The following is a 268968-nucleotide window of genomic DNA, read 5'->3' on the forward strand; positions in this document are numbered from 1 at the left end:
TCATTCGTAAGGACCATTCGCAGCCGGTCTGTGTGCGGGATGGATGGCTTCAGCCAGCGTTCGTTTAAATAGGGCAAAGCTGGGCTCCACCCGGCCTCACTCCTGAGACTTGGCTGCCCACCTCTGACCACTGCCGCTCACTCATTAAAGCGGTCAGAGTCCTCGATGTATGGCTGTTTTGTTCCTGCCTCATCCCATTTTTCACACCACGCCGGGCGTTGTTCCTCTTCCCAAAAGGGAACCACCCCCCTGAGCTCCGGATTCGCTCTGAATCCCCATCGGACGCACAGCAGGAGCGAACCAGTCCTGGGGCTCACCCGGCGTCACGTTGTTCCACCCTTTCCAGGGGCACATGGGGGCTGGAGGCCGTGATGCCGTGCCGCGAACATGGTTATTGGTGTGAAATCTCCCCCCGGCCCGTCAGAAATGGACACGTACCTGCGTCGCTCCCCAGCTCCCGTCGCAGCGTCTCTAGGGGAAGGAGAGGACGGGAGAGGTGAGGATTCAGTCCCTCGCGTTCATAGAGAAATCCCCTTTGGTTATTAATGGAACCGCTTTAAACTACGGGACGGGGACACAGACCGAGGCCCACAACGCAGCCGCTGCGGACAGAGCCAGCCCCACAGGGCGACTCCCATGGGGAAGGGCGACTCGCGGAGCTGGGGCTGCGAGATGGAGCCCGGGGTCAGTGACATCCCGAGAGTCCCCGACTCCTCCCCAGGGCCGGGGTCGCTCTAACCAGAGGAGACGCCACCCCCAGACTCCCACTCACCTTTGAATCCCCGCAGGACCTGCTGCAGGACGGCACTTGTCAGAGAGAAATCGCTGAGCCTCCTCTCCAGCTCCCCAAACCCCGGCTCCGGCTCCCGAAACGCCCCGTCCTCCCTGCCGGGGAAAGAGGGAGGGGTGAGAAACGGGCCCGGATCCCCAAACCCGGAGCCCAGCAACCCCCAAACTCCAGCAAACCTGGATCTGAGCTTCGTAGCCCGAGATGGGCACTGTTCTAGCGAGTCACCAGCCCTCAGCCCTGGGCCGTCCGTGGGCCCAGAGAGATGGGATGTGGGGAAACTTTGGGGCACGGAACGGAGACAGGTTCAGGGGCTTTCTCCAGGGCGCTCTGGTTCGGTGGGGAGCCGACCCGCCTCCCACCCTGGGATATTCCAGCACCGAGGGGCTCCAGCATCGGGATTACGTGCAAAGGGAGGAGCCGGACCAAAGAGTGGGTGCATCCCACATGCTCAGGGTGGAGACGGAAAGGCCCGAATGAACGTGGGGCCTTCAACACCCGGAGCCCCTCAGTGAAAGCCGTAACCCTGGGCTGTCCGACCCACTGTCTGTTACGATCAGCGGGCCAGGACTCTGCGCCCCACCTCCCTTCACAGCAGGGCACCCACCGCTCTCCGCGGGACACCCAGGCACAAAGAACAAGGGGAGACGCTGCCCTTTGGAGAGGAAATGACATTTTAGTGATTTACTATCATAATCAATATCACGCTGCGGGAAGATCGCCTCTTCCCGTGCCCCCCAGCTCTTGCTACCCTTTGTTTCCGTTCCTTTCCCACCCTCCTTTCTCCATTTATCTCTTGCTGCCTTGTCCTTGTGTCTCTCCTCTGCTCTTGCCCCCCCCCGCCCCGCCACGGCAATCCCCTATTCCCACCCCGCAAGGGCTTCCCTCCCGCCCCCTCCCTGATCCGTCTGCTCAGCTCAGCAGCCAGGGACGAGGGCGAGTCCTCACTGGGGCTGGCAGCCCGACGGGCTGAGCAGAGGGCAGGGGCATTCATGCCTCCCTGAGCCGCTGTTTCAGGCCGTTGGCCGACCCCGAAAGGGAGGGCTTCCCATTTGGGAGGGTTTCTTTGTAACCAGGAGGGCTAGAAACTTACCTGTAAAACAATGCAAGCGGAGACCCTGCGCAATGTGACTACGGGATGGGGCCACAGAAAGACACCGGCCAGGCCGGGTCCGGCCCCGGGCCCGTACGGCTGACGGCCCTGGGGGGACCGTCTCCGCCGTCGGAGGGTACTGGGCAGCCGCGAGGGGACACAGAATCGCAGGCTCGAAGCCGGCGTGTCACGCTGCCGGGGTCGCCCTGTATTCAGTGCCACGGCGGGAGGGAGACCGAGCCCAGGACTTACCTGCCCCCAGAGCTCCCAGCACCCTGGAGAGGAGAGAAAGGAGAGGCCGTCAGAGGGGGCGTCCCAGGCTGGGGAAGCCTCCTGCTCGGCAGGGAATCACCAGGGGAGCCTCTGGTATTTAGGGGAATTTCAGACCCGCGGGGTCCGGTTCAGAGACCAGCTGCCGTCTCCCCCCCGTCCCCACCGGCAGGGCCAGTTGCTCTCCCCAGCAATCCCTGGCCACAGGGGGAAAGTTTCTCCCCGGCCACTTTACAGGAAGAAAACGTTTCTCTGCCTTGAGAGCCCCCCGCAAGCCCCCCAGCCCCAGTAACCCATTAACCTGGGGGCCTTAGGCCTGGCGCGGGGCCTCTGCAGGGGGGAGAGGATTTCGCCCTCCAAGTGCAATGCAGAGAGGCGTTGACAGGGCAGGAGAGAAGGTTTCGGGGTTGCAGCATCCGGGACCAAAGTTCCCTGCGAGCTGCACGGCCGTGCATCAGCCTATTTAGTGCCGCGGGACCCCCCCTCCCCGCCCCCCCCCCGAAACCTGCCCCTCCCCCGGCCTTGTCCCAGCCCTGAGCCCCACATCCCCGGCCCCACCCCCAGAGCCCGTGCCCCCAGCCGGAGCCCTCACCCCCTGCACCCCCACCCTGTCCCAGCCCTGAGCCCCACATCCCCGGCCCCACCCCCAGAGCCCGAACCCCCAGCCGGAGCCCTCACCCCCTGCACCCCAACCCTGTCCCAGCCCAGAGCCCCACATCCCTGGCCCCCCCCAGAGCCCGCACCCCCTGCACCCCCACCCTGTCCCAGCCCTGCCTTGGGGCACATGACAAGAGCCATTCTGCGCCTGGGGGGGAGGAGTGAGAGGGACCCACAGACGCGCTGTGGGGCCCGGGCTGAGATGCGACTCTAGACCTGCGGGGACCGGCTTTGGGGGCTCCTCTCTCGCCCCCGGGGGAGGTGGGGTTACAAAGGGCTGCAAAGCACCTCCCAGCTGGCAGGTGCCCCCCTTCCCCCCGCCAACCACCCCCCTGCCCTCACCCCCTAACAATTCAGATCCAGCACTGAAATTAACACAGCTACCTAGCCCCAAACTCCCAGCTCTGCCCCCCACCGACGCCCCCAGACTCTCAGCTCTGCCCCCTCACACAGACGCCCCCAAACTCTCAGCTCTGCCCCCTCACACAGACGCCCCCAAACTCTCAGCTCTGCCCCTCACCGACACCCCCAGACTCCCACCTCTGCCCCCCCTCACCGACGCCCCCCCAAACTCCCAGCTCTGCCCCCTCACTGATGCCCCCCCAAACTCCCACCTCTGCCCCCCCACCAACACCCCCAGACTCCCAGCTTTGCCCCCCCACGCCAACACCGCCAAACTCCCACCTCTGCCCCCTCACACCGATGCCCCCCAGACTCCCACCTCTGCCCCCTTACACTGCTGCCTCCCAAACTCCCACCTCTGCCCCCTCACACCGACACCCCCAAACTCCCACCTCTGCCCCCTCACACCGACGCCCCCCCAGACTCCCACCTCTGCCTCCCCTCACCGATGCACCCCCAAACTCCCACCTCTGCCCCCTCACACTGACACCCCCAGACTCCCACGTCTGCCCCCTCACACCGACGCCCCCCCAAACTCCCACCTCTGTCCCCCCACCGACACCCCCAGACTCCCACCTCTGCCCCCTCACACTGACGCCCCCCCAGACTCCCACATCTGCCCCCCCACCAACACCCCCAGACTCCCACCTCTGCCCCCTCACACCGACACCCCCAGACTCCCACCTCTGCCCCCTCACACCGATGCCCCCCCAGACTCCCACCTCTGCCCCCTCACACCGACACCCCCAAACTCCCAGCTCGAAGCAGCCCCACGACCCCCACCCCACAGCCCGGCTCTGACCCCCAGTCACACCTCCCGGCGGCCCCCGGCTCCGAGCTCTGCAGCCGAGCCGGGCTCCAGGCCCAGGATCTGCTCGGGGTCCCAGGTTCCCCGAAAGAGGACACGGGGGGAGGGGGCAGAGTTGGGGGAGCTGGAGGAGGTATCGGTGGCCTGGGTGCTCACTGGAGGTGGCCGGACTGGGGGGTCCCACGCCCTCCCCAGGGCCGGGAGCAGGGCATCTCTCTGGGGGCTGGGGCTGCAGGGGAACCGGACCAATCAAGTGCAGATGCCAGGGAGGGAGCCGTCGGGACGGGGACCAATCGGGGCCCTTGCTGAGCGGCCCAAAAACTAGACCCTGAAAACCCCCCCGGACAGGGGCTCAAGAGAGAGGCAATGTCCAGAAAACCCTGAGGTGTGATCACCCTACCCAGGGGACCCCAGCATGCCGCTCACGGCAGCCCCAGGCCTTTTCTCCCTTCCTGGGAATCAAGGTCACTTTGCTGCAGAGAGAGAAAGAAGCCGGACCCCCCGCACCCCCAGGTCTGACGTAATATCGTGATTTCCCAAGTTTCAGAGCGGCAGCCGTGTTAGTCTGTACCCGCAACAACAACGAGGCGGCCTTGTGGCACCTTAGAGACGAACAAACTTATTCGGGCATCAGCTCTCGTGGGCTAAAACCCCAGTGTCTCCTTGGAAGGACCCAGTGTCTCTTTAGTCCCAGGTGAATGGAGTAATTCAGTTCTCCCAGGGAGCCGTTCTGAGGCCTTTACGCTCGTTCCTTAATTTATGGTGCCACCGTGTGGCTCTTTCATTTCCCTCCTCCGCAGTTGCAGACAGAAACAATTTTCTTTGCATGGCTGCTTGGACACCCGAAGTTCTCTGTCTCTTCTGTCACCCAGGGCAGGGCTGTCCCAAGACCAAATGATGCCCCACGTGAGAACCATCTTTGGCTACCTCCCTCCATGTGTTAAACTTTTGAATGCCTTATTATTTATTGGGTTCAGAATAGCAGCCGTGCTAGTCTGTATCCGCAAAAAGAAAAGGCACCTTAGAGACGAACCCATTTATTTGAGCATGAGCTTTCGTGAGCTACAGCTCACTTCATCGGATGTGTGCCGTGGACAGTACAGCGCTGAGATTTATATACACAGAGAACATGAAACAATGGGGGTTACCATACACACTGTAATGAGAGTGATCAGGTAAGGTGAGCTATTACCAGCGGGAGAGAAAAAAACCCTTTTGTAGTGATAATCAAGGTGGGCCGTTCCCAGCAGTTGACAAGGACGTCTGAGGAACAGCTGGGGGGCTGGGGAGGGGGGAATAAACATGGGGAATCATAGAGTCATAGAAGATCAGGGCTGGAAGGGACCTCAGGAGGCCATCTAGTCCAACCCCCTGCTCAAAGCAGGACCAGTCCCCAGCTAAATCATCCCAGCTGGGGCTTTGTCAAGCCGGGCCTTAAAAATAGTTTTACTTTGTGTAATGACCCATCCACTCCCAGTCCTTATTCAAGCCTAAGTTAATGGTGTCCAGTTTGCAAATTAATTCCAATTCAGCAGTCTCTCCTTGGAGTCTGTTTCTGAAGGTTTTTTTGTTGAAGAATTGCCACTTTTGGGTCTGTAATCGAGTGATTACAGAGAGGCTGAAGTGTTCTCCGACTGGTTTTTGAATGTTATAATTCTTAGCCCACGTCACAACGTTGAGGCACAATTTGCATGCGTGGTTTATCCCTGTCATATAAGGTGATACGTTTGCACGCCAGGATCTGTAACTCTGTATTTATTCATGCCATAGATAAGCAAATAAAAAAAATGTCTTCTAAGTCCTATGTCTTCTAAGTGTCTAGAAACTTTTAAATTATAAGAATAACTGGAATGTGCTAACATCCAGACATGGAAAGGGGCATCAACACTGGGGTGGACCAGTATTAAATAACGTTCGAGTAGGTGGCAGGGTTAGACTGTTAACCCGAGTCCAGTGATTCTCAAACTGTGGGTCGGGACTCCATTTTAATGGAGTCGCCAGGGCTGTCGTTAAACTCGCTGGGGCCCAGGGCTCAAGTCAAAGTCCAAGCCCCACCGCCCGGCGATGAAGCCCTCAAGCTTCGGCACCCCTACTCCCCAGGGTGAGGGGGCTCAGGCTTCGGTTCCCTTTCTGGGGTCTTGTAGTAATTTTTGTAGTCAGAAGGAGGTCTCGGGGCAATGAAGTCTGAGAAACCCTGCCCTAGTCCTTTCGTTCAAAAGGCCGCTTTTCTCGCCTTTGCCCTTGCGACCTGAAACACGGTGTCGGAGAGCTCCAAAGACTGGCCAATGGCATTTCCAAGCAGTAAAATAGCAAGCGATGTCAGTCTCTCGTCAGCCATCGTCGATCAAAGATATGTTTTAAGGAGCCTGAGCTTTAAAAAGCGGCACTCACCACTCGCGACTGCGACCGGCGGTGTGAGCAGAAGCCTCAGAGCTCTCCACCCATTAGGAAAAGTGTCCTTCAGCTCCGCGCCGTGAGCGAAGTGGAGAACCTGGAGTGGAGAGAGCTCCCCGTGCTTCAAAATGTGACGGACGTTGTCCAGTTCGACATAGGGGTCTTTATCGTTGACGTCCGAGCGTTCCCCATGTGTCAGCGTCCAGTGAAGGCCTGTACAATTATTGAAGAATGTTTTCCTGTCCGCCGGCAGGTTATTAAGGTCAGACAAAACCTCCCAGGCCCTTTTGGGGTGCCTCATTTGTCCGAACCTTTCTTCGATGGACACTTGAGCCGGTTCAACAAGAGAACAACAAAAAAAAACCCTCTTGAATTTTTCTTCTGAGCTTCCCATCACCTCATCTCTACCCATCATAACCAAACGGTCTCTTCTTCCAATGAATACGAGTTTCCCTGAAGACTGGCTCAACTCCTAAGTTTTCCACCGTTTCTTTGGCAGCAGGGGTCTTCAAATCCGTGGTCTCTGTAGGCCACAGCGAAATCAAGGCAGCTTCTCCTCAAAGTAGTAGGGGTCGTGAAGTCCGTCGACTGAGTCTGTAATGCCTTGCTTACAACATTTACTTGGAACAGTCTATCATGCCAAACCATGACGGAGACCAGACCGTTTGAAGTCAGTGACCTGCTTTGCCAGGTTTTGGATTCTGGCCTCGGCTTTACTCGACTGCATCAGTTCCATCAGGTCGTCGTAAACCTCAGTCACTTGACACCCACTGGCCTTTTGCTGTCAATGCGGCTTTCCCAGCGAGCGTGGCTTGGCAGCTTCACAGTCAGATTTGTAACATTGTCCATGAGGATCTGCTGGTGCTGAGAACAGGACGGGAAGGGCAGCCACAAGGCATGAAGAAAGCTCTTGTATTCAGATCCTCGCCTGGATGCCACTGTTTCTTCCCTTCACGTGCGCACGGTTGTCATAGCCTTGGCCACGGCAGTCCTGGAGCTTTATTTTATTCTCCTTCAAAACATTCATAAACAGTTTTGTTAGGCCTTTCCAAGGATTTCCGTGGGAACTTCCTCTTCTGAGGACCATATAATGGCAGCTTGCATGAGTTCATGGAACTTCTTAATGGGCTTTTCTTTCAACCTCCTCTTCACTTCATGGCAGAGGGAGTCATCCCGGAGCCCCAACACTGACTGGTCTTTCAGGCCCATATCTGCATTGTGAGTCCTGGCTCAATCTCTCCTGGAGGATGCATGCAGCGATCCAAATGGCCCCAGCTGGATTCTGTGTCCACTCACTGAATTCCTTGAGTCTGGTTCCCAGGGACACTTTGTCTCCATCCACTTCTAATCCATTCCTCTCTCGTGATGTCCCCTGGCTTTGCTGGGAAGCCGCTGAGCTCAGATATCTTCGTCTCCTGGAGCATAAATTGTAAGAGGCTTCTTAGCTGCAGCAGCTGGTCTGTCACCACCTTGGCCAAAGATAAAACTTTTCCCTGCTCAGGTCTAGCTTGTCATAATGCCTCAGCATTGTCCAATAATTTGAACTGAAGTTCAGCAAACTGGGCCCGTAGTTCTTCAATTCCAGCCATTGTAGGGTTCTCAACCAGACAGTGCTACCAGAATGCAATCCTTCGGTTAGGATCCTGTTCGTGACGCCAATTATGGAAGGGGGGCCAATCGTCCCGCTATTGTGGGGAACTTTCCTGGCTTTTGCACTGCCCTGATGGAACTGGACAGCAAAAGGATCTGAGTCCTCGCTCCAGTTCCCTTTACCTGGAGTTGTAAGAGACAACCATCTGTAACCCGCTAACTCACCATCGATGAGAGGGGTGCTCGCCGGCCGCATAACATGGAATATTAACTACTTTTGATGACCAGATCTATTCCACTTGTATTTAGTCGAGGTCTCTGACTGACCGGTGACAAGCTCGAATTGGTTGTCGCTGTGTCTCCCAGCAGTCTGTTCTGCACAGAATCATCATCTCTCCCACATCTATTCTCGCGGCTCTCAAAATATTGCAGGATCGTGCGCCCTGGGCTCGCAACGCTCGTAACACTAAGGCAGAGCTGTATGGGCTCCATGCTGCTCTTAGAGATGGCAGCCAGCGAGGAGGGTCACGCAGGTCTGTGGGACTTAGGAAAAAAGGTGTGAAAATTATGGGAGATGTAGAAAATGGTGGGACGGTGAACATTGCATTATGGGAAGTTGATCCCATGCTCCCAGTCGCTCCTGTGCAACCTGGTTGGGCCCTGGCGTGCGTCGCTAAAATTTTCCAAAATACAGTGCAGTGGACAGTGGCGAGTTGCACGGTGGGATACCTACCCACAATGCACCACATTCTGCATCAGTACAAATGCTCCTGGCGAGTACAGTCCCCCAAGGAGTCAAGTAGGCATATGCACGTAACCTGAGTTAACGTAAGTCTGTCATGTAGATATGGCCTGAGGGGTACGAATTCTTTAGGAGAGGTAACGGGGAAAGTACGAGGCTAGGCCAAGACTCCCTCAGGTATTAGGCTCCTACGTTTGTGGATCTGGGCAAAGAGCCGCATAAAAAGAAACGGATATCATTTATTTCTCTTTTTTTTTTTTTTTTTATAAGTTCATGACTTGAGGGTGTACAAATCATGACATTTTGACCGCTTGTGGTTATCGAGCAATCTTGGGGTTGTAGTAGGATGACCAGACAGCAAGTGTGAAAAATCGGGACGGGGGTAATAAAAGCCTATATAAGAAAAAGATCCAAAAATCGGGACTGTCCTATAAAATCGGGACATCTGGTCACCCTAGGTTGTAGATGTGTGTTCATTAGGTTGTGAAGGCCAAAACTATAACTGGGTTCAAAAAAGAATGAGAAGTTACTGGAGGGTAGACCCCATCAATAGCTATTAGCCAGGATGGCCAGGGATGTATCCTCATTCTCTGGACGTCCCTAAGCCTCTGACTGCCAGAAGCTGAGAGTGGACGATGGGGTGGATCACTTGATAATTGCCTTGGTCTGTTCATTCCCTCTGGGGCACTTGGCATGGGCCACTCTTGGAAGCCAGGACGCTGGGTTAGCTGGACCCTTGGTCTGACGCAGTACGGCCGATCTTCTGCTCAGTAGAAATCACAGTGTATTTTTGTCTTTGAGAAGGATTTAATAGGAGATCGTACACGGGCCTTAGTGAATATTTGGGAACCAAGTCCCACACACAAGCAGTGACGTGGAAAAGCACGAAGGGCTGGATTGAAAGGCAAAGTAACAGCCGGGAGAGGCAACCCGCATTGGTGCATCAAATGCAAATGAAATTTTGACACCAGGCCAGGAAATGAGTCAGAGGGGAAGTGACATGATCCAACAGACTCAACGTGTGCCATAAAAGTAAGAATTAAAATGTAGAATGAAAAATTCCGAATTCAAAAATCACAATGAGAACGCAGGACGTGCTATATTAGAAAAACAGAGGTCACGGCCAAAACGTCGAGCCGCTATTTTCTTACGCGTCTTTGCTAGTCCAATACAAGTGTAGACAGCCCAGCGACACCCCGCGGCAGGGCGCTGGCCAAGGCTCATGGATGAGGTGCCGAGAGTCCTGCAAACAACATTTGACAAAGTGAACAGAAGGAGTCAAAGTATCTTAGTGCCCGGGGAGGGGGTCAGGGAACCCCAGCAGCAGGCTGGGGGGGGGCAGGTGTGTGACCGGCTGGGAGACTTCATGCAGACACCTCACCCCACAAAAGGGGCCACCCCGGTGTGTGACCCGGGGGTTTGGGGTGATCCGGCGGACAGGGAGGGGCAGCCAGTGTCCGGGCATTGGGGTGCCCTGCGGCCTTTCAGGACCCAGCCCTGGGAAGCGGGTGCTAAGATGCCCCGTCCTCTGAGAGGGGAAATAACCCCACCCCCCCACCCCACTGGCTGTTTGCAAACGCGGCCGCCCGGGCTGGTGTTTGCAGGAGACCCGGGAAGGGGCTGGAGCAGCTGGGGGCAGAGGCAGGAAAATCCTGCGGCAGCTCCGGGCTGGGCAATGCAAGGCGCTGCTCCCCCCATGGGGTTTGTGCTGGGGGGTCATTAACCCCCCCCGCCCGGCCGGGGGGGACGTTCCCCAGCTGGGACCAGCCCCCTGGGCAGCCCCGGGCTGGAGCCTGCAGGTAATTAACCAAGGGCCGGGGGGGGAGACGCCTCTGCACAAGGGGGCCCCGGTCCCCCCGCCCCTGGGAACCGGCCCCCGGGTTGTTCCCGCACCTGGGGCGGGCCCCGAGCTGCGTTCACACCAGTGACCCTGCTGCCCCCCCCTGCCCCTGGCTCCAGCCAGGGGCTGCCCCAGGGGAGAGGGGGTCAGATGGGGCAAGAGACCGGGCCCCAGTGGGGTTCCCCTTCGTGTGTCTGGGGGTGCAGGGGCCGGGAAGGGAGGGATGAGAAATGAGCCAGAGATGGAGGGAGGGGACAGACCGTGTGAACTGGGGTGGGGAGGTTGGACCTGGCTCTGGACAGGCCGGAGATGGGGGGGCAGGGGGGTTTCTCTCTGGGTTTGTCACTTCAGTCTCAAAGACTGATTCATTTCCCCTGAATTCTTCCCCTTTCCCCTCCAATTATAAAATATGGGGATAAAATCCATGTCGATCCCGCCCCCCCCTTTTCTCTCCAATGATTGTCCCTGTCTCAGTCGTCCTCCGATTTTGCCCCATTTTCTAATTCCCAAAGGTCACAGTTTGAAGTCTCAGTTGTGAGCTATTTCCCCACCCATTTTATCTGCAGCCAATTGTCCTTGTTCAGGTGGGAAATCGTCGCCCCGAGTCATTCCCCCGAACCGGAAGGGGGTTAGTGGGAGCAGCTTAGGGGAGCCTGGAGACGCGGCTGGCTCTGGGGTGGGACGGGGCGGCCGGTCTCTGCCAGCAACAGGGCATGGGAGGGACACGGGGGGAAGGGAGAAGCGATTTTTCTCAGTGGCGTAACCAGGCCCTGCTGCCGCCCCCCCAACCCCCCCATCTGCCCAGTGCAGCTCCCCACAGCCACCAGCTGCCTGTCCCCTGCCCCTCCCATCCTGCTGCCCCCTCCCCACTGCCAGGGGGCCTTCCTGCTCCAGACCCCCCCTCCCCACCCCCGGCCTTCTTAAAACACCTTCACAAAGGGCTCCCTGCTTCCCCTGGGAACGGCGGGGTGGAGGGGAACTGTTCCTTTCCGTTTGTTTATTGTACAGTCAGGTAACTTTCAAACTTTCCCACTTTTCCCTCTAATTATTATTATCCCTCTGATCTTGGTGTTTTTATCTTATGATTTCAGACTTTTAGGTTTTGACCTGTTTTCTCTCCTGTTCTCAAGGATTGCGATAAAGTACCCTGAGAGGCTAGGTGGGTGAGGTGATCTCTTTCATTGGACTAATTTCCATTGGTGAAAGAAACAAGCTTTTGATTTCCACAGAGCTCTTCTTCAGGTCTGGGGAAGATACTCGGAGTGAAACAGATGGTTAAGCATAAGACATTAACCCATGTTGCCAGAAACTGTTCAGACTGAAGAGGACAGTTAATACCACTGCACTCATGGGAGAATTCGTGGATTACAGGTGGTTCTCATGAGACCTATAACCAGCATCTTCTTTCTCTTTTTTTTTTTTTTTGAGACTGTGATTTTTTAATGTCTAGCAAAATTATGACTTTAAGCTCCCAGGCTTGTCTTTTGAAGGTGTTTTGCAGGTTTCTTTTGAGGATCAGGACTGAGAGGCAAGATATTGAGGGAGCATTTTGTGAGAAGTTTTTGCTCCACAGAGGATAGGGTGTTTTTGTCTTTCATTATTTTTCTGTGTGAGTTCATTCAAGAGCATGACTGTGGGTGAAGCCAGACGTAATTTCTGTTGGGGCGTTTAGTGCACTGGATGGAGTCCACCGCATGTTGTGATAGGCCTGTGTAGGACCCATGGTTCTTGGTGTGGGGAATATTGATCGTCTCTGCAGTGCGGATACGTCTTCAGGGTTTGCGTCAGTTGTCCTGGCAGGGTGAGTTGGTGGGTGCTGGTCTGTGGGAATCTTGATCTGAGGATGGGCTTGACAAGACTGGGGAGGTTGTTTGAGGGCCAACAGAGGGGGCTGGGGAAAGATTTCTTTCAGGCTGTGCGTGCTCCCCATCGAGTCTGCATTGCAACTGTCTGCTGATCCCCCACCTGGGTCCTAGTGTGGAGGGTGCTGTCAGTGTGTTTTTCTGTTTTGAGGCGGGCTCTCTCGGGGTAGGAGGGTGGCTCATTCCTTCATGCCACGGTGATGTTGTGTCTCCACTCCCTGACACACCCACTACTTTGCCTTGCCAGCCAACTTTTCAGGTCTCTGCCAGTCCAAACCTTGCCTTAAGTGATATTAGGCAAGAAAAGAAGACCCGTAGGGTGACAGACAAAACAAGTTTTCTAGAGACTAAAACTGAATTTCAGCAAGTTACAAGTGTTGTCTAAGCAGGTTTCTCACCCCCAGTCAGTTTCCAACTACTCTGGCCTTCCAGGCCAAGACGATACATTTTTCATAGTCTCAAACGGTGCTGTATTGTATTGTCCCCTGCCTGACAGATAACTCAGATGTCCTTTCATCCCCTTTCTATTACCCAAAGTTCCTTGTCTGTGTTTCAAGAGCCTAGAAAGCTTCTGAGGGGTGCAAATTCTATCTCCCATCGGGACTGTAAATTGCTTCTCTCCCCTGCTTGCTCGCTTTGTTTATCATCTATGTCAATGTACTTTCATTGTCCTCTGCCTGTGACCAAGCTGGTCAGTCAAGTAAATGCATGTTCCCTTGTGTAGGGTAGGCCGGGTATTTGCCAAACACATTTCAAGAACCTAATTCCGGCGAATCTCTATAATTCCTTGCACACAACCCATGCAAAGAGCACACACTGATTTGGGACCAGTGTGTCGTCAGTTTACAGATGATGCCTTACGGGGCACCTTTTAGATACCGATCATGACAATGGTGTGTTGGAGCAAAGAGTGTGTCAGGCCTGTGTGGTGGGCCCTCAGCCAGCGGTGGCTGGGGGTTTCCCAGCATCACAGAGATCTACCCTACAATTCCCCCCTACCCTCTTCTCTCCGGTTTTATGTTACTATTTGAATAGGCCCTGAGATTTTTCCATTTCTCTAATTACAAAATGTTAACATTAAATCTCCTCAGATTTTGCCCTTTTTTCACATTCTTAAATACTGATATAAAATCCTTCCAAATGTTGCACTTTTTCTCTCTGTTTTATAAAATATTGATAAGAAATTTACTCAAATTTTGCCTCTTTACCTATTATCAACCAATAATCTAAAGTCCCTCCCCCGTTTTCCCACTTTGCTCTTAAATTTGTGGCAATTCATTCCAAATTCCTCAGATTGCCAGCCTTCTCTCTTTCTGTACTGAACATGGATACCTTGCTTTTTTCTATGTAATTATGAAATATGAATTAAAAGTCCCCTTCAAGTCTGGGCGTGTGTCCCCCGGTTTAATTGCCATAACTTCTCCTTTGATTGGGGGGAACCTGTTGCCCTGAGTCATTCTCTATATTGGAAATTGCCAGGGGGATAAATTCCCCCATAATCACCTTTCCCCTCATATGAGAATCATTTGTTTCCCCTCTGTCTCAGCTAAAATGTTTACTGATGAAAGTGGCTGGCCCCATATTTGCTACACACCAAAGCTAGGGGCTGCCCCGTGTTAAGGGGAACGGTGTCTCCTAGCGGCTAACGGGAAGTCGGCTGGACCCTTTCCCCCAGATGCCGTGGGATGAGGGTTCACTCCCCTCCGTGGGCAAACAACTCGGTTTGTTTTAAGAGAGAGCTGGACACATTTCCGAGGGTGACGCATGATTGGAATTGCTTGTGACCGTGGGGGCAGGGCTCGGCAGCCCCCCGGCTCCCTTCCAGTTCATGTCTGGTGTCCCTAAAAGCTCCCGCTTTCAGAGCTTTATCGGCCAGCTGCGGGGTCAGGAACACGCACACTGTAGTTTGTGGGCGGTTTGTTTTTCATCTCTTTCCACTGAAGCGTCCGATTCGGCCATGGCTGGAGACGGGACACTGGACAGGGAGGGCCAGTGCCCTGACGTGGCTCCGAGCTTTCTCTCTCTCAGGCTGGCTGGTTCTTGCTCACATGCTCTGGGTGTAAAGGGTTTGCCATCTGTGGGGTCGGGAAGACATTTCCCCCCGGGTGAGATTGGCACCTTGGTGGAGGGGGGAGGTCACCTGGGTCTGCAGCATGGGGTCTGGGTCACTTGCCAGGATTGTCTGTCTGCATCTCTCTCACTTAACCCTTTCCCTGCCCCTGCAGGTGCCCCAGCATCGTCTCGTCTCCCTCGGGCTGTTGCCCTTGGGTCTAATGTTTGGCTGTTGGGTTTAATGTGCGGGTGCTGGGCGGTGTTGGTTGTGTAGCCTCGTGTGATTGACGGGAATAACGAACTGGCATTTCAAACAGCAGTGATTTGCGCTAAGGATTTGGCCTCCCCATTGGGGCAGGGTGAAAACCACTGCTGGGCACATCACTAGCTGGAGGGACACGAGGAACCACTCTTAGAGGGGATACAATCACAGGTCATCCCGCGTCTGTTTGCTCGTCATTTCCCCGAGCAGATAAAGAAAGGCCAAAGCGTAGGAACGTAACAGAAGATGGAGGGAAAGTACGTAACGTCCAGCATCGATAGGTTCCCACTCACATCCCCTTGGGGAACGCTGGAATAGGAAGGGGATCGTCAGGTGGTCGTCTGTTGGACGTTCCCCGACGTGTCATCCTCCACCCCCCCCGCCATGCACAAGCTGGGTGTTTACGCCCACTAAGGCTGATAGATGTGTGTACGGGCATCACCCCCTTTTCCTTATCTGTATTTCCACACCCCACTGAATGTGGGGTGCCCGTTTTCCATAGGCAAATTCTTTCGTTCCTCTTACCCTCGTTAACATTGACATCAATCAGTTACTAAGGGAACTTGTGGCTATTTTAGGATTCCCCAAAATATTCGTGACTGTGATTGCGGTGTTAACGGGGGGGCTGCGGCAGACTTTCCTAAGCGTCAGCAATTAACACATTTTTGCTGTAACACTGCAATGTGCGGGGGGCAGGGTCATTCCTTGGGTAATGGATCATGTCAACCTATCTTGGGCCTAAGGCCTTGTCTGGCTAAGCTCCGGATCTTACAGGCCTTAAGCCGGCAGGCCTCTCTTTACAGCCTTATCTTACCCGTACTCCAAATTCACACTCATCTGTGATACGGACCTGTCCGTCCACACCCCTGGAGTGCCTCCCTGCTTACCTTTTACCAAGTCACATCTACATAGTCAAGCTATTAGCTACAGTCCTGTGAGATACAGGAAACCAGACCAGATGATCTGGTCCTTTCTGGCCTTGGTCTCGGTGATTATGACCAGAACTATCCCCAAACCCTGCGACGAATGGCCTCCATGAGCAGTTCCTTCCCCCCAGCGCTGAGATGCAGCCACCTCTGGGGTGGATCAGTGGCCATTGCCTGCCAGTGACAGGGGCTGGAAATTTCTTAACTATTTGGTTGTCTTTGTGCCCTGCATTCAACTGTTCAAGAAGCATCCCCCAGGGCTCCCTCTGCCGGTGTGGGTGGCCGGCAGGGGCTGGCGGTAACTTTCTATCTGTCTGTCAAACAGTGATAGGAAATCCCCCCAGGTTTTGCTTCTCTCCCCCCTTCCCGGCTGCAGGAAGCTTGGGCTGTGGGGGGGAAACTGTTTCCCTGAGTTCTCATCCCAGATGCAGGGAGGTGGGAAGAGGATTCAACCCCCCCCCCGCCCCGACACACACACCCCTCTGCAATCAGCTGTTGAAAAGGATTCTGGCCTCATCCCTCCCGAGCCACCACGTTTCTTGTCTCATTGAGACCCGTGTTAATCCAGAGTCACCGCGAGGAAGGACAAGGAGTGACTCCGGATTAACATGGGAGTGAATGAGATCAGCAGCTGCCCCTGGAGGCGGCGGGGTGGGGGGGTGTCATTACCTCTGGTTGTTGCTAAAGCAGGGAGAGCTTCTCTCTCTCTCCGCTCAGGATATTGGGGTTCAGCTTCCCGGTTCAGCCGCAGCTGATCGGGGAGCCGGCGCTGAGCAGGGTCTGTGCTGGGGAGTGACCTTAACTAAAGCTTCCTCCGCGCTCGCCAAGGTGCGGGCCTTCTCCAGCTGACTGGAAGGGCACTGGGGTGGCTGGGGGGGGGGGTAGCCCCTCCCCAAAATTTGCCTCAGCCTCCCCCCGCCCCCCATAGCCACCACTCCCAATGCAAAGGTCAGACATGACGCAGAAGTGAGGGTGGCCTGGTACGGGGTTGGCACCCTTCATTGTCTGCTGCTGCCGGCAGCGATAGGGGCTGGTACGTGCAACCTACTGGGCCCCCCCCGACCCCCCACCCCCCACCCGCGCTCTGGGGGGGACCCAGAGATATGGCAAAGGATCCAGGACTTTCATGCACATGGCGCAGACGAACAAAGGCCGGAGAGCATCTGGTCCGGCCTCCAGTCGCAGCCCCGGTTGCTTTTGAGACGGGCCCGTTCCAACGCCCTCCCCGGCCGAAACGTCTCCGACTTGAACGGCTCAAGAGCAACGGGGGGAGGCGGAGAATGGGGAGGTGTGATCATGTGTAAATGACTAATTTTAAAATAGCATCCGGGGGCATTCTCTGATTTTAAGTAACTAGCTATTACTAGGGTTTAACCAGTAGGTTTTCCCCTAAGTTCGTATTTGTTTGTTCATTTATTTATTGCCTTAGGTTTTTTCCTGTTGATTTTCTGGGAATCAGGGTCACAACAGTGAGGTGCCTGAGCTGAAGCTGGGGAGGGAGAGCTCAGTGGTTTGAGCATTGGCCTGCTTAAACCCAGGGTTGTGAGTTCAATCCTGGAGGGGGCCATTTGGGGATCGGGGGAGCTGGGGATTAGCCCTGCTTTGAGCAGGGGGTTGGACTAGATACCTCCTGCCAACCCTGCTAGTCTAAGTTTAAAACCCATCTGTCTGTGTATCTTTTTATTCACCTTTGGAGCAGAACATCGATAAAACACACGTTTAAGTGCTTATGGTTAAGAAAATAAAGGCGGGCCCACAAGATGTATAGTGCAGGACCCCCCACCCCCAATTTTCTGTCTCGCTCACCTTAGCACCCCATTTCCCCCCACCGGGAAGAATCTGCTGCCACCCCTGCCCCTGGTACTAGACCCCTAGGGCCGCCCCAGGCTCTGCCAACATCAATTCCTGAGCCAGACTCCAGATAATTCAGAGAGGCCTCAGGGAAAGGGCTGGGGACAGGCAAAGTCACATGCAGCCCCTCCGGCCCCCCATTTCCCCTCCTGTTAACGATGGCAGGAGCTGGTCCAGCCCGGAGGGAGCCAACGGATCAGACTCTCCCAGCCAGAGCGGGAGGGAGAAGGGCCAGAGGGAAGGGGAGAGATGGGGAAAGAGGGAGAGAGACTCCCAGGACTCGAACCCGCCCAGACACATTGGTTGCAGCATCTCTGGGCAGATTCCCTTCCCGGTGAACAAGGTGAGGGGCAGAAAGAGGAGAAGCCAGTTCCCTCCTCTCCCTATTGCCCCCGCTGGGGTGTGGGCGGCCCTGGGGAAATCCCCCCAAATGACTCCTGCGGTTCTGCTCTCTTCTGCCCTTTGGGTCAGAGTCTGTGTCACTGGGAGAGTTTCAAAATCTCCCTCAGTTTCGTGCTGCTGGGAGGGGGCTGGGGCCGGGTAATAGAAACGGGACCAAGCGTTTTCTCAGCCTGGCCCCAGCTACAAGGTTTGTCTGCAGGGAAAAGCCCCTGGGGGGGAACTGTGCTGTGAGGTGAACTCAGCCCTGCTCTGACTGCCTCCCCTTTCCCCCTCCCAGGCTGCCGAGCCCTGGCCAGGGCTTGCTCCGGCTGGTCCCAGCCTCCCCGGGGACAGGGAGCGGAAACAGGGGCCATGGAGCCCGCTCAGGTAGGGATCCTGGTCGAGGGAGAGGAGCAGAAACTCCCCAGGAGGGAGGAACTTGTGGGGAGTTTGGTCTGGAGGTGGGAGAGGGCAGGAAACAGCCAGGGGGGATAAAAGGAGGGGGCCAGGGTTGTCCCCGTGGCTGCTAGGGGACCCCACTTGTCCTGCTGGTCTGGCTTCTAGCCCGGGGCCCTCTGACCAGCAATCCCGGTCTGCTCAGCGTCGGACCCTGGTGCTGTGTCCCAGGCTCCTTCCTACCCTACCTCTCTGTCTCCTTGTCTCGCCCTGGTTTCCCTCCAGAGCTTCCTCTCTTCCCCCCCAGCTCCTTCACCCTTCGCAGGCTCCTGTTGGACTCCCCAGTGCAGGGCAGGACCCCAGGCTTCACCCTTCCCCGGCTCTCTTACTTGTCCCTGGCCAACTCCCTCTCCCTCCAGGGAGGGACTGCGGAGCTCGTCCTGGTTTCGACTCCTTGCCAGCCCCTCTCCCAGCTGCGGTTAGGCTTTATAATCCCTGGCTCGCCTCCAGGGGCAGCCCATATGGTGAATTGGCCCCTTCTGGCCCACGGTAACCCCCACAGGGCGTGTGTGGGGTGGACACCCCATCCCAGAGAGACTGCTACGAAGGGGGCACCCACCAGTGAGGATAAGGGGAGCTGCCCCCTTCCCTCCCTTCCAGCTGCTGGCCACGGGGATTCCTACGGGGAGAGCGTTGCTGGGGGCTCCACGTCCTGTAGTGGCCTCTGGCTAGCAGGAGTGTGGCAAATGTGAAGACCCCTCTTTCCCTTTCTCTTCTTGGAGGGGTGAGGGTCTCTCTCTTTCTCCCCTCACCCCGATGCCTCCTGGCTGCTCTGAGCAGGCTGGGGGTGGGACTCTGCTGACTGTGAGCCTCCCAGAGTTTGCACTGAGTTGGCCCTGCTCCCCGGTGACTAGTGGGGCTGTGAGTGGGGCAGCAGGTCCTGAGCGGGGGGCTCTTGCTCTTTCAGGGGCCGGTGACCTTCGAGGAGGTGGCCGTGTATTTCACCAAGGGGGAGTGGGCTCTGCTGGACCCCGCTCAGAGAGCCCTCTACAGAGACGTCATGCAGGAGACCTACGAGACGGTGACCTCGCTGGGTAAGGGTTCCCGTCCCCGCGGTTCTTAGAAGGGGAAATGAGGAGTTCAGGTTCACGTCACCCCCACAATGCCACCTTAACTCTGCCCTGTCTCAGCAACGCCCCGACACGCCAGGGACACACGCCCCAGCCCTGTGCCCTGCCCTGCCCCACAGCACTGGGAACAGAGCCCAGGAGCGGAATAGCACAAAGTCTCACGCCCGGGCTCGCGTCTGGCGTGGGGAACGGAAGCTGCCTTCGCTCTGACACGGAGCCTGTTCCACACGAACCACCACAGACGTGCAAAATATCCCTGTATTCGAGAGAGCTTGGAGCCCTGGGCCTGGTGCAAGACCGGAGGCCTGAATCAAAGTGAGCAAAAGCCCGTGCTATGAACCAAAGTCAGGCCCCGTCACAAAGCAGGTGCTTGCTTATGAGTTCACCGTCTGATGCAGGAACTTGGCCAAGGCATAAAACACAGGCCCTGCTAGGTACTAGATATTCATGTGAACACGTTCCTGGGGGATGGGTCAGGAACACACCGACCCCGAGTAAGACAAGGGTGTGGGGACAGATGGCAGTAAACCTCTCCGAGCGCCTTCGTCACTGAACGGAGCCTGTGGTCTTTCTGGGTAGTGCTCCTGGGCTCTGCTGGGCCAGCGATCTGTGCGGGGCTGGTGTAGCATATGGAGAGAGAGACACGCACACGCCAGCCGACAACGGTTACCAGCCCTTCACCCGCTCCCTAAGGATTCCTTCTGAGTCATTCTTTCACTCCCCCTTGCTGAGCCTGGAGACGCCGAGCATGTCTGCCACCCGACGGCTGACCGTCCCCCTGGTGAGACCACATCCTTGTGCTCCTTCCTGGGCACAACCTGCAACGCTCAGCAGTGACACGAGGCAGACGGGGGCCAGCAAGCGTCCAGGCACCTCTCTGCATCTCCTGGCCCCGTGGTTCTCAACCTGTTAATCATTATGGGCCGCACATGGCCTGATGCTTCTTTCTCCTTTCCCAAAGGAATTAAAGGCGTCAATGATAGAATCTAATTCACTGGAGCTGTCCACACGCTGAGGGATATTCATACTCCCTTCCATTACCCCTGGCTCACTAGAGTCCCTATTTCCTCAAAGTGTGCTTTCCTGACATACAATATCTCTGACATACGGCATTCTGGGGCCTCTGCGCTCCCTCTTACTCCTTACTGTGTTGAACCCCACCAGCGAATACTCCCCTGTTCCAGCTCTCCTATGGCTCATAGTCTCTGGTCCTTTCTCTGCCAGAAAGAAGCATCTCTAGGGGGACTTACCCGCTGTCTGGAGTCTTCACTGTCTGGGACATGGAATTACTGTTGCTGTATTTTAGGAGGCCGTTTGATGAGTGTCTGGCTCTGTGTGCTCACAGGAGGGATGGGGACTGTTAAATACCCCAAAAGCAGAGAGTCCAGCACCTTTGAGCAACTTGGGAGCTGGCCCTGGTGTTTTACTGCCTTAAAATGGCCTGGGGTTAAAATAATAGAACATTGTTTTCTGACACGTGTCCCATGAATTCTCAAGATGTCCCTTGTTTTCTTTCCCCCGAGCAGGGTTTCCAGTTTCCAAACCTGATGTGATCTCCCAGCTGGAGAAAGGGGAAGAGCCGTGGGTCTCAGGAATCCAGGACTCAGAAGAACCAGGGATCCTGAGAGGTGCCTGCCCAGGTGAGGAACAATTAAATCAACTCAAAAGCTGTCAGTGCCTGAAGGAAGGAGCTGGGATTCCCTGGAAAGACCTTGTGAACTCTCTCACTTCAGGATTGTCCCCAGCTTGTGTGATACCCTCAGGGCAGAGATCATGACTTCCTGCCCATCCTGACTGATACCTGGCAGTAACTCCCTCCTGTCATCCCGAGTGTTTGGATAGAACATGGGAGCAGAATTGATCTGTTTTCTCTTCCCTATGGGGAAAAGTTTGGGAAAAAAATAGGAACTAAATTTCCCAGTCTCCCCAGCACTTACTCTGTTTTCCTCTCCCCTTTTCCATTCCTGTTCCTGAGGTTTCTCTCTCTATCCCAGCAGGTGGTGGGATGGTGAGTGAGAACGGGGAGCAGACTCTTCAGCAGATGGACGCGGAGCAAGGGGAACCGCACAGGATGTTATTGCGAAGATCCGAAGGGAATGTGTCCATAAGTCTTGAGCAAGGAAAATCTTGTGAGAGTCAGCACAGGCCAGAGAGGCAGCAGCCAGAGCAGCCAGCGGAGAAGGTGGATAAATCCATTAATTGTCAGGCAACTCACAAAGACCTCAAAGGAACCACAGGCCAGCGCAGAATCCTCACCGGAGAGAGAAAAAACACCTGCACTGAGTGTGGGAAAAACTTCCGTAGACGTTCAACCCTTATTAGACATCAGAAAATCCATAGGCCAAAGAGATCATATGAATGCAGTGAGTGTGGGAAAAGGTTTACGTATCACTCAGAACTTGTCACTCATCAGCGAATCCACACAGGAGAGAGGCCCTATAAATGCTCCGAGCGCGGGAAAACCTGTCGCTGGCGGGAAAATCTTACTAGACATCAGAGAATCCATACTGGGGAGAGGCCCCACGAATGCCGTGAGTGCGGGAAAACCTTCATTTCTCACTCACGCCTTACTCAACACCAGAAAATCCACAGCGGGGAGAGGCCTTATCAATGCAGCGAGTGTGGGAAAAATTTCAGTCAGATCTCAAACCTTATTAGACACCAGAAAATCCACACAGGAGAGTGACCCTGGACATGCTGTGAGTGCGGGAAAACGTTTTCCCGGCAATCACACCTTATTATTCATCAGAGAACCCATGTGGGAGAGAAGCCCCATGAATGCCGTGTGTGCGGGAAAACCTTTGCAAGGCACCCACACCTTATCAGACATCAGAGAATTCATACAGGGGAAAAACCCTACACATGCAGTGAGTGTGGGAAATCCTTCACTCAGAACTCAAACCTTAGTGTCCATCAGAGAATTCACACCGGGGAGAGGCCCTATGAATGCGGTGAGTGCGGGAAAAGCTTCAATCACAGCTCAAACCTTAATACGCATCAGAAAATCCACAAGGGAAACGATCAACCATAAAATCCTTAGCTCGGGCTGACAACATGTTTTTTTTTTTTCTTTAATACTTTTCCTAATTCCACCATCACGCCCTTAAGGCTGTTGCAGCATTTGCTTCGCCGTGAGCCCTCCGCTCACGTAGCTGCCCATTTCTGTCTTTTGCAGCTCGCCCTTCTTTGGGGTGAATCCCATGGTCCTTTCGGTAAACTCCCTACGAGTCATGGGAATGTGTGTCCCTCCTACCAGGAATGTCCGTCTATAGCTAGTTGAAGTCACCCCTATCAACGTAAAATCTTCCTGGGCCTTAAAAAGCTAACTTTCTATAGCCAATAAACATATTTTAATGTTTTATCTTTACCAGTGAATTTGTCTAAAGTGTGGGGGAATCTGCTCACATTACAGAGGCTGTGTGTGCCCATTACCCTCTGATGGAGTGGTGAACTGATTACTGAGTTTACACCTAGTACATTTCTAGGGAGCAAGGCTGGGGCTGGGGGGATTTGCTGGTGTCATAGAATCATAGAATATCAGGGTTGGAAGGGACCTCAGGAGGCCATCTAGTCCCACGCCCGCTCAAAGCAGGACCAATCCCCAACTAAATCATCCCAGCCAGGGCTTTGTCACACCTGACCTTAAAAACTTTGAAGGGAGGAGATTCCACCACCTCCCTAGGTAACGCATTCCAGTGTTTCACCACCCTCCTAGTGAAAAAGTTTTTCCTAATATCCAACCTAAACCTCCCCCACTGCAACTTGAGACCATTACTCCTTGTTCTGTCGTCAGCTACCACTGAGAACAGCCTAGATCCATCCTCTTTGGAACCCCCTTTTAGGTAGTTGAAAGCAGCTATCAAATCCCCCCTCATTCTTCTCTTCTGGAAACTAAACAATCCCAGTTCCCTCAGCCTCTCCTCATAAGTCATGTGCTCCAGTCCCCTGATCATTTTTGTTGCCCTCCGCTGGATGTTTTCCAATTTTTCCACATCCTTCTTGTAGTGTGGGGCCCAAAACTGGACACAGTACTCCAGATGAGGCCTCACCAGTGTCGCATAGAGGGGGACGATCACGTCCCTCGATCTGCTGGCTATGCCCCTACTTATACAGCCCAAAATGCCACTGGCCTTCTTGGCAACAAGGGCACACTGCTGACTCATATCCAGCTTCTCATCCACTGTCACCCCTAGGTCCTTTTCCGCAGAACTGCTGCCGAGCCATTCGGTCCCTAATCTCTAGCGGTGCCTGGGATCACCCTGTATATCATTCATGAGTGGCTGTGACCACGTGGGATACGGGGGTCCCACGGTCCATGTTATACACTGGGGGATGTCACAGCCAGTTTATATCCATTTGCTCTTGTTCCCACACTGGGCCCTAACTTAAATAATTCCCTCCTTGGTGTTTATGCCTCTGATGTATTTACAGAGAGCAATATATCTCCCCTCAGCCTTTGTTTTGTTAGGCTGAACAAGCCAAGCTCCTTCAGTTTCCTGTCATCAGGTAGGGTCTCCATTCCTCTGATCATCCTAGTAGCCCTTGTGTTTTGATTTCTTTGTCCTAAATCAGACTCCTTAGGGCTAAAGATGAAATGACACAGAGCTGGAAGGGGAATTTGAATGGATCCCAAACACAGTGTGATCATTCAGAGTTTAAATCCCAGTTTCCATCTTTTGACAAACATGTTTCTGAGCTTTTCCCCTGCAGAGGTGGGACTGTTTGTTAGGGGGCTTATTCCTTCACCCACTTACTTCCCTGGTCCTTCTCGCATGAACAGAGAGCAACAATACCCGAAGTCCGAAGGTGCAAACAATTCGATGTTTATTGGGGTGAACTTCCAGCAAGCATGATTCCAGTTTCCTTCCTTACTGTCCCCCTTCCCAGCTCTGACACCACAGAGCCTTAAACTTGTGTCCCTGTTCCCATTCCTGCCCTTAGCCAAACACGATTCCAATTTCCCCACCCCCATTCCCTGTTCCCATTCCCCCCCACACCCACCCACTTCCTGATTAACTGCAGACTATATAGTAAAACTTGAGTTCTGCTTAGCTATTCCTTAATCAGTCATTTTACTGACATTTAACCAACCAATCCTAACAGATCATAACATGATTATTTAACCAATTATATCCCACCACCTTAATTAGTTTACACCCAGCAAAATTAATTATACAGCAGACAGGAACAATCACAGAACCAGACAGAGATTATACAGACAAACAACAGCGAAGTGGGAACTATAATGACAAAACAATACAGAAGTGAGGATTTCACATCCCAGCTATGGATAAGTGAGTTCTTGCCAGACAGGATGCTATCAGACTAAGTTTCCTTTTACGTCTTCTAGGCACTTCCCTTTCTCTGGAGGTGACAGGCATTATCAGGACAGGATTGTATTTCTAACAGCCCAATAGCACCTTCTTTCAATGTGACTGGGTTCACATTAACAAGGCTTCACTGCATGAAGCAGATTTGAACAGAGTAGAGGAGAATGCAATGGGAGACTCTCTTGCCCTGATTCTGAGTCATCAGATATAACCTGAGGAGAGATTAATAAGACTAGGAGGACTTGTGGCACCTTAGAGACTAACCAATTTATTTGAGCATGAGCTTTCGTGAGCTACAGCTCACTTCATCGGATGCATATCGTGGAAACTGCAGCAGACTTTATATATACACAGAGAATATGAACCAATACCTCCTCCCACCCCACTGTCCTGCTGGTAATAGCTTATCTAAAGTGATCATCAAGTTGGGCCATTTCCAGCACAAATCCAGGTTTTCTCGCCCTCCACCCCCCCACACAAATTCACTCTCCTGCTGGTGAATTAATTAATAATTAATTAATCACATTAATAAGACTGTGACTTTTCAGCTTGGAAAAGAGATGACTAAGGGGGGGATATGATAGAGGTCTATAAAATCATGGCTGGTGTAGAGAAAGTAGATAAGGAAGTGTTGTTTACTACTTCTCATAACAAAAGACCTAGGGGTCACCCAATGAAATTAATAGGCAGCTGGTTTAAAACAAATGTAAATAAGTATTTTTTCACACAATGCACAGTCAACCTGTGGAACTCCTCGCCAGAGGATGTTGTGAAGGCTAAGGCTATAACAGAGTTCAAGAAAGAGCTAGATAAGTTCATGGAGGATAGGTCCATCAATGGCTATTAGCCAGGATGGGCAGGGACGGTGTCCCTCACCTCTGTTTGCCAGAAGCTGGGAATGAGCGACAGGGAACAGATCACTTGATGATTGCCCTGTTCTGTTCATTCCCTCTGAAGCACCTGGCATTGGCCACTGTCAGAAGACAGGACACTGGGCTAGATGGACCTTTGGTCTGACCCAGTCTGGCCATTCTTATGAAGTGCGCACAGTCTGAAAATTCAAACCATTTTTAAGCTGCTGAGCACTCTGGCACTGATCCAGGAAAGTGGCTAAAATTATGCTTGACTTTAAGAACAAGTCGTCCCGCTGAATGTGCTTAAAGATACGCTGTGAGCTAATAAAACTGGCACAAACTGGGACAGGTACTAGCTACTCCCCCACTTTGAGAACATTGCATATGCTGAAATCAACTCTTCTCTCCGACTTGAGCAACGCCATTAACTTTAATTATTTCATGGTTGTAACTGATGGTATAATTTGGCCTTCCAGCGTACAGAATATACAATTAAAGATCCACAGGGTAGATCGGACAGAAGAATTTTTTCCCTTCAGTTTAAGTTGTCAAAGAAATTATAGGCCGTTTCATTTATTCTCTCAAGCCTTAGAAAGCCTGACTAGGGCAGTAGCTGGATTAGAGTCTGGTAGTGACGGTCCTGTGTGTGCCCCATCGCTTTCTACACTGCACATGAAATTAACATGGGCAATGGGAGGCTTTATATTGAAGTCAATTGGCTTTGGATCAGATATAGATTTTAATACAGCTTTAATACAGCTTTAATACAGATTTAATACAGAACAAACTATGGCTAATGGGTCAATTAGGCACTAGGGTCATCTGAAAATCTATTTGATTTAAACAGTATTTGCCCCAGTCCTCTTGCTCAACTTTATTGCAATGACCAGTTCTGCTGCCATGAGGAAAGGGGGCTAATGTCTATCACATCTCCGTTATTTACTCCGTTGTCTACACCATAGCTGGATCGGTGCTGAAGCGATGAATGCACGGGGGGGGGGTGCATTTAGCGGGTCTAGTGAGGACCCACCAAATCGACCACAGATCAACCTCTGCTTGACCCCGGTACTGCACCCCGAACAAGGAGAGTAAGGTAAGGCGATGAGAGAGGGTAGACACCGCAGTAAGGCGACCTAAGCTACGTCGACTCCGGCTGCATTATTCACGTGTCTGGAGCGGCGTAACTTAGGTCAGCTTCATCCTGTAGTGTAGACCTAGCCTAAATAAAAGGAACCTTTGGCGATTCCTCAGAAATAGTCACCGGTTAGGGTTAGTCACCAAGGTAGAAGCTGGTTTTTTCCTGGCAAAACCTGGCTTTCAGAGAGACACCTGGCAGAAGTCATGGGGGGAGGGGAGTTTACAATTTCCGGACCAAGTATTCGGGAAAGGGAGACCAGAAGGGACTTGAGAGAACTGGGGCCGATGCTGGCCCCAAGGACCCCCCAGAGGCAGAGGAACCCGTGATCACTGCCGCTCCTGGGGCTTGTCTACACTAGAAGTGCTCTGGCGGGGGGCGTTATGTCCCCCACTGGCATGGCGGGGTTTACGCCGGTGCTGAGGTCGTTGTAACTTACGTCGCTCAGGGGGGCGGCTTATTCGGGTCCAGGGATCACGCTTGGAAGGATGGCTACAGGGGGTCTCAGGCAAATTTGGGGGTGACTCTAGCCCCGCAAGCCCCTCCCCACAGTGCCACCCCTGCATTGGAGAAGAGGAGGATTGACCCCCTGGGCTTTATCGTCAAAGTGCACATCTATCCCTGAGGTACAGGCCCATCCAGGCACCCCCACCCTGTGTTACACCCAGAGCCCTGCTTTGGCCAGAGCATCCTGTGGCCTCCAAGCCCCCTGGGCCAGACTCTCCTCCCTGTGGGGCCCGCATTCCCTCCGGAGGTTTCCTCCCATGCAGAAGAGGGGCAGCTTGTGCCCTGGACTTGAGGCCCAATCGACCCCACCCTTCATGGTGGGCGGCCCCCTGCCAGGGGGAGTTCATGGGTGGGGGGAGGTGTGAGGAGCCCCAGGCCTGATCCTGGAGGCAAAAGTCGTGTTTGGAAGCGAAACAAAGAAAATTTCCTGCGGCCAGCAGGGACTGAATCTGCACCTCAGCCAGGCACAGGGCACCAGCTGCTTCCCTGTACACAGCTGCTCCGGCTTTATAATCCGTGCCTATTTCTTCAACTCCTCGCCCCCCCGGATCCCCAAACCAGCACGCTTGTCAGCCCCAGTCCAGCGCCCCCCTATTCCCAGTGCCCCTCAATCCCAACCCACAGCCCCCACCTTCCCCCCAGCAGCAGGTGCGTCTGACTCCTTCGGGGAGCTTTTCTTGCAAGGTTTTTGTGTGTCAATCGCCTTGTGGATTTTACAGCACGTTGGAAATTTCCATATTAAATAGGAAGCTCTGCTCACCTTCCCCCTCCCCTTCTGTTTTCTCTTCATAACCAGAGCGGGGAGCATTTCATTTTTTAATTCCCCGGGGACTTGCGTAGTTCAACAGAATTTTTTCACTGTGTGCTTAGAAATTGAAAACTGATTATTTTTTTTGGCCAACCAAAACCCGAACTGATTCAGAAACCAGAAGAGAAGAACAACGATACGTTCAAATCAAAGGGCCAGAACAGAGCAGGACTGGGTTTTCAGCAGAGAACATTTTCCATTTGGGGGACTTTCTTTTCCCAGGCTCACAAACCTCTCCCAGGGGAAGTGCAGAGACAAACGTTTCACTTGTCCGCTTCAGATTAGCTTGGCCGAGACACTCTGGCTGTGTTTCCACTGTCAGGGGCTTGCTGAGAACTGGGGCATTTTAACAATTGGATGTTTGGGGGAGGTTCTGAGTATGTTACGTTTTGAGATAAAAAATGACCGAAGTAGAGAATTCTTTTAGAAATCTCAGATTTTGATAGGTTTTATTTCAAGCAGGTGAGTCTGACACCTTGGGACGGGTTTGGTGTGCAGGGAGCAACATGGGTCGGTCTGTCACCCCGCTAAAGGGGGAGATAGATGGGTGCTTGGAAGGGAAGAGAGAAGGTGAAATGCGTCCGATTAGGGTGGGATTCGAACCCACGCGCGCAGAGCGCAATGGATTAGCAGTCCATCGCCTTAACCACTCAGCCACCTCATCTGAGCCACTTGGTAGCAGGCAGAAGCTCCAGGGGAGGTCGGGACAATAAGGAGTTTTTAAATCTGTTAGTGGAAGCAGGGTCTGAATGAGCGAGGAGCTGGGGGGAAAGACGTCAGGAACAGACCGTGTTTGCACAGACCCACCCTCTCCGCCCAGGTACCCCCCTCGCTCCCCCGTAATGTTTCTGGCTTGCTCACCCCTGTCCCAGGCAGCTGCAGGGTGACCGGATGTCCCGATTTTACAGGGGCCGTCCCGATATTTGGGGCTTTTTCTTATATAGGCACTGATTACCCCCCACCCCCCGTCCCGATTTTTCACACTTGCCGTCTGGTCACCCAAGACCCCCAGTGCAGCAAGCTAAGCCACGAGCTCAAGTAGTCGTGGCCGAGGGGTTAAGGCGATGGACTAGAAATCCATTGGGGTCTCCCCGCGCAGGTTCGAATCCTGCCGACTACGGGAAGGCTAGCGTTCGGGCTGCGGTGGCTTTTACTGCCTGAGCATCCCTGGTGCCAACCAGAGCCAGGGCCGGTGTCACTTGTCTACACTTAACACGCTACAGTGTCCTCGCACTTGAGGGTAGACACTGACCGCAGCAAGAGGAGGGGTGAGCCTGTCACTGTAGCTAGCCCACCTCCCCCCCGATGGGGTAGTGAGGTTAACGGAGGAGCTCTTCCGTCCACCTGGCGCTGTCTACACCAGGGCGTAGGTCAGTTTAACTACGTTGCCCACACCCCGCGAGACAGCGCTCTGCCACGGTAAGTTCCCGGTGTGGACCAGCCCTTAGCGCCCGCCTAGTATTTCAACGTGCGCCCGGAACTGGGAGGGTAAAACATGGACTCCCACATACAGAGACCGAATTCCCCCAATTTAATTCTCGCTGCCCTTTCCCGAAAGCCTCAAAATTCCTTGCATTTTTGTGATGGGCGGGAGACGAAAGGCAGGGCGATTTTGCCTCTTGGCAGGAGGTTCGACAAGAAGGTCCCTTTTTAACGCTATGATTCCAAATAAAGTTTAGAGATTAGTTATTTACATTAAAATCAGTTACTGGTGCCTCTAAACAGCACCATACCATGAAATAAGAACAGAGACAAACCTTGTCCCAAAAGGCCAATTTCCCAAATGATCCGCAAACTATTATTAATTTCCAAGTCTGTCCCCCGCAGGGCGGCTGGGCATCTGCCGTTTAACGACTCTGCAGCCACCTTCCCAGGAGAAATACCCTTTTTGGCGATTCCCGATCCTGGACATCTGTGAAATTCAGACTATGAGCAGCCAACCTGGCTCCCCGCGCAAGGGGGTGGCCTCCCAGCCCCGGTGCCCTGACTACACAAGCCACGTTAAAGCACTTTAACACAGCTAGGAAAGGTGTGCCCTCTGTCTCTCTCACGCTCCCCCCCCCCCGGCCCCTCCGTTGAAAAGCAGCTGGAAATCTGGAAGGATGCCCATGGAATGAAGGGATGGAGAAACCTTCCTCGGCGTTGAAACTTGCTGGACTCAGGGGGCTGTTTTTCGCGGCTCTGTAAAGTGCCCTGAATTAGTATCTCCGACCCGAAGACGCGCGCCGTGTAAGCTTGAAAGAGTGACTCACTCACCAACAGAAGTTGGTTACCTCACCCACCTTGTGTCTCTGCTTTCTAAGCCTAAACTAGAAAACCAAGCCTGTCCTAAGAAGACTAGTTTCTGGCCTCATCCATATGCGTGCTTTTCAATACCTTTCCCCGTAACAGACTACGTGAGCATTTTCCATGTGAAACGTAATTTCCAAAGTCAGTTTTGCTCAGTACTGAAACAGATGAAAGACTGCCAGTATCTTCGGGCAGGTCAGGGCTCCCTGACATTTATGTCAAGACATGGCGTGTCTAAAGATCAAAGGCGTTTATAGCCCAATCCGTGCTGTGGGAACTGGAGATTCATTTTCAGAGACACGGGATAACAAGATAAGGGGGCGTGTGATTCATTATTTTTTAAGCCCTTTTTTGCCCAATATTCCCACAGCATCTTCCGTAAATTAATCTTGAAAATGGTCAGTAATGCGGGGTCTCCAAAGTGAGCTGAAAAGCTGGTGTCTGCGATTTGAAAATCGCCACAGACCGTCAATGCGTCAGTGGTGTCGGAAATCCCCCACCAGGCTCTCTGTGGGGGAGAACATGCTTTGTATGTAAGCGGCTGTGGGTTCAATCCGTTTCATCGCCAGGGGATTCTTCTGGATCATTTCCCAGGACCGGGATGGGGGTCACCCCAGGGTAAGGTGGAAACTCTTGGAGCGCCAGACCACTGTTGCCACCAGCATCGGGCATGGAGACTCTTCAGGACCTGGCGCTTCTCCAAAGTGTCCCTTACAAACCAGAAAGCTCCCGGATAGAATGACTGGCTTCAGGGAAGGGGAGGGGAAATCTGCTTTCAGGTGACAGGGTGCTCTGGGCATGGGAGGGGCTGTGGGTGTAACGCACGGCAACTGCTCTATCTGTGGGGACACAGCTCAGGGTCCATCGTGCTCACAGGGACAGGCAAGCACCAGTCCCACGGAAGGAAGAATCCCATGCACCGCTACAGACGAGGGACCGAATGGCTCGGCAGCAGTTCTGCAGAAAAGGACCTAGGGGTGACAGTGGACGAGAAGCTGGATATGAGTCAGCAGTGTGCCCTTGTTGCCAAGAAGGCCAATGGCATTTTGGGACGTATAAGTAGGGGCATAGCGAGCAGATCGAGGGACGTGATCGTTCCCCTCTATTCGACATTGGTGAGGCCTCATCTGGAGTACTGTGTCCAGTTTTGGGCCCCACACTACAAGAAGGATGTGGATAAATTGTAGAGAGAGTCCAGCGAAGGGCAACAAAAATGATTAGGGGACTGGAACACATGAGTTATGAGGAGAGGCTGAGGGAGCTGGGATTGTTTAGTCTACGGAAGAGAAGAATGAGGGGGGATTTGATAGCTGCTTTCAACTACCTGAAAGGGGGTTCCAAAGAGGATGGCTCTAGACTGTTCTCAATGGTAGCAGATGACAGAACGAGGAGTAATGGTCTCAAGTTGCAGTGGGGGAGGTTTAGGTTGGATATTAGGAAAAACTTTTTCACTAGGAGGGTGGTGAAGCACTGGAATGGGTTCCCTAGGGAGGTGGTAGAATCTCCATCCTGAGAGGTTTTTAAGGCCCGGCTTGACAAAGCCCTGGCTGGGATGATTGAGTTGGGGTTGGTCCTGCTTTGAGCAGGGGGTTGGACTAGATGCCCTCCTGAGGTCCCGTCCGACCCTGATCTTCTATGACTCTATGAACTCTGGATGTTCTTGTACCACACGGTCTAGTCAGGAACGTGCTGACTTGGTTAGCCGACGCCGAATGAGTTACGTTGCCAAGGCCAGGCCTAACCCTTTCACAGCCTTTGGTTCACACTCGTTGTTATGCCTAGGCCTCCAGCAAGGCCTACGCTTTCGTGAATCCGTGCCGCTGTGCTTCCGTCTCGGGGTGATGGCTGATGATGAATGAGAAGGGGACATCCTTGAGTAGAGGCGGGAAAGGTCCCATCAGCACAGACTGGATGTCGAGGAAACGGAGGGACCACCCGTGCTTAGCGAACAGAGTCGTCCGTCACTAACACACCACCGGGACCCTGTCTCCTGGAGGGAACCGGAGGCAAGTGCAGCGTGTTTGGGATGATGTTGATGATGGACAGAAAAAAAGGCTCGGGGTCAGTAAAAGATGAGCCCAAATGTGGAGAAGGGGAATTTAAGTTTGCTCCACACAGGGCCATGGTCTCAGACACCCTGGAGTGTCCTATATATAGAGAGAAAGAAAAGGCAAACAGGGACCCAGCCCCCTGCAATGTTGCTGTCCTGGAAAAGACGCCCAGGGACAAGTAGGAACTGGGCTGGGAGTGGGGTGGAGGGTCCCACAGGACGGAGGGGTGCTGACGTTCCTCAGAGCTGTGGAAACTAGGCAGTGCAGAGAGAAGTGGCTTCACCCCCTGAGGGCCATCAGCAGCGATCTCATTTCTATGGCCAATAAAATACAAAGCAATTCCAATGATTTTGACACTGGGTTTGAAGTCACTTGAACCGCATCTCCAAAGGAATAATGATTTTATCCCTGAATGGTTAAAGGCAGCTTCCTAAAGGTAATTCCAATCTGTTCTTCCCTGCAATTGGTGATATTGGGCAACTGGGAATCTCCATAATTGGTGGGGAATCTCTCTGGGCACACACACGCACCCTCTCTCTCGGTTACAGATGCTCTGCGAGTCAGAGTGGGGTTCGTCTCTGCATCTGCCCAGCTGGGAAGGGGAGAGGCTGAAGGCTCAAAGGAGATACACGGAGCTAGCCAGGAATGGACGAGACTTTCCTCTTTTTCTTAAACTTCACCTTAATCTCCTCCATGGACAGCTCCCCCCCTGTGTGGATTTGAACCACCAACCAACCCACCCACCGTCCCATAACCAGCTAACTGCCCTATGCAAGGGTATCACAGAGACAGAGGGCCACCCAACACCAACGCCTTTGCCCCGGGGACTTGAACATTTATTTATTTTGGCTCATGCACAGCCCAGAGCCATCCACGGGGATTGGAGGGGGAACGCAGCCGTGTTTGTTCCAGTGGCCCCATGAGTTGACCCCACTCTGAATCAAGCTTCATCCAGAGCGCCGGTGACCAAGCCGCTTCCCCCACTCACTTTGCCCTGCAGAACACAGAATTACATACCCAGGAGACCCCGAGGAGTCAAGACCTGCGTCCCTCCCGCGTTACCTCCCCTACAGCGGGAAGGTCAGAATCCACAGGTCTACAATCCTAGCTGCCCTGATTCCTCAGACAGAGCCCGTGAGCCTTGACACCTCTGGCTTCCCCTCCGTTGGAGCTTCCCCAAACCACCCTCTTGCACTCCCCATGGCTGATGCCCCCAAACACTGCCCTGGTTTCTGTATGCTGACGTGTGGTTGTGTCTTGCTTGAGGTGCATATGGGTCCTGTGTGACTCTGCTGGATGCAGTGTATGGTTTTTGCAGGTGCATTATTTTTGCATGGCGTGGCTTTGTTATTTTCTTTTGTGGTTTTTTTGTTGCATGCTTTTGTGTGTGTCTCTGTGTGTGTGTGTGTTACCCCAAGCACAGACTCAGGGATCCCAGAGTAACCTCCTATTGCTGACTTCTGGCTTCCCAAGCTGGGGACCCACTAATCTGTTCCTGCCGGGTGAAAGGAAGGGGCCCACCTTAGGATGGCCGGGCTTACCAAAGATTCCCCTGTGGCCTTCAGGAAACTTCTCCGAACAGGTCCAAGGACTGACACCCTGGCAGCACTTTCCATCACAAAGTATTTTCTTTATTTAGTGTCATCAGCCTGTTCTAATACAATTAATCTAAACTTAAAATAAAACATAAACAGAACTCCCTTGGCGCAAGTAGGCGAGTGAAAGTACCCAAGACTGGGTACTTTGTCATACAGTGTAACTCTCAGTTTTCTGAGGTAACTTGTGTTTTAACCTCAGACTTTTGTTCTTCAACGAATCATTAATTTCCTGTTTACTTTCATTCGCACTGGTAACAGTCACATATTCAAAATCTTATCGTACATGTTCACTTTCTGTTCATCTCCAATTCCACTTAGGGAATACTTCTATAGGGTTGTGGTTTAGATGCTTTCCACTTCAGTGAGTTCATGTATATCTATATCTATCTATCTGTCTGTCTGTCTGTCTTCTCCCACAAGTGTTGGTGGAAGGGGGTCTCACACTCGGTGGGAAGGCCTGTACCATGAGAAAAAGCACCTCTCTTCGATTTTCACCTTTTTAAAATCTTTCAGAGAAGCCGGAGGTGGAGGGAAAATGATGTAACTACACAATACACAAGAGCAAACCTACGAGAAAAAAGCATGGAATCAGGACTCAACATCTGAGTATCCTGCAGTCTGAATCTGGAACGTGTCAAGCAGGCAGCCAGACTGGGATCCACGGGGAAGGGCTGTCCTCTAAAGGCATCAGCTGTTTCTTTCTTTGCTTCATGAAACTCTGGATCCAAATGGTAAAGGACAATTGTTCCCAACCTAACTATGGGATTGTAATCGGGGCCACTGAACTAGAGAATGTTGTTCTAAAAACAGTTTGACTTGGACATAGTTCTTCACAGCTTCCTTGGCCGGGGTGAGAGCCAGCCAGTGGGTGCCTGCTACTTCTACCTGAACTCTTCCCAAATCTTTGACCTTTGTCAGGGTAAATTCACACTTCTCTGGAGTAGAACTGTCCACCAAGCCACCCAGAATCTCAGCCGCGCTAGTGAGGAACGGCTTCCCCAAACATGCCCAGTTCATTTCTTTAGTCTGGTGGCACAGGTCTAAGTTAGAAAACTCGATACAGGCCTGGGATTAGAATCTCGGTCAGCTATCGTTCAACTGTGACTTCACTTTATACACATTTTCAGCAACTACAGAGCGTGCGTTCATTGAAAATACCACTTCTTTTGCCTCCTTATCTGCATAGTTAAGGAGAGCATTTTCCAAATCATAGGATTAGATCAGAGGTATCTTCAGGAATAATTTCCTGTAGGGTCCGGATCACAACTATCTGGGAAATACAGGTTCATATTGCCTAGTTCTAGGTCACTTACTATGGAATTCTCTCTCCAGATCATCTGAGAAAATACTGCCCTAAACAACTGAACAAAGCATGATCGTGTCTGTTTACTTCAGTTACTTACACAATCTGGGTTCTGCCGCTGCTCACCATTTGAAAGTAGAGATGTAAAAATATTACTGTTTCCTTGGTAGCATGTCCAATAGCTTAGAGTATCCTCTCCTCTTGATGGAACTTTCTCCAGGTGATCATGAAGGGGAGTGGAAAAAGCAACAAATTAAGTAAGAAATGACTTTTAGCAAATGGTCATATGTCTCTAAGCCCCAAGAATTCTGAGCTATACTCTGCCAAACAAAATTAATACCAATAGCCTTTGGTAAAGAGAAGAAAAACCCACATCACAGAGAGGAATACAACATTTTCAGTTTCATATTAATAGGGTGACCAGATGTCCTGTTTTGAAAGGGACAGTCCCGTATTTTGGGACTTTTTCTTATATAGGCACCTGTTTCCCCCACCCCCTGTCCTGTTTTTTCAGAGTTGCTATCTGGTCACCCTACATATTAAGTAAAATTCCAGAGCAGGTTACATCTGATGACTCAGAATCAGGACAACAGATTCTCTCATCACATTCTCCTCTGGTCCGTTCAAACTTACTTCACTCAATGCTGTCTCATTATTATTGAGTCAAGTTCTTTACAAGAGTTTCAGTATCATCATACAAATGTTCCCACCTGCAAACAGTCCCAATTCAGGAGGGGAAAAGCCCAGAAGTGGAAAACTGGGATATAAACTTTGCATGATCACACTTCATTTGAGGTCAATTCAAATGGCCCTTTAAAGTCTGTGACACTTTCATCTCCAGGCCTAAGAGTCGGATTTGGGATCAAAGAAATCAAAGCACAGAGGCCTGGGAACACAGCATCACCTCACACGTTGGGAGGTGGGCAAGCAGCATGTGAAGAAGATACCTTCTGTATGAGCCGGGCAGAGTTTAACACTGCTGGGATGGTAGGGAAGGGGGGAATTCCTTTGATTCATCCCATTTCCCTCTGGTGTTAGAGGGGCAGAAATGACTTTTTTACATGCCTCTGCCCCTGCTTAAATCTATTTTAAATGAGAAAAACGGTACTATAAATATCTGCTGTCCAGTAACCAACAGGGCAACATGAGAACAACGGGGAATGAGACAATTTTTCCCTAAAGGGGGAACTTGGGGACTCTAGTGACTTCTTCGCAGCGGGAGGAAGAGTAGAAATACGTGCTCCAGGTCTGTTCAGTTAGACTAGTCGAAGTGAGAGAGGTTAGGTCAAGTCATGAGGAAACGTGCTACACAACCCTGGCCAGTACACATGGGCTGTGTCTTCACTGCAAGAATAGTTGTGTTTTCACATCAGGACAGCTAACTCGAGCGAGCTAACTCTGTGGAAAAGCGGAGCGGAGATGAGGCCCAGAGAGATTTTAACTCGATGTAGCTAGTCAAGATTACCCCTCTCTCCCCCACCTGGGATTGATGGTAGCAGGGACACACACTCCCATGACGCATAGGTAGGGCCCTTTGTTTTCGGTTAGTCTCTAAGGTGCCACAAGTCCTCCTTTTCTTTTTGCGAATACAGACTAACACGGCTGCTCCTCTGAAACTTGTTTTCGGTTGTTATTTTATTTAATTTTTCCCGGGAATTTATCGGAGTTTATTTCTACAACAACAAAAACAGGTGAAAAATCAGTGGAAAAAACGATTAATTTTTCTGGGTAAATACTGGGGTTTATTTTGGTGGACAGAAGGACGGGGAGGGGGGAAGCATTCAGCAGATGAATGCTTTGATGAATGGAATTCAAGGTGGTTTGTGCCCCAACTGAATCAGAGCTCAAAACATAACGCCACCTCTGAGTGTAAGACAATAATGTCTCTAGTCCCCAAATAAAACTTGTCATTTGAATAAACAGCTTATTGTTGTAGACGAAGAACCATCAGCCGATAAATATTTCCACGTAATAATTGGGCCCCACCATTTGGAGCACATACGCTCAACGTCATCCTTTCCTCCCTGTTTCTGTTTCTTTAAAACATTTGAATACGTACTTGGGTCCTGAAACATATTCTGATGCAGATTTTCATTTTCTTCCAATCTTAGCGTGTCAGATCTTTACGCCGTCATCTGCTAACAGCTTGAAATGTGTACGTGATGGGCGTGAGATTCATCCGTATGTTCAGATGCGCCCGCGCTTCAGAGTTTGTGTGCGCACACCTGTTTGTTTGTTGTGTGTATCTTCTAGACGAATACAGAGCCTTACTTCACCAGGCAGCTTTGCATAGACACACAGGCTCATGTATTATCGGAATACATCTAGCTCACACCATGCCTTGTATTTCCCTAATAAAACAAGTTATTTTTTATACATTTGAATGATACAAAAGTAGGGTGAAAATCGGAAGAAAAAACCCGAATAATTCTTTTGGTCGAACCCAAGATTTTTTCGGTAAAAATTGGTTTAAACTGAAAACGAAGGGGCTTACTCTTCGGAAAAAGGGGCTGAAAGAAAGGACCAGGGGATTAACCCCAAAGGTTGAGCGGCAAAAGGCAAAAGCAGGTAAATCGTCTGGGATAGCTCAGGAAACACAAGTGAATCAAATGGTGCCAATGGCCACTAAATGGGAATTAGGCAAAAAATATATTTTGTCAGCCCTAGAGAAGATTTTCAGGGTGTTTATAGCCCTTGCAGATTCTGTGATGGCTAGTTAGAGTTGAGCTCTGATGGAAGCCTTTCCCACAGTCAGTGCATCTATAGGGTCTCTCTTCTGTGTGGATCCTCTGATGTCTAATGAGGGCAGAGCTGTCAGCAAAGGCTTTCCCGCACTCACAGCATTTATAGGGCCTCTCACCCGTGTGGATTCTCTGATGCGTAATAAGGACTGAACTGTCAGCAAAGGCTTTCCCGCACTCACAGCATTTATAGGGCCTCTCTCCTGTGTGGATTTTCTGATGTCGAATGCGGTGTGAGCTCTGCCTGAAGCCTTTCCCGCACTCGCTGCATTTATAGGGCCGCTCTCCGGTGTGGGTTCGCTGATGCGTAGTAAGGTCTGATCGGTAACTGAAGCTTTTCCCACACTCACGGCACTCATAGGGTCTCTCTCCCACATGAATTCTCTGATGATTAATAAGGGCTGATCTATCAGCGAAGCTTTTCCTACACTCACAGCACTCGTAAGGTCTCTCTCCTGCGTGGGCTTTCTGATGTCTAATAAGATCGGAGTGGTAACCGAAGGTTTTCCCGCACTCACTGCATTCATAAGGTCTTTCCCCCGTGTGGATTCGCTGGTGTTCAATCAGGGCTAAGCGGTAACTGAAGGTTTTCCGACACTCACGGCATTCATAGGGCCGCTCACCAGTGTGAGTTCTCTGATGTCGAATAAGGTCTGAGTGGTTACTGAAGGTTTTCCCGCACTCACTGCATTCATAGGGGCGCTCGCCTGTGTGCATTCGCTGATGTATTATAAGGTGTGAGCTCCGAGGGAAGTTTTTCCCGCACTCACTGCATTCATACGGTCTCTCCCCTGTGTGGATTCTCTCATGGTTAATAAGGCCCGAGCGGTTACTGAAGTTTTTCCCACACTCAGTACATGTGTTTTTTCTCTCTTCCGTGAGGATTCTCTGCTGGGCTTCCACTTGCTCAGCATCTTCCTCCTGAGGATTCTGCTTCTCGTTCTCATTCTCCATCCCAACACCTAGTGGGGGAAAGAGACGGAAACCTCAGAAACAGGAATGGAAAAGGGGGGAACAAACCCAAGTAATATCTGGAGACATGGGAAGGAAATCAGGAACTGAATTCCCCCAACACTTCCTCGTAGGGGGGAGAGGAGGGATCAGTTCTGCCTCCTAAACCCATCAAAATACTCAATGGGAAGAGAGGGCAGGAGGGAGCCATTGCCAGGTGTCAGTCAGGGTGAGTAGGAGCAACATCTGCCCTGAGGATCCATCACCTGCTGGGAACAATCCTGAATGTTGAGAGCTCACAAGGTCTTTCTAGGGAATCCCTACAGTTTCCTTCAGACCCTGACAGTTTCTGACTTGGATGAACAATCGATTCCTTACCCACGCAGTCAACTTTCATGATCTCTCTTTCTTCTGGATTCGGATACGTGGGACCCACGGCTCCTCCTCTCATTCTAGCTGGGGTGATCACATCGGTTTTGGAAACCGGAAACCCTGGGGTTCAAAAGGGAGCTAGATAAATTCATGGAGGATAGGTCCATCAATGGCTATTAGCCAGGATGGGCAGGGATGGTGTCCCTAGCCTCAGTTTGCCAGAAGCTGGGATTGGGTGACAGGGGATGGCTCACTTGATGATTCCCTGTTCTGTTCGTTCCCTCTGGGGCACCTGCCAATGGCCACTGTCGGAAGACAGGACACTGAGCTTGATGGACCTTTGGTCTGGCCCAGTCTGGCCGTTCTTATGTTCTTATGCTCAAGGGAAAGAAAACAGGTGAATTCATAATACGTCCTGCAAATTTTTAGTGTGTGTAGTGGACACCTTTCTGATTCAGAAAGTTGAGGCCACAACTAGTGGATTAACCACTTTGGATCTGGTTTTGACCCACAGGGATGAATTAGTTACAAGTGTGAAGGTGGTTGGGAACTTGGGAGGAAGGGGTCATGATCTGATCGAATTCAAGATCCTATCGAATTCAAGATCCTATGGACAGGAGGACACAAGACCAGCAAAACAAGGACACTGGACTTCAGAAAGGCAGATTTCAACTGGCTCAGAGAAATGGCAGGCCAGGTCCCATGGAAAGACCAGTTAGGAGGAAAAGGAGTTGAAGGACGCTGACGGTTCCTAAAAGATGTAATATTAGAGGCTCAACATCAAGCTATTCCGACGCAGAGGAAAGACAAGAAAAGCCACAGGAGGTCAAAATGGCTGCACAAGGAGATTTTTAGCTCTCTAAAAACCAAAAGGGACACATCCAGGACAGGGAAGGAGGGACATGTCACCAGGGAAGTCTACATGGGAATAGCACGAGCGTGTAGAGACAGAAATCAGGAAAGCCAAGCCAAAGAATGCGTTACGGCTGGCAAGCCACGTTAGAGACAACGGCTTCTTCAAAAATATCAGACAAAAAAGATCGATCAGGGATGGGGTGGGTGCGCTGCTCAACGGAGAGGGTGAGCTGGTAACGGAAGATGAGAGGAAGGCAGAGCTGCTCAGTGCCGACTTGGCTTCAGTCTTCTCACAAAAAATTACCTGTGACCGGTCGACTGGCGAAGTTACCATAGACAATAAAGGGGAAGGGATAAGCAAAGAACATGTCAGAGATTTTCTGACCAGTTTGAAAGAATTCATACTAGGGGGGGCTGAAGGAATTAGCTGAAGAAATCTCGGAGCCACTGGCAATAATATTTGCAAACTTGCGGGTGACGGGAGAGGGGAAGACTGGAGAAGGGCTCACGTGGTGCCCATCTTAAAAAAGGGGGAAAGGAGGAGCTGGGGAATTAGAAACCAGCCAGCCGCCCTTCGACAGCTGGAAAGCTACGAGAACCATGTATAAAACATTCAATTTGCGAATACCTGGAGGACGAAGGGGTGATGGCTAGCAGCCAGCATGGATTTACTAAGAACAAATCATGCCAAACCAGCTTGATTTCCTTCTTTGACACGGTAACTGGTTTGGTGCACAGGGGGAATGCGGTGGATATAATATACCTGGACTTCAGCAAGGCTTTTGACACATCCCACATGACATTCTGATAAGTAAGCTGGCGAAATGCGGGTTCGGTGGAACTACCATTAAGTGGATACAGAATTGGTTAAACAACCACAAACAAAGGGTAGCTATTAATGGAATGATGTCAGATTGGAGGGAGGTCTCAAGTGGGGTTCCACAGGGATCTGTTCTGGGTTCAGTGTAGTTTAACATCTTTATCAATGACCTGGATGTCGGAATAGAGAGCGTACTGATCAAATTTTCAGACGACACAAAGCTAGAGGGGGGTTGCCAACACTTTGGAGGATGGAGCTAAAATTCAGTTGGATCTTGGTAAACTGGAGACCTGGGCTACAGATGACAAAATAAAATTCAGCAAAGACAAATGTAAAGGGCTACACTTAGGGAAGAAAACGCACAGACGCAGAATGGGGGGATAACTGGCTTGGAAGCACCACGGCTGCGAAGGATCTGGGCGTTGTGGTGGATCACAACCTCCACAGGAGCCAGCAATGAGATGCTGTTGCAAAAAAAGCAAATGCAATTTTAGGTTGCACTAACAGAGGCATAGCCTGCAAGTCACGGGAGGTGATCGTACCTCTGGTTAGACACATCACTCCAGCTGAGGTCTAATTTTGGTCACCAGTGTAGAAAAAGGATGAAAAGACACTGGAAAGGATCCAGAGGCGAGCGACAAAGATGATCAGAGGGATGGAACGCAAGCCAGGTGAGCAGCGGCTGAAGGAACTGGGTATGTTTAGTTTGGAAAAGAGGAGATTAAAGGGGGACGTGATAGCGGTCTTCAGATACTTGAAAGGCTACCATAACAAAGATGGAGAAAAGTTCCCTCTGGCCCCAGAGGGCAGGACCAGAGGCAACGGGTTCAAACGGCAGCCTAGCAGATTTTAGGTTAAATCTCAGGACAGGCTTCCTAACTGTGAGAACAGCAGGACCATGGAACAGACGCCTCGGGAGGTCGTGGAAGTTCTTCCACGGGAGCTTTTCAAAAGGAGGCTGGCGAGCCTCTGTCTTGGGTGGTTTAGACACAACACATCCTGCCTCGTGGCAGGGGGTCAGACTAGGGGACCCTGGTGGTCCCTTCTAACCCTGTGGTCCTATGACATTTCTCACAAGGAACGTTCCAGTATTTTAACCCGAGCCCATTTTAAAGCAGTCACCTCCTGAGGCCAGCTCTGCGGGTGCCCAGATGTGGAGAAGCCTGGGGATTTAGATGCTGTAATTCACGAGCAAAAAGGCAAGCTCCTCTGGAACAGGAGAATGTGAAAAACACACCTTCTGCCATGCGATCTTGGTGGGGGGCTGACTCAAAGATCCCAGGAGCCTGCCGGGAAGAGAGATTGTGGCTGCTGCAGAAGGGGATGGGGAAGCAAGACCCTACGAATCAACAGACATTTCACTACCCGCCCTACGACATCTCCAAGAAAGTGCACATTTCTGTCAGGGAAGGGATCGCTTTGTGACTGGGAAGAATGTAAGGACTTAGGAATGATAAACTGGGATCCATATGGATAGGGAAGATGTGTGTGTATGGGGTGGGGAGTGGGAGGGGAGGGGACGGAGGTACTGAGCAGTGCCGGAAAGGGAGGAGTGAGAATACGAATATTATATATAGTATATTAATATACGGCTAAGGTTAACACGGGCATTTTACAGTGACATTAATAACCAGCGTGTAGTTAGCTTCCACATGATACCTCACGGGCATATTTTGTACAAACATGACCGCAGTAGTGTGTACGTGAATACAAGGGGGCTAGGATCACACCCGAGCCTTGTGTTTTCTCCCCCTCCCTCCCACTGCCTGCAGCTGGTCCTGCTACCCCTTGCCCCAGATTTCCGGTTCCCCAATCATGTTCAACCCCCCACTCCCACTGTCCCTTGTTCCTGACTCCCAGCAGCTCCAGCCAAAAAGTGTCCCCTTCCCTCCGGCCCATGGCTAGTACCCCCACTTCCTGGAGCACCCGCTACCCACCACCCACCTCCCTTTACTCCCACCACCAAGCTGGCCTGACCCAGGCCCTCCCATTGCTCTCAGCCCTGCACAGCAAACCACCGTCCTAGAGCCCCTGCTCCAGGGAATCCCTCTCCCCCCAGCCCCACTCAGTACCTGCTGCCCCACTCTTCCTGGGGGAAAGAAGCCAATCACATGGAAACTCTGGGAGGCTCCCATCTACACCCTGCTCAGAGCAGCCAGAAGGCCTCAGGTGAGGGGAGAGACAGAGAGACAGAGGACAGGGTCTTCACATTCATCACATACCTAGTAGCCAAAAGGTGACGCAGGAGATGGAGCCTCCGGCATGGTCCACGAGAATCGCCCCCGGTAGGAATCTCAACAACTTTCCCTTTGCTAGCAGCTTCCTGTGACGGGATGGGGCATCTCCCCTAAGCCTCATTGCTGGGTTCCCCCTTCGTATCTCACACCAGCCGCTGGTTAGTGAGGTCAGGTCCAGCACTGGGAGTCTGGGGCGTGTTCCCAGCCCCCTGTCCAAGGACTTGGTTTCCTTTCCACAAATTAGGGAATTTACACACACACCCCCAGGCCGCATGGGTCCGTTCTTAGACTCTAGCCCCAGGGTAAACCAGTCCCAGCAGCTTAGTAACCCCGTGGCCCCCTCGCTTTCTCCAGCCTGTGTATTTCCCGCCACCTGCCCATCTCCCGACCAAACCCTCAAATGCTCCCAACTCCAGGGTGTTTACCGCTCCCCTCCCTCCAGCAACTCCCTCGACTGGCTTCACGGCAGCCCCTTGCCTTCCCTGTCCCCTGGGAGGGCGAAGGGCATTTGGGGAGATTTCAGAACAAGCTTCGGTTTATGTCACATCCGAATTCCCCACCCCCAGGCTCTTCCCCTGCTGACAGATGTTCCAGACTTTGCTCCGCACATCACCGAAATATCCAGAACACAAGACCGGGCAGCCAGGGAGGGACGTTAGCGACCCAGCACGGGGCCAAACGCACAATGTCCTATAAGCCTTTGGAATCTACTGGGCACAACTTTGGATTTCAGAAAATGGGAAAAGTAACCATTTTCGACTTAGGGGGCTCAGGGCAGGGGGTCGGGGTGCAGGAGGAGTGTGGGGTGCAGCAGGGGGTCGGGGTGCAGGAGGGGTGTGGGGTGCAGGAGGGGGTCGGGGTGCAGGAGGGGTGTGGGGTGCAGGAGGGGGTCGGGGTGCAGGAGGAGTGTGGGGTGCAGCAGGGGGTCGGGGTGCAGGAGGAGTGTGGGGTGCAGCAGGGGGTCGGGGTGCAGCAGGGGGTCAGGGTGCAGGAGGGGTGTGGGGTGCGGGAGGGGGCTCAGGGCAGGGGGTTCGGCTGCACGAGGGGTTTGGGGGGGCGGGTCCGGCCCAGTGCGCACCGGGGGCAGGTGCCTCCAGGTACCTTCCCCGAAGCTCCCATTGGCCATGGTTCCCCGTTCCCGGCCAATGGGAGCTTCGGGGGAGGTACCTGGAGGAGTGGCCAGGGCAACACACAGACCCCTGTGCCCCTCCCGCCCCTCCCGCCCTGCCCCCGGTGCGCACCGGGCCGGAGCCGCTCTAGGTAAATGCTGGGGGGGGGGGGCGTGGGGAGCTGGCGGGCCACAGAAAATAACCCCGCGGGCCGCGTGTTTGAGACCCCCTGCTATAAAGGATGAGACAAACGATTCTCAAATCAGAGGGGAAAGTTGATCACTGGGGAATCTAGCCCCCCTGCAACTTCCAATCTGGAGAATGACTTGGGGCAACAGGTTCCCTCCAGACAGGGGAAGCTGCTGGGATTGCAACACATGGGGAACACCTCCACGGGGAGGATTGTCAGCCGATATTTGGTAACTGCATAGAAAATGGCAAAACCTGAGATTTGATACCAGTGTTCACAAATTAACGAGAGAAGGGGGAAATTTTAGGATTTTGCCACCCATTTGCACAAAGCAGAGAAGAAAACGTGAGGGATTTTAGATCACTAACTGATAATAGGCAGGGGTAAAATGTGAGCAAAATTCTTATGAATACTTTATATTTCGAAAAAAGGGGCAACACGTGGAAGGATTTTAGATCAACCGTCGAGAAGCTGAGACAAACAAATTTGGAGGATATTCTATGTTAACAATTTATAATTAGAGAGAAAGGGAAGAATCTCTGGGCCTATTCAATCAGTCATCGATAACTAGAGAGAAAACGGGGCAAATTTTTTTTGGGGGGGGCGATATCAATCTTTAAGAACTGGAAAGAAAATGGGTCAAAGCCGAAGTATTTGAAAAGACGAGAGAAAAGCACCGAGAGCAGAGGGAGATTCAACAGGGGGAGGGGGAAAGGGAGACAGCCTGCATGTGAACGTTCAATGAACACACAGCCGAGGAAGTGAGCGGTAGCCCACGAAAGCTCGCGCTCAAACGAAGTGGCTCGTCTCTGAGGCGCCACAAGTCCTCCTGTCCCTTTTGCGGACACCGACGAACACGGCTGCCGCTCTGAAACCAGCAGCCACCCAGACAGGGATGGTTCTCCCCCTCCACCATCACCATGCGGGCAGCAGGGAGCCCTTTGGGAGGCCGCTTTCAGAGAGCAGGGGTGCCCTACGGCTCGGGAAGGCTGCCGGGGAGGGGGCATTGGCAGCTGGCGGCTTGTGGGTCTTGCACTGGGAAGGCAAGAGCTGGGACTGGTCACTCCCCCGGTGACACTTGCTCCTGCCTTTCACTGCTCTGCCCCTGCCAGGCCCTGTTGCTGGCAGAGAGCGGCCGCCCCGTCCCCACCCCAGAGCCAGCCGCCTCTCAGGGCTCTCCCAGGCTGTGCCCCTACAGCCGCCTACCCTCTAGGGGGGCACACAACTTTACAAAAGGACAACTGGCTGCAGGTAACACGGGGGGGGGGGGGGGGATATCCCGAAGCTTTAAGGAGATTTTAAACTGACCTTCGAGAACCGAGAGAGAAAATGGGGTAAAATCTGAAGCCGACAGAGACAGAGAGAAAAAGGTGGGGGGGGGGGCGGGATCTACATGGATTTTATCCCCGTATTTGATAATTGGAGACCAAGGGGAAGAATGCGGGGGAAATTATTGAGACTAAAGTGACAAAAGCAGAGAGGAAACCCCCCTCTCCCCCCCCCCCCATCTCCAGCCTGCCCCGAGCCAGGTCCATCCCCCCCCGTTCACACGGTCTGTCCCCTGCACCCCCGGACAGGCCGAGCGTCACTTTCCCACGGTCTCTGCCCGTTACCTGCGGCCAGGCGCTGGTCCCAGCTGGAGAGAGCCCCCCCCGGCCGGGCCGGGAGGGGTTAATGAGGGGTCCCCCCCCAGCACAGACCCCGGGGAGCAGCAGCAGGCTCTGGCCCGGGCTCTGGGCTTTGTTCTCCCGGCTGCTTCCTCCAGCCCCCAGCGGCTCCAGCCCCTTCCTGTGTCTGCAAAAAGCATCCCGGGCGGCAGCGCCGTGCTCCGGCGGCTCCCCGGGTCTCCGCCAGCCCCGGGGCCGCTGCACGGGCCCCCCGGGCCCCCCTCCTGGGCGGGGAGGAGGCAAGCGACCCCAGGTCTCCGGGCCGTGGAGAGGGGGAGGTTGAAAGGGGCAGAAGGAGGCATTAGGGGGGCAAAGAATTTCCCAATTCCCCCTGCCTCACTCCTGGGTAGATCCGCTGGAGGGGGGGTACAGAAGGGCCCTAGACGAGCTGGAGGGTTGGGCCAAAAGAAATCGGATGCGGTTCAAGGAGGACAAGCGCAGAGTCCTGCATTGGGGAGGGAAGAGCCCCATGCACCGCTGCGGGCTGGTAGGGTGACCCCACCTCCCGATTTTAGGGGACTTGCCCCGCGTCCCGGCCTTACATGGGTCAGGCTGCCCCTTGTCCCGGTATCGGGACCACCCGCCTCTCACCGCTTCCCCATCTCCCCTGACAGGTTAAGCTTTCGGGAGCGACAGCTCACTCCATCGGATGCATGCCGTGGAAAAGACAGGGGGGAGATTTAGATACACAGAGAACATGAAATCTCCCCCCTGTGTTTTCCACGGCATGCGCCCGATGAAGTGGGTTTTAGCTCGCGAAAGCTTATGCTCGAATAAATTGGTTAGTCTCTACGGTTTACATGAAATCTCCCCCCGGTATTTTCCACTGAATGCATCTGATGAAGTGGATTTTAGCTCGCGAAAGCTTATGCTCGAATAAATTGGTTAGTCTCTACGGTTTACATGAAATCTCCCCCCGGTATTTTCCACTGAATGCGCCCGATGAAGTGGGTTTTAGCTCGCGAAAGCTTATGCTCGAATAAATTTGTTAGTCTCTACAGTTTACATGAAATCTCCCCCCCGGTATTTTCCACTGAATGCGTCCGATGAAGTGGGTTTTAGCTCGCGAAAGCTTATGCTCGAATAAATTGGTGAGTCTCTAAGGTGCCACAAGGACTCCTGTTCTTTTCACCTTACCTGATCACTCTGGTTACAGTGGGCATGGTAACCCCCATTGTTTCATGTTCTCTGTGTATATAAATCTCCCCCCTCTATTTTCCACTGAATGCATCCGGTGAAGTGGGCTGTAGCCCGCGAAAGCTTATGCTTGAATAAATTTGTTAGTCTCTAAGGTTTACATGAAATCTCCCCCCTCTATTTTCCACGCCATGCATCCGGTGAAGTGAGCTGCAGCTCACGAAAGCTCATGCTCAGATAAATGGGTTCGTCTCTCAGGTGCCACAAGTCCCCCTGTCCTTTTTGCGAGTACCGACTAACACGGCTGCTCCTCTGAAACCTCCCCTGTGGAAAGACCCTCGTGCACAAGTCTGAGCCAGGTTAGGAGAGGGGTGGAGGGGCCCTTGGGACAGAGGAGCGTGGAGGCCCCTCAGAGTTAAGAAAACCAAGTGATGCAGAGTGAGTGGCCTTCGTGATCATCACTGCAAAAGTTGTTTTCTCCTGCTGATAATAGCTCACCCTAACTAATTAAGGTATGGCTACTTCCACCGTTTCATGTTCTCTGCACATATATATCTCTTCTTTCTCCATGTTCCATGCTGTGCATCCGATGAAGCGAGCTGTAGCCCACGAAAGCTCATGCTCAGATAAATGGGTTCGTCTCTAAGGTGCCACAAATCCTCCTGTTCTCCTTGCGGATACCGACTCACACGGCTGCTGCGCTGACACCCTTCACAAAAGAGTTAGTAGCAGAATTTTTGCCCCAGTTTTTTAAGAATTAATTTGCTGGTAATACCAAACTCCATTTTTTGAAAGCACAAACTTCAACAACCACTCTGCCCCCTTAGCATAACGTGAAAGAAAAAAGTATTAAATTGAAGCAAAATGAATTTTAAATACGGGTCTAGGCAAACCCTTTGACCGTATTAAACTTTCATGACACTGGGTTGTGTTTGAGAGGCAAAGGAGGAAACCTGCTGCAATTGTTTGGTTAGCATTGATACTTGGCCACATAACCAGGCATCGTGTATATTGTGATGTGTTTTAACAAGCGTTTTTATAACTGTATGTTAATATTTAACAAAGGAGCAATCACATTTATAAAGAAACTGACATTTTACTAATACTAAGAAAGGAGCCACGTGACACACACAGCCGACAACACAAGATGACGTACGAAGCAAACGTACAGTTATATAAAGGACGCCATTCGATGGAAGTAAGGAAAACCCAATTTTCAAACACTAGTCAGCGGTTAGGATTAGAAGCAAAGTTGATGTTTCTTTCGCTTGGCAACCATGTCTTCAAGAAAGCCCAGGAACGCCTCACTTAACGTTCTCGTTCTGTCCCTGAAAAATGCGACTTTAAGCGAAACCGATGTTAAGCGAGTCCAATTTCTCCATAAGAATGAATGTAAATAGGGGAGATTAGGTGCCAGGGAAATTTTTTTGGCCAGACAGAAGACTATATTTCATATACACACATCCACGCAGTAAAAGTTTTAAACAATTTAATCCTCTTTAATGCATCTGAAGAAGTGGGGTTTTTACCCACAAAAGCTTATGCCCAAATAAATGTGTTCATCTTTAAGGTGCCCCCGGACTCCTCGTTGTTTCAATGTAATACTGTACACGGCAATGCTGACTGTGAAGCTTGGTGGAGGTGGAGGAGTCCGAGGGTGGGACATTTCCCAGGGGATGCCTTGCTGCGAAATGATGAATTCGCACTCGGCTGAGCCCTCAGGGGTTAACATGTTTGTTATTAATGTAGCATCACACTCCACAAGGCAGCCCGAATTGGGGCGCGGGGGGGGGGGGGGGGGAGACAGCATGGCGGGGAGAGACAGAGACACACACCCTGTGTGTGAGAGAGACGCGCATTGCCCCTTTAAGTATGATGAGCCGCCCACTCCAAGTACATTGCCTTTTTAAGGAGATCAGCAAGTGGAGACTGCAGCTGCTGCCAGCAAGCTCCCCCCCCCTGTCCTGAGCCCCCAGGGGAGGGGGACACCCTGACCCCTCTCCCCCTGCCCCCCGCCTCTGCCCAGCAAGCAGGAGGCTCCGGGGAGCAGCTCCCGGGCAGGAGCAGCATGCAGGCCGTGGGGGGGGGGGGACAGCTGAACTGCTGGCAATTGGTAGCCTAATTAATTTTGCGCCGGGAGCTTAGGGGGGCTGCCGGCCCAGCCTGGTGCCAAGCCCCCCCCAGCTCGCTGCGGCGGGCTGCTCTTCCTGCAAGCCGGGGACGACGACATTAGAAGGGGGCCTTGCACAACGTTAAACGAGCCTGTTCCCTAATTGATCAGCAGGGAAACAAGGGAGGCCGTTCAGTGAGGAGTCCCTGTGAGTATCCTGAAGCAGGGGGTCACATAATCGATTCACTGGGGACTTATCTACCCTTGCGGGGTCCCCTTGTTTTCGCTTTGTTTTGTTTTCAGTGGCTTCCTCTTTTTCAGCAGTGAAGGTCTCTGTCATCGCTACAACTCTTAAAACAAAGAGAAAGCAGAAGGGGGGGGGGGGACAACCCAGGACGGGAGGGAGACCTGAGCCAAGAGAAATGAACGAACTTTGTCAAGTTATCTTAAAAGTACAGGCAACGGCTGGGAACTTAGCAACTCAAAGAAGATGTACAGGAAAACTTAACCTGTATTTAAAAATATTTGAGACGGGAGGTTATCTTATTCGCTCTGAGTGAGTCCCTGGGATAAAGCCGTTGGGAACCTGTATCCCCGGTTTTTGTCCTGGCTCTGAGAGGAGTGTTCTGGCTAACCCTGAATTTGTTCCCCCAGCGTCTGTTGCTTTTGTGTTGCCTCGATTCTTATTTTCTAACTTTTTCTTTGTGTCTGTTACGCGCCCTGGCAAATGCCCGTCCGTGTTTCCCCACTGCCGTTTCTTACCACTCCTATGGGGCACTTTTACTTGTTACCCAAACTCTGTGGGGGTTGGAAGGGAGGGGGAAAAGGGGGTTCCCTAGCTCAGCGTTTTCTGTCATGTTAGATCGCGACTCCCACACAGGACAGCTCGCCACTTACCGGACCCGTGGTCGGGGAATCGCTGGGGTCAGTTGGCGTGTGTGTGTTTTTAGCGCGTGCCGTTCAGCAGACCTCGAGAGTGCGACCCAGTGGGGCTAAGGGCTGGAGTGTCGGGAGCGCCTCTCGGCGCTTCTGTCCTCGGAGCGCCGATGTTCTCAGCCAATCACGCAGCAGGTTCACTCCGCAGACCTCCGTGTTACGCGCGGCCAGGCTGATTGTCCGTGAAGTACCGTGCTAGCCCCCCGCATCAATGTCTGCCGTGACGCTAACCCGTGCATGCTCGTGGCAATGGCCTCGGCTCGGTCAGCGGTGGGATTTTCCGCGGTCCCGTAGGCTGGAGAAAGGGCAGAGGCGAGGTACCCAGACATTTAAAGGCCGAAACAAGTAACTGGAACATACGACTTACGTTCCTCCTTACCCGTTTCATGACATCCATTCGTCACCTCGCTGGGTTCCTAATATCTGTGACAAAACATCCCGAGGCACTGTTTGGTCAAACCATCTTATGTTCTCGTCAACTGGGATGTATCTCTCCCAGCTGGAATATATTCACATACGTCCCTAGGACTCTAGCCAGAACTTTGCCAAGTTCACGTACTGGATGGTGAACCTGTAAACGTGGCCTGATTTTGGCTCACAGCCTCTGGCTTCAGGCCTCAGACCTTGCCCCAGACTCACGGCTCCAGGCTCCTTCTACCACACCAGAACCTAAGGGCTGACCGAGACCATGATTCTTCGGGGCATGCGTCCTCTGAAAAGTGATTTATGGTCTCTTCGACGCCCATTTCCCCCTGTTCTGACTCCGCATCCCTCCCGCAGCCAGGGACAGAACCCAGGAGTCCTGACCCCCAGGCCCTCGGATCCACCCCACTTCCTGGTGTAGAACAGCAGCTCAGACCCCCCTACCCCCCCATGCAGTCCCCCTGCCTTTCTAGAGTGGGGGGTGGGGGCTGGCTGGGCTTTGTCAGACCCCAGCCAAACCATGGGGCCTGGCAAGGCTCCCACCTTCTTCTGTTTCTCTTTCGCAACGTCCCGAGGGTGGAGAAGGGAACTCAGCTCGGCCTCCAGACCCTGTGAGCAGCTCAGCCCTGCTCCCCAGGGGATGTGATATGGGGCCTTAGGGAACCGTGGTGTCCATCTGATTCCCAGTGCGAACCTCCTGTAACCCCCTAGACCCCACTTCCCTCCCGGAGCCAGGAGAGACCCAGGAGTCCTGGCTCCCAGCCCTTCCCCCGCCCCGCCATCTTCTAGCCACTACCTGCCACTTTCCTCCCACAAGGCAAGACACAACCCCGGAGTCCCAATTTCCATCCCGCCCCCCCCCAGCTCCAACCACTAGACCCCACTCCCCTCGCAGAACCGGGGCGCTTATCCCCATTGCTGGGAGAGGTTCACGGCCAGGCTCACCAGAAGCGGACCCTGGTCCCTGGGCAGCTCCCGGGAGGCTTCTCCTCGTAACCCGGCATCGCCCCTCTTCTCCTTTCAGGAAACGCCTCCGAAATGCGTCTCCCGCAAATCCAGCCTCGACCCCCCGCCCCCCGCCCCCCAGCCCCAGCCCCGGCCCCGGCCCCTTCACCCAGGGGAGAGCGAGGAGCGGCAGAGGGGCCCTGGGAAAAGGCTCGGACACCGCTCGCCACCTTCTGCAATTTCTCTGTCCCCCGCTGCTCCGCTCTGGGCAGGTCAGTGCGGGGGTGCAGGGGACCCACGGCACCCGCTCCCCACACGCAAGGGGCCCCGGGATGCGCGGCGAGGCAGGGACGGGGGGGAGACTGATACCCCCCCCCCGCAGAGAACAGGGCACCACGGGGGTTACCGCACGCGGGACCCGGAGCGCGCAGGCGAGGGGGGCGGTCGCCAGGATCAGCAGGGCCTAACCCTAACCCTAACCCTAACCCTAACCCTAACCCTAACCCTAACCCTAACCCTTAACCCTAACCAACCCTAACCCTAACCCTAACCCTAAACCCTAACCCTAACCCAAACCCAAACCCTAACCCTAACCCTAACCCTAACCCTAAACCCTAACCCTAACCCTAACCCAAACCCAAACCCTAACCCTAACCCTAACCCTAAACCCTAACCCTAACCCTAACCCAACCCTTGACACGAAGGTGTGAGGAACGGGGGGGGGGGCCTGAGCCACCCCCTCCCTGCCCCCTGAGCCACCCCCCTCCCTGCCCCCTGAGCCACCCCCCACCCGCACCCAGCCCCCTGAGCCACCCCCTCCCTGCCCCCTGAGCCACCCCCCTCCCTGCCCCCTGAGCCACCCCCCACCCGCACCCAGCCCCCTGAGCCACCCCCTCCCTGCCCCCTGAGCCACCCCCCCACCCGCACCCAGCCCCCTGACCTACCCCCCTCCCTGCCCCCTGAGCCACCCCCCACCCGCACCCAGCCCCCTGAGCCACCCCCCTCCCTGCCCCCTGAGCCACCCCCCACCCGCACCCAGCCCCCTGAGCCACCCCCCTCCCTGCCCCCTGAGCCACCCCCCACCCGCACCCAGCCCCCTGACCTACCCCCCTCCCTGCCCCCTGAGCCACCCCCTCCCTGCCCCCTGAGCCACCCCCCACCCGCACCCAGCCCCTGAGCCACCCCCCTCCCTGCCCCCTGAGCCACCCCCTCCCTGCCCCCTAAGCCACCCCCCCACCCGCACCCAGCCCCCTGACCTACCCCCCTCCCTCCCCCTGAGCCACCCCCCCACCCGCACCCAGCCCCCTGACCTACCCCCTCCCTGCCCCCTGAGCCACCCCCCCACCCGCACCCAGCCCCCCTCAGCTACCCCCCTCCCTGCCCCCTGAGCCACCCCCCCACCCGCACCCAGCCCCCTGACCTACCCCCCTCCCTGCCCCCTGAGCCACCCCCCTCCTTGCACCCTGAGCCACCCCCCCGCACCCAGCCCCCTGAGCCACCCCCCTTCCAGCCCCCTGAGCCACCCCCCCACCCGCACCCAGCCCCCTGAGCCACCCCCCTCCCTGAGCCCTGAGCCACCCCCCACCCGCACCCAACCCCCTGAGCCACCCCCCTCCTTGCCCCCTGAGCCACCCCCCCACCCGCACCCAGCCCCCTGAGCCACCCCCCTCCCTGAGCCCTGAGCCACCCCCCACCCGCACCCAACCCCCTGAGCCACCCCCCTCCCTGCTCCCTGAGCCACCCCCCTCCCTGCCCCCTGAGCCACCCCCCCGCCCGCACCCAGCCCCCTGAGCCACCCCCCTCCCTGCCCCCTGAGCCACCCCCCCACCCGCACCCAGCCCCAGCTACCCCCCTCCTTGCACCCTGAGTGGTTTTGCACATTTTTGAGCTGAGCCCCCTCCTTTGAGTTATAATTTTTGGTTGACCCCCTCCCCTGTTATCTGGAAGAACGACCCCCCTGGAATCACCATTAAAGTTAACCCCCCTCCCGAATCTGAAATCTGATGGGGGGGCGGGGGCCTGAGACGGGGTGTGTGACTATGGGGGGGCTGGGGGGAGAGGGGGGATCTTGCGCTCTCTGGGCAAGGGGGGAGTCAGCAACCGGGACAGGAGCTTGTGCGAGGAAGTGACTCATTTCCCCCCCCCCCCCCGGGGAGCTCACCCTTCGCAGAGACCTGGCCTGGGCCCCACAAGGTGAGAGCGGGGGGCTGCGGGGAGGGGGAGGCAGGGGTCCGGAGAACAGAGATCGGACCCTGGGCACGTCCTGGAGTAATGTCCAAGCCCTTGCTGCTTCCCCGCCCCGTCCGGCTTCCCCTGGGCCCAGCCGGGGTGGGGGATTTCTCTGGCTAGGACGAGCCCCCCCCAGCGGACGGAGAGACCTCGGGGAAAGCGCGGGAATTGGTGGCTCTCATCGACGCCTAGAAGATGAGGGTTGGAAGGGAGGCATCTAGTCCAAGACCCCTGCTCAAAGCAGGACCAATCCCCAGCTAAATCATCCCATAGGGCCTGTGTGTGTGTGTGGGTGGGGGGCGTTTGTGGGGCTGGTGGGCAGACCCGTCCCTGCTGGGGTTTCCCCCCTGGGGGTCTGAAGGTGTCCGGGAGGGAAGGGGGGTTGCAAGGAGAAAGGGAGGGAAGAGACAGAGTGAAATGCGGTAGATTGAAACCGTCTCCACCGAGTCAGGAAATTGCAAGGAGAGGAGAAGAGAAGGGTTCCCAAAGCAGCAGGAAGGGGGCGGGGGGGGGTGATGAAATCAGCTCTGAGTTTGACAAGGAGGGGAATGGTTTTGCTGTTTCTCTCTCCAATATTGATAAAATTCTCCCCACGTCTTCCCCCATTTCTCCCTGTCACATAGGGCTATAAAATACACGTGGATCTCCCCCCCCCCCCGCCCCTCCCCGGTTTTCTTTCTAATTGTAAAACGTTAATATGAAACCTTTTGCATTTGGCCCCTTTCCTCAGATTACTGACTATTGACACAGAGTCCTTGGTAGCGCTCCCCTCTCTTTCTCTTTGTAGAAGATTGATAATCCATTAGCTCACGTTTTACCTCCACTGATGGTCAATTATTGATATAAAATCCCAGTTCGATGCAAAATTCCTTAGTTTCCACCTTTTCCTTTCATTAGTGACCACTGATCCCAAAGCGCAGGTTTTGCTATTTCCGGTGTAATGATCAAAGGTCAGATAAAATCCGCCCAGGTTTGGAGTTGTTCCCCCCCCCCCTTGTTCTTTAATGACCGCACTTTCCCCTTTCGGGAGGAAATCTGCCCCCCTGAGTCGTCCTCCACAGGGGAGGTGGCAGGGGGCTGGATTCCCTAGTGATCGGCTTTGCCCTCTCGTTTATGTCCCCTTTTATCTCCATTTAAATGGTGGCTGATTAGAGTGACTTGTCCTATATTTAGTAGACCTCAAAACCAGAGGCCTCACCATATTTGGGGGATCAGTGTCTCCCAGCTGCTAACCGGACAGCTGGCTGGACCCTTTCCTTTCCCCCCCGATGGGGCAGGCTGAGGGGGTCACTCCCCTTGGGGCAGGGCGGCAGACCAAGTAACTACTTCTAAGTGGGAGCTGGACAGATTTCGGAGTTGCATTGTGTGACGGGGGTGTTACGTTCCCCAAAACTCCAACTTCAGGGCTTCAGCCGGGCCCTGCAGGTGTGAAGAAGGGATTGCCTCCCTGCCCAGATAGATCTGGGCTTTTTGTCTCCTTCCTCCGAAGTGTGGGAGACGGCCATGGCTGGAGACGGGACATGGGGTGGGGTGGGGTCGGGGCTCTGGGGTGGCACCAAACATTCCCTCTCGCGGGTGCTTGGCTGGCCGGTTCTTGCTCACGTGCCCAGGGTCCAACCGATCGCGGTGTGTGGGGTCTGGAGGGAATTTCCCCCCACATCAGACTGGCAGTGACCATGGGGGGGGGGTTTGCCCTTGCTCTGCCGCGTGTGGGTCACTCACCACGGTTAACGGGGTGTATCTCACTCACTCATTTCCCTGCCGTGCCAGGGGCCGTCAGCACCCCGCAGTCCCCCCTCACCTCTCCCTGCAGCGCAGGATAGCTTATGCTCCCGTGGGCTGAGAGACTCTGGTCTCGGGTCAGTTGTTGGGTTTAGTGTGCGGTGCTGGGTGATGCTGGTGGCCTCTGATATACAGGAACCAAGGCCAGAAGACCAGGGGGTCCCTGCTGGCTTGAAACCCTATGACCAGAGGATCCCCAAACCCCGTGACCAATGGTCCCCCCAGGAGAGGTTCCTTCGGTGGCTGATTTTAGAGGTTAGTATATTGTGCCCATTGACCTGACCCAAAGATAATAAGGGTCTTGTCCCTGAGTCAGGGCACACAGAATTAAATACAGAGAGTTCAACGTTTTGCAAGGGCCCTCGGGGTGTGTGGCAAGGACACTCAGGCTGAGGGTAAAACACAGCCTTCGAGATTCTTATTAAAATTAATAGAAAAGCCACCAAAGCGCCAAGCCACAAAGCCCAAAAGAAATAACAAGAGTTCTGGGGCTACCGGCGAGATCATCCTTCGCAGACGCGTCCCAGATTAGCCCACACCCCACAGCCCCCGCTTCCTGAGGGGCCTGGTGGTAAGAGACCGAGAACCAGCCTCGGCTCTGGCATGCCGGAGGAGTCCGGCTTCCCCAACGCTCTCGAGGCTGATGGGGAATAACAGAGCGGGTAGGAAAGGCTTAGCCCCAAACCGGGCAAGAACGCACCCCCCCCTTTGGAGCACGACTGCTCTCCGCCCCGAGGCCTCACCCTCATTCCACCTCTTCCCTCCGAGGCCCCCCACCACCCACTGCTTGCTCCTCTTCACCCCTTCTCCGCCCGCGGCTCGCCCTCAAGGCAGGAGGGGGCAGAGAGGAGCGTGCGGCGGGGGCCTCTGGGGAAGGAGGCCAAGCCGGGGTGGGAAAAGCTGCTTCCCCACGGTGGTTTGCCCCCTGACAGGGTCTCTGCCCAATCCTGGATAGTCACGTCAGTGCCCAGCCTTCCTTGGACAAATCCAGTCGCCTCACCCCCACAATGCCGGGGTGCCCCCGCTCTTCCGGCGAGCACGGTCAGACCTGTTAATACCCAGGAGCTCGTTCTCGAAACCTGCTCCTTCTTGTCTGGTCTGCTTTCTGGGGGTGACTTCCATGCACCTGCCGTGTACTCTGGGGTCACTGGGAAGTCCCAACTTTTCTTTTCTTTTCTTTTCTTTTCTTTTCTTTTCTTTTCTTTTCTTTTCTTTTCTTTCGGTAAACGTACCTAGTTCTGCAAAATCAGAAAGCGTATCCATGAGGCCATCTCTCTACGCTGAAGGCCACAAGCCGACTTTACCGCAGTTCCGCTAACTGGCTGAAGCTGGTCACGCAGGGTGCAGGCCTGTGGGTTCCTTGCTGTACCGCCAAACATCATAGAGTGAGCCAAAGAAAAACAGAAGCCAAATATAACAAAACAAACAGCAAGCCTGTAAATAAAGGCAGGCTATAATAAAGCCAGCCAGCCAGTTATGCCTTCCCCCAGCCCTGAGATGCAGCCACCTCTGGGGTGGGTCAGTGGCCATTATTGGTCAGGGACAGGGCTGGAAGTTTCTTAACTGTTGTGGCTCCTCCGTGCCCTCCATCCTCCGGTGAAAGCATCGCCCGGGCTCCCTCTGCCTGTGTGAATGGCTGGCAGGGGGTGCAGGTACTAATATCGAATCTGTGTCACAGCTCAGGGAACTGCACCTGTGTTCCCCCTCCTGGCCCATGCTTAGGCTTCTGGCTCCTCGCAGTCACCTCGCTTGGGCAGAGACCCGCTGCTTTCTCCCTCCGGACGGGGTGTTTCCTGGCCGCACAGCTCCCTGCTTATACAGTGATATTCCCAGCAAGCCAGACTACCCGAACAGGCCAGCCTGTGTACCCGGCTTTTTCTCCAGCTGCTGTGAACAGCACCACGGCCTGCAGTTATATGATGCCACACAAAGCTTTCTGAGCAAACACTTATTCTTAAGGGGAAAACATTACAGAGAGAACATATTTAAACAATAAAAGAACCTACAGGCCTGCTAAAAAGCTTCCCAGAGCTCCTCTCCCCGCCAACACACCCAATGCTCCCCCAGGGCCCGGCAGGAGTCAGCCCTTCAAACCCCACCAAGGTTTGTGGTTACCAGCTGAGAACAGCCTTAGCTCATAACCAGAGCGGCCGCAAACAGGTCAGTCTTTTCTAGACTCAGCTGGGGCCTTTGAGCTCGGCCGTATGGAACAGGTGATAAGCAGGCAAAGGCCCGCTCCTCTGGGCATAGCTCCAAAACGGGGGTGGATTAGCACACGTGCCCATGGGGCCCATGCCCAGTGGCCCTGGCATGCTTCCCCTCCCCCTCCGTGCGGAACTGGCCCGAGCCCCCCTGAACCCCCCGCTGCTCACCCTTCCCCCAAGGCTCTTTTGGGCAAAAGTTGGCATCTGTCCTGTTTGCCCAAATGCCTACTTTTGCCAAAAAAAAAAAAAAAAAAAAAGTCGAGACATCCGGGGCCAAAATGGGGCATCTGGTCACCCTCCAGGGATTCGCACCACAAATGTTTTGGTGGCCACAGAATGCGGCCACCAATTCTTGCCTGGCAATTTTTCCTGAAAATCCTTAATTAACTTTAGGGGGGGGCGGGAAAGAACCAAATAAATACGCACGTGCCCCTGTCCAAATCATAGCAATTTATTTGGGCTGGGTCTTTTTTGTAGACTCAATAATAAATAATAACATATAGTGGTCTCTATTCTTTAGTGGACCTAAGCAGACGAGAAATGCCGATAAGGGGCTCTGTATGTTCTTGTCTTTTTTTGTTGTTTCTTTTGATTTTTTGGTTAAATTTTTTTTTTTTACTCTGGCTAGCTAGTCAGCCTGCATCTGTGAAAAGTGAGATTCGTCCGTCGGTTAATGTCACTTCTCACAGCAGCCCACTTGTTAGCTGGCTGGGAGGCGGTGAAAAGTGATATTAACCAACATACAAGGATCACTTTTCACAGCAGACTCACTCGGCCCTGGCAACCCCGGGGGCAAATTAAGCCTCGGATGGGGTGGTCGGTAGGGCGGGGCCAGGTCTGGGGAAATCCCCCCAAATGACTCCTGCGGTTCTGCTCTCTTCTGCCCTTTGGGTCAGAGTCTGTGTCACTGGGAGAGTTTCAAAATCTCCCTCAGTTTCGTGCTGCTGGGAGGGGGCTGGGGCCGGGTAATAGAAACGGGACCAAGCGTTTTCTCAGCCTGGCCCCAGCTACAAGGTTTGTCTGCAGGGAAAAGCCCCTGGGGGGGAACTGTGCTGTGAGGTGAACTCAGCCCTGCTCTGACTGCCTCCCCTTTCCCCCTCCCAGGCTGCCGAGCCCTGGCCAGGGCTTGCTCCGGCTGGTCCCAGCCTCCCCGGGGACAGGGAGCGGAAACAGGGGCCATGGAGCCCGCTCAGGTAGGGATCTTGGTCGCGAGAGAGGAGCAGAAACTCCCCAGGAGGGAGGAACTTGTGGGGAGTTTGGTCTGGAGGTGGGAGAGGGCAGGAAACCGCCAGGGGGGATAAAAGGAGGGGGCCAGGGTGTGACCCACCTGCAAGGGCTTGTTTCACCCGGGCCCGTGATTCCAGGAACAGACCCATGAGGTTTGGGGGTGGAAGTTCCCAAATTTGTGCGACAGGAAACAACACAAACACGCACCCCCCCCCCCCCCGCCGCAGAGAAGGTTGGGAAAAATTACCAGCTCCCCAATGCTGGAGCCGCCAGCCAGAGTGTAGAGGAGTCCCTGTGTATTTAACGCAGTTTTATTAACCAGGAGGTAAATAGCACGTAACCGGGTAAAACCCTATAGTCAGGGTCACTGCTGCCCACGCCCGATAATACCCACGAACGTCTCCAGCCATGTGTCCTGACGCAGCAAATGCAAAATGCAAGAGTCCCGTGGGCCGGCGGACTCCCGAGGAGCCTTGACGGCCAGTGACTACGGTTAGCAACTTGGCTGACAGCTCGAGCGACTCACGCAGGGGAGCACGTGGCAAGTCTGTCCACAGATTTAATAGGCGGCAGGTATAAAACCCCCAAACCCTGACCCCCTGGCTTGAAGACACAGCTCAGGGAGCTGGAGGGCTAACTCAGGCTGGCTGGGAGGAAGCGGGGGGTTTCCCCAGAAAAGCTGTACAACCCGGTAGGGTTGCCAGGTGTCCTGTTTTCGACCCGAACGTCTGGTCGAAAAGAGACCCAGGCGGCTCTGACTGGGCCGTTAGTCGGGTTGGCGGGGCTGGTAGGCTCCCTACCTGGCTCCGCGCAGCTCCCCGGAAGCGGTGACATGTCCCTGTGGCTCTGAGGGGCAGAGGTGGCCAGGGAGGCTTCACGCGCTGACCCCGCCCCGTGCGCCGGCTCCGCAGTTCCCATTGGCCGGGAACCGCCTGTGGGTGGAGGCAGTGCGCACTGTGCAGAGCCACCTGGCTGCGCCTCCGCCTAGGAACCGAGGGAGCCCCCTGAGGTGAGTGCCACCCAGAGCCCGCTCCCCTGCGCCCCAGCCTGGAGCCCCCTCCCACACCCTAACTCCTTCTTGGAGCCCGCATCCCCCTCCTGCACCCCAACCCCCTGCCCGAGCTCAGAACCTCCTCCCACACCCAAACTTCCTCCTGGAGCCTGCACCCCATACCCCCTCCGACACCCCAACCCCAACGCCAGCCCTGAGCTCCTCCCGCACCCAAACACCCTCCCGGAGCCTGCCAGGACTCTGGGGGAGCCTCCTCTCTGGGAGCAGCCTGTCTGCAGGGCAAGAAGCTCACCCGGCTTCCACCTTCCTGGGTCTGACCTCGGAGCATTCAGCCTCCCCTGCCCCTCCGTGCGCTTCCCGCAGCGCGTCCGCCCAGGCGGGGTCCTGGGGAAGCCAGAGGGTCCTGCCCCCCAACTCCGCAGTCAGACGGGACTCTCAGCCAGCCGGGAAAACAGAGGTTTATTAGACGACAGGAACACAGCGTAGAACAGAGCTTGTTAGCACAGAAATCAGTGACTTTCAGCCAAGTCCATCTTGGGAGTCCTGGGCCAGATGCCCTGGACTCCCCCTCTTCCAGTCCCCCCACGCAGATTGCCCGCTTCAGACACCCCCCTCATGCCCCCCTCCTTCTCTTTGTCTCACCTCCCAGGGCAAAAGGTGTCACCTGGTCACATCCCTGTCCTGGGGCTCAGGTTACGAAGGGCACCGGCCATCACCTACATGCAGACAGCTGGGCAAACTCACCACCGGCCCCGAGGGCCTCAGCAAAAACCACACACCCGATTCCCACCACCGACGTGTTGGTGCAGTACACAAGGGAAACTGAGGAACGCAGAGCGTTAGTGTGACGAAGTGGGACTGTTCTTACTGTTTCCTCTGAATAGTGTGGGGGTGCCTCAGTTTCCCCTAGGCAGTTCTTAAGTATCTAGGGGGTGGGATAAGGGTGTATGATCATTGCAGAGCCCTAGAGGGCAGGTGTGTGCAGGGGTCTGGACACAGAGAATGGCCGACACCCTGTTTCCTGGCCACTGATGGCCTGGGCCCTTCCCCCCTGCAAGGTGAGAGCTGAAGGGTTGGAGAACAAAGGAATCAGGTGACCTCCTGGCCCGGGAAAGGGACAAAGCCCAGAGGAGGAGGGGCTGGAGGGAGTTTCAGTTTGGGGCTGGCTGGAGCCATGGAGTGAAGGGCAGACGTGGTTGTCTGGCTCACTGCCCCCCAAAATGGACCCAGCTGAGGGGTCCCGTTCTCTGCACCTACAAGCTCTGTGTTAGACCATGTTCCTGTCGTCTAATAAACCTTCTGTTTTACTGGCTGGCTGAGAGTCCCGTCTGACTGCGGAGTTGGGGGGCAGGACCCTCTGGCTTCCCCAGGAGCCCCACCTGAGCGGACTCGCTGGGGGGAAGCGCACGGAGGGGCAGAGGATGCTGAATGCTCCGAGGTCAGACCCAGGAAGGTGGAAGCCGGGTGAGCTGTGTGTCCTGCAGACAGGCTGCTCACAGAAAGGCGACTGCCCCAGAGTCCTGCCTGGCTTCATGGGGAGCAGTTCCAGAGCATCGCCCAGGGACTCCGTGACAGTTAGTATAGGACAGTAAGACTCTCATGCAACATAACCAGGTGAATAAACCCCCACTTTGTCACAGCCTGTTTCCCTCCCTCTGCTGGGGGGGGTGAGGGTCTCTCTCTTTCTCCCCTCACCTCGATGCCTCCTGGCTGCTCTGAGCAGGCTGGGGGTGGGACTCTGCTGACTGTGAGCCTCCCAGAGTTTGCACTGAGTTGGCCCTGCTCCCCGCTGACTAGTGGGGCTGCGAGTGGGGCAGCAGGTCCTGAGCGGGGGGCTCTTGCTCTTTCAGGGGCCGGTGACCTTCGAGGAGGTGGCTGTGTATTTCACCAAGGGGGAGTGGGCTCTGCTGGACCCCGCTCAGAGAGCTCTGTACAGAGACGTCATGCAGGAGACCTATGAGACGGTGGCCTCGCTGGGTAAGGATTCCCGTCCCCGCGGTTCTTAGAAAGGGAAATGAGGAGTTCAGGTTCACGTCACCCCCACAATGCCACCTTAACTCTGCCCTGTCTCAGCAACGCCCCGACACGCCAGGGACACACGCCCCAGCCCTGTGCCCTGCCCTGCCCCACAGCACTGGGAACAGAGCCCAGGCGCCGAGCAGCACAAAGTCTCACGCCCGGGCTCGCGTCTGGCGTGGGGAACGGAAGCTGCCTTCGCTCTGACGCGGAGCCTGAGACGTGCAAAATGTTCCCCTCCCTTCCCCTTCCCTCTGAGCCATTCCTTCACCAGCCCTCCCTGAGCCCTGGAGACCCCTCGCCCGTGTCCCACCAGACGGCCGAGCGGGCCCCAGGTGGGACCGCCACGGGCAGCCGTGACCGGAGGCAGGGTGGCTCTGTAGCTATCAATGGTCCGTGTCTGGGCGGATGCCTTACTCCCTAATACCAGGTACCCAGCTGTTTACTGAACCCTTACCTACCCCGACGGGGGCAGTCCGAAGAGAAACGCTCGATCGGTCCAGCACAGAGCCCTCTCTTTGAATCCCTCCACTGGCTCTCTGAGGGTCTGGCACAGCAAAGAAGCTGCTCGTCTCACAGCCGGTCCCCACCTGACCTGTCCTCTCTTGTTCTGACTCCCACCTCCGAACAGCCCGTGACGCCAGCCTCCATCACCCCCTCGTTCCCTTTTCGAACAGTTCCCTTCGTGCCTTCTCCCATGTCGCTCCTTGTGCTTTGGGGGGAGCTGCCCATGCACATCCCACAGACGACCTCGGTCTCCTCCTTCCCATCCCTCCTTGACGCTCTTCTTCTCCATGATGCCCACAAAAACATAACAATGGCTAGACTATTGGCGTGCCAAGACCACTGCCCGTCATGGTGACCAACGAGGATGGATATTAGGAAAAACTTTTTCACTCGGAGGGTGGTGAAACACTGGAATGCGTTACCTAGGGAGGTGGTGGAATCTCCTTCCTTAGAGGTTTTTAAGGCCCGGCTTGACAAAGCCCTGGCTGGGATGATTTAGTTGGGGATTGGTCCTGCTTTGAGCAGGGGGTTGGACTAGATGACCTCCTGAGGTCCCTTCCAACCCTGATATTCTATGATTCTATGAATCGTCCCGGTGTTTCCTTGCACTCCCTCGTCTGTCCGTACCCACCTATCCCTCGTCTCGTTCTCAGATTGTCAGCCTTTGCGGGCAGGGATCTGTGTTTGTAAAATGTCCGGCACCCTGGGGCCCTGATCCACAGCTGGGACTACAAGGAGCTACCGTCAGAGAAGTTGATAGTAATAATGGGAAGAGTCTGGGCACTGGGCCTGGGCGGCCTGGCAGAGGGAGGTTTGGGTCATGAGTTGGCAGGGCTGTGGGTAACGGGAAGGAAGGAAGGAACACAAGGAGTCTCAGGAGGTGGGAGGGCGGAGATTGGTAGGCAGAAGGGGACCTGGTATCATAGCTACACGTCTGTCTCCTTCCAGGTCTTTCCGGGCACTGTCGCTTAACAAGGGACCACCCCGGTGTGTCTCAACGTGAGCCATTCGCCTTCCCTTTCTGCTAGTTTTCCTAAACCGAATTATTCACACCACTAATATGCTACTATCCAGGTCAACACACAGCGTTCACCAACATTACGGCGCAGCTCCAACTCTGTCTCGGTGGGGGGTTGGGGAAATTGGACGAAGGGAGACCTGGGAAGTGTGTGGCGGGGGTCAGTGGGGTTTGGGGGATGTGGAGCTATGGGGGATCCCAGACCATAAACACAGAATCCCTGCCCGGGCCATATTGATAGAGAGCCTGCAGCCCCTTCTTACGACAGTCCAGGTTCACTCTGGTGTACGTACCTTTTTCAAATGTTATATTCTCTTCTCCTCGCTCTACGGCTCGGGGCCACATCTCTTCCCTGCACCCTGTGGCCCAGGCACCTTTGCTGAAAGCTCGTGTTCCTCGCAAAGACCAGATGCTCCATCCCTGCCACACACGTGTGCTTTCTAGTGATGTCCTCGGTTGGTAGGGAAACTTCTGGGGACCGAAAGGGTCTCACTTCACCCCCTCTCCATCTGCAGCAGCCACAGTCTGTCTTCCCGGCAGGTTCCTGGCATCTCTGAGTCGGTCCCTCCTGAAGCCGCAGGGCCTGATTCTTCTTTCTCGCTTTCTCCTTTCCAGAGGAATCCGGGTCTGTTGCTCCTAAAATATAGAATCTAATTCACTGGAGTTATCCACACACTGAGGGATATTCATATACTCCCTTCCATTACCCCTGACTTACTAGAGCCCCTATTTCCTCAAAATGAGCTTTCCTGACAAACAATATCTCTGAGATACGGCATTCTGGGGCCTCTGCGCTCCCTCTTCTTCCTCACTGTGCTGAACCCCACCAGCCAATGCTCACCTCTGCCAGCTCTCCTAGTCTCTGGTCCTCTCTATGTCAGAAAAAAGCATTTCTAGGGGGGACCTACCCACAATCTGGAGTCATCACTGCCTGGGACATGGAATTAGCTTTGCTGTGTTTTAGGAGTTGGATGAGTGTCTGGCCCTGTGTGGTCACAGGAGAGATGGGGATGCTTAAATCCCCCAAAGGCAGAGTGTCCAGCACCTTTGTGTAACTTGGGAGCTGGGCCTGATTTTTTACTGCCTTAAAATGGCCTGGGGTTAAAACAATATTTTTTCTCGCAAGTGTCCCATGAATTCACCTGATGTCCCTTGTTTTCTTTCCCCCGAGCAGGGTTTCCAGTTTCCAAACCTGATGTGATCTCCCAGCTGGAGAAAGGGGAAGAGCCCTGGGTCCTAGATATACAGGACTCAGAAAACCAAAGGATCCTGAGAGGTGCCTGCCCAGGTAAGGAACAATTAAACCAACTCAAAAGCTGTCAGTGCCTGAAGGAAGGAGCTGGGATTCCCTGAAAAGACCTTGTGAACTCTCTCACTTCAGGATTGTCCCCAGCTTGTGTGATACCCTCAGGACAGATGTTGTTCATGGCTTCTTACCCATCCTGACTGACACCTGGCAGTAGCTCCTTCCCTGACCTCTTGTCATCCTGAGTGTTTGGATTGGATTTGGAAGGAGAATTGATCCCCTTTTCTCTCCCCTATGGGGAGAACGTTGGGGAATTCAGTTCCTGATTGTTTCCATCTCCCCAGGACTTACGTGGGTTGTCCGTTCCTGTTCCTGAGGTTTCTCTCTCTATCCCAGCAGGTGGTGGGATGGTGAGTGAGAACGGGGAGCAGACTCTTCAGCAGACGGACGCGGAGCAAGGGGACCCGCACAGGACGGTATTGCAACGAGCCAAAGGGCGTGTGTCCAGACGTCTTGAGCAAGGAAAATCTCGTGAGAGTCAGCACCGGCCAGCGAGGCAGCAGCCAGGGGAGAAGGCGGGTAAATCCGTTAATTGTCGGGCAACTCACAAAGACCTCAAGGGAACCACAGGCCAGCCCAGAATCCTCACCGGAGAGAGAAAAAACACCGGCGCTGAGGGTGGGAAAAACGTCCGTAGCCGTTCGACCTTCATTAGACATCAGAAAATCTGCACCAGAGAGCGACCCTATCAGTGCCGTGCGTGCGGGAAAACCTTCACGCGGCGCCCACACCTCGTTAGACATAAAATAATCCACACGCGGAAGAGGCCCTCCGACTGCTGTGAGTGCAAGAGAAGCTTCAGCCAGAACTCCAACGTTATTAGTCACATACTGGTCCCAGTATATACCCCAGTGCTGGTCCCCGTGCTGGTCCCCGTCCTGGTCCCAGTCAGACCCCTCTACTGGTCCTGGTAAGGCCCCCATACTGGTAACAGTTAGACCCCAATACTGGTCCCAGTGCTTCCCCCAGTACGTACTGTGACTCAGTGGGAAAGTTCTTAATGTTTTCTCAGACTACTGTGCGCGTGCCTCAGTTTCCCCTCTGCGTCACTCAAGTGTTTGGGTGGCGGGGTAAGAGTGTATGATCATGGCAGCGACCCCAAGAGGGCAGGAGTGACTGGCGGCCTGGGACAGAGACCGGCCAACGCTCTGTAGCCTGGCAGCTGATGGCCAGGCCACCTCCTCTGCAAGACGCAGGAGATCCGGGTGGGTGGGGATGGGGCAGGGCAAGCCCCTGGGCCCCAACTCCATTTCCCTGGCAGGAGCACTGGGGGATGGAAAGAGGGGGGACTGCAGCCAGAAGGGGTGGGGAAAGGCCCCCACTTGCTCTGGCCCAGGGCCCCACAAACCCCTAATTCTCCTCTGGGAAGAATAAGCTACAAGCGGCCTGGGATGGGCCCTTTAAGGTCGTCAAACAGTTAAATGAGGAGAACGAGGTAGTAAACCGGTCCAGCCGGACTCACAGCCTCTGCGTGTACCACGTCACCATGGGGGAGCCGTACTGAGACAGAGAGAAGGACTGTCTGGCCATGGGGTGGGCTCTTTAACAAGTGCAGCCAGATCTATTTGGGCGGCTCTTTACTGTGTACGTGGACCACTTGCCCCTGATGTGGTTGCACCAAATGAAAGGGGCCAGTGCCAAGCTGCTGAGATGGAGTCCGGTCCTCCGGGATTACGAGAGGGAGGTGGTCCATGTTAAGGGGAGGGCCAATGTTCTAGCTGATGCTTTGTCAGAGAGACGGTGGGGTCCTGACCTTCCCCAGGTCACCGGCTCGTGACCCCACTCAGTTTGGTCGGGGAGAGATATGACAAAGTGGGAATGTTCTGAATGTTTTCTCTGACTACTGTGTATATGTGCCTCAGTTTCCCCTATGTATTTGGGTGGCGGGGTAAGAGTGTGTGATCATTGCAGCGACCCCTAGAGGGCAGGGTGTGACTAGCTGCCTGGGACAGAGACCGGCCAACGCTCTGTAGCCTGGCAACTGGTGGCCAGGCCTCAACCTCTGCAAGAATCAGCCAGTGGTGTTAATTATGCAGTCGAGTTTCCTGCATTTGGGGAAATCGCAGGGGTCAGCACAGCTGCTGTGCAATGGATGAACCTCACCCTGGGAAAACCACCTTGATGATCCTAGGTTTCAGAGTAGCAGCCGTGTTAGTCTGTATCAGTAAAAAGAACAGGAGGACTTGTGGCACCTTAGAGACTAACCAATTTATTTGAGCATAAGCTTTTGAGGGCTAAAATCCACTTCATCAGATGCATGCAGTGGAAAATACAGTCGGAAGATTTGATATACACAGAGAACATGAAACAATGGGTGTTGCCATACCCACTCTAATGGGAGTGATCAGTTAAGGTGAGCTATTACAGACCTAAAAGTGGCAATTCTTCAACAAAAAAACTTCAAAACCAGACTCCAACAAGAAACTGCTGAACTGGAATTAATTTGCAAACTGGACACCATCAAATTAGGCTTGAATAAAGCCTGGGAGTGGATGGGTCATTACACAAAGTAAAACTATTTCCCCCTGTTTATTTTCCCCCCTACTGTTACTCACACCTTCTTGTCAACTGTTGGAAATGGGCCCTCCTGATTATCACTATAAAAGGTTTTTTTTCTCCTGCTGATAATAGCCCACCTTAACTGATCACTCTCGTTAAGAGACCCCCCATTGTTAAGAGACCCCCATTGTTTCATGTTCTCTGTGTGTATATATATAATCTTCCTACTTGTATTTTCCACTGCATGCATCTGATGAAGTGGGTTTTATCCCACGAAAGCTTATGCTCAAATACATGTATTAGTCTCTCAGGTGCCACAAGTCCTCCCCGTTCTTTTTTCTTCATGATCATAGTATCTCCCCTGCCAGGTGTTAATGCAGAGCAGGTGACCTGCCGACCTGGGAAACAGACAAAGGAAGGAGGAGGGGCAACAGCGTGGCTGAGGCCAGGCAGCTGGAACTGGTTCAGTCTGGGGTTTGGGGACTCAGGGGGCAGGGCTGGGGCTCTGCACCCCCTGCCCGCCAAGATGGACTTTGCTGAAAGTTCCTGATTTCCGTGCTGGCAAGATCTGTCCTATGCTGTGTTCCCGTCGACGAATACACCTTCTGTTTTGCAATGCTGGCTGAGAGTCAGGTCTGACTGTGAAGTGGGGTGCAGGGCCTCCCCGGCTGTCCCTTCCTGGTGGACTCACAGTGTGGAGCTTACGGGGTGAACAGGGGTGGGCTGATGATTGCTCCAAGGTCAAACCCAGGAGAAGCCAAGGCCGAGCAGGCTCCTTGCCCCGGGGACAGCGTGGCCAGAGGGGAAGTCACGGTGCACCTGAGTCCTGGCAAAGCCTCAGACAGAGCAGTTCCCGAGCTCGTAAACCTGTAACTCCGTGACACAGGCCCCAGGACTGCTCCCACTAAGATGCACATACTAGCCCCAGGGCCGGTCCCAGAACATACCCCGGAAAAGGTCCCAATAACCATGGTCCCAATAACATGCATGGTCCCAATAACATGCATGGTCCCAATAAGACATGCATGCTGGTTCCAGGACAGGGACCAGCTCTGCCGTATGCACTGCGACCAGTGCCGGACCGGTATGGGGGGGTCCTGCTGGGACTGTATGGGGGGGGGGGTCATACTGGGACCAGTACGGGTGTCTCGCTGACCTAAAGGCACTGAAGGGAACCGACTGCTTCAACTCCTTACTCCCCACAACCTGGACCCCCAAACCAGGATGCTTTTCAGCCTCAACCCAGGGCCTTCCTATTCCCAGTGCCCCTCAGTCCCAACCCACAGCCCCCCTCCTCTGCAAACCGCCCCTCAGTCCCAACCCACAGGCCTGGGGCATTTTAATAATTGGGGGAGGTCCCAGGTGTTGGGGGGAGATTATGAGGATGTTACCTTTTGAGATAAAAACTAAGAAATACAGAAGTCTTTTATAAATCTCATATTTTGGTGGGTTTTACTTAAAGCAGGGATCCAGCAGGCCAGTCTGACACCTTGGGAAGGTTTTCATGTGCGGGAAGAAACATGGGTTGGTCTGTAACTGCACCAAAGGGGGAAGAGCGTTGCTTGTAAAGGAAGAGAGAAGGCGAAATGCATCCGATGAGGATGGGATTCGAACCCACGTAATGGATTAGCAGTCCATCGCCTTAACCACTGGGCCACCTCATCTGAGCAGCTCAGTGATGGACAGAAGGAGAAATCTCGGTCCGGCTGCGGTAGGGCCAATGAGGAGTTTTAAACTATGTTAGTGGAAGCAGGGTCTGAATGAGCTCCCCCTCTCCCACCTAGTGAGGAGCTGGGGGAAAGACGTCAGGAACAGACCGAGTTTGCAGAGACCCGCAGCTACGCAGCACGGTGGAGCTGCTTTGCCAAAAGGACCAGTTTTGTCTGGTGCTGGGTTACAAATCACTGAGATGTTGTTATCCTTATTGCATGAGTAAAGGGCGGCAGAGATTACTTACCCTGCCCTGATGCAGGGGCTAGGGGGGTGAGGTTCTGTCTTTTACTGGAGTGCAGACAGCTGATTGAGGGGGTCGCCCTAAACTGAGCCTGACTCGCTGAACAGGGGGAGAGGGATGCTAAATGCCAGGGAAAAGGTGGGGGGATGACAGGTGTTTCTGTTTGCTGAGGTGGCTTGTGCCTGAAGATATGCTCTGACCTTTCCCTGTTCAGTGTTTGAAGGCAAAGCTAATTACCCTCCAGGGAGAGTTTGTTTCTGTTCAGTGATTAGCAGAGCGGAATTCCTGGCACGCGCCTCTCGGGGTTCTGTCCCAGACCTGGCGTCAGGACAGGGGTGCGAGGAAACCCAAGGCGGCGGATGTACTGGCAGTGAGGTTCCCGGCTGCCCAGGGCAATCGCGAAGAGCTGAAATCACTGAACACCTGGGTTAAGCAGGGGCTCCTCAGAGCACGGCAGGCCTGCACAGCAACCCCAGAGACTCCTGAGGTGGGAGGTGAAGCCCTGCGAACACACCTCTGAACGCTGGGTCTGCACGGACCAAGTACAGCCAATTGCGAGTGGGGTGCCATGGAGGGACAGGGGTGAGGTGTGTTAAATGGGCGTTTGTGTGTCAGACTTTCCCACTGCCAGGTGGGAAACTGAGGCAAAGGGCACTGCCCAATGCCCTGTGGGGTGGGGTTTTTGCCTACGGTTGCAAGCTTTTGAATGTGACTGTCGCATTTTCCCAAACTAATGCGTCGTTCCCTTTCCCGTTTATGAAAAGGTCTCTTTTGTTATACACTGACCAAGACCTTGTCAACGCTCCCGGGCACGTCAGCATAACGGACTTCGCTCTGGGGTGGGAATGAGCCACACCCCAAGTAACGGAAGTTACAATTTAGGAATTAGTGAATAGGAGCCCTATATCTAATTCCAAGATAAAGAAAGAAAAAGATATATATACAAACTCCAGTTAAAGCCACATTTTAAACTTCTATGTAAATTTAGAGCAGTGGTTCTCAAACTTTTGTACTGGTGACCCCTTTCACATAGCAAGCCTCTGAGTGCGACCCACCCCTTATAAATTAAAAACACTTTTTAATATATTTAACACCATTGCGAATGCTGGAGGCAAAGCCGGGTTTGGGGTGGAGGCGGACAGCTCACGACCCCCCATGTAATAACCTCGCGACCCCCTGAGGGGTCCCGACCCCCAATTTGAGAAGCCCTGATTTAGAGCAATCAGGAGCTTATACAGCAAGATATTCCCAATCCCAAACCTTGAAGTATCAGGTCTGGAGCTTTAACGCAGATCTCAGAAACACAGGTTTGCTACGTCGTACGCTGTCTTTAGCAGAGTTAGATAAAATCTTCTTAAATTGTTTTTCACTCCACTAAAAATCACATTTATTTTACTGAATTCTAATAATATGCGGCTAAGGTTTTTTCTCTTTTATTGAGAAAGGGAATTTAGTTTTCTAATTATTTTGGCACTTAGGTTTACCGATCACAATCCTGTACGTGACTCACTCCCCGTTCACTCCAACATTGGTATTAATATTCCACTGCATTTACTTTCGTTAGAAGAAGAGCAGGGGGACCAGAGGCGGATTGAGTAAACTGGCTTCTTTATTGCGGTTCTTGTTCCCCTCGACCCAGTAAGCCCTGAGTTAATTACATGACACTTTTTTAGTTAACTTAATATGTAAATATTTATATTCACTACAACACTCCCCAAACCCTTCTTGAGTGATATGAATGCCCATATAATGAATATTCATAGCTATAAGCCGAATAGGATTCTATGAGCCCCTATTAGGGGGAGGGATAGCTCGGTGGTTTGAGCTAAACCCAGGGTTGTGAGTTCAATCCTTGAGGGGGCCATTTAGGGATCTGGGGCAAAAATTGGGGATTGGGCTTTGAGCAGGGGGTTGGACTAGATAACCTCCTGAGGTCCCTTCTAACCCTGGTCTTCTATGTTTACGCCATTAAGCATATCGTACAGACATTTTTGAAGACACATGTCTTTGCAGTAACTGCAGCCACAGATTCCCTTGATCAGCCCTTCACAGGGATGGGGCCATGACCCCGAGCTGGTTTATGTAGCTGGGAAAGGAAGGGAGGGGGAGATAACTCTTCTTCACAGGAAGGGTTTCCTTTAGACCACCCCATTGCTTTTGCAGCTGCATCGCTTAGCTATCCTCAACAAGCTGCAGGGGCGGGCAAGGGGTGACACCCTACCTGCCCTCCTCGGTTAACCCGTACGTGGCCCAACAGCTCTCACACCAATTTTTAAGTTAAGCTACTTTACAGCTGTCCCTAAAAATACAATTTGAAAATATGCGACCTTCATCTGCAGAGAGTCTAACCGTTTTGTAAAAAGAAGAGGAGGACGCGTGGCCCCTTAGAGACGAACCAATTTAGGAGGGGAGGGGATAGCTCAGTGGTTTGAGCACTGGCCTGCTAAACCCACGGCTGTGAGTTCAATCTGAGCGTAAAGCTTTCGGGAGCTACAGATCACTTCACCGGATGCAACAAGTTTTGTGTTTAGGTCATTTTCCTTAACTGGCCCTGCTAAGGTGAGGACAGGCTAGAAGGATACGATTATTGGTACCGTTTTAAATAATGAATGACAAAGCACAACACGGTAATCACAGTAATGACGGTAATTACTCCAGCCAGGACAGGCTGGGCATTTTAGCCCCCACCCCTCAAAGAATTAAACTGAAGCATAAGAGAGAAATAAAACGATGAAACGCACAGACCGGGCGAAAACCGAAAATAACGGCCCTGCCATCCTTCGCCAACTTCGAAAGACTAAAATTACAGAGAATGTAGGTGCCCGGAGCGACCCCCCCCAACACTAATACACCTGTGTGTCGGGGGAGAGTGTGAGAGACTGTGTGTGTGTGAGAGAGAGAGAGAGACAGAGTGTGTGCTGGGGGAGTGTGCGACTGTGTGTGTGTGAGAGAGACAGTGGGTGTGTTGGGGAAGTGTGAGAGACAGTGTGTGTGTGGAGCGGTGTGTGGGGGGGTGTATGTGTGTGTGGGGGGGGTGTCTGTGTGTGGGGGGGTGGGGGGTGGGGCTGTGTGTGTGTCTGTGGGGGGGGGTGTGGGGGGTGGGGCTGTGTGTGTCTGTGTCTGTGTGTGTGGGGGGGGTGTGGGGGGGTGGGGGGGCTGTGTCTGTGGGGGGGGTGTGGGGGGTGGGGCTGTGTGTGTATGGGTGTGTGTGTGGGGGGTGTGTGGGGGGTGTGTGGGGGGATAGGGCTGTGTGTGGGGGGGGCTGTGTGGGGGGGGAGGGGTGTGGGGGGGTGTCTGTGTGTGTGTGGGGTGTGGGGGGGGCTGTGTGTATGTGTGGGTGTGTGTGGGGGGGTGGGGGGGTGTGGGGGGTAGGGCTGTGTGGGGGGGAGGGGTGTGGGGGGGGGCTGTGTGTATGTGTGGGGGGGTGGGTGTGTGTGTGGGGGGGTGGGGGGGGCTGTGTGTGTATGTCTGTGTGTTTGTGTGTGTGGGGTGGGGGGTGGGGGGGGGGCTGTGTGTCTGTGTGTGTGTGTGGGGTGGGGGTGTGTGGGGGGTGTGGGGGGATAGGGCTGTGTGGGGGGGAGGGGTGTGGGGGGGTGTCTGTGTGTGTGAGGGGTGTGGGGGGGGGCTGTGTGGGGGGGAGGGGTGTGGGGGGGTGTCTGTGTGTGTGAGGGGTGTGGGGGGGGGCTGTGTGTATGTGTGGGTGTGTGGGTGGGTGTGTGGGGGGGTGGGGGGGGCTGTGTGTCTGTGTGTGTGTGTGTGGGGGTGTGTGTGGGGGGTGTGGGGGGATAGGGCTGTGTGTGGGGGGGGCTGTGTGGGGGGGAGGGGTGTGTGGGGGGGCTGTGTGTCTGTGTGTGTGTGGGGGGGGTGTGGGGGGATAGGGCTGTGTGTGGGGGGGAGGGGTGTGGGGGGGTGTCTGTGTGTGTGAGGGGTGTGGGGGGGGGCTGTGTGTATGTGTGGGTGTGTGGGTGTGTGTGTGGGGGGGGTGGGGGGGGCTGTGTGTATGTGTGGGGGGGTGGGTGTGTGTGTGGGGGGGTGGGGGGGGCTGTGTGTGTATGTCTGTGTGTTTGTGTGTGTGGGGTGGGGGGTGGGGTGTGTGGGGGGATAGGGCTGTGTGTGGGGGGGAGGGGTGTGGGGGGGTGTCTGTGTGTGTGAGGGGTGTGGGGGGGGGCTGTGTGTATGTGTGGGTGTGTGGGTGTGTGTGGGGGGGGGGGGTGGGGGGGGCTGTGTGTGTATGTCTGTGTGTTTGTGTGTGGGGGGTGCGCGCTGGGGGAGGGTCGCACAAGGGGCGCAGTCCCTTGACGCTCTGCTCTCACCTGCCCGAGTTTGGCCCCGTCCAGCCCCCGCAGCCCCCCCCCCATTCCCGACCCCCACGGAGCAGCGCAGGCTCCTGCCCCCCCGACCCCCGGCTCAGCGGAAACCCGGGGGGACCCCCCGACCCACGCGCTGCAGCCAGGAGGCTCCTGGGCTCAGCTTGGCCCGGGCCAGGCCTGGGGGGGCAGCTGCGGGGGGGAGGGGGCAGGCGCGGGGCAGCTGCGGGGGGGAGGGGGGCAGAAGCAGGGGCAGCTGCAGCTATCTTCCCCCCCCCGCCCCAGCTCTGACCCCACGGCCACCCCGCCTCCTGGCGTGGCCCTGCTCCCTGCCGCAACCCCCCCACAGAGCCCAGGCCACCCCCACGCCCCAGCTGGGTCCCGGCAGCTCCCCTCCGGGCCTGTGCGAAAGCAGCCCCTAATTTCTCCCGCGCCTGGCCCCCCCCGAGCCAGGTCTCCGCGCGTCCGGGAGGGAAACCTCCGGCTCTGGCCGTCTTTGCTCTCCCTGGGACGTCTGTCCCTGCTCGGGGCGAGCCAGCGTCGGGCTGTGGGGAGTTTCCCCCCTTACGAGCGGGGAAGGGCAGAGAGAAGAGGGCTTTTCGCTCTCTTTCTGTCCTCTCCGTTCTCTGCCCCTTCCTTTCCTTTCCTTCCAGGGTCCCCCCCGGGCATGGCAGGTCGGGCAGTGACCCCCTCCCTGCACCCAGGACCCTGGAGCCTTTGCAGCAAAAGGATCCCATGGGATCAGCAGCGAACAAGGGACTTTGCCACCGCCCAGGAGAGCCCAGCCGGGGACTAAAGGCAGCTCTGGGCTTTGCCTCTCGCCCTTCCTGGGAATCAAGGTCCCGTCTTTACAGAGAGCTAAAGAAGCCTCGGCCCTGCCCTCCCCCGGTCTGAATTAATGTCCCATTTCCAACTATGTGCTCAGAATAAACGAATGGTTTGAGCATGGGCCTGCTCAACCCGGGGTTGTGAGTTCAATCCCTGAGGGGGCCATTTAGGGGTGTGGGGCAAAAATTGGGGCTTGGTCCTGCTTTGAGCAGGGGGTTGGACTAGACACCTCCTGAGGTCCCTTCCCACCCTGCTATTCTATGATATCTATGATAAATGTTCCTAACCCAGGTGAGTGGAGTTAATTCAGTTCTCAGCCTGAGTCCTTCACCTTCTTTCCTTAGGGCACTGCGCCACCATGGGGGTGTTTCATTTCCCTCCCCAGTTTCACACAGAGACACAATTTCCCTTGCACAGATCCCTGAACAGCAAAACCTCCCCGTGTCTCTTGTCCGAGCCCGGGCATTGAACTCCGTTGAACCCTTCCGTCCTGCAATGGCACTGGGCAGGCAGAGGGGACGCGGCCACCTGCATCCCTGGCGGCGAGACCTTCGCTCCCCTCTTTCTTCATGCTGCTGCTGTTATTCCGTGATATGTCAAGGATGGAACAAAAGGCCTCCAACCCCCTGAAAAAGCTCAGTGCCCAGGAGAAACCCTGACCCCTGCCGTTGGAATCACTGGCGTGCCGGCGAGATATGATGGGGAAAGGGGCTGTCTGAATGGCCAAGGGGGGGGATGAATCTACAGCCATGGCATGAACCATAGACACATGCTCCAGCCAGGAGGGAGACCGGCAGGAATGCCTGCTGCTCAGCCCTGGACCCACTCGCACACCCGCCCAGCTGTGAGGGTGCCGGGGAAGCTGGTCTGAGCAAAGAACGGGCCAGGAGCGTGCGGTGAGAACAGAGCCACGGCACAGAGAGACCAGCCCGGGAGCCCGGGAGCTGTGGCCGAGTGGTTAAGGTGCTCGAGTGTCCATCCCTCGGGGTCTCCCCGCGCGGGTTTGAATCCCGCCAGCCGTGGGAGGGCTCGAGTCGGGCGGCCTGCAGTTTTACTGCCTGAGCATCCCTCAGGCCAACCCGCGCCAGGCTGGGCCTGACTCTTGGGCTGTCTACACTTAAAACATCACAGCACTTCCCCGTCGCCGCTCACTGCGGGGATGGGAGGAGTGGTCCTGTCCCTCTAGTTAATTCACTTCCCCGTGGGGTTAACAGAGGAATTCTTCCATCCACCTAGCGCTGTCTACACCAGGGCTTAGGTCAGCTTAACTACGTTGCTCAGGGGTGTGGATTTTTCACACCCCGCAAGAGACACAGCTTTGCCAGTGTGAGTTCCCGGTGGAGACCAGCCCTTAGATCTGTCTCTTTCAGTGTGTGCAGGGAACTGCGAGAGTAAAACATCGACACACACATACAGAGCCCGAATTCCCCAGGTTTAATCTTCCAGAAAGTCACAAAATTCAGTTCATTCTTGCATAGGGAGGGAAAATAAAGGTAATGCTATTTTTCTGATTGATTAAATGAAGTTTAGAGATTAGTTATTTCCATTAAAATTAATTACTGATTCCTCGAAACAACACCCTAGCATTAAATAAGAACAGAGACAAACCTTGTCACGAAAGGCGAATTTCTCAAACGATCTGCAAAATATTATTAATTTCTAATCCGCCCCTTAGGAGATCTGGGCATCTCCAGTTTAACCGCTCTGCCTCCACCTTCCCAGGAGAAATGCCGTTCTTGGACATTCCCAGGCTCGGAAATCTGTGAAATTCAGACTATGAGCAGCAAACCTGGCTCCCCGCACCAGGAGGGATTTGGGAGTTTTGTTCCTTTCGCTTCATCCTTTCCAATAACACAGATAAATGTTTATGAACTGTAGGGCTGTCAAAGGATTACAAAAACTAATTGTGATTAATCTCAAGATTAAAAAAATCATCACGATTACATTTTAAATCGCACCGTTAGGCAATGTCACCAGAAAGTGAGACCAGGGGTTCGCATGGCAGTGTTGTAGCCGGCATTGCAAGGTATTTACGTGCCAGATACGCTAAACATTCGTAGGCCCCTTCGTGCTTCGGCCACCATTCCACTGTATGCTTTGGATTTTGTGCTGCAGTTGAAATCAATATATTTGAAAATGTAGAAAAACATCCAAAAATATTTATAACAAAGTTACCTTGCTATTCGGTTATTGTTTAAAAGTGTGATTAAAACTCTGATTCATCGTGATTCATTTTTTAATTGAGTGAATTTGTTTGTTCTGAGTTAATCGCTTGAGTTAACTGAGATTAATTGACAGCCCTAATAAAAAGCCAAGCCCTCCCCTCCTCAGCCAGCCAACAAACAGGGGCGGGGGGCGGGGGAATGTGCCAGGCAGCAGAGACGGCGGAAAAAAATGAAACGACAGAAAGGCTTCACTGCACATTCATAGCCCCTTAGCCCACGCCTGGTGAGCCACAGTCAGGTGAAACATGCCAGATGTGGTGACGTTTTATTGCAGTGTAGACGTATCCTAGCATCTTGTCTACACTGCGATGAGAACACCCAGGGCACCTGTCTCAAAGCCCGGGGCAGCTGGCTCAGGCTTCTGGGGCTGCAGGGCTATAAATTTACAGTGGAGACACACGGGCTTGAACCCAGCCTCTGAGCCCCCACGAGGGGTGAGGGTCTCCGAGCCCAGGCTCTAGCCTGAGCCCAAATATCTACCCTGCCGTTTTTAGCCCCACAGCCTGAGCCCCAGGAGCCCAAGCCAGATGAGCCAGGCCGCAGGGCTCTTCTCATAGTACAGAGGCACTCTCGGGGTGTGTCTCCAATGCAGTGTCAGCCCAGGGTGAGCAGAACGCGAGTTAGCAGCCCCTAGATTTGCTAATTTCCACCTTGTGTATCTGCAATACCTTGCTTCACAATTGTTGAAACTGGGTCCCAAACCGGGGGATCCCCTGTCTGCGCTGCACGAGGTCCCATTATTTCACCAGACGGCGAAATCAGAACAGAGACCAATTTCGTCAGTAAAAGCTAATCTCTGAAACGACCCTCCAAATGGTGGGCATTCCCACCCCCACCGGGGCTCTGTGTGTACTCCACGGGCATCTTTCCACTAGGAATCATGCTCTGGGACATCCTCAGACGTGGCCATTTCTGAAACAGAGACTTTGAACAGCAACCCGCCCAGCCTCTTACCGCCGGGGTGAGCTCCGGGGTGACCTGGTGGCCGGACGGGAATTAAGCCCGGGGCTAGGAGACGGGCAGGGCGACCCTCGGCGGAGGAGGGTCCGCCCAGCCCCTTACTGCTCGGGTGAGCTCCGGGGTGACCTGGAACCCCTCTCTGCTCACCCAGCGGGTCTTTTGGGCTTTGTTCATCCCATTTAGTCTTGTACAATGGCACAGAGAACTTCTTTTTAACAGCCAAACTTTCCTGTCCTGTCCCTCCCCGGCTAGCCAGTGAGCTGGCAAAAAGTTTCCCAGCAGCACTGACTTTGGGAAGTGTTAAATCTAAACAAGCAGCTCAGATGGGGTGGCCGAGTGGTTAAGGCGATGGACTGCTAATCCATTGTGCTCTGCACGCGTGGGTTCGAATCCCATCCCCATCGGATGGTTTTAGTCTCCTTCCCACACACCCATCTCCACGCAACACCAAACTTCACCAGCGAGCCTGCTGCATCTCGACTCCAAACACAGGAGTCGGAGAGCACCGTCGGAGCAGGGGGGTGCCGAGCCGCTCCGGGGGATCAGCCTGGCTGAGCCCCAGCAGGTCTTTGCGTGCTGTTCCCTTTGCAATGGAGAAAGAGCTGGCTCATGTCCTGTTCCTGGGTCGGTACAAAGAAAATCGCCGTTCTCTCTCCAACAGTGGCCCCCGTGGGGCAGAGTCCTGGTAACCCCAAGTCGGCTGGGCCCAGGATTCCTGGGTGGGGGGCTCGACCCCCCCCATCTTGACATAGCACAGAGGCTAGGGTGTGCCCACCCCGGGATGCGCTCTCCACTCTGGGCGCTTCCCGGACCCACTGATCATTGCATAAAGCTCGAAGCAAATGCAATTTATTCAACAGCGACCAATTAAAAAATAAGGGGGAAATTGCAAAGGTCTCTGGTTAGCCTGCCCGCCCCATCAATCACGCTGACTGGAAGTGTTGGCCTCTCCACCAGGACTGTCAGTCAATCATGGGGTCCTGATTCCCCATCCGCCTGTCCCTGTTCCTTTGGGACTGGGAGCTAGCCAAGTGTAAGCAGAGACAGGGTGGGCTCCACCCTGACATCTGGTGGTGAGGTGTGGCAAGTTGTGGAAAAGAACTTCAGGGGCTGATCTCATTTGCATAGGCACACCCACCCTGCCTAGAATGAGGCCATAACTGCCCAAATCGTCACTTTGGCTGCTGTGGGATCCCCAGTGTCTCTGTTATTGGGGCGGGAAGAATAAATTGTTAGTACCCTGATTATGGGAACTGTGCTTGGAACTGTACTTGGCCTTTTTGTTATGATGGAGGACTCACCATCAACTGAGTAGCACTCACTAGGCAAGGGACATGGGTTCCAAAACTTTGTGAATTGAGAGAGACTTGAGACAGGTATTAGTGCCTGGTGGTGTAGGCCCCTTTTGTGAGGGCCTGAAGCACCAATTGCACCTCTGTCTCTCTCCACTGTGGAATGTCAGAGCTAATTTTGGGTCTATTAAGAGTTTTGTTACAGGTATTGTGCTGAATTCACTTCAGCCTTATAGTGCACCAGCACTAAGGCTCCCACTACTATGAGCTGAAATCACTGAGAGCTGAAATCACTGAGCACTGTGTCAAGTAGGGGGGAGCCGGAAGTTCTAGTGTGCAGTGGAGCCGGTCGTGAGACAGCAGTGTGTTTGTGAGACGGCGAGCTGAGCGGAGCCGGTCGTGAGACAGCAGTGTGTTTGTGAGACGGCGAGCTGAGCGGAGCCGGTCGTGAGACAGCGGTGTGTTCGTGAGACGGCGAGCTGAGCGGAGCCGGTCGTGAGACAGCGGTGTGTTCGTGAGACGGCGAGCTGTCTGGAGCCGGTCGTGAGACAGCGGTGTGTTCGTGAGACGGCGAGCTGAGCGGAGCCGGTCGTGAGACGGTGAGCTGTGCAGAGCGGAGCCGGTCGTGGTGGAGCGGAGCAGAGCCCTGTGGGGCAGTCAGCTTCAGGACACGTAAGGTGCCCCTTACCTCTTTCCCCCACACACAGGCACATTTTAGCCAGATTGGGGAGTAACACTCTGCAGGTGAACTTTTGAACTCCGGGGCTGGACTTTTTTTGGACTTTGGGCGATTAGTGGATTGCTGGACTCAAGAGACGTTTGGGTTCTGGGACTCAAGAGCCTGAGGGAAAGGATGTGGCCCAAATTTGCTGGGGTGGGTCTTTGCTCATGGTTTGGTTAATGAACACTAGTTGTGGTGTTTCCCCAATTTAATGCTGATGTTGTTTGCCTCATGTTATTAAAGATTCTCTACTACACCAAGACTCTGTGCTTGCGAGAGGGGAAGTATTGCCTCCTTGAGGCGCCCAGGGGGTGTGTAAGATTTTCCCAGGTCACTGGGTGGGGGCTCGAGCCAGTTTTGCATTTGCTTTAATGAGAGGGAACCCCTGTGTATTGAACCCGGCCCTTGCTGCTATCAACTTGGCCTGGCAGAAGGGTTACACAAGCAAAACCCCCGCACTGAGTTTTAGTAAAGGGCCAACAGTCCCCTTAGACTATCAGAAAGTGTGACATTAATTCCCACTGGGCACGTTTCTGCCCCGTTCCCAGGTGCGAGGCACGGCTGGCCCCGGTGTCAGGTTGGGGCCTGTCAGTGCAAATTAAACCAGCCCGCAGCTGGGCCTGCCAAGGCCGAGTCAGAGGAGCAGGGATCCCACAGCTTCGCTGGGGAGGTTTGTGGTTTTGTGAAGGTTTCTGTGCATGCGGGGGCCTGTCACTGAACTGAAGAGTGAAGACAGGGCTGGGGGAGCAGGGGGCTGCGGGTCGGGAGTGAGGGGCTCCAGCTGGGCTATCAGGGGCTGCGGGTCGGGAGTGAGGGGCACCGGCAGAGCTGGGGGGGCCAGGGCTGGGGGAGCAGGGGACTGCGGGTCGGGAGTGAGGGGCACTGGCTGGGCTGGTAGGGGCTGTGGGTCGGGAGTGAGGGGCACCAGCTGGGCTATCAGGGGCTGCGGGTCGGGAGTGAGGGGCACCGGAAGAGCTGGGGGGGGCAGGGCTGGGGGAGCAGAGGCTGCGGATCAGAGGTGAGGGGCATGGGCAGAGCTGGGGGGGCTGGGCTGGGCTAGCAGGGGGCTGCGGGTCGGGAGTGAGGGGCACCGGCAGAGCTGTGGGGGGCAAGGCTGGGGGAGCAGGGGGCTGCGGGTCGGGAGTGAGGGGCACGGGCAGGGCTGGGGGGGCAGGGCTGGGCTGGCAGGGGGCTGCGGGTCGGGAGTGAGGGGCACCGGCAGAGCTGTCGGGGGCAGGGCTGGGGGGGCAGGGGGCTGCGGATCAGGAGTGAGGGGCACCGGCAGAGCTGGGGGGGGGCAGGGCTGGGGGAGCAGGGGGCTGCGGATCAGGAGTGAGGGGCACCGGCAGAGCTGGGGAGGGCAGGGCTGGGGGAGCAGGGGGCTGCGGGTCGGGAGTGAGGGGCACCGGCAGAGCTGGGGGGGGCAGGGCTGGGGGAGCAGGGGGCTGCGGGTCGGGAGTGAGGGGCACCGGCAGAGCTGGGGAGGGCAGGGCTGGGGGAGCAGGGGGCTGCGGGTCGGGAGTGAGGGGCACCGGCAGAGCTGGGGGGGGGCAGGACTGGCCTAGCAGGGGGCTGCGGGTCGGGAGCGAGGGGCACGGGCAGGGCTGGGGGGGCAGGACTGGCCTAGCAGGGGGCTGCGGGTCGGGAGTGAGGGGCATGGGCAGGGCTGGGGGGGCAGGGCTGGGGGAGCAGGGGCTGCGGATCAGGAGTGAGGGGCACCGGCAGGGCTGGGGGGGGGGCAGGGCTGGGGGAGCAGGGGCTGCGGGTCGGGAGTGAGGGGCACGGGCAGGGCTGGGGGAGCAGGGGGCTGTGGGTCGGGAGTGAGGGGCACCGGCAGAGCTGGGGAGGGCAGGACTGGGGGAGCAGGGGCTGCGGGTCGGGAGTGAGGGGCACGGGCAGGGCTGGGGGAGCAGGGGGCTGTGGGTCGGGAGTGAGGGGCACCGGAAGAGCTGGGGGGGGCAGGGCTAGGGGAGCAGGGGGCTGCAGATCAGGAGTGAGGGGCACGGGCAGGGCTGGGGGGGGGGCAGGGCTGGGGGAGCAGGGGCTGCGGGTCGGGAGTGAGGGGCACGGGCAGGGCTGGGGGAGCAGGGGGCTGCGGGTCGGGAGTGAGGGGCACCGGCAGAGCTGGGGGGGGCAGGGCTGGGCTAGCAGGGGGCTGCGGGTCGGGAGTGAGGGGCACCGGCAGAGCTGGGGGGGGCAGGGCTGGGGGAGCAGGGGGCTGCGGGTCGGGAGTGAGGGGCACCGGCAGAGCTGGGGAGGGCAGGGCTGGGGGAGCAGGGGGCTGCGGGTCGGGAGTGAGGGGCACTGGCTGGGCTAGCAGGGGGCTGCGGATCAGGAGTGAGGGGCACGGGTAGAGCTGGGGGGGGCAGGGCTGGCCTAGCAGGGGGCTGCAGGTCGGGAGTGAGGGGCACCGGCAGAGCTGGGGAGGGCAGGACTGGGGGAGCAGGGGGCTGCGGGTCGGAAGTGAGGGGCACGGGCAGAGCTGGGGGGGGCAGGGCTGGGGGAGCAGGGGGCTGCGGGTCGGGAGTGAGGGGCACGGGCAGAGCTGGGGGGGGCAGGGGCTGCGGATCAGGAGCGAGGGGCACGGGCAGGGCTGGGGGGGCAGGGCTGGCCTAGCAGGGGGCTGCGGATCAGGAGTGAGGGGCATGGGCAGGGCTGGGGGGGCAGGGCTGGCCTAGCAGGGGGCTGCGGATCAGGAGTGAGGGGCACTGGCCGAGCTGGCAGGGGGCATGAGGCGTCTGCCTTGGGGGTGCGTCACACTGAAATTGACCCCCAAGAAAGAGACAGGAACGGGGAGTCTCACCCGTTCTGACATGGTTTCTTCGTACTCCACCCCGTTCAGCTGGAGAGAACGGGTGGGGGCCGCATGAGAACTGGGCCCCTGTGCGGCCGAACGAAGGGCAAAGAACGAAAGAAGCAACGAAAAGCCACAAGATCTATTTGCCAACATCATGCAAGAACTGCCCCCCCAGATTCACCCTCCCCCAATTCTCCAGGGGGGGTCTTCCACCCCACCCCACGGACCGCCCCCCCCCACCTGGGAAACGGGGTGAGAACTACAAGCAGGATTCTCTATTGAACAGAAGCAGAAGTGGGGGCCAGAGGTGAGTTTGGGGGGAAAGGTTCAGGGGCTGGGGGTGTTGGGGGGGAGGGGAAGATTTGGAGGGGAGTTTGGGGGAGGTCAGGGTGGGTTGGTGGAGATTTGGGGGGTCAGAGATGAGTTTGGGGGGTCAGATCAGGGGTGAGTTTGGGGGGAAGGCTGGGGGCTGGGGAGAGTTTGGGGAGAGGGTTCGGGGGCTGTGGGGAGTGGAAGGTTCAGAGGGGAGTTTGGGGGAGGTCAGGGTGGTTTGGGGGAGATTTGTGAGGAAGGTTTGGGGAGTAAGATCAAGGGGTGAGTTTGGGGGGAAGGTTGGGTCAGGGGTAGTTTGGGGGGTCAGATCAGGGGTGAGTTTGGGGGGAAGGCTTGGGGGCAGGGGAGAGTTTGGGGAGAGGGTTCGGGGGCTGTGGGGAGTGGAAGGTTCAGAGGGGAGTTTGGGGGAGGTCAGGGTGGTTTGGGGGAGATTTGTGAGGAAGGTTTGGGGAGTAAGATCAAGGGGTGAGTTTGGGGGGAAGGTTGGGTCAGGGGTAGTTTGGGGGGTCAGATCAGGGGTGAGTTTGTGGGGAAGGCTTGGGGGCAGGGGAGAGTTTTGGGGGAAGGTTTGGGGAGTCAGATCAAAGGGTGAGCTTGGGGGTAAGGTTGGGGGCAGGGGGAGGTTAGGGGGAAGGTTGGGTGGCTGGGGGGAGTTTGGGGGAGGGAAAGGTTGGGGGGGGAGTGTGGGTGGTGGGAACGGTTCCCAGAGATCAACATGCATCTAGGAGGACGCTGTACCGGTCCAAGCCTCTCCCCGCCTTCGCTACTCACATAGGCTAGTGCCTCCAGGTGTCCGTATCCGCCAGGACCGGAGGAGAATTCGCCTGCAGGAGAGACACCCCCAGACCGGAGCCACGTCTCCCACCAGCGCTCCCCGCACAGGCCTGCCACCCCAAGGAGCATCTGGCTAGAGAATACCCCGCTCCCACTGGGCAAAGCCAACGCCGTAATGGAGACACGGGATTGGGGGTGACCCACCGAGCGGGCTCCGGGCCAAGGAGCGGCCTGCGCTAACTTGGGGGTGAAATCATTGTCATGAGGGTGAAGAACCCACAAACCCAGCGTCACAACCAGTGACGGCGGGTCGTCCTCGTTTTGCACCAGCCCTCGCGAGAACTCACTTTGTCAACGCCCGTGGAAGAACTGGGTTGTTTCTTTCCTTTGGGGCTGGCGCCGTCATGGGCCCATTTCATTTTACTCATTTCTATTCAAATTGCCCAGAAATGCTAATTCCTTGGGCGAGGCCCAGGAGCCGAGGCTGAGCCAGTAAATAGACCATGGCTGAACTATTTCCCTGGCCCCAGCACATTTTTACAGCTGGAAAACATTCACTAGCCACTCGCTTCGCGTCCCGACAGAGCGGGCAAAGCCCCCGGCTCTTTCGCTTTTCACTGGTTCTTTTCACTTTTCCACGTCTGGCGGCGTCCCTGGCTGGGCAGTTCACGGGAGACGCCCTCCAATGTTGCTTTGTTCACGCAGCTCCAGGTGTCTCTACAGGACTGACATGAAGGGGAAAGGAGTCCAGCAGAGCTGGCTGTATTTCAAGGAATCCCTGTTGAGGTTACAGGGACAAACCATCCCGATGTGTCGAAAGAATAGTAAATATGGCAGGCGACCAGCTTGGCTTAATGGTGAAATCCTAGCGGATCTTAAACATAAAAAAGAAGCTCACAAGAAGTGGAAGGTTGAACATATGACCAGGGAAGAGTATAAAAATATTGCTCGGGCATGTAGGAATGAAATCAGGAGGGCCAAATCGCACCTGGAGCTGCAGCTAGCGAGAGATGTCAAGAGTAACAAGAAGGGTTTCTTCAGGTATGTTGGCAACAAGAAGAAAGCCAAGGAAAGTGTGGGCCCCTTAATGAATGAGGGAGGCAACCTAGTGACAGAGGATGTGGAAAAAGCTAATGTACTCAATGCTTTTTTTGCCTCTGTTTTCACTAACAAGGTCAGCTCCCAGACTGCTGCGCTGGGCATCACAAAATGGGGAAGAGATGGCCAGCCCTCTGTGGAGATAGAGGTGGTTAGGGACTATTTAGAAAAGCTGGACGTGCACAAGTCCATGGGGCCGGACGAGTTGCATCCGAGAGTGCTGAAGGAATTGGCAGCTGTGATGGCAGAGCCACTGGCCATTATCTTTGAAAACTCGTGGCGAACGGGGGAAGTCCCGGACGACTGGAAAAAGGCTAATGTAGTGCCAATCTTTAAAAAAGGGAAGAAGGAAGATCCTGGGAACTACAGGCCAGTCAGCCTCACCTCAGTCCCTGGAAAAATCATGGAGCAGGTCCTCAAAGAATCAATCCTGAAGCACTTGCATGAGAGGAAAGTGATCAGGAACAGCCAGCATGGATTCACCAAGGGAAGGTCATGCCTGACTAATCTAATCGCCTTTTATGATGAGATTACTGGTTCTGTGGATGAAGGGAAAGCAGTGGACGTGTTGTTTCTTGACTTTAGCAAAGCTTTTGACACGGTCTCCCACAGTATTCTTGTCAGCAAGTTAAGGAAGTATGGGCTGGATGAATGCACTATAAGGTGGGTAGAAAGCTGGCTAGATTGTCGGGCTCAACGGGTAGTGATCAATGGCTCCATGTCTAGTTGGCAGCCAGTATCAAGTGGAGTGCCCCAGGGGTCGGTCCTGGGGCCAGTTTTGTTCAATATCTTCATAAATGATCTGGAGGATGGTGTGGATTGCACTCTCAGCAAATTTGTGGATGATACTAAACTGGGAGGAGAGGTAAATATGCTGGAGGGCAGGGATAGGATACAGAGGGACCTAGACAAATTGGAGGATTGGGCCAAAAGAAATCTGATGAGGTTCAATAAGGATAAGCGCAGGGTCCTGCATTTAGGACGGAAGAACCCAATGCACCGCTACAGACTAGGGACCGAATGGCTCGGCAGCAGTTCTGCGGAAAAGGACCTAGGGGTGACAGTGGACGAGAAGCTGGATATGAGTCAGCAGTGTGCCCTTGTTGCCAAGAAGGCCAATGGCATTTTGGGATGTATAAGTAGGGGCATAGTGAGCAGATCGAGGGACGTGATCGTCCCCCTCTATTCGACATTGGTGAGGCCTCATCTGGAGTACTGTGTCCAGTTTTGGGCCCCACACTACAAGAAGGATGTGGATAAATTGGAGAGAGTCCAGCGAAGGGCAACAAAAATGATTAGGGGTCTGGAACACATGACTTATGAGGAGAAGCTGAGGGAGCTGGGATTGTTTAGCCTGCAGAAGAGAAGAATGAGGGGGGATTTGATAGCTGCTTTCAACTACCTGAAAGGGGGTTCCAAAGAGGATGGCTCTAAACTGTTCTCAATGGTAGCAGATGACAGAACGAGGAGTAATGGTCTCAAGTTGCAGTGGGGGAGATTTAGGTTGGATATTAGGAAAAACTTTTTCACTCGGAGGGTGGTGAAACACTGGAATGCGTTACCTAGGGAGGTGGTGGAATCTCCTTCCTTAGAAGTTTTTAAGGTCAGGCTTGACAAAGCCCTGGCTGGGATGATTTAGTTGGGGATTGGTCCTGCTTTGAGCAGGGGGTTGGACTAGATGACCTCCTGAGGTCCCTTCCAACCCTGATATTCTATGATTCTGTGAAACATGACACAAAGACAGCACCTCGTGGACCTGGCTACCCCGAGACGGGGGCCGTGCTGCAGCTGAAAAATCTGGAGCTCGGCGCACCACCTGAGTGGCTGCGGTAATGGGGAGCTGCCCTGAGGGTGAGTCCCAGTTCTGCGCCCGGGGACTGGTGGATCAACTGTTGAGTGAGGAAACTAGAGGCGGGGGGGCAGTCCATTGGGGCTCCTCTCACCCACCCGCACGCTGGAAATTGCTCCTGGAGTTTTGCAGTCCCAGATCCATCTCAGTGGTTCTGCTGCCAAGCCAGTTGTCCCCCAGTCTGTATTTGTGCATTTGGTTTTTCTTCCCTAAGTGTTGGCACTGGACATTTGTCCTTGTTGAATTTTATTGGGTGGCCTATAGCCTTGTCCTCCAATTTATCAAGATCCCTCTGAATTTTAGCTCTGTCCTCCAAAGTGTTGGCAACCCCCCCGTTAGCTTTTGACAGTTTGGAAATAATGAGAAGGCCGTGGAGCCCGTGGGGTATGGAGTTAAAATCCCTGCGAGATTTCAGCAATGGGCAGAGTGCATGAGAGACAGGCTATGTGGTGTATTGCTAAAGAATCCCAAGAACAACCCAGAGCTCCCTGCTTCAGACAGAAGAAGGCTTCTTGTGCACTTTTTCATATCCCCTTCCCTTGCTTTTGGGACTTGACTGGCTTAAAGGAGTCCTGGCTGATGTGTGTTTCCATTGTTTTCTTTCTAAGAGTTTTACCCAGGAGTCACACTAGCAAGATGGTTAATAACTAGTGGGCAGCCAGGGCCTCCACTCCTTATGTTAATGAAAGGGCAAAACACTTCATTAATGCAGAATTAAGGTTGCCTGGTGGGATATCATCCCCTTGCAGAACCTCAGCTTCAGCAAAACTCCAACATCTGCAAACCAGGAAATGCACTGTTAAGGTTGCCCCCACAACCTTAACTCTGCCTCTTAGAGCCATGTCCCAATATGGCCTGTTAACACATGTACATTTACTCTGCCAGCACCAAAGTGACTGAAAAGGACAAATGCTTCACCTGCCTTTACCACCCTTCAAACCAGAGCCCACCATCTGAGCTGGGCCTGACCAGGCACAAGCCCAGGGCAAGCCAGATAGCGTCACAGGTTGGTCCTGGCTATGACAGCGATTGCAGAGTGAGGCATCCCCACATACACACACCTACTCAGAGAGATGCCCCCACCTCTCTGCCTCCGCTTCACCCTGCCACACTGCCCCCCTTTTCCTCTTCCCAAAAGCCTGTCTGGGGGGGGGCTCATTTTCCCTTGTGGTGCCCCCCCCCTCAGCTGTTCTCATCTGAGAACCAAAGGGTTGATTCAGAGGGAGATGATTAGGCCCTAAGTTGGACCAGCTGATCTCCCCCCAGGATTTTCTACGGTTCTGGTCCATTTTGCTGATTGAAAGATGAGTTGACCTCCCTTGTACACATTTTATTAAAACGAGCAAACAAATAAAAGCAAGAACACACAACACTAATGCCAAAGTACTATCAACGTGACTAAACTAACTATGGGTTGAACACAGAGCTATCAAGCTAAGGTCAGATCAGTAAGTCAGTGCGTTAACAATGATATTGCATTGGAATCAAGTCATCAGTGTAGTCAAATCATCAGATTAATACAACAGATAATGAACTGTTATACTTTGCAAGTTGCAGTGGGGGAGGTTTAGGTTGGATATTAGGAAAAACTTTTTCACGAGGAGGATGGTGAAGCACTGGAATGCGTTACCTAGGGAGGTGGTGGAATCTCCTTCCTTAGAAGTTTTTAAGGTCAGTCTTGACAAAGCCCTGGCTGGGATGATTTAGTTGGGGCTTGGTCCTGCTTTGAGCAGGGGGTTGGACGAGATGACCTCCTGAGGTCCCTTCCAACCCGGATATTCTATGATTCTATGATAAATCTCCAAATAGTAACCCAGCGACATGACCGTCCATTTAGAATCCACACTGAACCAGCGAATATGTCAATCCTGAAACCAAATGACTGTTCTGGTTTAAGATACAACCTTAAAACCAATTAAAATCTACCCCCTTAGATGTTACCACTGTGTGGCTAATCCTTCTGCTTCCCTCTCCAGCTTCCATACAGATGTTATTGAGGCATTAATCAACAGACTTTTAACACATTCAGTGATTTCAGAGGGCAGATTTTTAAGGCTATTTAGATTTGGGGAACTATTCTACCTCGCACCTTCCCTATGTGGATTTTACTTCTGATCTAGACATGCACTGAATGTAATAAAAAGGGCAAGACATCCCCAGTTAAAAAATGAAAGACAAAAAACAGATGCACATTGGAAAACAGAATCCCAACTCTCGATATAAAATGATGGGGTCTGCATTAGCTGTTACCACTCAAAAGAGAGATCTGAGACACTGTGGATAGTTCTCTGCAAACATCCACTCAATGGGCAGCAGCCATCAAAAAAGCGAACAGAATGTTGGGAATCATTAAGAAAGGGGTAGAAAATAAGACAGAAAATATCAAATTGCCTCTATATAAATCCATGGTACGCCCGCATCTCAAATACTGTGTGCCGATGTGGTCACCCTATCTCAAAAAAAGATATATTAGAATTGGAAAAGGTTCAGAAAAGGGCAACAAAACTGATTATGGGTCTGGAACGGCTTCCGTATGAGGAGAGATTAACAAGACGGGGACTTTTCAGCTTGGAAAAGAGATGACTAAGGGGGGGGATATGATAGAGGTCTATAAAACCATGATGGGTGTAGAGAAAGTAAATAAGGAAATTTTATTTACTCCTTCTCATAACACAAGAATCATAGAATCATAGAATCATAGAATCATAGAAGATCAGGGTTGGAAGGGACCTCAGGAGGTATCTAGTCCAACCCCCTGCTCAAAGCAGGACCAATCCCCAATTAAATCATCCCAGCCAGGGCTTTGTCAAGCCTGACCTTAAAAACTTCTAAGGAAGGAGATTCTACCACCTCCCTAGGTAACCCATTCCAGTGTTTCACCACCCTCTTAGTGAAAAAGTTTTTCCTAATATCCAACTAAACCTCCCCCACTGCAACTTGACACCATTACTCCTCGTTCTGTCCTCTTCCACTACTGAGAATAGTCTAGAGCCATCCTCTCTGGAACCACCTCTCAGGTAGTTGAAAGCAGCTATCAAATCCCCCCTCATTCTTCTCTTCTGCAGACTAAACAATCCCAGTTCCCTCAGCCTCTCCTCATAAGTCATGTGTTCCAGACTCCTAATCATTTTTGTTGCCCTTCGCTGGACTCTCTCCAATTTATCCACATCCTTCTTGTAGTGTGGGGCCCAAAACTGGACACAGTACTCCAGATGAGGCCTCACCAATGTCAGATAGAGGGGTTACCCAGGTTTAAAACAAACACAGGGAAGTATTTCTTCACACAATGCACAGTCAACCTGTGGAACTCCTTGCCAGAGGATGTTGTGAAGGCCAAGAGTATAACAGGGTTCAAAAAAGAACTAGATAAGTTTAGGGGGAATAGGTCCCTCAATGGCTATTAGCCAGGATGGGCAGGGATGGTGTCTCTAGCCTCTGTTTGCCAGAAGCTGGGAATGGGCGACAGGGATGGATCACTTGATGATTCCCTGTTCGGTCATTCCCTCTGGGGCACCTGATAAGGAGTTGATAGACAGGACCATCGGATTCACCCCGGAGAAGAGCAAGCTGCAAAAGGCATGAGTGCGCAACTCACCTGGCGGACCAGAGAAAAAACACTGATGCAAATGGTAGAAATAGCCTCAAAATTTACTATGGGGGCATTAGCAAAAGTATTAAAGAAAATCAAATCTTGTTGTCAACCCTAGACAAGGTTTTATGGTGTTTATCTCCCTTGTGGATTCTCAGAGATAAATAAGGGCTAAGCTCTGATGGAATGTTTTCCCAGACTCAGAGCATCTGTAGGGTTTCTATCCCTCGTGGGTCCTCTGATGACTCGTAAGGGTTGAGCTCTGAATGAAGCTTTTCCCGCACTCACAGCATTCATAAGGTCTCTCTCCCGTGTGAATTCTCTGATGTTTCATAAGGGATGAGCTGTCAATGAAGTTTTTCCCGCACTCACAGCATTCATAGGGCCTCTCTCCTGTGTGGATCCTCTGATGCGTAATAAGGTCTGAGCGGTAACTGAAGGTTTTCCTGCACTCACAGCATTCGTACGGTCTCTCCCCTGCGTGGATCCTCTGATGTCTAATGAGGTGTGAGCTGTGGCTAAAGCTTTTTCCGCACTCACAGCATTTATAGGGTCTCTCACCCGTGTGGGTTCTCTGGTGTTTAATAAGGTTTGAGCTCAAAGCAAAGGTTTTTCCGCACTCACCACATTTGAAGGGCTTCTCTCCTGTGTGGATCCTCTGATGACGAATAAGGTGTGACTGTTTACTGAAGTTTTTCCCACACTCAGGGCAAATGTTGTTTCTTTCTCTCATGGGGATTCTCTCCTGGGCTCTGGTTTCCTTGAGGTGCTTGTGAGTTCCCTGACAATCAATAGTTTTACCCACTTCCTCCCCTTGCTGGTTTTCCTGCTGATTCTCCGGCCTGTGCTGACTCTGACAGGCTTTTCCCTGCTCCCGACTCATGGACAAATTCCCTTGAGATCTTTGTAATAATGCCCCAGGCGGTTCCATTTCCTCGATACCTTCCTGCTCAGGATTCTGCTCTTTGTTCCCACGCGCCATCCCACCACCTGCTGGGACAGGAAGAGCAAAGCCTCAGGCATAGGAACAGTTGCTATATTCAGACTCTGTGCTTGCGAGAGGGGAAGTATGCCTCTTAGAGGCACCCAGGATGTGTGTGTGTAATTATCCCAGGTCGCTGGATGGGGGCTCAAGACGGTTTTCTGTTTTGTTGTTGAAAAGGGACCCCTAGATACTGAACCTGCCCCTTGTTGCTGCCAACTCTGACTGGCAGAAGGGTTGCAATTGTAAAAGCTTCTCAGAAGAACCAGTCTTCAGGGTGTGATCAGATCTCACTGGTTTTGTTGAGATAGTTACACTTCAAGTCACTGTTTCAGGTTATCAAGTTGCACAGCTCATTCTGGCTATAAAATAACAGCCGCATTTTCTCGTCGCTTTTCCTTACACTTTTTAAAGGAAATCTGGTTTCGTACCGAACGGCTTGGTGTGCTCTCCTCGTGCAGCATGTGCCGAGTTAGGCAGTGAAGGTAACAACAGTAGCTGGAAACGGGCAGCAATTTCTACGTCTGTCATGAGGGGAAGTGAGTCCTCTCTTAAAGAAACAGCCACGGGGTAGCTGGAAGTGTCCGTACCAGCAGACTCAAGCTTTCAGGTGTCCCAAGTTATCTGAATCCAGCAATGATTTCGAAAAGCCACTTCTTCCTGGGTTTTTTTTTTTTTGCAGGCTATAATAAATTGAATGGTGACAACACCAACCAGCCAACCCATCCACTCCCCCACCCAACCTATCCACCCCCAACCCACAACTCACTCAACCAACCAACCAATCCACCAACCAAATCCCAACTCACTAACCAACCCAACCAGTCCACCCACCCACCAACCAACCCATCCACCCAATCAACCAATCCACCCACCCAACCCAACCAACCAACCAATCCACCCACCAACAACCCATCCATCCACCCATTCACCAACCGACCCAACCAATCCACCCTCCAACCCAACAACCAACCCATCCAGTCACCCACTCACCAACCAACCCATCAATCCACCCAAACAATCCACCACCAACCAACCCATCGACCCAATCAACCAATCCACCCACAACCCACCAACCAACCCACCCACCCACCCACCAACCAACCCATCCACCCACCCATTCTCCAACCGACCTAACCAATCCACCCAACAACCAACCCATCCACCCACCCACTCACCAACCCACCCACCCACCCACCAAACAACCCATCAATCCACCCAAACAATCCATCCACCAACCAACCCACTGAACTCAACCAGATTGTTGAATGCAATCTGGTGAGTAAGGGTGAAAGGATTGTAACAGGGCAGGGAGGGTTATAAAATTCGACAGGCTTGGGCTCGTTTCTGGGGAGCAGACTCATGTGACAGTTGTCGTGTGCCCTATTCCCTGTGTGCCAGGCACTGTCTCCAGAGGCAGAGGGCGAGTGCTGTGGGGGTCTTGGGGCACCTCTCAAAGAGGCCGCTGTGTTGCCATGTACATTAACTCTATGTTTCCTGGTGTTCCAAAATTTTAGTTTTGATGAACTCGACATTCTGGAGCTGTCACTGGGGAACCTGAACGCTCCTTTAACAACGTTGTGGGGTTTCTTTGTTCTCTGGGGTTTTGCTTGGTTGGTTTTGGTTGGTTGGTTTGGTTGGGTTTTTTTATTTGTTTGTTTGTTTTGCTATTTAATTTCCTAGTATTTTGAATGGAAAGAGGCTTGTTGTAAGAGTTAACGATCATTTAGGCAGTTGTATTTATCACCTACATGTTGCAGCTGATACAAGACTGAGATAAGGAAATAACAAAAAGACCTAGGGAGAATTTGGGGTTGACAGCCCCCTCACTCCTCTGTCTCCAGCCTCCCAGCTTCCTCTGCCATCCACCCCATATCACCCCTCACATTTCTCCAAACGAAAATAAATAATTATAAAGAAACACTGCCAGAGGTGGATGTCACCCACTTGTTTGCAGTTCATTCTCCGATTTGTGTCCAAGGTGGGTTTCAAACTTCATTGTTGGTAGAATCTATGAATTTTATGAAATGCTGTTGTCTCTGTTTCGGTTTGTTGTCGTTCTGTTTTGTGTTTTGGAGCCAGCTGTATCTTGGGAACATGAAGATCGAATGACCCTACGTTTGAATCACTCACCCTACCCTGCACTCCCACAAGGCACAGTAAATGTCAAGACAATCCAGCTAAGCTTGGAGGAGTCATCCTTTTAACAGGAGGGAAAGGGCTTCTCTACACAGCTGCTGTATCAGAGATCAGAGATGCTGTATCATAACATCAGAGAGACGTGAAGTGGCTCAGTCACCTCATGGAGATGAATACAGCCCGAAACATCAGCTCTACTGTGTGTGAAGGAGCCAGGTTTGTTGGTTGGTTGCTTAGGGTTGTTTTTTCAAAGTAAATTAAGAACATCCTGGCAGGTATCCGTTCTAGGACCAATATTCATCAGCATTTTCATCCATGCCCTGGCAGGAACCATACAACCATTGCTCATACACAGCTTGGTGGGGTGGTAAATAATGCTGGGGCCAGGCCAGTCCCACACAGGGACCCGATCACTGGGTAAGCTGGGCCCATTCAGACAGAAGGTGCGTTCACACAGCCAAATGCAAAGTTAGATCTCTGGGAACAAGGAATGTAGGCCAGACCTACAGACCGCAGGGCGCTCCGGGTCTCCCTTGCATTCCTCGGGCGATGCTCGGGCTCTTCCCTGAAGCAGCCTTTTCCAGCTCCGAGGTGGGTGCTGAGAGTCTGGGAAGTGGCCACGTGAAGCCACAGTAAGAAATCTGACTACGGCGGAAGAGGGGGGTAACTGTTGTGGCTACAGCTAATTAAAATGAACTAGGCACAGGCTACACTTTAGCTTCTTCCCCCCTGCCTTTTCTGGACAGCTGGATGCTGTTAGCAGAGAGGGGATGTTAAGGGGAAGGACCTCATTGCTGCAGGGTTGGGTTTTTTTCTGCTGAATGTGTCCCTTGTGATCTGTAGCCCTCACTCAACCCCGTTTGTCTGGCTGCTGTTTCCTGGACCTCGGCACAACACCCTGGGTGCTGCCTCTTCCCTCTCTGAGCTGCCCCCGATGGACAGACCCCTGGACCCACGGGGTGGCCCCTGCAGGTTTGGGGCCGTGGTCCCTGGATCCTGTACAGCAACCAGCGCTCTCAGCTCCCGCTGGCTGTATCTGTTCCCATCCAACCTTTTACAAGATTGAAGCATTGTGGCCACTCGCTGGGGGCAGATTTACCAGAATGCATGTGGCAGCTTTCAATACATGGACGGAAAGGAGCTCTGACGAGAAACGGTTTTTAATCCGTGGAGCTGCATACAAATAACCGGACGCACCAGTTCAACTAAATCCAGTTTTGACCCCTATTTACTTAAACCTATTTACTTAACTTACCCCCCAACACACACAAATCCTTCCCAGAATCATAGAATCATAGACTAGCAGGGTGGGAAAGGACCTCAGGAGGTCATCTAGTCCAACCCCCTGCTCAAAGCAGGACCAACCCCAACTAAATCATCCCAGCCAGGGCTTTGTCAAGCCGGGCCTTAAAAACCACTAAGGAAGGAGATTCCACCACCTCCCTAGGTAACGCATTCCAGTGCTTCACCACCCTCCTAGTGAAATAGTGTTTGCTAATATCCAACCTAGACCTCTCCCACTGCAACTTGAGACCATTACTCCTTGTTCTGTCATCTCCTACCACCAAGAACAGCATCCCTTCCCTGGTAAGCTGGAGGTCACCCCCCCCACCCCCTCGGTCTCCCTCTCCCAAGCAGCCTGCTGGTGCAGGACTCCAGCTTCTCCCCACCGCAAATCCCAAATAATCAGTTCTGTGTCCCTGCCGGCTGCCACCCCCACACCCCATCTCAGGGATGCAGTCTGACCCCACTGCTCGATCTTACTAAGAGCCAGGGGCGGATTCTCTCCCCGGCGACAGAGGCCAGCGGGAAAGTGAAGATCGGGGCCTCGGTACCAGAATCGAAAAATGTCACCTGCCCCCATTCACAGTCCAGACAAACCCGGATCCTGCTGGGGACCCGGCTCAGGGGGGTCACAGGGGAGGTGAGAGCCCGGAACTGATGCCCCCACAGCTCCACCGCCCAGATCCCCTCCTTGGGGTTAAGGTTGATCCGTTCCTTCCTCCTCACAGACTCTCTGGCCACCCCCACCGCCCAGCGTCCCTCATCCTCCACTTCCATCTCCACCTCCCAGCAATGTCTCCCGCAGGTGAACCCCTCACAGCCCAGCACGCAGTGACGTCGGTCGAATCTCTCAGGGTTGCCGGGCAGAGCCTGCTGCCTATGTTCCCATGTCACGCTTTTCCGATCCCCAGAGAGGACGAGTTCGGGATGGGCCGTGTCCGGATCCAGAGTCACGTGCACTGCGGGGGAGAGAAAAGCCGAGCGTTAGGGGCAGAGCTCAGCTCTGGGGGAGGCTGGGACCGTTCCTCACACTCCCCGGCTGCCCCATTCTGGCTGGGACAGTCCTGGATCCCGGGTGGCTGCCTCTGCTCAGTCTCAGGTGCCCCGGACAGAGACGTCCGGACAGCATTTTGGGCTGGATAAGTAGGGGCATTGCCAGCAGATCCAGGGACGTGATCGTTCCCCTCTATTCGACATTGGTGAGGCCTCATCTGGAGTACTGTGTCCAGTTTTGGGCCCCACACTACAAGAAGGATGTGGATAAATTGGAGAGAGTCCAGCGAAGGGCAACAAAAATGATGAGGGGTCTGGAACACATGACTTATGAGGAGAGGCCGAGGGAACTGGGATTGTTTAGTCTGCAGAAGAGAAGAATGAGGGGGGATTGGATAGCTGCTTTCAACTCCCTGAGAGGTGGATCCAAAGAGGATGGATCTAGACTGTTCTCAGTGGTGGAAGAGGACAGGACAAGGAGTAATGGTCTCAAGTTGCAGTGGGGGAGGTTTAGGTTGGATATTAGGAAAAACTTTTTCACTAGGAGGGTGGTGAAACACTGGAATGGGTTACCTAGGGAGATGGTTGAATCGCCTTCCTTAGAAGTTTTTAAGGCCCGGCTTGAGAAAGCCCTGGCTGGGATGATTTAGTTGGGGATGGGTCCTGCTCTGGGCAGGGGGTTGGACTAGATACCTCCTGAGGTCCCTTCCAACCCTGATATTCTCTGATTCTATGTCACTGCAGTTTCTCAACCTGGGTAATGGGACCCACTTCTCTGCCTTCTACTGTCGCTATAGAGGTTGCAAACAGCTCCCTGTTTCCCTTCAGGAGCTGCTCCATTCCCAAGGAAGGCATCAAAAACGTTTAATTAGGAGGGTCCAGAGGAGGCAGGTACCAACTTTGGACCCCAAAAGGGAATCTTTCTTGCCCAAATGCATCCAACGCTCCCAGGCCAGGGATCAGAAATGAAGATGCAGCCCTGGGGAAGAGCCAATGATTTAAGGCCAGTGAGTACACCGTAGGAGAGGACATTGGGTGGGTGTGATGGAGTGGGAATTTTCTGTAATATTTCGTATGAATGTGGCGTGGGCCTCAGTTTCCCCCATATGCTGCATGGTTAATGAAGAGGTGGGAAAAGGTTGTTTACCCTCTGCAAAGAGTCAGAAATCCAGGTGAGACCGATGCCTGACTGCCTGGAGCCTGGGCCCATGTCCCTGGCGAGTCCCACAAGACAATGGCCACTCCAATTACACAGTCATTTGGCGCCTAGCAACCAACGACCATGGATGGCTCAAACTCTGCAGGAAGCCAGCTGTGTTTGACCCGCTGGAGAAGAGGAGGTTACTGACCTGTAACTGGAGGGTTTTTGAGATGTGTGGTCCCTACCTGTATTCCACTGAGGGTTTACGCATGTGCCATGCGTCTGGAGCTGGAGAATTCAAAAGTAGCATCCGTTGGGCCGTGCACGCGCCCTTGCTTCACCTCATGTGAGGTGATAAAGGGTGGGGCGGACTGACCATGCCTTCAGTTCCTTCTCCACCACAAATTGGACCGATCCGCAGTGGAGGGGCAAGAGCAGGGGGAGTGGAATACAGGTAGGGACCACACCTCCGGTTAGAGAGAAGTAACCTCCTCTTCTTCGAGTGACGGTCCCTACTGTAGTCCACTGAGGGTGACTAACAAGCAGCTCCTAATTTGGAGGCGGGTGGGAGGAAGAGGTTGGCTGGGTGGAATGGTCGGAGGCCGGCTGCGCCAAACGAGACGTCCACCGCAGAGTCTTGCACCGAGGAGCAATCCACAGCAAAAGTATGTACAGAACTTCATGTGGCTGCCCTACCCAGCTCTGGAAGTGGTTCGAGTGAGAAACGGTCCAGGGGACTTCCTGAATAGTCTTGCCCTCTGCAGGTTGACGGCCAAGGTCCTGCAGACATCAAGGGAGTGAAGGAGTCTCTCCTCCACTGAGGCATAAGGCTTTGGAAGGAAGAAAGCAAGTGAGTACTGTATATGAGTTGGTTAAGATGAAAACAGGAGACAACCTTTGGCAGAAACTTGGGGTGTGGGCACAGGGAAACTTTATCCTTACAGAATGTGGTGAAAGGGGGACCCACCATCATGGCCCCCAGTTCACCTACCCTTCATGCGGAAGTAAGAGCTACCAGGGAAATGACCTTCATGGAAAGAAGGGACAGGGACCATCAACTCAATAGTTCAAAGGGAGATTTCATTCATGTTGAGAGAACAAGGTTGAAGTCCCATTGCAGAGTGATAGGTTGAATGGGAGGACAGGTTCTGAGAAGACCCAAGACTGGGTTTGGGTCCCTGGCACCCGAACAGTTTGCCCTCCTTCTAGATAGCTTGGAAATGGGTTCGATCTTGCTAGGGAAGCTTGTCTGTAAAGTCCTCCGATTTACCGTAATTGAGAAAGTGGCATTTGGCCAATAAGGCCTGGTAGTTGGAAATCCAAAATTGGAGGCTGGCTGACGAGCACCCCAGAAGGTCCAGCGGCTTACCCTCCTTTTCTACCAGGACATCCTCCATCCCCTTACTGCTTGTATCATGAGGGAAGGGGGTGGAGGATGAGAGAACAGAAATTCAGACCCCTTAGCCAGTACATGGTACCCCCTTTTCTGCCCGCCAAACAGTGAATCCAGTCTTGCTGAATGTGGAGGCTCTGAAGGTAGATATTGTGGCCAGGACCCCCCGTGTGGCCAACAAGATGGATCCACTGGATGCTGTGGAGGGCCCCAGGCAATGGGATGACAGTGGTTTCTCTGTTGGAGAAAAATAAGGGACTCTCAGAAACTTGGCGGTCCCTTAGGATATTCATAGCAGCGGTAGAGGATCGGCAGCCCCTGCGCGCCATCCGAATCCTCCAACGAGAACTCAGAGCCTGGCTCAAGAGGCGGTACCGTCGGAACCGGGGGGGGGGATCTGTCTGAACCATAGGGGAGTGGGTAGAAGTGTGACTCGACTGAGGGAAGTCCAGAGTTGGAGATCACATCCCCGCCTGGCGCTGACTGTGCAGGAAGACATGGAGACTTCGCTTCCCCCAGAGCAAAGAGGTAAACAGGTCCGGCTGCCGCCTCCAACCTCCCCAGTCAGTGGCACACGCTCCAGAGCCGGAACCAGAGCCGGAGTGGGGGACTCTTCCGAAACCGATGGTTCCCTTGACTTAGGGGCTGCCAACTTGGAAGGCGTGCGTGGCTCGATGGTTGGTACCAGTGGATCTGGCGGTCTGTGCGACTTCTTGTGCTTGTGAGCCTTGGAAAGCGCCACTTCTCGGTGGCTGGAACTGGTGGAGGACCCATGGTCCTTCTTGGGCCTGGAGGAAGACTCACTGCCATCCTTAAGCGCATGCATCCTTGGCTCCCGACTAGGCCCCAGCACGGGATCCATAGTACCGGTACCGGTGGAACCGGACATGATCTCCACCGTTGGAGGTGCGCTTTGGGTTTCTCAGGCTGATGTATGTGGGGGTGGGTGTTCCCCAGCCTGGATGCAACTTGGCTTCATGGCGACCTCCATGAGGTGCTTTTCGAGGTATGGTTTGGGAAGGACGGGCAGATGCTGCACCTGGATGAAATGTGAGCTTCTCCCAAGCAGGAGAGGCAGCGTTGGTGCTCATCACTGACTGAGAACGAACACGGGCAGGAGGTGCAGATCTGGAACCCCAGCGTCTCCGGCGTAAACCAGTAACCAGGCGTGGGTGCTGGATTGGGATCGGGGGGACCAATGAAAACGGAACCCTGCAGTCTCTTATCTCCTAAAACTACTGCTAAACACTAAAACTAGAGTAAAACCAGCACAAACCTGAATAAAACAAATGATGTACACTTCTAAAGTGTGTGTGTGTGTGTGGGGGGGTTTAAGTGCGTCAGAGACAAGAGGACACTAGCAGTTCCGACTCGGACCATGTAGCGGTGAGAAGGAACTGAAGGCGCGGTCGGTCCACCCTGCCGGTTATTGCCTCGGACAAAACCATGACACAAAGCAAGGGTGCATGCACGGACCAGCGAAGACTCCTACTTTCAAATTCTCCAGCTCCAGGCACATGGCGTAAACCCTCGATGGAATACAACCGGGACCATCCCTTGAAGAAGAACAAAGGGCTAAGGAGGGGTGTCAAGGTTCCTTCCCCACTCTGAACTCTAGGGTACAGATGTGGGGACCTGCATGAAAGACCCCCCTAAGCTTATTCTTACCAGCTTAGGTTAAAACTTCCTTGAAGTACAAACTTTTACCTTTTGTCCTTGAACCTTTATGCTGCCACCACCAAAGTGTCTAACAAAAATAACAGGGGAAGTGCCCACTTGGAAATGTCTCCCCCCCACAAAATATCCCCCCAAGCACTACACCCCCTTTCCTGAGGAAGGCTTAATAAAAACCCTCACCAGTTTGCATAGGTGAACACAGACCCAAACCCTTGGATCTTAAGGACAATGAAAAAACAATCAGGTTCTTAAAAGAAGAATTTTAATTAAAGAAAAAGTAAAAGAATCACCTCTATAAAATCAGGATGGTAAATACCTTACAGGGTAATCAGATTCAAAACATAGAGAATCCCTCTAGGCAAAACCTTAAGTTACCAAAAGACACAAAAATAGGAATATCCATTCCATTCAGCACAACTTATTTTATCAGCCATTTAAACAAAACAGAATCTAACGCATATCTAACTAGATTGCTTATTAGCCCTTTACAGGAGTTCTGGCCTGCATTCCTGCTCTGGTCCCAGCAAAAGCATCCCACAGACAGAGAGAACCCTTTGTCCGTCCCGTCCCCCTGTCCCCAGGTTTGAAAGTATCTTGTCTCCTCATTGGTCATTTTGGTCAGGTGCCAGCGAGGTTATCTTAGCTTCTTAACCCTTTACAGGTGAAAGGGTTTTTCCTCTGGCCAGGAGGGATTTAAAGGTGTTCACCCTTCCCTTTATATTTATGACAAGGGGCCAGGTGGGGGTTGTTAGGGGTGGGCTGCTGACAGCTGGGGACACACTCCCCTGAACTGGGGCAAGAGAGGGGTCAGAGGGCTGTAGACTCAGGGCTCACCAAGGCTGGCTGAGAGTCACTGCAGATGCCGAAGGTGGGGGTGCATTGCTCCCTTCGGGTGTCTGTCCAACTCAAGCGGATCCACTGCAGGGAGCTCACAGCTTGAAGCAGGGGGGCTGACGGCTCTGAGGTGAGGTCCCAGAGGGAGGTGAAGCCACGTGGCTTCCCCTCGTGAGAGAGTGTGACGCTCCGAGGGTCTGGCTAAGGGGTTCCCCCAGGTACTGTTCCAGAGCTGTCCAAGAGCACTGGACCTGTGGCTCTGTGACCACGGGGTAAGCCCTTCCCCAGCCCAGAGAGAAGAGAGGACACAAACTGGCAGCCTTAGAGAGACGCCATCTACCCACGCCAGCAAGCAAACCCAACAGGAGAGCCCAGCCCAGCCCAAAGGAAAGTTGGGATGTTGGAGAAGCATCCTGGGGGAAAGGGGAAGGATGTGACAGCCATGAGGAGAGAGATCTCTCGGCTAACAACCCTGAATGTAATATTAGAAAGGCCTGTCAATGTCTACACAAATGACCAGGTCACACTTCAGGAGCTCTGGGTGCTGGGTGGTGGTGAGAGTGAGTCTGGTTACTCTTGTGGGGGAGAGTTGCTTTCATGGGAATTTCCTGGTAACTGAAGGAAAATCTCTCCCCCCCCCGCGCTCCCCCCAGGCTCATCCTGGGTGTGTGATCCCAGAGATTCCCCCCTTCGCTGCTCTAGCTTAGATGGCAAAGAGCACGGAGGGGGAAAAGGGCCACAAAGATTACAGCCCCTGGTCTTTGATTTACACCAGCAGCCCGTGGAGCTGCTTCTGTGCCCTGAGAGCCTGAGACCGGGCAGAGACGCCCTGGCAGTTCCCCCCCGGCTGGCTTCAGAAACTGCCTCGCTCCCTCTTTCCCGGCTGCATCTCCCTGCTGGGGCTGCTCCTCTTTCGGGATTTCGGGATCTGTGCGTCCGATGAAGTGAGCTGTAGCTCACAAAAGCTCATGCTCAAATACATTTGTGAGTCTCTAAGGTGCCACAAGTCCTCCTTCTCTTTTTGCGGATACCGACTAACACGGCTGCTACTCTGAAGTTTGTGAAAATCCTTTCAAGGGATTTTTCTCTTCCTTTACAGATAATCTCCGTGTGAAATCTCACCTGGTGTGTATGACTGGAGGGATTCCCCTCCTTTTCTCTCCAGTTCAGAGGGCAGCAAGTCTGGAGAGGGAAAGGGGAAAGGAGATGAGGTTTCAGGTGTCATGTTTACAGAGACATCCCCACCCTTAGCTGACAGAACTGTGTTTTAATTACGTGAGAGAAAACGTTGGCGAGGGACAGAGCCACGCCCAGCTCTTTAATCAAAGAATCCGACACTTTCTATTTTCGCTTTCATTCAGGCATCTTGCATCCACAGAAACGGCCATTAACCCTCCCAGCCCCCCCCAAGCAGAATGACGTGGGAGACGGCTTTCCCTGGGGTCCCTCTTCCTCCAGACCCCAGGCGGTTACTCTCATTCTCCGTGTGCAGGTTTTCGTAACCTAGACCCAGATCCTGGCAAGAGTTTAGCATGAATGGAACTTTACACCCTTCGGCTCATTTGACATCAATGGGCTGCGGAGACTTTGCAGGATCAGGGCCCTGAATGGCGAAGCTTTACCCTGGCTATGCCCCTCTACCCCTGTCCCACCCCCTTCCTCCTCCGCCCTGCCTTCAACAACTCCACTCCCTGCCCACCCAGGAGCACCTCTTGAGCCTGCAGCTGCTGGGGAGGAGGCACAAAAGGCTCCCTGTGTTGTAGGGATTCGCCTGGGTTTGCACCTTTGGCTCACCCGAGCTGCCACAGGGGCCGGTGCCCAAGGATGGGCTGGGTCCACATTTCAAAAGTGACCTGTAATTTAAGGTCTAAATTTTGGCTGCCAAACTTCAGGCCCCTGGGGCCTGGTTCTCAGTGGTGCTGCAAATCCCACTGCCTCAAGCTGCAGTGGTGGATGATACCAGCTCAGGCGCACATGTCCTGCCGTTCAGTATTTGGGAGAGAGAAACCGAGGCACCCACAGTTTGCTATGTTTTTACCTTAACAATTTTACCAAGGCTCACAGAGTGAATCACCGTGAGACATCCCAGTGCCTGGCCCCTGCTCCATCTGCTCAGTTTCTCCACTTTCTGGCTTTTATTAAATTGGTACACACTGTAATTATGATGGCCAGAGCCCATCTCCTCCCACGGTCTCAGAGACACACCCTCATTTCCCCTCCTAGATTCCTTCTTGGTACCTTTGAACTTCCTCAGAGTCTCCGTTAGAGCGAAATTTTTCTGGGAGAAATCGCTGAGTATCTCTGCCAGCTCTAGAGAAATCTCCACTGGCTGCTGGAACTTCCCCATCTCACATCTGGAGAGAGAGAATTTCACATGATTATATTTCGTTTACTGACTCATTATAATTCCTTGCTGGTGGAAGCTGCTGCTTTATGGAGCCTGGAGTTAGAAATCCTCTCCTCCCAGCCTCTGAGCAGATGCAGCACGGGCCAGGGCTTTGCAATCTTCCCCCATAGGCGGTGGCCCCATTAATATCCTTCCCATCTGGCCTGCAGAGGCCAGATCCGAGGATGAAAGAGGTCCATCTTTCCTATGGACTAGAGAATTCCAGAGTCTTGTATAGATGGGTGAGTGCCTGGGGATTAAGTTCATCCGAGATATTTGCATCCAGCGTGTGACCCTGCCCCACACCTTTTGCTGTAGAGCCTTGGGGGGATATGGTGCCCATATGGTCCCCAAGCCCTTTCCCAGCATTGTGAAGCACAAGGGGGAGGAAGTGAGAGCCACGTACCTGCTCAAGGTGCTTCTGACGTCCTAGAGGGGAGAGAGAGAGAAAAACAATCTCAGTCCCTCATGCCACACTCTGGAGGACAAGGGAAAGGGATTTTGCAGCTAATGGGAAAGAGGCACTTCCCTGGCCCCAGGGCCATGCATTGGCTGAATTAATGTAATCTCAAACATAAATGAGTCTGTAACTCTTCCAAAAACAAAAATAATTTGCACGTCAGCAATGCACACACTGACTTACACTGTGATCTCTGACTGCTGGACCCCATGTTGTCCTGTCCCTGTGTTGGGATCTGGGGTGTATTTAACTCGGTCTCACCTGCGGGAATTCACTCGCTGGCTTCTGATACTTCCCCTCCAGCTCACTGATCAGGTTGCTGAGACGGGAAATCTCCTCGGAGAGTTGAGTGACGTGGTCTTTCTGTGTCTTCACAATCTCCTCGTCCAGCTTGCCCAGCTGGGCGAGAAGGAGTCGCTCTTCTTTCTCTAGAAACATCTTCAGATCCTGAAACTCAGACACAATCTTCTGCCTCTCGTTTTCTGTCTGTACCTGTTTTTTAAAAGAGGGGTGGGGAAGGGACATATAGAGAAAGTCTAGGGTCTTTCATAAGTGCTGAGCATGCAGGAGAGAGAATTGCCTTACATCTGACACTTGACTACACACCGTAGTTACTAGGGAGCGGATTTCGTAACACCTTCCTCTTTGTTCCTAATAGCTCTTCGTGGGATGTGTGCAGGTCTGACAGGGGCATGGCACTGTGTCATCAGAGACCTACCTCGGTCCTGACCCAGAGCAGCAGGAGGCAGAGATGCCAGAGGAGAAAAAAGAATGAAGCAATTATTAAACAGTGCAAGAAATGCCTGCGGGCTCCAGCTGATGGCACTTTCTGGGATATAGTCCGTTCAGCTTGGGAGGAGAGTTGGGAAAGCCACAAAGGCTAGAAATGAACTCATTCGTTGCAATGGGAGCTTAGCTTCTGTAGAATATGAGGTGGGCCTGATCCTGGGAGAGGACTTCTCAGGCCCCCCGTATGTGTGTGGATGCCCACGTGAATCTAATCCCTGGTCATGGAGCAATGCAGACAACAAGTCCTCATTCCCCAAGGCCACAGAGGAATCTGCCTACAAAGAGACCTCCTTCCCCAGCTCCTTGCAGGTTAATAACAATTTAAATCCCTTCAGCTTTTCCTTTTCTTCCCTCAGAGTCTCCAAATAGGCCTGGATCTTCCTCTGGTGAAACAGAAATGCTCTGGTTGTTTAGTTGTGTGTAGAGGGTGTTTTCCCACCCAAGACTTTGTAGGTGACTGTCAGCCCTTTCTGACATCAGGGACACCAAGGAAATGAATCTTCATGAATAGAGACTGGGAGCGTTTTATATTCAGGCAGTTTTAGAATTATTTGTCCTTTTTCCCCACTGAGTTAAACCAGTGGAGAAAGCTGGAGTCACATGGTGGTGAATCAATAACCCAATTGTTTAAAAGGTTTAACTAACAAAGTGATACAAACCCCAGAAGCCACCGGGGTTAGAAATACTATCTGGGATGCCCAAAGGAGCCCAACTCCCATTGAATTTCAGCCCTGAACCCCGGGGGACTGGACTGGTTGGACAGAACTGGTCTAAGCAGAACGAGGAGTAATGGTCTCAAGTTGCAGTGGGGGAGGTTTAGATTGGATATTAGGAAAAACTTTTTCACTATGAGGGTGGTGAAACACTGGAATGCGTTACCTAGGGAGGTGGTGGAATCTCCTTCCTTAGAGGTTTTTAAGGTCAGGCTTGACAAAGCCCTGGCTGGGATGATTTAGCTGGGGATTGGTCCTGCTTCGAGCAGGGGGTTGGACTAGATGACCTTCTGGGGTCCCTTCCAACCCTGATATTCTATGATTCTATGATTCTAAGCACTTGGGGGTGGCTGATTTGTGTTAAGAACGGTTGCTCTACGCGGTCCAAAACCCTTTCATTTGCAATGCCCTCTGGGTAGCTGCCCCACCGTGCCTAGCAAAGCTACCCGAAGCAGTGGACTCTGGGAGATAGGCCGGGATTGTCCCTCACTCTTGTTTTGTGCAGGGCCCAGGCCAATGGAGGTCAGGTCTCAGGACTGGTCTGCAGGGGCTGCTGGGATGATACGGACTGTGAGGCAAAGCCGTTCTAAAACCAGCCGCTAGTCGTAAGTCCCCCTTAGCACTCCCAGGTACGCTGGCCTGCAGCGCAGGTGAGCAAAACCTCGCTGATCCTTTCACAGTTCCATTTGAGTTGCGAGTTCCCTTATTTTGCCAGGGGGAAGTGGTTTGAAAAGGGCGCTCCAGCTTCCCAGAGGAAAGTCACCCACATCAGTCATCTGTCCTGCCTTCATTTCCGCCTCTCACGTCATATCCCTCTACACATTTCTTTCCGTATCACTGTTCATACCGTGAAGGCTTTACCGAGCAGAAAGATGCAGGGGGGAGAAATCGAGTCTGATCAGCAAGTTGGGGTGAAATGAACCTGTCATTAAAATGCAGTTAGAATGAATTAGACGGGGCAGCGATTCCTTACCTGGTACTCCTGGGCAGCCTCCTGGATGGGAACCCGCCGGTAAGCGGCGTGAGCCCGGGATGCGTCACCACGTGTGAGGTTTCTCTGCTGAGCAGTTTCTCCGCACTGAGGACAGGCGAAGTCTGTATCCGACCCTTCCCTGCGCTGGCCGATGCAGGCTCTGCAGAAACTGTGCCCATCAGCCAGGAGACGTTGTGCGGTGCTCTCTGCAGCCATGGCTCCCGTCTAGACAGCACCAGTGCGTAAGTTTCACTTTCCTGAACTTAGAGATTCACTCCACCTGCCACAGTAACTGGGTGTTTCCTTTCCTGGAACTGACTCATGCTGTTTGCTGCATTGGAACAAGCCCCCGCTAACATTACCAGCCCCGGGGGCTTTTGTGATCAAAGTACCAATAAAGCTCTGCCCCCCCTCATGCAATCAGCCCCTGTGCTGGTGTAGAGGGTCACTAGGACCTCTCGTGGGTGCGAGCATCCCCCTGTGCTAATGAGCTTGCCAGAGCAGGTGTTTAAGGAGGGATACTTTGAAACTCACATTCTAAAAACTTGGCTAACCTGGAATCAGTGTTTCAAATATCTGATTCTCATTTACACCAGGGCTGCTCTGGCTCAGTGAGTTGCCAGCTCCCATGATTTCATCAGGACTCTCATGATATTTGCTGTTAGACCCCAGCTCCCGGAAGCCTGTGATTAGGGGAGACTGTTGCCACTTTTATCCAAGCAGAGCTGTTATGCCTACAGCTCTCTTGATGTAAAGGAAATCCTTAACATGCTGTTACTCGTTCAGCAATCTGGGCCCTGGCTCTGTTCCAGGCACAAGCCATTTTTGCTGAGGTCAGAATTAAGGATTTGCTTTACAGGGCGAGAGAGATGGATACACTGGGTGCAGGGTGTAGACCGCTTTCTGTCAAAGGCACATATCTGGGCAGGGGCAGCATCCCTCTGGTGACATTGCACTCCGTATGTTTTATGGAAATATGCTTATGAGTATGAATATGATGTAACTGGAATATGCTTTATGCAAAAGGTCTCTTGCCTACTGAATATATTCCTCCTATTTGAATGCCTGTATCATTCTTGTAGCTGAAGCTAGAAATATGAAGTATAACTCTGAGGTCCTATTGTAGTGATGCAAAGTGTGGGCCATTAATGGTGGTTTAGAATCTTGATGGCTCCCACTGACTAGGGCAATTGGTTGTAAATGGTTTATTTACCTGCAAACCTCCCTGTTTACGTGTGGGCCAACCCAGGAAGAATGGAGATTAGGGGTCTTACAGTGACCATGTCACATGAGGCTGGAATCCATCTTAATCCTTGTACTTTTCCATTGATGAGGCAGGGGTGGGGCAAGCACAGACAAAAGATTCCTGCCTGTGCCAAAGCTATAAAAGGGGGTGGAGCAGGACAAAGGGGGCCAGTCATGAGAAGACCCCTGCTTACCACCTGAGATGTCAGCTGGAACTAACAAGGACTGTACCAGGGGAAAGGATTGGGCCCAGACTAGGAAGGAGTCTAGTCTGTGTGAGAAGCTTACTGGAACATCTTTGAAGGTAAGATATTACCTGTAATCAGTTTCTTAATGTATTAGGTTTAGACTTGTGGGTTTTTGCTTTATTTTGCTTGGTGAGTTACTTTGTTCTGTCTGTTATTACTTGAAACCACTTAAGTCCTACTTTTTATACTTAATAAAATCACTTTTGTTTATTAATAAACTCAGAGTAAGTGATTAATACCTGGGGGTGCAAACAGCTGTGTGTATCTCTCTCTCAGTGTTATAGAGGGTGGACAATTTATGAATTTACCCTGTATAAGCTTTAAACAGAGCAAAAAAAATGATTTATTTGGGGTTTTGATGCCATTGGGAATTGGGTGTCTCGGTGCTGGAGGCAGGTAACCTGCTGAGCTGTTTCTAGTTAAGTCTGCAACTCTGGGGCCGTGGACCAAACCCTGGGTCTGTGTTGCAGCAGGCTAGCATGTCTGGCTCAACAAGGCAGGGTTCTGGAGTCCCAAGCTGGCAGCGAAAATGGGCTCAGAGGTAATTTCAACACATCAGGTGACAGTCCCAAGGGGATCTCTGTGACCGAACCCATCACACTGCTGACAATGGTTTTAGGAGTGTGTCCATAAGAACATAAGACTGACCATACTTGGTCAGACCAAAGGTCCATCTAGCCCAGTATCCTGTCTTCTGACAGTGGCCAATGCCAGGTGCCCCAGAGGGAAGGAACAGAACAGGTAACCATCAAGTGATCCATCCCCTATCGCCCTTACTCAGTTTCTGGCAAACAGAGGCTAGGCACACCCATTCCTGCCCATCCTGTCTAATACCCACTGATGGACTTGTCCTCCATGAACTAATCTAGTCTTTTTTTTTTAACCCCATTATAGTCTTGGCCTTCACAACATCCTGTGGCAAGGAGTTCCACAGAGTCTGTAGCAGAGAATGGAGTAGGTATTCCCTTGAAATCCACATTTCTTTGCTTATTAAAGTTGAGGCTGTGGTGAAAATCTACACTTGAGTAACCTAATCTGCCTTTCTGCTGGTTTATTGATTTATATGCATTACACAGGATTAAAGTTTCACCCACTAATTCAGTATCCCAGATTTAGCCTGGAGAGGGGGGATGTGAAAAAAAAGATCTCTGCCAAGATCTTTGATCAGGGTTTTGGGGTAGGAGAATGATCCAGATAATGCACAGAATAATAATAAAACCTACTGCAAGTGCAATGTCACCTTGGTACCACAAAATCTGAACCCTGGAGCCTGCAGGTCAGAATGAAGGAGGGGAGCTACGTGACACAGGTGCTGGCTTCCTCCTTTCCCTGAGGGTGTTCAACCCCCACTCAGCTCAAGGCCCCACCCTCACCCCACCTCTTCCCACCCCTGCTCTGTCCCAGGCCCTGCCTCATACTCCACCCCTTCCTCCAAGGCCCCCCCCACCTCTTCCTGCCCAGTTCCACCGCCTCCCCTGAGTGTGGGAGGGAGGGGCAGGAGCTGATCAATGGGGCCTCTGGGGGGAGGGATGCATTGGGGTGGGGGAGCTGGCTGCTGGTGGGTGCTAAATACCTGACAACAGAGTGGGCACCTATGCTAAGCAGGGTGTGTGAACGACCTCAAAGAGAAGCCAATCCAGCAGAATCCAGAAAGGCAGAACCCCACCCCACCCCCACACCAATTAGCCCAGGGGCCCCCAAGAGCAGTGGGGGCCAGGTCTGCACACGTGGTCTCAGTGGAGCTAGTTGACCTCCACCCAGGTTGCAACGCTCGCTGTGCTTCGCAGTCCGGGGGCCTGCCTGCAGACTCAGGCAGATGTTGGCTGTTCATATTGTCATGAATCTCTTTCTCGCCGTGAAAGGGAGCTAGGTCTGAGACCAGCCACACAACTCTAGCAGGCAGGGTCTGGTGCAAGAGCCCCGCCTTCGCCCAGAATGACCCGTGCGTGGGCCCAAACTTGAACTCGTGGGAAAAGTGTGAACATTTTGCAAACGTTGTCACAGAGAAGTCCTCTTTTGACATTTGAATGTTTTGATCAGCTCGAATCAGAGCCCCCGTGAGTGGGAATTAGGGACGACAAGGGCGTAGGTTCCTAAATTCATAGAAGATCAGGGTTGGAAGGGACCTCAGGAGGTCACCTAGTCCCACCCCCTGCTACCTTCCAGTGAAATCAAGGATTGAAATCAATGAAGCTCGGAGCCTAAGTGGAAGTTAAATGTTCATTAAGTTGTGAAGGCCAAAGCTATAACAGGGTTCAAAAAGAGTTAGGTACATTCCTCAGAATTGGTCCACCGATGGTTATTAGCCCAACCCCATGCTCTGGGTGTCACTAAACTACCTGATGCTGAGTGTGGACGACAGGGGATGGATCACTAGGTGATTAACCTGTTCTGTTCATTCCCTCTGAAGCACCTGGCAGTGGCCACGGTCGGAAGCCAGGATACGGGGTTAGCTGGACCATTGGTCAAACCCAGTGTGGCCGTTCTTATGTTCAGCAAAAGTTACAGTAGATTCTTGCCTTTTGAGAAGGAGTTAATAGGAGATCGTATACGGCCCTCAGTGAATATTTGAGAATCAAGCTCCACACACAAGCAGTGACATGCAAAAAAGCACTAAGGGCGGGACTGAGAGCCAAAATAACAACTGAGAAAGGCAGTCCCATTGGTACGTCAAATGCAAATGACGTTTTGACACCAGACCGGGGAATCAGTGTCAGTATCTAGGTCTGTTCGCTACCCTGGGGTAGAATTTGGGGTTTGACTTTTTGATACTCTTATAGTAAAATGTGCAAACCAGGGACAAAGCCACTGTGATGTTGCTTCCGGCTAGTCAGCTGGATTTGTGAGTACAGTGGGAACAGGGAAGAGCAGCTGAAGTGTTACTGAGAGCACACTGTAAGATTGCCTCAACCCCTATCTGAAGGCAAAGTCGAGCAACCAGTGGGGAGGGGCAAAGGGGCTTTGCGGGGAAGGTATAAAACACGAAAAGACCAAAGAAATGCCTCACTCCTTACCCCTCCCATGGGGTCCAAAAGGGGTGGGATGAAGAACCCAGACCCAAAATGGAACATGACCCTAAGTTGTAAGGGGTGAGACTAGGGGCATGTACTGCAGATGTATTTGAGGAGGTGGGAATTGGGGAATGGGGAATGAGAATGGGGACACAGGCAAGGCTCTGCAGTGTCAGAGCTGGGAAGGGGGACACGGGGTAAGGGCTCTGCGGCTAACCCAGGAACCTATCCCTGCAACAAACCCCATTGCCAACTCTGTCCACATATCTATTCAGGGGACACCATCATAGGACCTACCCACATCAGCCACAGCATCAGGGGCTCGTTCACCTGCACATCCACCAATGTGATCTACGCCATCACGTGCCAGCAATGCCCCTCTGCCATGTACATTGGCCAACCAGGACAGTCTCTACGTAAAAGAATAAATGGACACAAATCTGACATCAGGAATTATAACATTCAAAAACCAGTCGGAGAACACTTCAATCTCTCTGGTCACTCGATTACAGACCTAAAAGTGGCAATTCTTCAACAAAAAAACTTCAAAAACAGACTCCCACGAGAAACTGCAGAACTGGAATTAATTTGCAAACTGGACACCATCAAATTAGGCCTGAATAAAGACTGCGAGTGGATGGGTCACTACAAGAACTAAAAAAACCTAAATTTCCCCATGCTAATTTCCTCCTACTCTTACACCTTCTTGTTAACTGTTTGAAATAAGCCACCCTGATTACCCCTACAAAAGTGATTTTTTGTCCTGTTGATAATAGCCCACTTTAATTGAAATGTCTGGACCCCCCAACTTGGCAAGGCAACTCCCATCTTTTCATGTACTGCCGAATACATCTTCCTACTGTATTTTCCACTCCATGCATCTGATGAAGTGGGTTCTAGGCGATGAAAGCTTATGCCCGAATAAATTTGTTAGTCTCAAAGGTGCCACAAGGACTCCTTGTTGTTTTTGCTAGCAGCTACTGACTTGTGCATATTTTCAATCAGTATTTGCTATGAAAATGCAAATGGAACAAGCACACTGGCTTTCCTCTGCCCGGTGTCGACAAAGGTAAATGATGAAGTGCGGAGAGTGACCAGAGTCATAAAAATAGCATTTTAAAAAAGAGCAGGAGGACTTGTGGCACCTTAGAGACTAACCAATGTATTTGAGCATAAGCTTTCGTGAGCTAAAACCCACTTCATCAGATGCATTCAGTGGAAAATACAGTGGGGAGATTTATATACACAGAGAACATGAAACAATGGGGGTTACCCTACACACTGTAATGAGAGTGATCAGGTAAGGTGAGCTACTACCAGCAGGAGAGGAAAAAAAACCCTTTTGTAGTGATAATCAAGGTGGGCCCTTTCCAGCAGTTGACAAGAAGGGCTGAGGAAGAGTGAGGAGTGGGAGAGGGGGGGATAAACATGGGGAAATAGTTTTACTTTGCGTAATGACCCCTCCAGGCCTATTGAAGCCGAAGTTAATTACGTTTGCAAATTAATTCCAATTCAGCAGTCTCTGGCTGGAGTCTGTTTTTGAAGGTTTTTTTGTTGAAGAATGGCCACTTTTCGGCCTGTAATCCAGTGGCCAGCACTCCAGCTGAAGCTGGCAAGGCAGGGAGCCTTTCAGGGAATCCAGCATTGGAGAAATGCGGGACCTGCTCGGAGACTTTTCTGCAGACCCAGAAGCTGAGAAGAGAGAGTCCTTCAAACACCCCAGGTGTGAGCTACAGAACTAGGCGAGGGTTTTGGGGTTTTTTTTTGGGGGGGGGGGGCATGTCAGGCACAGGGGGCCTCGGCCCCAAGCCCTGCACAAGGGCTCAAGCTGCGGCGGCGAGATCGCTAGGACCCAGGAGCAGCGCGCTGGGGTCGCTGCCCCCTCGGCAGCAGGAAGTGAATCGGCCTCGCTCCGCAGTGACTCCGGAGCGCGGGGCTGCAGCCGGGAGAGGGGCCGCTGCAGCCGGGACAGTCTCCAGCCCGGCCGGGACCCCCCCTCCCCGGCCCTGCTCCTGGGGGGGGGGAGGTGAGAGAGACCCCCCCACACACCCCCCGGGCTGCAGGGATCCCTGTGCCCAGGAGGGCGGCCGCCAGCCCCAGTGTGGGCGGGGGGCTGGGATGGGGGAGATGTGGGGGGAAGGGGGGCTGGTATAGGGGGAGGGGAAGGGTGGACTGGGCTGGTATAGGGCGAGGGGATGGGGGAGATGGGAGGCTGGGATAAGGGAAGGGGAGGGGAAGGGGGAGGGGGAGCTGGGATAGGGGGAGGGGGAGGAGATGTGGGGGAAGGGGGAGATGGGGTGGGGGGATGGGGGAGATAGGGGGCTGGGATGGGGGAGATGGGAGGCTGGGATAGGGGGAGGGGGAGGAGATGTGTGGGAAGGGGGAGGTGGGGTGGGGGGTTGGGGAAGGGGGGATAGGGGGTGGGGGGGATGGGATGGGGGGCTGGGGGGGCTGGGGAAGGGGGGATAGGGGGTGGGGAGATGGGGGGCTGGGATGGGGAGGGGATGGGGGAGATGGGGGGCTGGGGAAGGGGGAGATGGGATGGGGGAGATGGGGGGCTGGGGAAGGGGGAGATGAGGTGGGGAGATGGGGAAGGGGGGATAGGGGGTGGGGAGATGGGGGGGCTGGGATGGGGAGGGGATGGGGGAGATGGGGGGCTGGGGAAGGGGGAGATGGGATGGGGGAGATGGGGGGCTGGGGAAGGGGGGAGGGGGGGCTGGGGTGGGGAGGGGATGGGGGAGATGGGATAGGAGGAGGGGATGGGGGGGCTGGAGGGACCATGGCAGAACAAGGGGAGGCTGGCTGGCGAAGGGAGAGCCGGAGGGGAGGGATAAGGGGAAGGGGTGGTGAGAGATACAGGGGCAGCTGCCTCGCCCCATGGAGTGGGAGAGGGGGTGGGCTGGAGGTGCTGTCCCTCCCAAGCCATTGCCGATTCCTCCCTCCCCCCGAAATGGTAACATGAGCCTTGCAAGTGGGGGGCAGGGGATTTCCCTGAAGGGGTGCGAATTTACACAGCAAATATCCACACTCCCTCCCTCCCGCATTCTGCGCTCAATTTAATGTTTTGTTTCAAGACCATCGTTATTTGGCCGGGGAGGGGGAGTGACTCGTGGGCTGACCGGGTGCTGGTCTGAATTCTGTGCAGGATTCGGTGTCACTCCAGAGTCACCGCTCGCCATAGCCGGCAAGGAGTGGAATTGGGGGTTGGTTCGGGTTCAGTGTTCGGTTCTGGTTCAAGATGCCCGAAAATGATTCAGTTACCAGGCAGCGCCGGGGGCGGGGGGGGTGCGACGGGGAGGGTAGGAGCAGGTCCTGCAGCTTCCTTCAGTGGGGAACTGATTTGGGGGCCCGAGGCCTGTGCCAAGCGGGGCATTCAGAAGGAGGAGCTGCCCCAGGGGCTGGGGATGGGTGGGAGGAGGCCTGTCTAAGCAGGAGAAAAGTTGGGCAGGCAGTCCCTCTCCCCCTGGAATCGAAGAGTTATTGTTAACTTCTGGGACCAGGAGCCCCCCCACTTCCCTCTCTGCTCCTAGGGTCTCTCTCCTCTTCTCCTTCTACTGGGGCAGGCTGCTCTGGGAGCAATCGCCTGCCTGGGTGTTCTAGATAATGAAGGAAAGAGCAGAGAAGGTTTAATTTTATTTGATCAGATATTGAGCTTAAAAACTGCTGAAACTTTATTGTAACTGGCCACCAGTTTTCCCCCAGTTCAGGTCAGAGTCAGCTTCACTGAGTAAGAGAAAAATGATGGATCAAGTCTGGCTCCTGCTCAGTTAAAAAATACCAGTTCAGACTGGTTCTGGTTCGGTTCTGATGTGAGTCCAGGCGGGCAAATGAAATCTGCAGCTGCCGAACTGCCCCTGGGGGCTGCCGGGGCAGCCCAGGGGGGTGTCTGTGTCTCTCTCTGCTCGTGATGTTAGCACCCCTACAGTTGAGTTTTCTGGGTCAGACGCTTCTGCCTCCTACATCGTGATCTGGGAGCCCAGACGGAGCAGCTGCTGCTCCCCCAGCGGGGTCTGTGCTGGGGAAAGACCTTCATTAAAGCCCCCTCTGTGCCCAGCCCAGGTGGGGACTTTCCCCCATGGCTGGAATTGGCCCCGGGCTCTGCCCGCACCAGCCCTGAGGCAGAGCCTCCAGATGATGGGGAGAGAACTGGGGACCGGCAGGAAAGTGACTTTGCACAAGGGCCCCCTTTCAGGGACCAGCTGGTGAGTTTGTACCAGAGGGGAAGGGGCTCCCCATCTGTCTGCGGGTCCCAGAGCTGTTGCCCTCAGTGATACAGCCAGACTCACGCTGGAGAGCAAATGCGCATGGGCACAGGACAGTCCCCAGTTCTCCCAGGCAGAGCGGAGCGGGAAGGAGACCGAAAGGGGAAGGGTGACACCGAAACGGGCAGCAGGAACAAGAAGTAGAGAGAGAGGTTCCCAGTTCCCCAACCTGCCCAGATCCATTCACTGCGGCACCCGGGGCAGATTGAGTGTCCTGGGAACAAGGTGAGGCGCAGAGAGAGGAAAGGCCATTTCCTGACCCTGTCAAGTCATGGCACTGCTGGGCGGATGCGCTGCCTGGCGGACAATAAGAACAGAAGAAAGGCCACGCTGGGTCAGACCAATGGTCGGTCTAGCCCTGTATCCTGCCCTCTGACAGTGGCCAATGGCAGGTGCTTCAGAGGGAATGAACAGAGCAGGCAATCATGGAGTGATCTCATCATTCTCTCTTCGCTTCTAGCAGTCAGAGTCTAGGGACACCCAGAGCATGGGGTTGCATCCCTGCCCATCCTGGCTAATAGCCATTGATGGACCAATCCGCCATGAATTTATCTAGTTCTTTTTTATACCCTGTTATAGTCTTGGCTTTCACAACATCCTCTGGCAAGGAGTTCCACAGGTTGACTGTGCAGTGTGTGAAGAAATACTTCCTTTTTTTTGTTTTAAAGCTGCTGTCTATTAATTTCATTTGGTGAGCCCTAGTTCTTGTGTTATGAGAAGGAGTAAACACCACTTCCTTATCTACTTTCTCTACACCAGCCATGATTTTATAGACCTCTGTCATATCTCCCCTTAGCCGTCTCTTTTCCAAGCTGAAAAGTCCCAGTCTTATTAATCTCTCCTTATACGGAAGCCGTTCCATACACCTCATCATTTGTGTTGCCCTTTTCTGAACTTTTCCCAGTTCCAATATATCAGTGTCAGGGGGAATCCTCCAAAGTGGCTCTTTTGATTCTGCTCTTTTCTAGCATTTGTCTCAGAGCCTCTGTCCCTGGGAGGGTTTAAAAGTGCCTCGGTGGGTCCAGTCCTGGCGGGAGGGGCCGGGTCTGTCTTGTAATGAAGGGCTAGAGAAGCATTTCAGTGGCTGCTGTCGGCATAAGATCCCCACCCCGGCGAAAGGCAGTGGCTGTGTCGGTGGGAGAAGCTCTCCTGAGCAACGTCAATTATGCCCAAGTAAGCCGGAGTGTAGGCCAAGCCAAAGTGACTGAGGGTTTTCCCACTGTGGCAAGAGTCTAGAGTGTCCTTCTGCAGGGAGAGACCCTGGAGGGGAATCGGGGTGTCACATGGACTAACGCCCCTTCTGAAACCTCCCCGATTGTCCCTCTCACCCTGACAGGCTGAAGAATCACGTCCGCTTTTCGCTGCAGGTCGTCCCATCTTCCAGGAGATGAGGAAGAGAACTGGCTGCGGTGTAGCCCGCTCAGGTAGGGGATTTTCAGGGAGCTCTGTCTGTGTGTGTGTGTGGTTTGTAGAGGGGAGAGGCAGGAAATATACAGGGTGAGGCAGGGAGGGGACAGGATGTGATAAATCTGCTGGGGCATGTTCACCGTGGGCCTCGTTTTCTGAACAGGCCCATTGGGAGGGCGTGACCATCCACCCATTTCTGAAAGAGGAAAGGCCCCATGGACAGGGCTGGGAAAACTGACCAGATTCTCGGTGCTGGAGCCTGGACCCACTAGCCAGAGGCTACCGTGGAATATGAAGGTGCTGGGATTCCTGTCCCTGTCCCCTGCTTGGAGCTCTGCTTCCCATATCAGCCTGTGGCTAGCAGGTGTGTGGTAAATGAGAAGACGCTGCTCTCCTCCATCTGCTGGGAGGGACAAGGGGCTCTCACCTTCTCTGCTCCGGAAGCCACCTGGCTCCTCTGAGCAGGGTGGGAGTGGGATTCTGCTTCTCCGGCCCTCCTCCATCGTGACTAGTGGGATTGTGGCCAGGGCAGCTGGCACTGAGTGGAGGAACTGATGTTGTTTCAGACACTGGTGACTTTTTGTGTGTATTTCACCGAGGGGAGGGGGCTCTGTTGGACCCCAATCAGGGAGCCCTCTACAGGGACGTCATGCAGGAGAACTATGAGACTGTGACCTCGCTGGGTAAGGATTCCTGTCCCCTCATTTATTGAAAGCTGTTGGGTCAGCATTTCTGAATCCGGTCAGGTTTTTCCCTGCTTGGTTAGATTGTAGGAGGGTCGCAATGTCCACAGCTCTAGTGCGAGTGCATCTCCATTCCCCTTTCAAGGGAACGGGGAGTCAGAAACCTAATGGACATGCTAATTCAACCCCATCTCCAGCTTTCAAGGGGCCAGAAGCACGGTATTGTCCTGCCTGTATAATTTCTCCTTTACCTTCCTTCTTGGGACTAGCTCCATCCGTGGCGAGGGCTCTAGGTTCTGCAGGCTTGCAAACAGGCAGGAATTTAACACCCGAGCCATGTGTGTTGTGTGTCCATAAGTCCCCCAGAGCACACAGATCTGGAGAACTCCTAGTGAGGTCATAACAACACCCCTGCAGACCCCAAGGGGTCTGAGTTATTCTAATCCCATGTAAGGTCAGGCTAAACTCGGGAATGTTCCTCGTGACAAATCGTCCACCAAGACTCCATGCAGCTTGATTTCCCCCGCTGCGCAGGATTTCCCATTCCCAAACCTGACCTGATCGCCCGGCTGGAAGGAGGGGAAGAGCCGTGGGTCCCAGATTTCCAGGCCTCCAAGAAGAGAGAGCTCCTGAGAGGCACCCACACAGGTGAGGGGTCAGGGAAACTGACACAGAAAGCATCCGGGACTCCCCAAAATGTGCCATGAGCAAGCGCCTCAGTTCTGCCCCATCTCACCCAGGTCAGGGCTGCAGTCAGAGGTGGCGTATCATCACGGCAAATATCAGTCCTGGCTTCCCATCCACCCTGTTAGCTGTCAGGAATCTTCTCCCTGACTTTACTTCCCTGGAAGTGTTACACCCACATAACTGCCGGTGTTGACAGCGGTATGTCAGCGGGAGAGTTTCTCCTATTGGCTTAGCTACCGCCGCCCACCAGGGCTGGAAGAAGGTCTCGTCTACACTACAGGGTTTTGTTGGCGCAAGTGATGCCGACATACAGCCACCGCTGTAATTAAACCGCTGTGGCAGGTCCACACTGTGATCCTGGTGTCGGCAGAGCGCATCCAGGCTAGCCGCTCTTGGATGGCCACAGAGAGCAGTGCATTGTGGGTCGCTATCCCACTGTGCGACTGGCCGCAGGGTGCTTTGGGAAGGGCTTGCAATGGCTCATGGGACAGGTAGCGTGTCACACGATGAAGGCTTCATCCTACTACACTAGGACCTCAGCGTCATGGAGACCTCGGGAACGGGGGTTGTTGCTAACTCTGAAATGTTTGTCACCCTGAACAAGATGTTATGGGATGCTCCTCAGGGCAGACGGCTTGGAGCAGGGGCTCACAGCTGTGCCTGCGAACCTCAGCGTCTTCACCTCCTACCTGTAAGTGGCTGCCCCATGTGTGGCGAGCAGGGGGTAGGGGTGGGGACAGGCAGCCCAGATGTGCCTGCCTTTAAGATGCAATGCAGGCAAAGTACTGGATTTTCTGGGGTTTGTTTTTTTGTTTTGTCTCCACGGCTGCGGACTTCCAGTTCCACACGGTGTCCGGTTGACTGGTCAGTCTGTAACTCCGGTGTTTGTATCTACTGTAGATTTTGCCAGCCGCTTGTCAACGGAAGTGTGGGTGTGGGGGGCAGGGGAGCAGTGGAGAGTGTGTGACAGGGAGCGAGTGTGTGTGGGAGGAGAGACAGAGACACTCTGTGTGTGTCTGTGTGTGTCGGGGGAGGGTGTGCGTTCCTCCCCTCCCGCCCCAACGCTTCCGGGAGCTTTGAAAGGGGCGGGGACGCATGTCTGCGTAGCTGGATGCCGGGCAGCAGAGTTCAAACCAGCGATCCGAGCGGTCACAGCGGGCAACAGGGCAGACTTCCTGAAGGCCCGTTACGGCGACATAACGAACGTACTGTCTGCACTGATGCTGTGTCTCTCTATCTTTGCCGCACAAAGCCCTCTGCCTCTCGTCAAGGTGTGTGTGTGGGGGGGGGCAGTTTGTCACCAAAACGGGAGAGTTTTGCCGCCAGAAGTAGCATTGTAGTGTGTACCCCTCCATTGTTTTGTCAACAAGAGTTGCCTTTTGCCGGCAAAACTGGAGAGCACAGACAATGACTCCTGTCTGGATTGTCTCTCTCTCCCGGCAGGTGATGAGCGTGGGAGGGAGAACAAGGAGGAGAATCAACAGCAGAAAGGTCCTGGGAAAGTGGAACCACAGGGGACGTTTTTGAGAAGAGCTGCAGGGAGTTTTTCCCAGTGCTTGAAACAGGGAAAAGCCTGGGGAAATCAGGGCAGGGCAGGGAAGCAGCTGGAAAACCATCCAAGGAAGAAGCCAGATGAATCCATTCCATGTGAGGGAGGATGCGTGGATCCCAAGGAAACCACAGCTCAGCAGACAAATCACAAGGAAGAAAAACCCTACAAATGTCTTGACTGCGGGAAAAGATTCAGTGTGAGAACAAGCCTCACTACGCATTGGAAAATCCATACAGGAGATAAACCCTACAAATGTTTGGACTGCGGGAAAAGTTTCCATCAGAGCTCACACCTTATTACACATCAAAGACTGCACATGGGAGAAAGACCCTATAGATGCCTTGAGTGTGGGAAAAGTTTTAATGAAAGTTCATCTCTTACTAAACATGGGAGAATCCACACAGGAGAAAGACCCTACAAATGCCTTGAGTGTGGGAAAAGATTCAGTTTCAAATCAGCCCTTAATGCGCACCAGAGAACCCACACGGGAGAGAAACCCTATAAATGTTTGGTCTGTGGGAAAACCTTCAGTGAGAGCTCACATCTTATTAACCATGGAAGAGTGCACACGGGAGAGAAACCCCATAAATGCTTGGAATGTGGGAAAAGCTTTCGTAAGAGGTCGTCCCTTATTACACACCAGAGACTGCACACAGGAGAGAGACCATATAAATGCCTGGAGTGTGGGAAAGATTTTAGTGAGCGATCAGTCCTTCTTACACACAAGAGAACCCACACAGGAGAGAAACCCTATAAATGCTTGGACTGTGGGAAAAGCTTCAGTCAAAGGTCACATCTTATTAACCATGGGAGAATCCACACGGGAGAAAAACCCTTCAAATGCTTGGAATGCGAGAAAAGCTTTAGTCAGAAATCATCCCTTATTACACATCAGAGACTGCACACAGGAGAGAGACCATATAGATGCCTTGAGTGTGGGAAAGGATTCAATGAGCGATCATCCCTTCTTACACACAAGAGAACCCACACGGGAGAGAATCCCTATAAATGCCTTGAGTGTGGGAAAAGTTTCATTCAGCCATCCAACCTTATTACGCATCAGAGAATGCACACAAGTGACAAACCCCATAAATGCTTGGAGTGTGGGAAAAGCTTCAGTCACAACTCATACCTTACTAGACACCAGAAAATCCATACAGGAGAAAGACCATATAAATGCTTGGACTGTGGAAGAAGTTTTGCTCACAATTCAGGCCTTACTGTGCATCAGAGAATCCACACTGCAGAGAAGCCCTATCTATGCTTGGAGTGTGGGAAAAACTTCAGCCACAAATCAAATCTTACTAGACATCAGACAATCCACCTGGGAGGAAAGACCATATAAATGCCTAGACTGTGGGAAACGTTTCATTTAGACATCAACCCTTGTTACACGCCAGAGAATACTCACTGGAGAGAGACCCCACAAGTGCTTGGACTATGGGAAAAGTTTCATTCAGATCTCACACCTTATTAGACACCAGAGAATTCAGGGCCGTCCTTAGGCATACGTAGGGAACCTGAAAATTTGGGGCACCCCTGGGTCTTAGTGTCCACCCATCTGCCTCTTCCTATCCCTGTTCTGACCCTCCCTGCAGGCACCCACCACAGCTGGCTGCTGCAGCCTGGTGAGTCTTCCTCTGGAGGGGATCTAGTAACTTAAAAGTGAAAAAGCCTCCAGCCTGCCAGACCTATTAGCACAACACTGAAACTGTTAAAGACCCACTCAAGGGGTAATGAAGCCATTTAACAGGCATTTGCCAACCCCCAGGTATATACGGTCAGTTTCTGAATTTACTGACCAAAACAGTTGTGCATGACTGTAATATTTACTCAGAACATGTCAGTCTACAGGACCTTAGTTTAAAATTTGACTTAAAAATATTTCATTAGTGTGTTGGTGAAGTTTATAAAATCACATCTCTAAAAAATCCTTGCAGAGATTTTTAGATGCACAATCTCAGTATTCATCTTTAGCCTTAAATGCTTGGATCTTCAGACATATAGTTTTTTAAATAAATCCTTCAAAAGACCCCCCTTATCTAAAATATGCATGCGAGCCCGGGCTGCCGTTGGGCATCAGGGGACCAGTTTAATAATACTGCATAGGGCCCCATAAATCCTAAGGGCGGCCCTGAGAGAATTCATACCGGAGATAAACCTGATAAATCCTCCACTGTAGGAAAAGTTTCATTGAGAGAACAAACGTTATTAGACGTCACAGAATCCACAAAGGCTATAAATTTCATAAACGCCTCAACTGTGGGGAAAGCTTCAGTAAGAGCTTACCAAACATCAGAGAATCCTCAAGGGTGAGATACCCTAGGAACAGCTTGACTAGATTCAGTCTGAGTTCACACATCAGTGATCCACACAACAGAGAGACCTTGAATGGGCAAAGCTTCTAGGCTGCCCCTGTTGTTCCAGGCATCAGCAAATCCACACGGGGAAGAAAGCTCTCAGATGTCCTCAGGGTGGAAAATGGTCCAAGTGGAGCTAACACGGAATTGGACAGCGGAGACTCCTCCACACAGTAGGGAAGTTCTCTCGGTGCCTTACTAGTGCTGGCCATAGTAATAAATCCATTTCCTACTTCCCCCACACACCAGGGGCATTTGGCTCCCAAGGATCCAGCTGCCCATCTCTGGGGTGAGGATACAGCGGTAGCTGTTTCAGCAAGCCCCAGGCAGAGGAGGGGAAGCCCCGATCAGGCCCTCCTCCCTGCACCAGCCCTGGCTGCTGAGCTGATGGGCCACAGGTGGGGTAAGGGGGAGAGAGAGAAACTCCTCCAGATGCTCCCTCTGCCTTGCTGAACTTCCCCCCCCTCTCCCTGCCCTTCCCAGACAGGCTCCCCCTTCCATGGAGATTAGGAGAAGGACACTTGGGCCAGGCCTGACCTTCACTCTATAGACACCTGTCTCACTCCCCTCCCTGTCTTCCACCAGTCCCTGGGCTGGGCTCCCCCATGTACCTGGAGCTATTTCATGCAGATTAAGTGTCCCTGGGGGCTGGCAACTCCTCCCCTCCCCAAATCGCCCAGGGTGCTGGGTTCTGGGGGATCAGATACTGAGGGACCAGGAGGATGGGTTTTGTGGAGGAAACTGGGGATTGAAGAGTTGGGGTGGCTAGAACTAGGAAGCACGGGGAACTGGGTGCTGGGGCTATCGAGTGTTTGGGGACTGTGGGATAAGAAGAGAGGGAGAACACGGGGTATAGAGAAGTACCGCTTCTTAACATTCATTCCCTCGGTACCTTTGTGATGGGTTTTCCCAGGGTACAGCCTGGAACTGGGGTCCTGCTGAGCCCTCTGGCATACCAGTCTGGGCTCCCTGACTCCCTAAGAAAGAGAGATTTAAAATCATTATAAGTAGTGAGCGTATAGATCAAAGCAGATTACCGTAAGGAACAAAACAAAACACAACCTAAGCCCTATAAACTCGACAGGATTTGAATCAAGCAGCGTCTCGCCCTGTTAGCGGACAGAGGCAGGAATTCTGTCCCGCCTGGGACCCCCTTCCCCACTTCAGTCTTTGTTCCTGACGTGTTTTCCGGTGTCGAGTTGTAGGGGGAGAGAGGCCCAGTGGTGATGTCACTTCCCCCTTTTATAGCTTCTTGCAGGTGGCGCGAACTTCTTTGTTTCAAGCCAAGCCCCCAGCAGGAGTCTGTGGAAAAGTACAGCAACAAGATGGAGGCCAGTATCCCATGATCTAGTCACATGCCCTTGCAAGCTTCCATGAGTTCTCGCAGCCATTACTCATACCCTGACTGAAGTGTCCACACGACAGATCATCCGGTCAGGATAAGCTTTTCCCATGGCCCGTTGTTTTTGCCGATGGGCCAGTCAACTGGAATAGGCCTTTCACAATGTGCTGACTAGACTGGAGGTGGAGTATTTTGTGTTTCCCAGGAGCAAACACATTTGAAATACAGATGCATAGTCAGCATTTATAACTCCAGCTACAACGATACAAGCATGCTCAAATAAATTGGTGAGTCTCTAAGGTGCCACAAGTCCTCCTTTTCTTTTTGCGACCTTCTCCCTGGCCCCTCCGCAATCAGAAAGCGCCACTGAGTGGGACTGACTCCCACAGGACCTTTTGTGGGAGGCCCAGAGATCCCACCTCTGTCTCCTCAGCGTCAGCCTCGGAAGTTCTCTCTCGGGTAGGAAACGTGGTTGGGATTAGCCAGCGCATCCTTGTGACCCTCCAGCAGATTTCCTCGTGTAAACTGACCCTGACAGTATCTTATCTGTCCTGATCCCCCCATTAGCAGAGTGATTGCTAGTCCCTGAGTTCCCCCTTTGGGGCCAGATTGTCTCATTCCCAGATAGTCTCACATTGCTCCAGGCCATTTATTGTTTGTACATTTTCTGCCTTATGGGCCAGAATTAACTAGATGCTAGAATAGCGGGAGCTGGGCCAGTAAAAAGTGGTGTTTTACCTCCTGTGCTCTTTGAAGGCGATGGGGTGAGTCTGAGGGATGCTTAGGAACCACAGTTTGATTTCTCTGATCCTTAGTTAGACTCCTGAGGGTTGGAGAAGAAAGTGTCACAGACCTGGGAGCGGGCAGGGGAATCCTAATAGACCTCAAGGCACAGTGTGACCTGTCCGACCTTATAGCCCCTGTTTCCCTCTATTGGTAAAATGGTTTCTGGGCTTCTTCCAGGCGAGTCCAGATTTACTTATTTTTTGTCTTTCTTTCTCTTTCTTTTATTATAATAATGCGAAAACTTTTGTAACTAATACAACCAAATAATGAGGCCAGAAGTAAAGCAGGTTTAGCCACTTCAGAAGAAAATGGGTACATTTATTTTCCTGATTTTGAATCTTAAAAGACTCTCTGAGATTTCCCTTTATGAATGTGAAAGTGTTTTATAGCCCACCCTGCATTGTGGGTTTTCTCTCTTTGTGAGGGCCATTTGATCACATACTTCGATATTCACTTAGTGTGACAGGAGGTAGATCAGATTTAGTGAGGACCTCACAAGACAAGTGATCATTTGCCACAATAGCCTGTTTAAATTTTATTTTAACCTTTGTCTAACCCTTTGTCTTGAGATTTTTTGTGTTGTTTGAATACTGACAATGATCAATATCTCTCAGCCCAAACTCTCAGGGTGAGATACTCCGAGAGGCCGAGACTGAAACAGGGAAGGAGGTTACTGCCCGAATGATCCCTGCAGTGATGTGAGATACTGTCAGGAGAGGGAGAGGGCGGGAGATGGGGGAACAGAGCTGGGAAACTCCTGCGTTTGCGATCAGAGCAAGGCAGCCGAGGCTGAGAACTGTGAACTCCCTGCATCAGAGCCAGAGACAGACAGGAATTGGCCTGAGAGTGTCGTGTGAAGCTGCCCCTGAGCTCCAAAGGGCCATGAACGACACCCCAAGAAGAATGATGCGGGGAGGGGGCAGCGTCTCCCTATTATGAGATGACAAGGTTGGGCACAGGCAGGACGGGAGCCGGGGATGTCAGCAGACCTGGCCAGCCTTGAACCCAGGCTGACCCCCATCATTGAGGCCAGAGGGAGAGAAGGAGCCTGACAGCCCAGCTGGTCACCCCTTCCCCATCTATCACAGTGTCCTGTGTGGGGATGACAGAGACTGTCTCTGCCCCACTCACCCCACAGTCATCCCTCCAACCAGAGCTCTTGGGGTTCCCTGCTCTCGAGGTGTTTGCTTTTGTGCCTGGCTCCCAGTGTCTCTCATGGCTCCTCGGCCCTTCTCTACCCATTTACAAACGTTGCTGGTTCATGCAGGCGTTGGGCGCGGCCAGGCGCTGGACTGGGGGTGAAAAGTCCCGCGTTGGGCTGGGCTGGGGCTGGGGAAAGGAGTCTGCCTTTGTTCGGCCTTTGAAATAAAATAGAATTTAGTTTCTCCCACTCCCAGTGTCCTGTGTTTTGCATTAAATGCCTACCCACTCCAGAGCTAAGGTTAAAGGTAAAAGCAATGCAAACATGGTCTGGGATGGAACTACGCAGCGAGGTCACCCAAACAACCGCATCCCTGCATGCATCTGATGAAGTGGGCTTTAGCCCACGAAAGCTTAGGCTCAAATAAGTTTGTTAGTCTCTAAGGGGCCACAAGCAGTCCTCGTTCTTTTTGCTGATCCCTGTCATAGGCTCCTCAAACTTCCCATAGAGACAAAACTCACTCAACTCTTGTGCCTTCCCCCTGAGCCCAGCCCAAACCAGGAAGAGTCTGACTGGGTTCACAGGCTCATTCACCTCTTCCTCACCCTGGTGTAAACCAGACGTAATCCCACTGGAACCCCTTGTTCTGTCTACACCAGTGAGAAGCTGTAGGGTGAGGAGAATCAGACCTGTTAGCAGGAAATATACTCACACACATAGAGAGAGACTCTGACCCCGAGCTGGTTTCTGCTCAAGACCCCTGTCCCCACAACCTTACCGTCTGCCTGATTGCAGGTCGGGCACATTGAAATCAATGGGGCCATTGGCGTAGTATGAGGAAAGGCGTGTACAATTTGGCAGGGTTGGGAATTGAGAGCGCTAGGCTGGGGAGTTTCTCTCTGATGATCTTCGGCCTGTTCCTCCGACCACAGCTTTCCCCGTTTCATTCTTGTCTGACTACGCAGGAATTGTTTCTATTGATCCCGGGATTATTTTTAATACCGTAGCGGCTGAGGCTGCACCCAGGCTCGGGGCACGGTCTTGTGTTATACATACACAGCGTGAGACAGCTCCTAAGGGAACGAGCGTCAAGGCTGAATCTACAAAACGAACCAAGTCAGGATTCTGCAGGCGTTGGGAACATCTCTGCGCACTTTTAAACCAGGGTTTCAACTTCCGACGTGTGTGAAAAAAACAGATTTTTCTTTCCCCAAATTACAGCCCTTCCAAGAGTGCAGAACACAGCCCGCGGGAGTGACAAAATTGGCCTCTCCAGCGAGGGTGACCGGATGTCCCGATTTTATAGGGACAGTCCCCGTAATTGGGGCTTTTTCCTACATAGAGGCCTATTACCCCCAGCCCCTGTCTGGATTTTTCACACTTGCTATCTGGTCACCCTGTCTCTTGCCGCAGTCACCCGAGGATCGGAGAGCTTGGAGGATTCCCCTCTGCACAGACCCCTGGTTCATCTCTCTGACCCTGGAGGACTCCCATCGACACCGTCTCCTGGTTCCTGTCTGATGCTGGAGGACTCCCATCTACACAGCTTTCCTCCTGGGTCATCTCTATGAGGGTGGAGAACTCCCATCTGCCCAGCCCTGGCCCCCCACGTCTAGGACCCCTGGAAGCTCCTTCCCCCTCTTCTCCATATGCTCTGTGGCTATTAAAGTTCCTTTTAACTCCTACATATGTCAGTGCGGCGTTCAAAAGAATTCTTTATCTTCCTTCCTTTTCAATTTCCCAGCTGCCCTTGTTGAGGGCAGAGTCCTGGGATTTGCTGCCCCACTTGGCGGGGTCACCCCAGCACCTGCGGGGACCTCACCAGCTTGGGGTTTTGGGGTTTACTAGGAGGAGCCCGTGGGCTCTCTCGGGTGCTGCACGGGACCCTGGACACCCGGGATTCCCCAGTGAGCCCTGCAGTGTGAGACACCCCGCACCGGGACTGGGGGGGTTTCTCTGCCTCACTGTAGGATCCTAGTGTAGACAAGGCTCAGGGTGGTTTCACCCATGACAGCCACGCTATCGCCGGGATGGCCGCGAGCCAGGGCCCCCGAAACAACGAGGAGTCCGGTGGCACCTTAAAGACGAACAGATTTATTTGGGCCCGAGCTTTCGTGGGTAAACCCCCCCCCACTTCTTCAGCTGCAACGAAGCCACCCACGCCCTATTTTGGGGACCACAAATTGGGGACCTAATTTGTGGGAACTTTGACACCCCCCCCGTCCCTCCTGGGGGTTCCCCCCCTCCCAGCGCCTCCCCCTTTCTGACCCCCAGCTCCTGCACCCCCTCCCGGAGCCTGCCCTTTGCCCCGCTCCGCCCCGTGTTTTACCCCCCTCGGGACCCGCTTTGGCCCCTGCACAAACTCCCCGCCCCGATCCGGGGCTGAGCCTGCTTCGGGAGTCCGTGCAAAGGAGCCAATCCGGAGGGGAACCGGATTCACGTGGGTCAGCTCAGCGGCTTCCTCCTCCGGCGACCAGCCAGCCCGGCCCCCCACCGCACCCGCCTGGGAGGGGAGCCGGGGACCCCCCCCTGCAGCCCCCCCAGGCCAGAGCACCCCAGGAGCGGCCGGAGGGGCAGTGGTGAGCCTGGGAGGAGGGACTGATGGGGGGCAAATGGCCGGGGGGGGGGGCCCGGTCACACTTCTGCCTCCAGATCTGATGGGGGGGGCGAGGGGGCAGATAAATGTCTGGGCAGGGGGCCGCGCAGGTGGGAGCTTGTGCAGAGGGACCAAAATCTCTTTACTCCGGTGGTTTGCAAAGTTTTGTCCTGGTGACCAGCCTCTGAGTGCGCCCCTCCCCTTATAAATTAAAATATAAAAAACACTTTTTTTTGATTGTGTAACACCATTATAAATGCTGGCGCAAAGGGGGGCTTGGGGTGCATAATCTAATGACCCCCTGAGGGGTCCTGCCCCCCACTTTGAGAACCCCTGATTTACTCGCTATATGTGGGTGAGGGGCTGCTAATTCTCACCCATCCCCTGGGAGGTTCAGACACCAAAAGGCACCAAACCCACAACAGAATCTTTTAAAAAATCCACATCATTTTTGGGATCGTTTCCCTGATTTTTGGCGGCTGACTCAGGAGTTTTGACCCCTCCAGGTGGCTACATTTTCCCCAAAGACTCTGGGGCTGTGACTCTCCCAGGCCCCCCCAAGCTCGGGAAAGCCAGATTTACCCTGTGCAGGGAACCCGGGGAGAAGTCTCCAGGGTGAAGCTCCTTGCACCCTGGGTCTGGTGTATTTCACAGACCCTGTCCCTCTCGACAGTGGGCGCAATTTCTGCCTAGCCCGAACCACCCAGTGCTTGGGGGGGGGGGGGGGGGGGGCGGGTCGGATACACACGTCTCCTGCCCTCAGTGCAGACAGGCTGCGCCACAGAGAAACCTCAGGCCGGCCAGAGAGCTGGGAACTTCCCGGGGAGCACTAGCTCCAGTGGAAGTCAAATTGAGAAGCCCCTTCTGTTTACCGGACGACATTTCTTCGTGCTTGAACGTCTGCACCGAGACTGGGATTGCCCTGAAATCCGCTGTGCCTCATGGTGGCAAGGGATGGGGCCGTGACCACATTAGAGGTCATTTGACAAAGGGGTTCCTAAAATCTAGCCCCTCCCTCCCCCCAAAGATTTTCTTAAAGTTGAGGGATTATCTGACAGATTTTTGCACGCACTTGGAGCATCAAGTCATGGCTCCGATCAGACCCCGAAGGGTCTGGCTGCTCTTCACCCCCACTCCGGCCTGACACCCATTAGCTCTTAGGAGAAACAATATTTAAAATGTTCTATTCCATAAAGAGTTAAGCTCTCCAGAACAGCTGGAGCCTGGTGCTCATGCGCTGAATGGATGACGCTGTGCAGAGTATCCCAGTGGGTTGCTACTCCCCCAGCTTTCCTGCGACCTGGGTGGCTGACGGGAATGTGCTGTGGCCTGTAAACCAGAGCAGCACCGCGGCGCTGTACGTCGAGAACCTGCTCTAGGCAGAATTCCGGAAGGCCAGAATTTTCGGCCTGTTGCCGCGACCTGCCTCTGTCCAAAGGGGCTTTCCATGTTGGAGAAAGAGGATACAAACTTACTCAAAATCGTTCAGTCCAAAACTGACTGGGAAATTTTAAAGGGATCTCCCAGAGCTGGACGCCTGGGCGACACAATGGCAGATGATACCCAGCGTTAATAAGTGTAAAGTAGTGCACCTTGGAAAAAATAATCCCAACTATACATACAAAATGATGGGGTCTAAATGAGCTGTTACCACCCAAGAAAGAGATCTTAGGCTGTCTCTACATTACCACTTCTGTAGGTCAAGGATGTGAACCCCCCCCCCCCCCCCCCGGTTAGGATATAGATATTCAGGCCTGTCTGTAAATGCCTACATTTTAAGTATTTAGGTGTATGTTTATCATTTAGCGAGTCATAGAGGTATAAAAGAATCAAAATCACTGTCTGCCGGGGTAAGGGCCTTCTCTCACTGTGACAGTCTGAGGCCCTGTGCTTAGGCTAAGGCCTTTGGCTAAGCAACAGAGGCAGCCATAAGATGGGAAGCGACCGGTCACCTCCTCACATTCCAAACGAGTCACATCGAAAGAAGGTGCTATTGGGCTGTTAGGATACAATCCTGTCCTGATAATGCCTGTCGCCTCCAGAGAAAGATGGTTAAAGAAAACTTAGTTTAATAGCATCCTTTCTGGCAAAAAATCACTTCTCAATAGTTGTGATTATAAAACCCTAATTTCTGTATGTTTTATATGTATGGCCCCCACTTTTCTATTGTTAATCTGTCTGGTTCTCTAATTGTTTCTGTCTGCTGTATAATTAATTTTGCGAGGTGCAAGTTAATTAGGGTAGTGGAATATAATTGGTTAAGGTATAACTAAAAATATTACTATATAAATTAGGGGCAAACAGAAAGTAAGTTATAATTCAAAAATAAAAAAAACCCTTAAATTTAAGCTTGCTAAAAGTTCACCCCAATAAACATCAGATTGTTTGCACCTTCAAACTCTGGGTATTGTTGCTCTCTGTTCATGCAAAAAGAACCAAAAAAAATAAAAGGGTAAAAAAATAAGCCCTCTAACACCCCCCCGGACCGACATAAGTTTCAGCGGCAAAAGTGCCGGTGTGGACAGCCCTCTGTCGGCACAAGAGGCTCTCCTGATGGCAAAGAGCAGCTACATGGGAGATCTTGCTGCAGTACAGCTGGGCCAGCGTACGGTCCGCAGTGCCTTAGGGTCATCCTGGATAGTTCTCCGAAAACATCTGCTCGAGGTGCAGAGACAATCAAAACAGCGAACAGAGTGTTGGGAATCCTTAGGAAAGGGACAGATCACAAGACGGAAACTATCCTATCGCCTCTCTATAAATCCATGGCACGCCCACATCCTGAATACTGCGTGCAGTTCTGGTCACCCATCTCGAAAATATATATTGGAATTGGAAAAGGTACAGAGAAGAGCAACAGACATGATGAGGGGTATGGAACAGCTTCTGTGTGAACACAGGTTTAAAAAACGGGGACCGGGGAGTATAGAAAAGGGACGACTAAGGGGGATGTGATAGAAGTCTATGAAATCCTGCGTGGTGTGGAGAAAGTGAATAGGGAAGTGTTATTTACCCCTTCACATAACACACGAAGGGGGGCGGGGTTTCACCCAATGAAATAAATAGGCGGCAGGTTGAAAACAAACGAAAGGAAGTATTTCTTCACAGAATGCACAGTCAACCCATGCTGCTTCTCGGGAAGGCCGAAAGTATAACTGGGTCCAAAACAGAATTAGATAATTTCATGGAGGATAGATCCATCAGTGGCTATGAGCCAAGATGGTCAGGGATACAACCCCATGCTCTGGGTGTCCCTAAACCTCCAGAAGCCAAAAGCATCTGACACAGGCCGCTGTCAGAAGACAGGACACTGGGCTAGCTGGACCATTGGTCTGACCCAGTGTGGTTGTTCTTATGCTCTTCTACAAATAATATTTCTCAAGCTGGTTGTGACATTTGGTGGCTGTTGGTTCAGCAGCTTTGAGAGGCCTGAATGAAAGAGGAAATACAACTGCAAGGCGTCCCATTAATTTGTATCTGGCCTCTTTAGAAAGACCGTGTTTGCATGTGTGTGTTCCTCTGTCGTAATAAAAACATTACGCTGTCAGATAATAGTGGCAATGCTATTGTAAATGTGATGGAATGAAATCTCATCTCGAGTCTCCTTTTATTCCCTCTAGACACTCTGCCATCGGAAATGGAGAGGGACTGTTGGAAGAGGCTGTTGTCGTATACAAAGGGTGAGGGTTCAGGTGGTGGTTATATTTAAATTAAGAGAAAATTCACCCCATGAAAACGCCTTTGTTAAAGTAGCGTGAACACACAACTCAAACACACACTGATCATCAGAAACGTTGTCACTGACCAGCCCCCAAACACCTTATCTCAGCCCATATGATTCCCCGATTAAGTTTTATTAAAGATCTCTGTGTGTTTGTTTTAATTAAAACCCAGTTATGTCAGTAAAGTATTCCAGGATAGTTAAAGCCGAATCCAATAATCATCCCAAGCAGCACTGGTTCGGTTTTGGTGGCTTTCCAGGGAGGGGCCTATTATTAGGCTGGAATATGAAGGAATTCCAAAGTGTGTCCCCCAAAGACACGGCCAGTGATCACATGGGCACCAAAAGTTTCAGTGGCGTGTTGAAGCGCTTTCCCTTCACCCCCCCTCTCCTGGTTCTTCCAAAACAGACAGAAAGCAGAAGTCCAAAGTGCAGGCAATGTGATGTTTATTGGGGTTAGTTCCAAGGAAGCATATCCATACATAAGAACGGCCATACTGGGTCAGACCAAAGGTCCATCGAGTCCAGTATCCTGTCCTCTGACAGTGGCCAATGGCAGGTGCCCCAAAGGGAATGAACAGACAGGTTATCATCAAGTGATCCATGCCCTGTCACCCAAGCCCAGCTTCTGGTAAACAGAGGCTAGGGACACCACCCCTGCCCATCCTGGCTAATAGCCATTGATGGACCTATCTTCCATGAATCTATCTAGCTCCCTTTTGAACCCCGTTATAGTCTTGGCCTTCACAACACGCTCTGGCAAGGAGTTCCAGAGGTTGACAGTGCATTGCATAAAAAATACTTTCTTGTGTTTGTTTTAAACCTGCTACCTATTGATTTCATTTGGTGGCCCCTTGTTTTTGTATTATGAGAAGGAGTAAATAACACTTCCTTATTTACTTTCTCCACACCAGTCATGATTTTATAGACCTCTATCATTATCCCCCCTTAGTCGCCTCTTTTCCAAGCTGAAAAGTACCAGTCTTATTAATCTCTCCTCATACGGAAGCCGTTCTATAACCTTGATCATTTTTGTTGCCCTTTTCTGAACCTTTCCCTTCACCCCCCTCCTCTGGTTCTTGTGACACAGAGAGAAAGCAGAAGTCCAAAGTGCAGGCAATGTGATGTTTATTGCAGTTAGTCCCAAGCAAGCGTATCCATGGCTCTACATGCCAGCCGAGCTTTTCCCCCGGTGTTCCCGTCCCAGCTCTGGGACACCACAGAGCCTTTGTCTGTGTCCCTATTCCCACCTCCTCCTCCTTAGCAGGCCCAAATATACATGCAGTACACGCCCCAGTCTCACCCCTTACAACTTATGGTCATGTTCCATTCTGGGGGGGGTCGTGAGTCTGGGGTCTTCATCCCACCTCTTTTGTACCCCATGGGAGGGGTAAGGAGTGAGGTTGTGTTCTGGCCAAGGCCAGGTTTTTCTTTGTGGCTTTTAGTGTTTCTTATGCCTCCCCCCCACAACCCCCCTTGTCCCCCTCCAAATTCAAATTCTCACAGAAACATCTTCCTGAACATGTCGATAAAGTAACAAGTCAGACACACCCTGTCTAACAATAAACACGTCCTGCCTTGAGGAGATCCCAAGCCGAAGTCAGACAAACAATCCTGACACCAGCCTCATTCCTCGGTGCATGCTCACGACAAGGAACAGAAATGTTCTTACTCTCCGGCATCCAGACACCCTTAACTCTGCCCTGGGGTTCTGGGAGGCTTTCACGGGCCTGTTGTGTATTAAATCAAGAGGACGGAGTGGAGTGAGGGTTCTTCTCCAGCATCCTCCCTTCCTCTTGGGCTGGGCTCTTTCCCTTCATGCGGCTCACTTCTCTCGGGCCGGGCGAGGGGCTACCTCACAGAATATTGACCTTACTCTCTGCTCTGGAGCGGCTCCTCCCCAATGCCGTGCCTTCCCCTCTTCTCCCAGGACAAGGAAGGAAGGACCAGCTGGGGGAGGGGGATCCCTAGGGGGTTTAAATCCGTGACCAGCCTCCTCCTCAACTCCCCTACCTGCAGATTCAGTCTCTTTCCTCCATGTCTCTACTGTTCTGTGTCTGGGTGTGAAACAGAGGAATCAGTCAGGTGCCCGGGAGCTCCCCGGGATCCAGGAATGTCCCGGCCAGAACAGGGCTGCTGGGGAGTGTGAGAAATGGTCCCAGCCTCCCCCAGGGCTGGGCTCTGCCCCTAACACTCGGCTTTTCTCTCCCCTCCAGCAAACGTGACTCTGGATCCAGACACGGCCCATCCCATCCTCGTTGTGTCTGAGGATGGGAAAAGTGTGAGACGAGCAGACGCGTTGCAGGACCTGCCGGACATGCCGGAGAGATTCGACACATGTCACTGCGTGCTGGGCTCGGAGGGGTTCACCTCGGGGCGATGTTACTGGGAGGTGGAGGTGGGGAATGGGAAATACTGGGCTGTGGGGGTGGCCAGAGAGTCTGTGAGGAGGAAGGGACGGATCAGCCCTAGCCCTGAGGAGGGGATCTGGGCTATGGGGATAAACGGGGTTAAGGGACATTGTAAAGTGTACCATTTTTTCTCCTCCCCTGGCACCCGTTTGATCTCGTGGGATAACATAAAGAGGATAGGGGTTTCTCTAGATTACGAAGCGGGGCAGGTGGCATTTTTGGATGCTGATTGGAAGTCCCTGTTGTTCTCTTTCCCTCCGGCCTCTTACAATGGGGAGAGGATCCACCCTTTCTTCTGGGTGCGGGGATCCCAGCTCGGACTGTGTCCTTGAGACAAGGGGCTGGGGAGATGGGGAGTGTCCCCCTGGGAATGATAAAATGGGCTTCTCTAGCCTCCAAGATCCCAACCCCTGCGTCCCTGGAGGACTCCCATCTCTCCGAGCCCCTGGACCGCTCCTCTCCCCTAAACGGCAGTGTCTCAGCGTGCCCATAAAGAGCCGGCTGGGGCCTGGCCAGAGAATCTCCTTGCAGCAGGTGTCCCCGGCCCATGTCTCACCACGCTGGGTGGCTCTGGAGGGCTCTAGCGGGGCTGCCCAGGCTTGGAACCAGCATCCTAGTAGGTCCAGCGCCACCCAGGAGCGGTCAGACCCGGCACGGGGACCCCCTTAATTCTTTGGGCCACGGAGCCCCTGGCTGGGTGAATTCTGCGGGGGGAGGATTTGGGGGGTAGGAGGCTGAGTTTTGTCTGGGGCTGCCGGTGGGGCAGCTGCTGGGTTTCTGTGATGGGGTTTTCTGAGGAGCTGAAGGGAATTAGGCACCCAAATCCCTTTCTAATTCGCTCCCTGCGGCTCTGTTGGAAATCCCAGCTGTGCAGTGTAAGCTCTTCTCCGAGTTCAGAGCAATCTGGATAAAGATAAAGATTGCTCCATAAGACGTCCGTGGGTTTTATGTCATTGGCGGCTGGCTCTTTAAACTCCCGCTCACTCACGTAACCCTGCTTGCCAAAGCGGGTAGGCTTCATGGGGCTGGATGGCCACAGTTTAATGGATAACTTTTCAGTGGCAACAGGCCCTTGTGTCTACCTACTAACCGCCCCGCGGTATCTCCAGAGGAAAGAGTGGGCCTGATTCTTAGTTACACAAACGCCCCTGATGCCACTCGGACAGCGCAAAGGGACCTGCTACATTACTAGGTGTGTCACTGTAGCATGTAGGAGTCCAGGTTACGGACCTGGACCCGCTGTACAAACACAGAAAGAAAAGGTGTCCCTGCACCTGGCAGCTTCCAGTGCAAGGCAAGCGACCAGAGCTGGAGACAGACAGACAGACAGAGGGGGAAGTGCAAGGGGACAAGGAGATGGCACTGCTCAGCCGGACAGGCTGGGATCTCAGAACACCATCGGCCTTTCTGCCGGCCAGTTTCCTGTGGCGAAGAAGAGGATTAGGCGTGAGGAGGGAGCTTTGTGCATCTCTGGGAAGCTGCTCCCAAGCATGAGGGGCCGTGTGGGGGAAAGCAGGAACGTGCTTGTTTGAAAATGTGGCAAGTGGGTGATGGAGGCTGGGATCGTGGGCTGATAGCAGGTGGGGGCTGACCTTTTGGTAATGAATGGGGATAGTAAGTGGCGGGAGGTCAGCTTTATCACCCACCTCTCCGACCTTTCCTGAGTGGGTCCTATGGGAGGGATGCTCCCTGCCAGCCCCGGCCCTCTGGACCATGCCATCGGGCCCCTGTTCCCCGGTTCCCCCCATCAGCTTCTGGCTTTGCATAACCCAGCTGGCTGCGTGACCTGCCGCCGTTCCACTTCTGAAACATTGCCTAGGAAACCGCTGTACACACTCGCGCTGCATCCCCCTTCACTTCCTCACCTCGTGTCCCGACCTGACACCAAGTGACGGGGCCTGCTGTCAACTGTGGAGGGTGAGGAGCCCCGGTGGGCCAGTCCGTCTTCCACCCGGGTCCTGCGGCCTGCCTGGGATAGTCCTTGGCATCGCCTTCATGAAGCCGTGAGCACGGACATGTACCTGGTGTGGTTCACCCCCTTCCCCGAAAACTTGGGGCATAAGGAAGACCCTGATGCACATCTGTCTGGAGTGCGCCCGGCTGCAGTCCCCTGGATGCCTTTAAGGGTTCTCTGCTTGGTGTCCCCCTCTGGATCCCTGTTTTTGACCCTCTGAGCCTCACTCCTATCCCTGTTTTCTCATTTGTTGCCCTCCAAATTCTTTTGATGCCTGGGTCCAGTGGCTCTTCCCCTTAGGCCAGGGAAAAGGGGGGAGCTTTTGATGTGGGTGGGCTTGTGCCTGACCATCCCTGGCAATTCAGTACATCTGTATGTCTAACAAAATGGGCTTGAATAGTGATATTGGGCCAGGCTTTCGCCTGCTTTAAGTCGGCAAAGCTTCATTGGGTCTAGGCTAATTTACCCCTCCCTGAGAATCAGGCCTCTCTAACTGGCACAGAGACAAGATTTGAACAGGGAGTCCAGGCTTCGGGGGGTGTGCATCGGCCACTGTACTAGAGGAGATCCTTGCTGGGGTTTCCCTCAATCTCTCTTGTAGAAGTGATTCCACTGTGTTTAAATAAATATTAATTGGGTCAGAGAACAAGCAAGAATTATTGTATAGTCCAGAATACTCCCCCCCTCCCCGGACCAGTGGTCAGGGTGTTTTAAGGATGGGGAAACTGAGGTAAGCAGCTTGCTCTCAATATATACAGTAGCAGACCCAGGAATCGAACCCAGCAGTTCGCACTCCACGTGCCCGGGTCTCTCTGCTAGATAGTTCTGGAGACAGCATGCTGTCCGTCACCGCTGAAAAGATTTACACACACACTGGACAGAAAGGGTCTTGTTTACTATGGTGTAAACGGGAAGTAAAGCCGCTGAAGTTAGCCTCCTTGTTCCAGACTCTGAGAGCGGAAGCCAACCCAGCGTTTCTCAAATGCGGCCGCATGCGACCACCAGGGGCTCTTCTTGCGGCCGCAGCCTCCTGGGCTGCGTTTGGGGGCTGGGGGTGTTGGCAAAGCAGAGGCTGCCTGCATGGGTTGGCCGCTACCCCCTTCCAGAGCCACAGACCCCGTAGGAGCAGACAACCAGTGGCCTTGCTCAGCAACTGGCTGTGCGGCGGTGGGCTCCGTCCCTCAGCCGCAGGGTTTTGGGCGCCATCCCTGGACTCGTCACCTCCATCTCCCCTGCCTCCTTACCCACCTCCTCATCCAGGGCCTGACTTGTCCCCCAGCAGGCCAGGGCTGAGCAAGTCTGCTGTGAAACCTGACATGAACAAATACGTTCACAGGAGCAGACTTACTAAAGAGCAATCAAAATAAAATAAAATAAAAATCAAACCATCTTAGTTTTGTTTCTACTCTGTTTCGGTCCAGTAAAGAATAGAGACCCCTGTACATTATTGTTATTATGGAGTCTGCAAAAAAAACAAACAAAAAAACAACCCTACATAAATAAATTACAGTGACATGGACATGTATATATGTGCATATTTATTTGTTTTTCCTAAAGTTAATGATGTATTTTAGGAAAAACTCTCAGCCCGGCCACCAGCAAGAGCGGCCGCCAAAAATTATGCTGTGAGACCCCCATGACCCATGAAAGGGAGCGAGAGCGAGACCTTGCCCCGCAGAGGGTAGCCCTGTAAGGGCTTGGACTGGCCATAGCTCCTAGCCATGGGGCAGACACAGGCGGCAGAGACAAAGAAGCATTACAGGGGGCTAAAGGAAGAGAGAAATCCCAGCTGGCCTTGGCCTGCCATCGCCCGAGGGGAGTTGCCCTCCGGTTCCCACAGCCAGAGACTCCGAATCACACGCCACCGCCTCTAAGGAAAGACGAATCCTCCATTCCGGGAGACTCCCGGCCAGTCCTGGAGGGCTGGCAACCCCAGCAGGCGTGGGGGCCGGGGGCAGCGTGGGGGGGGGGGGGGCTGCGGGGATGCACCCCAGCCAGGACCCCAAAGCTCCTCACCCCATTTGTGGGAATTTTGACCCCCCCCACTGCCCCTCCCCCCCCTCCTGGGGTGGGCCCCCCCCCCAGCGCCTCCCCCTTTCTGACCCCCGCACCCGGTCCCGGAGCCTGCCTTTTGCCCCGCTCCGCCCCGTGTTTTTACCCTCCCCCCCCCGCCCGGGACACGCTTTGGCCCCTGCACAAACTCTCCGCCCCCGGGAAGTGCAGGGCGCTGCTGCGGGGGGGTCGGCAGCTGGGCACTGAGGCTGCTCCGTGGCCCGGGAGCAGAGAAGCTGTTTTCTCCACGGTCATCGCCCCTGCGAGCAGCCAGCCCCAGCCCCACAGCTCCCGGCGGGGAGGGGAGCCGCGGACCGCCCTGCAGCCCCCCGGCCCTGGGGCGGGGAGGGGGAGAACCCCAGGAGCAGAGGTGAGGGGGGGAGGGTCAGATTGGGGTGGGGTTGGCGTGGGCGATGGGGAGGAGCAGATGTGGGGTGGGGGCAGGGGCAGGACTTGGGTCTCCATTAGATCTGGAGGCAGAACTGATGCGGGGGGGGGGGGTGAGGATTGATTTGAGGCTTGGGGCCAGATAAGCGGCTGGGCAGGGGGCCCGGCAGATGTGGGGTGGGAGCTTGTGCAGGGAGACAAAAATCGCTGTCCTGGCTACACGTGGCTGAGGGGCTCTGCTAGACACCAAACCCACAAGAGAATCTTTAAAGAATGTTTTTGTGGTTAATGTCCCTGCTTTGAGGGATCGTTTCCCTGATTTTTGGCGGCTGACTCAGGAGTTTTGACCCCTCCAGGTGGCTACATTTTCCCCAAAGACTCTGGGGCTGTGACTCTCCCAGGCCCCCCCAAGCTCGGGAAAGCCAGATTTACCCTGTGCAGGGAACCCGGGGAGAAGTCTCCAGGGTGAAGCTCCTTGCACCCTGGGTCTGGTGTATTTCACAGACCCTGTCCCTCTCGACAGTGGGCGCAATTTCTGCCTAGCCCGAACCACCCAGTGCTTGGGGGGGGGGCGGGTCGGATACACACGTCTCCTGCCCTCAGTGCAGACAGGCTGCGCCACAGAGAAACCTCAGGCCGGCCAGAGAGCTGGGAACTTCCCGGGGAGCACTAGCTCCAGTGGAAGTCAAATTGAGAAGCCCCTTCTGTTTACCGGATGACATTTCTTCGTGCTTGAACGTCTGCACCGAGACTGGGATTGCCCTGAAATCCGCTGTGCCTCATTTGACAAAGGGGTTCTTAAAATATGGCCCTTCCCCCTGAAAAGTTTTTCTTGAAGTTGAGGGCTTTTCTGACAAATTTTTGCACCCGCTTGGGGAATCAAGTCCTGGCTCTGATTGGCCCCCAAAGGATCTCGCTGGCATTCGTCCCCACTCGTGCTGACTCTGTGCACGTGGGAGCGGGAGCTAGCCTCTGGCGGCCAGGGGGTGCAGCTGGCACAGAGGGGCTGCTCCGAGCCCTGCTGCTCAACACTGGGGCGCTGCCCAGGCCAGAGAGGGTCGCTGCTGCTGAGGGCATCATAGAATCATAGAATATCAGGGTTGGAAGGGACCTCAGGAAGTATCTAGTTCAACCCCCTGCTCAAAGCAGGACCAATCCCCAACTAAATCATCCCAGCCAGGGCTTTGTCACGCCTGACCTTAAAAATATCTAAGGAAGGAAATTCCACCACCTCCCTAGGGAACCCATTCCAGTGTTTCACCACCCTCCTCGTGAAAATGTTTTTCCTAATATCCAACCTAAACCTCCCCCACTGCAACTTGAGACCATTACTCCTTGTCCTGTCATCAGCTACCACTGAGAATAGTCTAGAACCATCCTCTTTGGAACCCCCTTTCAGGGAGTTGAAAGCAGCTATCAAATCCCCCCTCATTCTTCTCTTCCGCAGACTAAACAATCCCAGTTCCCTCAGCCTCTCCTCATAAGTCATGTGTTCCAGTCCCCTAATCATTTTTGTTGCCCTCCGCTGGACTCTTTCCAATTTTTCCACATCCTTCTTGTCTTGTGGGGCCCAAAACTGGACACAGTACTCCAGATGAGGCCTCACCAGTGTCGAATAGAGGGGAATGATCACGTCCCTCGATCTGCTGGCAATGCCCCTACTTATACATCCCAAAATGCCATTGGCCTTCTTGGCAACAAGGGCACACTGCTGACTCATATCCAGCTTCTCGTCCACTGTCACCCCTAGGTCCTTTTCCGCAGAACTGCTGCCGAGCCATTCGGTCCCTAGTCTGTAGCTGTGCATTGGGTTCTTCCGTCCTAAGTGCAGGACTCTGCTCTTGTCCTTGTTGAACCTCATCAGATTTCTTTTGGCCCAATCCTCTAATTTGTCTAGGGCCCTCTGTATCCTATCCCTACCCTACCTCTCCTCCCAGTTTAGTGTCATCTGCAAAAGTAGGCAAAAGGCTGAGTTTGCAGGCAACACAGGGATCAGGTGGGGAGAGGGTGTGTGGGAAACACCAGGAGTCTCTGAAACTGTTCTGTGAAGAGCATCAAAGTTCTGTCTGTCTGGTTTGCAGTCTGTCTCGGGCTCACAGAGCTCACACGGTGCTTCCCATAGAGAAGGCTGCCCGGGAGTGTACAAAGTAGGGAATTGCTGTCAAGTTCAACGAGTTGTAAGTCTGGATTTTAAATACAGTGTAATTTCACCTGGCACAGCAGTAACTGCATCATTCAGCTCAGTAAAGCCTGTGTTGTAGGGGAGAGGTGATAAAACGTAAATGATCTGGCAGTGTGGCATGCAAGACAAAAAATGAAATCTTTCCAGATACCTGAGGTGGGAAACTTATCTGAGGAGCTGAATCCTTTTCAAAACCAGCTCCCGCTGGTGAAATATGGGAACTGGTTACAGAGCAGAAGCTGTTAAAAGGATCAGTGAGGTTTAAGTCACTAGAGCTGCAGGCCGGAAGATGTGGGAGCGTTGCCTTCAGACTGGAGAAGGGGGAATTACAACGCTGTTATTTACACAGTACATGAAAAGGCCGCTTTTACAGATCCAGACTAACCCGGCGACCCCTCTGATGCTTTCTAGCCCTTGTGGCTTTCACTATGGTTGTGTCATTTCTTGCATTGTTGGATCATTTGATTCTGCTTTTCCCCCCTCTGGCATCTCTGTCAGTGTAACGCGGAGTCCTGCGGCTCTGGATCTCCCTTCCCAGAGGCCACTGATAACACAACATCCTAACCACGTCCGACATGGAAACATCCCTTGTCAGAGATATTGGGGGTAAAGGACAAAGGTGGGACAGGATCCTCTCCCAAGTAACCACAGGGTAGAGTTGAGTGTCAGAAATCTCAGGGTTTGCAAAGAAGTTCTCCCTCCTACACAGGAAGAAACCCCAGGCTGCCTTCATGTTCCCTACCAGCTCTTTTCCTATAAAAGGAGGGGCAGAAAATGGTCTGAATTTCAGTTCCTGGAGGAATAAGAGTGACTCCAGCTGGAAAAGCTGGACAAGGAGATATTTTTGTTCCGTATCTTCACAAACTCAGTGAGTTGATCAGTGAGATAGAAGGGAAGTATCTGGGGGGAGCCGGGGCCGTTATAGTGGGGACATAGAAGAGATGAGAGAGAACATGGGGGGAAATCAAATCGGTATCTTAGATGTCTGTACACGAATGCAGGAAGTATGGGGAATAAGCAGAACTAGAAATGCTAGTAAATAAACACAACTATGACATAGTTGGCACCACAGAGACCTGGTGGGATAATACACGTGACTGGAATATTGGTATAGAAGGGTACAGCTTGCTCAGAAAGGACAGGCAGGGAAAAAAGGGAGGAGGTTTTGCCTTATATATCGAAGACGTATACACTTGGACTGAGGTTGAGATGGAACTAGGAGATAGACTTGTGAAAGTTTCTGGCTAAAGATAAAAGGGGTAAAAAACAAGGGTGATGTCATGGTAGGGGTCTACTACAGACCACCTAACCAGGAAGAGGAGGTGGACGAGGCTCTTTTTAAATAACTAACAAAATCATCCAAAGCACAGGACTTGGGGGTGATGGGGGACTTCAACTACCCAGATGTGTGCTGGGAAAATAACACAGGAGGGCACAGATTATCCAATAAATTCTTGGAATGTATTGGCAAAAAAAAATTATTTCAGAACGTGGAGAAAGCTACTAGGGGAGAGGCTGTTCTAGATTTTATTTTGACAAATAGGGAGGAACTGGTTGAGAATTTGAAAGTGGAAGGCAGCTTGGGTGGAAGTGATCATGAAATGGTCGAGTTCATGATTCTAAAGAATGGTAGGAGGGGAAAAAAGAACAACAAAGACAACGAGGAGTCCTTGTGGCACCTCAGAGTGAAAATACAGGAGCAGGTATAAATACATGAAAGGATGGGGGGTTGCTTTACCAAGTGTGAGGTCAGTCTCACAAGTTAAATCAATTAACAGCAGGATACCAAGGGAGGAAAAATAACTTTTGAAGTGGTAAGAGAGTGGCCCATTACAGATAGTTGACAAGAAGGTGTGAGTAATAGTAGGGAGAAATTAGTATTGGGGAAATTAAGGTTAGGTTTTGTAATGACCCAACCATTGAGTTTACTAATACTAATTTACTCTTAAAAAGAGTCCTACAAAAAGTGCAAACTAGGTCAATTACAAAAGATGAACATAAACAACTAACACAAGTATGTAGGGACAAAATTAGAAAGGCCAAGGCACAAAACAAGATTAAACTAGCTGGAGACATAAAGGGTAACAAGAAAACATTCTGCAAATATATTAGAAGCAAGAGGAAGACCAAGGACAGGGTAGGCCCGTTATTCAGTGCTGTGGGAGGGAAACAATAACAGAAAATGTGGAAATGGCAGAAGTGCTAAATGACTTTTTTGTTTCAGTTTTTACCAAAAAGATTAGTAGCAGTTGGATGTCTAACATAGTGAATGCCAGTGCAAATGAGGTAGGATTAGAGGCTAAAATAGGGAAAGAACAAATTAAAAATTACTTAGACAAGTTTGATGTCTTCAAGTCACCAGGGCCCAATGAAATACGTCCAACAATACTCAATGAGCTGACTAAGGAGGTATCTAAGCCAAAGTCTTGGAAAAGTCAAAGACGGGAGAGATTCCAGAGGACTGGAAAAGGGCAAATCTAGTGCCAAGCTATAAGGGAAATAAGGACAACCCAGGACAGTCAGCTTAATGTCTTTATCTGACTCCACCTCGAGGCCTAATATTCCCCAATTGGCGAAGTACAAGTATCCATGAGGGGGAAAACACATCTTCTCTCTTCCTGGGCTTCTTAACGCAGGCCTCTCAGTGATGGTTGCTCACGTTCTCTACCACGTGTGGCAGGGAGGGTGTCCCCGTCCAATGTGGGGTGAGTTCACCCTGTCCCTCAAGTGGTCCTTTCCCTTGAGGTGGTGAGGCCTAAGGACTAAAATCAACAGGGTAACCCTGGTATGCAGGGGAGTGAGGCCTAGCAGCCAGAGTCAACGGGATTGACCCTGATTCACGGGGCAGCCCGGCCAGAGTCAATGAAGTTGCCCTCAGTCGCAGGGCAGTAAGGCCTACTGGCGAGAGTCAGTGGGTCCCCACTTGTGGGAAGGGTGGCGGATAGGCTAGGGGGGCCTGGCCCAGTGCCCTAACAGTGACGACGTGTCCCGCCACTGAGTCAGCGAGGCTCCCACCGAAACACTTCCTACAGGACTATAGCTAGTCCCCCATCAGGGCCACTTCCTACCTTATCTTTTGGAGCTGTAGTTGAGGTGTTGTCAGGGTCTCCGGGCTTTTCGGTGCATGTGTTTCCTGGTGACTCTGATCCCTCTTGGACATCCACAGGCACTTGGGCATCAGTCTGGGTCTCCGACTTTCACGGTCAGGAGTTTCAGCTGCTCTTGGGCTGGAGCCAGCAGTGAGCATCCTTCCTCCTTGCTGGCCCAGCCCAGACTGAGTTGGGCTGCTGCTACATCTGGAGTATGCCCAGTCCACAGTGAGGGGTTAACCCTTCCCCGACGAGTGCAGGGTGAGTTCACCCTGTCATACCAACCTAACAGCTTTCTTTGACAGGGTAACAAGCCTTGTGTATAGGGGGAAAGCGGTAGATGTGGTCTATCTTGACTCTAGTAAGGCTTTTGATCCTGTCTCGTGTGACCTTCTCATAAACAAACTAGTGAAATACAACCTGGCTGGGACTACTATAAGGTGGGTGCATAACCGGTTGGAAAACCGTTCCTAGAGAGTAGTTATCAGTGGTTCACAGTCAGGCTGGAAAGGCATAACGAGTGGGGTCCCTCAGGGATCAGTTCTGGGTCCGGTCCTGTTCAATAGCTTCATCAATGATTTAGATAATGGCATAGAGAGTACACTTATAAAGTTTGCGGATGATACCAAGCTGGGAGGGGTTGCAAGTGCTTCGGAGGAGAGGATTAAAATACAAAATGATCTGGACAAACTGGAGAAATGGTCTGAAGTCAATAGGATGAAATTCAATAAGGACAAATGCAGAGTACTCCATTTAGGAAGGAACAATCAGTTGCACACATACAAAATGAGCAATGACTGCCTAGGAAGGAGTACTGCGGAAAGGAATCTGGAGGTCAGAGTGGATCACAAGCTAAATATGAGTCAACAGTGTTGCAATATTGCAAAAAAAGCAAATACCATTCTGGGATGTATTAGCAGGAGTGTTGCAAGCAAGGCACAAGGAGTAATTCTTCCGCTCTACTCCGCGCGGATTAGGCCTCAACTGGAGTATTGTGTCCAGTTCTGGGCACCACATTTCAGGAAAGATGTGGACAAATTGGAGAAAGTCCAGAGAAGAGCAACAAAAATTATTAAAGGTCTAGAAAACATGACCTATGAGGGAAGAATTAAAAAACTGGGTTTGTTTAGTCTGGAGAAGAGAAGACTGACAGGGGACATAACAGATTTCAAGCACATAAAAGGTTGTTACAAGGAGGAGGGAGGTAAATTATTCTCCTTAACCTCTGAGGACAGGACAAGAAGCAATGGGCTTAACATTGCAGCAAGGGCGGTTTAGGTTGGACATTAGGAAAAACTTCCTAACTGTCAGGGTGGTTAAGGACTGGAATAAATCGCCTAGGGAGGTTGTGGAATCTCCATCGTTGGGGATTTTTAAGAGCAGGTTAGACAAACACCTGTTGGGGATGGTCTAGATAATACTTAGTCCTACCATGAGTGCAGGGGACTGGCCTAGATGACCTCTCGAGGTCCCTTCCAGTCCTATGATTCTATATTTGCAATATCTCTTCCCTGGAATGTGTGTCAGGTAGGGCTGAACTTCTCTCTCTCTCCTCTAGGATGTTAGATGCACCCTGAGCAGATACATGGCTCTCCCTCACACCCCCTCACATTTCACAATGCTGGGGAAGGATGTTAGCACCACATCTCTCTGGGGCTCTACAGCCAAATATGTGGGGAAGGTCACATTTTTTATACAAATCCTGAAGTTATCACCTTTTATGGACGACTCTGGAATTATCCATTCAGTGGGAAAAATCGACCTAAAGTATTTCCTAGAGATATTACATCCCTGCAGTCTTTAGTGAGCAGATTTTTACAACACTTAACATGGGAACCTCCTGTCCCTGAGAGCCTGGAGGTCAAGGAGTGAATTAGCTATGGAGACTCAATTCCCCTTTTATCCCCAGAGCTGGTCTCTCCAGGCCAGAGTTGAAGAGTATGATTGGGATCTCTGGGGCGGAAGGTTGCACTGCCCTTGCCTGTGCTTTGAAGCTGGGAGAAGGAGAGGAATTCTAACTCCAGGCCCATTAGAGCAGCAACTTGCTAGCAAGAACTTCTAATGAGTCACTAAATGAAATATAACTATGTGAAATTGTTTCTGTACAGTTGTGAGAAGGGGAAGTTCCAGCAGCCAGTGGAGATTTCTCCTGAACTGGAAGTGAGACTCCGTGATTTCTCCCCGAAAACTGATGCTGTAATGGAGACTCTGAGGAAATTCGAAGGTATCTAGGAGGGAAAATTCTGATAAACCTGTGAGACTGTGGGAGGAGAATGGCTCTGGCCACTTGGTTCATAATTAGATGATGCATCTATTTAATTGTTGGGTGAGAATGCCACATACCTGGGGACCAAAACACTCAGCTTTATGAATTCAAGCATTTATATGTCCCAAAAGCATGCCTTGCAATTACAATTACTATTAAAATAAGGAATGACAAAGAAGTACTGGCCAGTTACCATCTCCTGGGGCATAGGCGGATTTCTCCTATGATGCTCTGACTACCCCTTACAATGTCCAACATATTATACACATGAAAATTATATATGTATTAGTTCTTTTCCAATCACCTTTGAGTGTTCTGAATATTAAATATATATTATGTAACTCATACAATACACATGCATGAACTTTTTAAGGCCAAGGCTTTTGCTTTCCAACATATTTTCATGATGTTGTTCTCTTTTCTGATTGGTTGATTATCACTGATTATGCATAGGCCAATTTGACCCTTTTCTGTACAGGGGGGTTGTTTTGACTTTGCTAACTGCTCCTGGGCAGTACATTTTGGGGGTCTGTTGTCTTTCAGCACATTGTGTGGTCAAAACATCTCTTTGGGCCACATGGCAATGTATGAACACATCACTTAATAACAAGGTAATTTAAAGCAACAGTTCCTTATGTCAAGCAAACTCTTAAGTAAGCCAAAGCGAAGCAAGTCAGCATAATCACACAGTCTCGGTCTGTCCAAACTGGAGCAGAAGAAATGACCCTTGTACCACTTCCCAATACTTAATGTAATAAATAGTGGAAAGCAGAGAATGAGGTAGCTGGGGCCCAGGCACCAAGATGTCTCGCATCAATTCATGACTTACCAAAGATCACAACATTCAGGCCCAAATTTCGCAAAATGGCCTAGTTTTGGCCACTGGAGTTTCTTTCCCAACTTGAGAACTCCAGGACCCATGCTCCAGAGCTGTGTAGCGTCCACAGCTGCAGGTGAAGTCAGTGGGAGCTGCAGGTGCCCATCCCCTCTGAGAACCAGACCGCAGGGTCCTCAAGGTTGGCACCCAAAATGAAAGGCCACGCGTTCCATCTGGATCCAGTCCATCGCTATGATCCAGTTCCTGCGTTGCAGGCGGGGTGGAAGGGGGGGGGTGGACGATGGATAGAGAGAGGTGGGCAGCGTCAAGCTGGGCCTCTGGTATGCCGCAGGCTGGCCCAGGCGGACGGGGGTCACTGTAATAGGGATGTAACTCTGGCTGGCTTCTGCACGTCCTTAGCCCGTGCCGATCTCTGCGCCAGGCCTTGCAGCCACTGAAGAGCAGAGGCACGAATGGGCTCCCCTCTCTCCTGTAGCTGGTACAAGCCCAGTGAGCCAGCCTGCCCCCTGCCTCAGTTTCCCCATGGATAAAATGATTCTATTATTGTTCATATTTCTGCCTATGGTGGATGAGCGCCCCGTCATGCCGCTCTCTGTAGAGACGCTGAGTAAACAGAGCCAACAGCTCACAATCAGAGCCAGGATTTCACAAGCTCTGAACAGCCCGTTAGTGTCAAAGGGCCCTAAGTGGGTAAAGTTCCTGTTATGATAAAAAATCTTTGCATGATCTGGGTCTAGCTTATGACAAAAGGCAGCAAGTGAAAGAAACAAACCAGCTGGAGTCTGAAGGGGCGGGGGCGGAGGAGGGAAAAGTAACTCTCTCTCTCGCAGATTGTATATCCTGCGATGGTCGTGAGGCTTCATGGTTGCATGGGAGATGCCTGAATGGTCCCTCAATGGCTATTAGCCAGGATGGGCAGGGATGGTGTCCCTGGCCTCTATTTGCCGGAAGCTGGGAGTGGGTGACAGGGGATGGATCACTTGGTGATTCCCTGTTCTGTTCATTCCCTCTGGGGCACCTGGCATTGGCCACTGTCAGAAGACAGGACACCGGGCTTTGGCCTGACCCAGTATGGCCATCCTTATGAGACAGAAGAGAAGGCTTCAGATTAATTTATATTAAATATCTGCGTGTGTCTCTGTGTCTGTTTCTCTGTCATGATTAACGCACAGTTCTATGAGTTCAGAGTGGGGATGCTGTTATAAACAGGACAGCCTGAACCCCCTCCCCCTTTTCTCCTTTCCCCCTCCAGACATTCTGCCGCCTAAACTGGAGACAAAAAGAGGGGAACCCCTAGGAGCACACAGACAAGGTGAGTTTGCCGGTGGAGATTGTCTTCCAGCCATGAGAAAACTCCAGCGAAAACGTCTTCACGAGAGGGTAGCGGAAGTTACCAACCAAGCCGATGCCGACCGTCACACACAGCCTGGAATAGAAACACAGTGAGGAGATTCCCCACGCTGAAGTCACAGGCGCGGGCCATCCCGACGCCAGCCTGGGTGCTCAGCCGTGCCCGTGCTGATGAACAGAAACGCTCTTCCCGGCCCAGCACTCGAGCACCCCCTCCTTTACGCCAGCGGACTGGCTCTCCCCCATGGCTCTTCTCCAACATCCGGCCTTTCCTCCAGGCAGGGCTCCGCCTCAGGGCCCCGGACAGAGGCAGCTGCCCGGATCCAGGACTGTCCCAGACAGAGCAGGGCTGCTGGGGACTGTGAGAAATGGTCCCAACCTCCTTCCGCCCCCGCCCGCCCCCCACACCCCTGGGCTGCGCTCTGCCCAGGGGTGCCAGAACAGGGGGGGGCGTCCAAGGGGCCATGACCCTCCCGCCTTTGAAAGTGGATGGGCCTGGCTTTCCAGCCCCCTGCCGGCCCCTCCTCAGGCTGGAAGCGGGAGCCTGGCCCGGGGAAGAGCCGCCCCGGCAGCTGTGGGGGGACATGGGCTCTCCACCTGCCTGGAGTGGGGGGCTGAGAGCAGCCCCTCCCCACCCACCCAGGGCAGGTGGAGACCCACGGCTCCCCACAGCTGCCCAGGTGGCTCTTATCATGGTGGATCCAACTTCTGGCTTGGCCGGGGTGGGGCATGGCCTTAGGAGGAAGACGAGGAGTGGGGGCGGGGCCACTTAGGGGGGGCGGGGCCACTTAGGGGGGCGGGGCCTCTTCCTCTCCCCCACACTTTTAGGAAGAACCCGTTGCCTCTGGCTCTGCCCCTAACGCTCTGGTTCTCTCTCCCCCCCCCCAGTGAATGTGACCCTGGATCCAGACACGGCTCATCCCGAACTCGTCCTCTCCACGGACGGGAGAAGCGTGAGATGGGGGCGCACACGGCAGGCCCTGCCCGACAGCCCGGAGAGATTTGACTCTGAGCTCTGCGTGCTGGGCCGCGAGGGCTTCACCTCGGGGCGACATTGCTGGGAGGTGGAGGTGAGGGTGCAGGAGGGGGGACACTGGGCGGTGGGGGTGGCCAGAGAGTCTGTGAGGAGGAAGGGATGGCTCAACCTCGACCCCGAGGAGGGGATCTGGGCGGTGGAGCGGGGCTGGTGGGGTCAGTTCCGGGCTCTCACCTCCCCGGCCACCCGCCTGCCCCTGGGCTGGGTCCCCAGCAGGATCCGGGTTTGTCTGGACTGCGAACGGGGCCAGCTGACGTTTTTCGATGCCGTTAGCGAGGCCCCGATCTTCACTTTCCCGCCGGGCTCCGTGCTGGGGGAGAGAATCCGCCCCTGGCTCTGGGTGTGGAGAGCCTGGCTCCGGCTGTGCCCCGTGGGGGACCCAAAAGCCAGCCTGCCCAGCCTCCGGTGTCCTAGTCTCTATGCCTGCGGAGGCCTGCTCTCTCCCTGTGGTCTCTGCGACCCTGCAGGCTCCCTGGAGTCGCTGGACTTTGAAACCAGGGAAAGCAGGGAGTGATGAAGGTAGAGCAGCCTCTCGCATTGCCCCACGGTTTTCTGTCGCCTCTTTTCTCACTATTCTCCATGGTCCAGGATGACTCTGACCCTGGGCTTCTCTCGCTAGCTATCATCCCAGTCTCTGGGACCCTGGAGGGCTCCCATCTACCCAGCCCCCTGGCACTTCATCCCTATGACCCCTGAAAGCTCCTGCCCCCTCCCTCCCTGCAGCACCAGGGATTGGAGGAGCTGCCCTGAGAGACAGACACTTAGGTGCTGGAACGAGAGGGGCTGGGGGTGCGGCAGCATCCCCTGGCTTGAAATGGTTTCCATCATATACAGGGTTGACTGTTCTGTTCAATGGCTTTTTCCACCCCTCCCTCTCGCATACAAAGTGTTCCCGCACCCCTGGGAAGATGGGGGGGCTGGCCAGGGACCCAGGATTAATTAATTAGTATTTGGAGGGTTGGCGGGTGGGGAGGAAGAAGCTGGAAGCTCTGCAGCAGCTGGGAGTGTCTTGTGCAAATCTGTGTCATTAGATCTCACGGAGGGGGTCTCCCAGGGGCCAAAGTCACCTTCCCCTGTCACTCCGGGACAGCTGGCCACACTGTGAAATTGTCACACACACACACACACAGACGTGGGATGGGCAGGGGTGCAGAGAGACCAAAAACCATCATATAATCTTTTAGAAAAAAAATCATCATTTTGGGTCAGTCTCGTTTGTTTTTTTTTAAACTCCTGAGGTTGGCAGGGACAGGGCGGGTTTAACCAGAGGGACTAGGAGAAGCGAGACGAAAATGTGAATTAAAATAAAACAAGAAGAAAGGGAGAGCCTGGGAGAGATGGTGGCAAATTAGAAACGAAAAGCGTGAAAGGAAAATATGTCTGGCAGGGGAACCAGCCTGGGAGCACAAAGACGGGAGGAGATAAAATCGGGAAAGAATGGAGAAGCCAATGATCTGTGTCAGGGAGGAGAGAGGCCAGTGGGAGAGACCCAGAAAAATAAACAGGGATGGGAAGTGAGGGCTAGGAAAACACCGAGAAGAAAAGAGAACATGAGAGAGGAAGAGATTTATGAAATGTTCCTGAAAGTGAGACTGTGATGCAGTAATTCCCTCTGTTAGTTCCTGCACGTCTGTATTACTGTGGTGCCATTAAGAGGACTGTTCTCAGTGGCTGGGGATCTCCTTTCCCCTACGCTTTTTACTCTCCAGCTTTCCAGTTACTTACTGTCAATAAAACATTACAAACAATTCTCCTCGTCTCTTCCCATTTCATGTCCCAGCTGCGCTTGCTGGGGGCAGAGGCCTGGGCTTGGCTGCCTGACTTGGTTGGGTTCTTTGCAACCTCAGAGTGGAAGCAGCGTAGACATAATTGTTCTTTTAACCAGGATTTTTATTCCCTCCCCCTCCGCCCCCCCAGAGTTCAAGCCGATGGGATGAGTTCTCCTCTTCTGGCTGTGAGGGGAGAATCAACAAGTCTTTTGTCCACAGAGGCTCGTCTTTTGGGCTGCCTTTTGATGGAGAGGAGATGACACCTCTGGTGATACACCAGTATGTCACACTTAATGATGCCTCCCTCCTGATGGGTTTACAGTTGCAAAACAAATATTTGTACAGGTTTCAGAGTAGCAGCCGTGTTAGTCTGTATCAGCAAAAAGAACAGGAGGCCTTGTGGCACCTTAGAGACTAACCAATTTATTTGAGCGTGAGCTTTCGTGAGCTACAGCTCACTTCAGGATAGGTTGTAGAGCCCCTCCTCCTACTGTTGCAATGGTCCTCGGTGAAGCATGTCTGCTGGGCTACGGTAGCTCCCGAAGGCAGGGTTGGGACCAGCCGGGGTTGCATTCCAGGGTGATGCCGCTTGCAAAGCACCAAGTGGTGGAGATTTCAGGCAGCCGTCGTTACAAGGGCAAGGCAGAGTACCGTCTCTTGGTGCCGCTCAGGCTGCAGCCTTCTGCTCGCTCCCACAACTTCTGGTCTTGACAACAGGTGAGGCATGTCTCTCACAGCAGGGACTGCCCAGGTGGTGATGAACTAAAATACACATTATTTTTGCAGTTCCCAGCATGCAGTGACTAGGAGTCAGGCCTCAAAAGTCCTGAGGATGCCTTAAAAATCATGAATCATTTAAGAAATGCTACATTTGGGGGGCGGGGGTAATACTATTTCTTTCCTACTTTTTGAGCCTTTCAGATCATGTTTCCTTCATGACCTAGAAGGCTAAAATCTGATATTTAACACACACAAAAAAGACATGCAAGATTCTAGTATCGTCTAGAATTTCAGATCCTAGGCTGAGATTTCCAGCCTGACAATTATGAAAAAAAATTTTTATCTTTGTTTCTAACCTGAGTACATTTAATCTGGAATCACGGCAAGATAATAAATGTAGAGCCGCACTTTATTCTCCCCTGTTTATGAACTCATCTTCGGTGTCTTGGCCGCTGAGCCTTGCCACTGGCCAAATGAAAGGAATGCAGGGACTAGGCTGTTGTGTAGACTGAACTAGCCTGGTCCACGCTACCCTGGGTTCAGGTCTGGCTCCTATTGGGAGGTTCTATGGGGTATAACGGGGTGGACCTAACATAGCTCTCCAAGTCCACTGATCACACTCATCCCCAGGGTATCACCGGTCCAGCACTGGATGTGAAATCTCTGACCCACACCCCTAGCCTACAGAGTTCACAGCTGCTCTGAGTTCTGTATTTCACCAATCAAGGGAGTTACGAAGAGACAACGGAGTTTATAATTCCCATGAAGCCTGAAATGTTTGCTGTATGGCAGATCCAGCTCCTTTAGCCTGGTGAGCACCAGGGTTATCATCTGAGCGAGCACTGCACATTTACAAGCTCCACCGGCCCAGCCAGCCCCTTTGAGGGAGCCCTAATCCCCATCAGCCCATCCAGGAATTTCATAGTAGTAGTGAAAAGAACAGGGGGACTTGTGGCACCTTAGAGACTAACCCATTTATTTGAGCATGAGCTTTCGTGAGCTACAGCCCACTTCATCGGATGCGTACTGCGGAAGTGAAGAAACAGATAGATAGAGCCAGAAGAGTTCCCAGAAATCACCCACCACAGTAGTAGTGATCCCTACCAGCCCAGCCCGGCTTTTCATGGGAGCCGTGATACCCCAGCAAGTCATTTCTTTGTGAGCTGGGATTCCCACAGGCAAAGCCAGGCCTTTCGCAGGAGCTGTGATCCCCACCAGACCAGCCAGGTACTTTGTGGGAGCTCTGATTCCCAAGAGCCAAGGAGGTCATCTAGTGCAACCCCCTGCTCAAAGCAGGACCAATCCCCAAATTTTGCCCCAGATCCCTAAATGGCCCCCCCTCCAGGATTGAACCCACAACCCTGGGTTTAGCAGGCCAATGCTCAAACCACTGAGCTATCCCTCCCCCCTGTTATCCCACCACTGAAGCCAGGCTTTGTGCGAGCTGGGGATCCACAACAGCCCTGCCACAGATGTCACAAGAGCCGTGATCCTCACCGCCCCAGCCAGGCATTTCACGGAAGCTACCATCCCCAGCGTCTTCTGCAGCATGGGGTGTGAGTCACTTGCCACGATTATCTGGGCATACCTCTCATCAGCATTTCCCTGCTGCTGCACGGGCATCAGCCACTGGTGCCCCTGGGTCCCTCCTGTTCTCTGGCTGGGGCACAGAATGGCTCAGGCTCCCGGGGTATCCCTGTGGTTGACGGGTTACTGTGCGGTGCTGGGTGATGTCGGTGGCCTGTGCAACACATGAGGTCAGACCCAGATGATCTGCTGCTCCCTTGTGGCCGGAAACCCCGACGACTGTAAGGGAAGAGGAGGGAGAAGCAAGAGGCTGGCGGCTTGAGAGGTGATGGGGAGGGAAGGGAGACCAGCAGGGTGGTTCGGGGGAGCAGGGGAGGGGAGGGGAAGGAATCAGCTGGGAAGGGGAGAGGAGAGAAGGGATAATGGTGGGTCCCCAAAAAGTCAAACTTCAGGTGGGTTGGCGGGTTGCCCTCGGGAAAAGTTTGGGGCTGATTGCTTTGCCCACAAGGCTGACCGTGATACGGTAGGTGCCCTGCCTGCCTTCTCCTCTGGGTGCTGGGGGTGGAGTGAGGCCGGTGCCTCCCTCATTCTCAGCAGAAATGACTTTGGCACCTAAGCTGGCTAGTTCCCAGTCTGTGGATCAGAAGCAGAGATCCACCGCTTTCTGGCAGAGGGTTGGGCTTAGTATTTCCCAGTCGCATGACAGGTTTTGTGGATCCCATTCCAAGGTGCCAATTTCTCCCCAATCGCGGTATAGGAGCCTCAGGGCCGATCTCTCTGGGGGCACAGTTCTCTGTTCGCAACCAGACACAGACCTGAATCAGAATCTCTGTCAGCTACATGAGGCAGAGTTTCTGGTAAAAAAAATAGCTATTTTTCTCCAGCTATCTCGTGTTCAGCATGGGTTTCATTTTATGCTCCTTTGCAGCACCTACAAAGGGTTAGTTCAACAAAAACACTGCTTCTATTTCCTCCATATTTGCATAGTTAGGGACAACATTTGACCAATCAAAATATTAGCTAGGAGATATCTTCAGGCGTAACCTCCAGTGGGGCCTGGCTTGTAACTTCAATGGGAACCAAATGCATCAGCATATTACAAAACTCCAAGCCACATCTGGTGGTACTTTCTTCTCAAGGCACCTGAGATAATATAGGCCTAATGAACTGAACAATGTCGTGACCACATGCAGTTCCTTCAGTAAGTTGTAGAATTTGGAGTGGGTTGTTCAGCATTTCATAGTGGAGAATTAAAAACACAAATGTTTCCTTGGTAGCATGGAGTATTCTTGGCGTATTCTTCTGTGTTGAGTGAACTGCATTAGAATTCCCTGCATGTCATCATGGAGGGGTGGTGGAAAAGCAAGAATAAAATAAATGACTATTTTTTACCAGATAGCCATTTGTCTCAAAGTCCCCAATAAATCTGAGCTGCATTCCCTCAAACTAAACTAAACTAGTGTCCCATTATGTAACCAAATGATCTTTAGGAAAGCGAGAAAAATCCACAACACTGAGAGGAATAAGACACTTTCAGTTTTATATAAAATAAAATTCCAGAGCAGATTATATCTGATGACTCACAATCAGGACACGATATGTTCAAATGTGCTTTGTTCAGAACTCTTTCCATATTGTCGAGTCATGTTATTTAGTAAAATTTTAGCATTATCATAGTGTGTGTGTGTGTGGGGGGGGGGGGGGGGCAGCCAAATTTCTAATCTGCAAACAATCCATACTCAGCAGGAAAAAGCCTAGAAGCTGCTTTGCAAAAGGATGGAGACCGGCATTTAAACTCATTATGATCAATCTATGTTTTGGATACATTCAGATTCCTCTTCCGGGGGTCTGGGACACTTTCCTCTCCAGTTCTGATGAGTCTGATTTAGGATCAAGGAAATCAAAGAGTGACTCCCAGGCAAAGTGAGCTGAGAACACTTCATCACGTGACCCTTTGGGAGGCGGAGAGTGTGAAGGTGGAAAAGATAAATTCTACATTGCTCGGTCAGAGAGTAACTCTGATGGGATGAAGGGGAATCAGGGAATCCCCCCCCGACTCACGCCATCTCCTTCAGCATCACAGAAGCTGAATTAACACTTTCCCCCCACCCAGGCTCCTTGTTATAGTTACATATATTTTAAATGAGGATAAGGGTACCAAACATAACTGCTATTCATCCCAACTCAGAGCAATGTGAGAACTACTGGGAACAAGACGATTGGTCCCCAAAGAGGGGACTCGGTGACTTTAACAATTGCTTTGCAGTGGGAGGAGTATAAATGTGATGCTTAAAGTTTGTTGAGATTTGTAAAATGTCAGAGGTTAGGTCAGGTCATGAGGAAATGTTTCCTATAACCTGGGCATCTAGACATGTGTCAAGTCTTTCCTGCAAGAATAGTTGAGCTAGCTAACGCCTCGAAAATCACAGTGGAAATTAATATTTTACCTCAATGTGGCTAGCTGAGATAACCCCAGTTCCCCCATCTGTGTCTGAAGGACATTCCTGACAGGCAGGACATACAATCCCATCATTGGTAGAAAGGACCTTGGGCTTCACCCAAAAGAAGGCCTAGCTGCAAAAAGCAGAAGTTGGCAACTCCTCTGGGGGACCTACAGGACCACGGTGAAGCAAATGGTGCAAACAGCCTTGAAGGTGACTATATGGGAATTAGCAAAAGTATTAAAGAAACAAACAAACAAAAAAACCTTTTGAGAGCCATAGACAAGGTCTTAATTATGCTTATTGCCCTGGCAGATTCTCTGGTGATAAGTAAGGGCTGAGCTCTGAGGGAAGCTTTTCCCGCACTCACAGCATTCATAGGGTCTCTCACCTGTGTGGATCCTCTGATGCGTAATCAGGGCTGAGTTACGTGCGAAGTTTTTCCCGCACTCCCGGCATTCATAGGGTCTCTCTCCGCTGTGGATTCTCTGATGTTGAATCAGGGCTGAGCTGTCAGTGAAGGTTTTCCCGCACTCACGGCATTCATAAGGTCTCTCCCCTCTGTGGATTCTCCGATGTGCAATAAGCGCTGAGCTCTGAGTGAAGCTTTTCCCGCACTCACCGCATTCGTAGGGTCTCTCCCCTGTGTGGATCCTCTGATGCGTAACAAGGACTGATCTCTTAGTGAAGCTTTTCCCGCACTCACTGCATTTATAGGGTCTTTCTCCCGTGTGGACTCTCTGATGTATAAGAAGGTCTGAGCTTTCAGTGAAGCTTTTCCCGCACTCACAGCATTCGTACGGTCTCTCCCCCGCGTGAATTCTTTGATGTCTTATCAGGGCTGAGCTCCGAGGGAAGTTTTTCCCGCATTCACAGCATTCATAGGGTCTCTCTCCCCTGTGAATTCTCTCGTGTATAGTAAGGTTTGAGCTCTGAGTGAAGCTTTTCCCGCACTCACGGCATTCATAGGGTCTCTCCCCTGTGTGGATTCTCTGATGCGTAATCAGGGCTGAGCTGTTAGTGAAGTTTTTCCCGCACTCACAGCATCCGTAAGGTCTCTCCCCTGTGTGGATTCTCTGATGTATCATAAGAGCTGAACTCTGAGCAAAGCGTTTCCCACACTCACAGCATTCATAGGGTCGTTCTCCCGTGTGAATTCTCTCATGATTAATAAAGTCTGAGAATCGACTGAAGTTTTCCCCACTCTCCGTGCCTGTGTTTTTTCTCTCTCCTTTGAGGATCTTCTGCCGGGCTGTGGTTTCCTTGATGTGTTTATGTGTTCCCCGGCAATTAATGGATTTACCCACTTTCTCCCTTGGCTGGTTTCCCTGCTGCCTCTCTGGCCTCTGCTGATGCTCATAAGCTTTTCCCCGCTCAGAACTCCTGGGCACTTTCCCTTTGGATCTTCGTGATAATACCCTGTGCAGTTCCCTTTGTTCAGCATCTTCCTCTTTAGGATTCTGCTCCACATTCCCACTCACCGTCCCCTCACCTGCTGGGAGAGAGAGGGAAACCTCAGAAACAGGAATGGAAAAGAGAGAGCAAACCAAAGTCTGTGCTGGAGAGACAGGAAACATCAGGACCTGAATTTCCCCAAACTCTCCCCCATAGGGAGTCAGGAGACAATCAATTCTGCCTCCACATCCACAAAACTCATGGGAGAAAGGAGGTCAGGGAGGGAGCTACTGCCAGGTGTCAGTCACGAGTGGTATTGGCCGTGAGCATATGACACCTGCTGAAGCCGGAGAGCTCTCAAGGACTTTGTAGGGAATCCCAGCTGTTTCCTTCAGGCACTGGCCATTTTTGAGTTTGTTTAATGATTGCTCACCAGGGTAGGTGCATCTCAGGATCGCTCTTTCCTCCGAGCCCTGGAGGTCCGGGACCCACGGCTTTTCCCCTCGTTCCAGCTGGGAGCTCACATCAGGTCTGGACACTGGAAACCCTGCTGAGGAAGATCAGGTGAATTCATTTGTCACCAAAAACAAAACGAAAAAAGTTTCATTATTTTAATCCCAGCCCATTTTAAAGCAGTAAAATCCAGGGCAGCCCCCGCAGGTGCTCAGAGGCACCAACGTCCCTTGCTCCCAGGGGGTGCTTGACCCCCAACTCCATCCCTTCCCCAAGCCCTTCCCACCCCCTCCCCTGCCTCTCCCTCTCCCTGCTCCACCCCCTCCCGCCCAGCCCCTCCTGCACGCCGCTGAATAGAGTCGGCACCTATGGTCACACACTTTTTATGGGGGATTTAACTACCTCCACCTCTGTCAGGAACACACAACAGGCAGACACTCAACATCAAAGGAGGGAGATGGTAACTCCATGTCCCGGAAAGCGAAGGCTCTGGCCAGAATGGAAGGTCCCCTGCAAATGCTTCTTGCTGACCTTAGAGGCCCAGAGAGAAGGCGAGAGATAGGGAAGCCGGGACTGGAGGAATAGGAGGGAGCAGGGATGACACTGAATGCAAGCTCTCAGGAGCAGTAGATGCCAGGAGAGCACATTTTGAGGCATTAGGGAATCTAGCAAGTCAGGTGTAATGGGGGTGGGGGGTTATGAACATCCCCCAGTGCAGGGAAGCCTGAGGAATTTAGGACCAACAGACTCTAATGCCTCTAGGAAAGGAGAATGTGAAAAATAAGAATCAGCCCATGTGACTTCAGGAGGGATGGACTCAAAGATCCAAGGAGCCTGCTGGGAGGAGAGTTTGTGGCTGCTGCAGATGGGAAGGGACTCTCTGTGTCTCAAGAAGTCTCACTACCAACTTATGTCATCGCCCGGGACACACACAGACACTTGTGCCAGGGAAGGGGTCGCGTTGTGGCTGGGAGGAACATAAGGACTCAGAGATGGTGGCTGGGGTCACAGTGGGTGGGGGAGAGGTGTTTGCATGTGGTGGGGCCGGGGGCAGGCGCTCAGTCACGGAGAGAGAAGAGGAGTGAAAATAATAATTGTTGGGGAAAATCTGTACAACCAAGTGAAAGTGGGATGTAATACGGATGGAGTGCCGGCTCCAAATTAATGTGGCCTGAGCAGGGATAGTATAAACTCACTGGGATTACCCCACCACTCCTGATCCCCCAACGCTCCCCTCCCCTATGTCTCATCCCCTCCCACTTCCATGTAGTCCCATTTCTCCAGACCCCCTTTAATGAGATGGTGCAGCTCTGTAATATTGATGAACACGGGGATATTGGGGTGTTTACTGTCGGAATAACGTGGTTTAGTTTAATGGGGTTGTGACAAAGTGGGGATTTTTTGTAATATTTTTATGAATCCTGCTTGTGCCTCATTTCCCCCTATGTGCTGCATTGCTCCCTAGTGGTTAGAAAAGGGCTGTTTGCTCTCAGGGCAGGTGAAGAGACATAGACATGGGTGTTGCCAAGCTGTCTGTTCCTTAGGTTCCATAAAATCAATGGAGCTTTTAAGAATACACTGGCAGATCCAATTGCCCGGACATGGACACAGAACAAACCAAGAGCAAGGAGGATATGGATTTCCCCCTCTTAGCAGGAAGGCTGTTACCTAACACACTCCTGGATTCAGACCTGACACACTAGTGTAAAAATCTTTGTACAAAGTACGGCTTGGGAAGTATCATTTTGAAAACTCATAATCTGCTGGTTTTTATTGGCCTGATAAAAGGTATGTGGCAACTTTATATGTGAAGTTGTCAGATTTCCCTGTAGGAAAGTTATTACCACACGGTCCAAAAGCCACAGCCCTGCCCAAACTGAGGTTGGCAAACTGGTCTTTCCTAAACAAAGGAATGTGTGCCCTGCTTCATTTGGATTTAAGCAGTAAACAGAGTCATCAAGCAGGAAGGGACACAAAGGAAGCTCAGATAGGTGAGGAAAAAGCAAGGGGAGCATCCTTCCACAGAGGCTTTTTGTCTTCTGGTAGCCAGCTGGAAACATTTTTCAAGTGGCGGGACTGAAACAAGAACCTGAGTTCTTCCTGCACTTAGGAAGGAAGAATCCCATGCACCGCTACAGGCTGGGGACCGACTGACTCGGCAGCATTTCTGCAGAAAAGGACCTGGGGATTACAGTGGACGAGAAGCTGGATATGAGTCAGCAGTGTGCCCTTGTTGCCAAGAAGGCCAATGGCATTTTGGGATGTATTAGTAGGACCGTTGCCAGCAGATCGAGAGAAGTGATTATTCCCCTCTATTCGGCACTGGTGAGGCCACACCTGGAGTATTGTGTCCAGTTTTCGTCCCCCCCCCCCCCCCCCCACTACAGAAGGGATGTGGACAAATTGGAGAGAGTCCAGAGGAGGGCAACGAAACTGATTAGAGGGCTGGGGCACATGACTTACGAGGAGAGGCTGAGGGAACTGGGGATTGTTTAGTCTGCGGAAGAGAAGAATGAGGGGGGATTTGATAGCTGCTTTCAACTACCTGAAGGGGGGTTCCAAAGAGGACGGAGCTCGGCTGTTCTCAGTGGTAGCAGATGACAGAACAAGGAGTAATGCTCTCAAGTTGCAGTGGGGGAGGTTTAGATTGGATATTAGGAAACACTATTTCACTAGGAGGGTGGTGAAGCACTGGAATGCGTTACCTAGGGAGGTGGTGGAATCTCCTTTCTTAGAAGTTTATAAGGCCTGGCTTGACAAAGCCCTGGCTGGGATGATTTAGTTGGGGATTGGTCCTGCTTTGAGCAGGGGGTTGGACTAGATGACCTCCTGAGGTCCCTTCCAACCCTGATATTCTATGAACCTTTCTTGGTAACCTATTCCAGGAGTTAATGACTCTTATAGTTGGAAAGTTTTTCCTACTAGCCAACCCAACCCTCCCTTACTGCAGATCAAGCCAATTACTCCTTGTCCTAACCCAGTGGACGTGGAGAACAATTGATCACTCTCCCCCTTTATAACAGTTTTTAACATAGTTGAGAACCATTATCAGGTCTTTTTTCAAGATTAAACATGCCCAGTTCTTTCAACCTTTCCTCATAGGTCACATATGCGGTAGCTTTGTAGGTGTTTGCTTCTGAATGGATATGAGCAGGGCAAGACTGCGTTGGTCAAGGTCGGAGAAACCAATGTTGCAGTAACTGAGGCAGGAGATAATGAGTGCCCTGAAGAAGATTTTCAGCTCTGTGGATGGGTAGGACAGGCCATAGTTTAGGAACATTCAGCAGAAAGAAAATCCAAGATGTGGACCAGGAGTAGGCAACCTCTGGTACACGTGCTAAAGGCGGCAGGCGAGCTGCTTGCCAGTGGCACTCACACTGCCCGGGTCCTGGCCACCAGTCCGGGGGGGCTCTGCATTTTAGTTTAATTTTAAATGAAGCTTCTTAAACATTTTAAAAACCGTATTTACTTTACATACAGCAATAGTTTAGTTATAGATTATAGACTTATAGAAAGAGACCTTCCAAAAACGTTAACATGTATGACGGGCGTGCGAAACCTTAAACTAGAGTGAATAAATGAAGACTCGCCACACCACTTCATGAGAACATGGAGAGGGGTCTGTGTCAGAGTTACGGGCCCGAGCGACAGGCAGGAGAGTGATGCTTTCCACAACGAAAGAGAAAAAAGAGATGGTGGGATGGCTGGGGGGATTTATTAAGGGCTCTGGTTTAGCCATTTTAGCTGTTGAGTTTGAGCTGGCAGACAGACATTCCAAAGGAGAGGTTAGAGAGACCGGCGGGGATTTTAGTTTGGCCAGAAGGCGCCGGGTCGGGAGTAGAGAGGTAGATCGGAGAGTCACCAGCTGTATTTGTGTTGGTGGATGAGATTATCCAGAGATCAGGCGTAGAGGAAGAACAGAAGGGGACCAAGGACAGTGTAGTACAGAAAGACCCTAAGACCCTCTATCAGAGGCCTGGGGCCTGAAGTAAAGTAGCTCATATAAAGCAAAGTTAGTAAAACTCAGGCTGTGAACAGACATCGGGCTCTGCCTGCTTGCATGGTCACAGAACCTGGCAAGAACAGGGGGCAGAGCCGTCCTTAGGCATACGCAGCATATGCAGCTGCCGGCTGCGGGCAGCCGAAAATTTGGGGCACCCCTGGGTCTTAGTGTCCACCTATTTGCCTCTTCCTATCCCTGTTCTGACCCTCCCTGCAGGCACCCACCACAGCTGGCTGCTGCAGCCTGGTGAGTCTTCCTCCGGAGGGGATCCAGTAACTTAAAAGTGAAAAGAAAAGGAGGATTTGTGGCACCTTAGAGACTAACCAATTTATTTGAGCATAAGCTTTCGTGAGCTAAAACCCACTTCATCGGATGCATACTGTGGAAAATACAGAAGATGTTTTTATACACACAAACCATGGAAAAATGGGTGTTTATCACTACAAAGGGTTTTCTCTCTCCCCACCCCACTCTCCTGCTGGTAATAGCTTATTTAAAGTGATCACTCTCCTCAGACCTTCTTGTTAAACCCTGGATTTGTGCTGGAAATGGCCCACCTTGATTATCATACACATTGTAAGGAGAGAGAGAAAACCCTTTGTAATGATAAACACCCATTTTTTCATGGTTTGTGTGTATAAAAACATCTTCTGTATTTTCCACAGTGTGCATCCGATAAAGTGAGCTGTAGCTCACGAAAGCTTATGCTTAAATAAATTGGTTAGTCTCTAAGGTGCAACAAGTCCTCCTTTTCTTTTTGCGAATACAGACTAACATGGCTGCTACTCTGAAACCTGTTAAAAGTGAAAAAGCCTCCAGCCTGCCAGACCTATTAGCACAACACTGAAACTGTTAAAGAGTCATTCAAGTGGTAAAGAAGTCATTTAACAGGCATTTGCCAACCCCCAGGTATATACTGTCAGTTTCTGAATTTACTGACCAAAACAATTGTACATGACTGTAATATTTACTCAGAACATGTCAGTCTACAGGACCTTAGTTTAAAATTTGCTTTAAAAATATTTCATTAGTGTGTTGGTGAAGATTATAAAATCACATCTCTAAAAAATCCTTGCATAGATATTTAGATGCACAAGCTGAGTATTCATCTTTAGCCTTAAATGCTTGAATCTTCAGCCATATAGTTTTTTAAATAAATCCTTCAAAAGACCCCCCCTATCTAAAATACGCGTGCGAGCCCGGGTTACCATCAGGAATAGGGGCACCAGTTTAATAATAATGCATTGCGCCCCATAAATCCTAAGGGCGGCCCTGAGAACAGGGCTGGTATTGCAAAAACTCACACATTCCTGACCAGTGCTAGGCACAGGACACTGAAGCGAACACATTCCCCGAAGGTAGTGAGTGACCGCTCCTACAGATAAGGTCGGGGTAACAGTGTGACGGATGGAGATGCTTTGATTGACCCAACATGTACCAGGTACGGGGTGGTAGCTAACCACGTCAGAGGGGCAATGCGTAACTTGTTTGTATTGATGTATGATGTGGGGGAGGTTTAGATTGGATATTAGGAAAAACTTTTTCACTAAGAGGGTGGTGAAACACTGGAATGCGTTACCTAGGGAGGTGGTAGAATCTCCTTCCTTAGAGGTTTTTAAGGTCAGGCTTGACAAAGCCCTGGCTGGGATGATTTAACTGGGAATTGGTCCTGCTTTGAGCAGGGGGTTGGATTAGATGACCTTCTGGGGTCCCTTCCAACCCTGATATTCTATGATTCTATGATTCTATGAAATGAAAGCTCAAAGGGAGTATCTCTGTCTAGCCTAAGGAGGAACAGAAAGTCCCACCGTTCACTGAGCTGGTCCATTGTTACGGGGATACATGTATTAATGGTCCGGTAGAGTCTGCGGGATACTGGTACCATGCTTCGTTGACAATAAACCTGGCTGAACGCCTTCGCTACAAACCGGGTCTGTGGTCACTGTGCAGTTCATTGCACAGAGCTGGGATGGCTCACAGACAGAACACACAATCAGCCAATATCTGACAACAGACAGAGCCTGGTAGCCTGGTATGAGGGGTGCTCCTAAGGGCACACTGAAGGAGAGTTTAGACAGGTAGGAGGGGGACCGGGAGGAGACAAGAGACAACAACATTTCAATGGTCAGAGGTGTCAAAGGAGGCTGACAGGCCAAAGAGGATGAGGATGGAGGGCGGGTTCTGAGCTGTGCCTAGGGAGAGGGCATTAGAGTTTGGCAAAGGCAGCCTCAGTAGCTTGCCCCAAATCCCTGCCCTCGTGCATCTGTCCCTTCCCAACTCCACCAGACCCTCCCTGCTCCCTAAAGCAACCCCTCACCAACCCCTTCCCTCTCCCCCTCCTCACAATCCCGCGTTCCCCACTCCCCAGTAACCCAGATCTTCTACGCAATCCTCCCCTACCAACAGCACCACTGCTGGGCCCGCATTGTCCTCATTCCCAGTCTCCTGCTCCCCCAGCCCAACCCATTCCATTGCCAGTTCCCAGATGCACCTGTCCCCGACTCCCTCCCTCCCTCTTCCTTCCTCCCACTGCTCTCAGCCCTCCCCGCTTTACGACACCCTACGAGCAACAGCTCCCCATCATCTTCCCCCTGCTCCCTGCTCTCCCTTCTCCCCAGGACTCCTGGAGAGGAACCTCACAGGGTCTCCTGTCAGCAGATGGTCTCACCTGGCTGTCACACCCTCCCCACCTCTGGGAAGTTAATACAGTGGCAGGCCAGCTCTACTGGAGTTAAGGTTCAATATTACTTTCTCTTTACAGGTCGACTATTTTAATTTCTCTAAAATTCACATGATTACTCCGATAGTCTTGAGATATACCCAAGATCATGGGGGTGGGGGGCAGGGTTATTGGTCCAAAAAAAGGGGTTGATTGCATCAAGAGGTTCCAGAGAGACAGCCCCCCTCAAAGCAGCCGGTTACAAAAAATCATTTCCCTCTTATAACATCTTCTTGCACCTGCCTGGGGCTCATATTATGGTTCTAATGGTCTTCTGACTAATCTCCAAAAACAAGGAGGACTCCTTATGGCACCTTAGAGACTAAATTTATTTGGGCATAAGCTTTCGTGGGCTAAAACCCACTTCATCAGATGCATGGAGTGGAAAATACAGTAGAGAGGTATAAATACACAGCATATGAAAAGATGGGAGTTGCCTTACCAAGTGGGGGGTCAGTGCTAATGAGCCAATTCAATTAAGGTGGAAGTGGGCTATTCTCAACAGTTGACAAGAAGGAGTGGCAATCACCTTTCTAGTGCTAATGAGGCCAATGTAATCAAGGTGGCCCATTTCAAACAGTTAACAAGAAGGTGTGAGTATCAGCAAGGGGAAATTTGTTTTTGTACCATCTACTCCCAGTCTTTATTCAGGCCTAATTTGATGGTGTCCAGTTTGCAAATTAATTCCAGTTCTGCAGTTTCTCGTGGGAGTCTGTTTTTGAAGTTTTTTTTATTGAAGAATTGCCACTTTTAAGTCTGTTATTGAGTGTACAGGGAGATTGAAGTGCTCTCCTACCAGTTTTTGAATGTTATAATTCCTTATGTCAGATTTGTGTGCATTTATTCTTTTGCGTAGAGACTATCCGGTTTGGCCAATGTACATGGCAGAGGGGCATTGCTGGCACATAAGGGGATATATCTGCCACGTACATTGGCCAAACTGGACAGTCTCTACACAAAAGAATAAATGGACACAAAGTGCTGGTCTCAGGCTAAAGGGCTTTCTAGCCTGTGTATGGAAGCTTGATGAACTCCTTGTACTATCTAACAGGGTAAGACACCGTTTGATTCAAATCCTGTGTTGTCTATTAGGCTTCGCTTGTGTTTTGCTAAGTAACCTACTTTGATCTGTTTGCTATCACTTATAATCACTTAAAATCTACCTTTCTGTAGTTAATAAATGTATTGTATATTTTACCTAAAACACTGTGTGTTGTTTGAAGTGCAAAGGGAAAAATCTCAGCTCAGGAAAAAGAGCTGGTGCACATCCACTTTCCTTTGTAGAAGTGGAGGACTGGGTAATAAATTCACACTGGTCAGGTTTTTGACCAGGGCAGGACAGTATAGCTCCGGGGTCCTAGGCTGGGGAGCTGAGTATATTTTAGCTGGAGCCTCTCGACGGTTGGTTCGTGCGGTGGCTGACAGAGCATTCAGTGAACACAGGTGGTCCCTGCCTGTGGATATTGGTGTAAGTGCAAGCTTGGAGGGCTTTGCAGTTTGTCACAAGCTCACAGGGCAAGAGGGAACCCAGATTGGTGTGACAGAGGGCTCAGCTGTATCCCAGTTCCAGGCAGCACTCCAGGGGTATTGATTCTGTGTGTGTTGCTAATAAATAGATGTTTAGAGCATAATTGTCTAAGGCTCTTTCACGGGAAAAAGGTCCTGCAGACCCGTAGAGCCCCAAACCCCATGGGTACTTAAATTGACCAGGTTTTCCCTGAGCCCCATGGGTAAAGGTAGGTGCTTGCCATTATCGCAAGACTGGATACTGGGCTAGATGGACCTTTGGTCTGACCCAGTCTAGCCGTTCTTATGTTACTGTATTTCTACTGATCGACTCCCCCATCACTATGGCCTTGAGCCCTCAGTAGGGAAAGGGTGGGAGTACCTAAATTGACCGGGTCATGCCTTGAGCCCTCGATAGGGTATAGGCGGGTTGCCCTAATTTTTTGCGGGTAACGAGAGTCTCAACAGTCTGCTCTCACAGTAATTGGTTGCCTCAGGAGGACAGGCTGTGGCCACTGGACTTGAACCCTACCACTGTTAACTTTCATACAGTGCGTGTTGCGGATTTTTCTTGCATCCTGCATTCTTGGAAGCTTTGCCCTGATACCAAACATTTCTGAGCTAAGAGCAATATTTTGAACTGTTCTAACATTCACATGTAGAGTTTGGCCTGCTTGCTACTGAAGAGTTTTGCCAACGTTGCTCTGGTCAGTTAGTTGTGTGAAAAAAAAAAAATCACATCCCTACCGGACACAGTGATGCCATCAAAGCTCGAGTGTACAGACAGTTATACAGCAAAAAAAGTCCATTAAAAACCAATGCCCACAAATGACATTAAAGCAAAGTTATGGTGGCCCAGTGCTGCCTCATGCCCTTCCAGCACGTGGATGGTAGCTAAACTTAAAATGAGGAAATGAAGGACTGAAATGAAGAGTTTATGTACCTACCACCCCTACAAAGCGCTTTTAATTTTGTCCTTGCCCCCTAGCTCTGGAGCTGGCAATATCCCCTGGAAATAGATCTGGAAGGGTGGCGCAAAGACTAAAACTATCAATGGAAGTGGCCAACTTTCCATCTATTGAAGTCTTCACATCAAGACTGGATGCCTTTTGGGAAGATGACTTAGTCCAACACAAGATACTCATCTCCGTACTGCAGTAACTGGATGAATTTCTATGGCCTGTGTTATGCAGGATGTAAAACTAGTGGCCTGATAGTCCCTCCTGGCCTTAAAGTCTTTGAAACTATAATAGCTATGAGGAAGGACTAAGAGAACATGCTGTGGTTTGTGTTTTCCACAGACTGGAATACCAGCATTTCTCTGCATGCCCTCCAGCTGTGTGCACTGGGTCAGCTGTAGCTGTAATCGGACGGTGGAGGGATTAGTTGGAGCAGCTTGGCAGAGCTCTGACTGCGATATGCAGAGAGGTGCATGTGACCCCTGAGGGACTGAGTCTGCCCCATTTCAGTGCTCAGTGTGGTAGGTTGTGACAGTGAGGGTGCACAAGGGGGAGTTCTTGCCACAGGGAGCAGCAGCAGCCTGGTGACGTACATGTTAGTGATCTCCAGGCTCAGTGAAGGGTTAGTGAAGGTGATGTCCCAGAAGGAATTCTCAGCCCAAGGGTCCTGGGGTGGTAACATTTTATACATCTCAGATGGTTTGCGTGGCTCGGTGTTTGAGTGTTGGCCAGATGCAGGCAGCTTCTGTTCTTTATGCCAGACGTGAATCCAAGTTTTCCCTCAGCAAAGAGAAGACGTTGGACTCAGTGCTATTCCGCTCCTGGGCTCTGTTCCCAGAGTGTTCTGGGGCAGGGCAGGGCACAGCGCTGGGGTGTCTGTCCCTGGCATGTCGGGGTGATGCTGAAACAGGGCAGAGTTAAGGTTGCATTGTAGGGGTGGGGTGAAACTTAGCTCTTCATTGCCCCCTTCTAAGAACCGAGGGGACGGGAACCCTTACCCAGCGAGGTCACATTCTCATAGTTCTCCTGCATGACGTCTCTGTAGAGGGCTCTCTGAGCGGGGTCCAGCAGAGCCCACTCTTCCCTGGTGAAATACACGGCCACCTCCTTGAAGGTCACCGGCCCCTGAAAGAGCAAGAGTCCAACACTCAGAACCTGCTGCCCCACTGACAACCCCATGACTCACCGGGGAGGAAGGTCAATCACACGGGAGCTCAGGGAGACAGGCAGGCAGCAGAATCCCACTGTAACCCTGCACCCCATATTCTTCATAGGGATATTAGTATGATATAATTATATCATAGTTATGATGCATTTTATGCAAGCCCCTGTCCCAGGCTCAGCCCGGAGCCCTCTCCCACACTCCAAGCCCCTCGGCCCCACCCCCCGACCCAGAGCCCGCACCCCAATGCCCTGCCTCAGCCTGGTGAAAGTGAGTTAAGGGTGGGGGAGAGCGAGCGACTGGGGTGGGTGGGTGGGAGGGTGTCTTGGATAAGGGGCAGGGCATGGCCCTGGGGAAAGGGGCGGGGAAAGAGCGTTTGGGTTTGTGTGATTAGACAGTCAGCATTCCTAGCTGTTGCTCCTTGAATATTTTCTCTTTGAGGAACTGTCGCCTCTCCGAAACACCTTTTTCCCTCCGATTTTCTACACATGGGGCCTTACCTACCAGAACTCTCTGTGCGTTGAACTCTGCTTTTTGGAAGTCCATTGGCCTTATTCTCCTGCTTTCACTCACGTCCTTTCCTTACAGTCATGACGTCTACCATTTCATGATCACTTTCACCCAAATTGCCTTCCACCTTCAGATTCCTGCCTAGGGCCCGACCAAAGTCACCGTCCGTTTTGGTCAATTTCGCCGTCATAGGATTTTAAAAATCGTCAGTGTCATGATTTCAGATATTTAAATCTGAAGTGTCAGGGTGGTGTAACTGTCAGGGTCCTGACCCCAAAAGAGTTGGGGGGGGTCACAATGTTATTGTAGGGGGGTCATGGAATTGCCACCCTGACTTCTACGCTGCTGCTGACGGCGATGCTGCCTTCAGAGCTGGGCGGCCAGAGAGCTGCTGGCCGGGAGCCCGGCTCTGAAGGCAGCTGCCAGCCGCGGCGCACAAGTAAGGACGGCGTGGGATGGTTTTGCCACCCCTCGTTCCGCCCTGCTGCCCTCAGAACTGGGCCCTCTCTGGCCGCCCAGCTCTGAAGGCAGCAGCGCGGAAGTGAGGGTGGCGTGGTGAGGTGGGGAGAAAGCCTGCCTGCACGTAACTGCACCGGGGTGCGTCCTTACCTGTGTGTATGCTGGTGAAAGTTCAGCCCTGAGCAGGCTTTGCAGCGTGTCTCAGCAGTACGGTGTAAAAGGGAGCCCAGCCCAGGTGGGTCAGGGGAGCTCAGTGGCACCCCCGGGGGGGAACCCGTCACACTCACTCACCCCCACCTCGCTCAGAGCACCCAGTAGGCATTGGGGTGAGGGGAGAAAGAGAGAGACCCTCACCCCTCCCAGCAGAGAGAGGGGGCAGGGGTCCTCACATCCATCACTCCCCTAATAGCCAGAGCCTGATATACAGGAGATGGAGGCCCCCAGCCATGGGAAGGGACAGCCCCCAGTAGGAATCCCAACACTTCCCCCAATTCCAGCAGCTGGCTATGTGGGGGGGTGGGTGGCATCTCCCCCAGGCCGCACTGGTGGGTGCCCCCTTCATATGTCATAGCAACCTCTGACTAGCAGGGTCATGCTCCAGCATGGGATTGTCACACAGGTTCCTAGCCCTGCCCAGGAGCTTTGCCTCCTGTTCCATGATAGTGCCATTTCCTCCCTCAATGCCCCTCGAATCTAGACCCCCAAGTCCCAGAAGATTTGCCACACCCTGTCCCCCTCCCCCTCTCTCCCACCTCCGGACCAAACCCGCAGAAGCTCCCACCTCCGAGCTGGTTGCTGCCCCTCTCCCTCCAGCAGGGACCCACCAGCAACTCCCCCATAATCCCTACCTGAACTGGCTCCACGGCAGCCATTTCTCTCCCCTGTCCCACGGGAGGCTGGGATGAACTGAAAGAAAACATGGATGTTATTCTGCAGCCTGCCCGGGCAATAAGGGCAACTGGAGAGATTTCAGAACAGGCTTTAGTTCATTTAGTTCAATCTCATGAGGTTCAACAAGGACAAGGGGAGAGTCCTGCACTTAGGACGGAAGAATCCCAGGCACCGCTACGGACGAGGGACCAAACGGCTCGGCAGCAGTTCTGCAGAAAAGGACCTAGGGTTTACAGTGGACGAGAAGCTGGATATGAGTCAGCAGGGTGCCCTTGTTGCCAAGAAGGCCAATGGCATTTTGGGATGTATAAGTAGGGGCATTGCCAGCAGATCGAGGGACGTGATTATTCCCCTCTATTCGGCACTGGTGAGGATACACCTGGAGCATTGCATCCAGTTTTGGTCCCCCCACTACAGAAGGGATTGTGGACAAATTGGAGAGAGTCCAGCGGCGGGCAACAAAAATGATTAGGGAGCTGGGGCACATGACTTATGAGGAGAGGCTGAGGGAACTGGGATTGTTTAGTCTGCAGAAGAGAAGAATGAGGGGGGATTGGATAGCAGCTTTCAACTACCTGAAGGGGGATCCCAAAGAGGATGGAGCTTGGCTGTTCTCAGTGGTGGCAGATGACAGAACAAGGAGTCATGGTGTCAAGTTGCAGTGGGGGAAGTCTAGGTTGGATATTAGGAAACACTATTTCTCTAGGAGGGTGGTGAAGCACTGGAATGGGTTTCCTAGGGAGGTAGTGGAATCTGCATCCTTAGAGGTTTTTAAGGCCCAGCTTGACAAAGCCCTGGCTGGGATGATTTAGTTGGTGTTGGTTCTGCTTTGAGCAGGGGGTGAGACTAGATGACCTCTTGAGGTCCCTTCCAACTACGATCTTCTATGATTCTATGATTTCATAGCACGATTTCCCCCAGGTTCTTTCCCCGAAGACAGACGTTCTAGATTCTGCCACACAAACAACAGAAATATCCAAAACACACGTAGAAATGGGGGAGGGGGGAATTAATTACCCAAACATCTGTTGGGAAACGTAATATGAACAAACAGAAAATGTTCAATGAGTCTGTGGAATGTACTGGTGACAAATTTGTTTCAGAAGATGGAAGTCGTAACAAGGGGGACAGCTACTTTTGACTGGATTCTGTCGAGCAAGGGGAAATTGGTTATGAATAGGGGCCTACCAAATTCATGGCCGTGAAAAACACATCACAGACCGTGACATCTGGTCTCCCCCGTGAAATCTAGGCTTTTGTGAGCTTTTACCCTGTACTATACACATTTCACCAGCATTTCTCAAATGTGGGGAGTCACAAGGTTATTGTAGGGGGGTCGCGGGATTGCCACCCTTATTTCTGCGCTGCCTTCAGAGCTGGGCGGCCGGAGAGTGGCAGCTGCTGAGCCAGAGAAGGCCCAGTTCTGAGGGCAGCAGGGCGGAACGAGGGGTGGCAAAACCATCCCACGCCGTCCTTACTTGTGCGCCGCGGCTGGCAGCTGCCTTCAGAGCCGGGCTCCCGGCCAGCAGCTCTCTGGCCACCCAGCTCTGAAGGCAGCGTCGCCGTCAGCAGCAGCGTAGAATTCAGGGTGGCAATTCCATGACCCCCCTACAATAACATTGTGATCCCCCCCAACTCTTTTGGGGTCAGGACCCTGACAGTTACACCACCGTGACACTTCAGATTTAAATATCTGAAATCATGACATTTACGATTTTTAAAATCCTATGATGGCGAAATTGACCAACATGGAGGGTGACTTTGGTCTGCCTGAGGCAGGAATCTGAAGGTGGAAGGCAATTTGGGTGAAAGTGATCATGAAATGGTAGACGTCATGACTGTAAGGAAAGGACGTGAGTGAAAGCAGGAGAATAAGGCCAATGGACTTCCAAAAAGCAGAGTTCAACGCACAGAGAGTTCTGGTAGGTAAGGCCCCATGTGTAGAAAATCGGAGGGAAAAAGGTGTTTCGGAGAGGCGACAGTTCCTCAAAGAGAAAATATTCAAGGAGCAACAGCTAGGGTTGCTGACTGTCTAATCACACAAACCCAAACGCTCTTTCCCCGCCCCTTTCCCCAAGGCCACGCCCTGCCCCTTATCCAAGACACCCTCCCACCCACCCACCCCAGTCGCTCGCTCTCCCCCACCCTTAACTCACTTTCACCGGGCTGAGGCAGGGCACTGGGGTGCGGGCTCTGGGCTGGGGGGTGGTTTGGAGTGTGGCAGAGAGCTCCGGGCTGAACCTGGGGCAGTGGGTTGGGGTGCAGGAGGGGGTTCAGGGTGTGGGCTCTGGGAGGGAGTTTGGGTGCATGAGGGGGCTAGGGCAGGGGGTGGGGGTGCAGGAGGGAGTTCTGGGTGCAGGCTCTGGCCTGGTGGCGCTTACCTCAGGCAGCTCCCGAAAGTGGCGGCATGTCCGGCAGCGGCTCCTAGGCTCACAGGCAGCTCTGCGCACTTCCCCTGCCTGCAAGCACTGGCCCCACTGGTTGCCTGTTCCTGGCCAATGGGAGCTGCGGAGTCGGCACTCGGAGCTGGGTCAGCGCGCAGAGACCCCCTGGCCGTGCCTCCTCCTAGGAGCTGCTGGTGGACATGCTGGCCGCTTCCGGGAGCGGCGTGGAGCCAGGGCAGGTAGGGAGCCTGCCTTAGCCCGGCTGGACTTTTATCAGCTTAAAATGTCCCACATTGGCTTCAGTAGCCTCTGGGAGATAAAGCCCGATACTGGGAGGCTCCCGGCCAAACTGGGAGAGTTGGCAACCCTAGCAACAGCAAACTATCCTGATGTGAAGGAAAGATAGGCAGAATAGTGAGAGGCCTATGTAGATCCATGAAGAAATGAAAAGCAGAAGCAGGCAGGGACAAAATCAGAAAGAGTTACACCCAGAATTTTCCCCATCGACCTAGCTACCCCCTCTCAGGGAGGTGGAGAACCAATGCTTGCAGGTGCCGGCTTCCAGCTTTCCCCAGGAGTGCTCAACCCCCACTCAGCCTCAGGCCCTGACCTCACCCCACCTCTTCCCCCAACCCCCCACCCCTGCCCTGCATCTTCCCATCCCCACCCCGCCTCTTCCCCACCCAGTTCCACTCCCTCCCCCCGAGCATACCCCATGCCCCGCTCTCCCTCCTCCCTCCCAGTGCCTCCTGCATGCTGCAGAACAGCTGACCTGAGGCAGGCGGGAGATGCTGGGAGGGAGGGGGAGGAGCTGATGGGCGGGGCCGCCGGCGGGTGGGAGGCAGTGGGACTGCCCATGAGTGCTAAGCACCCGTTAATTTTTTTTCATGGGTGCCCCGAGCACCCACAGATTCGGTGCCTATGCCAATGGAAGAATCCCTCCCATCATCATAGATAGCGTCTTCACTGAAACATTATAGCCGTGCTGCTGTCAGGGTGTCGCAATGTCACCATAACTTAAGAACATAAGAATGGCCAGACTGGGTCAGACCAAAGGTCCATCTAGCCCAGTGTCGGGTGAACAGAACAGGGAATCATCCAGTGACCCAGCCCCTGTCGCTCATTCCCAGCTTCTGGCAAACAGAGGCTAGGGATACCTTCCCTGCCCATCCCGGCTAATAGCCATTGATGGACCGATCCTCCATGAATTTATCTAGTTCTTTTTTTAACCCTGTTATAGTCTTGGGCTTCACAATATCCTCTAACAGTTCGCGTGTAGACATACCACTAGAAAGGGACATAAAAGGCAATAAGATAAGGGTTCTCAGAGCAAGAGAACAGTGTAAGAAAGTTCAGGTCCTCTACTTAGTAGGGAAGGAGAGCGAATAATAGAGGGCATCAAGGAGACTGAGGTGTTTAATGCCAATTGTTTAGCCTTCACTAAAAAGATGAATTGTAACCAGATACTTTAAACAATTATAAACAATGAGGGAGAGGGAACAGAAACCAGAATAGAGAAAGAACTGATTTAAAAATATTTAGGGAAGTTAGATGTATTTGAAGCCAGCAGGGCCTGATGAAATTCATCCTAGGGTATTTAAGGAACTAGCTGAAGCAATCTCAAAACCATGAGCAATTATCTTCAAGAACTTATGGAGGACAGGTGAGGTCCCAAAGGACCTATGTATCTATCTCCAAAAAGGGGAGAAAGAGGCCATGTAGAAATAAAGATCATCAAGCCTTACTTCAATACCTGGAATGATACTGGAACAAATCAATTTGTAAGCACTTAAATGACAGTCGGATAACAAATTATAATCAGCATAATGACAGGTTTCAGAGTAGCAGCCGTGTTAGTCTGTATCCACAAAAAGAAAAGGAGTATTTGTGGCACCTTAGAGACTCACAAGTACTCCTTTTCTATAATCAGCATGTATTTGTCAAGAACAAATCATGCCAAAGCAACCATTTTTCCTTCTCTGACAGGGTGATTGATCTCATGGATGAGAGGGAAGCTGCAGATGTGATATATCTTGATTTTAGTAAAGTCTTTTGATAGAGTCCCACATGACATTCTAATAAGTATACTAGGAAAATGTGGTCTAGAATGAAACAACGATAAGATAGATAAGATAAGAAGTATTTCTTCACACAAGGCACAGTCAACCTGTGGAACTCCTTGCCAGAGGATGGTGTGAAGACCAAGACCATAACAGGGTTCAAAAAAGAACTAAATAAATTCATGGAGGATGGTCCAGCAATGGCTATTAGCCAAGGTGGACAGGGATGGTGTCCCTAGCCTCTGTTTGCCAGAGGCTGGGAACGAGCGACAGGGGATGGATCACTGGATGATTCCCTGTTCTGTTCATTCCCTCTGGGGCACCTGGCACTGGCCACTGTCGGAAGACAGGATATTGGGCTAGATGGACCATTGGTCTGACACAGTATGGCCGTTCTTATGTTCAGGTGGGTGCACCATTTGTTGGAAGACCATACTCACAGAGTAATTATTGATGGTTCACTGTCAAACCAGGAGATCAAATCTAGTGGGGCTCCACACGGGCCAGTGCTGGGTCTGGTACCATTGAAAATTTTCATGAATGACTTGGACAATGGACCGGATGCTTATAAAAATTGGGGCTAACACCAAGCTGGGAGGGGTTGGGAGTTCTTTGGGAGACAGGATTAGAGTGGAAAATGATGCTGACACATTGGAAAACGGGTCTGAAATCAACATGATGCAATGCAGTAAAGAGAAGTGGAAACTGCTACAAACGCACAACTAAGGCTGAAAAGGCTCTGGGGGTTAATTTGTGGATCACAAATTAAATCTAAGTCGAACATATGACTGTTGCAAAAAAGGCTACTTCAGTACTGGAACAGGTTACCAAGGGAGGCCGTGAAATCCTCACCACTGGAGGTTTTTAAGAGCAGGTTGGACACACGCATGCAGGGATGGTCTAGGTTTCCTTGATCCTGCCTCAGGGCTGGGGGCTGGACTAGATGACCTCTCGAGGCTCATGCCAGCCCTACATTTCTATGATTCTAGGCTGGGAAAATGCTTGGTCACTTTACTACAAAACAGATCCGACCCCTCTCACCAGGACTGTAAACTTGAGGGTTGTATCCTATGACTGGAGAATTGCTAATATAGCCCCTATTTTAAAGAAAGGGGTGAGGGGGAGGGAAAGTGATCCAGGACACTTCAGGCCTGTGAGTTTGACCTCAACTGTATGCAAGGCCTTGGAACAAATTTTGAGAGAGAAAGTAGATAAGGACATAGAGTAAGTGGGATAAAATACAACATGGTAAGTGGTAATTGGGATAAAATACAACATGGTTTTACGAAAGATCGATCGTGCCAGACCAAACTGATCTCCTTCTTGGAGAAGATAACTGATCTTTTAGACAAAGGAAATGCAGTTGAACTAATCTACCTGGATATCAGAAGGCATTTGCTGCAGTTCCACATGGGAAAGTATTCGTTGAATTGGAGATGTGGATTAATATGAGCATTGAAAGGTGGATAAGGACCTGCTTAAAGGGGAGATTACAAGGGGTCACAGTGAACGGTGAGTTGTCAGGCCGGAGGGAGGTTACTGGTGGAGTTCCTCAGGGAATCGGTCTTGGGACCCGTCTTATTTAACATTTTTATTAATGACCTTGGCCAGAAGTGCCAACTTTCTGAGTTCCCGGTGGGGTGCTCGACTCTTGCTCCATCCCAGGCCCAGGCCCCACTCCACCCGCCTCTTCCTGCCCCAGTTGATGGGGGGGGGGGGGGGCTGGCCAGCCCCAGAGCATCCACGGAGACAGAGCCTATGACCTTGGCACAAAAAGTGGGAGTGCGTTAACAGAACTTGCGGATGACACAAAGCTGGGAGATTGCCAAGACAGAGGAGGACTGGAATATCATGCAGGAAGACCTGGATGACCTTGAAAACTAGAAATGAGATGAAATTTAATAGTGAAAAGTGCAAGGTCACGCACGTAGGGACTAACAACAAGAGCTTTTTGTTATAAGCTGGGGACGTTTCAGAGGGAAGCAACAGAGGAGGAGAAAGACCTGATTGTACGGGTTGATCACAGGGTGACTATGAGCCACCAATGTGAGGCAGGCAGGAAAAAGGCGAATGCAGCCGTAGGATGCATCAGGCGAGGCATTGCCAGAGAAGACAGGGAAGCATTAGTACCATTATTAAGGCTAGGATTTTGTCATGAATATTTTTAGTAAACGTCATGACCAGGTCACAAGCAATTAACAAAAATTCACTCAAGCTGCGACCTGTCCCGTCCCCCCCACCTGCAATGGCTGGGAGCTGAGGGGACCCACCACCCTGTGGGGCTGGGGACTGGGGTGGGGGGCCGCCACCCTGCAGGCTGGGAGAGGCCCCCCCAGCACCCATGGCGGCTGGGATGCTGCAGGGGTCCCCCATTGCTGGCTGGAGCTGGTCAGATGTGGGGGCCCCCCCAATGTCACAGGGGTCTCAGGGATGGAGAGCCACTTGCGGGGAAGCCGCGCGTGAGTGCCCCCCCCCCCCCGAGCCTCAACATTTGTACCGCGGGCGTCCCTGTGCGGACACGCTGCCGACCCCGAACAGGAGAGAAAAAGCCCCCCCGGATCTGAAGGGATTTTATCTCCCCACTAAATGGGGGCGCGAAGGGCTTGCCTAGGAATGGTCCATACACACCCAGGCCTGAAGCCCAGCTCTGTGTCCAGCTTGTCTCTCCCCCCAAAAGAAGCTGGTCCAGTGAGAGGGGTCCCCTCCCTCTCCAATCAGCAGCACTGGTCCCTCCACCACCTCGGGCCTATTTGTCATCCCTTCCCTTCCTGCCACCTCCCTCCGCTTCGCTCCTGACCGGAGCTGGACCCCCGGGGGCTGTGAGGTCTGGGGACCCCCCCCCAGCTCTTTGCAAAGAGAGACACTTCCCCCCGGTCCCTCTCACTCACCTGCAGCCTCTGGCTCAGGGGCTGGTCCCCGCTGGAGAAAGCCCCCCCCCCCCCGGCTGGGCAGGGAGGGGTTAATGGCTCCCCCCCGCAGGAGCAGCGCCTTGCACTGCACAGCCCGGGAGCTGCCCCCGCGTTTCTGTTCTTTGTTTCCCCGGCTTCCGCCCTGGCTGGTTCCTGCCAGCGCCGGCTGCTCCAGCCCCTTCCTGGGCAGAGCCCCGCGACTCCACCCCGGGCGGCAGCCGCGCTCCGTGTGGACGGGACCGAGCCCCGTTCTCCGCCCCCGCCAGCGCCGGGGCCGCCGCACTGGAGACTCGCTGGGGGGGTGGGGCTGGGCAGCGGAGGGCGGTGGGGGTGTCACTGTGAAGGGAGGGGCTGTGAGGGGGAGGGTTATGGGGTGTCTCTGTGGGGGGAGGGGCTGTTGGGAGGAGGATCCATGGGGGTGTCTGTGTGAGGGGAGGGGCTGTGAGGGGGAGAGTTATGGGGGGGAGGGGCTGTGTGGGGGCAGGGTCCATGAGGGTATGACTGTGAAGGGAGGGGCTGTGAGGGGGAGGGTTATGGGGTGTCTCTGTGAGGGGGAGGGGCTGTTGGGAGGAGGGTCCATGGGGGTGTCAGTGTGAGGGGAGGGGCTGTGAGGGGGAGAGTTATGGGGTGTCTCTATGAAGGGGTGGGCTGTGGAGGGGAGGGCTATGGGGGTGTCACTGTGAAGGGAGGGGCTGTGAGGAGACAGTTCTGGGGTGACGCTGTGAAGGGGAGGGGCTGTGAAGGGGAGGGTTATGGGGTGTCTCTGTGAGGGGGAGGGGCTGTTGGGAGGAGGGTCCATGGGGGTGTCAGTGTGAGGGGAGGGGCTGTGAGGGGGAGAGTTATGGGGTGTCTCTATGAAGGAGTGGGCTGTGGAGGGGAGGGCTATGGGGGTGTCACTGTGAAGGGAGGGGCTGTGAGGAGACAGTTCTGGGGTGACGCTGTGAGGGGGAGAGTTATGGGCTGTCGCTGTGAAGGGGAGGGGCTGTGAAGGGGGGGTTCTCGTGTGTCTCTGTGAGGGGGAGGCTTATGGATGTCAGTGTGGGGGGAGGGGCCATGAGGGTATGACTGTGAAGGGAGGGGCTGTGAGGCGGAGGCTCCATGGGGTGTCTCTGTGAGGGGGAGGGGCTGTGAGGAGCAGGGTTATGGGCTTTTAGGGTACTGCAGAGCCCAGCATGGAGCTGCCCCCACTCCAGGGTCCCCAGTAGTCACAAAGGGGTATTGTGAGGTCACTGCCCCGTCCGGCCTGGGGTGGGGCAGGGCCCCCGGAACAGCCCTGTGGCGAGACTCAGCCCTTGTGGGGACTCACTGGCTGTGGAAAAGCACTTCCAGGAACTGGGATTCCCAGCTGCAGGCAAGTGTCCGACAGAAGAAGGAGTAGATGCTTTAGGAAAGTCTGGGTGGATTGGATCGGGGGCGGGGGGAGGGTTTTCAGCAATCAGTCTGCAGTATGGCCAACCCCAAAAGTTCAAAACTCACGAGATTGGCTTTAAAATCATGAGACGACATCAAAATAATCGCTTGGGGGGGCGGTGTCTTTTTATTTGCCTTCTGCTTGCTGAGCTGTTAGCGTGCCCTGGGGTCCCGTTTGGTAGCTTTCTCCACAGCCAGGAGGGCTCGAAACTTACTTTTTCTTGGAGACTGAAGGCTGAAATCATCACAGAGCCAGGTGACTCCAGGAGCTGGGGCTTTACGGAAAACAATCATTCTCCTGAAACTCATGGCAAACTCCTAAGAGTTGGCAGTGCTGAGTCTTTATTCTCGGGGATGCCCCAGAGCACTGCTCAGACAAGGCTGAAGTAGGGAGCAAAACCGCTGCCTTTCCCAAGGGTTGGCTCAGTGGCTCGGTGAGCAGCAGGGTGTCCCCAGGACCAGTCCAAGCCTGCAGGCCCCAGGAGGCAGGGAAGTCGCCTGGCTCAGGCTGGGAACGCTGGCCCCCAGAGAACTGGCCTGGCTCCCTTCTCAGCAGCAAAGAAGTCAATTCCCCCCACTCCTGATACGTCAGCCTGGAGCTAAGGGCAGAGCTGGGGGTGTCTCCTTTCACTCCCGCTGGGGAGTGCGGGGTCCCGGGGGCCTTTTGGAACTGAATTGAGGACACCAGCCTGTCAGAACTGAGAGCTCAGGTTCCGACTAATCTTTTTAATAATATGATCAAATCCTTCAATCCCAGTGTCACCATCAATAGAACTGTCTCCGCCTTGCAGGTTACCAAGGGTGAAACCCAACAGCTCCTGGAATCCAGGAGAGGGGAGATCAAGCACTTGTCAGAGTCACTGCGCATAGAGGAATCCTGTTGTGTTACAATCCTTGTGTCCTGGAAAAAACAATGAGGAGTCCTTGTGGCACCTTAGAGACCAACAAATGTATTTGGGCATAAGCTTTCGTGGGCTAAAACCCACTTCTTGAACCCACCACGGAAGCTTATGCCCAAATACATTTGTTCGTCTCTAAGGTGCCACAAGGACTCCTCGTTGTTCTTGCTGATACAGACTAACACGGCTGCCCCTCTGAAACTTGTGCTCTGGTGCCGTGTGGCCATTTCCTTTCCCTCCCTTCGGAGAAAAGTTTTGTTATTTTGCACAGAAACTTTATTTCCTCAGGAGAGACCCAGGAGCGGGAGCTGCCTTCATGTCCCACACACCCGCTAGCAAGTGACGGACGAACACGTGTCGTGGAGACGAGGTGGCCGTCCCGGTTAGAAATCATCTCTCTTCTTCAGCTCAGTGACAGCCTGCATCGTCCCCGATCCCGGCAGAGCCCCAGGCCTGGAATCAGCAACGCACCCCTCTGGAGGTAGCAGGAACGAACAGAAACATTTGCTTTAAAAGGCGCTGGCTCCTTCCTTCTCAGGTAAGATTTGTCATATGGGAATTTATCTCCACGCCCATGTCCCTTCTCCCAGACGAGGGATGGGCGTGGGGCCCCCTCCCCATCTTTCAGTCACTGTGGGAACCTGTCTGCTCAGGACTGACAGGTGGCTGCCTGTCCATCCATCCTGCTCAGTACATTTGCCGGCGTGAGTCATTTGGCTGGTACATGTGACGCCTGGGAGAACAGTGTTTTGGCCAGAGGCATTGGTGGTATAGTGGTGAGCATAGCTGCCTTCCAAGCAGTTGACCCGGGTTCGATTCCCGGCCAATGCAGGGGTGTGTTTTTGCCTTCCCTGGAATGGGTTTAACGTCAGCCACGTTGGGCGCTAATCGCATTATCAGTGGAATGAGAGAATTCCTGTCCCAGATCCCCGCGGGTCACTGAACACACAGCGGTCGGGACCACGTAGTGAGCTGCAGGAGTCATCCTTGTGTCATTGAGAAAGTCAGAAACCAGAGGGTGCATCTGTAGCTCCTTGTCTCCGTGCTCGGGCATGGTGCAACCAAAAGTGCAAATATAAAGTTTAGTGACAGTTTTTGCTGCTCCAGATTCTTTTGTGTTCCCGCAATAATCCCACAAACCAAAGTTCAGCAGCAATGTGGACACAGGCCCTTCCCTCAGCCTGAATCATCCCTTCTCGCCGCAGAGCCCGAGGACTGGAATGAGCAACATCAAACCCCGCTGTACATAGTGGGAATAAACACAAACATTTACTTTAAAAGGAGCTGTCTCCGCTGAGGTTTGTCATTCTGGTCATTTAACTTTGTTTCCCTTCTCTGAGGGGAGGGGTGGGGTTGGCGACACTGTTATGCTTATAAGAAGCACACGGGATCTTTTTCAGGGGAAAAGGCAATATGCCGTGTTTATTGAAGATCCAACAATCAGCATATGCATTTAATTACACCCCCCTACCCCCCCACACACACTGTCCCACCAGTCAATGTTATAGTTACCAGTACAGAGTTGGGATCAATCTAGTGGCCAGCTAGGTTGATCACGGGTAGGGAGGAGTCGGGTTCTGCCGGTCGAGATACAATGCTCCGGGGAAGTCTTGGCAGGATGAACCCAAAGTTTCATGGCAAGGCACCCTGTTTATATAGTGATTTTCCTTCACTGGGGCTGATGAGTTTTGCACCGTCATGCTGTAATTAATTGTTGTTTGATGAGTGCTTGTTTTTTTAAATTGAACTTTTCATTCTTTATTTTGTTCTTTTATCAAGTCTTTCAGGGAGTTATCCCAGGCTGGTTTTGATCACCGCTGTCTTGTCCCCATTGATAGGTGCCTGTCTCATCTTTAGAGTCATTAATCTGCCCTCTTCTGACATCTCAGTAGGGGTGTGTTGTAGCCTCCTGGCGCTCTTGGGGTCTGGCTCCGGTTCCTCTCTCGTACATCTGGTTCAGCAATAGCCTTCACACTTATCTCTTAAACACACATTCCTCATTCACACACAAAACAGAATTGATTTACACAGAACATTTTGAACAGGAACATCAAATTGCAATGCAAAGGAAAAACAATCATTGCATTCTTTTACTTATTTTAAAATGCTAAACCTACAGCAAAGTGGTGATCTTAAAAGGTCTGTTACTGCCTTGAAATCAGCCCAGACACAGATTCCCGCGGATGTATCTTTACCAAATGGCCCATTAGGCCATTCCTTACTGCTATTCAAAAAGTGTGGCTGGCAGGATATGATTAACTCATACACCAGTACATTTCATACATGCTACATTATTATTTTTATTATTTTTTATTTTTTTATGCTTTATTTTAAATTATACAGAATACCAACATAAAATCCTACTCCTACAACGCCTCACCCCGGGATGTAGCACACCTCTCCCCATCTTTCAGTCACTGTGGGAACCTGGCTCTGCTCAGAACTGACAGGTTGCTGCTTGTCCACCCATCTGCTGTGCAGGAATGAATCATTTTACTAGTACATGTGACACCGGGGACAGCTGCTTTTTGCAGGTGCATTGGTGGTATAGTGGTGAGCATAGCTGCCTTCCAAGCAGTTGACCCGGGTTCGATTCCCGGCCAATGCAGGGATGTGTTTTTGCCTTCCCTGGAATTGGTTTAATGTCAGTCACGTTCTCTATGTCCCAAATCCCAGCAGGTCACTGAACACACAGCAGGGGACGAGACTATGTAGTGAGCTGTAGGAAGCATCCTTGTGTCATTGAGAAAGTCAGAAACCATGGGAAAGTGCATCTATAGCTCCTTGTCTTGGTTGCACCGTACTCCGGGGACAAAGTGCAAATGTAAAGTTTTGTGACAGTTTTTGCTGCTACAGATTCTTTCGTTTTCCAGTAACGACATCATACTGGAAGACAGGATACTGGGCTAGATGGACCATCGTCTGACCCATTAGGGCCAGTCTTATGTTCTTAAAAATGGTACAAATAATCGTGTCCTTCTAGAATGTAACTTTAGCTTGTACTCACCTTAGCAGTGCCACTTAAAAAAAATTACCTAAGCCCATAACTGTAGACGCTCTGCAGATGAAGGTCGCTTATTTTCAAATTGTATTTTTAGTTATAGCTGTAAAGTAACTTAAAATTTGTGTGAAAGTAAATGCGGTTCCAAGTATGATATTAATACCAATGATGGGGTGAAATATTAGTGAGTCACGTACATGACTGTGATCGGTAAACCTAAGTGCCAAAATAATTAGAAAACTAAATTCCCTCTCTTAATAAAGGAGAAAAAACCTTAATCGCATATGTTAGAATTAAGTAAATATGTTTTTTAGTGGAGTGAAAAACAATTGACTAAAATAGAGGTGTTAATGGCAGAAACATTGAGTGTTTCCATTAGAGAAAGTAAGCAGATTTTATTTATTTTTATTTATCTCTACGAAAGACAGCGTACAACGTAGCAAACGTGTGTTTCTGAGATCTGCGCTAAAGCTCCAGGACTGATACTTCAAGGTTTGGGATTGGGAATATCTTGCTGTATTAGCTCCTGATTGCTCTAAATTGACATGGCAATTTAAAATGTGGCTTTAACTGGAGTTTGTATATATTGTTCTTTCTTTATACAACAATTAGATACTGTGCTTCTGTCAGCTAATTCCTAAGTCGTTATCTGCAACAGAACCCTAGAGTTTTCAGGTGCCTAAGGAGCCCCTGGAATCACAGTTAAAGTTGCCCCCCGCTCCCCAAAATCGGAAACGGTGCCCCGGTGAGTCAGGAGTGGCCAGAGGGCTGCGGGAGGCCGTGGGCTCTGGCAAGATGCAGCCCCGTGTGACAGAACAAAGCTCGCCCGGAGCCACAGGCCAAGTGCCAGGCGTTGCAAGCCACGGCAGCTGCGCAGAGGTCAGGGTGGCAATGCACCATAGACCAGGCCACCTTTACTTCCGCGTGGCTGCTGGCGGTGGCATTGCCTTCAGAGCTGGGCGCCCAGCCAGCCCCGGCTGCGATCAGGCTGCCTGCCAGGGCTTAGTTTGTGCCGAGGCTAAAATGAAGCACTGGGGGGAGGCAGTGGGGTCTGGAGGTGCTGGGGGTGGGGCACTGATAGGGGTCAGGGGTGAGGTCAGTGTAACTTCCGTTACTTGGGGTGTGGCTCATTCCCACCCCAGAGCGAAGTCCGTTATGCTGACGTACCCGGGAGCGTTGACAAGGTCTTGGTCAGTGTATAACAAAAGAGACCTTTTCATAAACGGGAAAGGGAACGACGCATTAGTTTGGGAAAATGCGACAGTCACATTCAAAAGCTTGCAACCGTAGGCAAAAACCCCACCCCACAGGGCACTGGGCAGTGCCCTTTGCCTCAGTTTCCCACCTGGCAGTGGGAAAGTCTGACACACAAACGCCCATTTAACACACCTCACCCCTGTCCCTCCATGGCACCCCACTCGCAATTGGCTGTACTTGGTCCGTGCAGACCCAGCGTTCAGAGGTGTGTTCGCAGGGCTTCACCTCCCACCTCAGGAGTCTCTGGGGTTGCTGTGCAGGCCTGCCGTGCTCTGAGGAGCCCCTGCTTAACCCAGGTGTTCAGTGATTTCAGCTCTTCGCGATTGCCCTGGGCAGCCGGGAACCTCACTGCCAGTACATCCGCCGCCTTGGGTTTCCTCGCACCCCTGTCCTGACGCCAGGTCTGGGACAGAACCCCGAGAGGCGCGTGCCAGGAATTCCGCTCTGCTAATCACTGAACAGAAACAAACTCTCCCTGGAGGGTAATTAGCTTTGCCTTCAAACACTGAACAGGGAAAGGTCAGAGCATATCTTCAGGCACAAGCCACCTCAGCAAACAGAAACACCTGTCATCCCCCCACCTTTTCCCTGGCATTTAGCATCCCTCTCCCCCTGTTCAGCGAATCAGGCTCAGTTTAGGGCGACCCCCTCAATCAGCTGTCTGCACTCCAGTAAAAGACAGAACCTCACCCCCCTAGCCCCTGCATCAGGGCAGGGTAAGTAATCTCTGCCGCCCTTTACTCATGCAATAAGGATAACAACATCTCAGTGATTTGTAACCCAGCACCAGACAAAACTGGTCCTTTTGGCAAAGCAGCTCCACCGTGCTGCGTAGCTGCGGGTCTCTGCAAACTCGGTCTGTTCCTGACGTCTTTCCCCCAGCTCCTCACTAGGTGGGAGAGGGGGAGCTCATTCAGACCCTGCTTCCACTAACATATTTAAAAACTCCTTATTGTCCCTACCTCCCCTGGAGTTTCTGTCTGCTACTGAGCAGCTCAGATGAGGTGGCCAAGTGGTTAAGGTGATGAACTGCTAATCCATTGTGCTCTGCATGCATGGGTTTGAATCCCATCCTCCTTGGATGCATTTATTCTTCTCCCTTCCCTTCCAAACACCCATCTCCTATTTGGTACAAGGACAGACCATGTTGCTTCTTGCAAACAAAAAATCTTCCCAAGGTGTCAGACTGGCCTGCTGGATCCCTGCTTGAAATAAAACCAATTGAAACACAAGATTTCTAAAAGAGGTCGGGAGTCTACCCCCAAACATCCTGGGACTTCCCCCAAAATTATTAAAATGCCCCAGTCCACAGTGAGCCCATGACAATGAAACACAGCCAGAGTGTCTCGGCCAAGCTATTCTGTGAATAGGCAAGTGAAATATTTTTCTCTGCACTTCCCCTTGGAGAGGTTTGTTTGCCTGGGAAAACAAAATCCCCCAAATGGAAAATTCTCTGCTGTTCTGTTCTGGCCCTTTGATTTGAATGTATCGTTGTTCTTCTCTTCTGGTTTCTGAATTAGTTCAGGTTTTGGTTGGCAAAAAAAAAAAAAATCAGTTTTCAATTTCTAAGCCCAAAGGGGGAAATATGTTGAAAATATCTGTATTATACACATACATCTCACCCCTCGGGAATTAAGAAATGAAATGCTTCAGATCCAGTTATGGAGAGAAAAGAGAAGGTGTGGGGGGGAAGGTGAGCAGAGCTTCCTATTTAATATGGAAATTTCCAACGTGCTGTAAAATCCACAAGGCGATTCACACACAAAAACCTAGCAAGAAAAGCTCCCCGAAGGAGTCAGAATCACCTGCTGCTGGGGGGGAAGGTGGGGGCTGTGGGTCGGGATTGAGGGGCAGTGTACAGAGGAGGGGGCTGTGGGTTGGGACTGAGGGGCACTGGGAATAGGGGGGTTCTGGGTGTGTGTGTTTTCCCTCTGTGCCACTCCAGCCATGCCCAGACAGCTGGCACGGCAAACCTTGAGCTAACCGCCCAATGACCACAAAATCCGTTAAGGAATGAAGGCACCCAGCCAGGTTTATTGTCAACAAAGCACGGTACTAGGATCCCACAGACTCTACCAGAGCACTAAGACATGTATGCCCATAACAATGGACCAGCTCAGTGAACGGCGGGACTTTCTGTTCCTCCCTAGGCCAGACAGAGACAATCCCTCTGAGATACATCTTTACACCCTGATACAAACAAGTTGGAGACCCATACTAGATCTCAGAGCTCTCAAGTTTGTTACGGCTCAAAAGTTCAAGATGGTCACCTTATCGCTGATCATTCCAGCATTGGAACAGGGAGACTGGTTTTCAGCCTTCGACCTCCGGGATGCCAATTTTCACATCTCAACCCTACCGGCTCACAGACAATTTCTCGGATTCACTCTGGGACCCGACCACTACCAATGCAGAGTGCTCACCTTCGGGCTATCAGCAGCCCTGAGAGTATGTTCCAAGGTTCTCTCAGGGGTAGCCGCTCATTTACACTCTCAAGGGACAACGATTTACCCATACCTGGACGATTGTCTCCTCAGAGCCCGATCTCTCCGGGAGGCTCACCAAGTCACTGGCACGATGATACATTTGTTTTATGGAACTGCGTCTACCCTTCCTAGCAGGATGCGATTAATGGCCCTGCACACTTGTGTTAACGCAGCCCCAACAGTTCACTTCCCGGCTCCAAACTGATTCGCAACCGCCCGGCAGACATCTGGAGTCACCAGCTTCCACACTGCTCCACAGAGAGGACAGCTCTCATTTGGCTGTCCTTGCGCCTCAGTGCTGGGGCAAGCTCGGCACACAGTTCCATGAAGGTGGATTTCCTCATCCAAAAATTCTGTAGCCAATACTCTTCATCCCAGACCTGCATGACGATATGATCCCACCACTCAGTGCTTGTTTCACTAGCCCAGAAGCCATGGTCCACCATGTGCAGCTCTTCCAGGAATGCCAAAAGTAATCTAACGTTGCTCCTATCCATGGCAGACAGCATGTCCGGCATGAGTTAGGAACTTCATGATTAACTGCACTGCCATTCAGGATGTGTTAATGACAGTTCGCAGAGCACTGGAGAGCAGTGTGGGATCCGGCCTTTCACACAGAGATGACAGGGCCAACAGCAAACAAGGGCCATTGAAAAATCCCGTGAAACAAAGTTCTGGGGGGAAGCCAGTTGTCATGGTACATGTAGGTACCAATGACATAGGCAGAGTTAGGAGAGAGGTCCTAGCCAAATTTAGGCTTCTAAGTAAGAGATTGAAGACCAGGACCCCCATGGTTGCATTCTCTGAAATATTCGTTGAGGTGACGCAGGTCCAGGATGGGCCGCAGTCCCCCTTTGGCTTTCGGGATTAGGAAATATCAGGAGTAAAACCCCTTCCCTCTCAAATCCTGAGGGACCTCCTCAACCGCCCCCACACGCAGGAGGGCTTCCACCCCCCGGCCGAGAAGTTGCTCATGAGAAGGGTCCCTGAAGAGCGATGGGGTTGGGGGGGTGGAACAAAACCTGCAAGTGTACCCCGGCAGTCACAGTGCTGCGTACCCCAAGGTCCAATGTTATGTGGGACCACGCAGTGTGTAAAGAAAACAGGTGGTCCAAAAACAAAAGGAGGGAAGGATCCTGGATAAAGTCTGGCACACCCTCAAAAGGCCCATCTGGACCGTCCAGGGTATCTACTCGAGCTCGACTGACAGGCTGAGGTAGAAAACAGGGGTTGGTGATGCTTATAGCCCTTCCCTGCCTCTGGGCCCGCCAAAAACCTTTGAGGCTGAGGTGATCTAAAATGATTCCTGGAGTCTGGAGGCGTGCTGGCTGATGAGAGCTGCCGGGAGGGAGGCCTTAGCCACTGTCTTGCCCTCCTCCAGAGAACTCCTGCCTCCATTCCTGCAGCAGGGAGTCTCTGAATTGGACCGAGTCGCACAAATTAAAGTCAGACCCCCCGAGCAAGGCCTGCTGGTTCAAGATACGGAGTTGGAGGCTGCCCATAGAATAAACTTTCCTCCGGAATGAATCCAGTCTCTTGGCCTCCTTATTTTTCGGGGTGGCACTGGGCTGTCCCTGCCTATCCCTCTCATTGGCCACCAACATCACCCTTGACCCGGGAGGGGGAGGGGGTCTGCCAAAGGGCCTTCAATGGCCCCAGCACAGCCTCATTAACCAGGAGGAGTACTCTGGAGGGAGCCATGCTGCTAATTAGGCTGCGGGTGGACTCCTTTAGTTCCTCCACCTGCAGCCCCAAGTTCCTGGCAACCCACTGCAGGAGCTGCTGATGAACCCTGAAATTCTCTGGTGGGAGTGGGTTCGAGGGACCTGCCACCACCTCATCTGGGGACGATGACGCTGAGGAAGCCAGCATCATTGGAGGGACTGGTACTTCCTCCTCAGTCTGACCCGCCTCCGTCTGGCCCATTTCGGCAACCTCGATGCTGGGGTCAGTGCCGTAATCAGTATCCGGGGCCGGGCGGGGTAAGGCCATGGACCACATCTGGTGCATGAAGTCTGGTGCATGCATCAGGTACTGATACCTTTTCTGTAGCACAAAGAATTCCACCTCAGACTCCTCACCTGCATACCATGGGGGAGCTGTGCCCATCTCTGCCTCCAGACCGACCTGGGGGCTTGCTGACCAATGCCAGGTCAGGGACCAATGCAGCAGGGCCATGCAGCGTTTACCCTGGAAAGGTGCCAGTCTGGCTAAGGAGCTCTCCATTCTTTGCACACTTCTGTCCCCAGTAGCCATGGCCAGTCTGGCCCCTTGGGGAGTGGGTGGTATCGGGAGGGACATCAGGTCCTTTTCAGCCTAGAAGACTTCCAGAGTCAGGGGGGCCATCAGATGCAAGACACCGTTACCGCTCCTGGGAGTCGGAGGTGGGTCCTGGATTAGGCTCAGTGCCCTTGTCGCAGATGCTGGAGGCCAACCATGGCTCCGAGGAGGACAAGTGGCTAGGCATGGATTTCTCCAGGTCAGATACTCCCCGTGTGTCCTGCTCTGGCACCAAAGAGCACCCTTTTCCAGCACGCAACATCTTGTGCCTCTTCCTCGGCACCGGGGATGTAAAACGATGTTGGGAAGAACAAGATGACAGAGACACGCTATGCATTGCGGCCGAAGTGCTCGATGCTGATTCGGAGTGGGACGGCTCCGAGGACGGTCCGAGGACTGCCTCCATCAGTATAGCCTTCACGCAAATGTCTCTCTCTTTCTGAGTCCTTGGGTTAAAGCCTCTGCAGATCTTCCACTTCTCCTTAACTTCAGCCTCCCCAAGGCATTTCAGACAGGCCGAATGTGGGTCGCTCACTGGCATAGGAGAAGCACGGTTTAAAACCTGGATCCCAAGGCAGGCCCAGTCCTTCGGATGACATCCCTCTAAGCTCCGGACAGCTATTTACACTCTATATGCTAAACTGGGAACTAAATGCACTAATTACAACTATCTACAACAAAACAGAGTCCAAACCATTAGTCTGGGAAACCCTCGCAAGAGCAAGAAGACGTCCCAGCAACCATCACAGGTGATAAGAAGGTACTGAGGGGGGGCGCGGGGCCAGCGGCACCCCATATATTGGTATGAGGCTCCAGGGGTGCTAGGGCTGACCCTATGGACACTACTAAGGGAAGAATCTCTGTGCACATGGCATGCACATGCCTAGCACGGAATCAACATGAGCAGGCACTTGAAGAAGACCTGGTTAATATCTAGAGGGAAGCCATGGCCTCTCCTCCTAGTATTAATAAAACGGGGGTGGGAGGACCTTCATTAACACAAACTTAAGGTTGCCTGGTGGGATGTCAGCCTTTTGCAGAATCTTAACGTCAGCAAAACTCTGACTTCTGAAACCTAGGAACTGCACTGTTCAGTTTGCTTACTTTCAGCAATGCCCCAGGATGTCATTTACACATGCAGTGGCAGTGTAGCTGTGGTGGTCTCAGGATATTAGAGAGACAAGATGGGCAAGGTAATATCAAGTTGGTTCACCTTGTCTCTCTGTTAACACCCATACATTTACTCTGCCAGCCCCACAATGTCTGAGACGTGCACGCTTTTCGCCTCCATTTACAACCCTTCAAACCAGACCCCCCCAGCCTCAGCTTGGCCTGACCTGGCACAACTCCTGGGCTAAGTTTCCTCTAAGCTGCTGCGGCTGGGGAGAGGAGCATCACACCTGGCCCCAGCCCCAGAGCTGCCATGTGTGGGGAGAGGTGCTCTCCCCCAGCCCCAGGCTGCTGCAGCGAGAGAGGACTGGAGGGAGGGGGGTCCTCTCTCCCTGCCGCAGCCCTGAGGTAGCCTGCACCCCTGGAGCCCTCATCCCCGGGCCCACGCCAGAGCCCACACCCCCAGCCAGGGCCTGCACACTGTAGGCCAAAAGCGTAATGGGGAGAAATTGTCTCGAGTAAACTGTGCTCCATTTTTCTTAATTTGTTAGCTTTGAATTAGTAAGAAGAAATTGTTTTGGTTTTATTCTTTGCTTTACATGTTAATGATTGTTTTTAGAAGGATAGACGTGTTATGGCTGCAATTCTTGCTTTTGAAATTATTTACTGTTGTGTGTGTGGGTGAAGAATGTCTGGCATGCTAACAGAGAAGAGACAGGAGGTGCCAGCATTGATGGGCCAGATGGTCCAGAGGGGAGTGGAGAAGTCGAGAGGCACTAACCTTATTATCAGAATCACCCGCATGGCAGATTGATGACCCTAAAGCAAAGGCATACACCCCAAGGACAAGATAAAGAGTGGAGCCAGAGGGACGAGATAAGAAACACCTGCGGATACTCCCAGTAGCAACCCAAAATAATGCTGATTGGGAGCAACCTTGACTATCTTATGATTAATGCTCTGGTGTGACACAGCAAGGTCTATAGACTTGTATGGGAACTTACTACTATAAAAGGAGGGTGTATTTGCCCTAGGACTTTGGGTTTGTTCCTCATCAACATCAGAGCTTCAGACGCGTCTGACAGAGATCCAGCTCCAGCTCCTCCCCTCCCTCGTGGGCAATTTCAGCTGGCCAATGGAACTGACAGAGCAACGCTATGGACTGGTAACTATAAGATCCAGCTGCAGAACCTTTGTTGTGTGTGTATAAATGGAACCATATGCTGATTTTAATGCTTAAATTGTCCTCTCAATAAATGCGGTGTATTGCCTTATCCCCTTGAAAAAGATTCTGTGTGCTCCTTATAAGCATAACACCACCCTTATACCCCAACCCTCTACCCTAGCCCTGAGCCCCATCCCACACTCTGAACCCCTTGGCCCCACCCCACCACACACCACTTCCATATTGGGGCACATAACAAAATTAATTCCGCACATGGATGTAAACAATGAGAGGGAACACTGCTCCTGGGCAAACCAGACAGGGGCCCAGAGTGGGCCTCGCCAGAACAGTGACTGCAGAGCAAGAACCCAAACACCTCCATCTCAGTTACTTCTCCCTACTTAACCACACATCTCTCATACACACTCCCAAAAGCCTGGGTGGGGCGGATTTATTTTCCCTTGTGAAGCTCTGAGCCCCCGCCTCCCCCTGATGAAGATGAAGCTGAGAGAGTTGGCACCCTGTGAAAACCAAAGGGTCAATTTGGAGGGAGATGACGAAGTTATGAGGTGGACTGGCTCCTGCCAGAATCTCTATGGTTCCAGTCCATATTGCTTATTAAAAGAAATATGACTCAATATCTCTTTTATACACTTTATTAAAAAGAACTAATCAAATCAAGAATACACATCGAAGGCTAATCTACTACAAACCCAACTCAACTAAATAAGGGTTAAACCATACAGGTAGAAAGTTGAGGTCAAATCAGTCCATCAATGAATTAATTGCATTGGAATCAACTCATCAATTTGTCAAATCATCAGATTAATACAACAGAAAACCAACCCTTATAAATCTTAAAACAGAAATGCAAAGAGGTGGTGTGACACATGACTGGAAAGAGTTAAGCATCCTGCAGGATAAATGACCCAAATTCAACCTTTAGGGACGTATTGGTAGATAATGTTTGTTTTTGTGTGTTTACATTTATCTTCTTAAAGGTTAGAGTTCCTGTCCATGCTGTATTCTGCTAATTCAGAGATCGAAAGGACAACTTAACATTTAAATGATCTGTAAATATTGTGATATCACCATATTGATCTCTCTTTGACGTATATAGCAAATCATCTGTGAATGGTGGAAAACAGGCAATTTCAATGTCCCCAAGGGTGCTTTTGCAGTATGGAAAGTCCCTACTCGCAACTTTCTGAACAGATCTGTGTTCTTAAAGATGTGCGCGTCATACATCATCCCAGACCATCCCATGTTTACGTCAATAAAATGCCCCTGGTGATCCACCAGCGCTTGCAACACCATAGAAAAGTTTCCCTTTCTGTTTATGTACTTTGTGGCAATGTGGTCTGGTGCCAAGATAGGGATATGTGGGCCATCTATCGCCCCACCACAGTTAGAATCATAGAATATCAGGGTTGGAAGGGACCTCTGGATGCCATCTAGTCCAACCCCCTGCCCAGAGCAGGACCAATCCCAACTAAATCATCCCAGCCAGGGCTTTGTCAAGCCTGACCTTAAGAACTTCTAAGGAAGGGGATTCCACCACCTCCCTAGGTAACGCATTCCAGTGTTTCACCACCCTCCTAGTGAAAAAGTTTTTCCTAATATCCAACCTAAACCTCCCCCACTGCAACTTGAGACCATTACTCCTTGTTCTGTCCTCTTCTGTCACTGAGAATAGTCTAGATCCATCCTCTCTGGATCCACCTTTCAGGTAGTTAAAAGCAGCTATCAAATCCCCCCTCATTCTTCTCTTCCGTAGACTAAACAATCCCAGCTCCCTCAGCCTCTCCTCATAACTCATGTGTTCCAGTCCCCTAATCATTTTTGTTGCCCTTTGCTGGACTCTCTCCAATTTCTCCACATCCTTCTTGTCTTGTGGGGCCCAAAACTGGACACAGTACTCCAGATGAGGCCTCACCAATGTCAAATAGAGGGGAACGATCACGTCCCTCGATCTGCTGGCAATGCCCCTACTTATCCATCCCAAAATGCTATTGGCCTTCTTGGCAACAAGGGCACACTGTTGACTCATATCCAGCTTCTCGTCCACTGTCACCCCTAGGTCCTTCTCTGCAGAACTGCTGCCGAGCCATTCGGTCCCTAGTCAGTAGCGGTGCATGGGATTCTTCCGTCCTAAGTGCAGGACTCTGCACTTATCCTTATTGAACCTCATCAGATTTCTTTTGGCCCAATCCTCCAATTTGTCTAGGTCCCTCTGGATCCTATCCCTACCCTCCAGTGTATCTACCTCTCCTCCCAGTTTAGTGTCATCCGCAAACTTGCTGAGGGTGCAATCCACACCATCCTCCAGATCATTAATGAAGATATTGAACAAAACCGGCCCCAGGACTGACCCTTGAGGCACTCTGCTAGATACCGGCTGCGAACTTAGGGAACCGCATTGCGGCAAAACAATTCAGTATGTCCTGCACATTGCCCAGAGACACTATTCCTCCTAGCAGAAGGCGATTAATGGCCCTGTCTTGGATCGCAGCAACCTGCACGGTGGATTTACCCACTCCAAATTGATTCCCCAGTGATTAGCAGCAGTCTGGAGTTGCAAGCTTCCACACAGCAATCGCCACTCGCTTCTCCACTATCAGAGCAGGTCTCATTTTCATGCACTTCAGAGCCGGGGAGAGCGCCACACAGAGTTCCTGGAAAGTGGCCTTGCACATTCGAAAGTCCTGCAGCCACTGCTTGTAATCCCATACCTGCATAATGAGGGATCCCACCCTCTGCATAATGGTGATCCCACCAGTCAGTGCTTGTTTCTCGGGGCCGGAACAGCACGAGGCCAGGTTCAGCTGCTGGGCAACTGCCGACCGCAACTGGGAATTGCTTCGTTCCATGGTTTCCAGCAGCGCGACGTGAAGGCCATTGTCACGTCCTGCACGGCACTTCCTCTCACAGCTCTGGAAATATCCGACAGGATGCAGCCCCTGTGGTGTTTGCAACGCTCACCACGAGAGTGCCCAGCTGAGCGGAGCCCACGCTTCCCTGGAGCTGGCCTATGCCAGCCTTTTTGGGAAAAAGAAAAGGCACGAAGTGCTGTGGGCTGCAGATGAAATCGGGGAGGGAGCAAGCCGCACCCTGGGATGTTGAAGCCGCGTTCCCAGCCACGCCCGGCAGAGCGTTTCGGCCCTGCGAGGAAGAGGAGGCCTCCCGGCTCCTGAGCCGCACACGCGTTGGCGGGCTGCAGCTCGCGTCGCGGGACGCCCGCTGTGGACAGCGCAGAAGGCGCTGGTCCCTACGGGGCACTGCAGAGCCCTTCCCCCGGGCGCCGCTCGCTGGTGAGGACGCGGGCCGCCGACCCGGGGGCGCTCGGGCGTCGAGCGACGTCTCTGGCCAGGGCGTGGCTCAGGCCCCGGGCCGGGGGGCTCCAGCCTGCACCGCGGGCCGCACCCGCCTCCCCGGGCCGCGGGGAGCCGCAAAGGACGCGGGCTCCGGGCCCCCCGCCAGGCCGGACCCGCCCCGCTGCCGCGGACAGCGCGCGGGAGGCCCCGGCTGCCAGAGGCACGCGGGCGCGGCCGTTAACGGACATGGGGGGGGCGCGCGCGGCCGTTAACGGATGTAACGGTCGAGGGCGGAACGCGCCGCTCTGAATGGGGGCGGGGCCTGTCATACGCGGTACTGGGGGGAGGGGAAGGGAGGCTCCGCGGGGGGGCGGACCCCGGGCCCGGCTCTCGCCACTGACGCAGGACGAGGGGCGGGGAAACGCCCCCCCCACCCCGGCGCCAGCTGCGCATGCCCGGAAGCTGCGGCGCGCCGGGCCTGCTGGGAGATGGAGTCTCCGCCGCCTGGCGGCGGGCGCGGCGCATGCGCAGCGCTCAGCGACGGCTGGCGCGGGGCGGCCGGGCAGGGGAGGGTTCGGCCCCTCCCCCTAGTGACGCCGCTGAGCCCGCGAACCCCAGGAGCGACGGCCCCCCCGCCCCGCCCCCTGCTCCGCCCCTCCGCCAAGGCCCCGCCCCCTGCTCCTCCCCTTTCCCGTGGCCCCGCCCCCTGCTCCTCCCCTCTGCCAAGGCCCCGCCCCCTGCTCCACCCCTGTCCCCAGGGCCCCGCCCCCTGCTCCTCCCCTCCGCCAAGGCCCCGCCCCCTGCTCCTCCCCTGTCCCCAGGGCCCCGCCCCCTGCTCCTCCCCTCCGCCAAGGCCCCGCCCCCTGCTCCTCCCCTTTCCCGAAACCCACTTCTCCTTCCCTGGCCCCGCCCCCTGCTCCTCCCCTCCGCCAAGGCCCCGCCCCCTGCTCCTCCCCTTTCCCAAAACCCACGTCTCCTTCTCCTTCCCTGGCCCCGCCCCCTGCTCCTCCCCTCCGCCAAGGCCCCGCCCCCTGCTCCTCCCCTTTCCCGAAACCCACGTCTCCTTCTCCTTCCCTGGCCCCGCCCCCTGCTCCTCCCCTTTCCCGTGGCCCCGCCCCCCGGCCAGGAGCGGGAGCTGGGCTCTGGTAAGAGCCGCCCGGGGAGTCTGGGCCACTCAGGGGCGCCCCGGACCCCGCACCTGCCCCGGGCGCTGCGCCCTGGGGGGCGGGACACGGGCCGGGGGCTGCTGGGGCCCGGGGTGCTCAGGGAGGCAACCCCCGGGCAGCTTAGTTTGCCTAAGAGCCTTCGGGGAGGGCCCTTGTCCGAGGGTTTCTGAAAATCTGAGTCCACGGGGTCCCCTCGATCCCCAGCTTGTCGACCCCCCCAGACAATTCCAGCCGCTTGGTGAGGCTGATCCCCCCCTTCCTAAAACCCCGCTGACGGCTCCCAACAAATTCTGTTCATCTCTGTGTCTGGCCATATTGTTCTTTATGAGAGTTTCAGACAGTTTGCCCGGCCCGGAAGTCAGGCTTACGGGCTTGTCATGGCTGGGGTCACCTCGGGAGCCCTTCTTAAAAATGGGCGTCACATTAGCTCTCCTCCAGTCATCTGGTACAGAAGCGGGTTTAAATGATAGTTTACAGACCACCGTTAGTAGTTCTGCAATTTCACAGCTGGTCCTGGTGGCTTATTGCTGTTTAATTTATCGATTTGTTCCAAAATCTCTAATGATACCTCAGTCTGGGACAGTTCCTCAGATCTGTCACCCAAAACGAATGGCTCAGGTTTGGTCTCTCCCTCACATCCTCAGCCGTGAAGACCAATGCAAAGAATTCATTGAGTTTCTCCGCAATGGCCTTGTCATCCTTGAGTGCTCCTTTAGCTTCTCGATCAGCCAGTGGCCCCACTGCTTGTCCCTTACGTAGGAGTAACTGCTACCAGTAGCAAATTCCTACAAGGAGCAGTTTCTCATTAAATAATGTGCTTATAACACAGTGTGACTGAAATGAGACCAATTTCAAACAAGGGGGACAAAATGCAGTACTGCATTGGCTGGGAATCGAAGCCAGCTCAACTGCTTGGAAGGCAGCTATGCTCACCACTATACCACCAATGCACTTCAAAAGAGTGTGTCACAAAGGTGTCAACTGTGCAAGCAAAGCAGTGACAGCCAGGGAGCGAATGAGGAGGCTGGGTTTGAGTGGGGGGCAGCATCTCAGGTCTGGGCGGAGACAGGGGCCCCCAGGGACTGAACAAGGGGGGAGGGGAGCTATATCCCAGCAGGAGTTGGCCCCAGCTCCACTCCTCCCCTAAGACACGGGAAATGAAGATAAATTCATCTGACTCAAGAAGGAAGGCGGCTGCTCCTTTTAAAAGAAAATCTTTGTGTTCCTTCCTGCTCGGCACAGAGGGGTTTCCTCATGCAGCTGCCGATCCTGGGGAGAACGAACAGTAGCGGCCACTGAACCGAAGGAGGGAGATGATTGTTTGACAAGGACGGACGCCTCATTCTATGGGTGTTTGGTACATGCAGGCAGCCCCTGTTCCTGCATCTTTCCCGGCGAAATACAGTTTCCGTGCCAACTCCCAAAACTTGTTACAGAAAGGTGGGGAAAGGAGATGGCCACACGATGGCGCCAGGACATAAGGAATGAAACACAACACAAATAAATTGCTTAGTCTCTAAGGTGCCACAAGTACTCCTTTTCTTTTTGCGAACACTTGTCTTCTGTGCGCAGTCCCTCTTGAAAAGTGACAGGTTGACCTCCACCCACTTGTATGTGAAGCGATGTTCAGTTTCGCCCTGGGCAAACTACAAGGCTGAAGCAATTTCATGGATTGTGACACTGGGATTGAAGGATTATTTAGTGTTATAAGAAATTGTAAAAAAACAAAACAAAAAACAGTTCATCTACACTTGAGCTGCTTGTTATGAAAGGCCGGTTTCCCCAGTTCAGTTCCAGATGCTCTTTGAGGCTTGCCCCGGGGTTCCCTGCATGCCCCAGCAGGAGTGAAAGCAGAAACCCCTGCTCTGCCCTTAGCTCCATGCTGATTTTTCACAGTGGGTGGAATTGGCCTTTTTGTGGCCTGTTCTCTGAGCACCAGAACTACCAAATCAGCTGCAGCCTGGCACGGGGCCTTGCATTCAATACGCCAGACCATTCGTGTTCGCTCCGGGTTAGGGCATTGGAATTCTGATGTCAGGCCATGTTGATTCTGAACTTTCACCAATTTTATTATTGATGCCTTGCAAAGGAAACTTTCCTGAGGAGTCTCCTGCCCCGGGGACTCTGCAGAAGGAGCAGAAATGGCAGTCTTGGGAGGACGCTTTTCCCCCTTTTGCTGAAGGTTCTCCCCACACACGCACACTCTCCCCTGACCTACACTGCAGGGTTATGTCAAGTGTTATGGGGTAAGGCCTAGTGGCCGGAGTCTATAGAATTGCCCTGATCCACAGAGCAATAGGGCCCCATGGACCAAGTCAATGGGGACACCCTTCTCTGCAGAGCAGCAAGGTCAAGCAGCCAGAGTCAATTAGGCTATCCTGATTTGATGGGCAGCAAGGCCTAGTGGCCTGAAGGGGGAGGGCCACCACCCCAGGGTGGGGTGGCCAGTGTAGGGGGTCCCAGCCCAGGGCCCTGGTGGCACCGAGTGAGTTCACCACCGAGTCAGCGGGCATCCAAGTGCAACACACTGACTATGCTTGGGACTATGGGTAGTCCCTCCCTTGGGCTACTTCCTACCCTGACTCCTGCTGTCTCTGTGGGCTGGGTGACGTCGGGGTTCCCAGGTTCCACTGCCTGGACTGGTGCCGGTGGCTCCGAAGTCCCTGAGGTGTTCGCAGGTATCCAGGCATCTGCCGGGGTCTCAGCACCGCTGGGGCTGGGGCTGGGGCCCACAATGAGGAGTTAACCCCTTCCCCTCCAGGGCGGGGTGAGGGCACCCCATCAGACTCCCACTGACATCAGTGTCCCATTACGCAGACTTAATAACACTACCTCCCCGAGCAGCAGAGACCCAAGGCCAATGCACTCAGCTTAGTCCAGTGTTAGTGTAATCACTGCATTACTTAGGTTGAGCGATATTGTCCTCCAGCACTTGTCCAACAGTGTCCCACACTGACCACTCTGGGCACCATTGTGATTTCCACAGCCCAGGGGTCAAGTAGACCAGAAAACCCCTCCTCCACACACACACACACACACACGGCGAGAAGCAGAACCAGCAGCATGGACAGCAAGGAGGAGAGGAGAAAGGGGGACAGGCGACCAGCTTCACAGTGAGCCAGGAGCTATTTCTGACTCCACTGCATTCCGGCCAGTTGCAGAATCATGCAACCAGGCTTTTCCCCCTCCTCATTTCTCCAACCCCGGGAGGGCTATACTCACTGTGGCTGGTGCTGTGACTGGCGCCCTGTACAAGCAACCCCAAGCAGAAGTGAGAATGTAGTGCTTAAAAATTCAGGGGAGAAAGGGGAGTAAGTTCAGCCTCTGAAGTTTTGCTTTCTGCAGTGAATACACCGACAATGAAACCTCTGCGTGTTTTATCTGCAGTTGCTGCCATTGCAGCCTTTGGGGTCTCACCCCCCACACAAAAACCCATGCAACGCCTGAGCCAGAGAAGGAGGAGAAAAAAGAGGACTTGGGATGACATGTTCCAGGAGATCCTGCAAGTCAGTGTTCCATGAGACAGTGCACATAGGGTGAACATCATAGCCAGCCTGGAAAAGGATAGAGTGGAGAGGAGCCAGGTGCAGGAAAAGGAGAGGGAGCTGCACCAGGACATAATGGGGCTTTTCAGGCCTCTAACACAGATTCTGAAGACCCTGGTGGATCTGCAGGTTCATAGCTCATCTCCCTTTGCAGCCCATTCAAACTCAGGATCAGGACCTCAACTTTCCACATGGACATTAAAGAGAATCACAACTTCACATAGGCTGACCTGTGAAAGCCACGGGTGGCGTATGTGTAGATGAAATAGACATGAATGTTCCTTCCCCTTCATAAGTTCTGTTCTCTTAATTTATTACGGTTTTAATGTATTCGTTTTAAAATCCCACAGGTTTTGTGAACTCATTTTGTTACAGAACAAAATTCTATTATTTTGAACCTAATTCATCTTTATTACTTCGCAACGTATGCTGACTGGTGATCAGGAGTTTGTAAGCGACCGATTATCGGTTATCGCTCAGTTTCACACAACTGGTAAGATTGTTGTTAATGCGGCTATTTGGCAACTATCAATGTCATATTGCCACAGATAAAGCAATCACCACATGATTCATACCGGGCTGCAAAAGAGCAGTGCCAGGAAAAGCACACTACAACAACGCACACTACTTTGGCTCACTATTAAAATGGTCTTGCAAAGCCTCCCTGAGCTGTACAGCTCTGCCTGGAGCTCTTGTATCTGGCTGCTCAGATTCAGCAAACTGCCAGTCCACTTCTGTCCTCCACCCCATGGGGACTTTTCCTCCTTTGCTTCGGAGATGTTATGCAGGACACGGCAGGCAGCTATAGCCGCTGGGATACTTTTCTCACTGAGGTCCAATCATGTGAGTCAGCAACGCCAATGCCCCTTCGAATGACCAAATTCGCATTCAGCTGTCATTCTGCACCTGCTGAGCCAGCAGTGGAAGTGTTCCTTGGTGCTGTCAAGGTGGCCGGTTTATGGCTTCCTGAGCCATGGGAGCAAGGGGTAGGCTGGCTCACTCAGGATCACTACTGGCATTTCAGCTTCGACAGTGGTAATCCACCGGGTGGTATAATCACGGCTCATGGCTTTCTGAAGAGTTCTGTGTTCTTAAAAATGTGAGCGTCAAGGACTTCCCCGGACCAGGCCACGCTGAGGTCAATGAAACTTTCACCAGGAAAAAAAGAGAGAGAGAGCTGGGGCTGCTGGTCTCGCTGTTGACGTGGAATTCCTTATCACAGACTAAGAGGGGATTTTTGATCATTTAATCCCCTCCCAAAGCAATATAATCTAAACAGAAAACAGGCCATTCTTCTCCAGGCAAGAGTGTCTCCATGGGGAGCTCTACTGGGGTAAATACAGCAGGGGAAATGTATCTGGTGTAGAGAAGTCCTTTGAGAGGTGGAAAGGCAGAGGCAAGGAGGAAAGACACCTGGGGTGTGGGAGTAGATAGTGAGAGGTGAAGAGAAATAATAATTTAAACATGATACTGTCTTTCTCAGTGCAGCTCACCTCATGTATGCAGAGGTGAGGCTAGATGCTGGCTCCATGGTGGAATGGTCAGTGCTCCGGACTCTGAATCCAACAATGTGAGTTCAAACGGTGGTAGGACCTCGATGTGCTTTGCTTCTCTCCCCCACCTTCCCCCCTTAGGCCTCATTTCATTGTATTAATACTTTTGTGACCAGGGTCTCAGGAGGGCCACGCTGAGGTGGCTCAGTTGGAGCAAACTGCAAAGAATGGGGCAGACAATCCCCAAAGCTGGTGGTTATTCTGATACTCAGATTTACCAAGACACGAACAAAACAACTTCCATAATGTCTTACTGGTTACCCAGAAGCCAAAACACAGTTCCCTTAAAGCAACCAGCCTTGGGCTTCCTCCCAGACAGCTAAGTCAAATGTGGTGAGGACGACTGAAAATCTTGTTCATCATATAAAAAGTTCTACCAATCCCAAAGGATTGGACACATTACCCACCAGGTTAATGAATATTTCAGATCTTACCCAAATATACACTTACAGCCAATTCTTAATAACTAAACTAAGATTTATTACAAAAAGAAAAGAGTGTATTCGCTGAAAGATCATTATACAGGCAGATAGGAATAGAGTCCTTAGGTCAGTTTCACAGTAGAGCTGGTCAGCTTCAGAATTGCAAAGAGTCCTTTCCAGAATCAGTTCTTCAGGTTATAGTCCAATGTCCAAATATTCAATATCAGTGCAATCCAGGTGAGGCTGGAGACCTCAGTCTTATGATTCAAACTTCCCCTGAATAAAGCTTAAGCAGATCTGAGATGAAAGGATCAGGTCCCAAGAGTCTTTATAGAGATTTTTGGCCGCTTCTTGACAGCACCGGTCCTTGAGTGAACAATAGGGTTTTGAAGTAGACCTATTTCCTAAACATCATAGGTAATTAGCTACATGGATTAACATAAGGCAATTGACTATCTCTGCCATTTGCAGGTGATTTACCACAAACTTAAAAGAGAAATTAAGACAGTGACATTAGTACATTTAAATGTTAAGATCTTCTTTTGATCTCTGAATTAACAGAATACAGCATAGACAGGAACTCTAACACAAAAAACCACAATCATTACCTGCTGATATGTCTCTAAAGGTTGAATCTGCGTCAATTAGCCTGCAAGTTGCTTATCCCTTTCTGGCCCACCGTCACAACATTGGTTTCTCTTTTAGTTGTCTTTCAGTCCCTTCACTCCTCCGCTGGTTAATTTCATTATTCTTGTAACATAAAAGGAACATGAAGAAAAGCGAGAACTGACCCAAACTTCTATTCCCCCCCTCCCTCCCCACCATGCAGGCATATAGCACATGGAGGGGGATTAATGGTTAAAGTGGAGTCTTTTGCTGGAGTGAAGGGAGAGTATTTTGCAGTTTAATTTTAATCAAGTGATAACCCCCCCATCCTACCCCCCTGACTCAGATCTTCCTGCTGCTGAGCCCTGAGACAGGTCTCAGTGTTGCAAATTATTGAACATCTGGAAAAGAAAACACAGTAGCCCACAACTCCAGCTCTTGTGACTATTTTCTCTCACAGGGATTTCATGAACAAAGGCAGTCCCTGTACAGCAGGAGGTGACTATCTCTCTGTTTTCTCTGCTGTTCATGATGGGGAGTTTCCCCATTTCTAACATTTCTTGAAGGGAGAGGAAGGGCAGAGAGAAGGGGTGTTTTCTCTCTGTTTCTTTCCTCTCTGTTCTTTCCTTCCCTTCCAGGGTCCCCCCGGGCATTGCAGGTTGTGCAGGGGGTCACTGGGTTCCTATGGGTTGGGCTCCCTGCCCTAGGGTTAGGGTTCCTACGGGTAGGCCACTTGGAGTTTGGGTTAGGGTTTCTATGGACCCCAGGACTCTGGAGCCTTTGGAGCAGAAGGACCCCATGAGCTCAGCATGAGTCCAGGGACTGAGTAGGCAGGGAGGAGTCTGAGCAGCTGTTCTGGGAATGCAGGTGAGAAATCATAGAATCATAGAATATCAGGGTTGGAAGGGACCCCAGAAGGTCATCTAGTCCAACCCCCTGCTCAAAGCAGGACCAATTCCCAGTTAAATCATCCCAGCCAGGGCTTTGTCAAGCCTGACCTTAAAAACCTCTAAGGAAGGAGATTCTACCACCTCCCTAGGTAACGCATTCCAGTGTTTCACCACCCTCTTAGTGAAAAAGTTTTTCCTAATATCCAATCTAAACCTCCCCCACTGCAACTTGAGACCATTACTCCTCGTTCTGTCATCTGCTACCATTGAGAACAGTCTAGAGCCATCCTCTTTGGAACCCCCTTTCAGGTAGTTGAAAGCAGCTATCAAATCCCCCCTCATTCTTCTCTTCTGCAGGCTAAACAATCCCAGCTCCCTCAGCCTCTCCTCATAAGTCATGTGTTCCAGTCCCCTAATCATTTTTGTTGCCCTTCGCTGGACTCTCTCCAATTTATCCACATCCTTCTTGAAGTGTGGGGCCCAAAACTGGACACAGTACTCCAGATGAGGCCTCACCAATGTCGAATAGAGGGGGACGATCACGTCCCTCGATCTGCTCGCTATGCCCCTACTTATACATCCCAAAATGCCATTGGCCTTCTTGGCAACAAGGGCACACTGCTGACTCATATCCAGCTTCTCGTCCACTGTCACCCCTAGGTCCTTTTCCGCAGAACTGCTGCCTAGCCATTCGGTCCCTAGTCTGTAGCTGTGCATTGGGTTCTTCCGTCCTAAGTGCAGGACCCTGCACTTATCCTTATTGAACCTCATCAGATTCCTTTTGGCCCAATCTTCCAATTGGTCTAGGTCCTTCTGTATCCTATCCCTCCCCTCCAGTGTATCTACCACTCCTCCCAGTTTAGTATCATCCGCAAATTTGCTGAGAGTGCAATCCACACCATCCTCCAGATCATTTATGAAGATATTGAATAAAACCGGCCCCAGGACCGACCCTTGGGGCACTCCACTTGATACCGGCTGCCAACTAGACATGGAGCCATTGATCACTACCCGTTGAGCCCGACAATCTAGCCAGCTTTCTACCCACCTTATAGTGCATTCATCCAGCCCATACTTCCTTAACTTGCTGACAAGAATACTATGGGAGACCGTGTCAAAAGCTTTGCTAAAGTCAAGAAACAATACATCCACTGCTTTCCCTTCATCCACAGAACCAGTAATCTCATCATAAAAGGCGATTAGATTAGTCAGGCATGACCTTCCCTTGGTGAATCCATGCTGGCTGTTCCTGATCACTTTCCTCTCATGCAAGTGCTTCAGGATTGATTCTTTCAGGACCTGCTCCATGATTTTTCCAAATGACTCCCCACTCTCTAGATTCTCCCTGTGGGGCTCTGGGGAGCAGGGAGGGTTGTGTGATAAATTCCATCCAACATCCCTCTTTGATCTAAGACAAGGGACGTCTCCAGAGGGACATTTCCCACTACCCTGGAGACCCCAGCCTGGGACTAAAGGCAGCTCTGGGCTTTGCCTCTCGCCCTTCCGGGGAACCATGTTCAGGTTTTAAAAAGAGCTAAAGAAGCCATAACACCGTTCACACCCCCTCCCCAGGTCTGAATGAATGCCATATTCCCCTTCTCGAAATAAAAATATGTTCTTTCAAACCCAGGTGAGTGGAGTTAATTCAGTTCTCAGCCTCAGTCCTTCACCCACATTCCTTAGGGCATTGCACCACCATGTGGGTGTTTCATTTCCCACCTCAGTTTCACACAGAGGAATAATTTCCTTTGCACAGATCCATGAGCAGCAAAACCTCCCTGTGTCTCTCGTCTGAATCCGGGTATTGAATTCTATTGAAACCTTCATTCCTGCATGGCAGTGCTCAGACAGAGGGGACGTGGCCACCTGCATACCCGACAGTGAGATATTGGCTCGGCTCTTTCTTCATGCTGCTGCTGTCATTCCATGGAATGTCAGGGATGGAATAAAACTAATTCATTCTTGCTACAAGAGAGGAAAAAACTGGGGGCCTTAATTGTTATGGTTTGAATAAATAAAGTTTAGTGTTTAATTAATATAGAAAAAATAATTACTGATTCCTCTAAATAATACTATAAACTTGAAATTAGAACAGAGATAAATCTTGTCAGTAATGGCTAATTTCCCAAGTGATCCTCACATTATTAATTTCCACTCCACCCTCATAGGAGGTCTGGGCATCGCCAGTTTTACTGCGCTGCATCCACCTTCCCATTAGAAATGTTGGTTTTGGTTATTCCCAGTTTTGAAAAATTGTAAACTGCAGAATTTGAATAGCGAACCTGCTCTCCTTCCTGCACCTGCTAAACATTGCTCGTCAGCAGCTTCTCCACTTGCAGAGTGACCACAGTCTGAGGAGCCCAATTAGAGTCAACTAAATTACCTGCAGGTCAAACTGAACCCCCTGCACTCAATCCGCTCTGTGGGATCTTTTCTCGCAGCATGGAGCAGAGTGTGTGGGTGGGCAGTTTGTGGGTGAATGGTTCCTATTTTCTCTCTGCATTCACACAGATCTGAGACTGTGTGCTCCTAGGCATGACTTGGAAATGTCTTGTTATGGAAACTTCAAAGTGAAAACCCCTTCCCCAAATCAATCCCTCTCAGTGAGCTGTGAGGACAGGAACCTTTAGGGTGAAAAAAACTCTGGGAATGAGGAGGAGAATATCACACTTCATTGAAGATTTGACTATGTTAAAATTAATAGGGAATATTTGGGGGGGAGGGGGACAAATTCAAGACAAACTCAGCCACTGCTTGTCAGAAATAGAATTCAAACCCACTTCTCCACAGGAAGTCTCTAATTTAGATACACTACCGCATGCTGCTCAACCATCTTAAAAGCTAGGAGAAATGAGGGCAGTGTGGCACCTAACCAATGTGGAATCTGATTCCTCCATGGGGTGAAGGCTATCCTTCTTCTATCCTTGCTAAACAGCCCTCTTCCTTGGATTACACTTGCTGGGGATCAGGATATGGGAAAACTAGTGTCTGCGGACTAATTTAAGACTGTATTTTGATTTAAGAGGCAGATGAGATCTCTATGGACATCTGGTCTGACCAGCTGCATAACAAAGTCCAGAGAATTTGACCCAGCGAGTCCTACATCCACCCCAACATCTGAAGGTTGAACTAGGACAGATCATTCAGAAAGTCATTGTGTTTGGATATAAAGACTTTACATGTTAAGAGGGGAAACTGGCCCTTATTTCAAGTTTGCATCCTGTAATTTCTACATCTAAGCATAGAACCATAGTGTTACCAGGGCCTGCAAGTGTCATCTAGTCTAACCCCCAGCCAAGATGCAGGATTTGTTGTGGTTAAACCATCCAAGACTGATGGCTCTCCAGTCTCCTTTTAAAGTGAAGGAGCTTCCATGAACTAGACTCACCTCAGTCCCTGGAAAAATCATGGAGCAGGTCCTGAAAGAATCAATCCTGAAGCACTTGCATGAGAGGAAAGTGATCAGGAACAGCTAGCATGGATTCACCAAGGGAAGGTCATGCCTGACTAATCTAATCGCCTTTTATGATGAGATTACTGGTTCTGTGGATGAAGGGAAAGCAGTGGATGTATTGTTTCTTGACTTTAGCAAAGCTTTTGACACGGTCTCCCACAGTATTCTTGTCAGCAAGTTAAGGAAGTATGGGCTGGATGAATGCACTATAAGGTGGGTAGAAAGCTGGCTAGATTGTCGGGCTCAACGGGTAGTGATCAATGGCTCCATGTCTAGTTGGCAGCCGGTATCAAGTGGAGTGCCCAGAGGGTCAGTCCTGGGGCCGGTTTTGTTCAATATCTTCATAAATGATCTGGAGGATGGTGTGGATTGCACTCTCAGCAAATTTGCGGATGATACTAAACTGGGAGGAGTGGTAGATACGCTGGAGGGGAGGGATAGGATACAGAAGGACCTAGACAAATTGGAGGATTGGGCCAAAAGAAATCTGATGAGGTTCAATAAGGATAAGTGCAGGGTCCTGCACTTAGGATGGAAGAATCCAATGCACCGCTACAGACTAGGGACCGAATGGCTAGGCAGCAGTTCTGCGGAAAAGGACCTAGGGGTGACAGTGGACGAGAAGCTGGATATGAGTCAACAGTGTGCCCTTGTTGCCAAGAAGGCCAATGGCATTTTGGGATGTATAAGTAGGGGCATAGCGAGCAGATCGAGGGACGTGATCGTTCCCCTCTATTTGACATTGGTGAGGCCTCATCTGGAGTACTGTGTCCAGTTTTGGGCCCCACACTACAAGAAGGATGTGGATAAATTGGAGAGAGTCCAGCGAAGGGCAACAAAAATGATTAGGGGTCTAGAACACATGACTTATGAGGAGAGGCTGAGGGAGCTGGGATTGTTTAGCCTGCAGAAGAGAAGAATGAGGGGGGATTTGATAGCTGCTTTCAACTACCTGAAAGGGGGTTCCAAAGAGGATGGCTCTAGACTGTTCTCAATGGTAGCAGATGACAGAACGAGGAGTAATGGTCTCAAGTTGCAGTGGGGGAGGTTTAGATTGGATATTAGGAAAAACTTTTTCACTAAGAGGGTGGTGAAACACTGGAATGCGTTACCTAGGGAGGTGGTAGAATCTCCTTCCTTGGAGGTTTTTAAGGTCAGGCTTGACAAAGCCCTGGCTGGGATGATTTAACTGGGAATTGGTCCTGTTTCGAGCAGGGGGTTGGACTAGATGACCTTCAGGGGTCCCTTCGAACCCTGATATTCTATGATTCTATGATTCTAGACAGTTCCATTGTCCTACTGTTCTTACACTTAGAAAGTCTTTCCTGACATTTAATCTAAATCTGCTATGCTGTCGTTTGCACCCATTGCTGCTGGTCCTGCCCTCAGTGGCAAGAGAGAACAACTTTTCTCCATCTTTTTTATAGCAGCCTTTCAAGTATTTAAAGACCGCTATCATATCCTCCCTGAATCTCCTCTTTTGCAAACTAAACATACCCAGTTCCTTCAGCCTTTGCTCAGAAAACTCAGCTCGGCATTGGCTGTGAATTAAGCCCAGGCCTGCTGGATGGGAGACAAGAATTGGCCCACTGAACCACAATTGTGCAAAATATAAAAAAGGGACCCGTGCATTATGGGCCCTGCTCACTGCCCGTGCCTCAGTCTGTTGCAGGGCAGAGGGGTGTGGCTGACACTCCCGGGAGCTCTGTGTTTCTAAATCAGAGTCTGGGAGCTCTGTGTTTCTGGTCAGAATGCCATTATTTGGGAGTTCCTTAATTAATGCTATGGGGAGTAAGGGGTTCTATTTACACGTGCCCTGTGCCTTTAAGGTTTTGGAGCAATGCTGGAGAGGTTAAATTGCCCAGAGCTGGGGAGCAGGGTGTGGTCCCAGGTAAGCAGTAGTTGTGGTCCGGTGAGACCGAGCAGGTGTGGGGATTGTGCGAGGTGTGATTTTTACATGCACGTATAATGTTTAATAAACCCCCATTTTTAAACCACCCATGACTGGGAATATAAGAGGAACTCTTTGAAATAGGGTGTGACCTTCATAATCCTCAAGATGACTGGCTCCAATATGGTGCTGTCATAGGGAGTATAGCTCAGTAGTAGAGCATTTGACTGCAGATCAAGAGGCCCCTGGTTCAAATCCAGGTGCTCCCTTAGGAGTTGTTTTTTATTTTTAATATAAATATATTTTCTTATCCATCTCTAGTATGTTCAGCAGTTCCACTGAATGGTGCGGGGATGGGGGCTTGTATAATGTCTAAAAGCCTAGCAAACCTGTCCATCAGCTGAAATCAGATCCAATCCTCTAAGCGTGGCACACTGTACCCCAAGTAACAGCCTGAGGGACCTGGCTCTCTCTGGAAGGTCTATGGTGATTCTTAAAAGAGCCGTTGGGAGGCAGGAGTTATCCCCATGGAAATCTCTTCACTTCTTTCTCAGGACCACCTTCTTGGGCCTGGCTTTAGCCTGGCTCTCTCATGATTTGGTTTTAGGTGGGATGTTGACCACCTTCTGGGTTTGGCAGCTTAGACCCTTTGGGGTCTTTTCTCTGCCATTTTGGTCCCTGCTGCAGCCACCACTTTCTTAGGGCTATTCCTGGCCCTGGGCATGGTGGCCTTTCTGGGGATCCTGGCAGCTCTGACCAGCTTCCTGGTGGCTATTTTCCTGCTCAAAGCCACTGGATTCTTCTCATGCCTTGTCCTTGGGGCCCAGATGCTGCTGGCTGAGCATGAAGGAGCCAAGATTCTTATTAAAATAAATATGACTCAATATCTCTTTTATACACTTTACTAAAATGAACTAATCCAATCAAGAATACACATCGAAGGCTAATCTACTACAAACCCAACTCAACTAAATTAGTATTAAACCATACAACTAGAAAGTTGACGTCAAATCAGTCAATCAATGAATTAATTGCATTGGAATCAACTCATCAATTTGTCAAATCATCAGATTAATACAGCAGAAAACCAACCCTTATAAATTTTAAAACAGAAATGCAAAGAGGTGGTGTGACACATGGCTGGAAAGGGTTAAGCATCCTGCAGGATAAATGATCCAAATTCAACTTTTAGGGACATACTGGTATATAATGTTTCTGTTTTTGTGTGTTTACATATATATTCTTAGAGGTTAAGAGTTCCTATCTATGCTGTATTCTGCTAATTCAGAGATCAAAAGGAGAACTTAACATTTAAATGAACTGTAAATATCGTGATATCACCGTATTAATCTCTCTTTGATGTATATAGCAAATCACCTGTGAATGGTGAAAACAGGTGTCATAAATATAAAGGGGAGGGTAACTACCTTTCTGTATACAGTGCTATAAAATCCCTCCTGGCCAGAGGCAAAACCCTTTCACCTGTAAAGGGTTAAGAAGCTAAGGCAACCTCACTGGCACCCGACCAAAATGACTAATGAGGAGACAAGATACTTTCAAATCTGGAGGGGGCGGGTGGAACAAAGGGTTCATCTGTCTGTGTGATGCTTTAGCTGGGAACAAATCAGGAATGCAGCCTTATAACTGTTAGTTAGTAAGTAATCTAGCTAGAAATGCGTTAGATTTCCTTTTGTTTAATGGCTAGTAAAATAAGCTGTGCTGGATGGAATGTATATTCCTGCTTTTGTGTCTTTTTGTAACTTAAGGTTTTGCCTAGAAGGATTCTCTATGTTTTGAATCTGATTTCCCTGTAAGGAATTTACCATCCTGATTTTACAGAGGTGCTTCTTTTACCTTTTCTTTAATTAAAATTCTTCTTTTAAGAACCTGATTGATTTTTCATTGTTCTTAAGATCCAAGGGTTTGGGTCTGTGTTCACCTGTACAAATTGGTGAGGATTTTTATCAAGCCTTCCCCAGGAAAGGGGGTGTAGGGTTTGGGTGGATATTTTGGGGGAAGACGTCTCCAAGTGGGCTCTTTCCCTGTTCTTTGTTAAAACGCTTGGTGGTGGCAGCATACGGTTCAAGGACAAGGCAAAGTTTGTACCCTGGGGAAATTTTTAGCCTAAGCTGGTAAGAATAAGCTTAGGGGGTCTTTCATGCAGGTCCCCACATCTGTACCCTTGAGTTCAGAATGGGGAAGGAACCTTGACATGGTGGCAGAGTGGTGGGATCATTTTGAGATCATTGTGAACCAGAAGCACAGCAGGATTTTAACGGGTTTTGTAAAAGGTGATTGCAGCTGTAGATTCTGTCTCTCTGCCCAGGGGACAGAGCAGCAGGTATAAGGAAAGGATTTTTCTGTAGGCTGAGAATAGCTATCAGAGAAACATAGGTATCAGGTTACAGCACAGCAAAATTTTACCCATCCCAGTTTAGGGTTTTCCCCATTTGAACTTGTATACAGCCACGAGGTTAAGGGGCCGTTACAGTTGGTGAAGTAGCAATGGGAGGGGTTTACACCTTCTCCAGGAACTAACATTCTAGACTTTGTAACCAACCTACAAAACACCCTCCGAACCTCTTTAGACCTTGCTAAGAAAACCTAAAGGATGCCCCAAAAGAGCAAAAAGCCTAGTATGATAAACATGCCAGAAAGCGTTCCTTCAAAGTAGGGGACCAGGTCATGGTCTTAAAGGTGCTCCAGGCCCATAAAATGGAAGCATCATGGGAAGGGCCATTCACGGTCCAGGAGCGCCTGGGAGCTGTTAATTATCTCATAGCATTCCCCACCTCCAACCAAAAGCCTAAAGTATACCATATTAATTCTCCAAAGCCCTTTTATTCCAGAGAATTAAAGGTTTGTCAGTTTACAGCCCAGGGAGGAGATGATGCTGAGTGGTCTGAAGGTGTCTACTATGAAGGGAAAAGTGATGGTGGTATGGAAGAGGTGAACCTCTCCATGACCCTTTGGCATATGCAGTGACAGCAGATCCAGGAGCTGTGCACTAGCTACATGCCTGTAGCCAGACAGCCCCCCCCCCCCTCAGACCAGCATTGCTGGAAACACAGGAGGAAGCCGGAACAGGGCACTTAACATATATTCCAGCACAGCCTTTGAAGCTGTGAAAGCACAGGTGTGCTGCTACAATGTGCCTCTGGGAACAGATACGACGATTAAGCTCACAGCAGGCAGAGGCCCTGTGACAGACATGGCTCTTAGCCCCTACTAAATAGCGTGATGCACACACACCAACATCCTAGGTGGGAAAATATTTACCCTGATAAAAGAAATGTCCAGTAGTCGAAACTTATTGATTCTCTCCCTTGCAAGTGTAAACTACTCTTGCAAAAGCTGGTGTCACCCAGACAGACCAGCCTCAATTTGGCATAAGAAAGGAGAAAGAGAATAGAGGAGTACAGAGGTATAAGTAGGGGACCTACAGCACCATGATTTTTGAGTGCTTTTCACTATCTATCTGCTGGTCAGATAAGTGACAGCCTCCCAAGGCTTCTGCAGCTAAGAGGGTCCCTACGCCTTGTCCCTTATTCGTCTTTCCGCGGAATTGAGTGACCGATCCTGGCTTGGCACCGCTGGAATCGAGAGATGCAAGGAAGGTAAGAAGCACCCACACCTGATCTCCTATCTTTAGTGTACACATATTTTGAAATAGAGCTCTATACTTTGTTTTCTTTCTTTGGGATTGTGGCTTCAGTTTTGTAACTTGTTTGTGTGTGTAACATCTCTACATTTAAATAAGTAGGCACTACCAATTTTGTAACCACATGATTAGAACCTAGCTTAATAAATTTTGGTAACCATTTATGCATAAGCCTGACTTGTTTTCTCTGGTTTACTGTAAAGCAGCCAACACAATTAAAGAACCTCAGCCGTTTTGGCTCTAAAGCCTGGCCATTAGGTGAGAGTACTAAGAGCCTAGCGTTGAGTTGTGCCGCCTCCACGGGGCAAACTCTTGGGGCACCTGTCAGTCAATCCTGGCTACCCGCTGCGAAGGAGCTCTGAGCTCTAGCAGTTAAAGTCACGGGTGGTTAGGACCTTGGGGCATCCGTCAGCCTAGCCCGGGCTGCCCGCCGCGAAGGGACAGTGCGTCCTAGCGGTTAAAGTCATGGATGGTATAAACGGGCATAGCTGGCACCTCACCAAACATCCTTGGCCGTCGGCTAACAGCGCCGACGTTCTCAGCCACCCCAGGACTGACTGAACGGGCATACCACTCCACTGACACAGGGAATGCTCACCCAATTAGAGCCCAACCTTACCGGGTGTCTCCACAAGCTAAAACTGCTATAGACCGGGAGATCCAGGATGTGCTACAGATGGGTGTAATCCGCCCCTCTGGCAGTGCACGGGCATCTCCAGTGGTTCTAGTTCCCAAACCAGATGGGGAGATACGTGTTTGCGTGGAGTACCGTAAGCTAAATGCTGTAACTCACCCCGACAACTATCCAAAGCCACGCACAGATGAACTATTAGAGAAACTGGGATGGGCCCAGTTCATCTCTACCTTGGATTTAACTAAGGGGTACTGGCAGGTACCCCTAGGAAAGGTCAACCTTCACCACACGTGTCGGGCTGTATGAATTTAATGTGCTCCCTTTCGGGCTGAGGAATGCACCCGCCACCTTCCAAAAACTTGTAGATGGTCTCCTAGCGGGATTGGGAGAATATGCAGTCGCCTACCTAGACAATGTGGCCATATTTTTGGATTCCTGAGCAGAACACCTGGAACATCTACAAAAAGTCTTCGAGCACATAAGGGAGGCAGGACTAACTGTTAAGGCTCAGAAGTGTCAAATAGGCCTAAACAGAGGGACTTACCTTGGCCACCAGGTGGGTCAAGGAACTATCAGCCCCCTACAGGCCAAAGTGGATGCCATCCAAAAGTGGCCTGTCCCAAAGTCAAAGAAACGGGTCCAGTCCTTCTTAGGCTTGGCCGGATATTACAGGCAATTTGTACCGCAATACAGCCAAATCGCTGCCCCACTGACAGACCTAACCAAAAAGAAACAGCCAAATGTAGTTCAGTGGACTGAAGAGTGTCAGAAGGCCTTTAACCAGCTTAAAGCGACACTCATGTCTGACCCTGTGCTAAGGGCCTCAGACTTTGACAAACCGTTCCTAGTAACCACAGATGTGTCCGAGCGTGGCGTGGAAGCAGTCGTAATGCAGGAAAGACCGGATCAAGAATTCCACCTTGTAGTGTTTCTCAGCAAGAAGCTGTCTGAGAGGGAAAGCCACTGGTCAATCAGTGAAAAGGAATGTTACGCCATTGTCTATGCTCTGGAAAGGCTATGCCCATGTTTGGGGATGGCGTTTCCACCTGCAAACCGACCATGCTGCGCTACAGTGGCTTCATACTGCCAAGGGAAATAACAAAAAACTTATTCGGTGGAGTTTAGCTCTCCAGGATTTTGATTTTGACATACAACACATTTCAGGAGCTTCTAACAAAGTGGCTGGTGCACTCTCCCGTGAAAATTTCCCAGAATCAACTGGTTAAAATCATCCTTGAGATGTGGAAAATAGTTAGTCTTTATACAGTTCATAGTATATTTAGAGGTGCATGTGCCTTATTAACTCTGTTTTCTCCTAGAGCTCCAGGAAGAAATCACAGCCCGTGTTTCAGCCTATCTGTGATTTGGGGGGCGTGTCATAAATATAAAGGGAAGGGTAAGCACCTTTCTGTATACAGAACTATAAAATCCCTCCTGGCCAGAGGCAAAACCCTTTCACCTAAAAAGGGTTAAGAAGCTAAGATAATCTTGCTGGTACCTGACCAAAATGACCAATGAGGAGACAAGATACTTTCAAATCTGGAGGGGGGGTGTGACGCAGCAGGGAGGGGGAGTGGTGACCTGGGAATGTGGTAGGGGTGTTTCACTGGGGATGGGAGACCTGAGAGCCTGTAACCTGAGCCAGGAGGGGGGGCGGGAGGTAACACCTCTGCCCGGGAAACTGGACAAAGGCTGCAGGAGGGAGCCTGCTGGAGGGTTTTTTTGGTTTCAGTTTTGTGCTGGGTGGTGGAACGCAGGGAACCCCAGGGCTGGGGTCTAGTGAAACTCCCAGTGAAACTCTCCTGCCACATTCCCAGGTCACCACTCCCTCTCCCTGCTGCGTCACAGGGGGAAACAAAGGGTTCGTCTGTCTGTGTGATGCTTTTGCCGGGAACAGATCAGGAATGCAGCCTTACAACTGTTAGGTAGTAAGTAATCTAGCTAGAAATGTGTTAGATTTCCTTTTGTTTAATGGCTGGTAAAATAAGCTGTGCTGGATGGAATGTATATTCCTGTTTTTGTGTCTTTTTGTAACTTAAGGTTTTGCCTAGAGGGATTCTCTATGTTTTGAATCTGATTTCCCTGTAAGGTATTTACCATCCTGACTTTACAGACGTGATTCTTTTACCTTTTAATTAAAATTCTTCTTTTAAGAACCTGATTGATTTTTCATTGTTCTTAAGATCCAAGAGTCAAGGGTTTGGGTCTGTGTTCACCTGTACAAATTGGTGAGGATTTTTATCAAGCCTTCCCCAGGAAAGGGGGTGTAGGGTTTGGGGAGATATTTTGGGGGAAGATGTCTCCAAGTGGGCTCTTTCCCTGTTCTTTGTTAAAATGCTTGGTGGTCACAGCATACGGTTCAAGGACAAGGCAAAGTTTGTACCTTGGGGAAGTTTTTAACCTAAGCTAGTAAGAATAAGCTTAGGGGGTCTTTCATACAGGTCCCCACATCTGTACCCTAGAGTTCAGAGTAGGGAAGGAACTTTGACAACAGGCAATTGCCTTATGTTAATCCATGTAGCTAAGTACTGGTGATGCTTCAAAAACAGGTCTACTTCAAAGTCTTGATGATTGCTGATTGGTTGCCTAAGGACTCCAAGCTGTCAAGAGAAGGCCTGGAACAGTATAAAAGTCTTTTGGGTCCTGATCCTTTTTATCTCAGATCTGCTTAATGCTTTATGCAGGGGAAGCTTAAGTTGTAAGACTGAGATCTCCAATCCTACCTGGACCACCCTGGATGCGAACACTGGACTGAATCTATGGACTAATTCTAAGAACTCTTTGCAACTACAAAGCTCACCATCTCTACTATGAAACTGATCTCAGAACTGTACTCGTGTCTGTATCTATATTGATCTTTTAAGCAATACTCACTCTCTTCTTTTTTAATAAATTTTAGTTTAGTTAGTAAGAATTGGCGGTAAGCATGTATTTGGGTAAGAGACAAAATATTTATTTACTTGGGAGGTAATGTATCCAATCCTTTTGGATTGGTAGAACTTTCTGATATGATGAATAAGATTTTCAGTAATCCTCATCATATTTGACTTGAGTGCGTGGTGGAGGCCTAAGGCTGAGTTGCTTTAAGGGAACTGTGTTTTGGCTTCTATGTTACCAATAAGATATTGTAAGTGCTGTTTTGTGCTGGCTTGGTAAATCTAAGTTTTGGAATATCCACCAGTTTTGGGGATTGTCTGCCCCATTCTTTGGAGTTTGCCCTGACTGAGTGACCTTAGTGTGGCTCCCCTCAGACCCTGGTCATAGGTGATTGTGCAGTTATTTATACTACCCAGAGAACTTTACCCAAGCAATGCAATCCAGATTTAGCCAGTTGAATTTTTCAATACTGAAACCAAATTAGTGCTTACATCTAAGCTGCAACCTCAAAGCCATGTAAAGCTTCCTCCTTAGCTTTTGTATTATTTGGCTAATTCTCTTCTTACTCTCTCCCTGTCCCCCTACCCCTCCAGACCTTGCTGACACGTTAATAAGTGGAGGTTTAAAAAGCTCTCATTGAACAATTCATATCTGACAGCTTAGCTTTTTTTTAACGCTTTCACAGATAAGGAACATTCACTGATTTCTGAGGACAGTCTTAAGGTTATTTAGATTTGGGGAACTATCTTTGTAGAATCTTCCCGATGTGGATTTTACTGGTGCTCACAGAAAAACGTACGGACTGAACCACACGTTACGCTCTAATATAACAGAAAGGCTGGAATGTCTTCCAGCAAATAAAAACAAAAGACAAAAAACAGAAAAAGGAACAGTACATTACTAGAATGTCCAAGGAGCGGAGTAGAGATGTAGCTGCAGTGAAGGAACCAGGCAGTAGCATAGCTGGACTAGCATGCCAAGCTAGTGTGCTTTTTTTTTTTTTTTTTTTTAAGGTACAGGCAGACTGGTCAAGGCTGTCATAGCCTGTTGATGATGTGAATTCCTTCCCCAGAGGGGATCAGTCTTGGGGTCAGGGTACATCAGTCTCTGTTAGACAGCTGTTTGACCTCAAAGGTGAAGGACTTCCACCTTTATCTTGATCTTTACAATTGCTGATTCCCACTTACCCCACTTTACAGTGATTCCCTGAGGTTTCCAGGCAAACCAAGTGTGAAAACTCCTTGGAAACAACGTGTCCTGAGCCACTTGAAACGAGGAACACTTTGGGCCAAAGTCACTTTGCTAAAGTCTCACTTCACCTAGAAGTTTTCTTACTCATTGTAGAAAACCACATGCAGCATGGATGTGAGGACCCCATATGTATCAAAAATGAAAAACGAAAGTTCTGAAGAAGTTTCCATAGCCTAGTCTGAGGGTTAAATGGACGGGCTCTAATAACTGGACTCCTCAAACTGAAAAGGGCCTTGGCACCCATGAAAAAACAAACAAAAAACTTAAACAGAAAATCTGCTATCTTGTACCCATCACCATTTTAAATTAAGACACCTCCTGACGGATGGCATAACATCTTTCGTTTGCAAACAAGAGAACCAGGGAACACATCAGCTGTTACAGTATAACTGGGTAAAAGGTTACACAACATGTCTCCTTATGTAATTTTTTCCTGAACAGAAACATTATTTTCAAAGCTTATCAAAAAATTCCATTTGAAATAATTAAAGTCTATACAAGGTCTTTATTTTGATATACACTATTTCTCCTACATACTGTCATACACCAACTCCTTTTGAGTGAGGTTTTACTTTAGAACTCCTTAATCCAAAGAGGGTAAATTACATCAACTAAACTTTACAGGATTAGTCACCTTTCATATACTACTCGGGGGGAGGTAGGGGACAGAAACATAAGAACGACCATGTTGGTTTGTTGGATCATATTAAAGAAGTTCTGTATTAAAATCACAAATGAGTTTGGTTCCCCAGAGTTTAAATTCCAGGGTATTACTAATTAAGAGGTCTCTTGGTTTTTGGTACTCTTTCTCTCCCTCTATGTGTGAAACTTGCAAGCTGCTAACTGTGTTAGTACATTCTAAGACAGAGTCTGTTCTCAAAGCAGTTCACACAGAGAGAGACTCAAAGCAATACTCTAACAACAGAAACAGCACCCAGAGACTCCCCGCCCTTTTGTTGTATTAACAATTGTGATTAAAATAGAGATAGAGGATGTATGTAGATGGATGCTTGGTGTGGATAATAACTGAATGATCAGGGAGGTGCCAGCCTAAGAATCCAGTGTCCATCGGCTGAAGAAGGCGTCAAGTGGAAATAACCAGAGGACCCCCCGCCCCCCGGAGGGCAGACTGGAATCCACCCAACAGCCTCAAGGATGGGAGAACCAAAGAACAAGATAACATCTTGGAGCCGTCAGGAATGTGCTATCTGCTGATTGATTCAGCAACAGCATGATGAAGCAATTCCCATAGACTGGCATAGGAAGAAATTCCTATAAAAATAGACTCTAAAAAGTGAGAACTTTGGGGTCTGATTCTGCAAACCAACTTCCAGGAGCATCAGATGAGCATCTGACAAGGCCCTGCTCCCTCCTCATGTCCAGGCCACCTGGCCAGTGGCTTGGCATGAGCAACTCTAAGGCTGGTAACTATGATAACAACCTTGCAGAACCTGTGTGTGTGTGTGTGTGTATGAATGAATGAATGAATGAATGTGAGAATAAATTTGAGATTGAATGGAATGTTATAACTATAACTAACTGCTTACTATGATTCTTTCTGTATTCACAATAAATGTGGTATTTTGCCTTTTTCCCTTTAATAAGATCCTGCTGGTTTTTATTTTATTGGTACAACATTTTGGTGGAGAATTGCGAAAGGGGGAATATTGGTAAAAAACCTCAGTTATTGTAAATATTGGTGTGCACACCGCCAGCTCTAGTGAGCTAGGCATTTCTATTAGGTTAACCAGACCTGCTGGCCTCCGAGAAGGTAGCAGGGGACCTGCTGGCCTCCGAGAAGGTAGCAGGAAAAACAGATTAAACCAGACCTGCTGGCCTCCGAGAAGGTAGCAGGGGACCTGCTGGCCTCCGAGAAGGTAGCAGGAAAAACAGATTAAACCAGACCTGCTGGCCTCCGAGAAGGTAGCAGGAGACCTGCTGGCCTCCGAGAAGGTAGTAGGGAAAACAGATTAAACCAGACCTGCTGGCCTCCGAGAAGGTAGCAGGGGACCTGCTGGCCTCCGAGAAGGTAGCAGGAAAAACAGATTAAACCAGACCTGCTGGCCTCCGAGAAGGTAGCAGGGGACCTACTGGCCTCCGAGAAGGTAGTAGGGAAAACAGATTAAACCAGACCTGCTGGCCTCCGAGAAGGTAGCAGGAAAAACAGATTAAACCAGACCTGCTGGCCTCCGAGAAGGTAGCAGGGGACCTGCTGGCCTCCGAGAAGGTAGTAGGGAAAACAGATTAAACCAGACCTGCTGGCCTCCGAGAAGGTAGCAGGGGACCTGCTGGCCTCCGAGAAGGTAGCAGGGGACCTGCTGGCCTCCGAGAAGGTAGCAGGGGACCTGCTGGCCTCCGAGAAGGTAGCAGGGAAGAACAGGTTAACCGGACCTGCTGGCCTCCGAGAAGGTAGCAGGGAGAAACAGGTTAACCGGACCTGCTGGCCTCCGAGAAGGTAGCAGGGAGAAATAGGTTAACTGGACCTGCTGGCCTCTGGGAAGGTAGCAGGGGACCTGCTGGCCTCCGGGAAGGTAGCAGGGGAAAAACGCATAGATTAAGCTATGATTTCAGAATCTAGGCTGTGTCACTTGCTAAGTAATACCAGCAGTGACAAAGAGATTGAAATATCCATGTTAAGATGTTTAAAAGAAAACAGGGTAAGCGAGTACCAGAGGGAGGAATGGAGTCAGAAGGAACTCCAACCTCACCTTTTGTTAAAGAAATTACACCTTTTAAACAAATCCTTCAAAAATTTGGGCACAGTCCTTGGACTAAACAAGCCCTAGCTGATGTCTGCACTATTTCGGACCTAGAGGATAGATTGGCTCAGTATATCCTCATGTACAAACCTTCTAGTGCTGCCAAAAGAGATGCAGCAGCAATTTGGTTGTTGTGGGAGGCATGTAAGGATTCTTCCCTCCGCTTGTCTTCATGTAAAGAGGAAAAGGCACAAATGGAAAAGGGAGCAGACAATTGGAAGGTGCTGGCTACAAATATCCAAAGCCAGCTGAAAATAGTGAAAGAGGCACTCCAGGAATACAAAAAGAGTGAAAAAGTTAACTCTGCAGAGGCTGGAGGGAGGCAGGTAAAGGGGGAGAAGGTCCTATGTACGGCACCCCCAGGCATAATTACAAAGAGAAAAGAGAGTAAAAAAAAAAAAAAAGTTAACTCTGCAGAGGCTGGAGGGAATTAAGCAGTTAAACTTTGTATTTCACCCAAACAACTTTTAACCAAAAATGTTAAAAAGGAAAAGTGTTAGAGCATTCTTGGTTTCTTTGCAGCCATTCTGAAAGAAAAATGGGCCCTTTTCCAAAGGAATGTCTGTAAATTAGCCAGGCAAAAATAAACTATCTGATTAAAATCATTTGACTGGACAATTTAGTCAAATTTGCTAAAAGAACATAAGAGGGTTCTATTGGAACTTAACTGCCTCAAATGTATAAAGGGAATGTAAAGATGTAAAAAACAGAGCAGTGTGGAAGGGATGTTAAGGAAAAGAAAATGTGTATGTATCTGTCTGTGTGTGTGTAAATATGTAAAGTTCTAAGGACCAGTTAGTTTTGTTTTTGTTTTAAATAATGCCACTAAAAATCCATTTGACTCTTTAATTCAAAGTTGCAAAACTGACAGACCTTTTTGCTAGACACAGGTAATTAGTGTTGTTTGGCTTTGGGATTTGGCATTTAACCCTTAAAAGGTAACTCAATGCTTTACAAAATTTAAAATGTTTTTAAGTTGTGGCTGCAGCAGGGCAGTCAAAATCAGGAGAATATAAAAAAAAAATTGGATTCTTTTTGTTTGTTTTTTGTTTGTTTGTTTTTGTAACAAAATAGCAGATGAGAGTTGTAGTAAAAAAAAAAATTAAAAAAAAGACAGTGCCTCTCTGAAGCAACAGCAGGGGTGAGGTGCACAAAACAAAAAGAAGCAATGTTAGAAACACTGAGTCTTAAAATGGCTCTGAGTAATCAGACTGTCACTTTGATAAAGGTACATGAAAACTCTGTAAGCAAAAAAAAGAAATAGTGACACCTTATGTAAAAATGGATCTGGATAATGTTATAGAAGTTAAACTATGGAAGGAATGTGCATTTGCCCCAGAACATGTGCAGGATATATTGTAGAAGGGGCAAAAGAAATGCAAACATACCATGCTACTTAATTAAAATGCTATTAGGGCTCCAAAGGGAGCCACAATAGGTTGGGTTTTCTTTTTCAGATTGCTGTGTGTTTTGGAAGCAGAAGTTAAAAGTAATCAAAACTCTGGTGAAAGTTGATTGTGTCCCTTTTAAGATAGAGTCTCTGAGCTGCTGATGGCTTTAAATCCAAAAGCAGGAAGTTTCTGTGAAAATGCAAATTACCTAAATGATAAAGGAAGGAAAGAACTAGCAGCACAAAGGAGCTGTAGATAAAGGACATACCTGGTCAGCAAACAAATTGTCTAAATAAAAGGCATGGGATAACAAGATAATTTTAATAAATTTAATGATAATAAGTATCCCTGTAACAACGTATAGTGTGTATGATTTTTGGAAAAATCCTTTAAGGTCGTATGGTAATGATGCTTCTCAGTTATTACCTGTAAATAAAACTTAAAGCTTAACACAGCAGGAAAAACATTATAAACTTGGTCTGCTGTATAAGAAGGAAAACTCAGGGATTTAATGACTAAACAGTGGGATAATTTCCCCATAACCCTTAAAAGATAAAAGCCTTTGAAACCTGGCCTGCCTATAGAACAAAAACAGGAAAATATGGGGGCAATTTCTCTGTTTTGCCTGCAATCAGCAAGGGTATTTGTAAAAGAAATATTTTAAGCAATAATCTGCCACCCCAAAAGGGGTAGAAACATGTTTTTTTGTCTTTCAGAAAATCAGGAAAAGCTGCCAGCTGAAAAGCAACCCAATACCATGAATCTACTGTCACAATAGAAATTGTGTTCTGTGTTCTATGTTTTGTCTTGTGTTTTGTGTTGTTGCTAGCACTGTTGTGTGTTTAAAAAAAAATACTGAAGACCTGCAGGAACTTAAAAATAAATTAAGCTTTCTGTCCCAGCTACAGGACAGCCTAATACAAAAACAAGTACATGCCAATGTAGACTTGGTCCAAATTGGTCTGGGTAACCTAAAAGGCCAATGGAATCTTTAGTAATGGCTTAATACTACCACATGGCTTATCCATAAGAAAAAAAAAATATTAGAAATAGGAAACTACACAGCCATAGCTATGGGATGCACTGAAATGCAGATACTTGCACTAGCTACTTTGGAACACAAAATGTTCTGGGTCATATTGGGAAATATTAAGGGTTTGATGCGTTTGTTAAAAAAGAAAGAGATCATTGTTTGACACTTATCAATATGAATGGATGCAATATGTTTCCACTATTGTAAACCAGACTTGTTAATGGGAGAAATTGTTGTCAAAATTGCACACCAACAGTCCCTGGAGGCAAAGGTATTGAAGGTTAACCCACTCCCCATATTACACATGGGATCCTTTTGGCTACCCTGGACCTTGAGCCAGTGGGCTGGGGAGGGAGGGAAGCTATTGGACACTAGAGGTTGTACCGAATGGACTCCTCAAAAGTGGGTGTGCCTCACCTTGCCTGTTGCCCCAGAACCTTGTAGTAAAGATACATCACTAGGATCATGTATGTGGCATGAATTGGAATCTCAAACTCAAATTGCCTCACAGTACTTTCTCTTGAATAGGCTATATAGAAAGTGACACTGACGATTATAAATCTTAGTGTCAAAAGGGGGATTATGTTGGATCATATTAAAGAAGTTCTGTATTAAAATCACAAATGAGTTTGGTTCCCCAGAGTTTAAATTCCAGGGTATTACTAATTAAGAGGTCTCTTGGTTTTTGGTACTCTTTCTCTCCCTCTATGTGTGAAACTTGCAAGCTGCTAACTGTGTTAGTACATTCTAAGACAGAGTCTGTTCTCAAAGCAGTTCACACAGAGAGAGACTCAAAGCAATACTCTAACAACAGAAACAGCACCCAGAGACTCCCCGCCCTTTTGTTGTATTAACAATTGTGATTAAAATAGAGATAGAGGATGTATGTAGATGGATGCTTGGTGTGGATAATAACTGAATGATCAGGGAGGTGCCAGCCTAAGAATCCAGTGTCCATCGGCTGAAGAAGGCGTCAAGTGGAAATAACCAGAGGACCCCCCGCCCCCCGGAGGGCAGACTGGAATCCACCCAACAGCCTCAAGGATGGGAGAACCAAAGAACAAGATAACATCTTGGAGCCGTCAGGAATGTGCTATCTGCTGATTGATTCAGCAACAGCATGATGAAGCAATTCCCATAGACTGGCATAGGAAGAAATTCCTATAAAAATAGACTCTAAAAAGTGAGAACTTTGGGGTCTGATTCTGCAAACCAACTTCCAGGAGCATCAGATGAGCATCTGACAAGGCCCTGCTCCCTCCTCATGTCCAGGCCACCTGGCCAGTGGCTTGGCATGAGCAACTCTAAGGCTGGTAACTATGATAACAACCTTGCAGAACCTGTGTGTGTGTGTGTGTGTATGAATGAATGAATGAATGAATGTGAGAATAAATTTGAGATTGAATGGAATGTTATAACTATAACTAACTGCTTACTATGATTCTTTCTGTATTCACAATAAATGTGGTATTTTGCCTTTTTCCCTTTAATAAGATCCTGCTGGTTTTTATTTTATTGGTACAACATTTTGGTGGAGAATTGCGAAAGGGGGAATATTGGTAAAAAACCTCAGTTATTGTAAATATTGGTGTGCACACCGCCAGCTTTAGTGAGCTAGGCATTTCTATTAGGTTAACCAGACCTGCTGGCCTCCGAGAAGGTAGCAGGGGACCTGCTGGCCTCCGAGAAGGTAGCAGGAAAAACAGATTAAACCAGACCTGCTGGCCTCCGAGAAGGTAGCAGGGGACCTGCTGGCCTCCGAGAAGGTAGCAGGAAAAACAGATTAAACCAGACCTGCTGGCCTCCGAGAAGGTAGCAGGAGACCTGCTGGCCTCCGAGAAGGTAGTAGGGAAAACAGATTAAACCAGACCTGCTGGCCTCCGAGAAGGTAGCAGGGGACCTGCTGGCCTCCGAGAAGGTAGCAGGAAAAACAGATTAAACCAGACCTGCTGGCCTCCGAGAAGGTAGCAGGGGACCTACTGGCCTCCGAGAAGGTAGTAGGGAAAACAGATTAAACCAGACCTGCTGGCCTCCGAGAAGGTAGCAGGAAAAACAGATTAAACCAGACCTGCTGGCCTCCGAGAAGGTAGCAGGGGACCTGCTGGCCTCCGAGAAGGTAGTAGGGAAAACAGATTAAACCAGACCTGCTGGCCTCCGAGAAGGTAGCAGGGGACCTGCTGGCCTCCGAGAAGGTAGCAGGGGACCTGCTGGCCTCCGAGAAGGTAGCAGGGGACCTGCTGGCCTCCGAGAAGGTAGCAGGGAAGAACAGGTTAACCGGACCTGCTGGCCTCCGAGAAGGTAGCAGGGAGAAACAGGTTAACCGGACCTGCTGGCCTCCGAGAAGGTAGCAGGGAGAAATAGGTTAACTGGACCTGCTGGCCTCTGGGAAGGTAGCAGGGGACCTGCTGGCCTCCGGGAAGGTAGCAGGGGAAAAACGCATAGATTAAGCTATGATTTCAGAATCTAGGCTGTGTCACTTGCTAAGTAATACCAGCAGTGACAAAGAGATTGAAATATCCATGTTAAGATGTTTAAAAGAAAACAGGGTAAGCGAGTACCAGAGGGAGGAATGGAGTCAGAAGGAACTCCAACCTCACCTTTTGTTAAAGAAATTACACCTTTTAAACAAATCCTTCAAAAATTTGGGCACAGTCCTTGGACTAAACAAGCCCTAGCTGATGTCTGCACTATTTCGGACCTAGAGGATAGATTGGCTCAGTATATCCTCATGTACAAACCTTCTAGTGCTGCCAAAAGAGATGCAGCAGCAATTTGGTTGTTGTGGGAGGCATGTAAGGATTCTTCCCTCCGCTTGTCTTCATGTAAAGAGGAAAAGGCACAAATGGAAAAGGGAGCAGACAATTGGAAGGTGCTGGCTACAAATATCCAAAGCCAGCTGAAAATAGTGAAAGAGGCACTCCAGGAATACAAAAAGAGTGAAAAAGTTAACTCTGCAGAGGCTGGAGGGAGGCAGGTAAAGGGGGAGAAGGTCCTATGTACGGCACCCCCAGGCATAATTACAAAGAGAAAAGAGAGTAAAAAAAAAAAAAAAGTTAACTCTGCAGAGGCTGGAGGGAATTAAGCAGTTAAACTTTGTATTTCACCCAAACAACTTTTAACCAAAAATGTTAAAAAGGAAAAGTGTTAGAGCATTCTTGGTTTCTTTGCAGCCATTCTGAAAGAAAAATGGGCCCTTTTCCAAAGGAATGTCTGTAAATTAGCCAGGCAAAAATAAACTATCTGATTAAAATCATTTGACTGGACAATTTAGTCAAATTTGCTAAAAGAACATAAGAGGGTTCTATTGGAACTTAACTGCCTCAAATGTATAAAGGGAATGTAAAGATGTAAAAAACAGAGCAGTGTGGAAGGGATGTTAAGGAAAAGAAAATGTGTATGTATCTGTCTGTGTGTGTGTAAATATGTAAAGTTCTAAGGACCAGTTAGTTTTGTTTTTGTTTTAAATAATGCCACTAAAAATCCATTTGACTCTTTAATTCAAAGTTGCAAAACTGACAGACCTTTTTGCTAGACACAGGTAATTAGTGTTGTTTGGCTTTGGGATTTGGCATTTAACCCTTAAAAGGTAACTCAATGCTTTACAAAATTTAAAATGTTTTTAAGTTGTGGCTGCAGCAGGGCAGTCAAAATCAGGAGAATATAAAAAAAAAATTGGATTCTTTTTGTTTGTTTTTTGTTTGTTTGTTTTTGTAACAAAATAGCAGATGAGAGTTGTAGTAAAAAAAAAAATTAAAAAAAAGACAGTGCCTCTCTGAAGCAACAGCAGGGGTGAGGTGCACAAAACAAAAAGAAGCAATGTTAGAAACACTGAGTCTTAAAATGGCTCTGAGTAATCAGACTGTCACTTTGATAAAGGTACATGAAAACTCTGTAAGCAAAAAAAAGAAATAGTGACACCTTATGTAAAAATGGATCTGGATAATGTTATAGAAGTTAAACTATGGAAGGAATGTGCATTTGCCCCAGAACATGTGCAGGATATATTGTAGAAGGGGCAAAAGAAATGCAAACATACCATGCTACTTAATTAAAATGCTATTAGGGCTCCAAAGGGAGCCACAATAGGTTGGGTTTTCTTTTTCAGATTGCTGTGTGTTTTGGAAGCAGAAGTTAAAAGTAATCAAAACTCTGGTGAAAGTTGATTGTGTCCCTTTTAAGATAGAGTCTCTGAGCTGCTGATGGCTTTAAATCCAAAAGCAGGAAGTTTCTGTGAAAATGCAAATTACCTAAATGATAAAGGAAGGAAAGAACTAGCAGCACAAAGGAGCTGTAGATAAAGGACATACCTGGTCAGCAAACAAATTGTCTAAATAAAAGGCATGGGATAACAAGATAATTTTAATAAATTTAATGATAATAAGTATCCCTGTAACAACGTATAGTGTGTATGATTTTTGGAAAAATCCTTTAAGGTCGTATGGTAATGATGCTTCTCAGTTATTACCTGTAAATAAAACTTAAAGCTTAACACAGCAGGAAAAACATTATAAACTTGGTCTGCTGTATAAGAAGGAAAACTCAGGGATTTAATGACTAAACAGTGGGATAATTTCCCCATAACCCTTAAAAGATAAAAGCCTTTGAAACCTGGCCTGCCTATAGAACAAAAACAGGAAAATATGGGGGCAATTTCTCTGTTTTGCCTGCAATCAGCAAGGGTATTTGTAAAAGAAATATTTTAAGCAATAATCTGCCACCCCAAAAGGGGTAGAAACATGTTTTTTTGTCTTTCAGAAAATCAGGAAAAGCTGCCAGCTGAAAAGCAACCCAATACCATGAATCTACTGTCACAATAGAAATTGTGTTCTGTGTTCTATGTTTTGTCTTGTGTTTTGTGTTGTTGCTAGCACTGTTGTGTGTTTAAAAAAAAATACTGAAGACCTGCAGGAACTTAAAAATAAATTAAGCTTTCTGTCCCAGCTACAGGACAGCCTAATACAAAAACAAGTACATGCCAATGTAGACTTGGTCCAAATTGGTCTGGGTAACCTAAAAGGCCAATGGAATCTTTAGTAATGGCTTAATACTACCACATGGCTTATCCATAAGAAAAAAAAAATATTAGAAATAGGAAACTACACAGCCATAGCTATGGGATGCACTGAAATGCAGATACTTGCACTAGCTACTTTGGAACACAAAATGTTCTGGGTCATATTGGGAAATATTAAGGGTTTGATGCGTTTGTTAAAAAAGAAAGAGATCATTGTTTGACACTTATCAATATGAATGGATGCAATATGTTTCCACTATTGTAAACCAGACTTGTTAATGGGAGAAATTGTTGTCAAAATTGCACACCAACAGTCCCTGGAGGCAAAGGTATTGAAGGTTAACCCACTCCCCATATTACACATGGGATCCTTTTGGCTACCCTGGACCTTGAGCCAGTGGGCTGGGGAGGGAGGGAAGCTATTGGACACTAGAGGTTGTACCGAATGGACTCCTCAAAAGTGGGTGTGCCTCACCTTGCCTGTTGCCCCAGAACCTTGTAGTAAAGATACATCACTAGGATCATGTATGTGGCATGAATTGGAATCTCAAACTCAAATTGCCTCACAGTACTTTCTCTTGAATAGGCTATATAGAAAGTGACACTGACGATTATAAATCTTAGTGTCAAAAGGGGGATTATGTTGGATCATATTAAAGAAGTTCTGTATTAAAATCACAAATGAGTTTGGTTCCCCAGAGTTTAAATTCCAGGGTATTACTAATTAAGAGGTCTCTTGGTTTTTGGTACTCTTTCTCTCCCTCTATGTGTGAAACTTGCAAGCTGCTAACTGTGTTAGTACATTCTAAGACAGAGTCTGTTCTCAAAGCAGTTCACACAGAGAGAGACTCAAAGCAATACTCTAACAACAGAAACAGCACCCAGAGACTCCCCGCCCTTTTGTTGTATTAACAATTGTGATTAAAATAGAGATAGAGGATGTATGTAGATGGATGCTTGGTGTGGATAATAACTGAATGATCAGGGAGGTGCCAGCCTAAGAATCCAGTGTCCATCGGCTGAAGAAGGCGTCAAGTGGAAATAACCAGAGGACCCCCCGCCCCCCGGAGGGCAGACTGGAATCCACCCAACAGCCTCAAGGATGGGAGAACCAAAGAACAAGATAACATCTTGGAGCCGTCAGGAATGTGCTATCTGCTGATTGATTCAGCAACAGCATGATGAAGCAATTCCCATAGACTGGCATAGGAAGAAATTCCTATAAAAATAGACTCTAAAAAGTGAGAACTTTGGGGTCTGATTCTGCAAACCAACTTCCAGGAGCATCAGATGAGCATCTGACAAGGCCCTGCTCCCTCCTCATGTCCAGGCCACCTGGCCAGTGGCTTGGCATGAGCAACTCTAAGGCTGGTAACTATGATAACAACCTTGCAGAACCTGTGTGTGTGTGTGTGTGTATGAATGAATGAATGAATGAATGTGAGAATAAATTTGAGATTGAATGGAATGTTATAACTATAACTAACTGCTTACTATGATTCTTTCTGTATTCACAATAAATGTGGTATTTTGCCTTTTTCCCTTTAATAAGATCCTGCTGGTTTTTATTTTATTGGTACAACATTTTGGTGGAGAATTGCGAAAGGGGGAATATTGGTAAAAAACCTCAGTTATTGTAAATATTGGTGTGCACACCGCCAGCTTTAGTGAGCTAGGCATTTCTATTAGGTTAACCAGACCTGCTGGCCTCCGAGAAGGTAGCAGGGGACCTGCTGGCCTCCGAGAAGGTAGCAGGAAAAACAGATTAAACCAGACCTGCTGGCCTCCGAGAAGGTAGCAGGGGACCTGCTGGCCTCCGAGAAGGTAGCAGGAAAAACAGATTAAACCAGACCTGCTGGCCTCCGAGAAGGTAGCAGGAGACCTGCTGGCCTCCGAGAAGGTAGTAGGGAAAACAGATTAAACCAGACCTGCTGGCCTCCGAGAAGGTAGCAGGGGACCTGCTGGCCTCCGAGAAGGTAGCAGGAAAAACAGATTAAACCAGACCTGCTGGCCTCCGAGAAGGTAGCAGGGGACCTACTGGCCTCCGAGAAGGTAGTAGGGAAAACAGATTAAACCAGACCTGCTGGCCTCCGAGAAGGTAGCAGGAAAAACAGATTAAACCAGACCTGCTGGCCTCCGAGAAGGTAGCAGGGGACCTGCTGGCCTCCGAGAAGGTAGTAGGGAAAACAGATTAAACCAGACCTGCTGGCCTCCGAGAAGGTAGCAGGGGACCTGCTGGCCTCCGAGAAGGTAGCAGGGGACCTGCTGGCCTCCGAGAAGGTAGCAGGGGACCTGCTGGCCTCCGAGAAGGTAGCAGGGAAGAACAGGTTAACCGGACCTGCTGGCCTCCGAGAAGGTAGCAGGGAGAAACAGGTTAACCGGACCTGCTGGCCTCCGAGAAGGTAGCAGGGAGAAATAGGTTAACTGGACCTGCTGGCCTCTGGGAAGGTAGCAGGGGACCTGCTGGCCTCCGGGAAGGTAGCAGGGGAAAAACGCATAGATTAAGCTATGATTTCAGAATCTAGGCTGTGTCACTTGCTAAGTAATACCAGCAGTGACAAAGAGATTGAAATATCCATGTTAAGATGTTTAAAAGAAAACAGGGTAAGCGAGTACCAGAGGGAGGAATGGAGTCAGAAGGAACTCCAACCTCACCTTTTGTTAAAGAAATTACACCTTTTAAACAAATCCTTCAAAAATTTGGGCACAGTCCTTGGACTAAACAAGCCCTAGCTGATGTCTGCACTATTTCGGACCTAGAGGATAGATTGGCTCAGTATATCCTCATGTACAAACCTTCTAGTGCTGCCAAAAGAGATGCAGCAGCAATTTGGTTGTTGTGGGAGGCATGTAAGGATTCTTCCCTCCGCTTGTCTTCATGTAAAGAGGAAAAGGCACAAATGGAAAAGGGAGCAGACAATTGGAAGGTGCTGGCTACAAATATCCAAAGCCAGCTGAAAATAGTGAAAGAGGCACTCCAGGAATACAAAAAGAGTGAAAAAGTTAACTCTGCAGAGGCTGGAGGGAGGCAGGTAAAGGGGGAGAAGGTCCTATGTACGGCACCCCCAGGCATAATTACAAAGAGAAAAGAGAGTAAAAAAAAAAAAAAAGTTAACTCTGCAGAGGCTGGAGGGAATTAAGCAGTTAAACTTTGTATTTCACCCAAACAACTTTTAACCAAAAATGTTAAAAAGGAAAAGTGTTAGAGCATTCTTGGTTTCTTTGCAGCCATTCTGAAAGAAAAATGGGCCCTTTTCCAAAGGAATGTCTGTAAATTAGCCAGGCAAAAATAAACTATCTGATTAAAATCATTTGACTGGACAATTTAGTCAAATTTGCTAAAAGAACATAAGAGGGTTCTATTGGAACTTAACTGCCTCAAATGTATAAAGGGAATGTAAAGATGTAAAAAACAGAGCAGTGTGGAAGGGATGTTAAGGAAAAGAAAATGTGTATGTATCTGTCTGTGTGTGTGTAAATATGTAAAGTTCTAAGGACCAGTTAGTTTTGTTTTTGTTTTAAATAATGCCACTAAAAATCCATTTGACTCTTTAATTCAAAGTTGCAAAACTGACAGACCTTTTTGCTAGACACAGGTAATTAGTGTTGTTTGGCTTTGGGATTTGGCATTTAACCCTTAAAAGGTAACTCAATGCTTTACAAAATTTAAAATGTTTTTAAGTTGTGGCTGCAGCAGGGCAGTCAAAATCAGGAGAATATAAAAAAAAAATTGGATTCTTTTTGTTTGTTTTTTGTTTGTTTGTTTTTGTAACAAAATAGCAGATGAGAGTTGTAGTAAAAAAAAAAATTAAAAAAAAGACAGTGCCTCTCTGAAGCAACAGCAGGGGTGAGGTGCACAAAACAAAAAGAAGCAATGTTAGAAACACTGAGTCTTAAAATGGCTCTGAGTAATCAGACTGTCACTTTGATAAAGGTACATGAAAACTCTGTAAGCAAAAAAAAGAAATAGTGACACCTTATGTAAAAATGGATCTGGATAATGTTATAGAAGTTAAACTATGGAAGGAATGTGCATTTGCCCCAGAACATGTGCAGGATATATTGTAGAAGGGGCAAAAGAAATGCAAACATACCATGCTACTTAATTAAAATGCTATTAGGGCTCCAAAGGGAGCCACAATAGGTTGGGTTTTCTTTTTCAGATTGCTGTGTGTTTTGGAAGCAGAAGTTAAAAGTAATCAAAACTCTGGTGAAAGTTGATTGTGTCCCTTTTAAGATAGAGTCTCTGAGCTGCTGATGGCTTTAAATCCAAAAGCAGGAAGTTTCTGTGAAAATGCAAATTACCTAAATGATAAAGGAAGGAAAGAACTAGCAGCACAAAGGAGCTGTAGATAAAGGACATACCTGGTCAGCAAACAAATTGTCTAAATAAAAGGCATGGGATAACAAGATAATTTTAATAAATTTAATGATAATAAGTATCCCTGTAACAACGTATAGTGTGTATGATTTTTGGAAAAATCCTTTAAGGTCGTATGGTAATGATGCTTCTCAGTTATTACCTGTAAATAAAACTTAAAGCTTAACACAGCAGGAAAAACATTATAAACTTGGTCTGCTGTATAAGAAGGAAAACTCAGGGATTTAATGACTAAACAGTGGGATAATTTCCCCATAACCCTTAAAAGATAAAAGCCTTTGAAACCTGGCCTGCCTATAGAACAAAAACAGGAAAATATGGGGGCAATTTCTCTGTTTTGCCTGCAATCAGCAAGGGTATTTGTAAAAGAAATATTTTAAGCAATAATCTGCCACCCCAAAAGGGGTAGAAACATGTTTTTTTGTCTTTCAGAAAATCAGGAAAAGCTGCCAGCTGAAAAGCAACCCAATACCATGAATCTACTGTCACAATAGAAATTGTGTTCTGTGTTCTATGTTTTGTCTTGTGTTTTGTGTTGTTGCTAGCACTGTTGTGTGTTTAAAAAAAAATACTGAAGACCTGCAGGAACTTAAAAATAAATTAAGCTTTCTGTCCCAGCTACAGGACAGCCTAATACAAAAACAAGTACATGCCAATGTAGACTTGGTCCAAATTGGTCTGGGTAACCTAAAAGGCCAATGGAATCTTTAGTAATGGCTTAATACTACCACATGGCTTATCCATAAGAAAAAAAAAATATTAGAAATAGGAAACTACACAGCCATAGCTATGGGATGCACTGAAATGCAGATACTTGCACTAGCTACTTTGGAACACAAAATGTTCTGGGTCATATTGGGAAATATTAAGGGTTTGATGCGTTTGTTAAAAAAGAAAGAGATCATTGTTTGACACTTATCAATATGAATGGATGCAATATGTTTCCACTATTGTAAACCAGACTTGTTAATGGGAGAAATTGTTGTCAAAATTGCACACCAACAGTCCCTGGAGGCAAAGGTATTGAAGGTTAACCCACTCCCCATATTACACATGGGATCCTTTTGGCTACCCTGGACCTTGAGCCAGTGGGCTGGGGAGGGAGGGAAGCTATTGGACACTAGAGGTTGTACCGAATGGACTCCTCAAAAGTGGGTGTGCCTCACCTTGCCTGTTGCCCCAGAACCTTGTAGTAAAGATACATCACTAGGATCATGTATGTGGCATGAATTGGAATCTCAAACTCAAATTGCCTCACAGTACTTTCTCTTGAATAGGCTATATAGAAAGTGACACTGACGATTATAAATCTTAGTGTCAAAAGGGGGATTATGTTGGATCATATTAAAGAAGTTCTGTATTAAAATCACAAATGAGTTTGGTTCCCCAGAGTTTAAATTCCAGGGTATTACTAATTAAGAGGTCTCTTGGTTTTTGGTACTCTTTCTCTCCCTCTATGTGTGAAACTTGCAAGCTGCTAACTGTGTTAGTACATTCTAAGACAGAGTCTGTTCTCAAAGCAGTTCACACAGAGAGAGACTCAAAGCAATACTCTAACAACAGAAACAGCACCCAGAGACTCCCCGCCCTTTTGTTGTATTAACAATTGTGATTAAAATAGAGATAGAGGATGTATGTAGATGGATGCTTGGTGTGGATAATAACTGAATGATCAGGGAGGTGCCAGCCTAAGAATCCAGTGTCCATCGGCTGAAGAAGGCGTCAAGTGGAAATAACCAGAGGACCCCCCGCCCCCCGGAGGGCAGACTGGAATCCACCCAACAGCCTCAAGGATGGGAGAACCAAAGAACAAGATAACATCTTGGAGCCGTCAGGAATGTGCTATCTGCTGATTGATTCAGCAACAGCATGATGAAGCAATTCCCATAGACTGGCATAGGAAGAAATTCCTATAAAAATAGACTCTAAAAAGTGAGAACTTTGGGGTCTGATTCTGCAAACCAACTTCCAGGAGCATCAGATGAGCATCTGACAAGGCCCTGCTCCCTCCTCATGTCCAGGCCACCTGGCCAGTGGCTTGGCATGAGCAACTCTAAGGCTGGTAACTATGATAACAACCTTGCAGAACCTGTGTGTGTGTGTGTGTGTATGAATGAATGAATGAATGAATGTGAGAATAAATTTGAGATTGAATGGAATGTTATAACTATAACTAACTGCTTACTATGATTCTTTCTGTATTCACAATAAATGTGGTATTTTGCCTTTTTCCCTTTAATAAGATCCTGCTGGTTTTTATTTTATTGGTACAACAGGTTAGGCCATTGGTTCATCTAGTGCAGTATCCTGTCTTCTGACAGTGGCCAATGACAGGTGCTTCAGGGGGAACGAACAGGTCAATTAGTGAGTGATCCATCCTGTGTCATTCTTTCCTAGCATCTGGCAGTCAGAGGTTTAGCCATCTTGGCTAGTGGTCATTCATGGACCTATACTACATAAACTTATATAATTCTTGTCTGAAACCAGAAAACTTTCAGTGTTACAAAGTAATTCAATTATCACATAATCAGTCTCTTATTCTGCAATAAACATTTATGTTTAATTCCATTTTCACTGGAAACAACATATTTGAAGGCTTCACAATTTTATCATGTATATTGGTTTTCTTTTAATCACATTTTCCACCAAGTGAGCTTTGTGTAAAGTTGTGTTCTGTACTAACATAGGTGCCTTCTATTTCTGGGAGCTCATTTCTCTCTGGGTCTTCGGGCATAAGTGTTGGTGGACGTCATCTCAAATGTGTTCTCATCATGAGAAAAAAGCACTTGTATTCTATTTTCACAATTCCTAATCTATCAGAGTAGCAGGAGGTAGAGAAGTTGGATATTAGGAAAAACTTTTTCACTGGGAGGGTGGTGAAACACTGGAATGCGTTACCTAGGGAGGTGGTAGAATCTCCTTCCTTAGAAGTTTTTAAGGTCAGGCTTGACAAAGCCCTGGCTGGGATGATTTAATTGGGGATTGGTCCTGCTTTGAGCAGGGGGTTGGACTAGATGACCTCCTGAGGTCCCTTCCAACCCTGATATTCTATGATTCTAAGTGATTCAAATTCATAAAACATATGAGCAAAACAGAGAGAGATCCATAGAATCAGGACTCAATCCTGCAGACTGAGCTTGGGAGTCTGATATTCATTCCCTCATTGGTTATCATCACTTGCACAGCATGGAAGTGCTTCTTCTCCAACAAGACACCCAGACTGGGATCCATAGGGAAGGACTGTCCTCTGAAAGCATCAACTGTTTCTTTCTTTAGCTCATAAAACTTTGGATCCAAATGGTAAAGGACAACTCCCCCATATCTTACCACAGCATCGTTTGAACCATAATCATTGCCACTGAACTAGGAGGTAGTGTTCTATATATAAATAGTTTATCTGAGCCTAAAGTTACCCTAGTTTCCATCTCTGGGGTAAAAATCAACCACTGGGTGCTTATTATTTCTACTTGAGCTCTAGGCTAATTCTGGACATGCTCAGGGTAACTTTACTTCTCTTGAGTTGAATCCTTTATCACATCACAGAAAATCTCAGTAGTCACAGAGTGAGGAATCACTTCCCCAACTAAGCATGCCCAGTTTATTTATTAATCTGGTGGCACAGATATGGGCCTGGTTCACAAGCCGTGTAAGGTGGGGTATCTATTAAAAATAGATCAACTGCTGCAGCTATCTCACATTCACAATGGATTTTATTTTATACACATTTGCAGCATCTATAAGGTGTAAACTCAGCAAAAATGCCACTTCCATTTTCTACATCTCTGCTTAGGTAGGAACTGTGTTCTGAAATAATACGCATTGTGCACTTTATTACAAAAAGAGAGCTCTTTAGAAGTAACTTTCTGGTAGGCCTGGGCCAGAACTGCCTTGCGACCCAAATACATGGGCATTTTTCTGACTTACAAGTCACTTACTGTGGAATATTGTGCTTGAAACATGAGAGACAATATTGATCCAAATTATACAATCACAGTGTTGTTCAATTCCGTTCCTAAGTTAGATGTACAATTTTAAAATGCAACTGTTTCTCTGGTAGCACATCCAATAGCTTTGAGTATTCGTTCCTGACGACTGAACTGCTCTTGGACTTCCTCCATGTCATAATGGAGGAGTGGAAAAAAGACACGCACAAAAAGAAATTATTGTTTTAGTAAATGGTCATTTGTCTCAAACTCCACCAAAAAACTGAACTTCATCCTATCATAAAAAAACTAATATTCAGTTATCAAATGTCCTCAGGAAAGAGAGAAAAACCCACAACACACAAGTAAATAAGACAGTTTCAGTATCATATAAAATGAAATTCCAGAGCATTTCACCTCTCGTGATGCCAAATTAGAACAGATTTTCCTATTATGCTGTCCTCTGATCCATTCAAACCTTCTTCAGTCAGCACCACCTCATTACTATTCAGTCATGTTAGTTACAAACATTTTAGCATCATCATAATGGGGAAAATCAGCTAATCTTCCCATCTGGAAACAATCCCAGTTCAGCTGGAAAAATCCAAAAACCAATTTTGCCAATAGACAGAAATAGGGATTAAAGCACAGAAAGGTTAATCTGTCTGGGATCCATTCAAATTCCCCCTCTAGGCCTGTGACACTCATTTCCAGCCTTAATGAGTCTGATTTAGGATCAAAGCATGGTACCTAAGCACAGAGAGCTGAGAACACTGCTTCATGTGACACTTTGGGAGCTGGAGGGATAGAACATGGGGAGGAGACACTACTGTGGTTCACTCAGAAGCCAATGCTGTCGGAGTGGCAGGAGATTCATGATGGTGATTTGAAAGGAATTACTCTGACTCACACCATCTCCTTTGGATATCCCAGACGCTGAAATGATCCTTTTTTTCTACCTTTCCTAGTGCCTTTTTATTGCATCTCACGATATTCTAAATCAGAAAAGTGGTAGAAAAACTACCTGCTATTCAGCACAACCATGAGCAATGTCAGAACAACTGGGAATGAGTCTCGTCCCAACTAGGAAATCTGATGACTAACATTCACTTTGCAATGTGATGCTCAGGGTTTCTCCAGACTAGCAAGAATGATAGAGATCAGGTCAGCACAATGGGAAAGCTAACTACAACCACTGCACCTGGGTTATGTCTGCCTTGAAAAGACAGTTGTGATTGAGCAACTTAGGCCGTGTCTACACTAGAATCCTTACAGCAGCACAGCTGTACCGATGCAGCTGCGCTGGTGTAAGATCTCTTCTGAAGTTGCTCTATGCTGGTGGGAGAGAGCTCTCCTGTCGACATAATTAAACCACCCCCAACGAGCGGCGGTTGCTATGTCGGCAGGAGAAGCTCTTCCGCTGACATAGCGCTTTGCATGCTGCCAATTATGCTGGCAAAACTTGTTATGCGGGGTGTGTGTTTTTTTCACATCCCTGAGCGACGTAAGTTTTGCCAATATAAGTGGTAGTGTAGACATGACCTACTCAATGTACAGTTCTAGTGGACACAAGGCACAGATAGTTTTTATCTCACTGTAGCTAGATGAGGTCAACCCTCTCTCCCCCAACTCGGACTGATGGACATTTCTGCCAGGAGGGACACACACTCCCATAACTCATAAGGCTAAGGAGCTGAAAGAAAGGATCACAGGATTCACCCCAAAGTAAGGTGAACTTCAAAAGGTAGAAGGTGGCAACTCACCTGAAAGGCGCTGAGAGACTACAGTAAAGGAAATGGTGTAATCAATCTTAAAAGACCACTATGTGGGAATTAGCCAATGCATTACAAAACCAACACAAAACAAAACAAAAACCCCCACAACAAAACAGAAACAAAAAATCTTTGGGCAGCCCTACTGCATACAAGTAGTGTTATTCTCCTGTGTTGATTCTCTGATGTGTGATAATCTGTGAACTACGACTAAAGCCATTCCCACACACAGGGCAAGATTAGGGTTTCTCTCCTGTGTGGATTTTTCGATGTGAGACAAGCTCTGACCTCCGACTGAAGCTTTCCCCACACTCAGGGCAGCTATAGGGTGTCTTCCCTGCGTGGATTCTGCGATGCGTGGTAAGGTTTGAGCTCTGATTGAAGCTTTTCCCACACTCATGGCAAGTGTAGGGTTTCTCTCCCGTGTGGATTCTCTGATGTGTGATAAGGTTTGAGTGCCAACTGAAGCTTTTCCCACACTCAGGACATGTGTAGGGTGCCTCCCCTACATGGCTTCTCTGATGTGTGATCATTTGTGAACTATCACTGAAGCTTTTCCCACACACAGGGCATGAATAGGGTCTCTCTCCAGTGTGGATTCTCCGATGTGTGACAAGCTGTGAGCTATAAATGAAGTCTTTCCCGCACTCAGGGCATCTGTAGGGTCTCTCTCCAGTGTGGACTCTCTGGTGCTTATTCAGCTCTGAGCGCTGAACGAAGCTTTTCCCACACTCATGGCAAGTGTAGGGTTTCTCACCCGTGTGGATTCTATGATGAATGTTAAGGCTGAAGCTCCGAGTGAAGCTTTTCCCACACTCAGGACATGTGTACGGTCTCTCTCCAGTGTGGATTCTCCGATGTGTGACAAGCTGTGAGCTATAAATGAAGTCTTTCCCGCACTCAGGGCATCTGTAGGGTCCCTCTCCAGTGTGGATTCTCTGGTGCTTATTAAGCAATGAGCTCTGAATGAAGCTTTTCCCACACTCACAGCAAGTGTAGGGTCTTTCTCCTGTGTGGATTTTCCTATGGATGATAAGATGTGAGCTCCACCTGAAGCTTTTCCCACACTCCTGGCAAGTGTAGGGTTTCTTCCCTGTGTGGATTCTCCGATGTGAGACAAGCTGTGAGCTAGAACTGAAGCCTTTCCCGCACTCAGGGCACGAGTAGGGTCTCTCTCCTGTGTGGATTCTCCGATGTGTGACAAGGTGTGAGCTAGAAGTGAACCCTTTTCCACACTCAGGGCACGAGTAGGGCCTCTCTCCTGTGTGGATTCTCCGATGTGTGACAAGCTGTGAGCTATAAATGAAGTCTTTCCCACACTCAGTACATCTGTAGGGTCTCGCTCCCGTGTGGATTCTCTGGTGCTTTTTAAGCAAATAGCTCCGAATGAAGCTTTTCCCACACTCACAGCAAGTGTAGGGTCTTTCTCCTGTGTGGATTCTCCTATGTATCCTAAGCTCTGAGCTCCAACTGAAGCTTTTCCCACACTCATGGCAAGTGTAGGGTTTCTCCCCTGTGTGGATTCTCTGATGTGTGACAAGGTTTGAGCTGCGACTGAAGCTTTTCCCACACTCGGGGCACATGTATGGTCTCTCTCCAGTGTGGATTCTTCTATGTCTGATAAGGAGTGAGTTATGTCTGAAGGTTTTCCCACACTCCAGGCAGATGTAGGGTGTTCCTCCGGTGTTGATTCTCTCATGTCTAATAAGGTCTGAGCCTCTACTGAACTTTTCTTCTGGTCTGTGCTGACTCTCACAGGCATTTGCCTGCGCACAATTCGAGGAAACATTCCCTTTGGATCTTTCCGATAACGTCTCATGTGCTTCTGCTTGCTCAGCATCATCTTGTTGAGGATTCTCCTCCACATTCACCATCCCATCACCTGCTAGGATAGAGAGAGAAACCAGACATAGGTCACTTGCTTTGCCAGAGAAAAAGGGAACCTCAGAGAGAGGAAAGGAAGAAACGGGGGGACAAACAAAAGTAAGTGACGGTGACCTCAAACAAAGAAAGAGCTGAATCTCCCTCAAACCTTTCTCCAAAGGAGAGAAGAGGGGATCAGTTCTGGGTCTAAATCTCAACCAAACACACAGGGAGAACGTAGACTGGGGAGGGTCCTACTGTCAGGCATGAGAGTCAGGACAGGTAGGAAGCCGTAAGTGAAGTCTGCCATGAGGATGCCACATCTCCTGAAAACAATCCTGAACTGAGAAAGCTCACAAGGGCTTTGCAGGAATCCCAAATATTTCCTTAATTCAGGGACAGATTTTGAGTTGGTTTAACTGATTCCTCACCTGTGCAGGCATCTCTCAGCATCTCTTTTTCCTCAGAGTCCTGGAGGTCTGGGACCCATGGCTCCTCCCCTTGTTCTAGGCAGGAAATCACATTAGGTTTGGAAACTGGAAATCCTGCACAAGTGACAGAAAACAAGCAAGATCAACTGAATTTGTGGAGTACTTGTGTTACATTCTGCAATCCAGACCACTGAAACGTTGCCTCACCACCTTCCCTGTAAACCTGGGTGCCTCACAATGGTTTGCTGTTGTAGTTCCCAACCTGGGCTGCTGACAAACAGCCTACCAGCATGGAAGTCACACCTTGAGTGTTTGTGTAAGGCTACAGCCCTGGCCCAGCACCTTGTCAGCAACATTCCAGTCCCACTCTGGCTTCCACCAACCTCGGTTACTATGTGCAGGGTGGCCCCAACACACTCCCAGTCCCAAATGTTCCCCAAAACTTGTGTTCTGCACTGGCCAGCCCTCTCCTGGACAGTTCACATCTGAGAGGTCCGTTGCCCCTCAAGGGACCAATATTCAAGAATTTGCTACTTTAACTGGAGTTAACAGTTCAGTTTAAACACAGCACTGGATTAGTTTTGATTAAAAAAAAGTTTATTTAACTACAAAGAGAGAGATTTTAAGTGAGTACAGGTATTAAAAGTCAGAATGGTTACAAGATAAATAAAAATAAAATGCTTTCTAAAACTTAACAAGCACAACTTCGTTCAAGGTAAAATCCTTAGTACATGTTCCCAGGGTTGACCAAATTGTCAGGTCAGGATCTCCACTTGTAGCCAGACAGCCAGGCCCCTCCCCCCCCCCAGACCAGCATTGCTGGAAACACAGGAGGAAGCCGGAACAGGGCACTTAACATATATTCCAGCACAGCCTTTGAAGCTGTGAAAAGCACAGGTGTGCTGCTACAATGTGCCTCTGGGAACAGATACGACGATTCAGCTCACAGCAGGCAGAGGCCCTGTGACAGACATGGCTCTTAGCCCCTACTAAATAGCGTGATGCACACACACCAACATCCTAGGTGGGAAAATATTTACCCTGATAAAAGAAATGTCCAGTAGTCGAAACTTATTGTTTCTCTCCCTTGCAAGTGTAAACTACTCTTGCGAAAGCTGGCGTCACCCCGACAGACCAGCCTCAATTTGGCATTAGAAAGGAGAAAGAGAATAAAGGCGTACAGAGGTATAAGTAGGGGACCTACAGCACCATGATTTTTGGAGTGCTTTTCACTATCTATCTGCTGGTCAGATAAGTGACAGCCTCCCAAGGCTTCTGCAGCTAAGAGGGTCCCTAAGCCTTGTCCCTTATTCGTCTTTCCGCGGAATTGAGTGACCGATTCTGGCTTGGCACCGCTGGAATCGAGAGATGCAAGGAGGGTAAGAAGCACCCACACCTGATCTCCTATCTTTAGTGTACACATATTTTGAAATAGAGCTCTATACTTTGTTTTCTTTCTTTGGGATTGTGGCTTCAGTTTTGTAACTTGTTTGTGTGTGTAACATCTCTACATTTAAATAAGTAGGCACTACCAATTTTGTAACCACATGATTAGAACCTAGCTTAATAAATTTTGGTAACCATTTATGCATAAGCCTGACTTGTTTTCTCTGGTTTACTGTAAAGCAGCCAACACAATTAAAGAACCTCAGCCGTTTGGGCTCTAAAGCCTGGCCATTAGGTGAGAGTACTAAGAGCCTAGCGTTGAGTTGTGCCGCCTCCACGGGGCAAACTCTTGGGGCACCTGTCAGTCAATCCTGGCTGCCCGCTGCGAAGGAGCTCTGAGCTCTAGCAGTTAAAGTCACGGGTGGTTAGGACCTTGGGGCATCCGTCAGCCTAGCCCAGGCTGCCCGCCGCGAGGGGACAGTGCATCCTAGCGGTTAAAGTCACGGATGGTATAAACGGGCATAGCTGGCACCTCACCAAACATCCTTGGCCGTCGGCTAACACCACCAGAGTCAAAGGGCTGGTTCCTTTGTCTTCTTCCTCTCTCTCTCTTTCTTTCACCTAAGAAGTGCCTTGGGGTGGTTTTGCCCCTCACTTTTATAGTGCAGTCACCCTTTGAAGTGGATTCTACTCAGGATTGCCCTTCAAAGCAAAGTTTATTCGAACAGCAAAGAAGGTGACAGAGTCTAGCAGTAAAGGCGGAGCCAGGCTCATTCTTCTCTCCTGCGTATGCTGAAATGAAAATTTGCCTTGGCTCCTGCCATTTCCCCCTCTTGCTGTCTCAAGGACTCTATTATTTATATGCAAATTGAGGTAAACACACATTCCCTTGTTTAGGTTAGACTGGGTTAACAACTTTTGCCTAGTCACAGCTGTGTGGGTTGAACAGCTACTATCATCATCGTACAGAGGGAGTTCATAACTTTGCATACAATGTTGTTACACACATTTCACTGAATTATTGACCAGTAAGTTATTGGTTTTCAAGTGATACCTCACAAGGCATATTTTGTACAAAGGCTATTACAGTGGTGTTGAGGGTATGATTACAGGGGTGCTTTCAGTCACATCTTGTCACAAAGATTCCCCGGCTCATTTTAAGGGGTAACATTCCCAGGCCAGCTTCCTTTGCTCAAAGCAGCAGGATAGTGAGTATTATCAATCATGTTTGTTGGGATGGTGCTGAATTATTATGAATGACTGTGATTGATATGAATGTAGTAAGGCTGGAGACATCAGAATTTGCTAAAGGATTCTGGAAGCAGGGTTCTCTTAGCATCAGATGGTATGCTGAAATTGCACTTGAATGCTGACACAACTATGGATTATGAATGGTTACACCCAGGGTGTGTGTGTGTTAGTTAGCTGGAACCTTGGTCATGGTCAGTTGATGGCCAGCTCACTAACTAAATGCGCAGAAAACACTTGAACGGTGAGCATGGTACTAACTGACCTGGATCAAGATGACCCTTTAGGATGGCACCACCCTAACAGCTCAAGGGAATGATTGATAAAGTATATGCCAACTGATCTTTGGTCTCTGCCCCTCTTTGCCCAGTTCCAAAAATATTAATTAGGAAAATAAGTAATGAAATGCCAACAGGGCATACTTTGGGGGCATGCGACTCCTTTGAGAGCGAGTGGTGTAAGTACTAAGAATATCATAGGTATAGTAGCAGTTCCCAATTAATATCTGAAGAGGCCTGAGATGCTGTAGAATGGTCAAGATAGCCAAAACCTTGCTACGAAGGACTTTTGGACCAGAGGGCCTCAGAGTAGCCAACACCCTGCTTCAGGGGACATTCGACAGACCAAGTGCCTGAGACGAGAAGAAAAGAAGTCTCCAACCAGGACTGTTAGCTATACCTGCTTTGTTTACCAACCGGAATACTGTGCAGGGCCAACATAGTTACAGACAGTTTATGCTGTGGGAATTGAGGCTTATCAAGACAACGCACTGTATAACCTTTTACTGCTTGTGTAATTCTCTCTCAAATAAAGTGCTGTGCATTGAGAAAATTCTATCCAAATTCTCACTGGTACTGGTAACGATCTGCCCAGCCATGGGCCATTAAAAATCTCTTTCAGCAATGTTTATGACGGTAGTACCCAAGAGCCAACAAAGAACAGGGCCCCGTTGTACAAGGCACTGTAGAAACACAGTAGTAGACAGTCTCTGTTCTGAAAAATATACAATCTAACTGTACAATCTAACAAGACAGACACGTGGTGGGGGAAGGGACAGAACACACGAGCAGAGTGAACAATGTGATGGGCACAGTGACAGCTACGATGAACATGGGCATGTTGTGAGACAGGTGTATTTAATGTTATCAACATTATCTGTGGGTGCGAGCCAGCCCTTGAAACCATGAAAACTTCAGAGATTGTTATACTGAGATGGGTTGGAGGATAGCAGCCCGCTGAATATCACAGATCTTTGTATCAATGTATGTGGCCTATGTATTTATGTGTTCCCAGCTCACTGGGGGGGTGTGGTGTGGGTGATTAATGCCCAGTCCGAAGGCTGGGTATGTAGCTATCCAGCTTTTGAGGCTCTTCCCCCTGCAGAAAAGGGCAGTGACTAATTGTACTTGTTTCAACAGAGTAAGGAACAAAGACAGATTTGGGGGCATAAAAGACTGAGTAGGAGCTGTCTGGGGCGGGGGAGAGAAGGGGGGTGTCTCCTTGGGCTACACACTGACTTAACCTGATAACCAAGAGATGAACCTGAGACAAAGGTTTGAAAGACTTTAGAATCTATAGGGGTATGACATACTGGGCTACAGTTCAGACTAGTGGGGGCTGTGTCACCCCTGCCCTGTAACCTGGGGGGCCCTTTACAACGCCTTGCTGCTGTAGTCTCCAGCCTGGACTGCTCCGAAAACAGCCTCCAGCAGGTAAGTCACTCCCAGCTACATGTGGCTGGCTGGGAGCAGCACGCACACATGCTGGCTCTCACCGGCTTTGGTTATGGTGCAGGGTGACTCAAACAGTCCCCATCTCAGATCTTCCCCCGGAAAAAGCATGTCCTGTACTGCCCAGACCTCTCCTGGACAGCACAAATATATTAAATCCATTGTTCCCTTAAGGGAATAATATACCATCTTATTATTTTAAATAGAAACACAGACACTCCACTTTAAATACACTAGATTAGATAAAATAGTATAACAAGTTTACTCACTATAAAGAGATTTTAAATGAGTATAAACAATAATGCATAAAGTCAGGTTACAAGAAAAATATATATTATAAGCAAAAAGAAAAGGAGGACTTGTGTCACCTTAGAGACTAACAAATTTATTTGAGCATAAGCTTTCGTGAGCTACAGCTCATTTCACCGGATGAGCTGTAGCTCATGAAAGCTTATGCTCAAATAAATTTGTTAGTCTCTAAGGTGACACAAGTCCTTTTCTTTTTGCGAATACAGACTAACACGGCTGCTACTCTGAAACATTATAAGTTTACTAGCATTTACTTTAAAAACTATCTTAGTTGCAAACTTTCTCACCACGTTTTAACAAAACTCTCAGGTCAGAACCCCTAACCCAGCAACAGCTTTTTCTTTTTATCTTCTAAGTTGCAGGGAGGTGGGCAGGGAGAAGGGAAGGTGCGTTGGGGTTCTTGTCGTTCTTTTTTATAGTTTTGGTCCTCCTCTTGAAAAACATTTGTAGCTGAGAACCAGGAGACAGAGTCCATGTGGAAGGATATTCCCTGTTTTTTTCCCCCACCTCTTTGAACTTCCTTTGTTTTCCCCTCCTGCTTGATGACTCTGTATACTGCTTAAATGCAAATTAAGGAACACAATTCCTTTATTTAGGAGTGACCTGTTTGCCAACTTCTGTTTGGCGTGGGGTTGGAACAACCTAATAAACTTCACATACAATGTTGCCACACACATTTTATCAGGATAATACTGACCAGCAAATTAAGAGACTTTTCAAATGATCCCTTACAAAGCATACTTTGTACAAAGATTATTACAAGGGTGTGTGGGGTGGGAATACAGGGATATACTCCGTCATATGGGGACTCTCACGAGGGTCCTCTGGTAAGGCTAACTTTACGTGCAGAGCCTTGTCTTACAAGGTTTCTTCATAAGATTCAATTGCTGGCCCGATGGCAGGGAGCCACAGACTGGTACCGTGGCCCAGCTTTTAAACAATCCTTAGCAGCTACCCTTTCAGTGCGCTAGACCCCAGAGTGTCTCACTGTTCCACAAGGTTAGGCCACGTGGCCTCCACACCTCAGAGACTGAGCCTCTGGCTCCAGCACTACTCCGGTTTCATCTGTGAGCTTAGTCCAGCAAGTCTGACTCCTGTTTAGAGACTGATCCCTGAAAAGGGGAACAATGCACCTCAGCAAGTATTTGCATTGACACTAGGCAGCCTTTCAAAACAGTGGTAGGGTCTATTAGGCCTTGTCTACACTACACAGTTTTGTCAGCAAAAGACAGCTTTTGTCAATAAAACAGCGCAGATGTAAGCACTGCAATGCGACTTTTGGCAACAAAAGTGTCCTGTTTTGACTACAAAATAAAACCACCATGACGAGACATAGGACTCTTTGAGGCAAAGTTTTAGCGAGAAAGTGTCATTGGAGACACTGCGCTTGGTTTTGTTGCTGTAAATGGTCTCCAGGAGATATCCCACAATGCCCATTCTGACTGCTCTGGTCAGCAGTTCCAACTCCTCTGCCATGAAGCCAGGTAAACCACCATACACCCCTCCCCATTTAAAGGCCAGGGCATTTTTGAAATTCCACTTCTTTGCTCGGCCTGGAGAGCTCACATTGCATCTTCCCAGCTGACCATGGCGGCTCCACATGGCAAACACTCTCCCACTTGGACCAGTATGGAGCTGTTGGATGTGCTCAGTATATGGGGAGAGGAGGCTGTCCAATACCCGCTGCGCTCCAGCCATAGGAACTTGGATAGCTACGGGCACACTTCTCTTAGCGTGTGAAAATAGCTAATGATTGGGACACAGTGCCGCGCAGAGCGAAGATAAAGGAGCAGAGGAAGGTGCACCAGAAGGCAAGGGAGGCAAACTTTCGCTCCGGTGCTGCACCGTAGACCGGCTGGCTGTATAAGGAGCTGGACGCTATCCTTGGCTGCAACCCCACCTCCACCGCCAACAGCCCCCTGGATACTTTGGCGCGGCTGGATGCAGCGGCAAGTGGACCTAACCCTGACGACAAAGTCATGGATAAAGAAGTGGAGTTAGCAGATGATGTTTAGCCCATGGCTAGGTCGCCATGTTGGGTGGCGAGTCAGGAACTCTGCTCCATTCTTGAGGTCTCTAGCCAGTCCCAAGACTCCCGCTCCAGTGAGCAAGAAGCAGGAGAGGAGACCCCTGGTAGGTGATTTTTTTGAGTTGATGCTGCACGGTTATGACAGCCAACTTTCCTTTGCTTTGTGTAGTGTGGAAGGGGGTGAGGGGATAGAAATGTACAAGACTGTGTTTCTGCGTGCTTGCTATGCTACAAGAGGTGTATTTTACTGTAATGATTTGATGCTGTGTGTGAACTAACAATCATGCTTCTGTGTAATTCTTGTGCTTCTGCAGGTGTGACAAAGGATGTGGAAAAAGCTAATGTACTCAAATGTTTTTTTTGCACTGCTGTCTTCACAAACAAGGTCAGCTCCCAGACTACTCCACAGGGCTGCACAGTATGGGGAGGAGGTGACCAGCCCACAGTGGAGATAGAGGTGGTTCGGGACTATTTAGAAAAGCTGGACAAGCACAAGTCCATGGGGCCGGATGCGCTGCATCCAACGGTGCTAAAGGAGCTGGTGGATGTGATTGCAGAGCCATTGGCCATTATCTCTGAAAACTCATGGCGATCAGGGGAGGCCCTGGACAACTGGAGAAAGGCAAACATAGTGCCCATCTTTAAAAAAGGGAAGAAGGAGAATCCAGGAAACTACGGACTGGTCAGCCTCACCTCAGTCCCTGGAAAAAATCATGGAGCAGGTCCTCAAGGAATCAATTCTGAAGCACTTAGAGGAAAGTGATCTGGAACAGTCAGCATGGATTCACCAAGTCATGCCTGACTAACCTAATTGCCTTCTATGATGAGATATCTGGCTCTGTGGATATGGGAAAAGCAGTGGACGTGATGCATCTTGACTTAAGCAAAGCTTTTGATATGGTCTCCCACAGTATTCTTGCCAGCAAGTTAAAGAAGTATGGATTGAATGAATGGACTCTAAGGAGGATAGAAAGTTGGCTAGATTGTCGGGCTCAACAGGTAGTGACCAACGGCTCAATGTCTAGTTGTCAGCCAGTATCAAGCAGAGTGCCCCAGGGGTAAAGTCCTGCGGCCCTTTTTGTTCAACATATTTATCAATGATCTGGATGATGGGATGGATTGCACCCTCAGCAAGTTTGCAGATGACACTAAGCTGATGAGGTTCAACAAGGACAAGTGCAGAGTCCTGCACTTAGGACAGAAGAATCCCATGCACCGCTACAGGTTGGGGACCGACTGGCTAAGCAGCAGTTCTGCAGAAAAGGACCTGGGGATTACAGTAGACAAGAAGCTGGATACGAGACAGCAGTGTGCCCTTGTTTCCAAGAAGGCCAACGGCATATTGGACTGTATTAGTAGAAGCATTGCCAGGAGATTGAGGGAAGTGATTATTCCCCTCTATTCGACACTGGTGAGACCACACCTGGAGTATTCTGTCCAGTTTTGGTCTCCTCACTAGAGGAGGAATGTAGACAAATTGGAGAGCGTCCAGCAGAGGGCAACAAAAATGACTAGGGGGCTGGGGCTCATGACTTATGAGGAGAGGCTGAGGGAACTGGGGTTATTTAGTCTGCAGAAGAGAAGAGTGAGGGGGGATTTGATAGCAGCCTTCAACTACCTGAAGGGGGGGTTCCAAAGAGGATGAAGCTCGGCTGTTCTCAGTGGTGGCAGTTGACAGAACAAGAAGCAATGGTCTCAAGTTGCAGTGTGGGAGATCTAGGTTGGATATTAGGAAACACTATTTCACTAGGAGGGTGGTGAAGCACTGGAATCGGTTCCCTAGGGAGGTGGTAGAATCTCCATCCGTAGAGGTTTTTAAGGTCCGGCTTGGCAAAGCCCTGGCTGGGATAATTTAGTTGGTGTTGGTCCTGCTTTGAGCAGGGGACTGGATTAGAGGACCTCCTGAGGTCTCTTCCAACCCTAATATTCTATGAAAGTCCCTCTAATGAGGGGACTGGACTTGACATGACTCACAGCCATCTTGCGTATGGACCTAGCACAACCCACAGCCAGCTTGTAGGCTCAGCCACCATAAGTTGGACGCAAAACTAGAGTGTCAGGGGAATTTGGCCTTGTCAGACAGACAGACAAAGTATTAGCTGCAGCCCTACTAATTGGAGATAAATAGATACTCACAAACTCACGAGAATGGGGAGAGAATGGATATGTTAGCCTTGAGTTTCTGCAGTTTCTGTCTGATAAGAAAAAGTAAGAAGTTTTGCTGTTGCTAAAGAAATTGTAAATAGTTAGAAAGTGTACTTTCAATAGGCAAAGAGTCCTGGTCTACTGCTGCTTAAGCAATTCTACCGTGACAGTGTATTCCACTAACAAAGCATAAAGATAAGTAGACCTTGAGAAGTTTTAACTAACTTTGAAAAACACAAAAGCTAATGCGTAGGTGGTCTTAGGCACGTGAACCCCTGTACAGTGAAAATAATTGGATAGTGTTTTGCATAGCTGTGTCTTAAATAAATTAATTGGTTAAAGAAGAAATAAGAGAAATCCTCATTTTAACTATATAATGAGGGTCAGAAGACATGCTCATTGTAACTAAACTGCGAGATACAGCTCAAAGCCAAAGGTGCCAGGACTTTTACCCCTACACGACTATCTTGCGCAGAAGCCAGAGCCCCGGACGAGAGCAAATCCTGACTGGCCACAGGGAGACGTCCAGCTGTCTTTGCTGGGAGTGGTGAGCATTAGATGCTTGGTGTGTATTCTGTTGAATTGTTGCTAATAAATACATGCACATGTTTAAGGATCTAACTGTGTAAACCTTTCACTGTGAAAAGGCCCTGCATACCTGTAGCACCCTGAGTATACTAGGAAGGGATAATGGCTCTGAGCCCAAGGAGGAGTAAAGTTGGGCCCCTTGTCCCCGCATACCCACAAGGACAGGTCGCGGCTGGGAGCTTTAAATTGTGCAGGTTACACCCTGACTAAATAAAGAAAATGCCTCACCACAGACGAGGGGACAGCAGAAGCTCTGACTTGGAACATGTGGCAGTGAAAGGGAACTGAAGACGCAGGCAAAACCACAAGGCAATGCAAGGGCGCACACGTGAACCCACAGACACTACTACTGTAAAAAGCTCCATCTCCGGGAGCATGGTGCATGCAGATTAGCCTCAGTGGAATTCAATAGGGATCATCACGCAAAGAAGAACCTGCTTTAATCAACACACACGGCACTGACGAAACTCTGTAGTGTAGACGTAGCCATAGTTAGATCAGCCTAGCCCTCACTTTAGACGCAGCTAGGTGTACGAAACAGTTCTCGGCTGGTCACTTTCAGCCATCGCACTTGTAGTGTAGACATGCCTTTAGTTCCAAGAGAGCTCTCTGTGTGAACTCCGTGACAGCTATGTAACTAAAACACCCCATGTGTCCTGGTCTTTACACTCTGATTATAGTAATATCAAGCATAGAGGGAAACTGAGGTATGTGCTGGAATCAAAGAAATATTACCAAAATTCCCACATCCAGTGGTCATAGCCCTCAGAGAGAAAGCAAAGGGTAGGGGCTGAACTCTAATGCATCCAATAAGGATAAATTAAATATTTTTTTAAATTATTTGTTGTGCCATTGGTCATTTAAAATTTGTGTATGTCTAAAAATGATACTGGGATGGGACATAAGACAAGCGGGGTGTGGGGGCAGGACACAGAAACCAGTGTACACATGCATGAGTAGTAAAGGTATAGAGTTATCACTACAGAAATTCTTTAGAGAACCCACAGCTTCCAATAACCAACGGGACAGGAATTCTTACCCAGCGAGGCCACAGACTCATAGTTCTCCTGCATGACGTCTCTATAGAGGGCTCTCTGAGCGGGGTCCAGCAGAGCCCACTCTTGCTTGGTGAAATACACAGCCACCTCCTTAAAGGTCACCGGCCCCTGAAAGAGCAAGAGCCCCCCACTTAGTACTTTAGTACAACCCCAGGATTCATGGGAGAGCAGGAACAGGCAAATGGAAGCTCAGGGAGGGACATGGTAGCACAGTCCCACTCCCACCCTACAGAAGCCAGGAAACACCATGTTGAGCGGAGAAAAAGAGAGCCCCTCACGCTGGCCAGTGCGGGGAGGGGTCTTCATGCTCATCACACACTTAGTAGCCAGAGACTGATACAGGAAATGGATTCCCAGCAGGGTTATGGACAACCTCCTGGCGGGAATCCCAATATTTCCCCTGCCCCTAAACTGTATATCAACGAACACCTGGAAGAAAGAGTAAGTCAATAGGAAAAAATGTCAGAAGCTGGGAATTGTAGAATGTTAATAAGGCAAAGCAAAGAAAGAAATGGAGAAATCTATGGCCAGCAGAATTACTGAAATAAGGAGGAGGATTGTTGGTTTATTTAGTATATTAATAAAAAAAATCCTAACAATGTTGTTATTGGTTCATTACTAGATAGAAAGACCAGAATCATCAATAATAATAATACACAAGTAGTAAAAATGTTCACTGACTATTTCTCTCCTGGATTTGGGGAAAACAAGCAAATGATGTTGTAGTATATTTATGACGACAACAACATTCTTTTCATTTAAATCATAACTCTTGAGGATGTTAAATAGAAGCTACTAACATCAGACATTTTTAAAAACAGCAGTTGAAGATATCTTCCATTCAAGAATTTTAAGAAAGCAGGCTGAGGAGCTCTCTGGACCATTAATGCTGCTTTTCAATAGCTCTTGGAACACCGTGGAAACTCCAGAAGACTGGAAGAAAGCTAAAGTTGCCCCTATATTTAAAAAAATTGTAAAAGGGATGACCAGGATAATAGGCTTGACATCGAACCTCGGCAAGATAATATTGGCGGGGGTGGGGGGAGGAGGAAGGGCGAAATATTAATAAACAATTAAAAGAGGGTAATTCATGCCAATCAACATAAATTTAGGGAAAACAGATCCTCACAAACTAATTGGATTTTTGTTTTTTTTAAAGGAGATCAGAAGTTTGGCTGATAAAGCAATAGCGTTAATGTAATATACTTTGATTTCTCTAAGATATTTGACCTGGTACAGCAGGATACTTAAAGTACAACAACAATACAAAATTAACGTGATATACATTAACTAGATTCAAAACCAGCTGATACATTTCAAAATGTAACTCTAAATGGTCAAGTGGGCGTGTTTCTATTGGGGTCCCACGGGGATCAGTTATTGGCCCTTTGCTATTTAACTTGCTTATCAATGACTTGGAAGAGAACATAATATCACTGATGAAGTTTGCAGATGACACAAAGTTTGAGAGAGTGGCAAATAATGAACTGTGTCAGTTGGTTGGGGTTGCAGTACTGGGAGTCAGGGAAGTTTTTGCAGCCCCGGCAAGGGGGTTATTTCCTGTTCCACAAACAGGGGAAAGTTCCACACCCAAACCCAAGGATTCTGCTCCTTCAGTGTGGGGCCTAATCCGAACTCATTCTGGCAGCTTTGTCCCAAGTTTGTCCCCTCCCTTTCCCCACCTTGGGTATTTCCTGCCCTCTCCCACCTCCAGCAGCTCCCACCCTCCTGTACATTTATTGACCATCTCCCTCCAGCTACAGCCCACCAACCATGTCCGTGATAATCCCATACCTCAGATAACTCTGCTGCAGCCATTGTCTTTCCCCTGGAAGGATGGGATGATCCGGAGCAAAACATGGACGTTATTCTATAGCCTGTCGGGCCAAAAAGAGCAATTGGAGAGATTTCAGAAGGGGCTTTTATCCATTTCACACACAGAGTCCCATCCACCAGACTTTTGTCCCTGGAAACTGACATTCTGGAAAACAGTGATTTTATTAGAGGTAGGTCTTCCCACCAGGATTAAACCCTCATGGGCCTGGTCTACGCTACGAAGACCAGGTCTACGCTACAAAGACCAGGTCTACGCTACGAAGACCAGGTCTACGCTACGAAGACCAGGTCTACGCTACGAAGACCAGGTCTACGCTAGGTCAGCGTAAGCTGCATTGTATTGACTTAGTTGCGTGTGTCTCTGCACTTCAGTTTGTCTCCGACCAATGTAAACGGTCCATTATGCCAACCCGGTAAGACCAGCTTCCCAAGCGATGTTGAGCCAGGGTCAGTTCTTTGTACGGAGGTCAACGCAGTGTACGTGCAAACGCCGCGTCACCCTACCAGGTCTCCAGCAGCTATCCCACAAGGGCTCAGGGCAACAGTTTCCCACCTACACAACGAGAAACTGCGGCAGGTAAAATGGGTGGGAAAACTCCCCAAGTCTGAGGAGACTGTGAACTGACAGTGGAGAGAACATGGGGAAAAACCTGAGGCGGAGAGAGAACTAGCCCACAGCTTGGGAGAACACAGGGAGTTTACACGGATTTCCTCTCCACACCGCCCAGGTGGAGAAAAGGGGAGAAGGCTGTTGCCAGGTTTGGGGGGGGGGGGAGCAGAGGAGATTTCACACCCCCCCCCGCCCCCCGCAATCCCTGCCCTGGGGAGAGGCGCCGAAATCCGCCACGTCCCCTCCCGGCAGGCCCAGGGTGGACCCCAGCCCGGCCCAGTCTCTCGCTCCCCGGGCAGAGCCGGCAGGAGCCGGGCGCGCAGGCGGCTCCCCGGGGGGCTCGCAACAGGGAGCCGCTGCCCGGGGCGGCGAAGGCTCCGGCCCCGGGGCGCAGAGTCACGGCCCCGCCCCTGCCCCGCGCTTCCCCGAGGCCGCGCCCCCGCCCCCGCCGGCGCCTCGGGGACCAGCCACGGGCGGGGGGGAGGGGCGCGGGGCCGTTAACGGATAGAACGGGCGGGGGGGAGGGGCGCGGGGCCGTTAACGGATAGAACGGGCGGGGGGAGGGGCGCGGGGCCGTTAACGGATACAACGGGCGGGGGGGAGGGGCGCGGGGCCGTTAACGGATACAACGGGCGGGGGGGAGGGGCGCGGGGCCGTTAACGGATACAACGGGCGGGGGGAGGGGCGCGGGGCCGTTAACGGATAGAACGGGCGGGGGGAGGGGCGGGGGGCCGTTAACGGATAGAACGGGCGGGGGGAGGGGCGCGGGGCCGTTAACGGATACAACGGGCGGGGGGAGGGGCGCGGGGCCGTTAACGGACAGAACGGGCGGGGGGAGGGGCGCGGGGCCGTTAACGGATAGAACGGGCGGGGGGAGGGGCGCGGGGCCGTTAACGGATAGAACGGGCGGGGGGGGGGGCGCGGGGCCGTTAACGGATAGAACGGGCGGGGGGGAGGGGCGCGGGGCCGTTAACGGATAGAACGGGCGGGGGGGAGGGGCGCGGGGCCGTTAACGGATAGAACGGGCGGGGGGGAGGGGCGCGGGGCCGTTAACGGATAGAACGGGCGGGGGGGGGGCGCGGGGCCGTTAACGGATAGAACGGGCGGGGGGGAGGGGCGCGGGGCCGTTAACGGATAGAACGGGCGGGGGGGAGGGGCGCGGGGCCGTTAACGGATACAACGGGCGGGGGGGAGGGGCGCGGGGCCGTTAACGGACACAACGGGCGGGGGGAGGGGCGCGGGGCCGTTAACGGACACAACGGGCGGGGGGAGGGGCGCGGGGCCGTTAACGGACACAACGGGCGGGGGGAGGGGCGCGGGGCCGTTAACGGACACAACGGGCGGGGGGAGGGGCGCGGGGCCGTTAACGGACAGAACGGGCGGGGGGAGGGGCGCGGGGCCGTTAACGGACACAACGGGCGGGGGGAGGGGCGCGGGGCCGTTAACGGACAGAACGGGCGGGGGGAGGGGCGCGGGGCCGTTAACGGATACAACGGGCGGGGGGAGGGGCGCGGGGCCGTTAACGGACAGAACGGGCGGGGGGAGGGGCGCGGGGCCGTTAACGGATAGAACGGGCGGGGGGAGGGGCGCGGGGCCGTTAACGGATAGAACGGGCGGGGGGGGGGCGCGGGGCCGTTAACGGATAGAACGGGCGGGGGGGAGGGGCGCGGGGCCGTTAACGGATAGAACGGGCGGGGGGGAGGGGCGCGGGGCCGTTAACGGATAGAACGGGCGGGGGGGAGGGGCGCGGGGCCGTTAACGGATAGAACGGGCGGGGGGGGGGCGCGGGGCCGTTAACGGATAGAACGGGCGGGGGGGAGGGGCGCGGGGCCGTTAACGGATAGAACGGGCGGGGGGGAGGGGCGCGGGGCCGTTAACGGATACAACGGGCGGGGGGGAGGGGCGCGGGGCCGTTAACGGACACAACGGGCGGGGGGAGGGGCGCGGGGCCGTTAACGGACACAACGGGCGGGGGGAGGGGCGCGGGGCCGTTAACGGACACAACGGGCGGGGGGAGGGGCGCGGGGCCGTTAACGGACAGAACGGGCGGGGGGAGGGGCGCGGGGCCGTTAACGGACAGAACGGGCGGGGGGAGGGGCGCGGGGCCGTTAACGGACACAACGGGCGGGGGGAGGGGCGCGGGGCCGTTAACGGACAGAACGGGCGGGGGGAGGGGCGCGGGGCCGTTAACGGATAGAACGGGCGGGGGGAGGGGCGCGGGGCCGTTAACGGATACAACGGGCGGGGGGGGCGGCGCTGGGAATGGGGGCGGGGCCTGTCATACGCGGTACGGGGGGGGGAGGGGAAGGGAAGCTCCACGGCGGGGGGAGGGGCGGGCCAGGCTCCGCGGGGCGGGGCGGGGGAGTCCCGGCCCTCCCCGGCCCTCACCCGCTGTCGGTCCCCGGGCCCGGCTCCCTCCGCGGACGCAGGACGAGGGGCGGGGAAACGGCCCCCCTCCCCCCGGCGCCAGCTGCGCATGCCCGGAAACTGCGGCGCGCCGGGCCTGCTGGGAGATGGAGTCTCCACCGGCTCCCGGCGGGCGCGGCGCATGCGCGGTGCGCAGCGACGACTGGTGCAGGGGGGGGGAGGGGGTTCGGCCCCTCCCGCTAGTGACGCTACTGAGCCCAGAAATCACAGGAGCGACGGCCCCCCCGCTCCCCCCCTGCTCCTCCCCTTTCCCTGTGGCTCCGCCCCCTGCTCCTCCCCTTTCCCGAAACCCACGCCCCCTGCTCCTCCCCTGGCCCCGCCCCCTGCTCCTCCCCTTTCCCGTGGCCCCGCCCCCTGCTCCTTCCCTGGCCCCGCCCCCTGCCCTCCCCTCTGCCAGGGCCCCGCCCCTTGCTCCTCCCCTTTCCCGTGGCCCCGCCCCCCGGCCAGGAGTGGGAGCTGGGCTCTGGTAAGAGCCGCCCCGGGAGTCTGGGCCACTCTGGGGCGCCCCGGACCCCGCACCTGCCCCGGGTGCTGCGCCCTGGGGGGCGGGACACGGGCCGGGGGCTGCTGGGGCCCGGGATGCTCAGGGAGGCAACCCCCGGGCAGCTTAGTTTGCCTAAGAGCCTTCGGGGAGGGCCCTTGTCCGAGGGTTTCTGAAAATCTGAGTCCACGGGGTCCCCTCGGTCCCCAGCTTGTCGACCCCCCCAGACAATTCCAGCCGCTTGGTGAGGCTGATCCCCCCTTCCTAAAACCCCGCTGACGGCTCCCAACAAATTCTGTTCATCTCTGTGTCTGGCCATATTGTTCTTCATGTGTGCTGCGGCCCTGTGGGCAGTCTCATGGGAGACTTCAATCACCCGGACATCTGCTGGGAGAGCAATACAGCGGTGCATAGACAATCCAGGAAGTTTTTGGAAAGCGGAGGGGACAATTTCCTGGTGCAAGTGCTGGAGGAACCAACTCGGGGCAGAGCTCTTCTTGACCTGCTGCTCACAAACCAGGAAGAATTAGTAGGGGAAGCAAAAGTGGATGGGAACCTGGGAGGCAGTGACCATGAGATGGTCGAGTTCAGGATCCTGACACAGGGAAGAAAGGGGAGCAGCAGAATATAGACCCAGGACTTCAAAAAAGCAGACTTTGACTCCCTCAGAGAACAGATGGGCAGGATCCCCTGGGAGAATAACATGAGGGGGAAAGGAGTCCAGGAGAGCTGGCTGTATTTTAAAGAATCCTTATTGAGGTTACAGGGACAAACCATCCCGCTGTGTAGAAAGAATAGTAAATATGGCAGGCGACCAGCTTGGCTTAACAGTGAGATCCTTGCTGATCTTGAACACAAAAAAGAAGCTTACAAGAAGTGGAAGACTGGACAAATGACCAGGGAAGAGTATAAAAATATTGCTCGGGGTTGCAGGAGTGAAATCAGGAGGCCAAATCACACCTGGAGTTGCAGCTAGCAAGAGATGTTAAAAGTAACAAGAAGGGTTTCTTCAGGTATGTTGGCAACAAGAAGGTGGTCAGGGAAAGTGTGGGCCCCTTACTGAATGAGGGAGGCAACCGAGTGACAGAGGATGTGGAAAAAGCTAATGTACTCAATGCTTTTTTGCCTCTGTCTTCACGAACAAGGTCAGCTCCCAGACTACTGCACTGGGCAGCACAGCATGGGGAGAAGGTGACCAGCCCTCTGTGGAGAAAGAAGTGATTCGGGACTATTTAGAAAAGCTGGATGAGCACAAGTCCATGGGGCCAGATGCGCTGCATCCAAGAGTGCTAAAGGAGTTGGCGGATGTGATTGCAAAGCCATTGGCCATTATCTTTGAAAACTCATGGCGATCCAGGGAAGTCCCGGACGACTGGAAAAAGGCTAATGTAGTGCCCATCTTTAAAAAAGGGAAGAAGGAGGATCCTGGGAACTACAGGCCAGTCAGCCTCACCTCAGTCCCTGGAAAAATCATGGAGCAGGTCAAGGAATCAATTCTGAAGCATTTAGAGGAGAGGAAAGTGATCAGGAACAGCATGGATTCACCAAGGGCAAGTCATGCCTGACTAATCTAATTGCCTTCTATGACGAGATAACTGGCTCTGTGGATGAGGGAAAAGCGGTGGACGTGTTGTTCCTTGACTTTAGCAAAGCTTTTGACATGGTCTCCCACAGTATTTTTGCCAGCAAGTTAAAGAAGTATGGGCTGGATGAATGGACTATAAGGTGGATAGAAAGTTGTCTAGATTGTCGGGCTCAACGGGTAGTGATCAATGGCTCCATGTCTAGTTGGCAGCCGGTATCAAGTGGAGTGCCCAGAGGGTCGGTCCTGGGGCCGGTTTTGTTCAATATCTTCATAAATGATCTGGAGGATGGTGTGGATTGCACCCTCAACAAGTTTGCAGATGACACTAAATTGGGAGGAGAGGTAGATACGCTGGAGGGTAGGGTTAGGATACAGAGGGCCCTACACAAATTAGAGGATTGGGCCAAAAGAAATCTGATGAGGTTCAACAAGGACAAGTGCAGAGTCCTGCACTTAGGACGGAAGAATCCAATGCACCGCTACAGACCAGGAACCGAATGGCTCAGCAGCAGTTCTGCAGAAAAGGACCTAGGGGTTACAGTGGACGAGAAGCGGATATGAGTCAGCAGTGTGCCCTTGTTGCCAAGAAGGCCAATGGCATTTTGGGATGTATAAGTAGGGGCATTGCCAGCAGACTGAGGGATGTGATCGTTCCCCTCTATTCGATATTGGTGAGGCCTCATCTGGAGTACTGTGTCCAGTTTTGGGCCCCACACTACAAGAAGGATGTGGAAAAATTGGAAAACATCCAGCGGAGGGCAACAAAAATGATGAGGGGACTGGAGCACATGACTTACGAGGAGAGGCTGAGGGAACTGGGATTGTTTAGTCTGCGGAAGAGAAGAATGAGGGGGGATTTGATAGCTGCTTTCAACTCCCTGAAAGGGGGTTCCAAAGAGGATGGATCTAGACTGTTCTCAGTGGTAGCTGATGACAGAACAAGGAGTAATGGTCTCAAGTTGCAGTGGGGGAGGTTTAGGTTGGATATTAGGAAAAACATTTTCACGAGGAGGGTGGTGAAGCACTAGAATGCATTACCTAGGGAGGTGGCGGAATCTCCTTCCTTAGATATTTTTAAAGTCAGGCGTGACAAAGCCCTGGCTGGGATGTTTTAGTTGGGGATTGGTCCTGCTTTGAGCAGGGGATTGGACTAGATGACCTTCTGAGGTCCCTTCCAACCCTGATATTCTATGATTGGTCGCCGCTACACACAGCTGATGCGGCGCCTCATGGTCTCAGATACCGTCTGATGGCCCAGGGACATCTACATCGAACAAATCACTGGCCACTGACAGTACCAGCAGGTGTGAGCAGTAGCGACATGGTGCATCGACTACAAGAAAGGGATCGAGAGACTTTTCCCGTTGGATCATATGAACTGGAACCATAAACTCACTGAACGTTAAATTTCACCAAATGAGGGTCAATCCATCCTCATCGTCGTATCCCCGCATTATACTCCACACCTGAACATAACCATTATCTGAACAACATACCCTCATAGCTCAATGTCTGTACTGTGACCCGTTAATCTTTTACCCCCAGTCAGGGATATTACAGATTATGTATTCCTTACACCAGTGGTTTTCAAACTAGGGGCACCGCTTGTTCAGGGAAAGCCCCTAGCGGGCCGGGCCAGTTTGCTTACCTGCCGCGTCCGCAGGTTCGGCCCATTGTGGCTCCCACTGGCCCCAGTTCGCCGCTTCAGGCCAATGGGGACTGCAGGAAGGGCGGCCAGCACATCCCTCGGCCTGCGCCGCTTCTCCCAGCCCCCATTGGCCTGGAGCGGCGAACCACAGTTAGTGGGAGTCGGCACCTACGCCTATGTCTCCTCCGGACAGTGTCCATGTGAAACATTCCAGCCCTGGCTGGTAACAAGGGGCAGAGGGGAGCTCCAGCCACAGGTCGGTACGTTGGAATGAGCTGGGAAATCAGGCACTTTTTGTGTGAACTGAATAGGAAATGAACCCCAAGCTAGTAAATAATCATACAATTAGCCGGTCTTCCTCTCCTTGTGAAATGCTGTTGCAAATGAGCTGCAGCCTAGCACTGAGCATTGCATTCAATATGCCAGACCATTCGTGTTAGCTCCGGGTTAGGGCATTGGAATTCTGATGTCAGGCCAGGTTGATTCTGAACTTTCAACAATTTTATTATTGATGCCTTGCAAAGGAGACTTTCCTGAGGGGTCTCCTGCCCCGGGGACTCAGCAGAAGGAGCAGAAATGGCAGTCTTGGGAAGATGCTTTTCCCCCTTCAGCTGCACACACATACTCTCCCCTGATCTACGCTGCAGGGCTATGTCAATACAAGGCAACTTTTGTGCGTGTGTCTACAATAAAATTTGGCTCCCTGTGACGGGGTGGGGGGACGCCGTCCAGTGTGGGGTGAGTGCACCCCATCCTTCAAGCAGCCCTCTGACTCTAGGCAGTGAGAGCTAAGGGATAAAGTCAATACAACTTTTCTCCATCTTTTTTATGGCAGCCTTTCAAGTATTTGAAGACCGTTATCATGTTCCCCCCTTCATCACCCCTTTTCCAAACTAAACATACCCCGTTCCTTCAGCCTTTGCTCAGAAAACTCAGCTCGGCATTGGCTGTGAATTAAGCCCAGGCCTGCTGGATGGGAGACAAGAATTGGCCCGCTGAACCACAATTGTGCAAAATATAAAAAAGGGACCCATGCATTATGGGCCCTGCTCGCTGCCTGTGCCTCAGTCTGCTGCAGGGCACAGGAGCTCTGTGTTTCTAAACCAGAGTCTGGGAGCTCTGTGTTTCGGGTCAGAATGCCAGTATCTGGGAGTTCCTTAATTAATGCTATGGGGAGTAAGGGGTTCTATTTACACGTGCCCTGTGCCTTTAAGGTTTTGGAGCAATGCTGGAGAGGTTAAATTGCCCAGAGCTGGGGAGCAGGGTGTGGTCCCAGGTAAGCAGTAATTGTGGTCCAGTGAGACCGAGCAGGTGTGGGGATTGTGTGAGGTGTGGTGTTTACATGCACGTATAATGTTTAATAAACCCCCATTTTTAAACCACCCATGGCTGGGAACATAAGAGGAACTCTTTGAAATAGGGTGTGTCCTTCATAATCCTCAAGATGACTGGCTCCAATATGATGGTGTCACAGGGAGTATAGCTCAGTGGTAGAGCATTTGACTGCAGATCAAGAGGTCCCTGGTTCAAATCCAGGTGCTCCCTTAAGAGTTGCATTTTATTTTTAATGTAAATATATTTTCATATCCATCTCTAGTATGTTCAGCAGTTCCACTGAATGGCGCGTGGACCGGGGCTTGTATAATGTCTAAAAACCTAGCAAACCTGTCGATCAGCTGAAATCAGATCCAATTCTCTAAGTGTGACACTCTGTACCCCCACGTAAGAGCCTGAACCCCCATGTTCACCACTGTTATATGGTTATGATATGTTTTGTACAAAGTATGCCTTGTGAGGTATCATTTGAAAATGCATGATCTATTGAAGATCATGTTCCTGTTAAAATGTGTCCACCGACATTGTATGTGAAGCTATGAGATTTTACAATATGTTTGTTACTGAAGTATGTTGTAATTCTGACTCCTCAGTGTCAACAAAGGACTGACCACAGGGGTTGGAAAACTATTAGTTACTGCAGTGACCATTCATCATCGGGGGACTGTAAGCAACGGATTTGCATGTCATCCCTGAAGATATCTCAAACTTCATGTGCCCAGAAGGTGTGAACGGGGCGGCAGGTTTGTAGAAATTTTGGTGGTGCCCAGAAACCACCCCCGCAAACTATTCCCCCACAACTGCCTAAGGCTCTGGGAGGGAGTTTGGGTGGGGGAGAGGGCCTGGGAATGCAGGCTCTGGGATGGAGTTTGGGTGTAGGCTGTGCGCTGGGGCAAGGGGTGTGGGTGTCGGAGGGGGTGAAGGTGCAGGCTCTGGCAGGGAGCTTGGGGGCAGGAGTGGGTGTGTGGGAAAGGGGTGGGGGTGCAGGTTCTGGGAGGGTGTGGGGAGGTGTGGTGCTTACCCGGGGATCCTAGGCGGAGCAGGCCACGGGGGGCCTCCGCACGCTTGCTTCCCATTGGCCGCAGGGGCACTTGGGGCAGGACACAGACCCACCCCACCCAGGGGCCACAGGGAGGGGCCGGCAGCTACAAGGAGCAAGCAGGCAGGGAGCCGCTCAGCTCCACTGTGCTGCTGGCGGTGGGTGGGGGCCCCGGGCTGTTTTAAATGGCCCAGGGGACGTGCGGACGGGGGCGCCCAGGGCAGAAGGCAGGGCTGAGGGAGAGACCCAGCCTCAGACGGTGCTGGAGCCGGGCCCCAGGCCAGGAATATCCCTGGTGCCCAGGTACCACAGGCCCATAGAACTCGCCACCCATGGGTGTGAACAAGACATTTACAATTCATCCAAAAGATGCTTTGAATCTCCCCTACCCAGGGGACTGTTTTGAATCTCCCGTATCAGTGCGCGGGGGCGGGGGGGATTCTCAAAACGGGGGTGGGGGGGAATAACAGACAGTTACCTCTGCATTACCTCTCCTCCCCCATCTCGACTCATGGCAACAAAATCACTTGAAAGACAATAGGAGCATCATTGAACTGGTTGGGGGAGGGGGTGGTCCTAGCGGGAAGGCTTTTCAGTTAGCATGAAAGAATGAAAGTTTTTGGGTGCAAGAACCTTTTTGCTTTCAAATCTTATTTATCTCGGTAAAGTTTAGGAATCAGATTGCGGTTTTATCTTTTCTTATTTCTTTTGTAACCAGCTCGGACTTTTAGGCCTTTATCACTAAGATTTGAAGTGATTATATCTTTTCCCAGTTAATAAACTTGTTTTTATTGTTCTAGCTAAACCAGTGTGCTTTGGTTGAAGTGTGTGGGGAATCGCAACTCAGATTAACAAAGGCTGGGGCACTATCATTTCCTTTGATGAAATGACGAACTATTAACGAGCTTGCTTTGGTCAGTAGTCTGCTGGCCAGAGCAAGATTCACATTTCCGAGGTGCAAGGCTGGGACTAAGAATTTGGGGGCATCACCCTTTATATAAGTCATGAGTGGCTGGGAAAGCATTCATGTAACTCAGCTGGGAGTCACTTTGCATGCTTGTGGCTATGTGAACAGAGCCTGAAGGGGTTTGCTGTTCACCAGCAAAGCAGTGGGTTGGAGAGATAGGGGAACACAGCAGTTCAGTGGTCCAGGTTGTACCCTGGGGAATGTCTCATTAAGTCTCTAGCTTATGTTTTCATCGATTAAACAAAGGTATAATATGAATGCACATTTGGCAGCTCCTTGGTCACCACGGGCTGTGATGTGCAGAAGAACAAGAACCACACACAATTGGGGCTCAGAAGTCTGACGAGCAAAGGCAGCTTGGTGCATGCTGGCTCCTTCATATTCATCCAGCAGCATCTGGGCCCCCAGGACAAGGCATGAGAAGAAGCCAGTGGCTCTGAGCAGGGAAATAGCCACCAAGAAACTGGTCAGAGCTGCCAGGATCCCCAGAAAGGCCATCATGCCCAGGGCCAGGAATAGAATCATAGAATCATAGAATATCAGGATTGGAAGGGACCTCAGGAGGTCATCTAGTCCAACCCCCAGCTCAAAAGCAGGACCCATCCCCAATTAAATCATCCCAGCCAAGGCTTTGTCAAGCCTGACCTTAAAAACTTCTAAGGAAGGAGATTCCACCACCTCCCTAGGCAACGCATTCCAGTGTTTCACCACCCTCCTAGTGAAAAAGTTTTTCCTAATATCCAACCTAAACCTCCCCCACTGCAACTTGAGACCATTACTCCTTGTCCTGTCCTCTTCCACCACTGAGAATAGTCTAGAACCATCCTCTCTGGAACCCCCTCTCAGGTAGTTGAAAGCAGCTATCAAATCCCCCCTCATTCTTCTCTTCTGCAGACTAAACAATCCCAGTTCCCTCAGCCTCTCCTCATAAGTCATGTGTTCCAGACCCCTAATCATTTTTGTTGCCCTTCGCTGGACTCTCTCCAATTTATCCACATCCTTCTTGTAGTGTGGGGCCCCAAACTGGACACAGTACTCCAGATGAGGCCTCACCCATGTCAAATAGAGGGGGACGATCACATCCCTCGATCTGCTCGCTATGCCCCTACTTATACATCCCAAAATGCCATTGGCCTTCTTGGCAACAAGGGCACACTGCTGACTCAGATCCAGCTTCTCGTCCACTGTCACCCCTAGGTCCTTTTCCACAGAACTGCTGCCTAGCCATTCGGTCCCTAGTCTGTAGCGGTGCATTGGGTCCTTCCATCCTAAGTGCAGGACCCTGCACTTATCCTTATTGAACCTCATCAGATTTCTTTTGGCCCAATCCTCCAATTTGTCTAGGTCCCTCTGTATCCTATCCCTCCCCTCCAGCGTATCTATCACTCCTCCCAGTTTAGTATCATCCGCAAATTTGCTGAGAATGCAATCCACACCATCCTCCAGATCATTTATGAAGATATTGAACAAAACCGGCCCCAGGACCGACCTCTGGGGCACTCCACTTGACACCGGCTGCCAACTAGACATGGAGCCATTGATCACTACCTGTTGAGCCCGACAATCTATCCAACTTTCTACCCACCTTATAGTGCATTCATCCAGCCCATACTTCTTTAACTTGCTGACAAGAATACTGTGGGAGACCGTGTCAAAAGCTTTGCTAAAGTCAAGAAACAATACATCCACTGCTTTCCCCTCATCCACAGAACCAGTAATCTCATCATAGAAGGCTATTAGATTAGTCAGGCATGACCTTCCCTTGGTGAATCCATGCTGGCTGTTCCTGATCACTTTCCTCTCATGTAAGTGCTTCAAGATCGATTCTTTGAGGACCTGCTCCATGATTTTTCCAGGGACTGAAGTGAGGCTGACTGGCCTGTAGTTCCCAGGATCTTCCTTCTTCCCTTTTTTAAAGATTGGCACTACATTAGCCTTTTTCCAGTCATCCAGGACTTCCCCCGTTCGCCACGAGTTTTCAAAGATAATGGCCAATGGCTCTGCAATCACAGCCGCCAGTTCCTTTATCACTCTCGGATGCAACTCGTCCGGCCCCATGGACTTGTGCACGTCCAGCTTTTCTAAATAGTCCCTAACCACCTCTTTCTCCACAGAGGGCTGGCCATCTATTCCCCATGTTGTGATGCCCAGCACAGCAGTCTGGGAGCTGACCTTGTTCGTGAAGACAGAGGCAAAAAAAGCATTGAGTACATTAGCTTTTTCCACATCCTCTGTCGCTAGGTTGCCTCCCTCATTCATTAAGGGGCCCACACTTTCCTTGGCTTTCTTCTTGTTGCCAACATACCTGAAGAAACCCTTCTTGTTACTCTTAACATCTCTTGCTAGCTGCAGCTCCAGGTGCGATTTGGCCCTCCTAATTTCATTCCTACATGCCCGAGCAATATTTTTATACACTTCCCTGGTCATATGTCCAACCTTCCACTTCTTGTAAGCTTCTTTTTTATGCTTAAGATCCGCTAGGATTTCACCGTTAAGCCAAGCTGGTCGCCTGCCATATTTACTATTCTTTCGACATATCGGGATGGTTTGTCCCTGTAACCTCAACAGGGATTCCTTGAAATACAGCCAGCTCTGCTGGACTCCTTTCCCCTTCATGTTAGTCCCCCAGGGGATCCTACCCATCCGTTCCCTGAGGGAGTCAAAGTCTGCTTTCCTGAAGTCCAGGGTCCGTATCCTGCTGCTTACCTTTCTTCCCTGTGTCAGGATCCTGAACTCAACCAACTCATGGTCACTGCCTCCCAGATTCCCATCCACTTTTGCTTCCCCCACTAATATGAATTAGGAGGCTTTGGTCTCCTTCCCCCGGTGAACCTAGTTGAAAGCCCTCCTCACTAGGTTAGCCAGCCTAGGTTTTGAATCAAAGAATCCAAAGCCTTCTCTCCGACACCACCTGCGTAGCCATTCGTTGAATAGCCCTAAGAAAGTGGTGGCTGCAGCAGGGACCAAAATGGCAGAGAAAAGGTCTAAGCTGCCAAACCCAGAAGGTGGTCAACATCCCACCTAAAACCAAGTTAGGCGAGAGCCAGGCTTAAGCCAACCCCAAAGCCAGGGCTAAGAAGGTGGCCCTGAGAAAGAAGTGAAGAGATTTCCATGGGGATAACTCCTGCCCCCCAACGGCTCTTGTAAGAATCACCATGGGCCTCCCAGAGAGAGCCAGGTCCCTCAGGCAAACAGCCCCACGGAGAGTGAAGGGAGGCGGTGACCTCAGGGAGTGTTTCTCTTCCAGAGGGGAAGGGCTGTGTTTTGTGACACACCTGTCGGGTGATGCGCTGACAGGGCGGCTGTCCATAGGTCCTACATGAACTCGTTCTCTTTGATCGGAAAGTCAGAACCAGCCCTAGCGGGAGTGTGTCCCTGTCACTTCACCAGCTGTACAATAGACTGTGTCTGCATCTCAGCTTTGATTAATCCCTGTTTTTAATTCCTTCCTATTGTGATAATTTCCCAGCACTCTGCCTCATTCCCAGATCAGGTCACAGATAGAATACGGGGAGGAATGGGCTAGTTTGCGTTACACGTGGAAAGTAAGATGCCATAGCATGCGACTGAAAACTCTGCTGGAGGTGGGCAGGAGCCTGTTAGAAAAATCAAATAGCCAAGCTTTACCAAACTGTTACACGTTCAAACCTTGCTTTGTGCACACACTATAAATTGAGGCTCTAAGAAATGGCCACCTTCCTTGAACGCAGATCCTTGTTTTTTGTAACTTTCAGAGGCATTGAAAGGGCAGCTGTTTAAAGATCATGTGCTTCTGTTTCATAATCAGCAGCAGAGTTTCTGTAACTTTACCAACCACAGAGCTGGGCGTGTCTGCATCTAACTAATTGCAGGGTTTGTGTAGTACCGGATGTTAGGATATAGATATTCAGGCCTGTCTGCAAAGGCCTGTACTTTAAGAATTTAGGTGTATTCTTATCACTTGGCTAGTTATAGAGGTATAAAAGAAAGAATCAAAATCACTGTCTGCCAGTGTAAGGGCCTTCTCTTACTGTGACAGTCTGAGGCCCTGTTCTTGGACTAAGGCCTTTGGCTAAGCGACAGAGGCAGCCATAAGCTGGGAAGCGACCAGTCACCTCCTCACATCCCAAACCAATCACATTGAAAGAAGGTGCTATTGGGCTGTTAGGATACAATCCTGTCCTGATAGTGCCTATCGCCTCCAGAGAAAGGGAAGTGTCTAGAAGATGTAAAAGGAAATTTAGGTTGATAGTTTTCTGTCTGGTAAGAACTCACTTATCAATAGACACAGCTGGGAAACTCTTATGTCTTTATAGATGTCGTTGTGAAATCCTCACTTCTGTATTGTTTTGTCTTATAGTTCCCACTTTGCTATTGTTTATTGGCATGGTCTCTGTCTGGTTCTGTGATTGTTTCTGTCTGCTGTATAATTAATTTTGCTGGGTGTAAACTAATTAAGGTGGTGGGATATAATTGGTTAGGTAATCATGTTACAATATGTTAGGATTGGTTAGTTAAATTTCAGTAGAATGATTGGTTAAGGTATAGCTAAGAATATTACTATATAAATTAGGGGCAAACAGGAAGTAAGTTGGAATTCAAAAATAAGGAAAAAGGAACTTGTATTTAAGCTTGCTGGAAGTTCACCCCAATAAACATCGAATTGTTTGCACCTTCGGACTTCGGGTATTGTTGCTCTCTGTTCATGCGAGAAGGACCAGGGAAGTGGGAGAGTGAAGGAATAAGCTCTCTAACACCGGATAGTTAATTGCACAGTCTTACTTCTCTAGTCTCGCTTTCTGGTCTCAGTGAACACTTGTGTAGAATCAGCTAGGTTCCCCTGCCCCTTGATTTTCTCCTAAGTACTCTGTGATTTTGGGCATTTTATTTAAGTTCCCCTCGGGTCAGGAAAATACCATCCCCTTGAAGTAGGTGGGGGAGTGGCCTGTTTATAGACCCTAGAATAAAGAAGCTTTTATGCAGTAGTTTAGCCTTTAAATATGCTGAGATAAAACCAGTCAGTTGAAATGCCAGACCCCAACATAATGGAAATGTTAAGTTACTGTGCATAAAATCAGCTATTCTTAATGGGGGCAGGATCAATCAATTACTAAAGAAACAAACTCTTGGGAAGTAGCTGTAATTTGTCCACAAACCTTTCTTTGTTCTCAAGTGTTATAAGGGAATCACTCCAAGAGGGCAGAGTTAAGGTTATGTGGACATGTACCTTCACTTTGTATTCTGTGCTTTTCCACGGTTTGAGTTTTGCTGAACTCCACATTCTGAAAGGGTTCGAGATACTCACGGGCAACCTTAATTCTGTGTTAACAAAACCTTTTGTTAGTGACAAATAATGAGACTAATCCCCCACTGTTGTAATTTCGCTGACTCCAGTGTACTCTTATCCCCATTATGAGTTGCACGAAAATAAGCAAATTAAAACAATTCAGAACTAAAATACTGTGCAAATGAGGAAACATTGGTAGCTCAAACAATTCAGTTTATTCTTTGTGTGGGTGTAAAAGGCACAGCACATTAATTTATAACCACATTTTTCTTAACTTCTTTAAATCTTATGTATTACATGAACTATATCAAACAGCTTGTTCATTGCAATGACTTTCATGCATTGCCCAGAACATATTTCTAGAATTATTTAAATGCACCCTTCTCCTTGCACAAAAAGGTATTTATTTCATTCTGTGAAGTGTGTGGGTAGCTCAAAGAATTGTTTTTATTTTTCTCTGCGTATGTGAGGGTTACGTTAGTAATGCTAAAAATGTTCCCTTCTCCCTCCAGCACTGCCTCAGGATCACCGGCCCTTTGCAAATTAATCTGCTTCGGTGTCTCTAGGAGGAAAATATTGTTTATATGAAAAAAAACAACCACATTTTTTAGTAAAAGGACTGACACCGAATGGCCACACGATGGAGCCGCAATGTTAGAAATGCAAAGCAAGAAGCTCCTGGTTTGCAGGATAATTAAAACAAGGGATTGACCTCGGCTCCCCTCTGTTCCCAGACACATTTGTTTATTTCTCTGGGAGCCAAACATAAGTTTAAATGAATTTCTCGGGCTGATGAAAGGGGCCTGTGGGATTGATTTCACTTGTAACAAACACAGTGTATAAAAAGCCCCATGGGCTATACAGGGAATGGAGACTGACCCTGAACTGCCTGGTACAAAAGGCTGGTTTCCCAGCTGCACATTTCAAGTGATGGTGTAAATAGCCCAGCCCCTTTCAGGGTTTTGTGCTTCGCCCAGCGCTGCTCGTAAAAATGCGGATGCCATGAATGGGTGTATGGTCTACGGCACAATGCCCACGTCTCCTATAGCAATGGAGGGGTGATTCCACCCCCAGTTCTGATGCAGGGAGAGCAGGAGTTAGTTTCAAACACCAGTTTGTGAGGCTGTAATCTGGGGCACCCTGCTCTGTGGGGGGGATCCCGGTAGCTCATCTCAGGGCTGGAGCAGGCCCCTGTTTTAGGGGGTGGCTGCATGGTTTACAACACTCTGATTTCCGAGACAATCTCTCTCCCCTAAAGCCTCAGGTCTGCAGCCCCAGGGAAGATTCCTCTGCTGCGTCAGCGCCTTTCACTCTCTCTCAAGAGGACCAGCAGCCAGGGCTGTGGCTGAGCTATGGGGCATGGGGTGCTAGGAAGGTGGCAGCGGTTTTGTTCAGAGGGAACTGGATTTGACATAACTCACAGCCAACTTGTACACTTAGCGCCTCCCCCCCCCAACCTGGAAACGAGGACACCACTCACCACCTCCCTGGACACTCAATTACAGACCTAAAAGTGGCAATTCTTCAACAAAAAAACTTCAAGAACAGACTCCAACGAGCAACTGCAGAACTGGAATGAATTTGCAAACTGGACACCATTAAATTAGGCTTGAATGAAGACTGGGAGTGGATGGGTCATTACACAAAGTAAAATTATTTCCCCATGCTAATTTCTCCCCTACTGTTATTCACACCTTAGAATCATAGAATATCAGGGTTGGAAGGGACCTCAGGAGGTCATCTAGTCCAACCCCCTGCTCAAAAGCAGGACCAATCCCCAACTAAAACATCCCAGCCAGGGCTTTGTCAAGCCTGACCTTAAAAACTTCTAAGGAAGGAGATTCCACCACCTCCCTAGGCAACGCATTCCAGTGTTTCACCACCCTCCTAGTGAAAAAGTTTTTCCTAATATCCAACCTAAACCTCCCCCACTGCAACTTGAGACCATTACTCCTTGTCCTGTCCTCTTCCACCACTGAGAATAGACCTTCTTGTCAACTCTTTGAAATGAGCCATCCTGATTATCATGACAAAAGTTTTTTTTTCTCCTGCTGATAATAGCAAACCTTAATTGATTAGTCTCATTAAAGTTGGTATGGCAACACCCATTTTTCATGTTCTCTGTATATATATATACTTCCTACTGTATTTTCCACTGCATGCATCCGATGAGGTGGGGTTTAGCCCACAAAAGCTTATGCCTAAATAAATCGGTTAGTCTCTGAGGTGCCACAAGTACTCCTCGTTCTTTTTGCGGATACAGACTAACACGGCTGTTACTCTGAAACCACTTACAAAAAATTTGGCCTTGCTTAAAGTTAGGCAGATAGAACGAAAACAGCTGCACGCTGCAGTTTTACTGATGGGGATAGATACGCTGAAAGGACAGATGCATGAGAACGGAGGGGGGAATGTGGACAACTGACTATTTTGGTGGTCTGTGTTTGTAAGGTTTTTTTGCTGAAGCTGCTTTGCTGACAAAGAGAATAATGAATTGTTATTGGGTGTTACTAGGGAAATGGTTAGCCTTCCAGGTGCTGACTTTCCGTTGTGCCGGGGGATGCTCGACCCCCCGGCTCTGCCCCAGGCCCCACCCGCAATTCACTCCTTCCCTCAAGGCCACACCCCCAACCTGCCCCTGCCACACCTCTTCCCGCCCCCACCCCTGAGCGCACGGCATCTTCGCTCCTCCCACTCCCACCCCTGTCCCAGCCTCCCGCACACCACGAAACATCTGATTGTGGCACGTGGGGAGGGAGGGGGAAGCACTGATTGGAGGGGCCCGTGGGTGGGCAGGACGCGCTGGGGGAGAGGGAGATGCTGATAGAGGGACTGCTGGGATACCATATTCCCCCCCATGGGTGCTCCCGGAGTTGGCGCCTCTGGGGGCTGTTGTGAGTTATGTGCTTTGTTTGGAGAAAATCTATGAAGAGTTTAATTAGAAAGTGTGCTTTGGAGCAGTCCAAAGAAGCTTTCCTTTGGGGAAGGATCTGACACCAAAATTCCCCAGCAGCTGGACAGAAGGGGGACCCCTGGAAGGCTGGTTGCTGATTCCTCTAAACCATCTTAGACTTTGGTAAATATAAAAGTTTAGGATGCTCTGAACCTACTGCTACAGCATATATATGTGTGTGTGCTTGAGACCTAATAAAGAATAGTTTCAGATAAAAGCACTTGGTTGCATGAATCATTTAGCAGACAGAGGAGCTTTGTCCCCATTGATTTATTCCTGGCTTCCTGGAGAGAAATAGGTAAGTTACCATTGCTTTG

At 51.1% G+C, this 268968-nt stretch overlaps 5 protein-coding genes, 1 long non-coding RNA gene, 9 other non-coding genes and 1 pseudogene across 16 annotated transcripts; 10 read left to right on the forward strand and 6 right to left on the reverse strand.

Moving 5' to 3' along the window:
- Positions 1-28659: 28659 nt before the first annotated feature.
- On the reverse strand, positions 28660-28741 carry TRNAS-GCU (transfer RNA serine (anticodon GCU)). The gene has a single exon. It is a non-coding gene; the product is annotated as a tRNA-Ser (tRNA).
- Positions 28742-29115: 374 nt separating this feature from the next.
- On the forward strand, positions 29116-29197 carry TRNAS-AGA (transfer RNA serine (anticodon AGA)). Its single transcript has one exon. It is a non-coding gene; the product is annotated as a tRNA-Ser (tRNA).
- A 4829-nt stretch (positions 29198-34026) lies between these two features.
- On the reverse strand, positions 34027-176872 carry LOC140904197 (uncharacterized). Its single transcript, XM_078850898.1, has 8 exons — positions 176552-176872; positions 169177-169234; positions 167196-167322; positions 156991-157107; positions 155463-156657; positions 90632-91060; positions 38701-38918; positions 34027-38616 (listed from the first exon to the last, which is right to left on the reverse strand). The coding sequence occupies exons 2-8, from the start codon at positions 169198-169200 to the stop codon at positions 37982-37984; spliced, it is 2745 nt and encodes a 914-aa protein (XP_078707024.1). The 5' UTR covers positions 169201-169234; positions 176552-176872; the 3' UTR covers positions 34027-37981.
- On the reverse strand, positions 69205-69275 carry TRNAS-GCU (transfer RNA serine (anticodon GCU)). The gene has a single exon. It is a non-coding gene; the product is annotated as a tRNA-Ser (tRNA).
- TRNAS-GCU (transfer RNA serine (anticodon GCU)) lies at positions 78208-78289 on the forward strand. The gene has a single exon. It is a non-coding gene; the product is annotated as a tRNA-Ser (tRNA).
- Positions 95188-106318, reverse strand: LOC140904130 (E3 ubiquitin-protein ligase TRIM15-like). The gene is made up of 5 exons (XM_078850795.1): positions 106103-106318; positions 103889-104119; positions 103574-103596; positions 103020-103135; positions 95188-95702 (listed from the first exon to the last, which is right to left on the reverse strand). Exons 1-5 carry the CDS (start codon positions 106316-106318, stop codon positions 95188-95190), a joined length of 1101 nt encoding a protein of 366 aa, XP_078706921.1.
- Positions 112468-124429, forward strand: LOC140904271 (uncharacterized; annotated as a pseudogene). The gene is made up of 6 exons (XR_013635101.1): positions 112468-112632; positions 116205-116292; positions 116842-116958; positions 117493-117606; positions 118250-118336; positions 119089-124429. The product of XR_013635101.1 is annotated as an uncharacterized LOC140904271 (transcript).
- Positions 127232-134482, forward strand: LOC140904260 (butyrophilin subfamily 3 member A3-like). Its single transcript, XM_073326755.2, has 3 exons — positions 127232-127405; positions 131040-131099; positions 133357-134482. Exons 2-3 carry the CDS (start codon positions 131057-131059, stop codon positions 133881-133883), a joined length of 570 nt encoding a protein of 189 aa, XP_073182856.2. The 5' UTR covers positions 127232-127405; positions 131040-131056; the 3' UTR covers positions 133884-134482.
- LOC140904251 (butyrophilin subfamily 1 member A1-like) lies at positions 137617-150455 on the forward strand. The gene is made up of 4 exons (XM_073326729.1): positions 137617-137927; positions 145324-145439; positions 147572-147631; positions 148558-150455. The coding sequence occupies exons 2-4, from the start codon at positions 145415-145417 to the stop codon at positions 149217-149219; spliced, it is 747 nt and encodes a 248-aa protein (XP_073182830.1). The 5' UTR covers positions 137617-137927; positions 145324-145414; the 3' UTR covers positions 149220-150455.
- Positions 176873-179026: 2154 nt separating the features above from the next.
- LOC140904274 (uncharacterized) lies at positions 179027-190302 on the forward strand. The gene is made up of 2 exons (XR_012156481.2): positions 179027-179419; positions 185290-190302. It is a non-coding gene; the product is annotated as an uncharacterized LOC140904274 (long non-coding RNA).
- On the forward strand, positions 179641-179712 carry TRNAG-UCC (transfer RNA glycine (anticodon UCC)). The gene has a single exon. It is a non-coding gene; the product is annotated as a tRNA-Gly (tRNA).
- Positions 181418-181489, forward strand: TRNAG-UCC (transfer RNA glycine (anticodon UCC)). The gene has a single exon. It is a non-coding gene; the product is annotated as a tRNA-Gly (tRNA).
- A 5236-nt stretch (positions 190303-195538) lies between the features above and the next one.
- TRNAG-UCC (transfer RNA glycine (anticodon UCC)) lies at positions 195539-195610 on the reverse strand. Its single transcript has one exon. It is a non-coding gene; the product is annotated as a tRNA-Gly (tRNA).
- An 11608-nt stretch (positions 195611-207218) lies between these two features.
- On the forward strand, positions 207219-207290 carry TRNAC-GCA (transfer RNA cysteine (anticodon GCA)). Its single transcript has one exon. It is a non-coding gene; the product is annotated as a tRNA-Cys (tRNA).
- Positions 207291-233714: 26424 nt separating this feature from the next.
- On the reverse strand, positions 233715-251330 carry LOC140904211 (uncharacterized). Its single transcript, XM_073326610.2, has 4 exons — positions 250299-251330; positions 248486-248612; positions 238012-238125; positions 233715-237602 (listed from the first exon to the last, which is right to left on the reverse strand). The coding sequence occupies exons 1-4, from the start codon at positions 250482-250484 to the stop codon at positions 235957-235959; spliced, it is 2073 nt and encodes a 690-aa protein (XP_073182711.2). The 5' UTR covers positions 250485-251330; the 3' UTR covers positions 233715-235956.
- A 7234-nt stretch (positions 251331-258564) lies between these two features.
- On the forward strand, positions 258565-258636 carry TRNAC-GCA (transfer RNA cysteine (anticodon GCA)). Its single transcript has one exon. It is a non-coding gene; the product is annotated as a tRNA-Cys (tRNA).
- Positions 258637-268968: the final 10332 nt, after the last annotated feature.

The sequence above is a fragment of the Lepidochelys kempii genome, chromosome 28, assembly GCF_965140285.1.
Source record: "Lepidochelys kempii isolate rLepKem1 chromosome 28, rLepKem1.hap1, whole genome shotgun sequence".
Lineage (NCBI taxonomy): Eukaryota > Metazoa > Chordata > Testudines > Cheloniidae > Lepidochelys > Lepidochelys kempii.

Excerpts from the sequence above, each read along its gene's own strand:
- LOC140904130 (XM_078850795.1), bottom strand. The coding sequence starts at position 106,318 with ATGGCTGCAGAGAGCACCGCACAACGTCTCCTGGCTGATGGGCACAGT. Across the intron at positions 103,597-103,888 it reads CAGCGAGTGAATTCCCGCAG|GACGTCAGAAGCACCTTGAG; the intron begins GTGAGACCGAGT and ends TCTCCCCTCTAG. Across the intron at positions 95,703-103,019 it reads GACTCTGAGGAAGTTCAAAG|TGCACGTGACTCTGGATCCG; the intron begins GTACCAAGAAGG and ends TCTCCCCCGCAG.
- LOC140904260 (XM_073326755.2), top strand. The coding sequence starts at position 131,057 with ATGGAGAGGGACTGTTGGAAGAGGCTGTTGTCGTATACAAAGG. Across the intron at positions 131,100-133,356 it reads GCTGTTGTCGTATACAAAGG|CAAACGTGACTCTGGATCCA; the intron begins GTGAGGGTTCAG and ends TCTCCCCTCCAG.
- LOC140904251 (XM_073326729.1), top strand. The coding sequence starts at position 145,415 with ATGGAGACTCTGAGGAAATTCGAAG. Across the intron at positions 145,440-147,571 it reads GACTCTGAGGAAATTCGAAG|ACATTCTGCCGCCTAAACTG; the intron begins GTATCTAGGAGG and ends TTCCCCCTCCAG. Across the intron at positions 147,632-148,557 it reads CCTAGGAGCACACAGACAAG|TGAATGTGACCCTGGATCCA; the intron begins GTGAGTTTGCCG and ends CCCCCCCCCCAG.
- LOC140904197 (XM_078850898.1), bottom strand. The coding sequence starts at position 169,200 with ATGGCTGCCGTGGAGCCAGTTCAG. Across the intron at positions 157,108-167,195 it reads TGAGAATGTGACCTCGCTGG|CAGGGTTTCCAGTGTCCAGA; the intron begins GTAAGGGTTCCC and ends GATCTTCCTCAG. Across the intron at positions 91,061-155,462 it reads AGAATCTGCCAGGGCAATAA|AAACAACATTTGCCCTGAGT; the intron begins GCATAATTAAGA and ends CATGAGAGAAAG.
- LOC140904211 (XM_073326610.2), bottom strand. The coding sequence starts at position 250,484 with ATGTCAGTTTCCAGGGACAAAAGTCTGGTGGATGGGACTCTGTGTGTG. Across the intron at positions 238,126-248,485 it reads TGAGTCTGTGGCCTCGCTGG|GATTTCCAGTTTCCAAACCT; the intron begins GTAAGAATTCCT and ends TCACTTGTGCAG. Across the intron at positions 237,603-238,011 it reads GCTGAGAGATGCCTGCACAG|CAGGTGATGGGATGGTGAAT; the intron begins GTGAGGAATCAG and ends TCTCTATCCTAG.